This window comes from Cherax quadricarinatus, chromosome 59, assembly GCF_038502225.1.
Source record: "Cherax quadricarinatus isolate ZL_2023a chromosome 59, ASM3850222v1, whole genome shotgun sequence".
Lineage (NCBI taxonomy): Eukaryota > Metazoa > Arthropoda > Malacostraca > Decapoda > Parastacidae > Cherax > Cherax quadricarinatus.
This window is the reverse complement of record NC_091350.1, coordinates 15,723,831-16,011,330: the sequence shown is the minus strand read 5'-3', so window position 1 is coordinate 16,011,330 and position 287,500 is coordinate 15,723,831. Positions and strand designations below refer to the sequence as shown.

The 287,500-nt window shown below is 40.5% G+C and overlaps 2 protein-coding genes across 5 annotated transcripts; one reads left to right on the top strand and one right to left on the bottom strand.

Moving 5' to 3' along the window:
- Positions 1–49,795: 49,795 nt before the first annotated feature.
- Positions 49,796–234,128, bottom strand: cN-IIIB (cytosolic 5'-nucleotidase IIIB). Of its 3 annotated transcripts, none has more exons than XM_070097780.1 (8): positions 234,041–234,128; positions 224,029–224,302; positions 193,962–194,060; positions 184,703–184,772; positions 109,296–109,518; positions 103,831–103,993; positions 71,945–72,145; positions 49,796–67,530 (listed from the first exon to the last, which is right to left on the bottom strand). In XM_070097780.1, the coding sequence occupies exons 2-8, from the start codon at positions 224,239–224,241 to the stop codon at positions 67,429–67,431; spliced, it is 1,071 nt and encodes a 356-aa protein (XP_069953881.1). In that variant the 5' UTR covers positions 224,242–224,302; positions 234,041–234,128; the 3' UTR covers positions 49,796–67,428. The 3 variants fall into 3 exon arrangements, with proteins under 3 accessions (XP_069953881.1, XP_069953880.1, XP_069953882.1); XM_070097779.1 differs by lacking the exon at positions 184,703–184,772 and adding an exon at positions 136,832–136,901; XM_070097781.1 differs by lacking the exon at positions 184,703–184,772 and adding an exon at positions 136,832–136,901 and having other exon boundaries at positions 224,029–224,325; positions 234,041–234,103.
- A 23,312-nt stretch (positions 234,129–257,440) lies between these two features.
- COX5A (Cytochrome c oxidase subunit 5A) lies at positions 257,441–274,808 on the top strand. 2 transcript variants are annotated; one of them, XM_053791038.1, is made up of 4 exons: positions 257,441–257,589; positions 262,673–262,785; positions 274,115–274,285; positions 274,457–274,808. In XM_053791038.1, the coding sequence occupies exons 1-4, from the start codon at positions 257,517–257,519 to the stop codon at positions 274,550–274,552; spliced, it is 453 nt and encodes a 150-aa protein (XP_053647013.1). In that variant the 5' UTR covers positions 257,441–257,516; the 3' UTR covers positions 274,553–274,808. The 2 variants fall into 2 exon arrangements, with proteins under 2 accessions (XP_053647013.1, XP_053647014.1); XM_053791039.2 differs by lacking the exon at positions 257,441–257,589 and adding an exon at positions 262,439–262,554.
- The last annotated feature ends 12,692 nt before the right edge of the window (positions 274,809–287,500 follow it).

Here is a 287,500-nt window from a genome sequence, read left to right as displayed (position 1 = left end):
CACTGAGAAACCCTAGCTCTGGCACTGACCCCTAGCTCTGGCACTGGAGACCCCTAGCTCTGGCACTGAGGACCCCTAGCTCTGGCACTGAGGACCCCTAGCTCTGGCACTGAGGACCCCTAGCTCTGGCACTGAGGACCCCTAGCTCTGGCACTGAGGACCCCTAGCTCTGGCACTGGGGACCCCTAGCTCTGGCACTGGGGACCCCTAGCTCTGGCACTGGGGACCTCTAGCTCTGGCACTGGGAACACCTAGCTCTGGCAATGGTGACCCCTAGTTGTGGCAATGGTGACCCCTAGCTCTGGCACTGGCAACCCTTAGCTCTGGCACTGGTGACCCTAGCTCTGGCACTGGTGCTTGGGGCCCCCAACTCTGGCCCTAGTGCTAGGGGCCCATAGTTCTGACACTGGTGCTAGGGGCCCCTAGCTCTGGCACTGGTGCCCCTAGCTCTGGCACTGGTGCTGGGGCCCCTAGCTCTGACACTGGTGCTGGGGGCCCCCTTACTCTGCCACTGGTGGTGGTGCTGGGGATCCCTAGATCTGGCACTGGTGGTGGTGCTGGGGACCCCTAGATCTGGAACTGGTGGTGGTGCTGGGGACCCCTAGCTCTGCCACTGGTGGTGGTGCTGGGGACCCCTATCTCTGCCACTGGTGGTGGTGCTGGGGACCCCTATCTCTGCCACTGGTGGTGGTGCTGGGGACCCCTATCTCTGCCACTGGTGGTGGTGCTGAGGACCCCTAGCTCTGCCACTGGTGGTGGTGCTGGGGACCCCTAGCTCTGCCACTGGTGGTGGTGCTGGAGACCCCTAGCTCTGCCACTGGTGGTGGTGCTGGGGACCCCTAGCTCTGCCACTGGTGGTGGTGCTGGGGACCCCTAGCTCTGCCACTGGTGGTGGTGCTGGGGACCCCTAGCTCTGCCACTGGTGGTGGTGCTGGGGACCCCTAGCTCTGCCACTGGTGGTGGTGCTGGGGACCCCTAGCTCTGCCACTGGTGGTGGTGCTGGGGACCCCTAGCTCTGCCACTGGTGGTGCTGGGGCCCCCTAGCTCTGCCACTGGTGGTGCTGGGGCCCCCTAGCTCTGCCACTGGTGGTGCTGGGGCCCCCTAGCTCTGCCACTGATGGTGGTGGTGATGGGAGCCCCTAGCTCTGCCACTAGTGGTGGTGCTGGAGCCCCCTAGCTCTGCCACTGGTGGTGGTGCTGGGAGCCCCTAGCTCTGCCACTGGTGGTGGTGCTGGGAGCCCCTAGCTCTGCCACTGGTGATAGTGCTAGGAGCCCCCTAGCTCTGCCACTAGTGATGGTGCTAGGATCCCCCTAGCTCTGCCACTGGTGATGGTGCTGGGGCCCCCCTATCTCTGCCACTGTTGGTGGTGCTGGGGCCCCCTAGCTCTGCCACTTGTGCTGGGGCCCCCTACCTCTGCCACTTGTGGTGGTGCTGGGGCCCCCTACCTCTGCCGCTGTTGGTGGTGCTGGGGCCCCCTACCTTTGCCACTGTTGGTGCTGGGGCCCCCCTAGCTCTGCCACTGTTGGTGGTGCTGGGGCCCCCCTAGCTCTGCCACTTGTGGTGGTGCTGGGGCCCCCTACCTCTGCCACTGTTGGTGGTGCTGGGACCCCCTAGGTCTGCCACTGTTGGTGGTGCTGGGGCCCCCCTAGCTCTGCCACTTGTGGTGGTGCTGGGGCCCCCTACCTCTGCCACTTGTGGTGCTGGGGCCCCCTACCTCTGCCACTTGTGGTGGTGCTGGGGCCCCCTACCTCTGCCACTGTTGGTGGTGCTGGGGCCCCCTACCTCTGCCACTGTTGGTGCTGGGGCCCCCCTAGCTCTGCCACTGTTGGTGGTGCTGGGGCCCCCCTAGCTCTGCCACTTGTGGTGGTGCTGGGGCCCCCTACCTCTGCCACTGTTGGTGGTGCTGGGGCCCCCTAGCTCTGCCACTGTTGGTGGTGCTGGGGCCCCCCTAGCTCTGCCACTTGTGGTGGTGCTGGGGCCCCCCTAGCTCTGCCACTTGTGGTGGTGCTGGGGCCCCCCTAGCTCTGCCACTTGTGGTGGTGCTGGGGCCCCCTAGCTCTGCCACTTGTGGTGGTGCTGGGGCCCCCTAGCTCTGCCACTTGTGGTGGTGCTGGGCCCCCCTAGCTCTGCCACTTGTCGTGGTGCTGGGGCCCCCTAGTTCTGCCACTTGTGGTGGTGCTGGGGCCCCCTAGCTCTGCCACTTGTGGTGGTGCTGGGCCCCCCTAGCTCTGCCACTTGTGTTGGTGCTGGGGCCCCCTAGCTCTGCCACTTGGGGTGGTGCTGGGGACCCCTAGCTCTGCCACTTGTGGTGGTGCTGGGGCCCCCTACCTCTGCCACTGTTGGTGGTGCTGGGGCCTCCCTAGCTCTGCCACTGTTGGTGGTGCTGGGGCCCCCTAGCTCTGCCACTTGTGGTGGTGCTGGGGCCTCCCTAGCTCTGCCACTGTTGGTGGTGCTGGGGCCCCCCTAGCTCTGCCACTTGTGGTGCTGGGGCCCCCCTAGCTCTGCCACTGTTGGTGGTGCTGGGGCCTCCCTAGCTCTGCCACTGTTGGTGGTGCTGGGGCCCCCCTAGCTCTGCCACTGTTGGTGGTGCTGGGGCCCCCTAGCTCTGCCACTTGTGGTGGTGCTGGGGCCCCCTACCTCTGCCACTGTTGGTGGTGCTGGGGCCCCCTACCTCTGCCACTGTTGGTGCTGGGGCCCCCCTAGCTCTGCCACTTGTGGTGGTGCTGGGGCCCCCTACCTCTGCCACTGTTGGTGGTGCTGGGGCCCCCTAGCTCTGCCACTGTTGGTGGTGCTGGGGCCCCCCTAGCTCTGCCACTTGTGGTGGTGCTGGGGCCCCCCTAGCTCTGCCACTTGTGGTGGTGCTGGGGCCCCCCTAGCTCTGCCACTTGTGGTGGTGCTGGGGCCCCCTAGCTCTGCCACTTGTGGTGGTGCTGGGGCCCCCTAGCTCTGCCACTTGTGGTGGTGCTGGGCCCCCCTAGCTCTGCCACTTGTCGTGGTGCTGGGGCCCCCTAGTTCTGCCACTTGTGGTGGTGCTGGGGCCCCCTAGCTCTGCCACTTGTGGTGGTGCTGGGCCCCCCCTAGCTCTGCCACTTGTGTTGGTGCTGGGGCCCCCTAGCTCTGCCACTTGGGGTGGTGCTGGGGACCCCTAGCTCTGCCACTTGTGGTGGTGCTGGGGCCCCCTACCTCTGCCACTGTTGGTGGTGCTGGGGCCTCCCTAGCTCTGCCACTGTTGGTGGTGCTGGGGCCCCCTAGCTCTGCCACTTGTGGTGGTGCTGGGGCCTCCCTAGCTCTGCCACTGTTGGTGGTGCTGGGGCCCCCCTAGCTCTGCCACTTGTGGTGCTGGGGCCCCCCTAGCTCTGCCACTGTTGGTGGTGCTGGGGCCTCCCTAGCTCTGCCACTGTTGGTGGTGCTGGGGCCCCCCTAGCTCTGCCACTGTTGGTGGTGCTGGGGCCCCCTAGCTCTGCCACTTGTGGTGGTGCTGGGCCCCCCTAGCTCTGCCACTTGTGGTGGTGCTGGGGCCCCCTAGCTCTGCCACTTGTGGTGGTGCTGGGGACCCCTAGCTCTGCCACTTGTGGTGGTGCTGGGGACCCCTAGCTCTGCCACTGTTGGTGGTGCTGGGGCCTCCCTAGCTCTGCCACTGTTGGTGGTGCTGGGGCCCCCCTAGCTCTGCCACTGTTGGTGGTGCTGGGGCCCCCCTAGCTCTGCCACTGTTAGTGGTGCTGGGGCCCCCCTAGCTCTGCCACTGTTGGTGGTGCTGGGGCCCCCCTAGCTCTGCCACTGTTGGTGGTGCTGGGGCCCCCCTAGCTCTGCCACTGTTGGTGGTGCTGGGGCCCCCCTAGCTCTGCCACTGTTGGTGGTGCTGGGGCCCCCCTAGCTCTGCCACTGTTGGTGGTGCTGGGGCCCCCCTAGCTCTGCCACTGTTGGTGGTGCTGGGGCCCCCCTAGCTCTGCCACTGTTGGTGGTGCTGGGGCCCCCCTAGCTCTGCCACTGTTGGTGGTGCTGGGGCCTCCCTAGCTCTGCCACTTGTGGTGCTGGGGCCCCCCTAGCTCTGCCACTTGTGGTGGTGCTGGGGCCCCCTACCTCTGCCACTGTTGGTGGTGCTGGGGCCTCCCTAGCTCTGCCACTTGTGGTGCTGGGGCCCCCCTAGCTCTGCCACTTGTGGTGGTGCTGGGGCCTCCCTAGCTCTGCCACTTGTGGTGCTGGGGCCCCCCTAGCTCTGCCACTGGTGGTGTTGGAACAACGGGCTGAATTGGGAAAAAATAAAAACATGCTTACACATGAAGCACTTTGGCCAGATTTATGGAGCTCCTTGTTTATAAAACGATGAAAAAAAAAAACTACTAGCACAAGCACTCAGCATTTTTGAGAAAGCATATTTACAGCTAGGTGACATCCCGGAGTCATTAAACGATGACGTAGCTCCTCTGCACAAGGAGGCAGTAGAACACTAGCAAAAATAACGGACCATTAGCACCAACATTATACATCGAAATCTTTGAAAGGATTATGAGACACCAGATTACAAACTTCATGAAAAAGAATGGCCTGCACAGCACAACCTAAAACCAACAAATATTTAGAGTGGGAAGATCATGCCTGACGCAGGTGCTGAATCAATACAAGATTTCGGCAAATTTGGAAGAAAAATGGAGAGGTCTACACGGATTTCGCGAAAATAATCACTCGCAAATGCAATCTCTCCATGCAACCATAGAATGAGTGTACATAAAATGAGGACAGCAGATATAGTGGGTTAGTAGGAAAATGGATATTCAATTTTCTGGAGAATAAAACACGAAGAGTATTAGTAAACAAAGCAAAATCTACTCTGGACAAAGTAAAAAAAACTCGATACACCACTGCACGGTGTATCGAGCTTCTCACCATTTTGTTCAATTGTGACAAAATCTAATTGCTCATATATAGAAAAAAAAGAGGAACTCAAGAGGGCCATTATATGCCAAAAAAAAAAAGGCTAATAGAACGAAAATAACATGTGAAAGACCTGTTTCAAACAATGTCAGCTTATCTATCATTTAGAGAACGCAATAAAGCAGGCGTTGCTAAAATTAAAAAAATTATAGGGGTTGATAATTTTTCAAAACAGCATAAATATTTTCAAAGGCAACTATTCATATCACTTATGCTCTCGCCTAGAGTACAGTTTAGTGATGATGGCTCCATTAAAGGCAGGAGATATCAGACCTGGAACAGATACAGAGACTGGGCACTGCCTGCACAGAGCTAGCAAAGCATTTAATTACAATCGTATGAAAGGTCAGGCCATGTAAAATAACAGTATTAGTCGCTGAGTATTTAATGTTTATAGGTACTCATCCAAGATAAATCATGGATGAGTACCTATAAACATTAAATACATCACTGCAGAATTCACTAAAATACATGTTCCCGTAATAATTATGAATATGAACAATAATACTGCACCTAAGATACTTTAAGGACGGTTCTGAGATAAACGCTCCCGCGGCCCGTTCCCAGACCAGGCTCCCGGTGGATCAAGGCCTGACCAATCAGGCTATTACCGCTGGCATCACAGTCCAACGCACGAACCAACTAGTCCAGTTCCTTCTTGACAGCCAGAGGTTTGTTGGTAATTCCCCTTATGAGCTCTCTCAGTGTACTCATCAAGCCCCTGCTTTTCACTGGAGGTATTTTGCACCATCTACGAAGTCTCTTGTCATACGGGTTGATTTCCGAGTTCAGGATTTTCCGGGCGTGAATTATGAAGCATCTTTCTCGCCTACGTTCCAAGGAATACAGTTGAAACTATTTCAAGCATTCCTAGTAGCTGACTCAATCGACACGGGCTGTGAAAGTTTTCTATGTTTTCCAGCTTATCAATCTCGCTGGCTTGAAGAAGGCCGTTAGTATACAGCAGCATTCTAGCCTGGCGATAACATGCGACTCGAGTGTAACTGGCTCAGCATTTCTTATCTTGAAAGTTTTAGTAATGGCAACACTATCGGATAAAAGAATGAGAAATAGAAATGGGCTGAGTACTATGCCTTGAAGAACAGAGCTTTTTCATTGTTTCAACATCTTACTTCACTCTACTATTACTCCTGGATTTTATTTGTTGAGAAGTTAAATATCCATCTGCCCACTTTTCCAGTTATTTCTTTCGTACGCATTTTGTGTGCAATCACACCATGGTAGCATCTGTTTAATGCTTTTGCAAAATCAGTGTACACTACATCAGCATTTAGCTTCTCTTCTAGAGCAACCTGGACTGCATCGTAATGATCTAGCATTGGTGAAAGGCAAGAGCGAGCTACCCTAAATCCATGTTGCCCTGGATTGTGCAGTTGTTGCAGTTCTAGGTGACTGCCAATCTCGTTTTTTAGGACTCGTTCAAAAATTTTGATAAGGTGTGAAGTTAGGGCTCTTGGTTTATAGTTTTTATTTTTGCAATTATTCTACTGTCTCCTTTGTGAAGTGGGGCAATATCAGTGGTTTTCAATGACTCTGATGACACCTGTGTCCAAGCTCCTTCAAAAAATACTAAAGGCCAGAGATAGTGGTTTCTGGTGAGTGGCTTACTAAATATAGTCATATTGTGACTTTAATGCTTCATTCAACATTCGGTGTATGTTTCATACGCTTTAAGAAATGCCCTAAACTGGATATAGTTTTCGTCCTGGATTTTGCACAGAAGATATGTTTGGGATTTCTTCAAATTTCATTTATAGTTCTTTGCTCCTATCTCTCCTAGACTCTCTGATGCAATCAGTTTGTGTTCAATGTTCTCCATTTCATTAACTAGAGCTGTCCTTAGTGCTTCGGAGATTCTGTTGCCTTTGAGGTCTTATCCGTTGCCTTCGTCTGTAGACAAGCACCTGTATATATATACATCTCTCTCTCTCACACAGATTAGTGCAAAAACTGGAGGACCAAGCAGGGATAACAGGGAAGGCACTACACTGGATCAGGGAATACTTGTCAGGAAGACAGCAGCAAGTCATGGTACGTGGCGAGGTGTCAGAGTGGGCACCTGTGACCAGCGGGATCCCACAGGGGTCAGTCCTAGGACCAGTGCTGTTTCTGGTATTTGTGAACGACATGACGGAAGGAATAGACTCCGAGGTGTCCCTGTTTGCAGATGACGTGAAGCTGATGAGAAGAATTCATTCGATCGAAGACCAGGCAGAACTACAAAGGGATCTGGACAGGCTGCAGACCTGGTCCAGCAATTGGCTCCTGGAGTTCAATCCCACCAAGTGCGAAGTCATGAAGATTGGGGAAGGGCAAAGAAGACCGCAGACGGAGTACAGTCTAGGGGGCCCAGAGACTACAAACCTCACTCAAGGAAAAAGATCTTGGGGTGAGTATAACACCAGGCACATCTCCTGAAGCGCACATCAACCAAATAACGGCTGCAGCATATGGGCGCCTAGCAAACCTCAGAACAGCATTCCGACATCTTAATACGGAATCGTTCAGAACCCTGTACACCGTGTACGTTAGGCCCAAGCACGTAAAGAAAGTAGAGAAAGTGCAAAGGTTTGCAACAAGACTAGTCCCAGAGCTAAGAGGTATGTCCTACGAGGAGAGGTTAAGGGAAATCAACCTGACGACACTGGAGGACAGGAGAGATAGGGGACACATAATAACGACATACAAAATACTGAGAGGAATTGACAAAGTGGACAAAGACAGGATGTTCCAGAGATTGGACACAGCAACAAGGGGACACAGTTGGAAGTTGAAGACACAGATGAATCATGAGAACATAAGAATGTAGGAACACTGCAGAAGGTCTACTGGCCCATACGAGGCAGGTCCTTATCAAAACGACCTCTACCTAAAGCTACCCAAGAAATAACTCCCGTACCCCATGACACCAATCAAACCCAGCCCCTCCCACTCATATATTTGTCCAGTCTCTTCTTAAAGCTACCCAAGGTCCTAGCCTCTATCACCCCACTGGGAAGACTGTTCCACGCATCTACAACTCTGTTAGAAAACCAGTACTTTCCTATGTCCTTTCTAAATCTAAATTTATCCAACTTATATCCATTATTTCTGGTTCTTACCTGGTTCGACACCCTCAGTACTTTATTAATATCTCCCTTGTTTATGCCTGTCATCCACTTATACACTTCAATGATACCTCCCCTCATTCTACGCCTCTCCAGAGAGTGGAGATTTAAGGCTTTAAGTCTATCTTCATACGGGAGGTTCCTTACACAGTAAATCATTTTAGTCATTCTTCTCTGTATGTTCTCTAATGAGTATGTCTATCCTCTAGTAAGGAGACCAAAACTGAGCAGCATTATCTAAATGAGGCCTCACTAGTGATGTATAGAGCTGTAAAATAACTTTTGGACTTCTGTTACTCATACTTCTTGAGATAAATCCAAGTAATCTGTTGGCCTTGTTGCGCACACTAAGGCACTGCTGTCTTGGCTTTAGATTTCTGCTTACCATGACTCCCAAGTCTTTTTCACATTCTGTATGATCAAGCTCTACTTCACCTAGATTATAGCTTCGAGGGTTATTTTCATTACCAAGGGCAAGTACCTTACACTTATCCACATTGAACTTCATCTGCCATTTTTCAGACCAAGACATTAATTTGTCAAAATCGTCCTGGAGTTCATTGATATCCTCCTCAGAGTAAATTATACGGCCTATCTTTGTATCATCAGCAAACTTACTCATGTCACTCGTAATCCCTTCATCAAGGTCATTAATGTAAATTATGAACAAGAGAGGGCCTAAAACTGATCCTTGTGGAACGCCACTAGTGACTAATCCCCATTCAGATTTCACTCCATTAATGGTAACTCTCTGCTTTCTATTGGTAAGCCATGCCTCAATCCATGCTCAATCACAGGGATGTTAGGAAGTATTTCTTCAGCCACAGAGTAGTCAGGAGGTGGAATAGCTTGGGAAGCGAAGTAGTGGAGGCAGGATCCATACATAGCTTTAAGCAGAGGTATGATAAAGCTCACGGTACAGGGAGAGTGACCTAGTAGCGACCAGTGAGGAGGCGGGGCCAGGAGCTTGGAATCGACCCCTGCAACCTCAACTAGGTGAGTACAACTAGGTGAGTACACGCGCGCGCGTAGTTTGCACCTTTGTCATAGAGATACATGTCTGAAGCATCGAGCACCGAAGAGCTCATTCTCCCGAGGAATTAGTTTAGATCTTGGGTGGTCATGACATTGTCCCAGCGTATCTCATTAAGTTTACTATATATTTGATCCCAGTTGATACTGTTCTTGTTGAAGGTGAATATGTTAAAATCGTCCTCGTGACTGATTATGCTTCTCTGTCCCAGGGCACTGTGGACATAGATCTGTACATCGATTATGCTGTGGTCAAAGATTTTAGTCTTCGTCACCATTTACGTCTCACACTAAGCCCTCAATGTTCGTTAATATAAGGTCTAGGGTGTTTCCCCAGTCTGGTTGGTTCAGCATTTTGCTGGCTTAAAACGAATTTATTGAAGAGGATTAATAATTCTGTTGTGTGGAAGTATTTCTCCAACTTAGCTTCAGGTACACACTTTGCAATTGCAGTCGTTGCTAAGGTCTTCCATTTAAGATGTTTCAAATTTAAGTCTCCAAGCAGCAGGATGTTTGGAGATGTGTGTGATAGGTTATCAAGACAATGCTTAATCTCCAGTGACTGGTCCTTGAGCTGCTGGGAGATTGCATCCGGGGGTTTGTACACAAGCATAAGAACTATGTTTTGGTTGTCGATTCTAACTGTCAGAACTTCGACTATCTCATTGGTGACGTTTGGTAGCTCAGTACCTACGAGCGACTAACATACAGGTTGACCCCTTCTTGTTGCTTGGATATTAGGTAGCAGCTAAATTGGCTTTACTCTGGAATCCACATTTCATTATCAAAACAGTCTGTTATGCGAGTCTCTGTGAAAGCTGCAAACATTACATTTTCAACTCCGTGAGAAGACCCCTGATAAACAATATTTTATTGTTCTTTCTCATTTTAAACCCTAGTATATTTGTACACACACAATATGATACATTGTTGCTGTGCTGGGAGGCTTGTTGATCGGATTTATTTGCCAAGGAAATAATATATACAGGAACCTGGATGTAACTGAAGCCATATTAATAAAGTAGCCTCACTCATCACGTACCAGTATTTACACACGACAGTTATACAATTGAGGATATATTTAAACATTGTATTATTTCCCTGTGTCAGAGATTACTGTGGCTAAAATAAGAATCCACAGAATACTCTACAATAGCAAAGGATAACTAATTGAGCAGACGCCCCTGAGAACTCACCTCTGTGGCTGGACACCTACCGACCTGGAATACCCAGCACACTTCCTCTTCAACATCAGAGCGATTAATCAACCAATTTAAACTCGGGGAAATCTGAGCCAGGAGTCAGTCAGTCACTCACAATTGCCTTACTCCCACCTGTATAAAATTCCATGAGTAGCAGTAATTTGATCTTAGTTGCTATGCAACCTACCTTCCACATTTTACATAGTAAATGAAGCCTGTTTCAAGATACAAATTATAATATATTTAGAGAAATTTAATATAATAGATGGAATAGATACACTTCCTTCTTCGTCATTTACATACCAGCTTCCGTGGGTAAAAATCAACTAGGATAAAATATAAATAAAAAAATTACATCTACATAAAAAATGTATATACATATACTAATTGTAAGCATGCAGGTTGTAAAAATGGTATCACTAATTAAATGAGTTTTCCCATAACCTCATAATAAATAATTTATATATATATATATATATATATATATATATATATATATATATATATATATATATATATATATATATATATATATATATATATATATATATATGTCGTGCCGAATAGGCAGAACTTGCCATCTTGGCTTAAATAGCAACGTTCATCTTGCCATATAGGACAAGTGAAAATTTGTGTATGCAATAATTTCGCCAAAATCATTTTGAACCTAACGAAAAAAATATATTTCACTGTGTTTGTTTAGTATTAAATTATTGTAAACAAATCTAAAATATATTTAGTTGGGTTAGGCTAAAATAAATTGTTCTTGTTATAATAAGGTTAGGTAATTTTTCTAAGATTCTTCTGGTGCAAAATTAAAATTTTTTACATTAACATTAATGAAAAAAATATATCTTTAAAGGTATAAGAGAAAATTTCAGAAAGGAATTACTTTTAAATGAGTTCTTGCTAATTGACCAGTTTTACATATTCGGCACGACATATATATATATATATATATATATATATATATATATATATATATATATATATATATATATATATATATATATATATATGAACGCTTGAGAGACGTGGTAGGAGCTGAAGAACCCAGGTTTACTGAAGCAGCGATGCGGTGGGACACCCTTACCGGCTCCTCCAGTAGACCAGCTCCTCCCATTGAACACAAACAGTCCCATTGGGACAAACCGATCATGAAAAAAAATCGCCAACACAATGCTCACCAACGCTTCAGGAAAGGACAAAGCTTGTCTCATGGCGATGAAGGCACCACACTCAGGACATTTCCTTCTAGCTGTTCCCAATTCCTCCCTGGGCACTCGACTCGACCCACAGGCCATTCGGATTGGTGTTGCTCTTCACCTAGCCGCCCCCATCCTCACCGAACATAGGTGTATTTGCGGCAGGGCGACAGCTGATCAATTCAGACATCATGGTCTCGTGTGTCACACAGCAGAAGGGAAGTATGCCAGACCTGAGGAGGTCAATGACATCGTAAAGAGAAGCCTCGCCACAGCCCGATGCCCATCTCAATGGGAACCCCAAGTGCAGAGGTCTGACGGAAGTCAAAAGCGTCCTGATGGAGCCACTATGCACCCTGGAGGAATGGAAAGCAGATTGCCTGGGACTATACCTGTGCCGCCACATTGGCAGACACCTACTTGCCATACTCCGTAGCTGAAGGGGGGTGGAGCTGCCAGCCACTGGGAGACCCAGAAGATCCGCAAATATGAAGACCTTTCCCCTTGCTATAACTTCATCCCAATAGGGTCGGAGACCCTTGGAGCATGGGGCAAGTGTGCTCTAAAGTTCCTCAAAGAGCTGGGTGAAAAGCTAATCATAGAAACCAAGGACCACAGGGCGCCCAGCTTCCTCTTTCAGAGGATCAGTGTCGTGATCCAGAGAGGAAATGTCTGCAGCATTCTGGGCACGCGGCCCACCGCCAGGGAGCTGGACGAAGTATTCGAGATGTAGATCTGAGTTGTTATCTAGGTTGTTTTACTTTCTGTTGTATTTTTGTATATGTTTTGTCATTGTATTTTGTCTTTAAATAAAATATATATTAAATATAGGGGGTAGTAGAAGAAAATTCTCAAACAGCTTCAGGTAGAACCTTGAGTTTTCCCTGAAGCAAGTTTATTTCTTTTCTCTGAGGATGAGGATCCCCAGGACAGTTCTAAACGTGGTACCTTCCTATACTGGTGTGTGTATATATATATATACATATATATATATATATATATATATATATATATATATATATATATATATATATATATATATATATATATATATATAAACCTGTAACTGTTTTGCATGATGGTAGGATTGCTGTTTTCTTTTTCTGTCTCATAAACACGCTAGATAACAGGGATATCTTGCTACTCCTACTTACATTTTGGTCACACTTCACAGACACGCACATGCATATATATATACATACATCTAGGTTTTTCTCCTTTTTCTAAATAGCTCTTGTTCTTCTTTATTTCTTCTATTGTCCATGGGGAAGTGGAAAAGAATCTTTCCTCCGTAAGCCATGCGTGTCGTATGAGGCAACTAAAATGCCGGGAGCAATGGGCTAGTAACCCCTTCTCCTGTAGACATTTACTAAAAAAGAGAAGAAGAAAAACTTTATAAAACTGGGATGCTTAAATGTGCGTGGATGTAGTGCGGATGACAAGAAACAGATGATTGCTGATGTTATGAATGAAAAGAAGTTGGATGTCCTGGCCCTAAGCGAAACAAAGCTGAAGGGGGTAGGGGAGTTTCAATGGGGGGAAATAAATGGGATTAAATCTGGAGTATCTGAGAGAGTTAGAGCAAAGGAAGGGGTAGCAGTAATGTTGAATGATCAGTTATGGAAGGAGAAAAGAGAATATGAATGTGTAAATTCAAGAATTATGTGGATTAAAGTAAAGGTTGGATGCGAGAAGTGGGTCATAATAAGAGTGTATGCACCTGGAGAAGAGAGGAATGCAGAGGAGAGAGAGAGATTTTGGGAGATGTTAAGTGAATGTATAGGAGCCTTTGAACCAAGGTGAGAGAGTAATTGTGGTAGGGGACCTGAATGCTAAAGTAGGAGAAACTTTTAGAGAGGGTGTGGTAGGTAAGTTTGGGGTGCCAGGTGTAAATGATAATGGGAGCCCTTTGATTGAACTTTGTATAGAAAGGGGTTTAATTATAGGTAATACATATTTTAAGAAAAAGAGGATAAATAAGTATACAAGATATGATGTAGGGCGAAATGACAGTAGTTTGTTGGATTATGTATTGGTAGATAAAAGACGGTTGAGTAGACTTCAGGATGTACATGTTTATAGAGGGGCCACAGATATATCAGATCACTTTTTAGTTGTAGCTACACTGGGAGTAAAAGGTAGATGGGATACAAGGAGAATAGAAGTATCAGGGAAGAGAGAGGTGAAGGTTTATAAACTAAAAGAGGAGGCAGTTAGGGTAAGATATAAACAGCTATTGGAGGATAGATGGGCTAATGAGAGCATAGGCAATGGGGTCGAAGAGGTATGGGGTAGGTTTAAAAATGTAGTGTTAGAGTGTTCAGCAGAAGTTTGTGGGTACAGGAAAGTGGGTGCGGGAGGGAAGAGGAGCGATTGGTGGAATGATGATGTAAAGAGAGTAGTAAGGTAGAAAAAGTTAGTATATGAGAAGTTTTTACAAAGTAGAAGTGATGCAAGGAGGGAAGAGTATATGGAGAAAAAGAGAGAGGTTAAGAGAGTGGTGAAGCAATGTAAAAAGAGAGCAAATGAGAGAGTGGGTGAGATGTTATCAACAAATTTTGGTGAAAATAACAAAGTTTTGGAGTGAGATTAACAAGTTAAGAAAGCCTAGAGAACAAATGGATTTGTCAGTTAAAAATAGGAGAGGAGAGTTATTAAATGGAGAGTTAGAGGTATTGGGAAGATGGAGGGAATATTTTGAGGTATTATTAAATGTTGATGAAGATAGGGAAGCTGTGATTTCGTGTATAGGACAAGGAGGAATAACATCTTGTAGGAGTGAGGAAGAGCCAGTTGTGAGTGTGGGGGAAGTTCGTAAGGCAGTAGGTAAAATGAAAGGGGGTAAGGCAGCTGGGATTGATGGGATAAAGATAGAAATGTTAAAAGCAGGTGGGGATATAGTTTTGGAGTGGTTGGTGCAATTATTTAATAAATGTATGGAAGAGGGTAAGGTACCTAGGGATTGGCAGAGAGCATGCATAGTTCCTTTGTATAAAGGCAAAGGGGATAAAAGAGAGTGCAAAAATTATAGGGGGATAAGTCTGTTGAGTGTACCTGGTAAAGTGTATGGTAGAGTTATAATTGAAAGAATTAAGAGTAAGACGGAGAATAGGATAGCAGATGAACAAGGAGGCTTTAGGAAAGGTAGGGGGTGTGTGGACCAGGTGTTTACAGTGAAACATATAAGTGAACAGTATTTAGATAAGGCTAAAGAGGTCTTTGTGGCATTTATGGATTTGGAAAAGGCGTATGACAGGGTGGATAGGGGGGCAATGTGGCAGATGTTGCAAGTGTATGGTGTAGGAGGTAGGTTACTGAAAGCAGTGAAGAGTTTTTACGAGGATAGTGAGGCTCAAGTTAGAGTATGTAGGAAAGAGGGAAATTTTTTCCCAGTAAAAGTAGGCCTTAGACAAGGATGTGTGATGTCACCGTGGTTGTTTAATATATTTATAGATGGGGTTGTAAGAGAAGTAAATGCGAGGGTCTTGGCAAGAGGCGTGGAGTTAAAAGATAAAGAATCACACACAAAGTGGGAATTGTCACAGCTGCTCTTTGCTGATGACACTGTGCTCTTGGGAGATTCTGAAGAGAAGCTGCAGAGATTGGTGGATGAATTTGGTAGGGTGTGCAAAAGAAGAAAATTAAAGGTGAATACAGGAAAGAGTAAGGTTATGAGGATAACAAAAAGATTAGGTGATGAAAGATTGAATATCAGATTGGAGGGAGAGAGTATGGAGGAGGTGAACGTATTCAGATATTTGGGAGTGGACGTGTCAGCGGATGGGTCTATGAAAGATGAGGTGAATCATAGAATTGATGAGGGAAAAAGAGTGAGTGGTGCACTTAGGAGTCTGTGGAGACAAAGAACTTTGTCCTTGGAGGCAAAGAGGGGAATGTATGAGAGTATAGTTTTACCAACGCTCTTATATGGGTGTGAAGCGTGGGTGATGAATGTTGCAGCGAGGAGAAGGCTGGAGGCAGTGGAGATGTCATGTCTGAGGGCAATGTGTGGTGTGAATATAATGCAGAGAATTCGTAGTTTGGAAGTTAGGAGGAGGTGCGGGATTACCAAAACTGTTGTCCAGAGGGCTGAGGAAGGGTTGTTGAGGTGGTTCGGACATGTAGAGAGAATGGAGCGAAACACAATGACTTCAAGAGTGTATCAGTCTGTAGTGGAAGGAAGGCGGGGTAGGGGTCGGCCTAGGAAGGGTTGGAGGGAGGGGGTAAAGGAGGTTTTGTGTGCGAGGGGCTTGGACTTCCAGCAGGCATGCGTGAGCGTGTTTGATAGGAGTGGATGGAGACAAATGGTTTTTAATACTTGACGTGCTGTTGGAGTGTGAGCAAAGTAACATTTATGAAGGGATTCAGGGAAACCGGCAGGCCGAACTTGAGTCCTGGAGATGGGAAGTACAGTGCCTGCACTCTGAAGGAGGGGTGTTAATGTTGCAGTTTAAAAACTGTAGTGTAAAGCACCCTTCTGGCAAGACAGTGATGGAGTGAATGATGGTGAAAGTTTTTCTTTTTCGGGCCACCCTGCCTTGGTGGGAATCGGCCAGTGTGATAATAAGAAAAATAAAATAATTTTTTTATTAACACATTGGCCTTTCCCACCAAGGTAGGGTGGCCCGAAAAAGAAAAACTTCCACCATCATTCACTCCATCTCTGTCTTGCCAGAGGCACACCTACATACCGTTATAAAACTGCAACATTAATACTCATCCTTCTTAGTGCAGGCGCTGTACCTCCCATCCCCAGGACTCAAGTCCGGCCTGCCAGTTTCCCTGAATCCCTTCATAAATATTACCCTGCTCATACTAACAACACGTCAAGTCCTAAAAACCATTTGCTTCCATTCACTTCTAACACGCTCACGCATGCTTGCTGGAAGTCCAAGCCCCTCGCACGCAAACCCTCCTTTACTCCCTCTTCCAACCTTTCCTAGGCCCATCTCTACCTAGCCTTCCCTCCACTACAGATTTATACACTCTCCAAGTCATTCTGTTTTGTTTCATCCTCCCTGCATGTCCGAACCACCTCAACAACCCCTCCTCAGCCCTCCGGATAATAGTTTTGGTAATCCCGCAACTCCTCTTAATTTCCAAACTACGAATTCTCTGCATTATATTCACACCACACATTGCCCTCTCAGACACGACATCTCCACTCCCTCCAGCCTTCTCCTCGTTGCAATTTACCACCCATGCTTCGCACCCATATAAGAGCATTGGTATATCTATACTCTCGTACATTACCCTTTTCCTTCCATGGACAAAGTTCTTTGTCTCCACAGACTCCTCAGTGCACCATTCACCTTTTACCCCTCGTCAATTCTATGATTTACCTCATCTTTCATAGACCTATCTGCTAACACGTCCACTCCTAAATATCTGAATACATTCACCTCCTCCGTACTCTCTCCCTCCAATCTGATATCTAGTCTTTCATTACCTATTTTTTTTATCCTCATATATATATATATATATATATATATATATATATATATATATATATATATATATATATATATATATATATATTATATATATATATATATATATATATATATATATATATATATATATATATATATATATATATATATATATATATATATATATATATATATATATATATATATATATATATATATATATATATATATATATATGCAATAAGATCACAGTAAACAGGTGATTTCAGAATATGCAAAACAATCACTCTGAAAGAATAAGAAATTCCAAGCGCTTTCGTGACTACTCACATTATCAAGGAACTATGATAATATGAGTAGTCACGAAAGCACTTGGAATTTCTTATTCTTTCAGAGTGGTTGTTTTGCATATATATATATATATATATATATATATATATATATATATATATATATATATATATATATATTTATATATATATATATATATATATATATATATATATATATATATATATATATATATATATATATATATATATATATATATATATATATATATATATATATAATTAGGGTTATTTTTTTATTGTTTTTCCAAATAAAACATCTGTCATAAATCGATGAAACTTTGTTTTAAAACAATGAAAAAGTCCCTAATTCCTCTCAGTTTTCAAAAAAGGTCACCCCTTAATTGTAACTACGAATCATCACATACTTGCGTTACTAATCATAAGTAACAACTCAGAAAATTACTAATTCGCAACTCAAAATAATGAAAAATATTAATCTCCATATTTTTACGTTACTAATCATAAGTAGCAACTCGGAACCAATAATTTGGTAGGATTCTAGAAGTCACATAGGAGAAGAGGAATTGTGCCTTTAGAATTATCTTCACTAGAAGAAAAATAGAGAGTACCTCTCCAAACTCTAATCATTGGACGGTACCAGTTTCTTGGAGTAGAAATCCAAGGAAGAAAGGAGCGAATAGCAAAAATTTCCAAAGAACTTACAAAATTATGCAGGAATACATTGAATTTTCCACATGTGTCAGATCAAGTAATATGAGCAAAGCTTGACAAGGTGATGAAGACTTATGATGAATGTGTCAGGAGGGGAAAATATGATGCCTTGAATGAACTTTTTGATATCACAAAAGCAAATGGCCAATGGTTATCCTCTAAAGAGAAAGTAGGAGAAGTAGGGTACTCTACAGATCAAGTTGCAAGTGAAAAAACTATTCATCCTTCAAAAAGACAAACTTCCTGCTGAATCAACTTCAGCATCAATATCTTACGATCATGCATCGCGTGACAGTGGAACTGAATCTGAAGGGAGTGAAAACACAAACAAAAGTTGCAACCAATTTGGTGACATCCACAAAAGTAATAACAAGAAAAGCCCCCAAGATAAGTAAACAGTTGTCATTTGATGGCAGTGACATTCCTACACCAAGCCAAGCAACAGTTTACAAGTCATCATGCAAAGAGGCTGCTAAATTGGAGGAGGAAATGACTGAAAAGTTACAAATGGAAGAATGGTCTTTACATTTCGATGGAAAGCACATTGAGGAAAATGATTATCAGGTATTAGTACTTAAAAAATGAAAGAACTAAAGTAAAATTGGATGCACTGCATTTGAAAGATGGCAAGGCTGAAACTATTGCTGAAGGAATAACAGAAGTTATTGATGATCATTGCTAGTACAACAAACGTTAACACAAGAAAAAAAAGTGGAGCTTTTGTCAAACTGCAACGAATGTTCTCAGAGAAGGGGATTGGCAAACTACAATTTATCAGTTGTCAGCATCATGTTCTGGACAGGATTCTCCGTTTGGTAATGGATGAAAACCTTGGTGTTAAAGCCAGTTCTCCAAACATCGAAGATTCATTTGTAACCCAACTGGTGAAGAAATATCAGAAACTAAAGGCACAATTTGTTAATAGAATAGAATAGACAGTCCATAAATCAGGATGGTTAGATGATATGAAGATTTCTTCTTCGAAGAAAAAGGGCACTTTCCTTTAATTAACTTTCAGAAAATTCCAAACATCAGCAATGCGAGGTGGAATTCAAGAGTCATTCTAGCTATTCTTGCATTCATTCTTATACCTACAAGATGGAAGACTTTGGAGAAGATATGCAGATTCATTCACACACCTGGACAGATTATTGGTTTACTGATCAGATGTACCATGAAAATGACTACAAGAATTTGTCAGAAATATTTAAATTTTACAAAAAAAGCATTGAACCCATTGAAAAATCACTGGAAGCAGGCGCCGTCCGCACTCAATATACCAAGAAGTAATTAGTGTGCTGAACGTATAATCAAAGTTATGCAGGAACTGTATGCTGCCTGCAGAAATAAAAAACTGCAACTTTAGTTTATTCTAAGCAATAAGTAGTAATCAATGTACAAACATGATAATGTTGCTGTAGCTGTTTTATTTGTTAATAATATTACATGCAATATGCAAACAAGTTACTTGTTTTCGTTACTCATTTTTTCATTTAGGGGTGACATTTTCTAAAAAAATATTGAAATGAAAGGTCATTTCTTTGCTTTTAGGCAAAAGTTCATCTGATTAAAGTACAGGAATATTACGTTGTAAAAAAGTTATAACCCTAATTATATATATATATATATATATGTATATATATATATATATATATATATATATATATATATATATATATATATATATATTTATCACACTGGCCGATTCCCACCAAGGCAGGGTGGCCCGAAAAAGAAAAACTTTCACCATCATTCACTCCATCACTGTCTTGCCAGAAGGGTGCTTTACACTACAGTTTTTAAACTGCAACATTAACACCACTCCTTCAGAGTGCAGGCACTGCACTTCCCATCTCCAGGACTCGAGTCCGGCCTGCCGGTTTCCCTGAACCCCTTCATAAATGTTACTTTGCTCACACTCCAACAGCACGTCAAGTATTAAAAACCATTTGTCTCCATTCACTCCTATCAAACACGCTCACGCATGCCTGCTGGAAGTCCAAGCCCCTCGCACACAAAACCTCCTTTACCCCCTCCCTCCAACCTTTCCTAGGCCGACCCCTACCCCGCCTTCCTTCCACTACAGACTGATACACTCTTGAAGTCATTCTGTTTCGCTCCATTCTCTCTACATGTCCGAACCACCTCAACAACCCTTCCTCAGCCCTCTGGACAACAGTTTTGGTAATCCCGCACCTCCTCCTAACTTCCAAACTACGAATTCTCTGCATTATATTCACACCACACATTGCCCTCAGACAGGACATCTCCACTGCCTCCAGCCTTCTCCTCGCTGCAACATTCATCACCCATGCTTCACACCCATATAAGAGAGTTGGTAAAACTATACTCTCATACATTCCCTTCTTTGCCTCCAAGGACAAAGTTCTTTGTCTCCACAGACTCCTAAGTGCACCACTCACCCTTTTCCCCTCATCAATTCTATGATTTATCTCATCTTTCATAGACCCATCTGCTGACATGTCCACTCCCAAATATCTGAATACATTCACCTCCTCCATACTCTCTTCCTCCAATCTGATATCCAATCTTTCATCACCTAATCTTTTTGTTATCCTCATAACCTTACTCTTTCCTGTATTCACTTTTAATTTTCTTCTTTTGCATACCCTACCAAATTCATCCACCAATCTCTGCAACTTCTCTTCAGAATCTCCCAAGAGCACAGTGTCATCAGCATAGAGCAACTGTGACAACTCCTACTTTATGTGTGATTCTTTATCTTAACTCCACGCCTCTTGCCAAGACCCTCGCATTTACTTCTCTTACAACCCCATCTATAAATATATTAAACAACCACGGTGACATCACACATCCTTGTCTAAGGCCTACTTTTACTGGGAAATAATTTCCCTCTTTCCTACATACTCTAACCTGAGCCTCACTATCCTCGTAAACTCTTCACTGCTTTCAGTAACCTACCTCCTATACCATACACCCGCAACATCTGCCACATTGCCCCCCTATCCACCCTGTCATACGCCTTTTCCAAATCCATAAATGCCACAAAGACCTCTTTAGCCTTATCTAAATACTGTTCACTTACATGTTTCACTGTAAACACCTGGTCCACACACCCCCTACCTTTCCTAAAGCCTCCTTGTTCATCTGCTATCCTATTCTCCGTCTTACTCTTAATTCTTTCAATAATAACTCTACCATACACTTTACCAGGTATACTCAACAGACTTATCCCCCTATAATTTCTGCACTCTCTTTTGTCCCCTTTGCCTTTATACAAAGGAACTATGCATGCTCTCTGCCAATCCCTAGGTACCTTACCCTCATCCATACATTTATTAAATAGTTGCACCAACCACTCCAAAACTATATCCCCACCTGCTTTTAACATTTCTATCTTTATCCCATCAATCCCGGCTGCCTTACCCCCTTTATATATATATATATATATATATATATATATATATATATATATATATATATATATATATATATATATATGTGTGTGTGTGTGTGTGTCGTGCCGAATATGTAAAACTGGTCAATTAGCAAGAACTCATTTAAAATCAAGTCCTTTCTAAAATTTTCTCTTATACGTTTAAAGATATATTTTTTTCATTATTGTTAATGTAAAAAATTTTAATTTTGCACCAAAAGAATCTTAGAAAACTTACCTAACCTTATTATAACAAGCGCAATTTATTTTAGCTTAACCCAACTAAATATATTTTAGATTTGTTTACAATAATTTAATACTGAGCAAACACAATGAAATATTTTTTTTTTCGTTAGCTTCAGAATGATTTTGGCGAAATTACTACATACACAAATTTTCGTTTGCCCTATATGGCAAGATGAGCGCTGCTATTTAAGCCAAGATCGCAAGTTCTGCCTATTCGGCACGACATATATATAAATATAAATATATAAATATATAAATATATAAATATATATATATATATATATATATATATATATATATATATATATATATATATATATATATATATATATATATATATATATATATAACCCTGGATTCTTTGCAATAACTGGAAAATTCCTTTTCTGGTTAGCTTTAAACTTTTTTTGTGCCGATGTGTTTTGCTCGAAGACAATCTCTTGATGTTGTGTAAGTTATATGCCAATTTTATTAATCAAATTGATCTCTATGGGAAAACCCTGAGAATATCTCTTATTATCAAAAATAATTTAGTGTTTGACTTTATATGGTTATCCTAAATTAAATCGAGGGTAAACAGATGCCTATAGCATCTGTGTACACTCAAAACCATTGTTAAAAAATAATGTTATACACACTAAGCTTTCATAAAGCTTACTTCCATAAAAGTTTGGATTGATTTTAGCCTGTGTAGGTTCCATTTTTTTTTTTTAAGATGCTGGAAAAATTGACATACTATTTTTCGTATGATTATTTCCGAATGTCACATCTGATCAGCTTCAACTCTTCCACGTTAATTACTTAACATCGCAACATTACACATGTGCCTGTGTAATTTAGGATATTGTGAATGTCTCTCCTAATTCCTCTCACATCTAATGCTAATATTTAATTACACTGACAACTTATGCCACACTCTATACTATCACAATCGTGTGCTTTGAGGCACATTATTATTATTATAATCAAGGGGAAGCGCTAAACCCGGAGGATTATACAGCGCCTGGGGGGGGGGATGTGGAAGGCATTCAGGCTTAATTCGGGGAACTGGAGCACAGATCTAATTCCCTAAATCAAGAGCCCCTCACCAACATCAAGGAACTGGGGTTATGGAATACGAAAAAACTTAAGCTTGAACATTTCAAAATTAACATTTCACTGATGCTCAGTAATACTGACTTAAGTTAAAAGTAAACTAACAAAGTCAGGTAAAGTTGCTAAGTTAATTTGGGTAGAAAATTAAACATTCGCGTACAATGTTTATATATGCAGATCAATTCATCTAATAAAAACAGGTTTTTGTCTTCAGAAAATTCGGTTCGTTTGGCCATGTCGGCTAAATCAAGGTGTACATGTATATATGTATATACTGAGATGCACTATTCTGTCTCGGTGTACATACCTTGTCGTAGATGGCAGAACTACTTTTAGAAACTATACAAAACTGATATGAGCTACCGGTGTTTGTGGTGCTTTTAACGACTGAATCGAAGATACAAATATGATGGCAGTACTAAAGATGAATTTTATTCACATGTATCAGAAACCTTTCCCACGAAGATGCGCTGAAGGCACCGAATTTTCACTCTGGAAAGACCTAAACTTAAAGAAGATATAATTAAGTGTACAAATTGAAAACTAGAATAAAGGGGATATAAACGACGTTGAAAATATCTAACCAAGACGGAACTCGCAGCAATGGACTCAAATTGAATAAATTTAGATTCTTTGGGCTGTTATGACCCTGTTTTTTAGCACTAATACTGATAATAATAGAGTTAGTAAGAATATAGGAAAATACTTTTATAGTTATACGTAGACGAGTAAAACCCCTAGGTAGCGACAATGAGGCGAGAACTTTAGACAGCTTTAAATATAGGTTTGATGGGATTGACGTGGTTATTGATGGGTGAGTTACACCTGCCTAGCATGGGCCAATAGGCCTACTGCAATGTTCCTTCTTATGTTCTTACTGTTACTTGGAAACGAACACAGTACTACCCTCTAAATCTAGAACCAAAACTAACATGCTTCGATGTTTTTTTCTTATCTGTGGCCTATATACATTATTGTGATGTTGAAGGTGGCACTGGGAAGAAGACTGGATCACTAGAGTAACTAGACAACAGTAACCTGACGCCACCCGGCACTCTGTCCCGGACTTGTGATTGACGCCTCTCTTTTAACCTTTATGGAAAGCGGCGACCAACCCACGCAACAGTTTCCTCTTTATACTAGCATGTATGTTGATGCAGAAATGTCTTTAATTAGGATTTCCTGCTTTACATATATAATTTTAATGTTCTACTGAACTACAGTAATAGATGAACATAAGAGTTATAAAGGCTGATATTTTGCTTTATGAGGATCGTTATCGCAATTACTGTTTGCACACAAATTACAATTTTAACCTTAATGTTTGGTTTTCAATTTTATAAAAAAGCTAATGTGGTTTGTCTGGTTTAACACCTTACGGAGTGTATATCCTCCTTCATTTAATTTACTTACCAAGGTAAATCAGCTTCGGCTGTCCACTTCAAGACATTTTCCTCTCATAGTCAAGTATCTCAGGATAGAGGGAAAAAGGATTGACGAGGCTCCACCGAGACCTATTTCTACATCTTTAATTTCCTTTAATAGCTAGAAGTCATACTAAAAACAATACGTGTTTAATACTGAATATATTGAACAAGCTATCCAACTTAATTTAAAAACTGGCACGTGCATTCACGTTTACTTCGTATACCACAGGTTTCTATAAACATTAGCAACACTGTTTATGATGCAGCCAGCATCAAATTCCAGTATCGAATACTATCTGAAAATAATGTTACGATAAATTGTAAAAATAAAAAAAAAAAAAAAAAAAAAACCATTCAGCGTAAAGTTAAAAAAATCTAGGGTGAAGTCACCCCACCCTTTGCGCCGGCGGCGGCAGTGTGACCCTAATATGCTGAGGTAACACAGGTCTACCTCACCCACCTACAGGTCAAGCTAATACAAGTCAGTAATGGCACAGGTCAAATGCTTACTTTCCGATGATTTCGCAGACGTCGTAAACCTCGTCGAAGAGCACATCATCCTCCGCCATGGTGAGGACTGCTACTTCCGCGCGCACACTTCAACTTAAGAAATTGCAGTAGCTTGTATATATCCTTCTAACAATACCTGATTATTTTCTGCAAACACTTTAATTTCTAAACGCGATTATTTCAAACTCACTGAACCATAAAATTCCAATGAAGTATAATTTGGGGGTTAAGGACCCTAGTGGGCCAAGGAGGGGGCTGCCTGTATGTTTACTGCTATGCCTGGTTATACTGACACCATTACTACACTGTATATTCCAGCACTTGACCAGCAGCACACACACACTGCGGCAGCAACACCACACTACACTTTATCAAGCACAGGAACACTGCATCAGCTGTTCCTCCAGGCGCCTCCACCTTCACCCCCGCTACTGCGACATCTCCTGGGCCTGGGAGCTCCACTGCCCAGTTACCACTTCATATATTCTCTAAACTTCCCTAAACAAGCCAGTTAAGTGGCTGGTGACGACAGAGAGAGCTCTGCCGTCCGTCTTAGCCTCACGTAGAGTAGACGCACACTGCCCATTGATTTGCCACTGAACCCCGGTATAGCGCATGTGCCAGAATATAGTTGCCGAGTGCTGCTAACCGGCTTTTTCCCGCACACCCTCAAGTTTTTACCTCTTTAACTCTTGTGACCAGGAAAGTCTTCATGAAAATCACAGGATATCGTCATGATATCAGCAGATAGCATGGAGTAATACATATTCCATTTTTAAAGTGATTTATACATATATCTATTTCTAGTGGACTTGCATATTGTTTGAAACACTTAAACAATTAACAAATCATTAATTTAAAATTTGAGTTTAAAATATTGTCATTCAAAGCTGAACAAATCATTAAAAAAGAGTTTATCATATAGACAAACACAATGATAACAAAAAATCACGACTGAAATTTTAACAGAAAAGTCGAAGATTAAAGAAATGTATGTTACCAGGCAATCCACAAACAGTTACCAAGCAGATTATTTTTACTTTAATATATCAACCTCAGCAGAAGCGTACTCTCTCCTCGTAAAATAAACACTGACCAGTACACCGTATTATCACATAGCAAAGTGCCTGGCTAAACACTAGCCAGGCACGTGCTGTCAGAAAATATGGTTGACCCGCCTCACACATATTATTGCCTAGGTAGGAAAGAAGACAGTTACCACCATGACCATATCGTCATGCATGACACTTATTGTGGCCAGGTTGTGTTAGCCAGTCTCGGGAAACTTAATGAAAAGTGGTTCATTGTAAGTTACAGCTTACTTTTATGCTGCTGTTTAATCTAAATGTTATAAAATACACACACACACATGAGGCCAGGAGCTATGACTCGATTCCTGTAACCACAACTAGGTGAGTACACACACACACAATCACACACACACACACACACACGCACGCACACACACACACACACACACACACACACACACACACACACACACACACACACACACACACACACACACACACACACACACACACACACACACACAAATAGGGTTAGGACTCTGATCACGGATTCTAACCCCGCCCGTGGTATGGTTTGTTTGCAATCGAAATCGTAAAGTCCTGCAACCAAACATAGGTGGGTATAAATAGGAGTATACACACACACAGGGAGAGGACCTATTAGCGACCAGAGAAGAGGCTGGGTCAGGAGCTATGACTCCACCCATGCAACCAAACATAGGTGAGTATAAATAGGAGAGTACACACACACACACACACACATAGCAGTGATGTATAACCCACCACAGAACAGCAGGAGGCCAAGGCAAGAGTACGACGAGAGCAATAGAGCGATGGTTGACACACTGGCTAGAGTGGCCAGAAGAGCTCATGCATGCAGGGCAAAGCTCCTGATCATGGGTGACTTTAACCACAAGGAGATAGATTGGGAGAACTTGGACCCACATGGGGGCCAAGATACTTGGAGGGCTAAGATGATGGAGGTGGTACTGGAGAACTTCATGTACCAACACGTAAGGGACACTACAAGAGAGAGAGGAGAGGATGAACCAGCAAGGCTGGACTTAGTATTCACCTTCAGTAGTGCAGATATCGAGGACATCACATATGAAAGACCCCTTGGGGCCAGTGACCATGTGGTTGTAAGCTTCGAATACACAGTAGAGCTACAAGTGGAGGGAGAAGCAGGAAGGCCAGGACGAATGAAGCCAAACTACAAGAAAGGGGACTACACAGGAATGAGGAACTACCTGAACGGGGTTCAGTGGGACAGAGAACTGGCAGGGAAACCAGTTAATGAGATGATGGAATATGTAGCAATAAAATGCAAGGAGGCTGAGGAGAGGTTTGTACCCAAGGGTAACAGGAGTAATGAAAAAGCCAGGATGAGCCCATGGTTTACCCAAAGGTGCAGGGAGGCAAAAACCAAGTGTGCTAGGGAATGGAAGAAATATAGAAGGCAAAGGACCCAGGAGAATAAGGAGAACAGTCGTAGAGCCAGAAATGAATATGCACAGATAAGAAGGGAGGCCCAAAGACAATATGAAAATGACATAGCAGCGAAAGCCAAATCTGACCCGAAACTGTTGTACAGCCACATCAGGAGGAAAACAACAGTCAAGGACCAGGTAATCAGGCTAAGGAAGGAAGGAGGAGAGACAACAGGAAATGACCGGGAAGTATGTGAAGAACTCAACAAGAGATTCAAAGAAGTGTTCACAGAGGAGACAGAAGGGACTCCAGAAAGACGGAGAGGTGGGGCACACCACCAAGTGCTGGACACAGTGCACACAACCGAGGAAGAAGTGAAGAGGCTTCTGAGTGAGCTAGATACCTCAAAGGCAATGGGGCCAGATAACATCTCCCCATGGGTATTGAGAGAGGGAGCAGAGGCGCTATGTGTACCCCTAACAACAATATTCAATACATCTATCGAAACAGGGAGATTGCCTGAGGCATGGAAGACAGCAAATGTAGTCCCAATCTTTAAAAAAGGAGACAGACATGAAGCATTAAACTACAGACCAGTGTCACTGACATGTATAGTATGCAAAATCATGGAGAAGATTATCAGGAGAAGAGTGGTGGAACACCTAGAAAGGAATGATCTCATCAACAGCAGCCAGCATGGTTTCAGGGACGGGAAATCCTGTGTCACAAACCTACTGGAGTTCTATGACATGGTGACAGCAGTAAGACAAGAGAGAGAGGGGTGGGTGGATTGCATTTTCTTGGACTGCAAGAAGGCGTTTGACACAGTTCCACACAAGAGATTGGTGCAAAAACTGGAGGACCAAGCAGGGATAACAGGGAAGGCACTACAATGGATCAGGGAATACTTGTCAGGAAGACAGCAGCGAGTCATGGTACGTGGCGAGGTGTCAGAGTGGGCACCTGTGACCAGCGGGGTCCCGCAGGGGTCAGTCCTAGGACCAGTGCTGTTTCTGGTATTTGTGAACGACATGACGGAAGGAATAGACTCTGAGGTGTCCCTGTTTGCAGATGACGTGAAGTTGATGAGAAGAATACACTCGATCGAAGACCAGGCAGAACTACAAAGGGATCTGGACAGGCTGCAGAACTGGTCCAGCAATTGGCTCCTGGAGTTCAATCCCACCAAGTGCAAAGTCATGAAGATTGGGGAAGGGCAAAGAAGGCCGCAGACGGAGTACAGTCTAGGGGGTCAGAGACTACAAACCTCACTCAAGGAAAAAGATCTTGGGGTGAGTATAACACCAGGCACATCTCCTGAAGCGCACATCAACCAAATAACTGCTGCAGCATATGGGCGCCTAGCAAACCTCAGAACAGCATTCCGACATCTTAATAAGGAATCGTTCAGGACCCTGTACACCGTATACGTTAGGCCCATATTGGAGTATGCGGCACCAGTTTGGAACCCACACCTAGCCAAGCACGTAAAGAAACTAGAGAAAGTGCAAAGGTTTGCAACAAGACTAGTCCCAGAGCTAAGAGGTATGTCCTACGAGGAGAGGTTAAGGGAAATCAACCTGACGACACTGGAGGACAGGAGAGATAGGGGGGACATGATAACGACATACAAAATACTGAGAGGAATTGACAAGGTGGACAAAAACAGGATGTTCCAGAGATTGGACACAGTAACAAGGGGACACAGTTGGAAGCTAAAGACACAGATGAATCACAGGGATGTTAGGAAGTATTTCTTCAGCCACAGAGTAGTCAGTAAGTGGAATAGTTTGGGAAGCGATGTAGTGGAGGCAGGATCCATACATAGCTTTAAGCAGAGGTACGATAAAGCTCACGGCTCAGGGAGAGTGACCTAGTAGCGATCAGTGAAGAGGCGGGGCCAGGAGCTCGGACTCGACCCCCGCAACCTCAACTAGGTGAGTACAACTAGGTGAGTACACACACACACACACACACACACACACACACACACATTTTACACAGTAAAAGAACCAGGGGAGACACGATAATTGCATGCAAAATATTCAGAGGACTTGGTATAATGGACAGGAGTAATTTCGAAAGGCGGGAAACAGGTACACGAGAGAACAGTTGAAATATGAAGACAAATGAGTTAAAGGAATGACTCCTGAGAGCATGCGCGACACCTGTGTATTTTTATTGAAGACGTTTGGCCTACACAGTAGGCTCTTTTTCAGTCTGATACAGGAGCATGGTTAGGTTAGGTTAGGCTCGCCAGGAAACAGGACAAGTGTTTCCTGACACGGGTCTTAGATGATGACCCGCCGTTGGAGCTTTTGGTCATCTGACCGAGGCCTTCCACTGGCTTACCGGTCCACTCCTTCAAAAATTATGGTCATAGTTATAACCATTCAGTTATATGCTGATGAAGAAGTCTTTTATAGTGAGGCCAGGTGAGGTGGACATCCACAGCGGTTGTAGATGAAGTCTACATCACTATTACACCTGACCACTCTTTTCCTAACACATTCTTCACGAATTTAACATTTTCCCAGGAACATAATAATAATAATAATAATAATAATAATAATAATAATAATAATAATAATAATAATAATAATATATTAACAGAAAACAAGTATTCTCTATAATTCCCAATTTTCTCAAGTTAGGCTATCTTTAAATTACTGTGATTTAGGCACAGAGATTTGCCATGTAATTCTTAATTTTCTGCATGTCTGATCGAGGCCACGTCTGATCAGCCAGGCTGTGGTGCTTACATCCTATTGTGTCACGAGCACCAACAACCTAACCACGACATCGGTTAGGAGGCCTGTTCTGAGACCAGGATGCAGGGGCGATACCCGGTACTATCAACAGGATCAGGAAAACTAGTAGGCCAGAAGAAACGAAAAAAAAAAGGTTTTCTTAAGATTAATAACCCCTAATTAGGGTTAATATCTAAGAATGACTCAAAAACCCAAGCTATGTACATAGATTTATTTTTCATGGGGGTGACCAACAATAGTCGCCCAACTTTCTCGTAATGTATCTATTTGTTGCTAGTCAAAGAGATTTTCTTGTTCATCTTACCCTACCTGGGGACCGAACAGACACTTGTTTAGTCTGATACACGTATAGGCCGACACACTTATGTACTGACATGTCCAAAAGTCCAGCACATGTATATTCCGAAAAGTACATAGTTCGGTAATTTTATGTATCGAGATATGTATAACCATAACATTGCACAGCACTTAAAAAAAACCGACACCAGTATGTCCCGACATATTCATAGTCCTTGATGAATACGCAGTGTTTTAATCTACAAATAATGAACGCGGATATATACTTCAATTTGCATGTATTATCGGTAAGAATGGGCTCTGCCCTCACCCCACACACCCGGATATAAATATGCAATGATACTTCTCAGAGTCGGTGAACCATGAGGGGTCCTTGTTCCCTCTGCAACAGAACTGGTTATCAATATGCATACTAACTAATCTGGTTTCCGTGGTCGCATGATCCCAGAAAGGTATCCATCGTGTCTCACATATTATTTTAACTGCGAAACACTATACCCGTGTGGGTCAATCTGCACTAGGGGTGGCGGAGGCTGGATCCTGTCCTTTAATCGTGAGACGGACGCGCTACTCTCGCGGCCTCGCAAGAAGTGTCGTAGTTTTCAATTCAATTCAATTCAAAGTTTATTCTCTATAAGGATTACAATGCTGAGTTTACAGAATTTGGTTATTGTGTGGTTTACATGTAGTAAAATAATGATTACAGAGTGTACCACTAGAACACCTAGCATGGCTAGGCATTTCGGGCAGACTTAGTTTAATTCTTAATTTTAAAATATTACAAATTATGAGGTAAGTTGGTATTATGGCTAAGTGACTAAATACTAGTTTGTGAGTTTAGCAATGTGAATGCTTTTGTTTTGGCACAGTACATAGTTTCAGTATTGGAGTATCACAGGATTCATTATTTTAAGATTGAGATTAATATTTCTGTTTATGGTTAAATGGGTGAGTGAGTGTAAGTGTGAACCACCAGGTGGTATTCGTGTAGTTAGTTGACGGGGTGTATCAGGGAGATAAGATGTTTTCTAATGGTAGTTTTGAAGGTGATGAATGTGTCTGCAGTTCTAGAGTTCTCAGGTAGGGTGTTCCAGATTTTAGGGCCTTTGACATACATTGAATTTTTGTAAAGGTTTAGTCGGACACGGGGAATGTCGTAGAGATGTTTGTGTCTGGTGTTATGCCTGTGGGTTCTGTCACAGCTATCAAGAAAGCGTTTTAGGTCAAGGTTGATATTGGAGTTTAAGGTCCTGTAGATGTAGATTGCACAATAGTAAGTGTGGATGTACTGAACAGGGAGTAAGTTTAGATCTATGAAGAGTGGGGGGTGTGTTGCCAGGGATGGGATTTGGTGATTATTCTTACTGCAGCTTTTTGTTGGGTTATTATTGGCTTTAGGTGTGTTGCTGCAGTTGATCCCCAAGCATAAATAGCATAGGTGAGGTATGGATAAATGAGTGGTATAGTGTGAGAAGGGCATTTTGCGGCACGTAGTATCGTATCTTGGAGAGGATCCCAACCGTTTTGGATACTTTTTTGGTTATGTGTTGGATATGGGTGCTGAAATTCAGGTTGTTGTCAAGGTATAGGCCTAGGAATTTGCCCTCATTATGTCTGGTAATTAGAGTGTTGTCGATCTTAATGTTAATTTGTGCATCTCCTGCTCTGCTACCAAACATATAGTAGGTTTTGTCAGTGTTAAGCGTAAGTTTATTGGCTGTCATCCAAGTCGATATTTTGATCAGCTCCTCGTTAATGCAGTATAGTTGAACCTATAAATCCTCAAGAGGCGAGGAGCTAACTCCCTCCAGATACCTAGGAGCTGTAGCTCAGCCCTCTGAAGAGATCCAGAAGCCGGAGATCAGCAAACTGAAGCCCAGTAGCTTTAGCTCAGCATATTCGTGAAATCTAGTTAGCACCTTCGAAGAATCTCAGAGCCGCAGATACACCTAAAGAGGGCCAAGAACTGGAGCGCAACCTAGGTAAACAACGAAAATATTTATGCAGTATACTCAGTTCACCATATAAAGTGTGCTTGTATCAATGTTTTATAAACTAACAGACTCTGAAACGCATCAAATATCAAATAAACCTGATATCAAGAGTTAAAATTCATGAATACGATAATAAAACGGTAAAGTAGCTACTCACAGGACGAGTTGTGGGTGCACAATAAAGCCCTCAGGTAACCCAGAGTAAGCCAGACTCATATGTATACAATATTCTGAGTCAGTAACCGGCTTTTAGAAAAAAAAATATTGCAGCACTATCCGTAGAGTTTTACATGCAAAGTAGATTCCTGAGAGCCATGTGTAGATTGGTTTTAATTAAGGCAGGCACCTTGACACACAACAAGCCCACACACAGGTACCTAGGCTTTCTAAATAATTACCTGCATTGACCTTACTCCCATACATGGAATAACAAAGCTACCCCCTACCGAACTGTAGTGGGTATCTTGAATGATAGCAAATAGTGATGCTGAGTAAACCAGAATCTTTAGATCCTGACAAGGTCAACAGTGTAAGGAAGGGAACTTGAAAGTGGATCACTCACTCTCCTTCCTTTATGGAAAAAAAATAGTAAACCAATAATAACAGGATTTATTATAAGCATAACAAAGCGCTAAACCCTTAAGGGTCATACAGCTCTGCAATAATAACAGGAAAATAATCAAATAAGGATACGGATAAGAATCTTAACATGCATATCTTTATTACACAAATAATGAAAAGAAAAATATGAACCGTTAATCTTATCTGAATCACTTACGAAAAAGTAATAAATGTGACCAATGTAGTAACCTGAGCTTGTGCAGAGACGTGGCAAGTCGTGGAGATTTTAAGACTTCTCTTTCAGCAGTTGACGCAGGCCAGAGTTGTTGTAGCTTAGGAAAGATTGTCTTGAAGACAACTGACAGGTATGGCGGCCAGGGGTTGACGGGACAGAAAATACGGTCTCGATGACCATACGACAGCCACAGCAGTTAAATCGTCAGGTGATAGTTGATCAGCAATCTGTGAGCCTCCTTTCATTGACAGCTCAACCTGGTTCACTAGACTAATGCAACTCAACACCAGTTCTAGGGGCTGAAAAACAGAGGTAACCAGGACTCATACATTAAGGCGTGGAGAAAAGGCAGTAGTCAAATTTAAACGACGTTAATGCAGGTAACCTTGACAGACAACATCAAACCTAATAATCCTAGTGAATTACTTGCCTTTGGGAGAGTCAGGAGTAAAATGACTCTACAGCCTTACCCCAGTCACCATGTCAGCAAGAATAATTCCTCCCTACTGAGCGAGGCGTTGTTAATATTCAAGCACTACCTCAGTAGTGCCACCACTCGTCTCCTAATACTCTCCGAAGATACGAAAGAAATATATGAAAAGCTTGAACATACTCCATACACAAACATGTATGCTGCCAAACTCTAGACTTGGTAAAGCTGTGCATGGATCACATTCACTAAATATTGTTACCTACTGAGTATATTTTACACAATCTTGTTCTGTCAGATGCCTTGTGTGATTGGTGCCCCTTTGTGACATGTTTATCTCACGCGTTGCTGTATCACTCCTACTGGCTACTGATGAATGAAAACAACGTTTGACTGGCAACCTGATGGACACAGGTGACCCAGTCGCATGACTGTAAACTTTATTTATTATTATTAAAGATTAGCCGGTATTCTCCCGGCCCGGGCCTTTTCCAAGTGGTGGCCCGGCCTTGGCTCCCTCTTTAGGGAGTGTCTGAGACCTAAGTCTCCCATGGGAGGAGGCACAAGGACCTCCTCATCTTTGGGACCAACTGTCCCCAGGCCTAGCCACAAGCTAGGCTTCTCTGGTCTGCCATCCCCCCCCCAAGGGGGCAAATGGGAATGACAGTCTTATGAGCTAAAGGCTCGGGCTCAGGCACCTACCCTACCCTAGAAGGGCTGGGCATGGTGTCGATGACTGTAAACTATACACGCTGGTAAGTGTATCTACAAAAGGAAAACAGTTAATAAAACAACAAAGAATGCTATGGGAACATAATTCAAATTACAATGCAATCTTTAAGTCCTGAGAGCGATTAAGTTCGTAACTTATGCAGCGTCTTAGGTGAACATAAATTTAGAAGAATGAATAGAATTCTTTTAGTTACTGACTTGTCAACACATATTTTTTTAGCATAATCTTCTCCATACCGTACCTTCCCTTGGTATCGAGTACAGTACTAGCTCACCTGAGGTTCGCCTTACAAATATACAACAAATAAAGCAAAATTTGCAATTAAAGCACAGTCTTTAACACTGATTTGTTAATTCAGCTAAAATCTTAATCGAACAGAACGCGGAAAGGTAGATTGGATTTCACACAATTTATTAACAACTGCAATAATAATAATAATAATAATAATAATAATAATAATAATAATAATAATAATAATAATAATAATAATAATAATAATAATAATAATATATTCATGGGGGAGCGCTAAGGCCGTTGGAATCATATAGCGCCTAAAGCAGGGTTCCCCAAAGTGGTCAGTATCGACCCGTAAGGGTTGATGGCACTAACGAAGGAGTCGATAAATGACTAAGAATTAAAAGGGGTCAGCAAATGTTGGGACGTGTTTTGCGTTGTGTATCTGTAACCTTCCACCCTCCCCTCATCTCTCCTGTCTCAGGAAGGATATACGAACGTGTAATATTTCTGTTCACTTCCCGCACTTCCTCACCTGCTGCTAAATACCCCCGACTTCGTGCAGTGGTTGAGCCATTTTTACTTCCTCTCCCAAGTTCGTAAATGGTTGAAGCTGGTTTTAGTCATGCAAATGCAATTCTAACTAAACAAAGGAACAGAGTAAACCTGCAAGAGCGTGATGACTTACTACTAAAGCTCACCAATCACCAACCAAATATCAGTGTCCTATAGACGCTCATCAGATGCATCCTTCCCGTTAATGATATCAACAGTTTCAGTAAAAAAGGGTATGTTAAATCATATATTTTTTTAGTTTAAATATTAGGTATTTTTTTATGAAGTCATTTATTATTATTATTATTATTATTATTATTATTATTATTATCTGTTGTTATTATTTGTATTACTATTAAAGTACTACTTATTCAATTATTTTCATATAATAAAAGTTTGGGGGTAGATCAGCAATCTGAAACTTCGTGAAGGGGTCGGTAAGGTGAGTTTGTGGACCCCAGGTAGGGGAGATCAGGTCCAATTCCTTGGATCATGAGCCCTTCTTTGGCATCAAAGAACCTTTCTTCTGGGGCGCAACTATGATAGCATGCATAAATACACATACCTTTTAAGCCTACACCTTATTGGTATACAGGGCGTCCACTAATGTTGCAGTTCAAAAACTGTAGTGTAAAGCACCCTTCTGGCAAGACAGTGATGGAGTGAATGATGGTGAAAGTTTTTCTTTTTCGGGCCACCCTGCCTTGGTGGGAATCGGCCAGTGTGATAATAAAAAAATAATATATATATATATATATATATATATATATATATATATATATATATATATATATATATATATATATATATATATATATATATATTAGTCCCTACTTTATAGATTAAAATATTCCTGACTGGTAGTGAATATGTGACATGTCATCTTAATAAGCCTTGTGCAGTAGGCAGGCTTTAATCCTCATTAAAAAAAAAAAAAGCACTCCACAGAAAATGGTGTTGGTATGCACAGGATCTGTTTTGGAGGATGCGATAAGGTATACATAGGAGAATCAGGAAGGACCATGGACCAACCTGTTAGAGAACAGAAATGCCTGCAATTGTGATGACGTGAACATCGTGTGTGTCCACCATCGTAGCATACATGGATACAATCATGTGGGAAGCAGAGCTTCTAATGAAGTTGAGTAATTTACTAAGACGCCGTTGACTGGAATTATTATTATTATTATTACAATCAAGGGGAAGCGCTAAACCCGGAGGATTATACAGCGCCTGGGGGGGATGTGGAAGGCATTCAGGCTTAATTTGGGGAACTGGAGCACAGATCCAATTCCCTAAATCAAGAGCCCCTCACCAACATCAAGGAACCTTCCTTGAGGGGCCGTTGACTGGAAGCTTTAATGGTTTCAATTTCTACCACAGTCACATAAAACTCAAGGAACTTTAGCATCTCCAGTATTCTAGCGAGATTGATTCTTTCTAACATTTTTCGTTTTTCTCCTAAATTTTTGTTTATAATTCGAGAATACCTAATTTGATCGGCTTCGAATTTAAATGCTTGTGCACTGTATTATTATTATTATTATTATTATTATAAAAAATAAAGCGCTAAACCTATATATACGGTGCACTGTAACTAGGGCAAGATTCACAGGACAATATATTTGCATGCCTGGGTGTCAAGTTTCAACATTACGTCAAGGCAAATAAAATAAACTCTTACCGGCAAAGTGTAGTAGCTCTTATCCTAGTACATTGTTTTAAACCCTAGGACAAGTAATCCCATCTTAGTGTATGCAATGAGAAATTGATACACGGAGGTCAACAAATAACCTACTGAGTCTAATGTTCCTTATCATTTGTGGAGACGTATTAGGTTTAGTGAGGTAAGATGACATGTGGAATACGATTATTTTTCATGATTTCATTATCAGGTTCAAAAGTACTATATGACTTAAATTTATTTATGTTTTCAACTATTATAAAGCCTATTGGACTTTCTATAAATTGCACTCCTTCCTTAACTAGTGTTAATATGAAAAATTACATTTACTTGGATGTAACGTAAGGTACATACCAGTAAATGGTAACTAAGATAATTATTATTTATCAAAGTTACATAGACAAGAAGGAATTTGGGACACCTAGGTCACAAAAATGTCCCCCTTTGATACCTACAACTGTCATATCCACAAGTTGCTCTAGACCTATATTAATTACAAATGAAATGTACATACACATCACGAATTCTGGTAAAATTATTATAATTTTTGTGGACTGTATATTAAAATTAATAAATGATTACATATACACATTTATATAACAGAAGGAGAATTTATAATCATAACACTCACCAATTAGTCTGGAGATTACTGTGTATAATACTCAAAAACCTCCCTCTAACTAAATTTATGATGATAATACTGGCCAGAATTACAAACATAATTTAGATAGCTTATCTGAGGTTCCTGGAGCTGTCCTGTACATCGATTTAATGCTCAAATTATGCAGAAATGCACATCCAACAATTTCGGCTACTATTTGAGAGGTGTAACCCCAATATAACCTTTAGAGCGACGAAAATTCTTATTTTCACTAAAGTTTTCTTGGCTCATTCAAAAACACAATGGCGACTCCTTCTGCTCGTCCGCGCAGGCGCCGAGCTTCCCATTTTTTATAATATAATTTTTATTAAATGCAATATAGGCCATCAATTTACATATAAAATACTGTATTTCCGGAAAATACGTACAGTATTTTCTACAGTTAACTTTAATAAAATAAAACGTGATCTATACAGATTAACACAACCAAATCAATTATTATTAGTTACATTAAGATCTGACATTTTGCTATCTTTAACAATTAAATGTTTAATAACTGTAGCAAGACCTAAAGTTCTAAATTATTTGGTAAACAATCATCTACCATGTCTTCAGTCCTCATAACGTTTTTGTCTATTTTGACTGCTATTATAACTATAATATTGTTTATAATCAACTTGACTAACAAATCTTAAAGCTAGGTCTACACTACCTTGAATAGGTCGTTATAATTTGTCTATCATATTACATATTAGTAGGCTTTGAGCGCCACCATCAAGGAAAATTTTGGTTCTTCGTTATCCTTATTATTATTACATTCATGGGGAGCACTAAGCCCATAGGGGTCATACAGTGCTTCGAGGAGTGGAAGGCATTCAGGTGTGTTTCCAAGAATTTGAGCATTGGTCCAATTCCTTAGATCAAGAGCCCCTCACCAACATCAAGGAGCCCTTTTTGAGGGGTCGCTATCTTCGTATAAAAGGAAAATACTGATCTGCTTATACTTGGAGATGAGTGGAACACGCGGCAAACTTGTGCAATTGAAGTAAATATATGGTAACCTTCAAGGATGGCTTAAACTGACAACTGAGTGGTAGTATCTTGGTCAGTAGGACGACTGCAGTACTCCTCTACTCTTGTGTTCTTGTATAGAAAAAAGAACTTGTTTTTCAGTGAAGTCATAGTAAAATGTAGTAAGCTACTTAATAGTTATTATATTAATGGGAGGGCTAACCCTAAAGGAGCCATACAGTGCCTTGGGTAATGGATTGAACTTGATTGCTTCCCAAGGGGAGAGCTAGTTTAATTCCTTGGATCAAAATCCCCCATGATGTCAAGGAACCTCCCTTGAGCCACTACCAAGTAGCAGCATTAGGTAGTTTTAAATATACAACACCAGGTGATTTCTCAAGGATCCCTGATGCCAGTGAGGGGCATGAATTAGAATTGAACCTGTCTTCCCCTTTCTTGGTTCGAACTATATTACTTCCCATTTCTCCTGGCACTGTATGACCCTACAGGTTTAAAGCTTTCCCAAAAAATATACACCTGATTCCGGTTGCAGGGGTCGAGTTTCAACTTCTGTCCTCTTTCTAATTCTCATATTCGACCAAAATATGTCATAGAAACGTACCATCCTTTACAGATGATACTAGAATCTGTATGAGTGGTATCCACTGAAGGCAGTGCACCCTCCAAGCCGACGTAAACAGTCTTCCACTGCGCCATTGACATGATGTTCAATGGGGACAAGTTTCAGTTACTCTGTTATGTAAAGACCGAGGAAATAAAGACTGGAACGGAGTATAGAACAAATTTAAGAAAATGAAGACTGGAATGGATAAAAGGTAAGACTAATGTAAGAGAAGCGGGAATGATTGTCAAAAGATCTCACCTTCAAGGTTCACAAGTGTCACTCATAACAGCATGGAAAATGAGGCTGTATAACTAGAACTTTCAAAACAAGGGATGCCACGCTAATGGCGATACTCTTCAAGTTACATGTTATCTCTAGGCTGGAATACTGGTGTACTCTTAACAGCTCAATTTAATGCAGGCAACATTGCATACCTGGAGAATGTGCAGAGAATCTTCACTTCGCACATATTCAATTAGGTACCTAAATTACTGGAGGCATTTGGAGACCCTCGACCTATACTTCTTGGAACATAAGCAAGAGCGGTGAAGGGGAAGTTTGAAGGCCCTCGAATTATACTTCTTGGAACGTTGACGAGTGGTACATTATAATCTACACCTGGAATATTCTAGAGGGATTGGTCCCAAACTGATCACACAAATTGCTTCCCACGAAAGAAGCTTACCTGGAGTTTACCTGGAGAGAGTTCCGGGGGTCAACGCCCCCGCGGCCCGGTCTGAGACCAGGCCTCCTGGTGGATCAGAGCCTGATCAACCAGGCTGTTGCTGCTGGCTGCACGCAAACCAACATACGAGCCACAGCCCGGCTGATCCGGAACTGACTTTAGGTGCTTGTCCAGTGCCAGCTTGAAGACTGCCAGGGGTCTGTTGGTAATCCCCCTTATGTGTGCTGGGAGGCAGTTGAACAGTCTCGGGCCCCTGACACTTATTGTATGGTCTCTTAACGTGCTAGTGACACCCCTGCTTTTCATTGGGGGAATGGTGCATCGTCTGCCAAGTCTTTTGCTTTCGTAGTGGGTGATTTTCGTGTGCAAGTTCGGTACTAGTCCCTCTAGGATTTTCCAGGTGTATATAATCATGTATCTCTCCCTCCTGCATTCCAGGGAATACAGGTTTAGGAACCTCAAGCGCTCCCAATAATTGAGGTGTTTTATCTCCGTTATGCGCGCCGTGAAAGTTCTCTGTACATTTTCTAGGTCGGCAATTTCACCTGCCTTGAAAGGTGCTGTTAGTGTGCAGCAATATTCCAGCCTAGATAGAACAAGTGACCTGAAGAGTGTCATCATGGGCTTGGCCTCCCTAGTTTTGAAGGTTCTCATTATCCATCCTGTCATTTTTCTAGCAGATGCGATTGATACAGTGTTATGGTCCTTGAAGGTGAGATCCTCCGACATGATCACTCCCAGGTCTTTGACGTTGGTGTTTCGCTCTATTTTGTGGCCAGAATTTGTTTTGTACTCTGATGAAGATTTAATTTCCTCATGTTTACCATATCTGAGTAATTGAAATTTCTCATCGTTGAACTTCATATTGTTTTCTGCAGCCCACTGAAAGATTTGGTTGATGTCTGCCTGGAGCTTTGCAGTGTCTGCAATGGAAGACACTGTCATGCAGATTCGGGTGTCATCTGCAAAGGAAGACACGGTGCTGTGGCTGACATCCTTGTCTATGTCGGATATAAGGATGAGGAACAAGATGGGAGCGAGTACTGTGCCTTGTGGAACAGAGCTTTTCACCGTAGCTGCCTCGGACTTTACTCTGTTGACGACTACTCTCTGTGTTCTGTTAGTGAGGAAATTATAGATCCATCGACCGACTTTTCCTGTTATTCCTTTAGCACGCATTTTGTGCGCTATTACGCCATGGTCACACTTGTCGAAGGCTTTTGCAAAGTCTGTATATATTACATCTGCATTCTTTTTGTCTTCTAGTGCATTTAGGACCTTGTCGTAGTGGTCCAATAGTTGAGACAGACAGGAGCGACCTGTTCTAAACCCATGTTGCCCTGGGTTGTGTAACTGATGGGTTTCTAGATGCGTGGTGATCTTGCTTCTTAGGACCCTTTCAAAGATTTTTATGATATGGGATGTTAGTGCTATTGGTCTGTAGTTCTTTGCTGTTGCTTTACTGCCCCCTTTGTGGAGTGGGGCTATGTCTGTTGTTTTTAGTAACTGTGGGACGACCCCCGTGTCCATGCTCCCTCTCCATAGGATGGAAAAGGCTCGTGATAGGGGCTTCTTGCAGTTCTTGATGAACACAGAGTTCCATGAGTCTGGCCCTGGGGCAGAGTGCATGGGCATGTCATTTATCGCCTGTTCGAAGTCATTTGGCGTCAGGATAACATCGGATAGGCTTGTGTTAATCAAATTTTGTGGCTCTCTCATAAAAAATTCATTTTGATCTTCGACTCTCAGTCTGGTTAGCGGCTTGCTAAAAACTGAGTCATATTGGGACTTGAGTAGCTCACTCATTTCCTTGTTGTCATCTGTGTAGGACCCATCTTGTTAGGAAATATTGAAAAATAACCCCAGTAAAAAAACAGGAGTGCAATGAGTACAATAATGAAAAAAATCGTTAATTGTGAAGGGACCAAGATTTTTCAACGTCCTTCTTTCGTACATAAGGAGGATTGCTAGCAGACTCCTGGCAATCTTCAAGGCTGTTACAGTCGTTAGGTCGTTAAACTTGCTGACCACTCTTAAGGCAAAAGTAATATTTTCTGACTTCCTTGACTCGTCTGTTTTTAAGTTCCAACTGTTCCCCCGTGTACCTGAAACCCGCCTCTCAGACTGCCCTGCATACCCTCTCAATTCCTTTCAGTATTTTGTACATCGTAATCACGTTACCTCTGGTCCTACTGTTCTCTAACCTCTCCTCATAGCTCATAACCCACAGCTCTGGGACTAGCCTTGTAGCAAACCTCTGCATGTTTTCAAACTTCTTTACATGCTTTATCAGATACGGGTTCCATACTGGTGCTGCATACTGCATGATGATGTGACAAATATCGTGTATAGGGTCGTGAATACTTCTGTGGAAAATACTGTATATATTTTCCAGAAATTCAGTATTTATATGTAAATAGATGGCCATACTGTATTTAATAATATTTGTCATAGAAAACGGAAAGCCTGCGTCTGCGCAGATGGGACTCGCCATCTTGGTTTTGAATTGGATACAACGTTAATATAATGGGAAGAATTTTTCGTGCTCTAGAGGTTAAAATTGGATTGACACCTCTCAAATAGGAGGCGAAATTGTTGGATGTGCATTCCTGCATAACTTGAGATATCAGACGACTGGACAAGACAGCTCCATGAACCTCAGATAAGCTCTCTAGATTTGTGTATAATTCTGGCCAGTGTTTTCATAAATTTAGTTAGTGAGGTTTTTCTGAGTATGATACAACTTAATATCCAGTCAAATTGGTGAGTGATATTAAGATTTATTTTCCTTCTGTTATGTATATGTGAATTTATATATAATTTTTTTAATATACAGTCCACAAATTTATATATTTACCAGTATTCCTGGTGTATGTATATTTCATTTAATTAATAGGTCCAGAGCAACTTGTGGATATGACAGTGGTAGGTATCGAAGGGGGACATTTTTTGCGACCTAGGTGTCCCAAATTCCTACTTGTCTAACTGATAAATAATAATTATCTTTGTTCATTTACTGCTATGTATATAATGATACATTCAGCTAAATGCAATTTTTCACATTTAATTTGCCCGTTGTCTGCAGAACAGTTTATACAGCTGTTTCAAAAATTTGCAGCTAGGAGATCCTGTCCGAGGTTGATGATTTCGGATGCCACAAATTTTGTAGCAGGTGCTCAACACTTGATAGAATTAAATAATAGTAACGATGTTCAATCTCTGTTAACCCAGCGAGGGTGTACCTGGAAATTTATTACTCCTAGAGCCCCTTGGCAGGGGGGGCTGTACGAAAGATTGATAGGCACAGTGAAGAGGTGTCTCCGCAAAGTACTACACCGGAAGAGAATTAATTTGGAAGAATTCCGTGCAGTGTTAGTGGAGGCAGAAAATCGTATAAATAATAGGCCTCTCTCGTACATGAGTGATACACCTGATGCACCTGATGCAGATGTATTAACACCTTCTCACCTAATATGTGGAAGGAAATTGGAAGCTGCCCCTGTCTATGGAGATAATCTGGAAGAAAGTGATGGAGATTACAATGATGCGGCAGTGTTGTGTGATAAATTTAAAATGTTAAATAAAGTAATTGATCATTGGTCTAATGTGTGGCGTAAGGAATATCTTCTTACACTACGTGAACACTTTTATGGTGCCACAGAGGCAGTAAATCGACAGACCATTCAACCAGGTGACATTGTGTTAATTGACACTGAACAACATCGAACATTGTGGCCTCTGGGCAAAGTATTGACATTGTACCCAGATGCACAAGGTGTTGTCAGGAATGTCGAAGTGTTGTGTCGTGGCCAGGAAAGTTTATATATATAATCATTTTTTAATATACAGTCCACAAATTTATATATTTACCAGTATTCCTGGTGTATGTATATTTCATTTAATTAATAGGTCCAGAGCAACTTGTGGTTATGACAGTGGTAGATATCGAAGGGGGACATTTTATGCGACCTAGGTGTCCCAAATTCCTACTTGTCTAACTGATAAATAATAATTATCTTTGTTCATTTACTGTTATGTATATAATGATACATTCAGCTAAATGCACAAAGATAATTATTATTTATCAGTTAGACAAGTAGGAATTTGGGACACCTAGGTCGCAAAAAATGTCCCCCTTCGATACCTACCACTGTCATAACCACAAGTTGCTCTGGACCTATTAATTAAATGAAATATACATACACCAGAAACACTGGTAAATATATAAATTTGTGGACTGTATATTAAAAAATGATTATATATAAATTCACATATACATAACAGAAGGAAAATATATCTTAATATCACTCACCAATTTGACTGGATATTAAGTTGTATCATACTCAGAAAAACCTCACTCTAACTAAATTTATGAAAACACTGGCCAGAATTATACACAAATCTAGAGAGCTTATCTGAGGTTCATGGAGCTGTCTTGTCCAGTCGTCTGATATCTCAAGTTATGCAGGAATGCACATCCAACAATTTCGCCTCCTATTTGAGAGGTGTCAATCCAATTTTAACCTCTAGAGCACGAAAAATTCTTCCCATTATATTAACGTTGTATCCAATTCAAAACCAAGATGGCGAGTCCCATCTGCGCAGACGCAGGCTTTCCGTTTTCTATGACATAAATATTAAATACAGTACGGCCATCTATTTACATATAAATACTGAATTTCTGGAAAATATATACAGTATTTTCCACAGAAGTATTCACGACCCTATACACGATATACTCTTAAATTTGCCAGTCTTACATTTGTTACAGTGGTTATTTGGTTAATGTGTGCCTCAGGCAAAATGCCTGGGATTATGCTTACTCCAAAATTCTTCTCGTTTAGGGAGGTTTGCAGCCATTGTCCCCCAAGCCTGTATTCTGTTTCTGGTCATATATACCTTTCCCTGATCTTCATAACTTTGCACTTGCTGGGGTTAAATTCTAATAACCACGTGTCAAGCCAGTCCTGTAGATTGTCCATATCCATTTGTAGTCTTTCCTAATCTATTCGTTTCTATTCTTTCACATAATCTGAGTAGGGACACCTCTGACTCGACCTCCTCCGTTATGTCATTTACAAACACCAACCTCCTCTGTTATGTCATTTACAAACACCAACCTCCTCTGTTATGTCATTTACAAACACCAGAAGCACCACTGGTCCAAGTGCTGACCCTTGTGAAACCTCCCTTCCCCCCCTCCTCGTCACACTTGCCCATTTTCAACATCTCCAGAATAATTGTTTCCTACTTTTAAGTATTCCTTGCTTTCCTGCCAGCTTCTTTAAATTTTGTTCCAGTCTCTTACAGTCCAAAACTATGCAGTCCACCCATCACTCTCTTGCCTACTTTCGTTAACTTGTCATATTATTATTATTATTATTATAATCAAAAAGAAGCGCTAAGTCACAAGGGTAACTTGTCATAGCCCTCTTGTAAGACAGGATTCATCTCAGAGACTATGTTGGCTGTCATTTGTGAATCTGCTCCTTTCCAGGTGCTCTGCTACTTTTTTGATAATCTCCTCCATAATCTTAAATGTCATGCATGCCAGTGACACTGGCATGTAGCTCAGTGTCACCTATCTGTTCCCTCCTTTAAATACTGGAACTACATTCACTGTTTTCCAGACCTCTGACAGTTGCCCTGTTTCATTTGACTTGAGGAACATTGCTAGTGGCTCACACAGTTCCTCTACTCTGTCTTACAGAACCCAGAGATTTTGTCTGGTCCCATTGCCCTTGAGTTATCTAATTCACTCAGTAGTTTATTCACCACCCCTCCCATTGTGTGTATTGTGTCCAGTACTCAGTGCACTCTCCCTCTTTCTCTGGCAATGTTCCTGATTCCACTGACAATACCGGTACCTCCCTAAAGCTTTTGTTCAGTTCCTTCCATACTTCCCGGTCATTCCTGAGCTCCCCTCCTTCCTTCTTCAGCCTTATAATCTGGTTCTCCACAGTTTTCATCCTATGTGGCTATGCATCAACTTTGGCTCAGATTTAACATATGATGCCATATTCTCAAACTGACATTAGCCCTCCTTTCTTATCCATTTTTATTATAATCATAACTAAGCACTAAACCCTCTTCTTACCCATGAATATTCATTTCTGGCTCTTCTGTTCATTTCCCTATTCTCTGGCATTCTTTACCTTCCATATCTCTTCTATGCTCCTGCGATTTTAGCTTTTGCCTCCCTATACCATTGGATCACTCTTGTCTCTCCTGTGCTGCTTGTACTTCTGGATATGAATTGCTCCTCTGCCTAAAGGCACTTTCCATTTACATCTTGCTCTCTTTCCCTGGTACTCTGCTTTGGAATTCCCTCATGCTATCATAGTGTCTTACCTTGAAGTCAAGTTTATCCCTTCTTTCACGCTCTGTCTTACCACATTACTTTCCACAGGGTATTTGAACCTCGGTACTGAATGGCAGCTAGTTCCAAAGGGCCTCTCAAATTTAATTTCCCCCACATCTGAGTTGCTTAGGGTCAACACAAGGTCTAGCCTTGCTGGTTCATTGCCTTCTCTCTTCCTAGTTGTGTCCCTAACATACTGATTCAGAAAGTTTTCCATTGCCACCTCCAGACTTTCCCACTCTGTTTCCTCATGGTTCAAATCTTCCATGATCATTGGTTTTGGATTGCCCATGTGGGCTCTTCTAACCACCTCTGCTATTGTGTCCATCACTTTGTCATTGTCAAATTCCTGTCTTGGTTTCCTGTTTAGTGGTGGGCTGTATCTCACTGCTATCACCAGCTTGGGTCCCAGTCCTGAGTGTCCCTATTATGCAGTCATTCAGTACCTTTCCATTTATTCTGTTCATCTTAAAATACCACTGATTCATAATTAACATTGTTACTTCTCAATCTCCTTTGTTTCCTCTGTCCTTTCTCATTATTTGATATCCTTCTGGAAAGACTGCATCTGTTATTACCTCTGTGAGCTTGGTCTCTGTTATTGCCTCCATATCCAGGAATGCTTACACTATCCACTCTTTCCATTCTTTGCTCTTATCTGTTATCCCATCTGCATGTGTACAACACTTTAGTTTCCTTTCTGTTATTGTACTCAGGTTTTCAAGTGCCTGTTCTCCTGGTTCTTGCCTGTATATCAGGGAAGGAAGGGGGAGTACAGAGGAAAATGGAGGTTGGGAATAAGGGTAAGAACTGGTTGTGGGGGTGGATCTTATACTGAGAGTGGGCGCGGGAAGATGGGAAGAATGAGAAACAAAGAGATGGGAGAAATGAGGACTGGGATGGGGGTGGTTGTGAGAAAGAATCCTGCACTGGTAGGGCTTAGGAGTGGAGGTGTAGGTAACAACATGATCGTTATGTTCTAGAAAACTGGCGTGTTACCTAAAATCATTATTAAGCAAACTGTAGAACACACATGTTTGGTAAAAGGACACAGTTGCAACTAATGTGACATTTTACTGTGGCAACGTTTCACTCTCCAGGAGCTTTATCAAGCTGTAACAGCTTGATGAAGTTCTTGGAGAGTGAAATGTTGTCACAATAAAGATGTCACATTAGTTGTTCTTTTACCAAGTATAACAGTAACAAATTCCTTGTTCCTAGTATTTTAATTGCTTTCTACAACATGACTATAGCAAAAGGAGGCTTACCTACTTTTCTTGAGATCAGAAATTAAAAGTTACAGAGCTAATATCTAATAAGAAACCTGCAGGAAGGTAAACTAAACGATGAAAAACGGTAATTCCGAGAGAGATAGAGAGCAAATGTTTAACATTTTTCACTCATATAAAAGATAGCTGCATTTATCAACCTATTACCTATATGCGAAAATTTTACATGAAATCAAAACATAAGAGCTATAAAACTAGTATAAATGAAACTTCTGTTGCAAAGTTTTGATTATATTTTTATACATGAAATATCTTGAGAATATATTCATAGGGACATCTGTATATTCTGCAATGTAATCCTAAACATAACACTGAATAATTTCAATTAAAATTATAAGCTGTTTTAATTCAGCACATACAGAAAATCATTGACTGAATAGGATTTTCATTAAGGAATGCAGAAGTCACAGAATTATTTGGAGTAATTTAACTTTCACACACCTCATTACAACTTCTCACCCATTCAGCAAGCTCTACAGCCAGTACATACTATATACAACAAAGTACACTTGTTATATAAATCAACATTCATTATCACTGTGGTTAATCCTTGCTGTAGCCACATGCAAAAAATATAATTCATTTTTAAGAACAATAATATTACATAGCACAAGTTTACCCAAGACACACAATGAGTGTTTAATTGTAGAATAAAATGATCTAAATATGACTGAGAACAAACACCTACCCAATTTTAGAATTTGGTGGATTTTAGAAATCTGAAGCACACAGAAAATTAGAAACATCTTTTCATAAAGGTAAAAAAAAATGCAGTTTTTTTGCTCTGGGACTCTGAGAGCACACATGGAATTGTACAAACCACTACTCAGAGTCATAGAGATTATCCAGAAAACAGTGTGCAAGACAATTTCTGTATTTGGTCCTGGGAAAAGATCACACCAAAAAACTAAGCTAGAAAGAATACCTTCCTGCAAGGCCAGAAAACCCAACCATTACAAGCACACATGTGCCAAAACAAACAACAACATGCAAGCACACAAGTGTAATCAAAAGCAGATGCTCATCCCACAAACATACAAGAATGATCCACAAAAGACAGAACCCAGTGACTGATGACACTCTGACAGGCATCCCCAGTTTGGTGGCAGGAGCAAGAAAGAAGCAAATGTACCAGGGTTAAGGTTGATCAGGCATGGACAGGGAAGGAAATTTGGCCTCATATATTGAAAAACCCAGCCATGCCAGGCTCAGATGCCCCTGGGGAGCATTAACCCTGACAGTTTCTAGCGACAATATTCCTGGACAGAACATGATGGACCTTCCTAACAAAAAAGATGAGCGGTTAAATTAACAGGGAACATTACACAATAAAGTGGACTTAATAAATCCCATAAAAAATTAAGTGTTCGTGAAGATATCCCAACACAACTGGTTGAACAGAGATGCAGGGGGAAAAAAAAAAAAAAAAAAAAAAAAAAGTGTTCAAATGCCAGAGTTAGATACAGGTCCACATCCCTGTTTCCGAAACCCTTGGGGCCAGTATTGTTTCGAATTTCAGAATGATTGTTAATGCTGCCACGTGGCGGTGTGACCCAGCACTGAAATGACTGATGCCTCACACTCCACGAAAAAACTTCGGTTTTCAAAACTTTTCTAATTTCAGAATTTTGGATAAAGGGATGTGGACCTGTAATGATTTGGATTTGAAGAGGGAGAGTCCTGCTCAAGCAAGCCAACAGTAGGGCCTGCAAGGAACGAAAAAGATCACCGCTTTTCAAGAGTCTTGCTTAATATACAAAACATCCACACTTATTATTGTGCCTACTACATACACAGAACACTACACTCAAATATAAACCCTCCTCTCAAACTCCTCCTTGATAACTATAACAGAACACAGAGCCATAATATGAGACACAAATCACTCTTTGATATCCCAAGTGTCCATCTCTCCCTATGCAAAAATGCTATGCATGTAAAGGGCCCGAAGATCTGGAATTCATTGCCAGAACACACTCAAGGACCCCTGCCTACAAATTAATTTAAGGTCCTACTTAGAAATCACCTCATCACCCAAAATTAACCAGACAAACACATTACTTAATACCTACCAGTTACTCAAAAGCTATTCAAAAAACTTTCTAAATAATTTAAGACTGCTCAGCTATTTGACAATTTACCTTGAACATAAAATTTTTTCCATTTCATTACTGTATATTGCTGATGATTGCTCAGCCATTTACTCATAACTTCAAACTTATAAGTGTTTCAATCTCATTGTTTTAAAATGTACTAAATTGTAATATTTCATATTGTAAATTGCTTAAGTTGTTCTAAATTGTAATACTGTACTTTTTATAAACTATTTCAAAACTGTACTTATTCTATACTGAACTGTTCTACTAGACTTATTAAAGTCATATGGCATTACCTAACAGGATACTCCATTCTCTTGTACTCATTGTAACTCGTCTAATGACCATATGAACTGCTATCACTTTATTAGTCTTAAGTTAATTTTACGTTTGCCCGAAATGCTATGCATACAAAGGGGCTTTGGGCATGTACACCCAACTATTATATTCTTTTGTACAACCATGTACCATGTCAAAATAAAAATTATTATTGGAGAGAAGGGCATTTGCTGGTGACCTGCAGAAAAGGTGAGGGTATTGCCAGATCTCACATTGGATAATTTGTGGAGAGCAAGGAAAGATACTTCAGGAACAAGAAGTGTATGGTATTCATAATGCCTGAAGAACATCTAGTGAGTGAGCTGCATGCCTTAGAGAATCAAAAGCAGATTAAACATGGATCACATATACCACTAAAGCTGTTACACACCTGGTGCCATAAGTATGGACATAGAGCAGATGTTTGCTTAGGTGGGTGTAGGCCATCGAGATGAAGTAGTGTAATCCAATCAGAGAAGGTAAGTGCTAATTGTGAGACTAAGCAGTAGTTTACTTAGCATATACCTAAATCCTGCACTGAACACATCATATTTGACATTACTCCATCTGTTTGTATATAAAATGTTTATAAATTTATTATTTTTTGTCTATTTTGTTTGATATCTTTCCTATTTGGTGTCCTGATAAACTGTTTGATGGGTGCTTATATATGATTCTGGGTGTGCTTATTATATCAAAGAAAATGATTTTTGGAATTTGACATGCTACTGGGAAGAGACTATTTATTAAAAGAGTCAAAGGAACAAGTGAGGCAGACATGAGTTTTGGAGGTGAAACATAGTGCCTGCATATTGGAAGGATGTGATGCTGAAGGTTGGTGCTCTTCTGATGTTGAAAGTTGAGGATCCTGTGATGTTGAAGGTTTGGACTCTTGTGATGTTAAAGGTTGGTCTCTTTTTGATGTTGAAGCAGCTTCATCAGTTGATTGTTGCAGTGGAGTCCTCAGGTATTCTGTCATACACCATTGGTTTGTTTTACCATGTAGTTCTTTATACAGCAGATAATAAGGTCCAAGCACCTGCTCCAGAATAAGCTTTACAGCAATACTTCAAGATGAGTCATGGTGCTTTCAATAAACAATTATGCAACTTTACGAACAGTATGCAGTGACTAGTGTATCTCCTGCAGTGTCAACATCAGTTGTTCAAGCTCAGGTTTTTCATCCTTAATGTCTTCCGTTCTCTACAGCTAGGAATCTAATTACTGCAACACTTCCTCTACAGCTGGTTCCTCGGCATTATCTTCGAAGAGTTCACTGGTGTCTCTGGCCTCACATCTTCAAGTCCCTCATCTTGCACTCTCTTTGCCAGATCAACAATTTCCTGAACTTGACTTTCCATTGATGGAAAACAAGCAAAATCATTCACTATACTAGGCCATATTTATCTCCATCGTTCATTGTTAATCTTGTTACATGATCCCATTTTTTTCACATAGCAGAGTGCATCTGCAATGATAAATCTGTGCTAAAGCTATGGCACTCCACTGTCTGTGTTGTCAACTGCTGCCACTAGTTAATGCAACCCAGTGTGTTACTATGTTAAACCAAACATGTGGTCAGTTTTGCTTTTCCCATCATGCATTGTGTGGGGAGGATTTTTTTGATACTGTGCACACTCACCCATTCTCTCATAACTAAGCTAAAATTTACTGCTCACAGCTTATCTGAGTGAGCCGAGCTCATGATGTCAAATTACATGAGGGATCCTGGCCTCTATGATGTAGTCCTACTTGAAGGCTTCTGAAAGGGTTAAAGGAAATACATTCCTCCACTGGAAATGAATTCCACTTTGGCACACGTTAACAGAAATGAGTTCACTAATACTGGAATAAAAACTTAAATTTAAATTGCAGACTACTGAAAGAGCAAGTTATGATAGTGCAACTTAAGGTTTTCTACTGAACAATCATGAATAATCTTATAATCACCTCCCACACCTGTCAAAACTTCACTTGTCAGGAGGGTGAATATAACCTTAAGGCATTTGTAAGACCTTTTCCACCTTGTAATTACCTCATGTCACTTTCACTTTTTTTTTCTCTCTCTCTCTCATACACATGACAAAGACCAGGTGATCAGGCTGAGGAAAGAAGGTGGGGAACTCACAAGAAACGATCAAAAGGAATGCGAGGAGCTCAACATGAGATTTAAGGAAGTATTCATAGTGGAGACAGGAAGGACTCTGGGAAGACAGGACAGAGGGAGACACTAACAGGGAATAGACCAACAAGTGCTGAATGATATGCACCAACTGAGGAGGAGGTGAAGAAGCTGCTAAGTGACCTTGATACCTCAAAGGCAATGGGACCGGACAACATCTCCCTGTGGGTCCTCAGGGAGGGAGCAGATATACTGTGTGTGCCATTAACCACAATCTTCAACACATCCCTTGAAACTGGGCAACTACCTGAGGTATGGAAGACTGCAAATGTACTTCCCATTTTTAAAAAAGGAGACAGAAAAGAGGCACTAAATTACAGACCAGTGTCACTGACATGTATGCAAAGTCATGGAGAAGATTATCAGGAGGAAAGTGGTGGAGCACCTGGAACAGAACAAGATTATAAATGACAACCAGCATGGATTCATGGAAGGCAAATCCTGTGTCACAAACCTTCTGGAGTTTTATGACAAAGTTACAGAAGTAAGACACGAGAGAGAGGGGTGGGTTGATTGCATTTTCTTGAACTGCAAGAAGGCCTTCGACACAGTTCCTCACAAGAGACTAGTGCAGAAACTAGAGGATCAGGCACGTATAACAGGAAGGGCACTGCAATGGATCAGAGAATACCTGACAGGGATGCAACAGTGAGTCATGGTACGGGATGAGGTATCACAGTGGGCACCTGTAACGAGCGGGGTCCCACAGGGGTCGGTCCTAGGACCAGTGTTATTTTTGGTATATGTGAATGACGTGATGGAAGGGATAGACTCAGAGGTGTCCCCATTTGCAAATGATGTGAAGTTAATGAGGAGAATTAAATCAGATGAGGATCAGGCAGGACTTCAGAGAGACCTGGACAGGCTGGACACGTGGTCCAGGAACTGGCTTCTTGAATTCAACCCTACCAAATGCAAAGTCATGAAGATCGGAGAAGGGCAAAGAAGACCGCAGACAGAGTATAGGCTAGGTGGCCAAAGACTGCAAACCTTGCTCAAGGAGAAAGATCTTGGGGTGACCATAACACTGAGCATGTGTCCGGAGGCACACATCAACCAGATAAATGCTCTAGCACATGGCCGCCTGGCAAACCTGAGAATAGCATTCCGATACCTTAGTAAGGAATCGTTCAAGACACTGTACACTGTGTACATCAGGCCCATACTGGAGTATGCAGCACCAGTTTGGAACCCACACCTGGTCAAGCACATCAAGAAATTAGAGAAAGTGCAAAGGTTTGCAACAAGGCTAATTCCGGAACTCAGGGGTATGTCCTATGAAGAAAGGTTGAGGGAAATCGGACTGATGACATTGGAGGACAGGAGGGTCGGGGAGACATGATAATGACATACAAAATACTGTATGGAATAGATAAGGTGGGCAGACAGAGGTTGTTCCAGAGAGGGGACACAGAGACAAGGAGTCACAATTGGAAGCTGAAGACTCATCTGAGTCAGAGGGATGTTAGGAAGTATTTCTTCAGTCATAGAGTCATCAGGAAGTGGAATAGCCTAGCAAGTGATGTAGTGGAGGCAGGAAACATACATAGCTTTAAGACGAGGTATGACAAAGCTCAGGGAGCAGAGAGAGGACCTAGTAGCGATCAGTGAAGAGGCGGGGCCAGGAGCTGAGTCTCAACCCCTGCAACCACAATTAGGTGAGTACACACATGTACACACAAATGCACATACAAACACACATGCACTCACTCTCTCTCACACACACAATATGCAACAATATGCAAGGAAGCTCAGGAGAGGTTCGTACCCATGGGTAACAGGAATAATGGGTAACAGAAATGAGTAACAGGAGTAATGGGTAACAGGAATAATGAAAAAGCCTCCCTGCACCTTTGGGTGCAGGGAGGCCAAAACCAAGTATGCTAGGGAATGGAAGAAATATAGGAGGCAAAGGACAAAGGAGAATAAGGAGAGCAGTTGTAGAGCCAGAAATGAATATGCACAGGTAAGGGAGGCCTAAAGACAATATGAGAATGACATATCAGCAAAAGCCAAATCTGACCCAAAGGTGTTGTGCAGCCACATCAGGAGGAAAACAACAGTCAAGGGCCAGTTAGTCAGGCTGAGGAAGGAAGAAGGGGAGGCCACAAAAAATGACTGTGAAGTATGTGAGGAGCTCAAAATGAATTTCAAAGAAGTGTTCACAGAGGAGACAGAAGGGCCTCCAGAAAGGCGGAGAGGTGGGGAACACCATCAAGCGTCGGACACAATACATAAAACAGAGGAAGTGAAGAGGCTGCTAAGAGAGCTAGATACCTCAAAGGCAATGGGGCCAGTTAACATCTCTCCATGGGTCCTGAGAGAAGGAGCAGAGGCACTTTGTGTACCAACAACAACTATCTTCAACACATCTATCGAAACAGGGCGACTACCTGAAGTATGAAAGACAGCAAATGTAGTCCCAGTTTTTAAAAAAGTTGACAGACACAAAGCATTAACCCTTTGACTGTTTCAGTCGTATATACACATCTTACGAGCCACCGTGTTTGACGTATTTATACTCAAAAATTCTAGCGGCTTCAAATCAAGCAGGAGAAAGCTGGTAGGTCCACACATGAGAGAATGGGTCTGTGTGGTCAGTGTGCACCATATAAAAAAAATCCTGCAGCACGCAGTGCATAATGAGAAAAAAACTCCAACTGTTTTTTTTGGATTAAAATGTTGACTTTGTAGTGTATTTTCGTACAGTATTTATGGATGTATTCTCGCTTTCTTGGTCTCATTTGATAGAATAGAAAACACATTATAGTGGTGATTTTGATTGGTTTTACTATGAAAAGAACCTTGAAATGGAGCTCAAAGTAGGGGAAATACATGTAATTATTTTTGGCCGATGTTCAAAAGTAAACAAATGATGTCATTGTCCAATAAATGTCCCACTAGGCATTCTAATAAGCAGTCATGAATGGGTTGACATTATTTATACAATTATTACAACATTACAGTACATAGTAGTCTGCATAACAGTAAATTTTCCATTTTTTGTTTGAATAAAAATTCAAAATAGAAAGCAAGAGTAATATCAGAGGGGCCTGGAGACGGGACTGATGAATGAAGAAAATGTTATTTTTGAGCCAGGAATGTCTGCATTGTTCATTCCGGACCCTATTTTGAAATTGGCATATTTTTTTTTAATTTGCATGAAACTGGCCAAATTGCAAATTTCTGACCACGTTATTGGGCAGTTGAAATCGGTAAATGGGCAGTTTCTTGTACTCAATCGATAGAACAAATGGAGTTCTAAAGAAATAGGTATGAGTTTGGTCGACTGGAACAATGGAATTAGCCGATAATAGGGCTCAAAGTGGGTGAAATCGCCGATTCGTAAATATCGCCGAGGTCGCTAACTTCACGAGAGTGTAATTCCATAAATTTTTCATCAAATTTCGTTCTTTTGGTGTCATTACCATCGGGAAAAGATTCTCTATCATTTCATAAGAAAAATTTTTTTTTTTTTTTTCAAAAATTTTTCAACACCAGGAGACACCTAAGGGTTTGGGGTTTCGACAGTCAAGGGGTTAAACTACAGACCAGTGTCACTGACGTGTATAATATGCATGGTCGTGGAGAAGATTATCAGGAGAAGAGTGGTGGAGTACCTAGAAAGGAATGAGCTTATCAATGACAGCCAGCATGGTTTCAGGGATGGGAAATCCTGTGTCACAAACCTACTGGATTTCTATGACAGGGTGAAGGCAGTAAGACAAGAGAGAGAGGGGTGGGTAGACTGCATTTTCTTTGACTGTAAGAAGGTGTTTGACACAGTTCCACACAAGAGAGTAGTGCAAAAGCTGGAGGACCAAGCAGGGGTAACAGGGAAGGCACTACAATGGATCAGGGAATACCTGTCAGGAAGACAACAGCGAGTCATGGTATGTGGTGAGGCATCAGAGTGGGTGCCTGTAACAAGCGGGGTGCCACAGGGATCAGTCCTAGAACTGGTGCTATTTATGGTATTTGTGAACGACATGACGGAAGGAACAGAATCTGAAGTGTCCCTGTTTGCAGATGATGTGAAATTGATGAGAAGAATTCAATTGGACAAGGACCAGGCAGAACTACAGAGGGATCTGGACAGATTGAAGGCCTGGTCCAGCAACTGGCACCTGGAGTTCAACCCCACCAAGTGCAAAGTCATGAAGACTGGGGAAGGGCAAAGAAGATCACAGAGTACAGTCTAGGAGGCCAGAGCCTACAAACCTCACTCAAGGAAAAGGATCTTGAGGTGAGTATAACACCAGGCACATCTCTTGAGGCACACATCAACCAAGTAACTGCTGCAGCATATGGGCACCTGGCAAACCCAAGAACAGCATTCCGACATCTTAATAAGGAGTCATTCAGGACCCTGTACACTGTGTATGTTAGGCCCATATTGGAGTATGCAGTGCCAGTTTGGAACCCTCACCTAGCCAAGCATTTAAGGAAACTAGAGAAAGTGCAAAGATTTGCAAACAAGACTAGTCCTGGAGCTAGGGGATATGTCCTACGAGGAGAGGTTAAGGGAAATCAAATTGATGGCACTAGAAGACAGGAGATATAGGGGGAAATATAATAATGACATGTAAAATACTGAGAGGAATTGACAAGATGGACAGAGACAGGATGTTCCAGAGATGGGACACAGCAACAAGGGGTCACAGTTGGAAGTTGAGGGCTCAGATAAACCACACGGATGTTAAGAAGTATTTCTTCAGTCACAGAGTTGTCAGAAAGTTGAATAGTCTGGGAAGTGATGTAGTGGAGGCAGGATCCATACACAACTTTAAGAAGAGGCATGATAAAGCTCCATGGAGCAGGAAGAGTGACCGAGTAGTGGCCAGCGAAGAGGTGGGGCCAAGAGCTGTGACCTGACCCCTGCAACCACAACTAGGCGAGTACACACACACACACACACACACACACACACACACACACACACACACACACACACACACACACACACACACACACACACACACACACACACACAGAGCAAGACTGGACTTCGTGTTAACTCTGAGTAACTCAGACATTGAAAACATCACATATGAAACTTACTTATACCCTTGCAAAGACAATGGCCTGACCCACAGTACACTCATTCTCACACTCTTTCATACTAACTCCCACTCTCTCTCTCTCTCACACATACACACTCACACTTTCACACACACAGGTGAGGATGAACCAACAAGATTGGACCTCGTATTCACCTCAAATAGTTTGGACGTCGAGGACATCACATATGAGAGGCCCCTTGGAGGTAGCGATCATGTGATTCTGAGCTTTGAATACATAGTGAAGTTACAAGTGGAGAGGTTAACAGGAGTAGAATGGTAAAAGCCAAACTATAAAAAGGGAGGACTACACAGGTATGAGGAACTTCCTGCAGGAGTTTCAGTAGGAAAGAGAATGGGTAGCAAAGTCAGTAAACAAAATGATGGATTACATAACAACAAAATGCAAGGAAGCAGAGGAGAGGTTTGTTCCCAAGGGCAACAGAAATAATGGGAAGACCAGAACGAGCCCTTGGTTCACCCAAAGGTGTAGTGAGGCAAAAACTAATTGCACTAGAGAAGACAAAGGACCCTGGAAAATAGAGAGATTAGCTGAAAAGCCAGAAATGAGTATGTACAATTAAGGAAGGACACCCAGCTACAGCACAAAAACAACATAGTATCAAAAGGCAAGTCTGACCTGAAACTGTTGTATAGCCACATCAGGAGAAAGACAACAATCAAGGATCAGGTAATCAGGCTGAAGAAAGAAGGTGAGGAGCTCACAAGAAACGACCAAGAAGTACGTCAGGAGCTCAACAGGAGATATAGAGAAGTATTTACAGTGGAGACAGAAAGGACTCTGGGAAGTAAGAATAAGGGGAAACACCAACAAGAGATATACCAACAAGTGCTGGATGAAATACAGCCTCTCCTCACTTAGTGATGTACTCGTTTACCGATGCCTCGGACTTATGATGGGCTCTCTGACCAGTATTTATACCTAAATAATGTATATTAGAGCTGATTTCCTCTATTCTGTTTATTTCAATATACAGTACACTACTGTATAAACATTTAAAAATATACCAAAAATGTTATGAATGGTGCAAAGGTGACATTAAAACAATATCAAAGATAGTCGACACAAACCCACTACCATTATAGAATGCACCTCACTTAGCAACAAATTCGTTTAACAATGTGGTCTTAGGAATGGAGTTCTGTCGTTAAGTGAGGAGAAGCTGTACACACAAATGGGGAGGAGGTGAAGAAGCTGCTAAGTGAACCTGATATCTCCAAGGTGGAGGGAAGGGACAACATTTCTCTGTGGGTTCATAGAGAGGGAGCAGACATGTTGTGTGCACCATTAACAAAATCTTCTAAACATCCACTGAAACTGAGGTATGGAAGACTGCAAATGTAGTCCCAATTTTTAAGAAAGGAGACAAACACAAAACATTAAACTTCGGCCAGTGTCACTGACGTGTATAGTATGCAAAGTCATGGAGAAGATTATCAGGAGAAGAGTGGACAGGGAGGCAACAATGAGTCATGGTATGTGATGAAGTGTTAGAGTGGGCACTTGTGACAAGCAGGATTCCACAGGGGTCAGTTCTAGGACCAATACTGTTTTTGGTATGTGTGAAAGACATGATGGAAGGGATACACTCAGAAGTGTCCCTGTTTGCATGTGATGTGAGGTTAATGTGGAGAATTAAATCGGATGAGGATCAGGCAGGACTACAAACAGAGAGGCCTGGACAGGAAATGGCTCCTCGAACATAACCATGCCAGACACAAAGTCATGAAGATCGGGTAAGAGCAAAGAAGACCACAGATAGAGTGTAGGCTAGGTGGCCAAAGTCTGCACACCTCACTCAAGGAAAAGGATCTTGGGGCAAGTATTATAACGAGCACATCTCCTCCTGAGGTGCACATCAACTAGATAACTGCTGCAGCATATGGGTGCCTGGCAAACCTAAGAATAGCATTCTGATACCTTAGTAAGAAATCATTCAAGACTCTGTACACTGTGTATGTCAGGCCCATATGCAGCACTAGTTTGGAACCCACACCTGGTCAAGCATATCAAGAAATTAGAGAAAGTGCAAATGTTTACAACAAGACTAGTCCCAGAGCTAAGGGAAATGTTCTATGAAGAGAGGTTAACGGAAATTGGCCTGATGACACTGGAGGACAGGAGGGTTAAGGGAGACATGATAACGACATATAAAACATTGTGAGGAATTGACAAGGTGGACAGACAGGATGTTCCAGAGATGGGACATAGAAACAAGGGGTCACAATAAATCAAAGGGATGTTAGGAAGTATTTCTTGAGTCATAGAGTTGTCAGGAAGTGGAAGAGTCTGGAAAGTGATGTAGTGGAGGCAGGAACCATACATAGTTTTAAGATGAGGTTTGATAAAGCTCATGGAGCAGGGAGAGAGAGGACCTGGTAGTGATCAGCAAAGAGGCAGGGCCAGGAGCCATGACTCGACCCCTGCAACCACAAATAGGTAAATAGGTGAGTACATGCACACACACACACACACTCACTAACACACACACACACACTAACATACACACACTAACATACACACACACTAACACACACACAAACACACACACACACTAACACACACACACACAAACACACACATACACTAACACACACACAAACACACACATACACTAACACACACACACACAAACACACACATTAGCACACACACACACACTAACACCAACACTCACACAGAACAGAAATAATGAAAAAGCCAGGAGAAGCCCTTGGTTCACTCAATGGTGCAGAGAGGCCAAAACCAAGTGTGCTAGAGAATGGAAGAAGTATAGAAGACAAAGGACCCAGGAGAATAAGGAGAGCAGCCAAAGAGCAAGAAATGAATATGCTCAAGTAAGGAAGGAGAACCAAAGACAATACAAAAATGACACAGCAGTGGAAGCACTATTGTACAGTCACATCAGGAGGAAAACAAAAGTCAAGGACCAGGCAATCAGGCTGAGGAAGGAAGGAGGGGAGTTCAAAAGAAACAACCAAAAGTATGTAAGAAGCTCAATATGAGAGTCAAAGAGTATTCACAGAGACAGAAGGGACTCCAGAAAGATGGAGAGGTGGGGTACACCATCAACTGCTGGACACAACACATACAACTGAGGCGGAAGTGAAGAGGCTGGTAAGCGAGCTAGATACCTCAAAGGTGATGGGGCCAGACAACATTTCTCCATGGGTCCTGGGAGAGGGAGCAGAGGTGCTCTGTGTACCACTAACAAAAATCTTCAACACATCAAAACAGAGCGACTACCTGAGGTATGGAAGACAGCAAATGTAGTCCCAATTTTTAAAAAAGGAGACAGACATTCAGCATTAAACTACAGACCAGTGTCACTGACATGTATAGTATGCAAAGTCATGGAGAAGATTATCAGAAGAATGGTGGAGCACCTAGAAAGGAATGATCTTATCAATGACAACCAGCCTGAATGCAGGGATGGGAAATCCTGTGTCACAAACCTACTATAGTTCTATGACAAGGTGACAGCACTAAGACAAGAGAGTGGAGTGGGTAGACTGCATTTTCTTGGACTATAAAAAGACTTTTGACACAGTTCCACACAAGAGATTAGAGCAAAAGCTGGAGGACCAGGCAGGTAAAACAGGGAAGGCACTGCAATTAATCAGAGAATACCTGACGGGAAGACATCAGTGAGTCATGGTACGTGATGAGGTGTCAGAGTGGGTGCCTGTGATGAGAAGGGTTCCACAGGGGTCAGTCCTAGGACCAGTGCTATTTCTGGTAGTATATATGAATGACATGACAAAAGGAATAGTCTCAAAAGTGTCCCTGTTTGCAGATGATGTGAAGTTAATGACGAGAAATCAATTGGAGAGGACTACAAAGGAATCTGGACAGGCTGCAGGCCTGGTCCAGAAACTGGCTTCTGGAGTTCAACCCCACCAAGTGCAAAGTCATGAAGACTGGGGAAGGGCAAAGATGACTGCAGACAGAGTACAGTCAAGGGGGGGCCAAAGACCTCACTCAAGGAAAAGGATCTTGGGGCGAGTATAATACCGAGCACATCTCTTGAGGCACACATCAAGCAAATAGCTGTTGCATCATGTCAGGAAATTAGAGAAAGTACAAAGGTTTGCAATGAGACTTGTCCCATATAGCCAAGGGGCATGTCCTACAAGGAGACGTTAAGGGAAATCGACCTGACAACACTGAAGGACAGGAGAGATATGATAACATATAAAATAATGAGAGGAATAGACAAGGTGGACAGAGACAGGATGTTCCAGAGATGGGACACAGCAACAAGGGGTCACAATTGGAAGTTGAAGACTCAGATGAGTCACAGGGATGTTAGGAAGTTCTTCAGTCATAGAGTTGTCAGAAAGTGGAATAGTCTGGAAAGAGATATAGTGGAGGCAGGATCTATACACAGCTTTAAGAAGAGGTATGATAAAACTCATGGAGCAGGGAGAGTGACTTAGTAGCGACCAGTGAAGAGGTGGGGCCAAGAGTTGACTCGACCCCTGCAACCACAATTAGTTAAGTACTAACAATCACTCATACTCTCAGAATAACACTAACACTCTCACACTAACGAAACACTGCAGTAGGTCTACTGGCCCATATGAGGCTGGCCCAAGCCAATGCCCCAACCTAGTCAGGTCAGGTCAGGTCACATTCACTTAAGGCAGGAGCACGGCATCTGACCTAGTAGCACAAGCTGGTCAGGTGGTCAGGTCCAACTCACACTGACCCACACCCATTCATGTATTTACCTAACCTATTTTTAAAACTACACAATGTTTTAGCTTCTATGATGGTACTCAGGAGTTTGTTCCACTCATCCACAACTCTATTACCAAACCAGTGCTTTCCTATATCCTTCCCGAACCTGAATTTTTCCAACATACAACTGTTGCTCTGAGTCCTGTCTTGGCTAGATATTTTTTGCAAGCTATTTACATCCTCTTTATTTATTCCTGTTTTCCATTTATACACCTCAATCATATCCCTCCCAATTCTACGCCTTTCTAGAGAGTGCAGATTCAGGGCCCTCAGACTATCCTCATAGGAAAGATTTCTGATACATGGGATCAACTTTGTCATCCTCCTTTGTACATTTCCCAGAGCATTTACATGTATATCCATTCTGTAATATGACCAAAACTGTGCAGCATAATCTGAATGAGGCCTAACCAAGGATATACAAAGTTGAAGAACAACATGAGAAATCCCATTATTTATGTTTCTTGATATGAAGCCAAGGATTCTGCCACAAAGGTGGCAGCAAAGCAACTGCAAAGAATACAGACTGATAACACTAACATCCCATATCATAAAAATCTTTGAAAAGGTTCTAAAAAGCAAGATCGCCAACCACCTAGATACCCATCAGTTACACAACCCAGGGCAACACGGGTTTAGAGCAGGTCACTCTTCTGACAAGGGTGACCATGGTGTAATAGCGCACAAAATGCATGATAAAGGAATAATAGGAAAAGTTGGCAGATAGATCTATAACTTCCTGACAAATAGAACACAAAGAGTAATAGTAAACAGAGTAAAGTATGAGGCAGCTACAGTGAAAAGCTCTGTTTCACAAGGTACAGTACTCGCTCCCATCGTGTTCCTCATCCTCATATCTGACATAGACAGAGATGTAAGCCATAGTTCAGTGTCTTCCTTTGTGGATGACACCTGGACTGCCATGAAAGTGACCTCCATTGAAGACACAGCAAGACTCCAAGTGGACATAAACCAAATCTTCAAATGGGCCACTCAAAACAATATGAAGTTCAATGAAGAGAAATTTCAACTACTCAGATATGGAAAACTTGAGGAAATTAAAACTGTAACAGGGTATACAACAAATTCTAACCATACAGAAGAGCAAAAAAGTAATGTGAAGGGCCTGGGAGTGATAATGTTAGAGGATCTTGCCTTCCAAGACCAAAACAATATATCTACTGCATCTGCTAGGAAAATGATAGGATGGATAATGAGAACCTTCAAAACTTGGGATGCCAAGCCCATGATGATTCTCTTAAAATTGCTTGTTCTTTCTATGCTGGAATACTGCTGTACACTAACTGCCCCCTTCAAGGCAGGGAAAATTGCTTACCTGGAGTGTACAAAGAACTTTCACAGCACACGTAAGTATGATAAGGTACCTAAATTACTGGGAACAGTTGAAGGCCCTTGATCTGTATTCCCTGGAGTGCAGGCAAGAGAGATACATGATAATATACACTTGGAAAATCCTAGGGGGGGTTAGTACCAAACTTGCACACGAAAACCACTCCCTATGAAATCAAAAGACTCGGCAGGAGATGCAACATTCCCCCAATGAAAAACAAGGGTGCCACGAGTACACTGAGAGACAACATAATAAGTGTCAACTGCCTCCCAGCATACATAAGGAGGATTACCAATAGAGCCCTGGCTGTCTTCAAGAAGGCACTGGACAGGCACCTAAAGTCAGTACCTGACCAACCAGCTGTGGTTCATAGGCCAGTTTGCATTCGGCCAGTAGTAGCAGCCTGGTTGATCAGATCCTGAGCCACCATGAGGCCTGGTCTCAGACCAAGGCATGGGGGCACTGACCCCCGAAACCCTCTCCAGGTAAACGGCATCAGTCTATTTAAATATTCCTGGAGTGCTCTAATGTCCTTCTCAGAATGAATTTGTGGGCTTATTTTGGTGTCATTGGCAAACTTGCTTATATTGCTATTTATTCCCTCATCCGTGTCGTTTATGTAGATTGTGAACAAGGGGCCCAACACTGACCCCTGTGGAACACTGCTTGTGATGCTTCCCCACTCCAATTTCTCCCCATTTATGCAAACTCTTTGCTGCCTATTTGTCAACCGTGCCTCTATCTGAGAAAAATTTTTCCTCCTATCCTGTGTGCCTTAATTTTCCTCAATAGTCTCTGATGAGGGGGACTATCAAAAGCCTTGCTGAAGTCCATATACACAATATCATATTCATTACCATGAACTACCTCCTCAAATACCTTAATGAAAAAGGTTAAAAATTCGTAAGGCAGAAATGCCCTTTTGTAAAACCGTGCTTAGATTTGTTGATCAATTTATGCTTTTCAAGATAGCTATGAATTGCCTCGGTAATTAATGAGTCCATAAATTTCCCCACTATGGAGGTTAGGCTTACTGGCCTATAGTTTGAAGCTAAGGACCTGTCACCTGCTTTGAAAATAGGTATCACATTTGCCATTTTCCACTTATCTGGCACTATGCCACACTCTCACACTCTCTCTGTTTTGCTTGGGTTATATAAATACCAGGTTTAATCAATTCATACCACTGGCATACATTTTGATGCACAGTACATTAATTTAAATATTAATACAAAGGTCACAAATGTTATTCATGGATATAGCATTTGCAAAGATCTCAAGAATGTATATCTTATGAACAGAGGTGTTCAACTGTCTTATGAAAATTCATTCAATAACTGCAGCATAAAATATTAATACAAATACAAATACAAGGGTCTGAATCAGTTTTCTGTATACTGTATATAATATCCAGACCAGTCGTGAAGAAAAAAAAAAAAAAAAAATATGTCAGTATTTCAAATTGTACAAGTTAAACAATGTTACTACTTGTACACTTTTTTTTTCAACACGTTGGTCGTCTCTCACTAAGGCAGGGTGACCCAAAAAGAAAATATTTTCATAATCATTTAACACTTTCACTTCACTCATACATAATCACTGTCTTTGCAAAGGCACTCAGATATGACAGTTCAAAAGTCCCTTCAAACTGTCAATATCCCAAACCCCTCCTTTAACCCTTTCAGGGTCCAGTGGCCAAATTTCTAAGTGCTCACCAGGGTCCAAGAATTTTCCAAAAAAAAAATTTTGTTAATTTTTAACAAAAAGTACGAAATTTGATGGAAAACTGATGAAATTATGCTCTAGCAAATTTTGATGTGTCCGCGATATTTACAAATCAGCGATTTTGCCGACTTTGACTCCCATTTTAGGCCAATTACATTATTCCAGTCGACCAAATTCTTAGCTATTTCACTAGTATTACTTATATTCTATCGATTGAGCACAAAAAATTGCCAAGTCAGCTGTTTCAACTACAAAATAAAGTGATCGGAAATTGGTAATTTGGCCAATTTAACACAAAGTTCAAAATATTCCAGTTTCAAAACAGGGTCCAGAATAAACAATGTAGGCATTCCTGGCACTAAACTAACATTTCCTCTGTTCATTAGTTACATTTTGAGGCTTTACAAATGAATTCCATTTTGATTTTTTATTCACATAATGAATTTTTATTCAAACCAAAAATAGAAGATTTACTGTTATGCAATATTGTAATAATTGTATAAATATCATCACCACATTTGTGAATGTATATTAGACCCATCAGCTGGCATGTATTAGAAGTGTGAGGTCGTTTGTTTACTCTTGAACATCGGCAAAAATTTAACATTTCTACTACTTTGAGCTCAGTTTCAAGCCATTTCCAGTGCTAAAACCAATCAAAATCATCTCTATTTCTGTCAAATGAGACCAAAATATTGCAAATACAACTATAAAAAACATACGAAAAAACACTGCAAAGTCACTGTTTTAATCGAAAATCACTGTCTCAGTTTTTTTTCTCTCATTATACACTGTGTGCTGCAGGATTTGTTTTATGTGGTGCACACATACCACATAGATGTATTCTCTCATATCTAGGCCCAAATTTACAACTCACAGCTTATCAGAGTGAGCTGAGCTCATGGCGTAGATCTACGGTTTGGACCCGGAACATAAAGCCATAGATCTACGGCACAGACCCTGAAAGAGTTAAAGTGCAGGCATTGTACTTCCCATTTCCAGGACTCAAGTCCAGCTAACCAGTATCCCTGAATCCCTTCACAAAATATTACCCTGCTCACACTCCAAACAGCTTGTCAGAGATCAAAAACCATTCATTTCCATTTACTCCTATCTAACATGCTCACACATGCTTGCTGGAAATCCAAGTCTCTCACCCACAAAACCTCCTTCACCCTCTCCCTCCAACCTTTTTGAGGACGACCCCTACCCCACCTTCCTTCTCCTACAGATTTATATGCTCTCCAAGTCATTCTACTTTGATCCATTCTCTCTAAATGACCACACTACCTCAACAACCCCTCTTCAGCCCTCTGACTAATACTTTTAGTAACTCCACACCTCCTCCTAATTTCCACACTCCGAATTCTCTGCATAATATTTACACCACACACTACCTTTAGACAGGACATCTCCACTGCCTCCTTGCTACAGCACTTGCGACCCAAGCGTCATACCCATTTAAGAGCCTTCTTTGCCTCCATGGTTAACATTTTTTGTCTCCACAGATACCTCAATGCACCACTCACCTTGTTTCCTTCATCAATTCTATGGTTAACCTCATCCTTCATAAACCCATCTGCTGACAAGTCAACTCCCAAATATCTGAAAACATTTATTTCTTCCAAACTCCCTCTCTCCAATGTGAGATCCAGCTTTTCTTTATCTAAATCATTTGATACCCTCATCACCTTACTCTTATCTATGTACATATCTATGTACACATGATTTCAATACAGGAGGGCCCCGTGTTTTTTGCTCCTTCTTTTTGGCGGTTTTCAAATGAGCCATTGTTTATTATGTTTGGTGCTTTTTCTGCTTTTCCATGATTTTTCACACAACAGTTTCATAGGGGTAGGGTGACCAGTGCCATATTTTAAGGTAAATATTGTATATACTGTGTATTTATTTTACATTTGTATTTTTTTATTCCTAGCTGTATTAAACACTTAATATCTGATAGTGTAAATATGTTTTAGATGCATTCAATATAGAAAAAATGCTCTTTTCCACTTGCTGATGTTTTGCTTTTCAGCAGGTATTAGGACCCTAACAGCTACAAAAATGGAGTCCCTCCTGTACTTGGTTTGGATGTGTAAAATAAAAGTATTTTGATTTACTACACAACACTGTAAGGTGCACCTCTAAGAGGCCTAAGTTTATAAAAGTAAACTTTCACAAATTTTTAAACCACCATAATATTCATAAAATCTAAATAACAAAGCTCTGATAACAATGCAGTAAATTTGAACACATACTGCTTATCACACTGTAATTTACAGGTCTCAAGGAAGTAACAAAAGTAAAACATACATTGGCAATTCTAGTGGATGTCAAAATACAAACTGAGATACAGGGTATTAGTCAAGTTACAAACATCCACACTTAAGAATAAGCTTCATGAGGAATGACAGAAAAATTGTTTTAATGCCATTCCACAGTCATGAACATGTGTGATACAACTATCCGCTGTACTAATGCATTCTAGAGAAAAATAAGTTCCGAGTTATAGGCAATTTCTTCATAAACTGGAACACCAAAATGCAGCTCATTCTTAAGTAGAATACCAGGAATATACCTGGTTCTTAGGATGGAATACCAGGAATGTAACTCATTTGCTAGATGGGTATCCCCTGTACCTTACCTAAATACATAATGTAACACTAGCCATTTACACTGTGAGGCATAGATGTGCTGCCTGATATGATTAACATATGCTGAACTACACATATATTCAACTGAAAGAATTATTATTTCATTAAGCCTACAATTGATCCAGCAACACCCATAGTTTGGTCATCAATAAGAACAATGTCAAAATTGTCCATGTAAGACTCCAGTCGTTCTTCAACCTAGAAGAAAAAAAGGGATAAATAAAAATTAAAAATTATTGTGAAAATACTATGCAAAGCTGCAAATGAATGAAGATTGTTGGAGGAGAGAGGCTGTTAGTGAAAGAGCCAAATTTGAAAGAGGGCATTATTATTATTATTATTATTATTTTTTTAACACAATGGCCATCTCCTACCGTGGCAAGGTGACCATCCCCCTCCAAAAAAAAAAAAAAAAACTTTCACCATCACTCACTCCATCAGCCTTGTCTGAGGCATACTGATACTACAGTTCAGATGCCCCTCCCACCTCTCCTACAGAATGCAGGCATTGTACTTCCCACCTCCAAGACTCAAATCTGGCTTACTGGTTTCACTAAATCCCTTCATAAATGCTACCTTGCTCACACTCCAGCACATCAAGCTATAAAAACCACCTTCCTCCACTCCTATCTAAAGCACACACATACACCTCTTGGAAATCCAAGCCTCTCGCATGTAAAACCTTTATCTTCTCTCTCCAACCTTTCCTTGGGCTACCCTTATGTCACCTTCCCTCCACTACAGATTTATACACCCTCCAAGTCAGCCTATTTTGCTCCATTTTCTCTAAATGTCCAAACTACCTCAACAACTCATCTTCAGCCCTCTGGATAATACTTTTGGTAACCCTGCACCTACTCTTAATCCCCACATGGCAAATTCTATGCATAATATTTACAACATACACTGCCCTCATACATATCTCCACTGCCTCCAGGCTCTTCCTCACTGCAACATTCACAACCTATGCTTCACATCCTTGAGCATTGGTACCACTATTATGTATTCCCTTTTCACCTCCATGGATAAAATTCTTTGTTTCCACAGATGCTTCAATGCACCACCCACCTGTTTTCCCCTTATTAAATCCATGGTTCACCTCATCTTTCATCGACTCATCCACTGACAAGTTCACTCCCAAATATCTGAATACATTCACTTCCTCCACACTCCCTCCTTCCAATCTGATGTCCAATCTTTCATTACCTAAATTTTTTGTTACCCTCATCACCTTGCTCTTTCCTCTGTTCACTTTTAATTTCCTTCTTTTACATACCCTCTGAAATTCATCCACTAACCTCTGCAACTTTTTTTCAAAAGCACAGTATCATTGGCAAAAAGCAACTGTGACAGCTCCCACTTCATATTAAATTCTATATATTTTAATCCCACACCTCTTTCCAACATCCTAGCATTCTCTTCTTTTAAAATCCCATCTATAAATATGTTAAATAACCATTATGACATTAAGCATCCCTGTCTAAGACCTACTTTTACAGGAAAATAATCTCCCTCTCTTCTACATACCTTAACCTGAGCCTCACTATCCTCATAAAAACTCTTAACTGCTTTCAGCAACTTACAACCTATTCTGTGCATACCTTGTAACATTGCTCCCCTATCCACTATCATATGGCTTTTCTAAATCCATAAATGCAAAGAAAACTTCCTTGCCTTTATCAATATATTGTTCACTTGTATGCTTCAATGTAAACTCTTGGTTTACACATCCCCTACCCTTCTAAAACTTCTTTATTTGTCTGCTAACCTGTTCTTGGTCTTACTCTTAACCCTTTGACTGTCGCAACCCCCAATCCTGAGGTGTCTCCTGGTGTCGCAAAATTTAAAAAAAAAAAAAATTATTTTTTCTTATGAAATGATAGAGAATCTTTTCCCGATTGTAAAGACACCAAAAAAACGAAATTTGATGGAAAACTGACGGAATTACGCTCTCGCGAAGTTAGCGACCTCGGCGATATTTACAAATCGGCGATTTCGCCCACTTTGAGCCCTATTTTCGGCTAATTCCATTATTCCAGTCAACCAAACTCACAGCTATTTCTTCAGAACTCCATTTTTTCCATCGATTGAGTACAAGAAACTGCCCATTTACCGATTTCAACTACCCAATAACATGGTCAGAAATTTGCAATTTGGCCAATTTCACAAAAATTAAAAAATATGACAATTTCAAAATAAGGACCAGAATGAACAATGCAGACATTCCTGGCTCTAAAATAACATTTTCTATGTTCATCAGTCATGTCTCCAGGCCCCTGTGATATTACTCTTGCTTTTTATTTTGAAATTTTATTCAAACAAAAAATAGAAGATTTACTGTTATGCAGACTACTGCAATACTATAATAATTGTAAAAATTACATCAACCCATTCATGACTGCATATTAGAATGGCTATTTGGACATTCACTGGACAATGACATCATTTGTTTACTTCTGAACATCGGCAAAAATCAAACATTTCCTGTACATTGTGCTCCATTTCCAGGTTCGTTTTATAGTAAAATTAATCAAAATCACCTCTATTTCTATAATATAGTTTCCATTCTATCAAATGAGACCAAGAAAACGAGAATACAACCACAAATACTATACGAAAATAGACCACAAAGTCGGCATTTTAATTAAAAACACGGTCGGAGTTTTTTTTTTCTCATTATGCACTGCGTGTTCCAGGATTTTTTTTATATGGTGCACACTGACCACACAGACCCATTCTCTCACATGTGGGCCTACCAGCTTTCTCCTGCCTGATTTGAAGCCGCTAGAATTTATGAGTATATATACGTCAAACACGGTACCTCGTAAATGTATATATACGGCCGCGACAGTCAAAGGGTTAATTATTTTAATAATAACTATTATACCCTAGGTAGTAGGTTGGTAAACAGCAACCGCCCAGGGAGGTACTACTGTCCTGCCAAGTGAGTATACAACGAAAGCCTGTAATTGTTTTACATGATGGTAGGATTGCTGGTGTCTTTTGTCTGTCTCATAAACATGCAAGATTTCAGGTACGTCTTGCTACTTCTACTTACACTTAGGTCACACTATACATACATGTACAAGCATATGTATGCACACACCCCTCTGGGTTTTCTTCTATTTTCTTTCTAGTTCTTGTTCTTGTTTATTTCCTCTTACCTCCATGGGGAAGTGGAACAGAATTCTTCCTCCGTAAGCCATGCATGTTGTAAGAGGCGACTAAAATGCCGGGAGCAAGGGGCTAGTAACCCCTTCTCCTGTATATATTACTAAATGTAAAAGGAGAAACTTTCGTTTTTCCTTTTGGGCCACCCTGCCTCGGTGGGATATGGCCAGTGTATTGAAAGAAAGAAAGAACTATTATACCATATACTTTACCCGGCATACTCAACAAGCTTGTTTCCTTATAATTTTTACACTCTTACTCCCCTTTCCTTTATACAAAGGAACTATGCATGCTCTCTGCCAATACCTAGGTACCTTCCCTTATAACATTTCTGTCTTGATCCCATCAAGCCCAGCTGCTTTACCCCCTTCCGTTTTACCCACTGCCTCACACACCTCTACCACACTCACATCTGGTTCTTCCTCACTCCTAAAAGTATTATTCCTCCCTGACCAATGCATGAAATCACTGACTCCCTTTCTTCATCAACATTTAACAGCTCCTCAAAATAGTCTTGTCAACTTCCCAATACCTCTAACTTTCCCTCTAATAACTGTCAAATCAATTCGTTTCCTAGGCTTTCTCAACTCAACATTGCTACTATTATTACAGGAAAGCACTAAACCCATAAGGGTAATATAGTGCCAAGAGAATGGGAGGAAATTGGGTCTTATCTGAGGAAGAGGAGGGCAGCTCCAATTTTTGGGTTCTAGAATCATTCACCACCATCAAGGATCCCCATGAAGAGAAAAAAGGGGCTATTGGAGGAGTAAAATGTGAAAAGATACTAATGTTGATCAAGTAATATAAAAAGTGTAAAGAAGAGTGACTGAGATGACACATTATTTAACATTTCATTGTCAACCAACTGTTGCTAAAATTTACCATTTTTGTCCTAGGCCTTGATCCAAGGTACTAAAGCTGCCCATCCCCTTCCTTGGATCAAATTTGACTACCTCCAATTCTGCATGCACTGTGTGACATGATAGAGTTAGAGCTTCACCCATGAATATGATAATAATTAGTCGTAGGCCCACAAAATCCATGTTTTTTTAATGAAAATTTAATTAAATACCTGCATAAAAATAAGGAAATGAATTATGGTATGTATTCCAAGAACTTTTGTTATCTGCTGCTAATGGCTGACATACTATGATTAACTGAATGTGTAAAGATAATGAGGTGACTCTTCCTAGAAATGCAGCAAATACTTTAGCAGAGATAATGGCTATGTTAATAGCACATTACCATCAGTACATTGTAGAAACACATCACCCATCTGTACAATGATGCACATCATCCACCTGTACACTGACAGGACAGGTGGGTTTATTATCCACCTGAACAGTAAAGGATGACATTACCCATTTACCATTTAAACATTACATGGTTGTGCTACACCCATCATCATTTAGAGCCAATGTTTTACAACAGTCCTTACCTTATCATTGAGGAATCCTATCTTTAAGACGTTACTTGGCTGTGGGACTCCCATGGCCATTTTGATATCACCAAGAGAATCTCCCATGAGTATCACATTGTTTCGTCCTTTTAGCTTGTCAAAGTAATCTGATGAGTGAATTGCATTTTCATTCTTGTTGAAAATGTGAACTAAATCACCTTTGAAGCCAATCATAACACCCTGAAATAAGTATAAAATGTATTAGTTTAAATCTTTAATTTGATGTAACTGTTTCACCCATTTCAAATGAAATGAAATATAATTGACAGATTATTCCAAATATGGCTAAATGAACTTTGCACTTATCTTTCCATTAGCACGCATGGTATTTCAAAATTAATACATGTCATCAATCTTCACTAGTGTATGAGAGCCTTTTTTAAAACTTATACATTGACGGAAAATTTAACTTTCTAACAGAGCACGGTAATCCTCCCTCTCCCCTTCCCACATTTTATAGCAGCAGGATGCCAAAAGATGTAAAGTGAGACTTGCTTGTTTCAACCATCTAAATACTAATTAGGCCTTCTCTACAGATAGTCTTGGTGGGGACTGTGATGTCTTCAGGCATCTTTCCTGTATGTTATTTTTATTAACACATCAGTTGTTTCCCACCAAGGCAGGGTGGCCCGAAAAAGAAAAATTTTCATCATTCACTCCATCACTGTCTTGCCAGAGGCATGCTTACACTGCAGTTATAAAGCTGAAACATTAACACCCCTCCTTCAGAGTGCAGGCACTGTACTTCCCATCTCCAGGACTCAAGTCCGGCTTACCGGTTTCCCTGAATCCCTTCATGAATGTTACCTTGCTCACACTCCAACAGCATGTAAAGTCCTAAAAACCATTTGTCTCCATTCATTCCTTTCTAACATGCTCACACATGCTTGCTGGAAGTCCAAGCCCCTAGCACACAAAACCTCCTTTACCCTCTCCCTCCAATCTTTCATAGGCTGATCCCTACCCTGCCTTCCCTCCACTAAAGATTTATACACTCTTGAAGTCATTCTGTTTTGTTCTATCCTCTCTACCTGTCCAAACCACCTCAATAACCCCTCCTCAACCCTCTGGATAATAGTTTTGGTAATCCCACACCTCCTCCTAATCTCCAAAGTATGGATTCTCTGGAAATATAAACACATATGCAGTATAATGTGATCCTTTATTGACAACGTTTTGCCCACTCAGTGGGCTTTTTCAAGTCACAAACAGATCTGTTAGTGACTTGAAAAAGCCCACTGTGTGGGCAAAACGATGTCAATAAAGGATCACATTATACTGCATATGTGTTTATATTTCCATTGTGTCGTTATTTTATACCATTTATTTCTATGGATTCTCTACATTATATTCACACCACATATTGCCTATATATACATACATTTATACATATACGCAAACATATACATATACAGTGGAACCTTGGCTTACAAACACCCCACCATGCAAATTTTTCAGGATACGAACCGTTGTTCGGTTGATTTTTTTTGCTTTTGGATACGAACGAAATTTCAGGATGCGAACTTCCCTCTCAAAGGAGGTTCCTTAAATAAATAAATAAATACAATATTTATTTCTTTGCAAAGGTTACAATGTGTGTTTACATATCATAATATGACTGGAGCAAAGAAAGCCACTATCTTTAGCGAGGCATTTCGAGCAGACTTAACCTAACACTAATAGACTACTTATTTCTAGACAGGTGAAAAGTGTACTAGTAGTGGTTACCAATGTTTTGCTGATGGTGGTGCCAACTACTGGCAGCCTTTTGAAGTTTCTCCTTACTGTTAATATTATTATTATTACTATGTGTGCACAAATTGGAAATAAATAAATTACTATTATATTGTATTATGTATTATTATTGTTATAATAATTATTATTATTATTACTAGTATGTATGTGGTGATGGGCTCTTGATCTAGGGAATTGGATCTGTGCTCCAGTTCCCTAAATTAATAATAATAATAATAATATTATAATATATATATATTAATAATAATAATAATAATTATAATAATCCATGTTAGGTAAGACACATATGCAACAGTTAGGTATCTTTATTATGAAACGTTTCGCCTACACAGTAGGCTTCTTCAGTCGAGTACAGAAAAGTTGATAGAAGCAGAAGATACTTGAAGACGATGTGATCAGTCCATCACCCTTAAAGTTTTGAGGTGGTCAGTCCCTCAGTCTGGAGAAGAGCATTGTTCCATAGTATGAAACAATATTGTTTCATACTATGGAACAATGCTCTTCTCCAGACTGAGGGACTGACCACCTCAAAACTTTAAGGGTGATGGACTGATTACATCGTCTTCAAGTATCTTCTGCTTCTATCAACTTTTCTGTACTCGACTGAAGAAGCCTACTGTGTAGGCGAAACGTTTCATAATAAAGATACCTAACTGTTGCATATGTGTTTTACCTAACAACCTGTCGGTATTTTATACCATTTTAATGTTCATAATAATCCATGTGTACTAAGAATAATAATAATTATAACAACAATATTAAATGGAGAGTTAGAGGTATTGGGAAGATGGAGGGAATATTTTGAGGAATTGTTAAATGTTGATGAAGATAGGGAAGCTGTGATTTCGTGTATAGGGCAAGGAGGAACAACATCTTGTAGGAGTGAGGAAGAGCCAGTTGTGAGTGTGGGGGAAGTTCGTGAGGCAGTAGGTAAAATGAAAGGGGGTAAGGCAGCCAGGATTGATGGGATAAAGATAGAAATGTTAAAAGTAGGTGGGGATATAGTTTTGGAGTGGTTGGTGCAATTATTTAATAAATGTATGGAAGAGGGTAAGGTACCTAGGGATTGGCAGAGAGCATGCATAGTTCCTTTGAATAAAGGCAAAGGGGATAAAAGAGAGTGCAAAAATTATAGGGGGATAAGTTTGTTGAGTATACCTGGCAAAGTGTATGGTAGAGTTATTATTGAAAGAATTAAGAGTAAGACGGAGAATAGGATAGCAGATGAACAAGGAGGCTTTAGGAAAGGTAGGGGGTGTGTGGACCAGGTGTTTACAGTGAAACATATAAGTGAACAGTATTTAGATAAGGCTAAAGAGGTCTTTGTGGCATTTATGGATTTGGAAAAGGCGTATGACAGGGTGGATAGGGAGGCAATGTGGCAGATGTTGCAGGTGTATGGTGTAGGAGGTAGGTTACTGAAAGCAGTGAAGAGTTTTTACGAGGATAGTGAGGCTCAAGTTAGAGTATGTAGGAAAGAGGGAAATTATTTCCCAGTAAAAGTAGGCCTTAGACAAGGATGTGTGATGTCACCATGGTTGTTTAATATATTTATAGATGGGGTTGTAAGAGAAGTAAATGCGAGGGTCTTGGCAACAGGCATGGAATTAAAAGATAAAGAATCACACATAAAGTGGGAGTTGTCACAGATGCTCTTTGCTGATGACACTGTGCTCTTGGGAGATTCTGAAGAGAAGTTGCAGAGATTGGTGGATGAATTTGGTAGGGTGTGCAAAAGAAGAAAATTGAAAGTGAATACAGGAAAGAGTAAGGTTATGAGGATAACAAAAAGATTGGGTGATGAAAGATTGGATATCAGATTGGAGGGAGAGAGTATGGAGGAGGTGAATGTATTCAGATATTTGGGAGTGGACGTGTCAACGGATGGGTCTATGAAAGATGAGGTGAATCATAGAATTGATGAGGGGAAAAGGGTGAGTGGTGCACTTAGGAGTCTGTGGAGACAAAGAACTTTGTCCTTGGAGGCAAAGAGGGGAATGTATGAGAGTATAGTTTTACCAACGCTCTTATATGGGTGTGAAGCATGGGTGATGAATGTTGCAGTGAGGAGAAGGCTGGAGGCAGTGGAGATGTCATGTCTGAGAGCAATGTGTGGTGTGAATATAATGCAGAGAATTCGCAGTTTGGAAGTTAGGAGGAGGTGCGGGATTACCAAAACTGTTGTCCAGAGCGCTGAGGAAGGGTTGTTGAGGTGGTTCGGACATGTGGAGAGAATGGAGCAAAACAGAATAACTTCAAGAGTGTATCAGTCTGTAGTGGAAGGAAGGTGGGGTAGGGGTCGGCCTAGGAAAGGTTGGAGGGAGGGGGTAAAGGAGGTTTTGTGTGCGAGGGGCTTGGACTTCCAGCAGGCATGCGTGAGCGTGTTTGATAGGAGTGAATGGAGACAAATGGTTTTTAATACTTGACGTGCTGTTGGAGTGTGAGCAAAGTAACATTTATGAAGGGGTTCAGGGAAACCGGCAGGCCGGACTTGAGTCCTGGAGATGGGAAGTACAGTGCCTGCACTCTGAAGGAGGGGTGTTAATGTTGCAGTTTAAAAACTGTAGTGTAAAGCATCCTTCTGGCAAGACAGTGATGGAGTGAATGATGGTGAAAGTTTTTCTTTTTTGGGCCACCCTGCCTTGGTGGGAATTGGCCAGTGTGATAATAATAATAAAAAATAATAATAATAGTAATAATAATAATAATAATATGTTGTCATTTTTAGACATTTTTGTAATTTTTTTTTTCATATTTTTGTGCCAAATGCTTCAAAATACAAATTGGTAACCCTCTGGGTGGCAGTAGGTATAGCTGCTAGACCACGGCTATCTCAGTGCCAACCAAGGGTCAAAAGAAAGGGGAGGTGAGCCACTCTGAGCGACTGCAGCAGACCCTTGGGATGCATAATTTTGTCTTATATTGTACAAATTTCTTACACAATGCCTCACCCAAAGAGAGAGTATTCACGTACAATCAGCAAGAAGCGATTAGAAACTATGAAAAAAGCTGGAGAAATGAAGAAGGCAGCAGCAGAGGTGAGGCAGCTGGCCACCACCACCACTGCAGCCTCCGCCACCACCACCACCAATGTGGCCACCACCACCACCACTGTAACTGCCACCACCACCACCACCGCTGTGGCCACAGTGATCACATCTTCACCTATATATACGTACATCTGTCTTGACCACACCTGTGGTTACATATGTGACAACCTCACCACTAATCATAGATAAACACAAGCTAGGTGTGGGGTTATGGACTGGGAAGATACTAGAGTGGGAGAGTAAATGGCGGCAGGATGCTGCTGCCGAGGTTGCCATCACTCGCCAAATTATGGCCCATATCATTCATTCTAGAGTATATATCATGTTTCTATGTTATTAATATTGTTTATGTCATATTAGATGAATTGTGACAGATAACTAAGCCGCAGAGTTGATATTAACATTATTTTGTCATGCCTCCTGAGAGGCTGGAACGGATTAATTACTTCTTCTTCTTTTAACATACCAGCCGTATCCCACCAAGGCGGGGTGGCCCAAAAGGAAAAACGAAAGTTTCTCCTTTCAAATTTAGTAATATATACAGGAGAAAGGGTTACTAGCTCCTAACTCCCGGCATTTTAGTCGCCTCTTATGACACGCATGGCTTACGGAGGAAGAATTCTGTTCCACTTCCCCATGGAGATAAGAGGAAACAGACAAGAACAAGAACTAGAAAGAAAATAGAAGAAAACCCAAAGGGGTATGTATATATATGCTTGTACATGTATGTGTAGTGTGACCAAGTGTAAGTAGAAGTAGCAAGACGTACCTGAAATCTTGCATGTTTATGAGACAGACAAAAGACACCAGCAATCCTACCATCATGTAAAACAATTACAGGCTTTCGTTTTACACTTGGCAAGATTAATTACATTTCAATTAATTTAAATGAGGAAAATTGACTCAGGATATGAACAAATCAGGATACGAACAAGGTCATAGAACGGATTAATTTCGTAAGCCGAGGTTCCACTGTACATACATACACTTTTTTTTTAATGCACCTGCAGTCTTCCATTGAGGTAGGATGGCCTAAAACAAAAAGGAACACTTTCACTATCACTCACTCTATCACTGTCTTGCCAGAGCTGTGCCAATACTGCAATTCAAATGCCCCTCCAAACTGTAAATATCCTCACCCCTCCTTCAAAGTGCAGGCAATGTACGCCCCACCTCCAGGACTCAAGTCTGGCTAACCCGTTATCCTGAATTCCTTCACAGAATGTTATATTGTTCACACTTCAACAGCTCATTAAGTCCCAAACACCATTTGCCCCCACTTACTCGTATCTAGCACACTCACACATGCCTGTTGGATCCCCAAGTCCTAGGGTGACCCCTACCCTGTCTTCCCTCCACTACACATTTATATACCCTCCAGAATGTGGAGAATGGTGATGTAGCAGTGAGCATTGATTGTAATGTTTTGGGCAAGTACAAACCTGCACACCCAATTAATCCACTAAAGTAATGCCAAACCATGACATATTGTGGGTGTTTTACAGTGCTCACTGTGTATGCAGGGTCATACCTGCTGATGAAAGAGGGGCTGATCACCCTGCTCTGATGACTTCGAATACACTAAAATGTGGATTCATCTGACCACATGACTTTTTCAGTAATCTACACTCCAATACACATATTTCCTGGCAAACTGCAGGTGTTCGTTCCTTTTTCATATTTAGGATTAGTAGAGGTATCCTTGCAGCACAACAACTTGGTAGGCAGACTTCCCTTTGCAGGCAATGATGGATGCACCAAATCTAGGAGTTTAGGATGCATTTCTTTTAAGTGTGATGCAGTCATATGTGGATTTCTACACAGTACTCTGCATAGAATGTTATCTGTGTTTAGACATCCTCCTTGGCCATCCAGTATGAGGTTTAGTTGTGGGGACATCTAGAGGGAGGTCACAGGCTGCAGAAAGTAATGCCATTACACTGGACTTTGCTCATCCAGTACAGTAACAAATTTTCTTTATGGTGACTTTTGCTTGTCTCCAAACCAATATATGGCTTTTCAGTTACTATTCATCTTTGAAGGAACCATATTTATCCATTTGGCACAAAATTACAGAGCACTAAATACAACTCCAAATCCTGGGCACTTTGGGTAGTGCAATGCAACAGAACACCTTATCTTACTGCATATGCAGGCACACTTTTTTCTATTTTCCCATTGCATTTTTACTATCTCACCTTTTCTCTTTTTATTCCCCCTCTCTCACTCTCTTACATGAACACTCTTTCCCTCTCTCTCCCTTATGCCTCTCTCACAGACGCTTCCAACACAACCCATAAATCCAGAATAGCCAGATTCTCTCACATTTGCATATTACTGAAACTCTTAAAAATATAACCAAACAAAAATCAGACACTTGCAGGCAAAATAATACAGATACTCCTCACTTAACGACCTACCTGTTTAACGACCGCTCAAACTTACGACCAGCTCTCCGACCAGTGTACTGTATGTGTATTTTACTTTTTTATTATTTTTAATGCCTAGTTCTATTTTTAATATACTAAAAATGTTATAAATGGTGCAAAGGTGACATTAAAATATCTAAAGATGGCTGACACAAACCCACTACCAGTACAGTATGCTTGAAATATCAATAAGGGGCGGCTCCTTGCTTAACAACCAATTTGTTTACTGACCTATTTTTAGGAATGGAACTCGGTCGTTAAGTGAAGAGTACCTGTATATGATTTGTTATTTCATCAATCTTTCTCAAAAATATTGGATTACAGTGGAACTTCAAATTTTGAACTTAATCCATTCCAGGAGCTAGTTCTAAATTTGAAAAGTTTGAAAAGCAAAGCAATATTTCCCATAAGAAATAATGGAAATACAATTAATCCGTTCCAGAAACCCAAAAATATTCACAAAAAAATACATTTTATAGAGATTAATTATAGTTTTACATACAACGAATATAGTGTATAATTATTTATTAATAAATTTAAATAAACATATAAAATAACATTTTTACTTACCTTTATTGAAGATTGGTGATGGCATCTGGAAGATAGGGAGGAGGAGAGAGGGAGCTGGGTTTATTGTTTGGAAGGGGAATCCCTCTCCATAAGGACTTTAGGTATCAAAGCCCTCTCTGAGGTTACTTCCCTTCTCTGTATTTAAATGCCACAAGGACCAGCTTGAGAGTCACTGGACCATTGTCTCAGAAAATAACTGTCCACAGTCCTCTGTTTCTGGTGCCTCTTTAAGATTTCCCTAAAATAGGACATGGTTCTGTCACTGAACTTGTTGCAAAGATGGCTTGTTTCAGCTTGCTCAGGGTGGTACTTCTCCACAAATATTTGGACATCATTCCACTTGGTGCAAATCTCCTTAATCTTTGAATCAGCATGCAACTTCCTTGCTCTCGCGAAGTTAGCGGTCTCGACGATGTTTACGCATGGGCGATTTTTGCCCACTTTGAGCCCTGTTTTTGGCCAATTCCAGTGTACTAGTCGACAAAAATCATAACTAATTTGCTAGAACTCCATTTTGTCTATCGAATGAGTACAAGAAACCACCCATTTACTGATTTCAACTGTCCAATAAAGTGGTCAGAATTTAGCAATTTTGCTAATTTCACACAAATTTCAAAAGATGCCAATTTACAAATAGGGTCCAGAATAAATAAGAAAGACATTCCTGGCACTAAAATAACATTTCCTCTGTTCATTAGTCACGTCCCCAGGCCCCTCTTACATTTATTTTGCTTTCCACTTTGATTTTTTATTCTCACAAAAAAAAAATAAGATTTACTGTTATGCAGACTACTGCATTAGTGTAGAAATGGTATAAATAATATCGGCGCACTTGTGAAAGAATATTAGACTCACCAGTTGATGTGTATTGGACGCTTAGCATGATTTGTTTACTTTTGATCTTTGGTAAAAATCGAACATTTCTGCTACTTTGAACTCAATTTCAAGGTACTTTTCTTTGTAAAACCAGTCAAAATCATCTCAATTTCTGTAATATGTCTTCCATTCTATACAATGAGACCAAGAAAACTAGAATACAACAATAAATACCATACGAAAATATAGTGCAAAGTCGCTGTTTTAAGCCCAAAACACGGTCAAAGTTTTTTTTTCTCATTACGCACTGTGTGCTGCAGGATTTCTTTTATACTGTGCACACTGACCACATAGACCCATTTTTTCATATGTAGGCCTACCAGCTTTCTCTTGCTAGATTTGAGGGCGCTAGAATTTATGCGTACTAGTACGTCAAAAACCCTGGTGCGTTAGCCATACTAGAATGGCCGAAACCTCGAAAGGGTTAAGGAAATGTGTGCAAAGTGGGTTGAACTGCAAACCTTTATGGATGAAAATCACCCTGACACAGCTACTGCAAGCCGTGTTGGCAACCTGTACAATGACAATGTTTTAGCCCATTTTTTTTTTTTTTGTTCATTTATTTATTTAGTTATTTATTTATTTATTTAGAAATTTTAGCATACAAACAGAGGTACAAAAAATACAGGTAAGAGCAGCATGCCAAAGCCACTTATATGCATAGCATTAATGGAACGGGAGGTACAGAGCTCTATGGACAGATTTGTTGTGCGACAGAGGTCCAGTGACTCTCAAGCTGGTCCTAGTGGCATTAAAAGAAGAAGGGAAGTAACCCTGGAAAAGGACTTGCTACCTCAAGTCCTAATGGAAGGGGATTCCCCTTCTAAACAATAACTTCCACACTCTCCCCTCCTCCCATCCCATCAATCATCACCAGATCTTCAATAAAGGTAAGTGTCATGTATTCTATTCTTAGTAGAGTAGTAATTGTGCATGTCTTCTTTAGTTTATGTGTATTAAAATTAATATTTCATGTGGTAAAATTTTTTTTTTTTTTCATACTTTGGGGTGTCAGGAATGGATTAATTTTATTTCCATTATTTCTTATTTGGAAAATTAATTCAGCTAACGATAATTTTGGCTTACGATGAGCTCTCAGGAACGGATTAATATCGTTAGGCAGGGGTCCACTGTATAATAATAATGTACTACATAATAATAATTATAATGACAGACGGCTTCCAAAGGCTGTCACTAGATGGCAGTGTTTACTACAAAGAGGGAGCAGTTATGGCCACCTCCACCTGTTACATGACATTTTATTCATTCTAGAGCATATATCAGGTTTCTATGTTATTTATATTGTTTATTATTTCATATTAGATGAACTGTGATAGATAAATAAGCCGTAGAGTTGGTGATAGCGAAATACTGAAGGAGTGTTTTGTCCTGTCTCCAGACAAACACTTGTCAGCCGCCGCCACATATATGACATATTTTATTCATTCTAGTGTATATATCAGGTTTCTATGTTATTTATATTGTTTATTATATCATATTTGATGAAGTGAGATAGATAAATAGGCCATACAGTTGATATTAGCGACATAATTTATGCACACTCCAATACAGCTATCGCCTTTAGTCTCAGAACCTCAACCATCCACTTCTGCCGACAACCAACAACCATCCACCTTAGCCCAGTAGGGCCACGCCATGCATCTCCACTCTCTTCAGAATCACTGACATACACCAGCAACCACAATTTAAGGTAAATACAGCCTCTCCTCACTTAGCAATGGAGTTCCATTCTTAAGACCAAGTCGGTAAACGAATTCGTTGCTAAGTGAGAAGCATACTATAATGGTGGTGGATTTGTGTCAACCATCTTTGACATTGTTTTAATGTCACCTTTGCACCATTTGTAACATTTCTGGTATATTTTTAAATGTTTATACAGTAGTGTACTGTATATTGTAATAAACAGAATAGAGGAAATCAGCTCTAATATACAGTGGAACCTCGAGTTTCAGCTGCCCCAAGTTTCAGCCGTTTTGAGTTTTGGTCACTTTTTACGGCTAAATTTTGTCTTGAGTTTTGAGCAGTACCTAGAGTTTTAGCTGCTGTACCAGACCTGTCCGCCTGCCCACGCCCACACAAAGCATACCACGCATGCGTTGTGAGTCAGTCTGGCTTTGTTTCTCCTCGAGTGAACATTACCCTGCACTTTCATCCAAACATTTCACAATAATCCATTGTTTTTTTGTGCTTGTTGATTGAGTGCGACTGCTACACAATTAACCCTTTAACTGTTCAAATGTAGATCAACCTTCACTTGCATACAGCTCTGAATATTTTGGAAAAAAAAATTATTTTTTGTTTAAAATGAAGAGAGCATATTTCCTGGCATCCCTGAATTTTGTCATACTGCACATTCTGTGTGCACAGACTCATTCTCTCATGTCTAGGCAACTTAGGCTTATCGTGCCAATGTTGAAAGCATGTAAAATAAAATGTAGACCTACGATTGGAGCGCTATGCACCTGAATGTAGCTCTACGTTTGGACAGTTTAAGGGTTAACCATGGCCCAAAGAAACTTCCCAGTGCCAGCCCTTTGGTAAAGAAAGTGAGAAACACGATAGAACTGAAGAAAGAAATTGTAGCGAAGTACGAAAGTGTAGGAGGAAGAGAGAAGAGAGAATGTGCCTTCTTCAGTGATTCATCGATATGTACGATACTAAAGCAGCAAGAGTCGATAAAGGCTATAGCACCAGCCAGCGATAAAGTGTAGCATTAACAGTGTAGCAAGTAAGTTAAGCGATAGGAAAAGGACACGAAATCAGCTCCTTCAATGTTATTGGAGGTACATAGGGCCACTGACAACACCGCCACTGCCACCACCACTATACAGCTTATACTGCCAGTGGCCCTGATAACCCAACACCACCACCAGCACCATCACCACCACTCGTGGCATACATAATGATATTTTATTCATTCAAGAGTACAGTGGACCCCCAGTTATCAGCTGGTTTGGTTATCGGCCAACTCAGTTATCGGCGGGTTTTTTGGCGCCTGGTTATCGGCTGTTCGCTTGGTTATCAGCAGTTTTGGATGCGTCCATCCGCCAGCTGGAGCAGCTTGTGCTTCGGTTTGGCTTTGTCTCTCAGTGGCCGAGGAGGCTTTTGCTCATACATCCAAACATTTCACTTGTTTACCATTATTTTTAGTGTTTTTTCTTGCAGTGCAACTGTAGGTAACCATGGCTCCATAGAAAGTTCCTAGTAAAGTTCCTGTGGTAAAGAAAGTGAGAAACACCATGGAATTTAAGCGTGAAGTGATCGAAAAGTTTGAGAGTGATATGAAGGTGATGGAACTTGCCAGGATGTACAGCAAGAATAAATCAACAATTACATCCATCCTGGCAAAGAAAGAAGAAATCAAAGATGCTAATGTTGCAAAAGGAGTAGCTTTTCTAACTAAACAAAGGACACTGATAATGGAAGAGATGGAAAAGTTATTATTATTGTGGATTAAGGAAAAAGAATTACTGAGAGACAGTATAGTGGAGTCTACTATTTGTGAGAAGGCAGAGCAGTTGCATGAGGATCTTGCAAAGAAAATGCCTGGAACAAGTGCTGCAGTTTGTGAATTTAGGGCCAGCAAAGGATGGTTTGATAGATTTTAGAAGTGTAGTGGCATACACAGTGTTGTAAGGCATGGTGAGGCTGCAAGTTCTGACAAATGTGCAGCTGAACAGTATGTTCACGAATTCCAGGACTATGTAAAGGCTGAAGGATTCGAACCTCAACAAGTTTTCAATTGTAACAAAACAGGCCTGTTTTGGAAGAAAATGCCAAAGAGGACCTACATTACCCAGGAGGAAAAGGCACTGCCAGGACACAAGCCTATGAAAGACAGGCTTACTCTTTTGTTGTGTGGTAATGCTAGTGGGGATTTCAAAGTGAAGCCTTTACTTGTGTATCACTCAGAAAATCCCAGAGTGTTTAAGAAAAACAATGTAATGAAGAATAGATTGTGTGTGATGTGGAAAGCTAATCGTATGGCATGGGTCACAAGGGAAATTTTCAAAGAGTGGGTTAATGATGTGTTTGGCCCAAGTGTGAAAAAATACCTCCTGGAAAAGAAATTGCCACTCAAGTGCCTCCTGTTACTGGACAGTGCTCCTGCACATCCTCCAGACTTGGAAGACCAAGCATTTAGGGACTTCAGTTTTATAAAAGTGAAGTTCTTGCCTCCTAACACCACTCCTCTTCTCCAGCCCATGGACCAGCAGGTCATTTCTAACTTCAAAGAACTCTACACAAAAGCAGTGTTTCAAAAGTGCTTTGAAGTGACCTCGAACACTCAGTTGACCCTAAGAGAGTTTTGGAGGAATCACTTCACTATCCTCCATTGTATAAGCCTTAAAGGTAAGGCTTGGGAGGGAGTGACTTCCAAGACTTTAAACTCTGCTTGGAGAAAACTGTGGCCAGATTGTGTCCAAGAGAGGGATTTTGAAGGGTGAGACTCACCATGACCCTGACCCTGCTGACCCTGTGAACTCTATTGTGTCTTTGGGGAAGTCCCTGGGGTTGGAGGTGAGTGGTGAGGATGTGGAAGAGTTGGTGGAGGACCACAGGAAAAAGCTTACCACTGAAGAGCTGCAAGAGCTTCAACTTGAACAGCAACAGATTGCAGCTGAGGAACTTGCTTCAGAGGAGGAGGAAGAGGGAGTGAAGGAGGTGCCTTCTTCAGAGATTAAAGAGGTGTGTGCAATGTGGACCAGGGTGCAAGCTTTTGTAGAGAAACACCACCCTGACAAAGCTGAAACAAGCCATATCTGCAACATGTTTAGTGACAAAACCCTGTCCCACTTCAGGGAAATCTTAAAGAGACTCCAGAAACAGAGCACTCTGGACAGCTATTTTGTAAGACGGGTCCAGTGACTCTCAAGCTGGTTCTAGTGGCATTAAAAGACAGAGAAGGGAAGTAACCCCAGAGCTTTACTACCTAAAGTCTTTATGGAGGGGGATTCCCCTTCCAAACACTAACTCCTCCCTCTTTCCTCCTCCCTATCTTCCAGAAGCCAGCATTAGCCTTCAATAAAGGTATGTAATACAGTGAAACCTCTACTTGCGAGTTTAATCCGTTCCACGACCTTGCTCATAACTGAATTTGCTCGTTTGCAGAGTCAATTTTCCTCATTTAAATTAATTGAAATGCAATTAATCTGTTCCAGTGGAATTCTGTACTTCAATAATTTTGCTAATATCAACTCTACGGCTTATCTATCTCACTTCATCTAATATGACATAATAAACAATATAAATAACACAGAAACCTGATATATACTCTAAAATTAATAAAATATGTCATTCACGTAGTGGTATGGGCGGTGTCGGCGGTGGACGAGAGTTTGTCTGGAGACCAGGCAAAATACTTCATGAATAATTTAGCTAATATCATCTATATGGCTTATTTATCTATCACAGTTCATCTAATATGACAAAACAAACAATACAGTAGGGCCCCACTTATATGGCAGGTTAGGTTCCAGGCTACCGCCGTAAAGCGGAAATTGCCATAAAGTGGAACACCCTTTTTTTCCACTTATAAATGCATACAAATACTAGATAACAAGTTTACACTAACATATATTAAGTTATCAATAGAACTAGGCATCAAAAAACAATAAAAAAGTACAATACACACATAGTGCACTCATTACTTACCTTAAAATATTTGTAGTCTTAATCTAGGGTGAGACAAGTAGTATTTACTGTAAGAAATCAAGTGTGGTATGTATGGTAATCAGCCGGGCTACCATACCAGGCCACCCCACCTACACATAATATTCTATTACATTTAAGCATCTCGGAGCAATAAAATGCATATACAGTTTCCTCATTACTTACCTTAAAATATTTGTAGTCTTAATCTAGGGTGAGACAAGTAGTATTTACTGTAAGAAATCAAGTGTGGTATGTATGGTAGTCAGCCGGGCTACCATACCAGGCCAACCCACCCACACATATATTCTATGATATTTAAGCATCCCAGAGCGATAAAATGTATATACAGTTCAGTCATTACTTACCTTAAAATATTTGTAGTCTTAATGTAGGGTCAGGAGTAAGTAAATGAGATAAAATGAATAAATGAGAGAGAGAAAGAATGATTGCATGAGAGAGGACAGGTGCAGAGTTATGTAAACAAACCAGGCGAATGTAAGTTTTGTAAACAAACAAAGTGTACACGTCTGGTTTGTGTACAAGTTACAATGTGTACAGGTTGTCTCTACATTGATATGGTAGAATAAATAAAGAAGAACACTCCCATTCTCATGTAACATCATTTTGAGAAGAAATGACGCTCTGAGTGAAAGCAATGGAAATAAGTCACTCTGTCTGACTTTTCTGGGTTATCTTAGGTTCTCTACACATATGCTGTTATGTATGATAATCTATGTAACTGTATTTGTGTATACCTGAATAAACTTACTTACATACATACGAAAGGAATAATTTTCTACAGTTACTCCCAGTAACACATTTTCTCTTATGTTAGATTAGAGAAAATGTTATTCTTGGCATCACTTGTACAAGTTATCTGGCTACCACATCTCATATTTATGTTTATTTATTCTATTGTGGGGTGTATTTATCATCTTTATATGTTATGTATCATGTTTATTATATAATTTTGAAAAAAATATCATGGATGGATTAATGAAAATGTGTATATTAATGTAATATATGACATTTAATGAGGCTCAGTGATTATTAATTATTATTATCATTACTAATATGGCGTCACTTGTGCAAGTCGTCTGCTACCACATCTCATATTTATGTTTATTTATTCTACTGTGGGGTGTATTTATCATATTTATATGTTATGCATCGTGTTTATTATATAATTTTGAAAAAATACCATAGATGGATTAATGAAAATGTGTATATTAACGTAATGTACGACATTTAAATGAGACTTGGTGATTATTATTATCATTACTAATATGACGCCTGGAGACATAAAACACTCTTACTGGTTTTAACGTGTACCTGCATGCCAGCACAGTATGTAAGTTTATTTAAGTACAGGTATACATAAGTATAATTATCAGAGTATATATAAAATATGAAATAACTTTTAAAAACTCTTAAAATTTTGGAGTTTCCAGACATAATGGAAAGACTTAGTGCTTACGGATCTCACAGAGAATGTAAACAAACCAGGTGGGGCGTGGTGACCGTATTAGAAAGTCAGGTGGGGGGAGCCGTATAGCGAGTTTTGGTCATAATTTGAAATGATCGTATTAACGGAACGCCGTAAAACGAAATGCCATAAAGAGAGGCCCTACTGTATAAATTACATAGAAACATGATATATACTCTAGAATGAATAAAATATGTCATTATGTAACAGGTGGAGGCAGCCACAACCGCTCCCTCTTTGTTGTGGTAAACACTGCCATCTAGTGATGGCCTTTTGAAGCTGTCTATTATAATTATTATATGTAGTACATTATTATTATATATGTATTTTTATTATAAATATTATATTACTATTATTATTATTTTGTATTATATTATTATACTATTATTATATCTATTATTATTATACATATTATTATTATTTTTATTATTATATAAATAATTTGCAATTTCACACAAAAAATATAGGATTTACTGTTATTCCTTATTGCAATAACTGTATAAATAATGTCAACCCATTCATGACTGCATATTGGAATGGACAGTGATGTCATTTGTTTACTCTGAAATGGCCAAGCAATTGACCATTTGTCCTAGGTTGAGCTCAATTTCAAGGCACTTTTCGTTGTGAAAGCAATCAAAATCATATCTATTTCTGTAATATATCTTCCATTCTATCAAATGAGACCAGAAAAATGAGAATACAACCATAAAAACCATTCGAAATTACCGCTAAGGGGTGGCTAATTGTTGAGAAGTGAACTCCATTATTTATGCTTAGATTTCTTTTATTTTTGGTGTTGGTTAAGAAGTATATTTCCATCATACATTGCCCAACTTTCAATAAGATAGTCCAACAAACAAATGAGATACAATTCCCTAGATCAAGAGCAAGAGCCCCTCACCAGTGTCAAGGAACCTGCCTTGAGGTCTGCTCGCTTCTGGAAATTTTGCTCGCGTATGGAAGCAACAAATCGGCCCATCGGCTGCTCATATTTGAAAAAACTTGCACGTGGACACGCTCACAAGTAGAGGTTCCACTGTACTTACATAATTGTAAAAAAAAATTTTTTTTTTTTTTGTGAATATTTTTGTTGGGAACGAATTAATTTTATTTCCATTAATTCTTAAAGGAAATATTAATTCCGTTATCGGCCATTTCGGTTATCAGCCGACCTTCAGGAATGGATTGCGGCCGATAGCCAGGGGTCCACTGTATATATCATGTTTCTATGTTATTGTTTATTATGTCATATTAGATGAATTGTGATAGATAAATAAGCCGAAGAGTTGATATTAGCATCATATTGAAGGAGAATCTTGCCCTGTCTCCAAACAAACTCTCCTCCTCCCTGTCTTACATAAGCCAACAAGAGTCTTCAATAAAGGTATATAATGTTTATATTTACTTCTCATTGTTTTCCATGTGTCAAACAACATTTATTCTTTAAAAAATGAATTTTTTGTTAATATTTTTGGATGTCTGGAATGGATTAACCCTTTCAGGGTCCAAGGCCAAAATCGGAAGGGGAGCCCCAGTGTCCAAGAAATTTTGAAAAAAAAAAAAAAAAAAAAAAAAAAATTTTGTTACAGAATTAAAGATAATGTTTTTGTGAAGGTAATAAAAAAAAAATTCTGATCAGTACTTACCGAGATACAGCGGCGGGGAGTTGATCCAAAATGACCAGGTGGCGGCAACATCAGTGACTTCCACAAAATAGCATTTTTTTTATTTTACGTTTTTTAAACTTTTTTCTTTTCTTTTCTATTTTTTTTCTTTTTCTAGTAACATTTGTGACCTGTGAGACCAGTATAATGTACTATATTGTATAAGTATTCACTCATTGTATTCAACACAATAACTGCACTAATTTATCATTATATTGCTTACAAAACTTGTTTACAAGTTTATTGTAAACAAAATGATGAAAATATTAGTGCGGTTATTGTGTTGAATACAACGGTACCATATGGTACAATGGTGCCATAGGGTGCAATGGTACCATATAGTACAACTGTACATATGGTACAATGGTATATGGTACAATGGTACCATATGGTACAATGGCACATGATACAATGGTACCATATGGTAGAATATGGTACAATGGCACCATTTGGTGCAATGGTACCATATGGTACATTGTACCATACAGTACAATGATACCATATGGTTCATTGTACCATATGGTACTATATTGTACTGTCGTAGTCAGCACAATAGACACACTAATATTTTCATCATTATTTTGTTTACAATAATTGTTTACAACAAAAAATATACAAAAATGTTGTATATTAGTAATGTTCTATTATATATTTACAAATGTACAGGAACTCAACATGTTCCTTGAGGTGGACGACAAAGCGCTTTGTCTCAGAAACTGCGGAGTCAGTAGCTAGCTTGCATCGCCACTCACTGTCTTGGCTGGTCTCTCCTGCCACCAACACCTATTGACCATATGGTACACAGTATCATATGTTACAGGGTACCCTATGGTACATTGTACTATATGGTATAGGGTACCATGCAGTACAGGATAACATATGGTGCAGGGTACCATATGGTACAGGGTACTATATGGTACAGGGTACCATATGGCACAGGGTACCATATGGTACAGGGTACCATACAGTACAGGACACCATATGGTACAGATACAGGGAGCCCTATGGAAATAATCACCCTGACTTTTTTGGGTTATCCTAGGATTTTATACATATGCTGCTATGTATGATAATCTATGTAATTGTATTTCTGTACACCTAAATAAACTTACTCAAGTGCATGTGGCATCATAAGTACGTTTATTTAGGTATACACAATAAAGTTACATAGAATATCATACTTAACAGCATATGTTTGGAGAACCTAGGATAACCCAAAAAAGTCAGACAGACTTGTTTCCATTAGGGTCCCTGTACCTTGTACCACATGGTATAATGTACCATATGGTACAATGTACTATATGGTACACTGTACCATATACCATTATACCATATGATACCACTGTATGACATGGCACCATTGTACCATATAGTACCATTGTACCATATGGCACAATGGTACCATATGGTTCAAAACTATAGAATTCCTCTTCAGCTCCACTTCCATCAGTCTTAGAACTGTAAGTTGTGAAGAGGAGTCAGAATTCACCCAGAGAGTGAGTGGGGAGTGAGGCTTCCTTGCCGCCAGGCATGATGAACAAAGCTATGTTGCCGGCGTTCCCACAATGCCATGCGGGCGTCCAGATTTTTTTATAGTGTGCATACTGACCACCCAGACCCATTCTCTCAGATGTAGGCCTACCAGCCTTCTCGCACTAAATTTGACACCACTAGAATTTTGGCATAGATCTACGGTTTGGACCCTGAACGTAAAGTTGTAGATCTATAGAACGGACCCTGAAAGGGTTAATTGGATTTACATTATTTCTTATGGGAAATATTGCTTTGACTTTTGAACAATTTGAGCTTCAGTTGAGCTTCTGGAGCGGATTATGGTCGAAACTCGAGGTTCCACTGTACATTATTTAGGTATGCATAGTGGTCAGAGAGCCTGTCGTAAGCCCGAGTCATCGGTAAACGAGTACATCGCTAAGTGAGGAGTGGCTGTAGTATTATTTCTGTTGGGTCTGCAGTCTTAAGCAACAAAAACAACATTATCATTTTTATTTCTGCAAGATCTGGATGTCTAAAAAAAAAAAAAGTTGTTTGGCTTTTTGGGGTGTTCCAGGAACGTAACCCTATTTCCCCCACAAGTTCTTTAGTTTATATAACATGAATTTATCTAACACGGAATTTTCAGGAATGTAATTACAGTGGACCCTCAGTTTTCATGATTAATCTGTTCCAGAGAGTCTGGTGAAACCTGAAAATCATGAAAACTGAAATAATTTTCCCCATAAGAAATACATAATGTAAATCCAATTAATCCGTTCCAGACACCCAAAAGTATTAACCTTTTGACTGTTTCGGTCGTATATATACGTCTTAAACCCCTTCTCCTGTATATATTACTAAATATAAAAAGAGAAACTTTCATTTTTCCTTTTGGGCCACCCCACCTCGGTGGGATACGGCCGGTGTGTTGAAAGAAAGAAGATATACGTCTTACGAGCCGATGTTTCCGACATACGTATTAATATGTGTAAATTCTAGCAGCTTCAAATCAAGCAGGAGAAAGCTGGTAGGCCTACATGTGAGAGAATGGGTCCGTGTGGTGGATGTGCGTCCTGTGAAAAAAATCGAGGACTCTTTGGTGCATTGTGGTAATGCCATCTTGGTAGTCCTTGTTCACCATACCTCGTGGTAAGAAGTACCTCACTCCTCGGGAATTGGAGGTCTTCTGTTCCCAAGTGATAGTTCTAACACTGATGGAAGTGCCAGTGAAAGTGAATTCCATGGTTTTCAAGAGGGTGTGACTGAATGCAGTGCCCAAGATAATGTAATTAGTGATGAAAACCCAGATGATCCTCAACCTTCCACCTCTGGTGCTGGGCCATCTCATTCACGTTCATCTGTACCAGGACGAAAAAGGAAACTATTTCCCCATCTACCGTACTCAGATGTGAGCAGTGAAAGTGATAATGATAGTGATTTCGAAGTTATTGAAAGCAGCTTGAGTTGCGACAGTGAGGAGGGATATTCACCAGTGAAACAGCAGTATGTACAATGCAGCATGCGTTCTGGTAGTGTGCCATATGCCATTCCAAGGCAAAAGAGTAAATATCAGAGTACATCCCGTGGCCCTACACCACGACCTGAGAGTGAAGATGATGATATTGTTGCAATGGGGATGTGCAATGTGCAGGAGGGAGGGAGGGAGGGGAGGAGGAGGCAGGGGAAGAGGAGGAAAGGGAGGAGGAGGCAGAGGAGGCGGCAGAGGAGGAGGAGGACGCAGAGGAGGCAGAGGAGGAGGAGGAGGAGGAGGAGGCAGAGGAGGAGGAGGAGGCAGAGGAGGAGGAGGCAGAGGAGGAGGAGGCAGAGGCAGAGGCAGAGGAGGAGGAGGCAAAGGAAGAGGAGGCAGAGGAGGAGGAGGCAGAAGAGGAGGAGGCAGAGGAGGAGGAGGCAGAGGAGGAGGAGGCAGAGGAGGAGGAGGCAGAGGAGGAGGAGGAGGCAGAGGAGGAGGAGGCAGAGGAGGAGAAGGCAGAGGAGGAGAAGGCAGAGGAGGAGGCAGAGGAGGAGGACGCAGAGGAGGAGGAGGCAGAGGAGGAGGAGGCAGAGGAGGAGGAGGCAGAGGAGGAGGAGGCAGAGGAGGAGGAGGCAGAGGAGGAGGAGGCAGAGGAGAAGGAGGCAGAGGAAGAGGAGGCATAGGAGGAGGAGGAGGAGGAGGAGGAGGAGGAGGAGGAGGAGGAGGAGGAGGAGGAGGAAGAGGAGGAGGAGGCAGAGGAGGAGGAGGAGGAGGAGGCGGAGGTGGAGGCGGAGGAGGAGGAGGAGGAGGCGGAGGAGGCGGCGGAGGCGGCGGCGAAGGAGGCGGCGGTGGCGGCGGCGACGGCAGCGGCAGCAGCAGAGGAGGCGGCGGCAGCAGCAGCAGAGGAGGAGGCAGAGGAGGAGGAGGAGGCAGAGGAGGAGGAGGAGGCAGAGGAGGAGGAGGAGGCAGAGGAGGAGGAGGAGGCGGCAGAGGAGGAGGAGGAGGCAGAGGAGGAGGAGGAAGCAGTGGAGAAGGAGGAGGCAGAGGAGGAGGAGGAGGCAGAGGAGGAGGAGGCAGAGGAGGAGGAGGAGGCAGAGGAGGAGGAGGAGGAGGCAGAGGAGGAGGAGGAGGCAGAGGATGAGAAGGCAGAGGAGGAGGCAGAGGAGGAGGAGGCAGAGGAGGAGGCAGCGGAGGAGGAGGAGGCAGAGGAGGAGGAGGCAGAGGAGGAGGAGGCAGAGGAGGAGGCAGAGGAGGAGGAGGCAGAGGAGGAGGAAGCAGAGGAGGAGGAGGCAGAGGAGGAGGAAGCAGAGGAGGAGGAGGGGGCAGAGGAGGAGGAGGCAAAGGAGGAGGAGGCAGAGGAGAAGGAGGCAGAAGAGGAGGAGGCAGAAGAGGAGGAGGCAGAAGAGGAGGAGGCAGAGGCGGAGGCAGCGGAGGCGGCGGCAGCGGTGGCACGAATCATGTGGTACCAGTAGTGGGCCATGCTGCTACCCATGCTGCTAACTCAGCACAGCCACAACCACCCTCAACCACCCCCACACTCCCGCAACATCCACAACCACAACCTGCATAACCACAACCACCTTTCAATATCCAGAACCCACCAGCAGACTGCATCTGGGATTGGCAGCAAGTTGCCAATTTTGCTTCCCGTCCCCCATGACTTTCATGAAACACAAAGTGGAATACGGCCACTGTGTACACTTAGGAACAATGCCACTGAACTGGAATGCTTTCAGTTATTCTTTGATGAACCCCTGATGGAAATTTTTGTCAGGGAAAGCAACACATACTATGGGTACACCATGGCGAATACAATTCTTTCACCAAGGTCACGGCTACACAAGTGGAAGGACACAACTTTGGCAGAGATATACCTGTTCTTTGCCACAATAATGCTTATGCCACGTGTATAAGCACATTGTCACCACATACTGGTCGATGGAATGCCTGATTTCAACCCCAGGTTTTAGCGATATTATACCAATGAATTGTTTTTTGATACTGTTACGTATGCTACACTTCTCAGACAAAACCAGGCCTGATAGAAACGACAGGTTATATAAGATCAGGAATGTGTTCATGTACCTGAAACAAAAATGCTGTATGTATTTTTATCCCTTCAGGAAACGTGTTATTGATGAGTCTTTGATTCTGTTCAAAGGCAGTATATACCAAGCAAGAGGAAATGCTTTGGTGTAAAGTTATTTGTACTGTGTGAGAGCAAAGGTGGTCTGGTTTTGGATATAATTGTGTACACTAGCAGTAATACATTGAGAGATACCAGGAAGTTATTGGGTATCTCTCGTAATGTGGTTAGAACAATGATGGAACCATATCTTGCTAAGGGGCATATATTATTTACTGATAACTGGTACACAAGCCCCTTACTCAGTGATTTCTTGCGAGTGAACATGGCACAGTGTGTGGTAATCATAAGCATATACCTAGGGTCAATGCAGACACTCACGGAGGTGAGGTGCAGGCCTTTACTGCCAATGACATCACGGCATTTCAGTAGCAGGCAGAACAGAGAGACCAATGAACCCATTCTAAAACCTGCAGCTGTGATGGACTACAACCTCAATATGCACTTAGTTGACAAATGTGACATGCAGATTGGGTTTGCTGATTGTGCTCGCAAGTTATAAGTGGTACATAAAACTTTTTTTCCATCTTCTTGATATTTCCATGCTGAATGATAACATATTCAAGTTGAAGACCAACAACAAACCAAAATATGGTGAATTTTGTTTGTCAGTCATCAGACAAATAATATTCAAGTACCAAGGAGCAACACCTGCAATAGACCAGTGTCCACGAAATTACCAACACATGCCATCTCGTCTGATGCCTGGTTATCACTATCCCATACACCTGCCTCCTACTGCTTTCAAGAAAAGTGCTCAGAAGAGGTGTTTTGTCTGTGCACATACCACAAAAATTCAGAGACACTCGTTTTATGTGTGATGAGTGTCAAGTACCACTCTGCATATACCCATGTTTCAAAGACTTCCACAAGCTGCAGTAGTTCTAGGAAAGTGTTCAGTAACTGTACATTTGTATATATATTATAGAACATTAGTAATAAAAAATTTTTTGTATTAACAAAAAAAAAGGCACAATACCGTGACTGGAACGACACACAAACAACCCGCACATAGAAGAGAGGAGCTTATGACGACGTTTCGGTCCGACTTGGACCATTTACAAAGTCATTGTTGGTTTGTGTAAACAAGCTTTGTAAACAATATAATAATGATAATGTTTGTGCAGTTATTGTGTTGTATACAATAAGTGCATATTTGAACAATGCACCTTACTTTGGTCTCACAGGCCACATGAGTTACTCAGAAAAGAAAAATACAGTAGACCGTCATTTAGCATGAGTTTATTTGGCATGATTTGGGTATTGCACGATTGAAGAATTGCGGCACAATTTTATGTAACACGCCGTATAATTAATTTAACACGGTTCAGTTTGCAGGAAGGAAAAAAAAAATTCTCTTGCTCAAGCGGCTGCCTTGTTGTGGAGCAGCTGGGGAGCCCTCCTGCCATCCCCTGCCACTCCCCGACACAACCCCACCATCCCAGCGTTCGTAATTCATGTGTGTCCAGTCCAGTCGTTCTCTGCTACAAGGCAGCTGTGTTTGTGAATTGTGTTTTGATATTTTAATTACTATATCTTGTATCTCCCAAGCAATCATGACACCCAGTAGCCATACCAGTGTTGCTGAAAGTGGCACGAAATGGTATAAGCACGTAAGTCTTAGAATGAGCAAAGAAACAAAGATATTAGACAAGAGATAACCTGTAGCCATAATGAAGTGTTCCTTTGTACACAGAAAAAGAGGTAAACATTAGTTTGTGTGACTGACTTACTGAGTGACTGACTTACTGAATGACTGACTGACTGAACTGACTGACTGACTTACTGAGTGACTTGACTAACTTACTGAGTGACTTGACTAACTTATTGACTGACTTGACTGACTGACTGAGTGATTTGACTGACTTACTGAGTGATTTGACTGACTTACTGAATGACTTGACTGACTTACTGAGTGACTTGACTGACTTACTGAATGACTTAACTGACTTACTGAATGACCTGACAGACTTACTGAGTGACTTGACTGATTTACTGAATGACTTGACAGACTTACTGAGTGATTTGACTGACTTACTGAGTGACTGGACTGACTGACTTACTGAGTGATTTGACTGACTTACTGAATGATTTGACTGGCTTACTGAGTGACTTGACTGACTTACTGAATGACTTGGATGACTTACTGAATGACTTGACTGACTTACTGAGTGACCTGACTGACTTACTGAGTGATTTGATTGACTTACTGAGTGATTTGACTGACTTACTGAATGACCTGACTGACTTACTGAATGACTTGACTTGACTAACTTACTGAGTGACTTGACTAACTTATTGACTGACTTGACTGACTTACTGAATGACTTGGATGACTTACTGAATGACTTGACTGACTTACTGAGTGACCTGACTGACTTACTGAGTGATTTGATTGACTTACTGAGTGATTTGACTGACTTACTGAGTGATTTGACTGACTTACTGAATGACTTGACTGACTTACTGAGTGACTTGACTGACTTACTGAATGACTTAACTGACTTACTGAATGACCTGACAGACTTACTGAGTGACTTGACTGATTTACTGAATGACTTGACAGACTTACTGAGTGATTTGACTGACTTACTGAGTGACTTGACTGACTTACTGAATGACTTGACAGACTTACTGAGTGACTGGACTGACTGACTTACTGAGTGATTTGACTGACTTACTGAATGATTTGACTGGCTTACTGAGTGACTTGACTGACTTACTGAATGACTTGGATGACTTACTGAATGACTTGACTGACTTACTGAGTGACCTGACTGACTTACTGAGTGATTTGATTGACTTACTGAGTGACTTGACTGACTTACTCAATGACTTGACAAACTTACTGGGTGATTTGGCAGACTTACGGAATGACTTGACAGATTTACTGAGTGACTTGACTGACTTACTGAGTGATTTGACTGACTTACTGAGTGACTTGACAGACTTACTGAATGATATGACTGACTGACTGACTTGACTAACTGAATGACTTACTGAATGATATGACTGACTGACTGACTTGACTAACTGAATGACTTAAAGTTAGACACTCCAGTACAACCATTGACTTCAGTACCAGAACCTCTACCATCCACCTCAGCCCAGTAGGACCACAACATAACTCTACACTCTCTTCACAATCATCCACAAACACCAGCACCCACAATTTAAGGTAAGAAATACTATTATTTCTGTTACATTTGTAGTCTTAAGCAGTAAAAACAACATAATACATCACAACAATGAACTACAACTACATATTCACTTTTATTTTTATAAGATGTGGAGGCTAAAAAAAAATTGTTTGGCGTTTTTTGGGGGACTCCCAGGAACTTAACCCTATTTTTCCCCATAAGTTCTTTAGTTCATCTAACACGATTTTTTACCTAACACGGCATTTTCAGGAACGTAACTAAAGTGCTAAATGACGGTCTACTGTATTGGAAAATACAAGAAACCTTCGAATTGGAGTAAATAAAAGAATACCAAGTGAGCGGCATTCACCGCTGTTGCCATATGCGGCTCATTTTCTGCCAACTTTGCGCCTCTATATTTCAGTAAGTACTGAGGGCAAAAAAATGTTTTTAGGCTTAAAACACTCAGTAAAATAATCCTAACATTTTGGTAAGAAAATAAAAATTTTTTTTTCAAATATTTTTCAAAATAGAATGACAGTTTCAGAAACGGGCCTGGGACAGTCAAAGGGTTAACAAAAAATGCATTTTTTAGAGAATAACTATAGTTTTACATACAGAAAACAATAAATAAATATAAAGCACTAATGAAATGGATAAATGAACATTTAAATCACTTTTACCTTTATTGAAGACTCTCGTTAGCATATGGAAAACGGTAAGCAGGGGAGAGGGAGGCAAGTTTATTGTTTGGAGACAGGACAAAATGCTTCAATATCATGCTAATATTGATTCTACAGCTAATTTATCTATCACAATTCATCTAATATGACATAATAAACAATATTAATAACACAGAAACATGATATATACTCTAAAATGAATAAAATGTGTCATTACGTATATGACAAGTGGTGGTGGTGGTGTTGTTGTTGGGTTTATAAGGGCCACTGACAGCATAAACTGTACATATAGTGGTGGTGGTAGCAACAGCAGAGGCCACCACCATTAATCACAGTGAAACAATGTACGTAATTTATAAATAAGATTTTTTTTTTTTTAACAAGTCGGCTACCTCCCACCAAGCCAGGGTGACCCAAAATGAAAGAAAATCCCCAAAAAGAAAATATTTTCATCATCATTCAACACTTTTACCTCACTCACACATACTCACTGTTTTTGCAGAGGTGCTCAGAATACAACAGTTTAGAAGCATATACATATAAAGATACACAACATATCCCTCCAAACTGCCAATATCCCAAACCCCTCCTTTAAAGTGCAGGCATTGTACTTCCCATTGCCAGGACTCAAGTCCAGCTATATAAAAATAACCGGTTTCCCTGAATCCCTTCACTAAATATTACCCTGTTCACACTCCAACAGCTCGTCAGGTTCAAATACCATTCGTCTGCATTCACTCCTAACACGCTCACACGCTTGCTGGAAGTCCAAGCCCCTCGCCCACAAAACCTTCTTTACCCCCCTCCCTCCAACATTTTCAAGGATGACCCCTACCCCGTCTACCTTCCCCTACAGATATATACGCTCTCCATGTCATTCTACTTTGATCCATTCTCTCTAAATGACCAAACCACCTCAGCAACCCCTCTTCAACCCTCTGACTAATACTTTTATTAACTCCACACCTTCTCCTAATTTCCACATTTCGAATTTTCTGCATAATGTTTACACCACACATTGCCCTTAGACAGGACATCTCCACTGCCTCCAACCACTTCCTCGTTGCAGCATTTACAACCCAAGCTTCACACCCATATAAGAGTGTTGGTACTACAGTGGACCCCCGCATAACGATTACCTCCGAATGCGACCAATTATGTAAGTGTATTTATGTAAGTGCATTTGTACGTGTATGTTTGGGGGTCTGAAATGGACTAATCTACTTCACAATATTTCTTATGGGAACAAATTCGGTCAGTACTGGCACCTGAATATACTTCTGGAGTGAAAAAATATCGTTAACCGGGGGTCCACTGTACTATACTTTCATAAATTCCCTTCTTTGCCTCCATAGATAACATTTTTTGTCTCCACATATACCTCAACGCACCACTTGCCTTTTTTTTCCTTCATCAATTCTATGATTAGCCTCATCTTTCATAAATCCATCCGCTGACATGTCAGCTCCCAAATATCTGACAACGTTCACTTCTTCCATATTCCTCCTCTCCAATTTGATATCCAATTTTTCTTTATCTAAATCATTTGATACCCTCATCACCTTAGTCTTTTCTATGTTCACTTTCAACTTTCTACCTTTACACACACTCCCAACCTCGTCCACTAACCTTTGCAATTTTTCTTTAGAATCTCCCATAAGCACAGTATCATCAGCAAAAAGTAACTGTGTCAATTCCTATTTTGTATTTGATTCTCCATAATTTAATCCCACCCCTCTCCCGAACACCCTAGCATTTACTTCTTTTACAACCCCATCTATAAATATATTAAACAACCATGGTGACATTACACATCCCTGTCTAAGACCTACTTTTACTGAGAAGTAGTCTCCCTCTCTTCTACACACTCTAACCTGAGCCTCACTATCCTCATAAAAAGAATAAGAAATATTTACAATTTAATTTGTAAATAAGAAATATTTACACTTTAATTTGTAAATAAGAAATATTTACACTTTAATTTGTAAATAAGAAATATTTACACTTTATAAATAAGAAATATTTTCACTTACCTTGGAGGAGATGCTGGCATTGGTTTCGGGTGGTGGAAGATGCACAGGGTGGTGTATGTTGTCAGTGGGCCTATATACCAACAACATTGGAGGAGTTAGTTTTGTGTCGTTCTTTTTCTTTCGCTTAATTGCTTAACTTACTTGCTACACTGTTAATGCTATAGCTTTTATCGACTCCTACTGCTTTAGTATCATACATATCAATGAATCACTGAAGAAGGCACATTCTCCCCACTCTCTTCCTTCTCCACTTCGATACAAGTTCTTTCTTGAGTTCTATTATATTTCTCACCTCCTTTACGTAAGGGCTGGCACTAGGAGCTTTCTTTGGGGCCATGGTGGCTTATTTAGCAGTCACACACAATAAAGAAGCACAAAAAGCAATGGATTATTACAAGATGTTTCATATCACCTTGCAAGGTAATGTTCACTCACCAAGAAACAGCTCCACACTGACTCAGAATGCGTGTGTGGGAGGCTTTGTGTGTGCGCGGCACTTGGACATGTTCCGTACAACTAACAAAACCAAAGGGAATTAACGAAAACAGAGACTATATATTTTGACGAAAAAAGTTGGTGATAACCGAAAATCATGAAATCAGAGGCTAACAAAAACAGAGGGTCTACTGTACTGTGCAATATGAAGGTCTACTGTATTAGAAATTATTAACCCTTTGAGGGTGCAAGCCATAATTCTACGCCTTGTTATTTTTTTCTTATGAAATGGTAGAGAATCTTTTTCTGAAGGTAATAAAACAAAAAGTACAAAATTTGATGGAAAATTGGCAAAATTACACTCTCAAATTTTACTGCGTCAGTGATATTTATGCATCGGCGATTTTACCACTTTGACTCCTATTTTAGGCCAATTACAATATTCCATTCAAACAAATTCTTAGCTATTTCACTAGTACCACTTCTATTTTATTGAATGAGCACAAGAAACTGCCCAATCAACAAGTTCCGAAAACCGAAGTTTTTTTGTGGCGTGTGGAGCGTCAGTCAGCATGAGCTCATTGCAGGCAGAGAATCTTTTTCTGAAGGTAATAAAACAAAAAGTACAAAATTTGATGGAAAACTGGCAAAATTACACTCTCAAATTTTACTGCATCAGCGATATTTACGCATCAGTGATTTTACCACTTTGACTCCTATTTTAAGCCAACTACATTATTCCATTCAACCAAATTCTTAGCTATTTTGCGAGTACCATTTCTATTTTATCGAATGAGCACAAGAAACTGCCCAATCAACAAGTTCCGAAAACCAAAGTTTTTTTTGGCATGTGGAGCGTCAGTCAGCATGAGCTCATTGCAGGCAAGCTACACTAGAAGAAAACTGTAAAAATTTTTTGCTCCTGGATAACTGCTCCGCACATCCCCCTGTCGAACTTCTAGTGAAAAATAATGTTTTCGGCATCTACTTGCCCCCTAATGTAACATCTGTATTACAGCCTTATGACCAAGGAATTTTACGCTTCATGAAGAGCAAATATAAAGACTATTTTTTAAACTGTATGCTTGCTGCAGTCAACAGAGGAATAGGAATCTTTCTTCCTGAAAGAGTTCAGTGTTAAGGATGCCACTGATGCAGTTGTTAATGCTTGGAAGGATGTTGATAAATTAACATTAACAAATGCTTGGCACAGACTTTGGCCTAAAATGATGTTAGATGTAAATGAACCTACAGATGAAGACTTTGAAGGATTTCATGTCACTGATGAGAAGACAATGTTGTTAAACCTCATAACTTACACTAAAAGTTTATCAGACGAAAGTGTAAATAAGTTACAGGAAGCTGACATCGAAGAAATGCTGAACACTGACAATGATGCACCTGTTGTGCATCCTTTGAGTGATGGTGAAATTGCTGAAATGGTGTTAAATACGTACAAATGAGCATGAGGATTGTAGTGATGATGATGACATTGTGAACACAGGTGAAAAAGTCCCCATAGATGATATGGTGAAAATATGTGATCAGTTAAATGCTGGCCTTGAACAACGTGCATTTATCAGTGAGCAAGAGATTATAGCAATTTACTCAGTTAAAGAGAGATTGCTTAGACAGAAACCTATGTTAATAAGACAGATGACACTTGAAGAAGTCTTTAAAAACACCGTCTGTCCATCGTCTTGAGAATCATGTTCGTGGTCTATAATTATCCCATTATTTCATTTATCAATATGTCACTCTATAAATAAACCATAGTAGTATTTGTACTCTTTATTAATCCCACTTAGTGTGAGTATTCATACGTTTTTGCTGCAATGTTAATGTTTGATTATCGGGTGCAGCCCTAGACCCCACCTTCATTCTGAAATTTGAAAAATTCTGAAATTAGAAACACTACTGATCCCAAGGGTTTCAGATAAAGAGACGTGGATCTGCATTTCAATTCCCCAATAAGGTGATCAGAAATTGGTAATCTGGCCAATTTCACACGAAGTTCAAAATATTCCAATTTCAAAATAGGGTTCAGAATAAACAAAGTAGGCATTCCTGGTACTAAAATAACATTTCCTGTTTATTAGTTATGTTTCCAGGCTTTACAGATGAATTCCACTGTGATTTTTTATTCACAGAGAATTTTTCTTCACACCAAAAAACAGAAGATTTACTGTTATGCAATATTGTAATATATGTATAAATAATATCAGCACATTCATGAATGTATATTAGACCCACCAGTTGACGTGTATTGGACATGTGATGTAATATATCTTCAATTCTGTGAAATGAAACCAAGAAACAGCAAATACAGTGGACCCCCGCATAACGATTACCTCCGAATGCGACCAATTATGTAAGTGTATTTATGTAAGTGCGTTTGTACGTGTATGTTTGGGGGTCTGAAATGGACTAATCTACTTCACAATATTTCTTATGGGAACAAATTCGGTCAGTACTGGCACCTGAACATACTTCTGGAGTGAAAAAATATCGTTAACCGGGGGGTCCACTGTACAATCAAAACCTATACAAAAGTACACAGCAAAGTCACTTTTTTAATCCAAAAACACGGTTACATTTTTTTCTCATTATGCATGGAGCGACAACATGCCATCCTAAAGTCAATATTAAATAAACTATGTATTCTTAAACCAACGGACTGGCACAGATTTCTACCATGTGCTCTTTTCGCAATGCGCGAGATTCCAAGTGATTCCCTTGGTTATTCCAGGATTTGTTTTATATGGGGCACACTTACCACACAGATCCCTTCTCTCATATCCAGGTCCATCTGAGTGAGCTGAGCTCATGGCATAAAACTACAGCTTGAACCCTGGCTTCAAAGCCGTAGAACTATGGGATGGACCCTCAAAGGGTTAATACATTAAATCAATCTTTCTCAAAAACACAGAAATATTAGAAATAGTTGGTATTACCTTGTCATTGTATTTGAAGAAATTTGAGACAACTTTGACATTGTCAGTGTAAACATTAAAATGTCTCAGTACTTGTTCCAGAATGTCTCCCATCCCCGCTGAGAACACTAACACAGGCACCTCTGCACTATGTAACTTGCTCAGCAGTTCCTCTGTCCCATCTCTGAAAAGAAGATTACTACAATCATGGGGTATCATAAACAGAGAGAAGGAAGAAAGTACGAGTGTGCGCGCGTGCACGAGAGAGAGAGAGAGAGAGAGAGAGAGAGAGAGAGAGAGAGAGAGAGAGAGAGAGAGAGAGAGAGAGAGGTAGGGTAGGCTCCAAAACCTGGTGGTCCCTGGTCAAGGAGAGACAAGGTTATCTGCCTGATGAGCTCATTCCACCTCTAAATCGACAGGATGGGACCACCTCTACTAGTAGTCAAGAGAAGGCGGACCTCTTTGCTGAACACTTTGCTACCAAAATGCAAGTTCCTGATCCAGCAAGGGACCCTCCTTGGCTAGCTGCAAGAACTGTGTCAAAACTGTCAGTGGTGACAATAAGGCAGGAGGAGGTGCATTTCCTTCTTAAATCGCTTGACCAAGAAAAGGCTGTGGGCCCAGACAAGTTGAGCCCAAGATTGTTGAGAAGATGTGCAGACCAGCTAGCAGCACCTCTAACTCGCATCTTTCAGCACTGCCTAGTACAGTGTAAATGGCCCTCTCTATGGAAAGAGGCAAATGTAGTCCCTGTTCACAAAAAGAAGAGCAGAGCAGAAATCAGCAACTACAGACCAGTGTCACTCCTGTCAATCACTGGTAAGATCCTTGAGACAATAATCTCAAGACAAATGACAGAATTTTTTGACTACCACTCACTACTTTGTGATCGTCAATATGGCTTCAGGAAAGGTTACTCTGCTGCTGATCTGTTGTTAAACCTCTCCACTAAGTGGCACCAGTCACTGGATGAATCCAAAGTCAGCTGTGTGGTAGCACTGGACATTGCTGGCGCTTTCGACCGGGTGTGGCACCAGGGCCTCTTAGCAAAACTTCAAGCACTGGGAATTGCAGGCTCTACGCTATGTCTCCTCAGTGATTACCTTCATGGTAGATCACTAAGTGTAGTTCTCAGTGGAACGGAATCAGCAAGACATCCTATTGGGGCAAGTGTTCCACAAGGAAGCGTACTGGGACCATTGTTATGGAATGTCTACTTCAACGGCCTTCTTCATCTCATCCCAGAATCACATGCATATGCAGACGACTGTACACCGACATTCACTTATCCAAGAGAAGAAATGCCAGCTGCTCTAAGCTACATCAATCACCAGCTGAGAGCTATGTCAGCTTGGGGAAATAGATGGCAAGTAACATTTGCACCTGAGAAAATGCAAATGATGATCGTCTCTAGGCACCATGATGGTAATGCTGGTGCAGTAGTAAAGATGAATGGGAGGGTGTTGGCACCTGGAGAAGAAGTTGATATCCTTGGGGTGAAATTTGACTCCAAACTAACCATGAAGAACCATGTTGTAAATCTTGCAAACAAGGCAGCCAGGAAGCTTACAGCACTTCGCCGTATCTCGCATCTGCTTGACAGTAGGGGTTGCAAGATCCTGTACGAGGCACAAGTATGCTCACACCTTGAGTATGCTCCACTTTCTTGGTTTGCCTGCCCCCCCTCTCATCTGCGACTGCTTGACAGAGTAGAGAACAGAGCAAGACGTCTCATCTCTCGCCTGGACCCATCCTGGATAGATCTGTCATTTCAGCAGAGCCTTCAACATAGGAGGGATGTGGGTGGCCTTACTGTTATGTACAAGGCCAATATTGTCAAAGTACCACACTTGGATCCACATCGAGGACAGCGTGAAACAAGCTTTTATGCCACAAGACGGGCAGAAAGCAGCAACTTCAATCTGGCTGTACCCTTCTCCAGAACATCACTCCATCTGAGATCATACATACCCAGGATGACTCGAGTATGGAACACATTCGTACAGCATAATGATGTCAACGAGATAAAGTCAGTTGATCAAATGAAAATGCTGGCCCACAGATGGCTCCAACTTCATCCTGTTCCCTACTTGTATGTCTCATAATCAAAATGCTTTCAAATGAGCTGATGTAGGTAACAGCTCTTAGCTTGCCAATAAAGATAGGAATCCTTAACCTTGTCAAACCCTGTGGAAAAAAAAAAGAAAAGAAAAAAAAAAGAGAATGAGAGAGAGAATGAGAGAGAAGAGAGAGAATGAGAGAGAATGAGAGAGGAGAGAGAATGAGAGAAGAGAGAATGAGAGAAGAGAGAATGAGAGAAGAGAGAATGAGAGAGACAAAGAGAATGAGAAAGAATGAGAATGAAAGAGAATTTACCTTGAAGATGAGCCACACTCACAGTGGTGCAACTCTCACACACCCACACCCACACTGCCCTGTGTACTCATCTAGTTGTGATTGCAGGGGTCGAGTCACAGCTCCTGGCCCTGTCTCTTCACTGGTCACTACTAGGTCACTTTCCCTGCTTCATGAGCTTTATTATACCTCTTCTTAAAGCTATGTATGGATCCTGCCTCTGCTACATCACTTCCCAAACTATTCCATTTCCTGACAACTCTGTGACTGAAGAAATACTTCCTAACATCCCTTTGACTCATCTGAGTCTTCAACTTCCAATTGTGACCCCTTGTTTCTGTGTCCCCTCTCTGGAACATCCTGTCTCTGTCCACCTTATCTATTCCTTTCAGTATTCTGTATGTTGCTATCATGTCTCCCCTAATCCCCCCTGTCCTCCAGTGTCGTCAGGCTGATTTCCCTTAACCTTTCTTCATAGGACATTCCCCTTAGCTCTGGAACTAGCCTTAGTGCAAACCTTTGCACTTTCTCTAATTTCTTGATGTGCTTGACCAGGTGTGGGTTGCAAACTCGTGCTGCATACTCCAGTATGGGCCTGACATACATGGTGTACAGTGTCTTGAACAATTCCTTACTGAGGTATTTGAACGCTATTCTCAGGTTTACCAGGTGCCCATATGCTGCAGCAGTTATCTGGTTGATGTGTGCTTCCAGAGACGTGCTTGGTATTATACTCACCGCAAGATCTTTCTCCTTGAGTGAGGTTTGCAGTCTTTGGCCACCTGTGTGTGTGCGAGCGTGCACTTGCGTGTGTGCGTGTGTGCATGCGCGTGTGCACACATGAGGGGACAAGGGTCCCTATAATACAAAGATATGATGAAATATGATGAAACCACTGTTTATAAACAGTTAGAATTTTAACAGTTTCTTAACCCTTTCACTGTCCAGACCCCTGAAATATATGTATAGCTGTCAGTGTCCACATATAAAAGACAATTCTTCCAAAATGACAGAGAATCTTTTTCTGAAGGTAATGACACCAAAATTAAAAAAAATTATTTTTAAAAATAAAGTAAAAAATAAAGACTATAGACATTCCAGGTACAAAAACAGCATTTTCTCTACTCATTAATCATGCCCCCAGAACTCTCCTATATTACACTTGCCTTCCATTTTGAAGTCATCACAAAATATTAAAGATTTACCCTATTTCTCGAATAATAAAATATAACCAGGAATGATTCATCATGGTTTATGGCATCCCAAGAATTGAATCAGACCTATTAAAACCCCATAAAACAGACATCAAGGGTTTAGGGAAAATTGGCAAAAATTGAATATTTCTGCTACTTTGAGCCCAATTTCAAGCTACTTCTATTCCTGAAATCAACAAAATCATTTCTATTTCAGTAGTATTTCATCTATTCTATCAATTGATACTAAGAAACAGCAAAAAAAAAAAAAAAAAACTATCCTATAAAACACCTCAAAGTCACTGTTTTAAACCAAACAAACACATAAACCTGCCTCACACACTGTGAGGCAGGTTTATTATGTTATATTGTGCATACTCACTGCACAGGCCCATTCTCTCATAGCTAGGCCAAAATTTACCACTCACAGCTTATTTGAGGGAGCTGTGTTCAAAACCTAGATCTATGTGATGGACCCCCTGGTATTAATAACATAAGCTATGTGATATCCTCTGAATGAGTTGATATGACATTGTAAATTTGCTGGAACCTTCAAACTTTATATGACACAATAAATACCCAAGAAAGAACACCAGAAATATAATTACTGTAGCTTCAATAGGCAAGTATTAGTGTGCTGCACTATTGCAAAGTCCCATGAAATAAAAAATCTTTAACCCTTTGACTGTTTCGGTCGTATATATACGTCTTACGAGCCAATGTGTTTCAAGTACGTATATATATACTCAAAAATTCTAGCGGCTTCAAATCAAGCAGGAGAAAGCTGGTAGGCCCACATGTGAGAGAATGGGTCTATGTGGTCAGTGTGCATTATATAAAAAAAATTCTGCAGTACGCAGTGAATGAGAAAAAAAAAAACTGTTTTTGGATTAAAACGCCGACTTTGTGGTGTATTTTCATATAGTTTTATGGATGTATTCTCGCTTTCTTGGTCTCATTAGATAGAATGGAAAACATATTATAGAAATAAAGGTGATTTTGATTGGTTTTACTATGAAAAGAACCTTGAAATGGAGCTCAAAGTAGGAGAAATGTTTGATTTTTGCCGATATTCAAGAGTAAACAAATGATGTCATTGTCCAATAAATGTCCAACTAGCCATCCCAATATGCAGTCATGAATGGGTTGACATTATTTATACAATTATTACAATATTGAAGTAGTCTGCATAACAGTAAATCTTCTATTTTTTGTTTGAATAAAAATTCAAAATAGAAAGCAAGAGTAATATCAGAGGGGTCTGGAGATATGACTGATGAACAAAGAAAATGTTATTTTAGAGCCAGGAATGTATGCACTGTTCATTCTGGACCCTATTTTGAAATTGGCATATTTTTTAATTTGCGTGAAATTGGCCAAACTGCAAATTTCTGACCACATTATTGGGTAGTTGAAATCGGTAAATGGGCAGTTTCTTGTACTCAATTGATAGAACAAATGGAGTTCTAAAGAAACAGGTACGAGTTTGGTCGATTGGAACAATGGAATTAGCCAAAAATAGGGCTCAAAGTGGGCAAAATCGCCGCTTCATAAATATCACTGAGGTCGCTAACTTCGCGAGAGCATAATTCCGTAAGTTTTCCATCAAATTTCATTCTTTTGGTGTTGAAAATATATTTTTTTTTTTTCAAAAATTTTTTGACACCAGGAAACACCTCAGGATTTGGGGTTGCAACAGTCAAAGGGTTAAATCTTACATAGCTTATAATTAAGTCTATTTCTATTACTATACTGTGTATAATTGATAGTTTTAATAATTTTTACTACTGTCCAATTCTTTTTTATTAATTCTGAGCACTTACTCACCAAAAGGGAAATTAACAAATATAATACTGAAGATAATTATATCAATCAAATTTGTGCTCAATATAGGAAATAAAAGGATGACAGTCTAGTGAGTACAAGACACTTGCATACCTCAATCTAGCATTACTGGAACTGACCATCTCTTCAAGTGATTCCTGACTGACTTTGCACTTAACAATGAGTTCGTGGATTTGTTCATACCACTCTATCATGTATGGAATCTTCTCTTCCTCACTCATCTTAGGATCAATCTCAATAGGATAATATTTGGCCAACAGCTTGTTTGAATCTTCACGGAAGAATGCTGGCATGAGGGAGCTGTTGTCCATGATACCTACAAATGAGTTAATTTTACAACTTTTTAAAAAGAATAAAATACTATAATATTTAATTATACAATAATATTTTGCCCTCCAAAAAATGGGTTCTGTGGCAGCCATTTTTAATTATTACAAATAAAAATATCAAGATGTCATCAACTAGTTTTGTGATCTGGAGGGTCTAATTATCATTACAAATTGTTAAAGTTTTTATTTAACAAAAAAGTATGACATTTTAAAGGATTATTTTATATTGTCAAGCACTGTTAGTCTAGCTCCTCTGGGGTGAGAGGAAATCCAGACTTCAAGTCTAATTTAAAGTGATCAAAAACTACTTTGGAAACCATGCATATCTAAGACAAAAAAAATTAAGAACATCATAAATCAAATAAAAAATGTTAATCACTAACAGCTATAGTCCTCATCCTCTTACAAAATCTATATACTGTACAGTATATAAATCATGTTAGGTATGTGTATGAGGTGAAATATAGGCAATAAGCATTGAAATTAATTTTAAAATACTGTACGTATATGAAAATTTGCCATCAGCACATGGTATCAGGTGGCCCATGTTAAAGATATAGATGTTTATTTTGACAAATTACATGGTTGTACAGAGGAATATAATAGTTGGGTGTACATGCCAAAAGCCCCTTTGTATGCAGAGCATTTCTGGCAAACTTAGAGAATAACTTAAGATTAGTAAGGCAATAATACACAGTTCATATGGTCATTAGATGAATTACATTGAGTACAATAGAACTGTATATTCTATCAGGTAAGTCTACATGGTTCTGATAAGTCTAGTAGAGACTTATTACACTATTGAATTAGTTAATAAAGATTACAGTATTACAATTTAACAATTTAAAAAATTTACAATATGATATATTACAGTTTAGTACTATTTAAAACAATGAAATTTGGTATTACAATGGAATAATTTACATTGTGATGTACTGTATTACAATCTACTACTATTTAAAACAATGGAAAAATTGACATACAATTCTATTCTATTCTATCCTGTCACCAGCTTATTACTATCCAAGCACCATCAGGTAAATTGGGTGCAATATTAAGATTGTGAGACAAAATATCCAAAATTTATGAAAAGCTAAATATTAAAATTAATGTTTGGAGCAAATGAGTTCGAATTAACTGCTCGAATGTACTGCTAAATTTTATAAAATTTTGGGAGATGTTATTAAGTGAATGTATAGGAGCCTTTGAACCAAGTGAGAGAGTAATTGTGGTAGGGGACCTGAATGTTAAAGTAGGAGAAACTTTTAGAGAGGGTGTGGTAGGTAAGTTTGGGGTGCCAGGTGTAAATGATAATGGGAGCCCTTTGATTGAACTTTGTATAGAAAGGGGTTTAGTTATAGGTAATACATATTTTAAGAAAAAGAGGATAAATAAGTAAACAAGATATGATGTAGGGCAAAATGACAGTAGTTTGTTGGATTATGTATTCGTAGATAAAAGACTGTTTAGTAGACTTCAGGATGTACATGTTTATAGAGGGGCCACAGATATATCAGATCACTTTCTAGTTGTAGCTACACTGAGAGTAAAAGGTAGATGGGATACAAGGAGAACAGAAGCATCAGGGAAGAGAGAGGTGAAGGTTTATAAACTAAAAGAGGCAGTTAGGGTAAGATATAAACAGCTATTGGAGGATAGATGGGCTAATGAGAGCATAGGCAATGGGGTCAAAGATGTATGGGGTAGGCTTAAAAATGTAGTGTTAGAGTGTTCAGCAGAAGTTTGTGGTTACAGGAAAGTGGGTGCGGGAGGAAAGAGGAGCGACTGGTGGAATGATGATGTAAAGAGAGTAGTAAGGGAGAAAAAGTTAGCATATGAGAAGTTTTTACAAAGTAGAAGTGATGCAAGGAGGGAAGAGTATATGGAGAAAAAGAGAGAGGTTAAGAGAGTGGTGAAGCAATGTAAAAAGAGAGCAAATGAGAGAGTGGGTGAGATGTTATCAACAAATTTTGTTGAAAATAAGAAAAAGTTTTGGAGTGAGATTAACAAGTTAAGGAAGCCTAGAGAACAAATGGATTTGTCAGTTAAAAGTAGGAGAGGAGAGTTATTAAATGGAGAGTTAGAGGTATTGGGAAGATGGATGGAATATTTTGAGGAATTGTTAAATGTTGATGAAGATAGGGAAGCTGTGATTTCGTGAATAGGGCAAGGAGGAATAACATCTTGTAGGAGTGAGGAAGAGCCAGTTGTGAGTGTGGGGGAAGTTCGTGAGGCAGTAGGTAAAATGAAAGGGGGTAAGGCAGCCGGGATTGATGGGATAAAGATAGAAATGTTAAAAGCAGGTGGGGATATAGTTTTGGAGTGGTTGGTGCAATTATTTAATAAATGTATGGATGAGGGTAAGATACCTAGGGATTGGCAGAGAGCATGCATAGTTCCTTTGTATAAAGGCAAAGGGGACAAAAGAGAGTGCAAAAATTATAGGGGGATAAGTCTGTTGAGTATACCTGGTAAAGTGTATGGTAGAGTTATTATTGAAAGAATTAAGAGTAAGACGGAGAATAGGATAGCAGATGAACAAGGAGGCTTTAGGAAAGGTAGGGGGTGTGTGTACCAGGTGTTTACAGTGAAACATGTAAGTGAACAGTATTTAGATAAGGCTAAAGAGGTTTTTGTGGCATTTATGGATTTGGAAAAGGCGTATGACAGGGTGGATAGGGGAACAATGTGGCAGATGTTGCAGGTGTATGGTATAGGAGGTAGGTTACTGAAAGCAGTGAAGAGTTTTTACGAGGATAGTGAGGCTCAAGTTAGAGTATGTAGGAAAGAGGGAAATTATTTCCCAGTAAAAGTAGGCCTTAGACAAGGATGTGTGATGTCACCGTGGTTATTTAATATATTTATAGATGGGGTTGTAAGAGAAGTAAATGCGAGGGTCTTGGCAAGAGGCATGGAGTTAAAAGATAAAGAATCACACAAAGTGGGAGTTGTCACAGTTGCTCTTTGCTGATGACACTGTGCTCTTGGGAGATTCTGAAGAGAAGTTGCAGAGATTGGTGGATGAATTTGGTAGGGTATGCAAAAGAAGAAAATTAAAAGTGAATACAGGAAAGAGTAAGGTTATGAGGATAACAAACAGATTAGGTGATGAAAGACTGGATATCAGATTGGAGAGAGAGAGTATGGAGGAGGTGAATGTATTCAGATATCTGGGAGTGGACGTGTCAGCGGATGGGTGTATGAAAGATGAGGTGAATCATAGAATTGATGAGGGGAAAAGGGTGAGTGGTGCACTTAGGAGTCTGTGGAGACAAAGAACTTTGTCCTTGGAGGCAAAGAGGGGAATGTATGAGAGTATAGTTTTACCAACGCTCTTATATGGGTGTGAAGCATGGGTGATGAATGTTGCAGCGAGGAGAAGGCTGGAGGCAGTGGAGATGTCATGTCTGAGGGCAATGTGTGGTGTGAATATAATGCAGAGAATTCGTAGTTTGGAAGTTAGGAGGAGGTGCAGGATTACCAAAACTATTGTCCAGAGGGCTGAGGAAGGGTTGTTGAGGTGGTTCGGACATGTAGAGAGAAAGGAGCGAAACAGAATGACTTCAAGAGTGTATCAGTCTGTAGTGGAAGGAAGGTGGGGTAGGGGTCGGCCTAGGAGAGGTTGGAGGGAGGGGGTAAAGGAGGTTTTGTGTGCGAGGGGCTTGGACTTCCAGCAGGCATGGGTGAGTGTGTTTGATAGGAGTGAATGGAGACAAATGGTTTTTAATACTTGACGTGCTGTTGGAGTGTGAGCAAAGTAACATTTATGAAGGGGTTCAGGGAAACCGGCGAGCCGGACTTGAGTCCTGGAGATGGGAAGTACAGTGCCTGCACTCTGAAGGAGGGGTGTTAATGTTGCAGTTTAAAAACTGTAGTGTAAAGCACCCTTCTGGCAAGACAGTGATGGAGTGAATGATGGTGAAAGTTTTTCTTTTTCGGGCCACCCTGCCTTGGTGGGAATCGGCCAGTGTGATAATAAAAAATAATAAAATAAGTGGGGCCTGCCTGTATGCAGTAGATGTGTAGCTGAGTTAAGTAAATAATGTTCAGAAACAAAGCAGGCAGTAGGAAGAGAGAAGGTAACTGGTACTATCTAGTCAAGAAACACAGCATTTACCAAGGATGCCATTTGATCTAGAATTGGAAAGGCAAATAACTAGAACCTAGCGAAGAACCCCTGAAGCAAAGAAAAACCACATCTGGAGGACTTCAACACCTCACCAGAACACTGAAACCCACCAGGCAAAGTTCTCACTGATGAGGACCCTGAAGGCGAAGAGTTGGTTGATCTGCCAAAGTGCTGGAACATCTCAGAAGCTAAGGGAAGTAGATATATGTGTCTTACCTTGCAAAAGAACAAGCCTGTCCCCACAAGGGCAGAAAACACCCAAAAGCTGGGGTGTAGAAGCTCAGTGAGGACTGTGTAACTATTTAGGAAGTTTGCCAAGGTTGAAAACTTGATAAGGTGGACAAGTGAGCAAATGTTATAGTGGGGAACTAGTATAAGGTTTTCTTAGGTCAATAGGCACATTAGCTAATAAAGACACTAAGGCTAAAAAATGTAGACCAAATCCTGATGTAGAGAGTCCAAGAAGACCAATGCATTGCCCTGTACCACCTGAGACAATGCAGGGAACAAGGAGACTCCAGAAGTAGCTCCTCAGAGAGGATATGCCAGTGAGAGACAGTAGCAGCAGTATTGAGAAACTATGTTGAGAGACAGTAGTAGTAATACTGAGAAACTATGGTGACATACAGTAGTACTTAGGAATTATGGTGAGAAGCAGTAGTAGTACTGAGGAACTATAGTGAGTCATCAGTAGTTCTGAGGAACTATGGTGACAGACAACAGTAGTGCAGAGGAACTTTGGTGACATACAACAGTAGTTCTGAGGAACTATGGTGACAGATAACATTAGTAAAGAGGAACTATGGTGACAACAGTAGTGAGGAACTATGGTGACAATAGTAGTGAGGAACTATGGTGACATAACAGTAGTAATGAGGAACTATGGTGACAGATAACAGTAGTAATGAGGAACTATGGTGAAAGATAACAGTAGCAATGAGAAACTATGGTGACATAACAGTAGTACTGAGAAACTATGGTGACAGATAACAGTAGTACTGAGAAACTATGGTGACAGATAACAGTAGTACTGAGAAACTATGGTGACATAACAGTAGTATTGAGAAACTATGGTGACATAACAGTAGTACTGAGAAACTATGGTGACAGATAACAGTAGTAATGAGGAACTATGGTGACAGATAACAGTAAAATGTGGGACTATGGTGACAGATAACAGTAGTACTGAGAAACTATGGTGACAGATAACAGTAGTACAGTGGACCCCCAATTTACGATCAGCTCCCAATGCGACCAATTATGTAAATGTATTTATGTAAGTGCATTTGTACGTGTATGTTTGGGGGTCTGAAATGGGCTAATCTAATTCACAATATTCCTTATGGGAACAAATTCGTCCAGTAATGGCACCTGAACATACTTTTGGAATGAAATAATATCGTAAGGTGGGGGTCCACTGTACTGAGAAACTATGGTGACAGATAACAGTAGTACTGAGAAACTATGGTGACAGATAACAGTAGTGAGGAACTATGGTGACAGATAACAGTAAAATGTGGAACTATGGTGACAGATAAAATAATGAGGAACTATGGTGACATAACAGTAATAATGAGGAACTATGGTGACAGATAACAATAGCAATGAGAAACTATGGTGACAGATTACAGTAGTAATGAGGAACTATGGTGACCCAGTAACAGTAAAATGTGGAACTATGGTGACAGATAACAGTAGCAATGATAAACTATGGTGACAGATAACAGTAGTAATGAGGAACTATGGTGACATAACAGTAAAATGAAGAACTATGGTGACAGATAGTAGTAGTTCTCTTTGTTGTATATAAATCAGATGAGTTGGTACTTTATGTTCCTCACAAAGAAGAGAAACTAGACTTAATTCTTCTGTTTTTAGTTAAGGGTAGAAAAGAAAAAAAAGATGTGACCCAAATATGGTGTCCCATGGCACCAGAGCCAGCCTTAGGAGGTGCAGGGCCCAATTGGGAAAAATTTTGGTGGGCCCCATGTATGGAAAACAATCAAACTGTGCACTTAAAAAATGCATACGAGCTAACAGCCCAAACAAATGTAAGCTACATTTTAATATAAAATTTCATAAATGTAAGCCTGAAAGTAACAAACAAAATTTGTATATCACCTCTGAAAAGTACATAGTCACAATACCACTTGCTTTAGTGACTGTGAAAATATTAATTTATTTTTGTTCAGAAAAAAAAAAAACAGAATTTAAGTGCACTGCTGGAAACAAATTATTATTTTTTGGACTTCTAAAAATCACTTAACATTCATCAACTATAAATGAGTCATATTATTATTGCCTTTTATTAGGAGAAAGTTATTTTTCTGGCTTTTTCTTTGCAAAGTCTTTTAGAATTTTGTCAAAGTTTAAACTTCTGCTAATTTCAAATTCAATGGACATAATCGCCAAACTCTTCAAACGTTCTCACTGAACTGATAATCTCAAGTAAGTTTTGATCAGTTTCAGCTTGGAAAAACTCCTCTCTCTAGATGTACCTTTTTTTTTGCTTCGTGTTGTTGTGTGTACTTGACAAGCCGAGAGTAGATTACACTCTAGTGCGAAGCCCCCTTAGGCGGAAGGCTCAATTGGGAGCAATTGGTCCAATTGGCTTAAGGCTGGCCCTGCATAGCACTTAGCTCACATAATGAATGTCAATGGTTTGATCCCTAGCATGGGTGGAAATGTTGGGCATGTTTCCTTACACCTGCTGCCCTGGTAAGTAGGTACCCGGGTGTTAGTCGATTGTTATGTGTCACATCCAGGGGGGTGGCAGTATACCTTAGACAGAGCTGGGTTTTGAAATGAACTGAGGTAGGATAACAGCTCTTAGCCTGTAACATTGATTTGTGTAAAGAAAAAATGTACTACATTAAGAATATTAATCTCCTTATTAAAAATATTTAACATTCTTAAAGTCTGGGTGCATCTTTATATACAACAAAAACTACGATTCCACACTCAGTTAAGTTAGTAAGTAACTAGGTTTATTCAGATATACACAAATGCAGTTACATAGATTATCATACATAGCAGCGTATGTGTAAAGTACCTAGGATAACCCAAAAAAGTCAGACAGTGTGACTTACTTCCATTGGGGTTAGCAGTAGAACTAGGCATTAAAAAACAATAAAAAAGTAAAATACACGTATAGTACACTCATTACTTACCTTAAAATATTTGTAGTCTTAATCTAGGGTGAGACAAGTAGTAATTGTTTTAAGAAATCATGTGTGGTATGTATGGTAGCCAGCCAGGCAGTAAGAATGATAAATTCCCACTCCTGCCAGCATACTCCACCAATTTTCAAAAGTCTGAATCTGCTCACCATTAAGAACATCCATACTTATTCATGTGCCTACTACATACACAGAACAATAGACGCAAATATAAACCCTCCACTCAAACTTCTCCTCACCAACCTAAACAGGACACGTGACCACAACACAAGACACAGATCTCTTTTTGATATACCTCGTGTCCATATCACATTGTGTAAAAACTATGCACATAAAGGGCCCCAAAATATGGAATTCATTACCAGAAGATATTAAAGTAACCCAGTCTGAAAATCAATTTAAGACTCTTCTCAAAAGCCACTTAATCACCCTAGACTAAACGCTACATACTCGATACACACATACTCACTTATGTATTCCCACATCATAACTTCAACAATCACTTTGAACCTTTTATCCATTGTTGACAGGAATATAATTGAATCACTGTTTTCACAAAAACTATTTTTGAATATATGAATATCTTTTGTCTTATGCAAATTTGATTCACTTATAATTAATAATCTACTGTACAACTATGAAATAATTACTATCCTACTGTACAACTACGATATAATCCTTAGTGTTAAGTAGTCCGTAAGCCAATAATGTTAAGTTGGCCCATAGTGCCTAGGCATAATAGAGGCTCTCTTTGCATTGCAACCCACTATTGTAAATACAAAATCTCATCCACACATAAAATTCTATAACATTTAATATATGTTAGTGTAAACTTGTTATCTAGTATTTGTATGCATTTATAAGTGGAAAAAAGAGGTGTTCCACTTTATGGCGATTTCCGCTTTACGGTGGTAGCCTGGAACCTAACCTGCTGTATAAGTGGGGCCATACTGTACTTCCTCTTTGTAGGCTGACAAGTAGGAGTGTAACATAAATAATAATACTGCTACACTAATCATGTATTATTGCTTCTAAAGTGTCTAATGTATTAAAATAAGAGGCAGGTAACATTATGCTGTAATGTAACATGTCAGCTTCACAACAACAACAATCCTTGCTCCCTCCCTCAGTCTGCTGTTACACTGCTTAGCACACCTTTAACCCCTTCAGGGTCCAAGGCCAAAATCCGAGAAGTTGACCGAAAATGACGTGGTGGCAGCAACATCGACGATTTCCACATACGCGCATTACTTTATTTAATGTTTTTTTTGTAGTTTTTTCTTATCTTTTCTAATTTTTTTCTTTTCCAACTAACATTTGGGGCCTGAGAGACCAATACTGTATATAATGTATATATATAAACTTACTGTATTGAACACAATAACCACACTAAAGTTATTATCATATTATTGTTTACCACTTTTGTTTATTACAATAAACATGCACAAATCTTGTATAATACTAAGGTTCTATCATATATTTACATATTTACAATCACTGGACATGGTTTTAGAACTGCTGGAGCTTGTGGAACTCCTTGAAACAAGGCACCATGCACAGAGGTACCTTACATTTCTCACACATAAACCGAGTGTCTTTGCATCTTTGTTGCCGTCGTTTTGTTTGTGCACAGACAACACATCTCTTCTGAGCAAATTTCTTCTGACTTGAAGGAAGCTGTATTATGAAATGATCACCTTCCCTCCTTAAACGCTTGGGTATATCCTGAGGAGTTCAAGGACCTTGTTGTATAGCAGGTGTTGTTACCTGGTACTTCATTATGAGTTGTCTGACAACAGACAAACAAAATTCACCATACGGTGGTCTGTTGCCAGTCTTCATTTGGTACATATTATATGCACTGAACATTGAAATGTCCATGAGATGGAAGAAAAGTTTCATGTACCACTTGTAACTTTTACGAACACAATCAACAAAGCCAATCTGCATGTCACATTTGTCAACCAAGCGCATGTTTTGTGTATAATCAATCACTGTCACTGGTTTTCGAATACATTCATTAGTCACTCAATCAACTTTGCCACTGTCTTGCATTTTGTTACGGTGAATGGTTGTCAACAATGTGACATCTCATTCGTCATGCCACCGTAATGCCATGATGTCATTGGTAGTAAACACCTGCACGTCATCACCACGAGCACTTGCGTTGAGCCTGGCCATGTGTTTACGATTAGAACGTACTGTGCCAAAAACATCTGTCTTGTTCACTCGCAAGAAATCACTGAGTAAAGGGCTTGTGTACCAGTTATCGGTATATAATGTATGCCCTTTACCAAGATAAGGTGCCATCATGCTTCTCACTACGTCACCTGAGATACCAATAACATCTTGGTATCTTTCAATGTTTTACTTCCTGTGTATACAACACTGAGTACACAGAGTACAAACAGTTTTATACCAAAGCATTTCCTCTTGCTCGGTATATACTACTTGAATGACAGCCTACTTTTGAACAAAATCAAAGACTCATCAATTACAAGATTCTTGAATGGATAAAAGTACATGCTGAACTTTTGTTTGAGATACATAAAAACATTTCTAATCTTGTATAACCTGTCACTTCTGTCAGGCCTGGTTTTGTCAGAGAAGTGCAACATATGTAACAGTAAGATAAACCTGTTCACTGGGATGATTTCACTGAAGACCGGGGTAGAAATTAGCCGATCTGTGGGCCAGTATGCTTTTATATTATGCTTATAGACATGAGGCATAAGCATTATTGTTGCAAAAAGCAAATACATTTCTGCAACAGTCGTCTCTTTCCACCGGTGTAGTCTTGACTGTGGTGATATGATCGTATTTGCCATGGTGTACTCAAAATACAGGTCTCCCTCAACATTCGCGAGGGTTAGGGGATCAAGAGCCTCGCGAATGTTGAAAAACCGTGAATGTTTGGTGCCCCAATATATTGTAGGGAAATATATTACAATACTGCTTCCTTAACTTGTTGAACCATGAATAATCATAAAATACATGAAAACGTCGTAAATTGTACTAAATATATACATGTTATGCTTTAATAACGTATGTTATTTAATAACATGTTAATAACATGTATGTTATTAAATACCACAGACCACCACTGCCTCCACCACTGCGAGTCCCTACTACCCTCCCTCCGATCCCCGCAACTGGCAGCCAGCCCTCCCACCACTCAGTGTGGTGAGTGTTTTGTTTGTTCATTATTTGCTATTAAACTACAGTATAAATAATGTAAACCCATTCATGACTGCATATTGGAATGGCTATTAGGAAAGGTATTAGATGGTGACATCATGTGTTTACTCTTGAACACTGCAAAGAACCGAACAGTTCTGCTATTGCTAATAATAACAATAGTAATAATAATAATAATAACAATAGTAATAATAATAATAATAACAATAGTAATAATAATCATAATAATAATAATAATAATAATAATAATAAATACGATATAATTGAAGAAGGAAATTGTACAAAAATACGAGGGAGTGGTTGACACATCGTCAGTGTGACTTTGTTTATGCTGGAGTGAACATTAGTCTCCCTGCTCTTCCAAACATTTCACAATAATTCGGTTGAGGCAGTGGTATTTAATAACATATATGTTATAAATAATAATAGTACATGTTATTATTAATAACATGTATTATTATTAACATGTATGTATTTAATAACATATATGCTATAAATAATAATAGTACATATTATTAATAACATGTATTATTATTATTAACATGTATGTTATTAAATACCATTGCCTCAATCACTGCCTCTACCACTCCAGTCACACTCAATCTACAAGCACCAAACACAATGAATTATTGTAAGATGTTTGGAAGAGCAGGGAGACTAATGTTCACTCCAGCATAAACAAAGTCACACTGACGATGTGTCAACCACTCCCTCATATTTTTGTACAATTTCCTTTTTCAATTATATCATATTTATTATTATTATTATTATTATTATTATTATTACTATTGTTATTATTAGCTGTAGCAGAAATGTTTAATTCTTTGCAGTGTTCAAGAGTAAACACATGATGTCACCGTCTAATACCTGTCCGAATAGCCATTCCAATATGCAGTCATGAATGGGTTTACATTATTTATACTGTAGTTTAATAGCAAATAATGAACAAACAAAACACTCACCACACTGAGTGGTGGGAGGGCTGGCTGCCAGTTGCGGGGGTCGGAGGGAGGGTAGTAGGGACTCACAGGTGGCGGGAAACTTAAATATGATTTGGCGGCTGGGAATTTGGTGGCTGGGAATTTGGCGGTTGGGAATTCGCGAATGTGTGAAGCCCGTGAAAGTTGAAAACGTGAATGTTGAGGGAGACCTGTACTTGTTACTTTCCCTGACAGTAATTTCCATCAAGGGCTGGTCAAAGAATATTTCAAAAAATTCCAGTTCATTGGCCGTGGTTCCAAGGGGACAAGTAGGTAGAATTCCACTTTGAGAGTCATCAAAGTGGTGGGACTTGGGAACAAAATCGGGATTTTGCTGCCAATCCCAGATACGATTTGCTGGTGGATACTGGACATCATAGGCTGGTTGTGCAGGTAGTTGTGGTTGTGGTGGGCTGATGGCTGATGCTCCGCTTTGTTCTTGAACTGCGGAGTCAGCAGCGTGGGTCCCAGCCTGGGCTGGTGAGTCACGCATGGCCACGGCACTACCATCACCACTACCACCATCTACTGATGCCTGTGGTCTATCCATGCCAAGTGTAGCCACATCATCCTCACTATCACTGTCTATACCTGGTGTAGGGCCACGGGATGTACTCTGGGATGTACTCAGTCCCCTGGGCACGGCATAGGGTACACTACCCGAGTGCATGCAGCGGCGTACATACCGACGCTTCACTGGTGAATATGTTTCCTCACTATCACTACTCGAATGATCGTCAAGAGCAATAAAATCACAATCCACGTCACTATCATTATCAATACTGAAGTCAGAGGCCTGGCCACGCGAAAATACGTAATAGTTTTCTCTTGCGTTGAGGTACAACTGACCGTGACTGAGGAGTGCCCACACCAGAAGTAGAAGGTTGAGGATCGTCAGGGTTTTCTGCACTATTATCGATATCCTGGTCATTCCTTTCAGTCACTAACTGATCAAGCCAAAGAATTTGTCTTCATTTCCACTTCCATCAGTGTCAGAACTATCGATAGGAAGAGGAGAGTCCCAATTTTCCTTGGAGTGAGAGCTGCCTTGCGACGAGGCATGGTGAACAAGGGTAACTGAGCCGGCATTCCCACAATGCTATGCGGGCGCCTAGATTTTTTGTTTATGGTGCACACCCACCATGCAGACCCGTTCTCTCACATGTAGGTCTATGAGTGTTTTCGTGCTAAATTTGACGCCGCTAGAATTTTGGCGTAGATCTATGGTTTGGACACTCAACGTGAAGCCGTAGATCTACGGGGCGGACCCTGAAAGGGTTAAGCATCCCAGAGCAATAAAATGCATATGCACAGTTCACTCATTATTTTTATTTTTTTTTATTATCACACTGGCCGATTCCCGCCAAGGCAGGGTGGCCCGAAAAAGAAAAACTTTCACCATCATTCACTCCATCACTGTCTTGCCAGAAGGGTGCTTTACACTACAGTTTTTAAACTGCAACATTAACACCCCTCCTTCAGAGTGCAGGCACTGTACTTCCCATCTCCAGGACTCAAGTCAGGCCTGCCGGTTTCCCTGAATCCCTTCATAAATGTTACTTTGCTCACACTCCAACAGCACGTCAAGTATTAAAAACCATTTGTCTCCATTCACTCCTATCAAACACGCTCATGCATGCCTGCTGGAAGTCCAAGCCCCTCGCACACAAAACCTCCTTTACCCCCTCCCTCCAACCTTTCCTAGGCCGACCCCTACCCCGCCTTCCTTCCACTACAGACTCATACACTCTTGAAGTCATTCTGTTTCGCTCCATTCTCTGTACATGTCCGAACCACCTCAACAACCCTTCCTCAGCCCTCTGGACAACAGTTTTGGTAATCCCGCACCTCCTCCTAACTTCCAAACTACGAATTCTCTGCATTATATTCACACCACACATTGCCCTCAGACATGACATCTCCACTGCCTCCAGCCTTCTCCTCGCTGCAACATTCATCACCCATGCTTCACACCCATATAAGAGCGTTGGTAAAACTATACTCTCATACATTCCCCTCTTTGCCTCCAAGGACAAAGTTCTTTGTCTCCACAGACTCCTAAGTGCACCACTCACTCTTTTTCCCTCATCAATTCTATGATTCACCTCATCTTTCATAGACCCATCTGCTGACACGTCCACTCCCAAATATCTGAATACGTTCACCTCCTCCATACTCTCTCCCTCCAATCTGATATTCAATCTTTCATCACCTAATCTTTTTGTTATCCTCATAACCTTACTCTTTCCTGTATTCACCTTTAATTTTCTTCTTTTACACACCCTACCAAATTCATCCACCAATCTCTGCAACTTCTCTTCAGAATCTCCCAAGAGCACAGTGTCATCAGCAAAGAGCAGCTGTGACAACTCCCACTTTGTGTGTGATTCTTTATCTTTTAACTCCACGCCTCTTGCCAAGACCCTCGCATTTACTTCTCTTACAACCCCATCTATAAATATATTAAACAACCACGGTGACATCACACATCCTTGTCTAAGGCCTACTTTTACTGGGAAAAAATTTCCCTCTTTCCTACATACTCTAACTTGAGCCTCACTATCCTCGTAAAAACTCTTCACTGCTTTCAGTAACCTACCTCCTACACCATACACTTGCAACATCTGCCACATTGCCCCCCTATCCACCCTGTCATACGCCTTTTCCAAATCCATAAATGCCACAAAGACCTCTTTAGCCTTATCTAAATAATGTTCATTTATATGTTTCACTGTAAACACCTGGTCCACACACCCCCTACCTTTCCTAAAGCCTCCTTGTTCATCTGCTATCCTATTTTCCGTCTTACTCTTAATTCTTTCAATTATAACTCTACCATACACTTTACCAGGTATACTCAACAGACTTATCCCCCTATAATTTTTGCACTCTCTTTTATCCCCTTTGCCTTTATACAAAGGAACTATGCATGCTCTCTGCCAATCCCTAGGTACCTTACCCTCTTCCATACATTTATTAAATAATTGCCCCAACCACTCCAAAACTATATCCCCACCTGCTTTTAACATTTCTATCTTTATCCCATCAATCCCAGCTGCCTTACCCCCTTTCATTTTACCTACTGCCTCACGAACTTCCCCCACACTTACAACTGCCTCTTCCTCACTCCTACAAGATGTTATTCCTCCTTGCCCTATACACGAAATCACAGCTTCCCTATCTTCATCAACATTTAACAATTCCTCAAAATATTCCCTCCATCTTCCCAATACCTCTAACTCTCCATTTAATAACTCTCCTCTCCTATTTTTAACTGACAAATCCATTTGTTCTCTAGGCTTTCTTAACTTGTTAATCTCACTCCAAAACTTTTTCTTATTTTCAACAAAATTTGTTGATAACATCTCACCCACTCTCTCATTTGCTCTCTTTTTACATTGCTTCACCACTCTCTTAACCTCTCTCTTTTTCTCCATATACTCTTCCCTCCTTGCATCACTTCTACTTTGTAAAAACTTCTCATATGCTAACTTTTTCTCCCTTACTACTCTCTTTACATCATCATTCCACCAATCGCTCCTCTTCCCTCCTGCACCCACTTTCCTGTAACCACAAACTTCTGCTGAACACTCTAACACTACATTTTTAAACCTACCCCATACCTCTTCGACCCCATTGCCTATGCTCTCATTAGCCCATCTATCCTCCAATAGCTGTTTATATCTTACCCTAACTGCCTCCTCTTTTAGTTTATAAACCTTCACCTCTCTCTTCCCTGATGCTTCTATTCTCCTTGTATCCCATCTACCTTTTACTCTCAGTGTAGCTACAACTAGAAAGTGATCTGATATATCTGTGGCCCCTCTATAAACATGTACATCCTGAAGTCTACTCAACAGTCTTTTATCTACCAATACATAATCCAACAAACTACTGTCATTTTGCCCTACATCATATCTTGTATACTTATTTATCCTCTTTTTCTTAAAATATGCATTACCTATAACTAAACCCCTTTCTATACAAAGTTCAATCAAAGGGCTCCCATTATCATTTACACCTGGCACCCCAAACTTACCTACCACACCCTCTCTAAAAGTTTCTCCTACTTTAGCATTCAGGTCCCCTACCACAATTACTCTCTCACTTGGTTCAAAGGCTCCTATACATTCACTTAACATCTCCCAAAATCTCTCTCTCTCTCCTCTGCATTCCTCTCTTCTCCAGGTGCATACACGCTTATTATGACCCACTTCTCGCATCCAACCTTTACTTTAATCCACATAATTCTTGAATTTACACATTCATATTCTCTTTTCTCCTTCCATAACTGATCATTTAACATTACTGCTACCCCTTCCTTTGCTCTAACTCTCTCAGATACTCCAGATTTAATCCCATTTATTTCCCCCCACTGAAACTCTCCTACCCCCTTCAGCTTTGTTTCGCTTAGGGCCAGGACATCCAACTTCTTTTCATTCATAACATCAGCAATCATCTGTTTCTTGTCATCCGCACTACACCCACGCACATTTAAGCATCCCAGTTTTATAAAGTTTTTCTTCTTCTCTTTTTTAGTAAATGTCTACAGGAGAAGGGGTTACTAGCCCATTGCTCCCGGCATTTTAGTCGCCTCATACGACACGCATGGCTTACGGAGGAAAGATTCTTTTCCACTTCCCCATGGACAATGGAAGAAATAAAGAAGAACAAGAGCTATTTAGAAAAAGGAGAAAAACCTAGATGTATGTATATATATATGCATGTGCGTGTCTGTGAAGTGTGACCAAAGTGTAAGTAGGAGTAGCAAGATATCCCTGTTATCTAGCATGTTTATGAGACAGAAAAAGAAACCAGCAATCCTACCATCATGCAAAACAGTTACAGGTTTTTGTTTCACAGTCATCTGGCAGGATGGTAGTACTTCCCTGGGTGGTTGCTGTCTACCAACCTACTACCTCATTACTTACCTTAAAATATTTGTAGTCTTAATGTAGGGTTAGTCAGAGGTGAATAAAAGAGATAAAACAAATAAATGAGAGAGAGAATGAGTACATGAGAGAGGACACTTGCAGTTATGTAAACAAACCAGGCAAATGTGAGTTATGTAAACAGACTGTACACGTCTGGTTTGTGTACAAGTTACATTGTGTACAAGTTGTCTCTACGTTGATACGGTAGAATAAATAAAGAGGAACACTCCCATTCTCATGTAACACCATTTTTTAGAAGAAATGACGCTCTGAGTGAAGGCATACGAAAGGAATAATTTTCTACAGTTACCCCCAGTAACATATTTTCTCTTATGTTGGACTAGAGAAAACGTTATTCTTGCTGTCACTTGTACAAGTTGTCTGGCTCCCACATCTCATAATTATGTTTATTTATTCTATTGTGGGGTGTATTTATCATCTTTATATGTTATGTATCATGTTTGTTATATATTTTGAAAAAAAATATCATAGCTGGATTAATGAAAATGTATATATTAACGTAATATATGACATTTAATGAGACTCAGTGATTATTAATTATTATTATCATTACTAATATGGCATCACTTGTATAAGTCGTCTGGCTCCCACATCTCATATTTGTGTTTATTTATTCTACTGTGAGTGTATTTATCATCTTTATATGTTATGTATCATGTTTATTATATAATTTTGAAAAAAATATCATACATGGATTAACGAAAATGTGTATATTAACGTAATATATGACATTTAATGAGACAATGATTATTACTGAGTATTATTATCATTACTAATATGGCATCTCGAGACATAAGACACTCTTACTGATTTTAATGTGTACCTACATGCCAGCACTGTGAGTAAGTTTATTTAGGCACAGGTATACATAAGTATAATTATCAGAATACAGTGGACCCCCGAGTTTCGTGATTAATCCATTCCAGAGTCTGCCGAATGTCGAAACTGCCGAATGGCGAAACCATTTTCCCCATAAGAAATAATGGAAATAAAATTAATCCGTTCCCGATACCCAAAAATATTAAAATAAAATATTTTTTTCAAATTAAATAAAGATTTACATACTGAAAACAATGAGAAATCAAGTACATACATATAAAAAATAATAACATTACACTTACCTTTACTGAAGACTTCTGGGTGGATGGAAGACGGGAGGAGGGGATAGGAGGAAGGTGTACACTATTGTTTGGAAGGAGAATCTCCTTCCATTAGGACTTCAGGTACAAAGTCCTTATCTGGGGTTACTTCCCTTCTTTGTTTTTTAAAGGCACTGGGAACAACTTGAGAGTCACTGGACCCCTGTCGCACAAAATATCTGTCCAGAGAGCTCTGTTTCTGGCGTTTCTTTAAGATTTGTTTGAAGTGGGACACAACACTGTCATTGTACATGTTGCCAATATGGCCTGCAACAGCTTTGTTAGGGTGAAGTTCATCCATAAATGTTTGCACTTCAGTCCACTTTGCACAAATGTCCTTAATCTTTGAAGAAGGCACCTTCCTCCATCTCTCTTTCTCCTCCTCTGCAGCAATTTCCTGAGCTGTGATCTCTTGCTGTTGCAGATGAAGCTCTTGCAGCTATTCAGTGGTTAGCTCTTCCCTGTGGTCCTCCACCAACTCTTCCACATCCTCGTCACTCACCTCCAATCCCAGGGACTTCCCCAGTGCCACAATAGATTCCACAACTGGAATGGGCTCCTTAGGGTCAGCTCCAAACCCTTCAAAATCCCTCTTGTACACATTCTGGCCACAATTTTCTCCAAGCAGAATTCAAAGTTCTGCAAGTCACTCCTTCCCAAGCCTTATCTATAAGGTTTATGCAAGTGAGGATATTGAAGTGATCTTTCCAGAACTCTCTGAGGGTCAATTCAGTGTCTGAGGTCACTTCAAAGCACTTTTGAAACAATGCTTTGGTGTACAGTTTTATTTGAAGTTTGAAATGACCTGCTGGTCCATGGGCTGGATGAGAGGAGTTGTATTAGGGGGAAAGAACTTCACCGTGATGAAACTAAACTCCTCCACTATTTGCTCTCCCAAGTCTGGAGGATGAGTAGGAGCATTGTCCATTACCAGGAGGCACTTGAGTGGCAATTTATTTTACAGGAGATATTTCTTCACACTGGGGCCAAACACTTCATTAAACCAGTCTAGGAAAATTCCTCTTGTGACCCATGCCTTACTGTTAGCCTTCCACATCACACACAAATTACTTTTGGCGGCACTGTTTTTCTTGAACACACTGGGATTTTCAGAGTGATACACCAGTAAAGGCTTCAATTTGCAATCCCCACTAGCATTACTACAAAACATGAGAGTAAGCCTATCCTTCATAGGCTTGTGTCCTGGGAGTGCCATTTCCTCCTGCGTGATGTAGGTCCTCTTTGGCATTTTCTTCCAAAAGAGGCCTGTTTCGCCACAATTAAACACTTGTTGGGGTTTGAATTCTCCAGTGTCTACGCACTCCTTAAACTCCTGTACAAACTTCTCAGCTGCTCTTTTGTCAGAACTGGCAGCCTCACCATGCCTTATCACACTGTGAATGCCACTATGCTTCTTAAATTTCTCAAACCAACCTTTGCTGGCCTTAAAATCACAAGCATCACCACTTGTTGCAGGCATTTCCTTTACGAGATCGTCATGCAACTGTCTTGCCTTTTCACATATTATCGACTGCATAATACTATCTCCTGCTAACTGTTTTTGGGTAATCCACACCAACAATAACCTTTCCACTCCTTTGAGGATTTGAGATCTCTTTTTTGTCAGCATATCTACCCCCTTTGCAACAACAGCACACTTTATTTCCTTTCTCTTTGCCATGATCGAAGTGATGGTTGAATGGGGTTTGCCATACATCCTGGCAAGTTCTGTAACACGCACTCCGCTCTCATATTTTTCAATGATTTCCTTCCTGAATTCGATCGTGTTCCTCGCTTTCTTGGGCCCATGGTGACTTATTTAGCAGTTGCAAGCACAAAAAACAATGGATTATTATGAAATGTATTGTATGAACCCACAAGGTGATGGTCACGTGCTGGTAAACAATGGCACACTGAGTGTGAATGGTGCGGGAGACTGGCTTTGTGTGTGCAGTGATGGGTGGACGGTTGCCAAATCACGAGTCCAATCACGAACCGCGAGGCTAAATTTTGCCAAAAAAACTTGCCGAAAGTCGGATTTCACGAAAGTCGATGCCGACGAAACTCGGGGGTCCAATGTATATATAAAATATCCTAGGTAGTAGGTTGGTAGACAGCAGTCACCCAGGGAGGTACTACCGTCCTGCCAAGTGAGTGTAAAACGAAAGCCTGTATTTGTTTTACATGATGGTAGGATTGCTGGTGTCTTTTTTTCTGTCTCATAAACATGGAAGATTTCAGGTACGTCTTGCTACTTCTACTTACACTTAGGTCACACTACACATACATATACAAGCATATATATACACACCCCTCTGGGTTTTCTTCTATTTTCTTTCTCATTCTTGTTCTTGTTTATTTCCTCTTATCTCTATGGGGAATTGGAACAGAATTCTTCCTCTGTAAGCCATGCGTGTTGGAAGAGGCGACTAAAACGCCGGGAGCAAGGGGCTAGTAACTCCTTCTCCTGTACAAATTACTAAATTTAAGAGAAACTTTCGTTTTTCTTTTTGGGCCACCCTGCCTTGGTGGGATAGGGCTGGTTTGTTGAAAAAAAAAAATATAAAATATGAAACAACTTTTAAAAACACTTGAAATTTTCGAGTTTCCAGACACAATGGAGAGATGTGGTGCTTACGGAGCTCATAGAGAATGTAAACAAACAGGGTGGGGTGCAGTGACCATATTAGAAAGTCAGGTGGGGGGAGCCGTATAGAGAGTTTAGGTCATAATTTGAAATGACCGTATTAGCGGAACACCGTAAAGCAAAACGCCGTAAAGCAGGGCCCTACTGTAATAAAATACTATACATGTATTCCAATGTATACACCACAGCCTGGTTGATCAGGAACTGAAATCAGAAACTTATCAAGTTCCCCTTGAAGACAGATAGGAGTCTTTCGGCAATTTTCCATAAGCATGAATGGAAGGAGTTGAAAAATCTTGGCCCCTGTACACTTAATGAGCTACCTTTTAGTATACTCACTGCATCCTGTAGACAATTACTAAAAAAGAGAAGAAGAAAAACTTTATAAAACTGGGATGCTTGAATGTGCGTGGATGTAGTGCGGATGACAAGAAACAGATGATTGCTGATGTTATGAATGAAAAGAAGTTGGATGTCCTGGCCCTAAGCGAAACAAAGCTGAAGGGGGTAGGGGAGTTTCGGTGGGGGGAAATAAATGGGATTAAATCTGGGGTATCTGAGAGAGTTAGAGCAAAGGAAGGGGTAGCAGTAATGATGAAGGATCAGTTATGGAAGGAGAAAAGAGAATATGAATGTGTAAATTCAAGAATTATGTGGATTAAAGTAAAGGTTGGATGCGAAAAGTGGGTCATAATAAGCGTGTATGCACCTGGAGAAGAGAGGAATGTAGAGGAGAGAGAGAGATTTTGGGAGATGTTAAGTGAATGTATAGGAGCCTTTGAACCAAGTGAGAGAGTAATTGTGGTAGGGGACCTGAATGTTAAAGTAGGAGAAACTTTTAGAGAGGGTGTGGTAGGTAAGTTTGGGGTGCCAGGTGTAAATGATAATGGGAGCCCTTTGATTGAACTTTGTATAGAAAGGGGTTTAGTTATAGGTAATACATATTTTAAGAAAAAGAGGAGAAATAAGTATATACAAGATATGATGTAGGGCAAAATGACAGTAGTTTGTTGGATTATGTATTCGTAGATAAAAGACTGTTTAGTAGACTTCAGGATGTACATGTTTATAGAGGGGCCACAGATATATCAGATCACTTTCTAGTTGTAGCTACACTGAGAGTAAAAGGTAGATGGGATACAAGGAGAATAGAAGCATCAGGGAAGAGAGAGGTGAAGGTTTATAAACTAAAAGAGGAGGCAGTTAGGGTAAGATATAAACAGCTATTGGAGGATAGATGGGCTAATGAGAGCATAGGCAATGGGGTCGAAGAGGTATGGGGTAGGTTTAAAAATGTAGTGTTAGAGTGTTCAGCAGAAGTTTGTGGTTACAGGAAAGTGGGTGCGGGAGGGAAGAGGAGCGATTGGTGGAATGATGATGTAAAGAGAGTAGTAAGGGAGAAAAAGTTAGCATATGAGAAGTTTTTACAAAGTAGAAGTGATGCAAGGAGGGAAGAGTATATGGAGAAAAAGAGAGAGGTTAAGAGAGTGGTGAAGCAATGTAAAAAGAGAGCAAATGAGAGAGTGGGTGAGATGTTATCAACAAATTTTGTTGAAAATAAGAAAAAGTTTTGGAGTGAGATTAACAAGTTAAGGAAGCCTAGAGAACAAATTGATTTGTCAGTTAAAAATAGGAGAGGAGAGTTATTAAATGGAGAGTTAGAGGTATTGGGAAGATAAGATAAGATTTCGTTCGGATTTTTAACCCCAGAGGGTTAGCCACCCAGGATAACCCAAGAAAGTCAGTGCAACATCGAGGACTGTCTAACTTATTTCCATTGGGGTCCTTAATCTTGTCCCCCAGGATGCGACCCACACCAGTCGACTAACACCCAGGTACCTATTTGCTGCTAGGTGAACAGGACAACAGGTGTAAGGAAACGTGTCGGAATGTTTCCACCCGCCGGGAATCGAACCCGGGCCCTCTGTGTGTGAAGCGGGAGCTTTAGCCACCAGGCCACCGGGGAATATTTTGAGGAATTGTTAAATGTTGATGAAGTTAGGGAAGCTGTGATTTTGTGTATAGGGCAAGGAGGAATAACATCTTGTAGGAGTGAGGAAGAGCCAGTTGTGAGTGTGGGGGAAGTTCATGAGGCAGTAGGTAAAATGAAAGGGGGTAAGGCAGCCAGGATTGATGAGATAAAGATAGAAATGTTAAAAGCAGGTGGGGATATAGTTTTGGAGTGGTTGGTGCAATTATTTAATAAATGTATGGAAGAGGGTAAGGTACCTAGGGATTGGCAGAGAGCATGCATAGTTCCTTTGTATAAAGGCAAAGGGGACAAAAGAGAGTGCAAAAATTATAGGGGGATAAGTCTGTTGAGTATACCTGGTAAAGTGTATGGTAGAGTTATTATTGAAAGAATTAAGAGTAAGATGGAAAATAGGATAGCAGATGAACAAGGAGGCTTTAGGAAAGGTAGGGGGTGTGTGGACCAGGTGTTTACAGTGAAACATATAAGTGAACAGTATTTAGATAAGGCTAAAGAGGTCTTTGTGGCATTTATGGATTTGGAAAAGGCGTATGACAGGGTGGATAGGGGGGCAATGTGGCAAATGTTGCAGGTGTATGGTGTAGGAGGTAGGTTACTGAAAGCAGTGAAGAGTTTTTACGAGGATAGTGAGGCTCAAGTTAGAGTATGTAGAAAAGAGGGAAATTATTTCCCAGTAAAAGTAGGCCTTAGACAAGGATGTGTGATGTCACCGTGGTTATTTAATATATTTATAGATGGGGTTGTAAGAGAAGTAAATGCGAGGGTCTTGGCAAGAGGCGTGGAGTTAAAAGATAAAGAATCACACAAAGTGGGAGTTGTCACAGTTGCTCTTTGCTGATGACACTGTGCTCTTGGGAGATTCTGAAGAGAAGTTGCAGAGATTGGTGGATGAATTTGGTAGGGTATGCAAAAGAAGAAAATTAAAAGTGAATACAGGAAAGAGTAAGGTTATGAGGATAACAAAAAGATTAGGTGATGAAAGACTGGATATCAGATTGGAGGGAGAGAGTATGGAGGAGGTGAATGTATTCAGATATTTGGGAGTGGACGTGTCAGCGGATGGGTCTATGAAAGATGAGGTGAATCATAGAATTGATGAGGGGAAAAGGGTGAGTGGTGCACTTAGGAGTCTGTGGAGATAAAGAACTTTGTCCTTGGAGGCAAAGAGGGGAATGTATGAGAGTATAGTTTTACCAACGCTCTTATATGGGTGTGAAGCATGGGTGATGAATGTTGCAGTGAGAAGGCTGGAGGCAGTGGAAATGTCATGTCTGAGGGCAATGTGTGGTGTGAATATAATGCAGAGAATTCGTAGTTTGGAAGTTAGGAGGAGGTGTGGGATTACCAAAACTGTTGTCCAGAGGGCTGAGGAAGGGTTGTTGAGGTGGTTCGGACATGTAGAGAGAATGGAGCGAAACAGAATGACTTCAAGAGTGTATCAGTCTGTAGTGGAAGGAAGGCGGGGTAGGGGTCGGCCTAGGAACGGTTGGAGGGAGGGGGTAAAGGAGGTTTTGTGTGCGAGGGGCTTGGACTTCCAGCAGGCATGCGTGAGCGTGTTTGATAGGAGTGAATGGAGACAAATGGTTTTTAATACTTGACGTGCTGTTGGAGTGTGAGCAAAGTAACATTTATGAAGGGGTTCAGGGAAACCGGCAGGCCGGACTTGAGTCCTGGAGATGGGAAGTACAGTGCCTGCACTCTGAAGGAGGGGTGTTAATGTTGCAGTTTAAAAACTGTAGTGTAAAGCACCCTTCTGGCAAGACAGTGATGGAGTGAATGATGGTGAAAATTTTTCTTTTTCGGGCCACCCTGCCTTGGTGGGAATCGGCCAGTGTGATAATAATAAAAAAAATTAGTAGTCTCCCTCCAAGGACCCTACCCAAAAAAATGGAAACAAATTCTCTATCAATCATTCAAACCTGTCTTGCTAGAATTCTGCAAACATCACAATCCAAATTACCCTCCAAACTTCAACAATCCTACCCCTCCCACAGACTGCAGGCACCATAATTCCACCTCCAGAGCTCAAGTCTGGCTAACTGGTTTCTCTGAACCCCTTCATAAATGTTACTTTGCTCATGCTCTAACTGGGCATCAAGCCCTAAAAACCACTTGTCTCCACTCACTCCAAACTATCATGCTTGTACACACCTGCTGGATTCTGAAGCTCTTGGCATTCAAAACCTTTTATTTACCTCCTTCCTCCCTCCTTCCCTGGGATGACCTATATCCCTCCTTCCTTCCACCCCATATTTACACATCCTCTTGGTCATTCTACTGATTCACGTAGAGTCGAACACATGAGATATCAAAGAGGTATACAGTGGACCCTCGCCTAACGAACACATCGCATAACGTTAAGTCCGCCTAGCGATACATTTTAACGCAAAAATTTTGCCTCGGCTAGTGCTAAAAAACTTGCTCAATGCAATTCATTCCAGACGCGTCCATGTGCGGCCTGAGCCCGCCTCACTTGTTCTGTGGGTGCCAGTGTTTACAAGCCAGCCACCGCGGTTGCTTCCAAGCATACAACTGAAACATTTCATAATATCACAGCCTTTTTAGTGATTGCACCTGCAAAATAAGTCACCATGGGCCCCAAGAAAGCTTCTAGTGCCAACCCTACAGCAAAAAGGGTGAGAATTACTATGGATATGAAGAAAGAGATCATTGCTAAGTATGAAAGTGGAGTGTGTGTGTCTCCGAGCTGGCCAGGTTGTACACAAAACCCCAATCAACCATCGCTACTATTGTGGCCAAGAAAACAGCAATCAAGGAAGCTGTTCTTGCCAAAGGTGCAACTTTGTTTTCAAAACAGAGATCGCAAGTGATAGAAGATGTTGAGAGACTGTTATTGGTGTGGATAAACGAAAACAGATAGCATCTCTCAAGCGATCATATGTGAAAAGGCTAGGAAGTTGCATGACGATTTAATTAGAAAAATGCCTGCAACTAGTGGTGATGTGAGTGAAATTAAGGCCACCAAAGGTTGGTTTGAGAGATTTAAGAATCGTAGTGTCATACATAGTGTGATAAGGCATGGTGAGGCTGCCAGTTCGGACCACAAAGCGGCTGAAAAATATGTGCAGGAATTCAAGAAGTACATAGACAGTGAAGGACTGAAACCTGAACAAGTGTTTAATTGTGATGAAACAGGCCTGTTTTGGAAGAAAATGCCAAGCAGGACCTACATTACTCAGGAGGAAAAGGCACTCCCAGGACATAAGCCTATGAAAGACAGGCTTACTCTGTTGATGTGTGCCAATGCTAGTGGTGATTGCAAAGTGAAGCCTTTATTGGTGTATCACTCTGAAACTCCCAGAGTGTTCAGGAAAAACAATGTCCTCAAGGCTAATTTGTGTGTGCTGTGGAGAGCAAACAGTAAGGTATGGGTCACTAGGGACTTTTTCTATGACTGGTTATACCATGCATTTGCCCCCACTGTGAAAAATTACCTAATTGAAAAGAAATTAGACCTTAAGTGCCTCCTGGTATTAGACAATGCTCCTGGTCATTCTTCAGACGTGGCAGAGTGACTTTCTGAGGAAATGAGCTTCATTAAGGTCAAGTTTTTGCCTCCTAATACCACTCCTCTCCTGCAGCCCATGGACCAGCAGGTCATTTCCAACTTCAAGAAACTGTACACAAAAGCTATGTTTGAAAGGTGCTTTGTAGTGACCTCAGGAACTCAATTGACTCTAAGAGAGTTTTGGAGAGATCACTTTAGCATCCTCAATTGTGTAAACATTATAGGTAAGGCTTGGGAGGAAGTGACTAAGAGGACCTTGAACTCTGCTTGGAAGAAACTGTGGCCAGAATGTGTAGACAAAAGGGATTTTGAATGGTTTGAGGCTAACCCTGGGAATCCTATGCCAGTTGAGGAATCCATTGTGGCACTGGGGAAGTCCTTGGGGTTGGAGGTTAGTGGGGAGGATGTGGAAGAGTTGGTGGAGGAGGACAATGAAGAACTAACCACTGATGAGCTGCTAGATCATCTTCAACAGCAAGAGACCACACCTGAGGAAACTGCTTCGGAGGAGGGGATAGAGAAATTGAGGAAGTTGCCTACTTCAAAGATTAAGGAAATGTGTGCAATGTGGCTTAAAGTGCAAACCTTTTTTCATGAAAATCACCCTCACACAGCTATTGCAAGCAGTGCTGGTGACTATTACACTGACAATGTTGTGAAACACTTTAGGAATGTCATAAAGGAACGGGAGGTACAGGCCTCTATGGACAGATATGTTGTGTGACAGAGGTCCAGTGACTCTCAAGCTGGTCCTAGTGGCATTAAAAGAAGGGAAGTAACCCCAGAAAAGGACTTGCCACCTCAAGTCCTAATGGAAGGGGATTCCCCTTCTAAACATTAACACCATCCACAGTCTCCCCTCCTCCCATCCCATCAATCACCACCAGATCTTCAATAAAGGTAAGTGTCATGTAACTGTGCATGTCTTCTTCAGTTTGTGTGTATTAAAATTAATATTTCATGTGGTAAAATTTTTTTTTGTTCATACTTTGGGGTGTCAGGAACTGATTAATTTGGTTTCCATTATTTCTCATGGGGAAAATTAATTCGCCTAACGATAATTTCGCCTAACGTTGAGCTCTCAGGAACGGATTAATAGCGTTAGGCGAGGGTGCACTGTACTGTGTATTTTAAGGTCTTATCAATATTAAGTGTGAGTTTATTGTTTGTCATCCTAGCAGATATCTTTACAAGCTCATCATTAACCATGTTGCTGATGACAACCAGGTCTGGAATTGAGATGACAAAAGTTGTATCATCTGCAAACAGAATACTGTATATTACTTAACCAATGCTTTTATTTTACTCTCTGAACATACTGGAAACTCCCAGTTAACATAAAACATAAAATAAAAATTCCTCTTAGTGTATTTGCTCTGAATGAGGAACACATCTGTAATTATCATAATGAAAAGGGTATCTTTCTAATTCAACTAATATTATTCTAAACATTTTTACTTTCTATAAATAAATGTGTACTGGTAAAAAGCAGTAGCAGTTTTAAGGGAAGAAGAAAGTTGATAGGAGCCATGCTGGAAAGAAAAAACTCACCATGACAAGTCTCGCACTCTTTGCCATTGTACCAGACTCGAGTCAGAGTGCGGTCAAAGTCAGCAATAACCTGAAACATGTTAGTGAAGAACTCTCTACATTGAAAACTGTCCATCATTAAAGAACAAATAAAATTCATGTTTCAAAATTATATGATGAACTAAAGAATGAAACACTGCTTTCTGTGTTTAGGTTCTATGAATGATGTGCTGCATATCTAGAGCAACCTGGGTATGTAACCTTTATAACAGAGGTAATGAACTCTTAGACCACTTTTCTGGCCAATTTTTTTACTTTACTGACATATTCCATGATCAGGTGCACCAATATTCCTTTGAGCCTCTGCCCCAGACACTACTCAGGACCACACTGCCATTCAATAAGCATGACCGAAACAATGAAAAGTAAATACTGGTGGTCCTAAGTGTTGGAGAAGCTCCTTCTCATCAATGTAGGATGAGAGGATTCTCTCCTAGGATATTAGTGAGACCAAACCATCCAAGAGGTATATGTGGAATGACGAAGATGGAGATCCCTGTCTGTTGTGAAACAAAATGAAGAGATCAAAAGATATTATGGAGAAAGGGGTGCTTTACTTGAAGACTAACAAGCCAAGATGGTCAGAAACTGGTGGAGGAAACCTCTATGAACATCAGTGCATTGACTAGAAAATGCTTGCTTAGCATGATTTGCTGATCTGACATGAAAGAAGATAGACAAGGTTAAGGGTTGAACTGCTAGGTAATCAACACATCTTTGTGATGGAATGGAAGAAAATATCTTGCTTCATGAAAGAAGCATTAATCAAAACCTTGACCTTCACATTCCAAGGAAAGGCAGGTCAGAAAAACTTCTTCAGATCAAATACTCTTTTCTTTTGAAACCTTTCATAGAACAGAAGTGTCCTTGTGGAAATGAGCCAGAGTTGGCATGGCAATGGGCATTGTAGTCATTCATGTGAGGAACAAAAGAGAAGGCCAAATCTGGGGTAGTTGGGCCATATCGCTAGGAACATGATCAATAAAAGTGGCATCTAAATAAGAAACTGAGGATGAGCAAGCCTTGTGAATGAATGACTAACTTTTGATCCAGTTCCTGTGGTAACATTCTCAGGATCCTGATAGGTGATATTACTTACTCATTCAAAAATACAAAGAAAGTGAGTCATTTTAGGCATCCATAAGTAACTCTGAGCCTGCTTATTATTGGGTGGCTAGCAGAGATTGTGAGTCACCACTACGGGTAGAAACAGCTGGATGATCATTACCCACAAACTGAAAAGTTGAAGGTAGAGGTGGATGAGTGACAGAAGCACTGAGGGTACAATGAGCTCTTTTCCTGCTAGACATGTTTGTAAGTCTAACAAAATGAGGTTTAAGTGCCAGGTGAACCACAAGTATATCAGTAACACTGTTTGGATTTAGGGAATCTTAGCCCCCACTGTAATCCACTGCAGGTTTGGCTAAGCACATCAAACATGGTGATCTGAGTGAACATGACCCATGTGTCAAACAGGTGATATGTAGATCACCATCCAGTGGAAGAAAGGAAGAATTTAAATGTTTACATAAAGAGTGAGAGTTCCCCACAGTGAGAATTCCTCAACCAGCATTAAGAGATGACTGAATGATGAGGTAGTACTGAGAAGTGCTTGACACTAGATGCTATATACAGATGTAAACGAAGACCAAAATTAGGCAGATGTGTGATCTAAGAGTCTTTTCACTGTGTTATATAGACAAGTTGCCATTCCTAATGTGATTCTTGTAATCTTTACATAGAAATACAATCTATGCATTTGTCGAGCATTTTAAGCTGAAAATCAATCAATATTTAGTTAGTGATAGAATGATTAAACAGTAATGCAGTACTGTAGTACTGTAGTGCCATGCACTACAGTACTACATGCTACACCTCACTGGAGCATATGAATGAAAAATAACCAAAGGTGACTGCTGCAGTGTCTAAAATAAGAAAATAATTATCAAATAACTAGTATTATATAAATTTTGGATAAAATCTTGTATTGAGACCTCTGGCAGCATTTCAACCCTTCTATAGATATTTTACTGCTCTGTGTTACTTACCTATGATGAAAGAAAAGGATTTTTTATGATATCAGTGGATGCAATCACTTCCCAGAGTGCACTTGGATCCTTTGCTTACCTATTATACAGTCAAAATAATAAGAGTGTTGTTTTTACATGACAACCCTTCAAATAAAGTGTTATGTTGCTAGTGAAAGGCCCTTGATTCTAAGATCTGGAGCTACCCCTTCTTCCTTAGATCAAGCTAAGCTACCTCTAATTTCCAAGACAATGTATCATACCTATGGGTTTTGTGCTTCCCTATGAATATGTACTCTCCTCGGTTAACCTGTGATAACCATCAGACTAACCTGGCACCAGTGGCAAATGATTGTTAATTATAAATCTCTCTAGGAACTATTACAGATGCAAAAAAAAAAAAAAAAAAAAAAAAAAGAGCTAGCAAGTTATTTGCCTTATACAAGAACTCAGAGTAATAAAAAAAAAAGTTGTAAAGTGTCAAGAAATACTGATGCACCATTAAAAGGGATGAAGGGAGTAATGGGAGTCAACAAACCCAAGGCACCATAGAAAATAAAAATGTAGGATAGGGCCCCCAACATGTGAGCTGACTTAGATGTTTCAGACCCTCCACTCAGGAGTGTCCATAATTCAAATTTCTTGTATTTTACTCTTTGCCAAACTGCATTTGCTCATCTACATTGCTACTGACACTGGAGATATCTAAATATAAATCACATTATGCTGGTAGTGAGATGTCAGAATACGAGTTATACAAGAATCTGTATAACTAAACACCACCCTTGAAAAATCTACAAAAAAACAATGATACTTATTAACCCTTAAACTGTCCAAGTGTAGATCTATGTGTGCGTACTGCTCCAAACGTAGATCTACATTTTTTTTTTACATAAGAAACAATGTAAAATCGAATGTAGATCTATGTTCGGAGCGCTATGCGTGCGAACATAGATCTACGTTTGGACAGTTTAAGGGTTAAGCACCAATGGCTACAGCTGCTGTCCTCTTCCAAGTATACATACAATACACCCTTTTGCATAGTATGAAATGTATATCATAATTATAACATAATGTAAGCAAGAATGGTTGGTGATCAGATCACTAAATCACACATCATTGAGTTATTTTATCTCTTTCTCACTTGTTTTTGTATATCTTACTCAGTATTAGAATGTAAATTAAGTGTAGTATTAAGGTTATGATTAGATTATTTTATTATGCTGTACTGTTAGTAATAACCCTAGCTGTAGTTTATCTTGCTTTATCAATACAAATAAAAGGACCAAAATTCCAGAATAGCATACCAGGTTACTGTAATTAATTTACAATTCTATTTATATCAAATAATCTTATAATTAACTTTTTAAATTATTAATTTTTTACTTCCTGTCAGTACCCAATGCCAGAGAAACAGGCTTAGAGAACTCCTTATCTTTCTGCGTACATTAGTTATACTCCAAGTTGTCCAAAATCAAAATATTGATACTTAAAGTACCATTTTTTTTCTTTTGACAAAAAAAAAAAAAATAACACCAGGCCATGTGCTATGGCCTCCCCACCCAAGCACTGTCGACTGGCTGGCAGCTTGCTACTGCTTTGTTGCAGTTAAGATGATGGCTAGATCCTTAGTTCCAGTAGGGTTGATACCATAAATGGAACAGAACCACAAATTAAAAACATTTATGAAGATGAAAAAATAAAAAAGTGGAAGAATGTATGCACTTCTCATACATAATAATGTATATGCAAATAATAATGGTTATACACTGTGCTACAGGCATACCTTTATTTTTATTTTATTTTTATTTAGAAATTTTAGCATACAAACAGAGGTACAAAAAATACAGGTAAGAGCAGCATGCCAAAGCCACTTATATGCATAGCATTACGGGCTGGCTTAAAATTAACTTAAGATTAACTAAGCAATGATGAAATCAGTGATAAGACATTATTGTAAACAGATAACTATAAAGCACAAGTGAGTATTACAAAGACAGGTCATATGGTTGCTTGCATTGCTGTACATTCAGTCGAATGGAGTATTCTGTTAGGTAGTGTATTTAAAAAAAATAACAAAGTTAGGTTTAACATTTGTGTGATATAATTGTGAGTAACATTTAGGATATACAATTTATATGGTTCAGTTATTCAGTATTTATTTGGTTTTGAGTGAGTAAGTGAACTTTGAGAAGAGACTTGAATTTATAAACAGGTAGTGTTTCTTTTATATTTACAGGTAATGAATTCCAGATTTTAGGGCCTTTTATGTGCATTGAGTTTTTGCATAGTGTGAGATGGACACGAGGAACATCAAAGAGTGATCTGTGCCTTGTGTTATGGTCATGTGTTCTGTTGAGGTTGGCAAGGAGATGTTTGAGGGGAGGGTTAATATCAGAGTTACGTGTTCTATGTATGTAATAGGTGCAGTAATAAGTATGGATGTTTTGTATGGTGAGTAGGTTGAGTGTTTTGAATATTGGTGGAGTGTGCTGCCTGTAGTGAGAATTTGTTATCATTCTAACTGCAGCCTTTTGTTGGGTAATTAGTGGTCTGAGATGGTTAGTTGTTGTTGAGCCCCATTCACAAATTCCATAGGTGAGATAGGGGTAAATAAGAGAGTGATAAAGGGCCAGGAGGGCTGACTGTGGAACATAGTACCATATCTTCGATAGTATGCCTACAGTCTTGGAAATTTTCTTAGAAATTTGTTGTATATGTGTATGAAATTTGAGTCTATTATCAAGGTGGATTCCTAAGAATTTTCCCTCTGTTAGCTTTGTGATAGGTGATCCGTTTATCGTTATGTTAAGAGGTACATCTGTAGCTCTGTTACCAAACTGAATGAAGTAGGTTTTGTCAATGTTTAGTGTAAGTTTGTTAGCCCTCATCCAGGTAGATATTTTCTGTAATTCGGTGTTTACAGTATTGGCTAGCGTGACTGGGCTCGGGTGAGAGAAGACGTATGTGGTGTCATCTGCAAAAAGTGTGGGTTTGAGTAATTGCGAAGCATTTGGTAGGTCATTTATGTATAGGAGAGAGAGAAGAGGGCCAAGGACACTTCCCTGTGGGACACCAACTGTAATTGGTTGTGCGGAAGAGCTTGCCCCATTTGCGTACACATATTGGCTTCTGTTGCTGAGGTAAGACTTGAGGTAGTTGAGGGAGTGCCCTCTAATACCATAGTGTGACAATTTTACGTGGAGCAAGTCATGGTCAACTGTATCAAAAGCTTTACATAAGTCAATGAAGATCCCCAGTGGGACTTCTTTTTTCTCTATTGCAGTGTATATATGTTCTAGCATGTGTACAATAGCATCATTAGTATTTTTATTAGGCCTGAATCCAAATTGGCAGGGGTTGAGAATGTTATGGGAGATGAGGTAGGAGTGGATTCGTTTATGAATTAATTTTTCGAAGATTTTTTGAGAGAGGGTGTAAATTGGATATTGGCCTATAGTTATTCAACTCTGTTTGGTCTCCTCCTTTATGGATCGGGGTGACCCTTGCTATTTTGAGAACTGCAGGGAAGGTGGAGGATTCAATGGATTTGTTAAAGAGTGTTGCAATGATTGGTGATAGTACTTGTGATGCTTTTTTGTATATAAAGGGTGGTAAGGTATTTAAATCTCCTGCCTTCTTTTTCAGTGCGTTGATAATAAGGGAGACTTCGTATGGGTTAGTCGGAGCTAGGAACAGTGTGTTCGGGTAGTTGCCAGTGAGGTAGTCATTTGGTGGGGTATCTGAGCTTGGGCTATTACTGGCAAGGTTTTGACCTATAGTGGAGAAGAAATCATTGAGTCTGTTTGCTGTTTCTGTTGGTGGGAGTTGGGGTTCATCTGATTTTGCTAATTTTATTTCGCTATGTCGTGATATCTTTTTTGTTCCCAGAATTTCTGATAGGGTCTTCCAGGTCTTTTTTATATCACCTCGTAAGTTGGATAATCTGTTCTCATAATACAATTTTTTTGCCCTTCTTATCAGGCTGGTTAGGATTGACGAGTAACGTTTTGTTTGGTCTCTGGTTATGTGACCCATTCTGTACTGTTTTTCATATCGGTGTTTTGTATTTATGGATTTGAGAATGCTGGGTGTTAGCCAGGGACTGTTCAGTCTCTTAGCTGTCATCTGTTTAGTTTTTTTAGGGCAGTGCTTGTTATAAAGGTATTGGGTCTTTTTTAGAAAATTATTAAAACATTCGTCAATATCTGTATAGATTTCTAGCTCAGTGTGCCAGTCAATGTTTGTTACTGCTGTTGTGAAGTTATTAATGGCTGCCTCATTGTGAAGTCTGAAGGTGACTTTAGTAGTGTCTTGGGGTATTTTACCAAGAGTTGTTATGAGGAAAGTAGGGTAGTGGTCTGTGGTATCTGTAATTATGCCTGAATTTAAAGGGGATATGGTGTTGGTCCAGATGTGGTCAAGTAGGGAAACACTAGTCTCTGTAACTCTTGTAGGTTTTGTTACTGTTGGTAGCAACATGCAGTTACTCAATGTGTTTGTGAATTCAGTAACGTGTGGGTCCTGGTCTTGCAGGAGATTTATATTGAAGTCACCTGAGAGTAGTAAGTGATCTTTATTCATGCGTGCATCAGTTATCATACTTCCTAGGTTTTGACTAAATTGGCTAATGTTTGATTGTGGAATTCTGTAGATGTTTATCACTGTGAGAGGTTTTTGTAGGTATTTGGATTTGAATTTAGCTATTATATATTCCCCATGTTCATCCCTTGTGCAAGTATTAGTGATACATTCTAGTTGGTCTGAGTAGTATATAGCTGTGCCACCCCTTTGTTGGTCTGGCCTACAGTTGTGTATGGCTGTGTAACCAGGAATGGCATAGACATTTGTACTATCAGGCTTTAGCCAGGTTTCAGAGAGCAGGGCTTTAAAACCTGACCCTAAGTTTATGTACAAATATAGTACAAAACATGTATAATGCTGGTCAAATATCTAACCATATATGTAACAAGTCATTTCTTTGTGAGGAAATGTGATGGAAATTTGAATAGCAGCAAGTGGTGGCAAGCAACCAGGTGACATGCAGAGGTGCTTATCTTATCTAACCCTTGAAAACTCACAAGGAAACAAAGCAGTTTCAACTACATATCACATCATTTATGTAGTCATTTTATCCTGTATAATTTAGCAAAATACATAATGCATGTCTTAAACATGAGGAGGTGGTTGGATGAAATGGAAATTGATGTACAGTAGCTAAGATCATATGGAGTGAATGTTGTAACGAGAATAAGGAGTGAAGACAATGGAAGATAGTGTATTAGTATGAAAAATATGATTTAGAGAGCAGAGCAAGGATTTTGGAGATGGTATGGTCATTTAGAAAGGGTGAAGCAAGGTAGACAGATCAAGAGGGTGAATAAATCTGTGGGTGGACAGAAGGTAGGGTAGGGAATATCCCAGGAAGAATTTGAGGAAGGGTGTGAGGTTTTAGATGGTAAGGATTTGAGATTCTACAGACATGTGTGAGCATGCAAAGTCTGAGCGGTAATAAGTTTTAGGGGATGTGACATGTTGTTGGAGTGTCATCAACAACTATAAAGGGATTCATGAAAAATAAGTTCACTGGACTTGAGTTCATTTGGTAGGAGGTATGGTGCCTGAGCTCTGAAGGATAGATAGAGATGCTGCAGTTCACTGGGTCACTTGAAATGTGATGTCCATGGTGGAAAGACATTAAAGATGGAGTGAGGATGGATGTGTCCTTCTTTTGATCACCTTGTCTTGGTGTGAAATGGCTGTTAAATACAAATATACAGTACTGTACATAATATAATCTCCAATTTTTAAAAATATGCATAGTAGGGTGCCCACAAAAATAATCCAGACCTCACCTTTATTACAAAAATCATTAAAAAGCAACAATAAAAACATTATACAGATCTGCCATCACAAATCCAGCATCACTGGGTCCTGTAGTGTGCCAGATTATTGAGTCTGCCAAATTACAGAGTGGTTAGGTTAGAATACACTTAATAAAGTTAACCAGCTTGACTTACACAAGAAAGTTCATTGAACATCGGCAAAAATTGAACATTTCCATGACTTTGAGCTCAATTTCAAGGTACAGAGGTCCCTCGTTGTTCGTAATTAATCCGTTCCTGGAGCCGTTACTATAAACGAAATTTACGATTTACGAATCAATTTTCCCCATAAGAAATAATGTAAATACAATTAATCCGTTCCTGACACCCAGAAGTATTAAAACAAAAAAATTTTTAACATGAAATATACATGTACATAAACAATACAATGGGAAATGATGAATGAAACATTAACAGCATAACACTTACCTTTATTGGAGATTCTTCTTAGTGTATGGGAGACTGGAGGAGGAGAGAGAGTGGATTGTTTATAGTTTGGAAGGGGAATCCCCTTCCATCAACACCTCAGGTACCATTTGCTTTTCTGGGGTTGCTTCTCTTCTCTGTTTCTTAATGCCACTAGGACCACCTTGAGAGTCACTGGAGTCCTGTCTCACAAAATAACTGTGGAGAGAGCTCTGTTTCTGGCGTCTCTTTAACACTTCCCTAAAATGGCCCAAGACTTTGTCACTGTACATGTTGCCAACCTGGCTTGCAACAACCTTGTTAGGGTGATGTTTCTCCATAAAGCTTTCCATCTTACCCCACATAGTAAAAATCTCTTTAATTTCTGAAGAAGGCACCTTCTTCCATCTCTCTTCCTCCTCCTCTGCAGCAAGATTCTGACCTGCGATGTGTTGCTCTTCCTGCTGAAGCTCTTGCAGCTCCTCAGTGGTGAGCTCTTCATTGTGGTCTTCCACCAATTCTTCCACATCCTCCAAACTCACATCCAACCCCATGGAACTCCCCAGTGCCACAATTGAATTTACAACAGACATAGGCTTATTAGGGTCAGTCCCAAATCCTTCAAAATCCCTCTTGTCGACACAATCTGGCCACAATTTTCTCCAGGCAGAGTTCAAAGTCCTGGTAGTCACTCCCTCCCAAGCCATACCTATAAGGGTTAGGAAGTGGAGGATGCTGAAGTGTTCTCTCCAAAATTCCCTTAGGGTCAAGTGAGTGTCTGTGGTCACAGTCAAGCACCTGTGAAACATTGCTTTTGTGTAGAGTTTTTTAAAGTTTGCAATAACCTGCTGGTCCATGGGTTGGAGGAGAGGAGTGGTATTCGGGGGCAAGAACTTTACTGTGATGAACCCAAACTCCTCAAAAATTAGGTCATCCAAGTTTGGAGGATGAGCAGGTGCATTGTCCATTACTAGTACGCACTTGAGATCCAATTTCTTTTCCAGGAGATACTCCTTCACACTAGGGCCAAACACTTCATTGAACCACTCGACGAAAATTTCCCTCGTGACCCATGCCTTACTATTAGATTTCCAAAATACACACAATTTACTCTTCATAACATTGTTTTTTCTGAACACTGGGATTTTCAGAATGGTACACTAGTAATGGCTTCACTTTGAAATCCACACTAGCATTAGCGCAGAACATTAGCGTCAGCCTGTCTTTCATAGGCTTATGTCCTGGCATTGCCTTTTCCTCTTGTGTAATGAAGGTCCTCTTTGGCATTTTCTTCCAAAAGAGGCCTGTTTCGTCACAATTGAACACTTGTTCAGGTTTCAGTCCTTCACTGTTTATGTACTCCTGGAATTCATGCACATATTTTTCAGCCGCCTTGTGGTCCGAACTAGCAGCCTCACCATGCCTTACCACACTGTGTATGCCAGTATGGTTCTTAAATCTCTCAAACCAGCCTTTGCTGGCCTTAAATTCACTCACTTCACCACTATTTGCAGGCAATTTCTTTACCAAATCTTCATGCAACTGCCTAGCCTTTTCACAAATAAACGAAGTCATAAGAGTATCTCCTGCTAATTGTTTCTCATTTATCCACACCAATAATAACTTCTCAACCTCTTCCAGTACTGGTGATCTCATTTTTGTCAGCATAGTTACTCCCTTTGCAACAACAGCATCCTTCATTTCATTTTTCTTGGCCACTATGGAACATAAGGTTGTGTAGGGTTTCTTATACATCCTGGACAGTTCGGCCACACTTGTACCACTTTCATATTGTTCAATGATGGTTTTCTTAAATTCAATCGTATATCTCACCTTTACCACAGGCTTGGCACTAGGAGCTTTCTTTGAAGCCATGGTAGCTTATTTAGTACTTGCAAGCACTAAAATAAATGGAATATTATGAAATATTTTGCTGGAGCACGCGAGGGGACCTTCGCTCACTAGTAAACAATGCCAGACTGGCTGCCGCCCTGGCCCAAGCCGTGCGTACGCGTCCCAGACGAACTATGACTCACGAGTCAACCTATGAAAAGCGAGTCCATGTTTATACGAAAATACCCCTATGATTGGCGAATTTTACGATTGCCGGGAACTTCGAAAAGCGGGGGACCACTGTAGTACTTTTTGTCGTGAAACCAATAAAAATCATATCTATTTCTGTAATATATCTTCCATCCTATCAATTGAGACCAAAAAAATGAGAATACAACCGTAAAAACCATACAAAAACATACCGCTAAGGGCCGGCTAATGGCTGAGAAGTGAACTCTGTTATTTATCATCAGATTTTTTTCATTTTTGGTGTACGTTAAGAAGGATCTTTCCATAATACATTACCCAAGTTTCAATAAGATAGCCCAACAAACAACTGAGAAAAAAAATTATTTACCAAAAATCACTTATGGCAAGCCCAAGTCAGGTACTAGAAATAAGTAACTGATTTTTTTTTTGGGTTATCCTAGGTTCTCTACACATATGCTGCTATTTATGATAAGCTATGTAGAGAAAATAGCTTTTTTGTTTCAGTTTTATGGTACACTATGAGTGTACATGTATATCACAGTTAGCCCTGTGCTATACTCTGTTTTCTCTAATGTAAGCCCCAAGGCAGGGATAGGAGAATGGTACTTGTATCCCATATCCTCTTCACACCTCTGTTGAACCACTCAGTATTATGCCAAATTCAATTCAATTCAATTCAAAGTTTATTCTCTATAAGGATTACAATGCTGAGTTTACAGAATTTGGTTTTTGTGTGGTTTACATGTAGTAAAATAATGATTACTTTGTGTACCACTAGAACACCTAGCATGGCTAGGCATTTCGGGCAGACTTAGTTTAATAATTTGTGAGTTTAGCAATGTGAATGCTTTTGTTTTGGCACAGTACATAGTTTCAGTATTGGAGTATCACATGATTCATTATTTTAAGATTGAGATTGAGATTAATATTTCTGTTTATGGTCAAATGCGTGAGTGAGTGTAAGTGTGAACCACCAGGTGGTATTCGTGTAGTTAGTTGACGGGGTGTATCAGGGAGATAAGATGTTTTCTAATGGTAGTTTTGAAGGTGATGAATGTGTCTGCAGTTCCAGAGTTCTCGGGTAGGGTGTTCCAGATTTTAGAGCCTTTGACATACATTGAATTTTTGTAAAGGTTTAGTTGGACACGGGGAATGTCGTAGAGATGTTTGTGTCTGGTGTTATGCCTGTGGGTTCTGTCACAACTATCAAGAAAGCATTTTAGGTCAAGGTTGATATTGGAGTTTAAGGTCCTGTAGATGTAGACTGCACAGTAGTAAGTGTGGATGTACTGAACAGGGAGTAAGTTTAGATCTATGAAGAGTGGGGGGGGTGTGTTGCCAGGGATGGGATTTGGTGATTATTCTTACTGCAGCTTTTTGTTGGGTTATTATTGGCTTTAGGTGTGTTGCTGCAGTTGATCCCCAAGCACAAATAGCATAGGTGAGGTATGGATAAATAAGTGAGTGGTATAGTGTGAGAAGGGCATTTTGCGGCATGTAGTATCGTATCTTGAAGAGGATCCCAGTGGAACCTCAAATATTGAACTTTCTTCAGTCCAGAAGGCTGTTCGAGTGCCTTTACCGAATGAATTTATTCCCATCAGGAATAATGCAAATTAGATTAGTCCATTTCATACCCTCAAAAATACGCTTATAAAAGCACTTACAAAAATACACTTACATAGTTGGTTGTGTTGGGAGCAGTTCGATTTTTGAGGTTCCACTGTATTATTCATTCTGGAGTATGTATTTAACATGTTTTTATACTATCTATATTGTTTATTGTGTCATATTAGATCAATTGTGATAAGTTATGTTAGCTGAAATTAGTGCCAAATAACCGATGGAACCGGATGTCTGATTGCCAGATTTGTGATGGCGGACCCGTAGAACAAAAACTAATACTTACATTAATATGTTGTCATCTTTCCCCTTGGCTTTGATGACTATTTGAAACCATTTAGGCATGCTTTCACTCAGATTCCTGAAGTAATCACTGGATAACTGGTTGACCCAAATATCCTTGATCTCTTGCTGCAGGCGTAACATGGGTGAGATGTAGCAGGATTCCATCTCCTTTTTTATAATATTTCAGGCATTCTCAGTAGGATCAAGGTCTGAACTATTCCCTGGCTACTTGTGATAGGGGGCACTATCTGTATACAGGTACTGCAGCCATGAATTCCAAAAATATTCAACAGGTGGTCCTCAAGAATAGTGATGTAAACATACTTCCTGGCAAACTTTCTTTATACAGGGCATGAGTAGGGGTTTCCTTACAGGATGACAACTTGGCAAATGTAGGTCTTTCTTTTTTTTGCAGGTGATGTTGGATACACCAAATCAAGAGGTCACACAGGTGTTCAGGACACATTTCTTTGAGATATGATTTAGGCATATTGTGGATTTCTCTGTAGCTCTATCTATGTAGAATGTGATCTGTGTGTTTAGACATTCTCCTTGACCATCTGGTATGAGGTTTTGTAGCAGGAATGAAGTCTGGTGGGAGGTCACAGGCTGCAGCAAGTACTGTAATGCCAGTATGGTAACAAATTTCCTTTATGGTGACTTTCTTGTCTCCAAGCCAATATACGGACTTTTTCCTTACTATTCATCTTTGAACAACCCATTACATGGCATTAAATACAGCTCCAAATCCTGGGTACTGGGGGGTAGAGCAATGCAACAGAACACCTTATCTTACTGCTTATGAAGGTTAACCAAGAGGTGATACATGCTGCAGTCTCTTGTATTAATTCAGAGTTGACTGATACCTCTAGAAAACATTCAGATGCAATATAGCATCAGATATGAATATGAATCCAGACTGCTTTATACTATTTATAATGGAGGCAGTTACGGCAGGTCACAAGGCCAAACAAAAGTATTGAAGTGGCTTGCTAAGAAAATGGTCCAGACCTCATTCCTACTGAGAATGCCTGGAATATTGTGAAAAAGATGGAATCCTGCCACATTTCATCCATGTGCCTGCAGCAGATCAAGGACATATGGGTCAACTAGTTATCCACTGATTACTTCAGGAATGTGGGTGAAAGTATGACCATAGGGCTGCAAATGGTTATCAAGGCTGAGGGGAGATGACAGAATATTAATGTAAGTACAAAGTATTAAAGTTCTTGTTCCATAATACTTATACTGTTGCTTTTTAACAATTTTTGTAGTGTTAAAGGGGACGTCTGGACTGTTTTTGTGGGCAATGTACGTTATTATATTCAATTAACAGGGTGTATATCACTGAATTCTGCAAACACCTCTGAATTCTGCCCACCTCAAATATGCCATACCTCATTCATATTGATACAGTGGAACCTCAATTTACGAGTGCCCCAACATGCAAGTTTTTCAAGTTACAAGACGTCACTTGGTCGATTTTTTGCTCTGAGTTGTGAGCCGAAATCCAAGTTACAAGCAAGCTTCCTCTTCAACCCACAACCTGCACACCTCACACCTGCTTGTGTTTATCTATAATTTCATGCTTTAATTCCATGGTCATCATCCTCTTTTTCTTCTCAGCATTGTCCTTTGCACTTACTTTCTTAGGACCCATGGTTAGAAAAAAGAAATTTGGCAAAATAACTGTACAAAATGCAAGCAAAGCACAAGAGAAATACTTCCCCTGCTCAGCGGATGTTTTGTCACTCGCTGTGCCAACTAGTGGTGGCATTCTGAAGCTCCTCATTATTATTATTATTATTATTATTATTATTATTATTAATTTAGGGAACTGGAGCACAGATCCAATTCCACAGATCAAGAGCACCTTACCAGCTTCCATTTTGTACAGTTATTTTGCCAAATTTCTTTTTTCTAACCATGGGTCCTAAGTAAGTGCAAAGAACAGTGCTGAGAAGAAACAGAGGATGATGTCCATGGAATTAAAACATGAAATCACAGATAAACACAAGTGAGATGTGCGGGTTGTGGTTGTGGGCCACTGACAGCATAAGCTGCTCTGCCTGTCTTCCACCCTCCACCTTGCCAGCATCTCTTCTCCCAGGTAAATATGTACGTACACTTTATAAAACCAGTTTATTTCTTTACACTCTCTATTATGTTTTGTTATGTATTTATACAATATTTCTTATTTATAAATACACTATTTCAGAGTTTTCCTTATAAAACTAGTTTTCTAGTGCAGTTAGCCTCACAAACACTCCATTTTCAGAAGGGGAAAATATAGTCAGTGTGGGAGTGGCAATGGCTGCCACCATTCATCACATATTTTATTCATTCTAGAGTTTATATAATGTTTCTATGTTATTTATATTGTTTATTATGTCATATTAGATCAATTGTGATAGATAAATAAGCTGCAGAGTTGATATTAGCATTATATTGAAATATTTTGTTTTGCCTCCCGAGAGCAGGAATTCCGCTTGAACGGATTATGGCATTTCAATTAATTTAAATGAAGAAAATTTATTTGATACACAAGCAAACTGAATTATGAGTTAGGTCACAGAATGGATTAAACTCCTAAGTTGAGATTACATAAGAACATAAGAAAGAAGGAACACTGCAACAGCCCTACTGGCCTATGCGAGGCAGGTTCAATTCTCCCACTGGCTTAAGCTCACTGACTATCTGACCTCACTGACCTAGTGAGGTCAGACACGTCACTTATGGGAGGAGCATGGCATCTGACCTAGTAGCACAAGCTAGTTAGGTCCAACTCACACCCACTCATGTATTTATCCAACCTATTTTTAAAACTACACAACGTCTTAGCGTCTATGACGGCACTCGAGAGTTTGTTCCACTCATCCACAACTCTATTACCAAACCAGTGCTTTCTTATATCCTTCTTGAATCTGAATTTTTCCAATTTCAAACCATTGCTGTGAGTCATGTCTACGCTAGATATTTTTAGCACGTTATTTACATCCCCTTTATTAATTCCTGTTTTCCATTTATACACCTCGATCATATCCCCCCTAATTCTACGCCTTTCTAGAGAGTACAGATTCAGGGCCCTCAGTCTATCCTCATAGGGAAGATTTCTGGTACATGGGATCAGCTTTGTCATCCTCCTTTGTGCGTTTTTCAGTGCATTCATATCCATTCTGTAATATGGTGACCAAAACTGTGCAGCATAATCTAAATGAGGCCTAACCAAAGATATACAGAGTTGAAGAACAACCTGAGGACTTCTATTTATACTTCTTGCTTTGAAACCAAGGATTCTGTTAGCTTTATTGCGAACACTAATGCACTGTTGTCTCGGTTTTAGATTACTGCTAACCAGAACTCCTAAATCCTTTTTGCAATCCATAATATTGTATTAAGATCTACATTATTTAGTTTATATGTGGCATGGTTATTTTCCTGTCTAACATTTAGAACTTTGCATTTGTCTATATTAGATTGCATCTGCCACTTCTCCGACCACTGCACCATTCTATTCAAATCATCCTGGAGTGCTCTAATATCCTCATTACAATGAATTGGACAGCCTATTTTAGTGTCATCAGCAAATTCGCTTATGTCGCTATTTATTCCCTCATCTATGTCATTTATGTAGATTGTGAACAACAAGGGGCCGAACACTGACCCCTGTGAAACACCACCTGTGATGTGCCCCCATTCTGATTTCTCCCCATTTATGCAAACTCTCTGCTGCCTATTTGTCAACCATGCCTCTACCCAGGAAAAAATTTCTCCTCCTATTCCGTGTGCCTTAAGTTTCCTCAATAGCCTCTGATGTGGGACTCTATCAAAAGCCTTACTGAAGTCCATATACACAATATCATATTCAATACCATGATCTACCTCCTCAAACACCTTAGTGAAGAAAGTTAGTAAATTTGTAAGACAGGAACACCCTTTTGTAAAACTGTGCTGAGATTCATTAATCAATTGATATCTTTCAAGATGGCTACGAACTGCTTCGGCAATTATTGATTCCATAAATTTTCCCACTATGGAGGTAAGGCTTATTGGTCTATAGTTTGAAGGTAAGGACCTGTCACCTGCCTTGTAAAGAGGTATTACATTTGCCATTTTCCATTTATCAGGCACTGTGCTGGGACAGCGACTTGACTGCAGTTATCTGGGTAATTCCATGATATACTGAAACTAAGTAATTTGTGATCGCTTTCCCCTAGCTCATCACTAACCTCAAGATTATTAATTAGTGACTCTTTGTTGGCAAGAACCAAGTCAAGCAGATTGTTTCCTGTAGTTGTTCTGTCACAAACTGTTATAAAAAGCAGTCTTGAACCGTACCAAGAAAATCACTGGACTCAAGATTTCCTGTCACATTGTTCCAGTCAATTTGTCTAAAGTTAAAATATCCCATTAACACAACATTTTCATATCTAGATGCCACCCTAGACTCCAACAAGGTCTGTATGCACACTTAACTCAATAATGACCTTCCTCACATAAAAACTGCCTGTGTGGTTCACTTGTTATGATTAATGTTGCTATTACTGGGGAGGTGACAGAAATCTATGGAGCACTTAGGACTCCTAACACAGTGAATCTTTTATTCGGGTCAAAAAAAGCAACTTTCCTATTCAGGAACCAGGAAGCCCACCTGTAATTCTACCAACTGTAGCCAAGATGGAATATGTAGCTGGTGATCAGAGGTGGGAACAAGGCTGGTGCATCCAGGAAAAACTAAAATACTAGAGTAATATCATAGATTGCCTAAGAATCCTTCTGTAATGGCGCACATGGTTACTGTACTCAGTCCTGAATTAAGCCCACACTGAAACGCAATAACCCAAAATAATGACACTCATCGTGCAAAGTCAAAAGACTGCTCTTGCATAAAAACACAAGCACCAACTCAAAGAGAAGTGACCCCAGATGTTTTAAGTGGAAAAGTTCCAGTTAAGATTTACAGGCAGATCAGACCAAAGACAGAATCAAACCTGGATGAAATTTTTTGAAGACTCAGATGTCAGGAAAATGCATGAGCTCCAAAGAAACAGTGCATATACAGGACATGTAGCATCTTTAAGTCATGCACAGTGATTACCTATTTCTGAGCATCTATTTGCAGCTTCAGTGTCTTCAATACTATATACAAGTACAGTGGAACCTCCACTCACGAGTTTAATCCGTTCCGTAACCTTGCTCGCATCTGGATTTGCTCGTCTACAGAGTCAATTTTCATCATACAAATTAACTGAAATGAGATTAATCTGTTCCAGTGGAATTCTGTACTTCAATAATTTCCCTAATATCAACTCTATGGCTTATTCATCTATCACAATTCATCTAATATGACATAATAAACAATATAAATAACATAGAAACCTGATACATACTCCTTGAATAATTTCGCTAATATCATATACATATGGCTTATTTATCTATCACAGTTCATCTGATATGACATAATAAACAATATAAATAACACAGAAACCTGATACATACACTCTAAAATGAATAAAATACTATGCCATTATGTAACACGTGGAGGCAGCCACAACAGCTCCTGCTTTGTTGTGGTAAACACTGCCATATAGTGATGGCTTGAAGCCGTCTATTATTATGATTACATTATTATGGAGTACATTATTATTATACATCTACAGTGGTCCCTCAATAATCGTCTGGCCTGATAGTCGTCCATTTCGGAAATCGTCGCGTTATTTCGTCTAAACATTGGCTCGCAAATGGTCTGTAAACTCGCTAATCGTCTTTTGTCCTGGACGTGTACTCACGGCTCTGAGCTGCCTCGGCCTCCCTTCCCAGCCAGTAAGCCGTTGTTTACCAGTGAGTGACGGTCCCCTCACGTGTTCATACAAAATATTTCATAATATTCCATTCATTGTTAGTGCTTGCAAGTGCTAAATAAGCTACCATGGCTCCAAAGAAAGCTCCTAGTGCCAAGCCTTTGGTAAAGAAGGTGAGAAATACGATTTAATTTAAGAAAAACTTCATTGAACAATATGAAAGTGGCGTATGTGTGGGCGAACTGGCCAGGATGTATAACAAATCCCGTACAACCATATCTTCCATCATAGCCAAGAAAAAGGAAATCAAGGAAGCTGTTGTTGCAAAGGGGGTAAATATGCTGACAAAAATGAGATCACCAGTACTTGAAGATGTTGAGAAGTTATTATTGGTGTGAATAAACGAGAAACAAATAGCAGGAAATAGTCTTATGATGTCGATTATTTGTGAAAAGGCTAGGCAGTTGCATGACGATTTGGTGAAGAAATTGCCTGCAACTAGTGGTGATGTGAGTGAATTTAAGGCCAGCAAAGGCTGGTTTGAGAGATTTAAGAAGTGTACTGGCATACACAGTGTGATAAGGCATGGTGAGGCTGCCAGTTTGGACCAAAAACTGGCTGAAAAATATGTGCAGGAATTCAAGGAGTACATAGAGGCTGAAGGATTGAAACCTGAACAAGCATTCAATTGTGAAAAAACAGGCCTCTTTTGGAAGAAAATGCTAAAGAGGACCTACATTACTCAGGAAGAAAAGGCACTGCCAGGACACATGCCTATGAAAGACAGGCTGACGCTAATGTTCTGTGCTAATGCTAGTGGGGATTTCAGAGTGAAGCCGTTACTAGTGTACCATTCTGAAAATCCCAGAGTGTTCAAGAAAAACAATGTTATGAAGAGTAAATTGTGTGTGTTTTGGAGATCTAATAATAAGGCATGGATCACGAGGGAAATTTTCGTCGAGTGATTCAATGAAGTGTTTGGCCCTAGTGTGAAGAATTACCTCCTGGAAAAGAAATTGGATCTCAAGTGCCTCCTAGTAATGGACAATGCACCCGCTCATCCTCCAAACTTGGATGACCTAATTCTGAAGGAGTTTGGGTTCATTACAGTAAAGTTCTTGCCCCCGAATACCACTCCTCTCCTCCAGCCCATGGACCAGCAGGTTATTTCAAACTTTAAAAAACTCTACACCAAAGCAATGTTTGAAAGGTGCTTTAATGTGACCCCAGACATTCACTTGACCCTAAGAGATTTTTGGAAAGAACACTTCAGTATTCTCCACTGCATAAGTCTTATAGGTAAGGCTTGGGAGGGAGTGACTACCAGGACATTGAACTCTGCTTGGAGAAACTTCTGGCCAGATTGTGTCCACAAGAGGGATTTTGAAGGGTTTGAGGCAGCCCCTGATGAGCCTATGTCAGTTGTGAACTCTATTGTGGCACTGGGGAGTTCCATGGGGTTGGATGTGAGTTTGGAGGATGTGGAAGAGTTGGTGGAGGACCACAACAAAGAGCTAACCACTGAGGAGCAGCAAGAGCTTCAGCAGGAAGAGCAACAGATCGCAGCTCAGAATCTTGCTGCAGAGGAGGAAGGAGAGAGATGGAAGGTGCCTTCTTCAGAAATTAAGGAGATTTTTGAAATGTGGGGTAGGATGGAAAGATTTATGGAGAAACATCACCCTGAGAAGGATGTTGCAAGCCATATCGTCAACTTGTACAGTGACAGAGTCTTGGCCCATTTTAGGGAAGTTTTAAAGAGACGCCAGAAACAGAGCTCTCTGGACAGTTTTTTTTTGCGAGCAGGACTCCAGTGACTCTCAAGCTGGTACTAGTGGCATTAAGAAACAGAGAAGAGAAGTATGTAACCCCAGAAAAGAACTTGGTACCTGAGGTGTTGATGGAAAGGGATTCCCCTTCCAAACAGTAATTAATCCAATCTCTCTCCTCCTCCAGTCTTCCATACACTAAGAAGAATTGCCAATAAAGGTAAGTGTTATGCTGTTAATGTTTCATTCATCATGTACCATTGTATTGTATTGTTTATGTACTACATCTATATTTCATGTAAAAAATTTTTTTGCTTTAATACTTCTGGGTGCCAGGAACGGATTAATTTTATTTACATTATTTCTTACGGGGAAAATTGATTCGAAAATCGTCTGTTTCGATAATAGTCCCACTTCGAGGAATGGATTAAAGACGATAATTGAGGGACCACTGTATTATTATTATTATACATATTATATTATTATTATATTATAATTTTATACTATTATTATTATATGTATTATTATATTATAGTTTTATACTATTATTATTATATGTATTATCATTACAATATAAATAATTTTTAATTTTTATTCACACAAAAAATAGATGATTTACTGTTATGCAGACTACTGCATTATAGTAATAACTGTATAAATAATGTCAACCCATTCACAACTGCATACTGGAGTTTACCTGGAGAGAGTTCCGGGGGTCAACGCCCCCGCGGCCCGGTCTGTGACCAGGCCTGGTGGATCAGAGCATGATCAACCAGGCTGTTACTGCTGGCTGCACACAATCCAACGTACAAGCCACAACCCGGCTGGTCGGGTACTGACTTTAGGTGCTTGTCCAGTGCCGCCTGCTTGAAGACTGCCAGGGGTCTACTGATAATCCCCCTTATGTATGCTGGGAGGCAGTTGAACAGTCTCGGGCCCCTGACACTTACTGTATTGTCTCTTAACATGCTAGTGACACCCCTGCTTTTCATTGGGGGGGGTGTTGCATCGTCTGCCTAGTCTTTTGCTTTTGTTGTGAGTGATTTTCGTGTGCAAGTTCGGAACTAGTCCCTGTAGGATTTTCCAGGTGTATATAATCATGTATCTCTCCCGCCTGCATTCCAGGGAGTGCCGGTTCAGGAACTTCAAGCGCTCCCAGTAACTGAGGTGTTTTATCTCCGTTATGCGCGCCGTGAAGGTTCTCTGTACATTTTCTAGGTCAGCAATTTCACCTGCCTTGAAAGGTGCTGTTAGTGTGCAGCAATATTCCAGCCTAGATAGAACAAGGGACCTGAAGAGTGTCATCATGGGCTTGGCATCCCTAGTTTTGAAGGTTTTTCATTATCCATCCTGTCATTTTTCTAGCAGATGCGATTGATACAATGTTATGGTCCTTGAAGGTGAGATCCTCTGACATGATCACTCCCAGGTCTTTGACATTGGTTTTTCATTCTATTTTGTGGCCGGAATTTGTTTTGTACTCTGATGAAGTTTTAATTTCCTCATGTTTACCATATCGGAGTATATAATTGAAATTTCTCATCGTTGAACTTCATATTGTTTTTTTGCAGCCCACTGAAAGATTTGGTTTATGTCCACCTGGAGAATTGCAGTGTCTGCAATGGAAGACACTGTCATGCAGATTCGGGTGTCATCTGCAAAGGAAGACACAGTGCTGTGGCTGACATCCTTGTCTATGTCAGATATCAGGATGAGAAACAAGATGGGAGCGAGTACTGTGCCTTGTGGAACAGAGCTTTTCACCATAGCTGCCTCAGACTTTACTCTGTTGACTACTACTCTTTGTGTTCTGTTTGTGAGGAAATTATAGATCCATCTACCAACTTTCCTTTAGCACGCATTTTTTGCGCTATTACGCCATGGTCACATTCGTCGAAGGCTTTTGCAAAGTCTGTATATATTACATCTGCATTCTTTTTGTCTTCTAGTGCATCTAGGACCTTGTCGTAGTGATCCAGTAGTTGGGACAGACAGGAGTGACCTGCTCTAAACCCATGTTGCCCTGGGTTGTGTAATTGATGGGTATCTAGATGGGTGGTGATCTTGCTTCTTAGGAGCCTTTCAAAGATTTTTATAATATGGGATGTTAGTGTTATCGGTCTGTAGTTCTTTGCTATTGCTTTACTGCCCCCTTTGTGGAGTGGGGTTATGTCTGTTGTTTATAGTAACTGTGGGACAACCCCCGTGTCCATGCTCCCTCTCCATAGGATGGTAAAAGCTCGTGATAGGCGCTTCTTGCAGTTCTTGATGAACACAGAGTTCCATGAGTGTGGCACTGGGGCAGAGTGCTTGGGCATGTCATTTATCGCCTGTTCAAAGTCATTTGGCATCAGGATAACATCAGATAGGCTTGTGTTTACCAAATTCTGTGGCTCTCTCATAAAAAATTCATTCTGATCTTCGACTCTCAGTCTGGTTAGTGGCTTGCTAAAAACTGAGTCATATTGGGACTTGAACAGCTCACTCATTTCCTTGCTGTCAACTGTGTAGGACCCATCTTGTTTAACCCTTAAATGGTCCAAACGTATATATACGTTTTTTCAACATCTGAAAGTATATAAAAAATGTAGATCTTTTTTGTTTTACATTTGAAAACGTGTAAAAAAAACTTTTATCTACATTTTTTTTTTTATATTTGAAAATATGTAAAAAAAAGTAGATCTACTTTTGTAGCACTACGAATTTGAACGTCGATCTGTTTGGACCGTTTAAGGGGGGGCCCAAATCTGGATGTTGTTCTTGACTTTGATTTGGCATAAGAAAAGAAATACTTTAGGTTTCTTTCGATTTCATTTATGGCTTTTAGTTCTTCCCGCAATTCCTGACTCCTATAAGATTCCTTTAGCTTAAGTTTGATGTTTGCTATTTCTCTGACCAGTGTCTCCCTACGCATTTCAGATATATTGGCCTCTTTTAGCCACTCTGTTATTCTTTTCCATCGCCTGTAAAGGGAGCACCTGTCTTTCTATTTTACATCTACTCCTTTTTCTTAAAGGAATAAGCCTTGAGCATACATCGAGTGCCACTGAGTTAACCTGTTCTAGGCATAAGTTGGGGCCTGTGTTGCTTAGTCTACCTTCTCAGCTTATATCGTTTAGGACTTAGTTTACTTGGTCCCACTTTATGTTCTTGTTATTGAAGCTGAATATGGTGAAGGCTCCCTCGTGATTAATCTCATATTGTCGGTCTGGGGCTCCACGCATACATGTCTGAACCTCGATTATGTTGTGATCTGAGTATATCGTTTTTGATATGGTGACATTTCGTATCAGATCATCAATGTTAGTGAAGATGAGGTCTAGTGTATTCTCCAGTCTAGTAGGCTCTATTATTTGCTGGTTTAAGTTGAATTTTATGCAGAGATTTAAAACACCGTGTGTGTGTGTGAGTTCTCGTCTGAGCTGCCTCCTGGTGTTATCACTGCAACAACATTATTTGCTATATTCCTCCATTTTAGGTGCCTCAAGTTGAAATTCCCCAGGAGCAAGATGTTGGGGGCAGGAGCTGGAAGATTTTCCAGACAGTGGTCAATTTTTAACAGCTGTTCCTGGAATTGCTAGGACATTGCATCCGGAGGCTTGTAGACTACCACAATGACTAGGTTTTGGTTTTTGATCTTTACTGCTAAAACTTCCACTACATCATTTGAGGCATTAAGCAGTTCTGTGCAAATGAGTGACTCTGCGATATACAGGACAACCCCTCCATTTTGCCTGTTCACTCTGTCGCATCTGTATAGGTAGTAACCTGGGATCCATATTTCGTTGTCCAAGTGATCCTTTGTGTGTGTGTCTCTGTGAAAGTCGCGAACATTGCATTTGCCTCTGCAAGCAGTCCACAGATGAAAGGTATTTTGATGCTTGTTGCTGGCTTTAGACCCTGTATATTTGCAAAGAAGAATGTCATCGGACTGGTGGTATTGGTGGTACTGGGGGGGACATTTTTTTCCGGCACTAGTATCTGTATCTGTTGGTTTGGAGTGAAGGCCATTGACTGTGGTTCCACTCCAGAAATGACTGAATTTGGCATATGATTTCTGCCATTTCCTGCCAGTTTTTTTTCCTTCCTGGCACTAAAAAACCTCTCCCTCTTGAGTGGCTGTGGCTACCCAGGTTTTCCCATGGCCTGGATGTTTTGTATCTTTTTGTCCCCTTTAGATGGTGTGCCTGGCAATTTAAGTTATAACACAGTCTTTCCTGTACTGAAGAGGGACACATTTCAGGGTGAAAAAGCTTACAGGAAGGGAGTTTGCATTTTCCTGTTGTCATATGGGCAGGGTATTTTCTAGGGTGGTCAAAGTTGCACGTCCCATGTTTTTTTCTAGATTTCCCTTGCCTGCAGATACCAAGTGCATAGTATGTGCACAGGCTTGGTTTCCATTTGCCTTGGGTTTTTGTGACTGTATTCCCTGTTGGTGCATGTTTACCTGTCTCATTCCTATCCTCACTAGTACTAACAATGGAGCTCTCACCAGTTGTTTCTGGTAATATATCCTCACCATTGCTAGTGGAGTCCCCTTGTTTGCTATCTCCTGTGGTATTACTAGTTTGTAATATTGGTTTTATCTTGTCCTTGACTACACTTGTTTCCCCACTACAGCTCCAGTCTCCCTCGAGGCCATTTATATGCATTCCCTCATGCGTACATTTACTGTCTACCTGGACAGCACCTCCAGCCTCACCATTACTGTCTCCCAGGACAGCACCTCCAGCTTCACCATTACTGTCTATCAGGACAGCACTTCCAGCCCCACATTTACGGTCTACCAGGGCAGTACCTCCAGCCTTACTGTTTCTGACTACATGGCCAGCACCAAGGGCGATACCATCCAGCCCAGACTTTTTATTTTCCCATCTGTTATAGAATGCTTCCAGGTTTTCTATGAAGGCTGCTTTGACAGTGACATCATTTGTTTACTCTTGAACTTCGCCAAAGAATCGAACATTTCTGCTACTTTGAGCTCAATTTCAAGGAACTTTTCATCATGAAACCAATCAAAATCATATCTACTTCATTCCATCAAATGAGACCAAAAAAACGAGAATACAACCATAAAAAATACTGCTAAGGGGAGGCTAATTCCTGAGAAGTGAACTCCATTATTTACGGTCTGATTTCTTTAATTTTTTATGCACATTAAGAAGCATCTTTCCATCATACATTGCCCAAGTTTCAATAAAATAGTCCAACAAACAAATGAGATCGAATTCCCTAGATCAAGAGCACGAGCCCCTAACCAGCGTCAAGGAACCTCCCTTGAGGTCCACTCGCTTATGGGAATTTCGCTCGCGTATGAAAGCAAAAAATTGACCGATCAACTGCTCTTATTTGGAAAAACTCGCACGTGGATGCACTCGCAAGTAGAGGTTCCACTGTATTTAAACTACAAATCCAGTCATCTATTTTGTGAAGAAAAACTTTCTAGCGTTCTTTTAGCTTTCATTTGTGCTTACTAATTTACTCATGCACTTACCCAAGTATCTATATTATCTGTATGGCTCAAAGAAAACATTATTATTATTATTATAATTTATAGTTAAGACTTGTGTCACAATTACTGTAGTAATGCAGAGCCAAAAGGTAGGTAGTAGCAACATGGGCTTATGTAACCTGACACCAATAACAGTGGAATGTTATGTTGGTATAGAGAGCCTGTCCTCAGCTGACTACAGCCTTGACATCTGCAGACACTGAGGTAAATGTGAGAGTGAGTGACATTTGAAAGGGTGACCTAGAAGACACCACAAGGAGATGAACTGAAAAGCATCCTTAACCCCTTAAGGGTCTGTGCCATAGTTCTATGGCTTTGAAGCCAGGGGTCAGTGCCGTAGTACTACATCATGAGTTCTGCTCACTCAGATAAGCTGTGAGCAGTAAATTTGGGCCTAGACATGAAAGAATGGGTCTGTGTGGTAAGTGTGCACCATATAAAAAAAAATCCTGCAGCACACAGTGCATAATGAGAATGAAAACTGCGACTGTTTTTTTGGATTAAAGCAGCAACTTTGTGGTGTATTTTCATATGGTTTTTATAGTTGTATTGACAGTTTCTGTCTCATGTGATAGAATTGAAGACATATTATTGGCCAAATTACCAATTTCTGATAATTTTATTGGGTAATTGAAATACTAGTTGATTGGGCAATTTCTTGTGCTCGATAAATAAAATAGAAGGCATACTAGTGAAATAGCTAAGAATCTGGTTGACTGGAACAATGTAATTGGCCTAAAACAGGAGTCAAATTGGGCAAAATCGCTGATGTGTAAATATCACTGACACAGCAAAATTCATGAAAGCGTAATTTCGTCAATTTTCCATCAAATTTTGTACTTTTTGTTTTATTACCTTCCGAAAAAAATTCTCTACCATTTCAAAAGAAAAAATAACAAAACCAATTTTTTTTTGAAAATTCTTGGACCCTGTGGACACTTCAGATTAGGGGTCTGGATCCCTCAAGGGGTTAATGGCAGGCTCCCACATGCACCTGCAGAAAAAAAAAGCAAGAAAAACAAAAGCCTCACCCATTGGAACAGTAAGAGGAAAGCAGGAAAGAGCCCTGGAAACCTAGGGCCCAAAAATGACATCTGGATGCGACTGTGACATCCGGCGGAGGTACCACACAAAAGACGAAAACAGGAGCAATTGAACTTCGTGTGAATGGGAGGTGCAGACAGTAACTTGGACGCATGTATGTGTCAGTTGAGAAAAGGAGATATCATGTACCCATGGCAGTGGGGCACATGATGCATGGCACAGCCATATATTGGTAGAGTGGCTCATCAAGACTAAAGAAAAGCCTGTAGAAATTCTAAGGAACAGGAACAATATGCAAAGCCTTGTAGAGGATAACCATGGCAGCTTTTTGTGATAAAATGGAAGTAGCAAACTCTGGAGACAGATTTCACCTTGAGTATGTTCTGAGGCATTTGCAAACTCAGGACCTGCAGAGCCAGGATGAGGTGTGACTTTACCCACTACTGCATTACGAAGATCCTACAGAAGAGTAGAGCAAAGGAAGCCGCTGAGGTATAAAAACAATGGGAAAGGCCAAAGTGACAATGGTGAAATATCACCCAGGAGGAATGGCTGAATGTCATTCTGAGCAATGTAGATTGAGAATATCAATAATTGATCCCCCTATGCCATCCCATGTGATGCAAGCCAGTTCCCACAGGCAGGTAAACAACCTGCATTCTGGGGCAGAGACACTCTTTAAGGGGTCCCCATGGAGATGGGTTCCCATCCAGCAGAAAAACTAGGCTCTCAAGACTGTGAGACCAAAGAGGGTACCTAACCATACGTGGTCCCGAGACACCAGACTTGGGAGTCTGTGATTGGCTAATGCAGTGGCCTGTAACATCAAAAGAGGCACTGGCTAGATAGCCACTTGTTTAACAGAAGAGTTGCTGACTGCAGGACAGGCCACACAGTAAATACAAGTGGCTGGGGTCAGAAAAAGTGAATGCCCATCCTTATAAGAAAAATCACTAAGAGCAGCAGGAACTACTATAATTCTTCAAGTCAATCAAAGGGGCCCCAAAAATAAAGTATCCACAAGGAGAGATGAGAACTTGGTGTTTATATCATAGAGAAAGGTTATGACTGTCTTCCAACGCATTTTCAGAACTTCAGGTGACACAGCCTAACATACAAACACCTGGCTATCTGAGGTGATTAATGTCATTACCAAACATAAGGTACATGTATAAACCTTGCTGAAAAGACAAAGAAAGTGAGACATGGCATATACTGCAAGGGCCACCCAGGATATTATAAGAGCTGTCCAGAATGCCACAGCAGAAGTGCAATTTAAAAAAGCATATATTTATGCTAAGTATTTCAGGTAGACTTAAAATAAAAGTATACTTTTTAAAAGGTACTATAAGGCTGCAAGTGTAACATTTATGAACATAATTTGAACACTATTAAATGTTTTTAGAAATAATAATTATACTTACAAAGTATCCTTACTATTGATATTCACACGTAGTTTATAATTAAATAAAACAATTTTGTTAATATGGTGTGTGACAGGAGTTATAACTAAGACAAGGTTTACACATAATTAACCCTTTGGGGGTCGCCAGGCCCTCTCAGAGACTTGTTCTCAGGGTCGTCAAAATTTCAAAAAAAAAAAAAAAATTCTTTCTCCTTATGAAAAGATAGAGAATCTTTTCCCGATCATAATGACACCAAAAGTATGAAATTTGATGGAAAACTTATGCAATTATACTCTCGCAAAGTTAGCGGTCTCGACGATGTTTACGCATCGGCTATTTTGCCCACTTTGAGCCCTATTTTCGGCCAATTCCAATGTACTAGTCTACAAAAATCATAACTATTTTGCTAGAACTCCATTTTTTCTATCGAATGAGTACAAGAAACCACCCATTTACCAATTTCAACTATCCAGTAAAGCAGTCAGAATTTAGCAATTTTGCCAATTTCACACAAATGTCAAAAGATGCCAATTTCTGAATAGGGCCCAGAATAAACAAGAAAGACATTCCTGGCACTAAAATAACAAGTTCTCTGTTCGTTAGTCACATCCCCAGGCCTCTCTTATATTTGTTTGGCTTTCCACTTTGAATTTTTATTCTTACAAAAAATAGAAGATTTACTGTTATGCAGACTACTGCATTAGTGTAGAAATGGTATAAATAATATCAGCGCACTTGTGAAAGAATATTAGACTCACCAGTTGATGTGTATTGGATGCTTGGCATGATTTGTTTACTTTTGAACTTTGGTAAATATCGAACATTTCTGCTACTTTGAGCTCAATTTCAAGGTACTTTTCATTGTAAAACCAGTCAAAATCATCTCAATTTCTGTAATATGTCTTCCATTCTATAAAATGAGACCAAGAAAACTAGAATACAACAATAAATACCATACGAAAATACAGGGCAAATTCGCTGTTTTATTCCAAAAACACGGTCAAAGTTTTTTTTTCTCATTACGCACTGTGTGCTGCAGGATTTTTTTTATACTGCGCACACTGACCACATAGACCCATTCTTTCGTATGTAGGCCTACCAGCTTTCTCTCACTAGATCTGAGGGCGCTAGAATTTAGGCGTACTAGTACGTCAAAAACCCTGGGGCGTAAGCCGTACTAGTATGGCTGAAACCCCCAAAGGGTTAAAGAGATAATTTTTTTTTTAATGCAGGGTGACCCATAAAGAAAAGGAAATGTTTTTCTTATTACATTTAGTAATTTATACAGAAGGGGCTACTAGCCCCTTGCTCCCAGCCTTATAGTTGCCTCTTATGACACGCATGGCTTACGGAGGAAGGATTCAAGAGATAATATGAGTAATATTATTTAAGACATAAAAATGGAAACTGATATGAAGTATATATAATGGTTAATAGTTCCTGTACTTGTATTGTTTTGTTTCATCTCTACAGGGAAGTGGAGAAGAATCCTTCCTCCCTAAGCCCTGCATGTCATAAAAGTCAACTAAAATGTCAGCAGCAACGAGCCAGTAACCCCTTCTCCTGTGTGAATTACTTAAATTAAAAAGAAGAAAATTTTCAAGCTGGGATGTTTGAATGTGTGTAAATATAGTACAGATAAAAAAGAGTTGATTGTGAATGTTATGAATGAATAGAAAGCTGGATGTCCTAGCTCTCAGCAAAACAAAGCTGAAGGAGGTAGGAGATTTTCAGTGGGAAGAAATAAATAGGATTAGGTCAGGTGCATCTCAAATAATTAGAGCTAAGGAAGGAGTTGTGGTAACAATGAATAGTCAGTTGTGGAAGAAAAGAGGAAATATAAATGAATAAATTCAGGTGGGTTGTAATAAATGGGTTATATTAAGTCTTTAAGCACTTGGGGAAGAGGGGAGTGTAGAGGGGAAGAGAGACAGAGAGAAAGAGATTTTTGGTGATGTTAAGCAAGTGTTAAGGGAACTTTGAGCAAAGTGAGAAAGTAATTGCTTTGGGAAATCTAAATGCTAAAGTGAAAGAAACTGTTGTAGAGAGCATAGTAGGTACGTTCAGGGTGCCAGGCATAAATGATAATGGGGACCTTTAATAGAACTTTGTATAGAAAGAGGTTTGGCAATAGGATACACATATTTTAAGAAAAAGAGGATAAATAAGTACATGAGGTATGATACAGGATATAAAAACAGCAGTTTCTTTGACTATTTTTTTTTTAACACATCTGCTGTTTCCCACCGAGGCAGGGTGCCCCCCCCCAAAAAAAAAAAAAAAAAAAACGAAAAACCAAAAAAAGAAAGAAAAACACTTTCATCATCATTCAACACTTTCACCATCACTCATACATAATCACTGTCTTTGCAGAGGTGGTCAGATATGACAGTTTAGAAATCCCTCCAAACTGCCAATATCCCAAACCCCTCCTTTAAAGTGCAGGCATTGTACTTTCCATTTCCAGGACTCAAATCTGGCTAACCAGTTTTCCTGAATCCCTTCACAAAATATTACCCTGCTCACTCTCCAACAGCTCGTCAGGTCCCAAAAACTATTCATCTCCATTCACTTCTATAAAACATGCTTGCTGTATCTCCAAGCCCCTTGCACACAAAACCTCTTTTACCCCCTCCCCCCAACCTTTCCTAGGATACCCCTACCCCTCCTCTATAAATGACCAAACTACCTCAACTACACTTCTTCGGCCTTCTGAATAATACTTTTAGTAACTTCATACCTCCTAATTTCCACACTATGAATTCTCTGCACAATATTTATGACATCTCCATTGCCTCCAGCCTTCTTCTTGCTGCATCATTTACAACCCAAGCTTCACACCCATATAAGAGTGTTGGTACCACTATACTCTCGTACATTCCCTTCCTTAAATTCAAATTCAAATTGTTTATTTCTTGCAAGTTTACAATGTGGTTGACATATTGTAGGAAGCATATTTACATAGGCAGTTTACAGTGAAGGTTTACAATGATTTGTAGTACAAAGAGAGCCACTATCATGCCTTGGCATTACAGGCAGTCTAAACTTAATAGATTACTGATTCCTTAACACTAGACATACAAAACACTCATTATACAATGGGTTATACATCTGTTATATATGCTATTCAACATTTGCATTAGGTTAAAATATGAGAATTTATTGTACTTTGAGGATTTACTAGGGAAGTAACACAGTGAGGAATCATATTTTGAGGCGGTAGCTTTGTAGGTCAAGTTAAGTACCGATTATTTAGTTTTGGGTGAGTAGGTGGTTTTTAAGAAGAGTCTTGAACTGATGTACAGACAAGGTTCCTTTGGTATTCACCGGTAATGAATTCCAAATTTTTGGGCCCTTTATGTGCATAGAGCTTTTACATAGTGTGAGATGGACATGGGGAACATCAAAGAGTGATCTGTGTCTTGTGTTATGGTCATGTGTCCTGTTAAGGTTGGTAAGGATAAGTTTGAGTGGATGGTTTATATTTGAGTGTAGTGTTCTATGTATGTAGTAGGCACAATAATAAGTATGGATGTTCCTTATGGTGAATAAGTTTAGACTTTTGAAAATTGGTGGAGTATGCTGTCTGGAGTGGGAATTTGTTGTCATTCTGACTGCAGCCTTTTGCTGGATTATTAGTGGTTTGAGATGATTTATTGTTGTTGAGCCCCATGCACAAATTCCATAAGTGAGATAGGGGTAAATGAGTGAGTGATATAGGGCAAGGAGAGCTGGCTGTGGAACATAGTACCGTATCTTTGATAGTATGCCTGTGATCTTAGAGATTTTCTTGGAGATTTGTTGTATGTGTCTGAAATTTGAGGCTACTGTCAAGGTGGATTCCAAAGAATTTTCCCTCTGTGAGTCTTGTGACAGGTGATCAGTTTATTATTATGTTAAGCAGAACATTTGTAGCTCTGTTTCCAAACTGAATGAAATAGGTTTTGCCAATATTGAGAGTAAGCTTGTTAGTCATCATCCCGGTAGATATTTTCTGTAATTCAGCATTTAGAGTGTTGGCTAGTATGACTGGGGTTGGGTGAGAGAAGACATATGTAGTGTCATCTGCAAATAATATGGGTTTGAGTAGTTGAGATGCATTTGGTAGGTCATTGATGTAAATGAGGAAGAGAAGTGGGCTAAGGACACTTCCCTGTGGGACCCCAACTGTAATTGCTGGTGTGGAAGAGTTAGCTCCATTTGTGTACACATATTGGCTTCTGTTGCTAAGGTATGATTTTAGGTAGTTTAGGGAGTGCCCTCTTATACCATAGTGTGTTAATTTTATGTGCAACAAATCATGGTCAACTGTATCAAAAGCTTTACGTAAATCAACGAAGATTCCCAGTGGGACTTCTTTCTTCTCAAGAGCGCTGTATATTAATTTTAGCATGTGTATAATAGCATCATTCATGTTTTTACTAGGCCTGAATCCAAACTGACAGGGGTTGAGTATGTTGTGGGAGACGAGGCAGGAATAGATCTGTATATGAATTAATTTTTCAATGATTTTAGAGAGAAGGGGTGAGTTAGATATTGGCCTATACTTATTCAAGTCTGCTTGATCTCCTCCTTTGTGGATTGGGGTGACCCTCGCTATTTTGAGAATTGATGGGAAGGTGGAGGATTCGATGGATTTATTAAAGTGTTGCAATAATTGGTGACAGTACTTGAGAAGCTTTTTTGTACATAAAAGGTGGTAAGTTATTTAAATCTCCTGCCTTGTTTTTAAGTGTGTTGATGATGAGCGAGACTTCTGTTGGGTTGGTTGGAGCTAGAAATAGTGTATTTGGGTAGGTGCCAGTGACGTAGTCTTTTGGTGGGATTTTTGAACTTGGGATTCTGCTCGCTAGGATTTTTCCTATGGTGGAGAATAAAACAATGAGTCAGTTTGCTGTTTCAGTTGGTGGGAGTTGGGGTTCATCTGGTTTTGTTAGTTTGATTGTTCTTTTTTTGGATATCTTTAGTTCCTAGAATTTCAGATAAGGTTTTCCAGGTCTTTTTCATATTACTTTTTAAGTTATGTAATCTGTTCTCACGATACAATTTTTTGACCTTATCTGGCTGGTTGGGATTGACGAGTAACGTTTAGTTTTGCCCCATTCTGTACTGTTTTTCATATAGGTGCTTTATATTAATGAATTTGAGGATGCTGGGTGTTGCCTCCATGTCATAGCTACAATGGTAGATGGGGTACAAGGAGAATATCATTAGTAAGAGAGAAGTGAGGTTTATAAGTAAAATAAAAAGAAAGTTAGGGTATGATATAAGGAACTGTTGTGAGAAATATGACCTAGTGAAAGTATAAGTAAGTAGGGAATGCAGTGTTAGTGTGCAGCAAAAGTTGGTGGAAATAGGAGAGTGGGATGCAGAAGGGACGAAAAGAGAATGGTAAAATAATGAGGTAAAGAGTTGTAAGGGAGAAAAAAACTAGCAGAAAAAATCTAGCATATGAGAGGGTTTTATGAAGAAGTGATATAAGAAGGATGGAGTACAGTAGGGCCCCACTTTATGGCGTTTCGCTTTACGGTGTTCCGCTAATACGGTCATTTCAAATTACATATGACCTAAACTCTCTATACGGCTTCCCTCACCTGACTTTCTAATACGGTCACCATGCCCCACCCTGTTTGTTTATATTCTCAGTGAGCTCTGTAAGCACTACGTCTCTCCATTGTGTCTGGAAACTCCAAAATTTCAAGTGTTTTTAAAAGTTATTTCATATTTTATATATATTCTGATAATTATACTTATGTATACCTGTACCTAAATAAACTTACACACTGTGCTGGCATGCAGGTACACATTAAGATCAGTAAGAGTGTCTTATGTCTCGAGATGCCATATTAGTAGTGATAATAATACTCAATTATAATCATTGAGTCTCATTAAATGTCGTATATTACGTTAATATACACATTTTCATTAATCCATGTATATATTTTTCAAAATTATATAATAAACATGATACATAACATATAAAGATTATAAATACACTCCACAATAAAATAAATAAACATAAATACGAGATGTGATAGCCAGAAGAGTGACGCCATATTGGTAATGATAATAATAATAATCACCGACTCTCATTAAATGTTGTATATTGCATTAATATAAGAACATAAGAAAGGAGGAACACTGCAACAGGCCTGTTGGCCCATACTAGGCAGGTCCTTTACAATTCATCCCACTAACAAGCATTTGCCCAACCCAATTTTCAATGCCACCCAAGAAATAAGCTCTGATGTGCAAGTCCCACTCAAATCCAACTCCTCCCACTCATGTACTTATCCAACCTAAATTTGAAACTACCCAAAGTCCCAGCCTCAATAACCCAACTAGGTAGACTGTTCCACTCATCAACTACCCTATTTCCAAACCAATACTTTCCTATGTCTTTTCTAAATCTAAACTTATCTAATTTAAATCCATTACTGCGGGTTCTCTCTTGGAGAGATATCCTCATCTTTTTCATTAATCCAGCTATGAGATTTTTTCAAAGTTATATAATAAACACGATACATAACATATAAAAATGATAAATACACCCCACAGTAGAATAAATAAATATAAATATGAGATGTGGTAGCCAGACAACTGGTACGAGTGATGGCAAGAATAACATTTTCTCTAGTCCAACATATGAGAAAATGTGTTACTGGGCATAACTGTAGAAAATTATTCCTTTCATATGCCTTCACTCAAGAGCATAATTTCTTCTAAAAAATGATGTTACATGAGAATGGGAGTGTTCCTCTTTATTTATTCTACTGTATCAACGTAGAGACAACTTGTACACAAACCAGACGTGTTTGCTTGGTTTGTTTACAAAACTCGCGTATGCCTGGTTTGTTTACATAACTTTGAAAGTGTCCTCTCTCATGTACTCATTCTCTCTCTCTCTCATTTATTCGTTTTATCTCGTTTACTTACCTCTGACCCTACATTAAGACTACAAATATTTTAAGGTAAGTAATGAGTGAACTGTACATGCATTTTATCGCTCTGGGATGCTTAAATGTCATAGAATATTATGTGTGGGTGGGGTGGCCTGGTATGGTAGCCCGGCTGACTACCATACATACCACACTTGATTTCTTACAATAAATACTACTCATCTCACTCTAGATTAAGACTACAAACATTTTAAGGTAAGTAATGAGTGTACTATATGTGTATTTTACTTTTTATTTTTTAATGCCTAGTTCTATTGCTAACTTAATATATGATAGTATAAACTTGTTATCTAGTATTTATATGCATTTATAAGTGGAAAAAAGGTGTTCCACTTTACGGTGATTTCCGCTTTATGGCGGTAGCCTGGAACCTAACCTGCCATATAAGTGGGGCCCTACTGTATGGTGTTTGTATCCACCAAGTAGTAAGTAGTAGGTTGGTAAACAGCAGCCATCCAGGGAGGTATTATTATCCTGTCATATGAGTGTGAAATGGAAGCCTATTAAACAGGTTGTACTCTGGCAGGATTGCTGATTTTTCTTGTCATTTGAATATTTAAGCTGACCGGTACATCTTACAAAAATCTAATTACATTCAATACACTCTAATTTTATCTTTGATGTCTGTTTCTTAGTAGTTCATAGTCCTACAATAGTTCCTTTCCAATTTATGCCTGATCTGAGATTAGATTGCAGAGTAATGATCCCCCACATCCATTAATGTAACATTTTCCCAGACTCCATGCTGCCTGATGTGTCATGCTCAATTGTTAAATTTGCTTATTGGGGCTAAATATGTGTATACTGTATATTTTTTTCATAGAATTATGCAGCCTACCTTAACCTAAAGTAAAAATAAAATAACTTTACTGTAAACAGGGAACACTGTTGAACTGATGCTGAGTAATGCATGAAAAAATGAATGGTGCAAAATGAGGAAAGATTGCAGGAATAGAAAGGATACAAGAACTGATCTATGGGGACTTAGCGAGTCACTGATGATTACTTTGACACCTTGTTTTTCATCATTACCTTCTCACTGATATTCACTAGGTAATCCCATATCTGAATAAGCATCTTCCTTGTGACCCCTGTCTTCTCTTCTCCTGTTTGTTATTCTTCTAATTTATAAAATAACCTCCTGTGTGTTCCTATGGCAAATATTTTCTTACATTCAAGGAAGATAATGTCAGCCAAACCTTCTCTCTTGGTTTCTATTACTGTCATTTCTAAACCTGTAAAGGTTGTTTCTTATGTACATCTCTCTTTCAAAATGCTCAATTACAGTACGTATTCCCTTATTTTATTATTTTTTCCAGTACCTTAGCTAATACAGTAGACCCCTGGTTTTCATCCTTAATCCGTTCCAGAAGGTCAGCCGAAATCCAAAATGGACGAAAAGCGAAGTAATATTTCCCATAAGAAATAATGTAAATCCAATTAATCCGTTTCAGACACCCAAAAATATTGACAAAAAATAAATTTTATAGAGAATAACTATAGTGTTGCAGCTCTTCAGTGGTTGTCCACCAACTCTTCTACATCCTGGCCACTCACATCCAACCCCTTGGACTTCCCCAAAGCCACAATAGATTCCACAACAGGCGAGGGTTGTCAAGTTTACAGTAACTTATATTAAGTTAGCAATAGAACTAGGCATTAAAAAACAATAAAAAGTAAAATACATACACAGAACATTCATTACTTCCTTAGAATATTTGTAGTCTTAATGTAGGGCAAAACTTTAGTATTTATTTGTAGTCCCAGGCGGACTACGTCCGCCTGGGCTATTCCTACCAGCTACGTACACTGCGGCCCACAGTCATATTATTACCACCGACATACCATGTTCACTGAGTTTAATCGTTTCTAACAACTACCTTTAGATGCCATCATAAACAAAGGGAGAAGTAATGAATAATTCATGCCGAGAATTGTAAACAAAAGCGGTGTGGGGAAGTGACTGGGCCAGACGCAAATTCATACAGTTTTCTCTAATGCTGGACCAGAGAAAACATGTTTTCCCTCCACTGACTCACCCCTCAATAGCATATCAACATTGCATGTTTATATGCTATGTAATGTGTTTCTTATACAATTTTGAAGAAAATATCATTGATGGATTAATGAAAATATCTGTATTAACCTAAAATACGACATTTAATGTGCCCAAGAGTGATTATTATTATGTATTAATATTATAATTATGGCATTAAGACTAGAGGGACACTCTTTGTGAACGAGTAACAAAGGCATGTTTATATGCTATGTAATGTGTGTCTTACATAATTTTTTAAAAAATATCATAGATGGATTAATGAAAATGTCTATACAGTGGACCCCCAGTTAACGATACTTTTTCATTCCAGAAGTATGTTCAGGTGCCAGTACTGACCGAATTTGTTCCCATAAGGAATATTGTGAAGTAGATTAGTCCATTTCAGACCCCCAAACATACACGTACAAACGCACTTACATAAATACACTTACATAATTGGTCGCATTGGGAGGTGATCGTTAAGCGGGGGTCCACTGTATTAACCTAAAATAAGACATTTAACATGCCCAAGAGTGAGTCACGAATGTATGAGTGGCCCAGGTGCATGCATCTGGTACCAACGATTTCCAAGCGGATGTACAAAACCCGGGGAAAAATTTCGCAGAAAAGTGCTCGAAATCCGAATTGTATGATTTCCACACCGGACGAAAACTGGGGGTTCACTGTATTTTAGTCAGGAAAGCTGGTATATAGAATATGTGCTCTGGGATGTATGTAAATGCCTACCATATTTGTAATCACTTATTTGAACTCTAGGAGAACAACTAGGCTTGTCAAATCTCATTATCAATACTTAACCACATAATTTTCTGCAATTTCCCACAGTTGTAACACTTACTGCCTCTTCTTGTGATCCAAGTCATTGGATTTTAGTATTCTTTCAGCAGGTCTTCTCCCTTAGTTTACAGTTATGGTCTCTTGTTGTCCCTGTTTGTAGGGTTAAGAAATGTTCCTTATACCATTTTTTGTATTTCTTAATAACCTTGTATGCAATTATCATGTCTCTGCTATTTCTTTTGTCATCAATGACAAAGTATCTTTAGTCAAAATTTAGCCATTAGAATGATATTAAAGTGCTAGACAACACACAACACCTCTAATAAAATCTCTATACTCTACATATTTTATATGAAGTGACAAGTCCATGTGGGTTTTTTAGTGCAGAGTGGTGAAGGCTTGATCCCTTCTCCATTAGTCACAAGACAGAAACTCCACAAATATTCCAGCTCCTCAAACAGCAGGCATTATCACAGACAATACTACTAATCACTACATAACCTTCCTAGTCACCAATTCATCAAAATTATCCCATAAAACTAGTAAAATCTTCAGGATTCATGAAGAGGCATCAGTGAATAACTTTATAGTGGCAATCAGCAACAATGATTGGCAAAGAGAACTGCTCAATTACCAAGACATAATTCTGGTGTTCACATATTTCTTCACACAATATGAAGCCTCTACAACAAGCACTGCCCACTAAAAACCAAACAAGTGACAACAACAAGATTAAATAGCCCTTGGCTAACTGACAGCATCCTCAGGTCCACTGACAAAAAAGCACAGCAATGAGAAGCCATATAGGTTAGGATTAAAATCTTAAGAACAATCCAAGAGACATACTAACACTAACAAAGCTCAAAGAAATCAAAACACAAACATTATGCCTAGAGATTCAATATCATTAAAGGAAATACAAAAAATACTTGGAAAAATATTTTATCAGATATTAGACACTAGTAAGTTCAACAAATTCAAAGAAATAGTTCTAACTAAACCTAATGAATCTCCCCTCCAAGACTCAGAGACAGCAAATAAATTAAATTACTTGTTTTGACTATTGGAAAATCTAGCCAGCAAAATCCCCAACTCTCCTGCGCAAATAAGAGATTACATCACTAATAATTATTAAGGCTTACTGTACCTATCCCCCAACTAAAACAGAGATTACCTCTATAACTATGTTACTGAAAAATACAGCCAGAAACAAAGCACTTATACTGACACTAATATACAAGAAAGCTTCTCATGTGTTATCTGAAATTATTACAGCACTAACATACTTAAACTAGCAAGAGTTAAACGAAGCTACAAAAGTGGTGACCCGGCATTAGTCAATAAGAACAGTGCATGCACTCTGAAGGGTGGGGAAAGGCTGCAGTTCTTGAACTGTAGCATTGGCGCACCTCTGGCAAGAAAGTGGAGTGAGTGATGATGGCGTTTCTTCTTTTTCGGGTCACCCTGCCTTGGTGGGAAATGGCCGAAGTGTAAAAAAAAAAAAAAAAAAAAAAAATACTTACTGACCAAACATAATATCCTTAAGCCCTGTCAGTTTAGCTTCAGGTCTGGACAAATTACCAATGATGCAATAACAAAAATTCTCAGTTCTATCTACTCTTCTCTTGAAAACAATGAATATTCAATGGGGCACTTTGACCTTAAAAAAAAACAACTTTGATACAGTAGTAGACCACAACATTCTACTGCTCAAATTAAAACATTATGGAATAAGAGGATAGGTTCTCTCATACTGAAATCTTACCAGTGACAGACAGACACGTGACCATTAACCCTTTCAGGGTTTCCAACGTACTAGTACGGCTTATGCACCAGGGTTATTGACGTACTAGTATGCCTAAATTCTAGCGCCTTCAAATCTAGCAAGAGAAAGCTGAAGGCCTACATATGAAAGAATGGGTCTATGTGGTCAGTGTGCACAGTATAAAAGAAATCCTGCAGCACACAGTGTGTAATGAGAAAAAAAAAAAATCTTTGACCGTGTTTTTGGTTTAAAACAGCGACTTTGCACTGTATTTTTGTATAGCATTTATGGTTATATTCTAGTTTTCCTGGTCTCATTTTATAGAATGGAAGGCATATTACAGAAATTGAGATGATTTTGATTGGTTTCACAATGAAAAGTACCTTGAAATTGAGCTCAAAGTAGCAGAAATGTTCGATTTTTGTCAAAGCTCAAAAGTAAACAAATCATGCCTCGCGTCCAATACACGTCAACTGGTGAGTCTAATATTCTTTCACAAGTGTGCTGATATTATTTATACCATTTCTACACTAATGCAGTAGTCTGCATAACAGTAAATCTTGTATTTTTTGTGAGAATAAAAATTCAAAGTGGAAAGCAAAAGAAATGTAAGAGGGGCCTGGGGATATGACTAATGAACAGAGGAAATGTTATTTTAGTGCCAGGAATGTCTGTCTTGTTTATTCTAGACCCTACTTGGAAATAGGCATCTTTTGAAATTTGTGTAAAATTGGCAAAATTGCTAAGTTCTGACCATTTTATTGGATAGTTGAAATTGGTAAATGGGTGGTTTCTTGTACTCATTCGATAGACAAAATGGAGTTCCAGCGAAATAGTTATGATTTTTCTCAACTAATACACTGAAATTGGCCGAAAATAGGGCTGAAATCCAGCAAAATTGCCAATGCGTAAACTTCACCGCGATCGCTAACTTCGCGAGAGCATACTGTAATTCTGTAAGTTTTCCATCAAATTTCATACTACTGGTGCCATTATGACCAGAAAAAGATTCTCTATCTTTTCATAAGAAAAAATTATTTTTTTTTTCCAAAAATTTTCGACCCTGAGAATAAGTTTAGGAGAAGGCTTCTCAACCCTGAAAGGGTTAATGACTATTCTTTAGCAACTCAACTGATCAACACAGGGGTTCCTCAAGGTAGTGTCCTGGCTCCTATGCTGTTCCTAATCTATATCAGTGACCTTCCAAATGCTTTATATAAACTTTAACCAGTTCTGTTTTGCTGATGACATAACTTTCATCATTTCAAATCCTGATCAGGAAGTCAATGCTGAACCTGTTCCAATATCTACGTAATTCCCAACTAACACTCACCCTCAGTATTGACAAGACTTTCTATACAATGTTTGGGAACAAAGCAAAAGATGTTCTTTTCAACAATAACATACAATATACCAAATGTCAGACAGGATGAGGTTAAACACTTGAGGATGCAAATGGACAGCAAACTAAAATTCAGTACATGCACACACAACATTTCTAATGAAATTTCCAAAACAGTGGACATTTTTCAAAAATACACTAATATGTCCCCCAAACATCCCTGCTCACTTCATACTACTCTTTAATCTATCTATACCTCACCTATGATATCTGTGCATGGAGATCAACAACAGCCAATAATCTTAAACCTGTTGTTACTCAGCTCACAGAATTATTACTCATTCATTCAGCCTCCAGGTAACACACATCCCTTTTATTCAAAAGTTTAAATTTGCTTAACATACATAATACATGGAGGATAGATGGGCTAATGAGAGCATAGGCAATGGGGTCGAAGAGGTATGGGGTAGGTTTAAAAATGTAGTGTTAGAGTGTTCAGCAGAAGATTGTGGTTACAGGAAAGTGGGTGCGGGAGGGAAGAGGAGCGATTGGTGGAATGATGATGTAAAGAGAGTAGTAAGGGAGAAAAAGTTAGCATATGAGAAGTTTTTACAAAGTAAAAGTGATGCAAGGAGGGAAGAGTACAGTCGACCCCCGCATACCGTTGGCCTTACATAACGTTAAATCCGCATACCGATACATTTTATCGCTAAGATTTTCCCTCGCATACTGCTAAAAAACCCGCTCAACGCTGTTCGTCCGAGACGCGTCTAATGTGCGCCCTTAGCCAGCCTCACATGTTCCGCCGGTGGCATTGTTTACCAGCCAGCCTCCGCGGTAACATCCAAGCATACAATCGGAACATTTCGTATTATTACAGTGTTTTTGGTGATTTTATCTGCAAAATAAGTGACCATGGGCCCCAAGAAAGCTTCTAGTGCCAACCCTACAGGAATAAGGGTGAGAATTACTATAGAGATGAAGAAAGAGATCATTAATAAGTATGAAAGTGGAGTGCGTGTCTCCGAGCTGGCCAGGTTGTATAATAAACGCCAGTCAACCATCGCTACTATTGTGGGCAACAAAAAGGCAATCAAGGAAGCTGTTCTTTCCAAAGGTTCAACTGTGTTTTCGAAACAGAGATCGCAAGTGATGGAAGATGTTGAGAGACTCTTATTGGTGTGGATAAATGAAAAACAGATAGCAGGAGATAGCATCTCTCAAGTGATCATAAGTGAAAAGGCTAGGAAGTTGCATCAGGATTTAATTAAAAAAATGCCTGCAACTAGTGATGATGTGAGTGAATTTAAGGCCAGCAAAGGTTGGTTTGAGAGATTTAAGAAGCGTAGTGGCATACATAATGTGATAAGGCATGGTGAGGCTGCCAGTTCGGACCACAAAGCAGCTGAAAAATATGTGCAGGAATTCAAGGAGTACATAGACAGTGAAGGACTGAAACCTGAACAAGTGTTTAATTGTGATGAAACAGGCCTGTTTTGGAAGAAAATGCCAAGCAGGACCTACATTACTCAGGAGGAAAAGGCACTCCCAGCACATAAGCCTATGAAAGACAGGCTTACTCTTCTCATGTGTGCCAATGCTAGTGGTGATTGCAAAGTGAAGCCTTTATTAGTGTATCACTCAGAAACTCCCAGAGCGTTCAGGCAAAAGAATATCCTCAAGGCTAATTTGTGTGTGCTGTGGAGGGCAAACAGTAAGGCATGGGTCACTAGGGACTTTTTCTATGACTGGTTACACCATGCATTTGCCCCCAATGTGAAAGATTACCTAACTGAAAAGAAATTAGACCTTAAGTGCCTCCTGGTGTTAGACAATGCCCCTGGTCATCCTACAGACGTGGCAGAGCGACTTTATGGGGACATGAGCTTCATTAAGGTGAAGTTTTTGCCTCCTAATACCACTCCTCTCCTGCAGCCCATGGACCAGCAGGTTATTGCAAACTTCAAAAAACTGTACACAAAAGCTCTGTTTGAAAGGTGCTTTGTAGTGACCTCAGAAACTCAACTGACTCTAAGAGAGTTTTGGAGAGAGCACTTCAATATCCTCAATTGTGTAAACCTTATAGGTAAGGCTTGGGAGGGAGTGACTAAGAGGACCTTGAACTCTGCTTGGAAGAAACTGTGGCCAAAGGGATTTTGAAGGGTTTGAGGCTAACCCTAGGAATCCTATGCCAGTTGAGGAATCATTTGTGGCATTGGGGAAGTCCTTGGGGTTGGAGGTTAGTGGGGATGATGTGGAAGAGTTGGTGGAGGAGGACAATGAAGAACTAACCACTGATGAGCTGCTAGATCAACTTCAACAGCAAGAGGCCAGACCTGAGGAAACTGGTTCGGAGGAGGGGAGAGAGAAATTGAAGAAGTTGCCTACTACAAAGATTAAGGAAATCTGTGCAATGTGGCTGAAAGTGCAAACCTTTATGGATGAAAATCACCCTCACACAGCTATTGCAAGCCGTGCTGGTGACTATTACATTGACAATGTTGTGAAACACTTTAGGGAAGTCATAAAGGAAGGAGAGGTACAGGCCACTATGGACAGATATGTTGTGCGACAGAAGGCCAGTGACTCTGAAGCTGGTCCTAGTGGCATTAAAAGAAGAAGGGAAGTAACCCCAGAAAAGGACTTGACACCTCAAGTCTTAATGGAAGGGGATTCCCCTTCTAAACACTAAGACTCTCTCCTCCTCCCATCCCATCAATCATCACCAGATCTTCAATAAAGGTAAGTGTCATGTAATTGTGCATGCCTTTTTCAGTTTGTGTGTATTAAAATTAATATTTCATGTGGTAAAAATGTTTTTTTTCATACTTTGGGGTGTCTTGCACGGATTAATTTGATTTCCATTATTTCTTATGGGGAAAATTCATTCGCATAACGATAATTTCGCATAACAATGAGCTCTCATGAACGGATTAATATCGTTATGCGGGGGTCCACTGTATATGGAGAAAAAGAGAGAGGTTAAGAGAGTGGTGAAGCAATGTAAAAAGAGAGCAAATGAGAGTGGGTGAGATGTTATCAACAAATTTTGTTGAAAATAAGAAAAAGTTTTGGAGTGAGATTAACAAGTTAAGGAAGCCTAGAGAACAAATGGATTTGTCAGTTAAAAATAGGAGAGGAGAGTTATTAAATGGAGAGTTAGAGGTATTGGGAAGATGGAGGGAATATTTTGAGGAATTGTTAAATGTTGATGAAGTTAGGGAAGCTGTGATTTCGTGTATAGGGCAAGGAGGAATAACATCTTGTAGGAGTGAGGAAGAGCCAGTTCTGAGTGTGGGGGAAGTTCGTGAGGCAGTAAGTAAAATGAAAGGGGGTAAGGCAGCCGGGATTGATGGGATAAAGATAGAAATGTTAAAAGCAGGTGGGGATATAGTTTTGGAGTGGTTGGTGCAATTATTTAATAAATGTATGGAAGAGGGTAAGGTACCTAGGGATTGGCAGAGAGCATGCATAGTTCCTTTGTATAAAGGCAAAGGGGACAAAAGAGAGTGCAAAAATTATAGGGGGATAAGTCTGTTGAGTATACCTGGTAAAGTGTATGGTAGAGTTATTATTGAAAGAATTAAGAGTAAGACGGAAAATAGGATAGAAGATGAACAAGGAAGCTTTAGGAAAGGTAGGGGGTGTGTGGACCAGGTGTTTACAGTGAAACATATAAGTGAACAGTATTTAGATAAGGCTAAAGAGGTCTTTGTGGCATTTATGGATTTGGAAAAGGCATATGACAGGGTGGATAGGGGGGCAATGTGGCAGATGTTGCAGGTGTATGGTGTAGGAGGTAGGTTACTGAAAGCAGTGAAGAGTTTTTACGAGGACAGTGAGGCTCAAGTTAGAGTATGTAGGAAAGAGGGAAATTATTTCCCAGTAAAAGTAGGCCTTAGACAAGGATGTGTGATGTCACCGTGGTTGTTTAATATATTTATAGATGGGGTTGTAAGAGAAGTAAATGCGAGGGTCTTGGCAAGAGGCGTGGAGTTAAAAGATAAAGAATCACACAAAGTGGGAGTTGTCACAGTTGCTCTTTGCTGATGACACTGTGCTCTTGGGAGATTCTGAAGAGAAGTTGCAGAGATTGGTGGATGAATTTGGTAGGGTATGCAAAAGAAGAAAATTAAAAGTGAATACAGGAAAGAGTAAGGTTATGAGGATAACAAAAAGATTAGGTGATGAAAGATTGGATATCATTTTGGAGGGAGAGAGTATGGAGGAGGTGAATGTATTCAGATATTTGGGAGTGGACGTGTCAGCGGATGGGTCTATGAAAGATGAGGTGAATCATAGAACTGATGAGGGGAAAAGGGTGAGTGGTGCACTTAGGAGTCTGTGGAGACAAAGAACTTTGTCCTTGGAGGCAAAGAGGGGAATATATGAGAGCATAGTTTTACCAACGCTCTTATATGGGTGTGAAGCATGGGTGATGAATGTTGCAGCGAGGAGAAGGCTGGAGGCAGTGGAGATGTCATGTCTGAGGGCAATGTGTGGTGTGAATATAATGCAGAGAATTCGTAGTTTGGAAGTTAGGAGGAGGTGCGGGATTACCAAAATTGTTGTCCAGAGGGCTGAGGAAGGCTTGTTGAGGTGGTTCAGACATGTAGAGAGAATGGAGCGAAACAGAATGACTTCAAGAGTGTATGAGTCTGTAGTGGAAGGAAGGCGGGGTAGGGGTCGGCCTAGGAAAGGTTGGAGGGAGGGGGTAAAGGAGGTTTTGTGTGCGAGGGGCTTGGACTTCCAGCAGGCATGCGTGAGCGTGTTTGATAGGAGTGAATGGAGACAAATGGTTTTTAATACTTGACGTGCTGTTGGAGTGTGAGCAAAGTAACATTTATGAAGGGGTTCAGGGAAACGGGCAGGCCGGACTTGAGTCCTGGAGATGGAAAGTACAGTGCCTGCACTCTGAAGGAGGGGTGTTAATGTTGCAGTTTAAAAACTGTAGTGTAAAGCACCCTTCTGGCAAGACAGTGATGGAATGAATGATGGTGAAAGTTTTTCTTTTTCGGGCCACCCTGCCTTGGTGGGAATCGGCCAGTGTGATAATAATGATAATAATAATAACATAATACTCTCAGTTTCTACTGTGCACACTATGTCTACAGGACACTCAATACAAACATGAACCCAGAGCTTAAATTCTCTATGGAGAGCTGCAACAAAACACATTTACACAATACAAAGAACAAGTACAGGTTGGCCATCACTAATCCGGCGTCACTGGGATCTGTAGTGTGCTGGATTAGTGAGTTTGCTGGATTACAGAGTGGTTAGATTAGAATACATTTAATTAACCTATCAATAGAGACTCTTGCTACTACATCTTCCTCATTTTCATAACTGCTTTCTCTTCCACTAGCTTGCTGCTGTGGATTTACAACCATCTGCACAATTTCTGAGCTAGTGTAATGATGAAATTCGAGTCAATATAATGATTTGAGTCAGCATAATAATGAAATCTGAAATTACGCTAGCCGAAATTAGTGCCAGATTACTGATGGAACCGAATAACTGACTGCTGGATTAGTGATGGCTGACCTGTTCCTCTCTGACATTCCATTTTCATCACTCAACCTATTCAAAATCTCCATGCAGAAATATGAAAGTCACTGCCTGAAAATGCCAAAAGTTCCCCATTTGCTAACATTTACTGATATGCTAAAAGCACTTATAAAACCTCACATAAATGTTATATCCATTGACAGTAAATTTTCATGCTATTATTTCAACATCCCATTTCAACCACTCAAAAATATGCAGGTCATTGAGCTGATATAATTTTTATGTAATTTACTTGCAATTGATCAATTCTTCATTTGCATCCTCTCACTGCACTTAAGATTGTAATGAATTACCCAAGCTATGCTGACTTTAATTATATTTTAGGTCTAAATATAAGCAGTAAGTCTTATGATTAGTTAGCCTGAAATGCATTTGTATATTTAGTAGCTTTTTTCTGAGCCTTATGTTGTATCAAATCATATCTGTATTATAAGATCATAGTGAAAATGTAATCATTTTGAATGTACAACTACTGTATTTGTATGGCTCTTAACCCGTAAACGGTCCAAACGTATATATACTTTTTACTGCTAGTGCCCCAAACGTATATATACGTTTTATTTGTCATACATTCAACATTGCCACAATAAGCCTGAGTCGCCTAGACATGAGAGAATGGGTGTGCGCACTCACTGTGTGCCATATTAAAATAATTGGGGATGCCTGGGTACCATATGCTCTTTTTCTCTCAAAAAATTTGAGGCACTATGCGAGAGAACGTATATATACGTTTACGGGTTAATAAACAAATAATTTTCATCTTTTTTTTTTTAATAAAAGTGACCAAAGGGATCTGCACATGGCAATGTATACCTGGGTTAAAAATTTAAAGGTGATCATGTAAGCTGTTCTCAAATTATAAATGAAAACCTTGGAGGAAGAAGAAAAAATTCTGGCAGCCACTTAAAGGTACCCCTTCAGGGATACCAAATAAACCATTCTTGTGTTTACACATCTGTTTTGCATGTGTAAGAACACACACATGTATAACATACAAATTCATTTAAAAAGCATCACATAAAAATTGATATTATCTACAACTAGGCTTTTCATGGTATTTCCAGTTAAATAACAACATAATAAAAATTAATACTCAATTTAAGTGATTGTTAGCTTAAGACGAGCCTGAAATGCTATGTAACACAACTGTTCCAAAAATGTTAACTTCGCAGTTAAATTTACATGCCGGTACATATGTACAGTACTGCATTATTGTAAATAAACCATTTCAATATGGTCACTATTAGACCAGCAGAGTATATTAAGGCACATTATGTTTTATGGCAAGTAGCCAAAAAGATGTTCACCACACAGCTACAACTTATGTGGCAGATGACCAAGATAACCAACCCATCTGTGTTTCATATTCTGATCATACCATTACCACTTAAGTGGTAGGTGACCTAAAAAATTGACTGAGCTATTTGTGTTTTGAAGTGTGATCACACTACCACTTGCATTTCAAGTGGTGATCACATTACCACTTGTGTGGCAGGCGACCCAGAAAACTGTGTCATTTGTGTGCTTGCCACCGTAATGGTGATCACGGTGTTACAACTTACCCCACGAGCACTGGCACCGCTGTCCTCCCATATGAACTCTTGTCAAAGTGTAGTCAAAGTCCACCACCAGCTGAAGGCAAACTGATAGTCAGTCAGATTTCATTTACATTAGAAATATTCAACATTTTATTCTCAAGGTACTGTATGGAGTTACAAGATAAGCCTGTCTGCAATTATGGTATTGTATAGTATTTGAGAATTCCCTAGTAGGCAGGTCACTTTTGGCAAAATATTAGATATAAAACAAATCTACACATTAAGTGCACAGTTTGGTGATGATGCAGTACAGTCTGTCTCTTAGTAATTAAGGTTCAAGAATAATAATAATAATAATAATAATTCTAGGTAGTAGGTTGGTAGACAGCAACCGCCCAGGGAGGTACTACCGTCCTGCCAAGTGAGTGTAAAACGAAAGCCTGTAATTGTTTTACATGATGGTAGGATTGCTGGTGTCCTTTTTTTCTGTCTCATAAACATGCAAGATTTCAGGTACGTCTTGCTACTTCTACTTACACTTAGGTCACACTACACATACATGTACAAGCACATATATACACACCCCTCTGGGTTTTCTTCTATTTTCTTTCTAGTTCTTATTCTTGTTTATTTCCTCTTATCTCCATGGGGAAGTGGAACAGAATTCTTCCTCCGTAAGCCATGCGTGTTGTAAGAGGCAACTAAAATGCCGGGAGCAAGGGGCTAGTAACCTCTTCTCCTGTATATATTACTAAATGTAAAAGGAGAAACTTTCGTTTTTCCTTTTGGGCCACCCCGCCTCGGTGGGATACGGCCGGTGTGTTGAAAGAAAGAAAGAAGAAATAATAATAATAATAATAATAATAATGACACTGTGCTCTTGGGAGATTCTGAAGAGAAGTTGCAGAGATTGGTGGATGAATTTGGTAGGGTGTGCAAAAGAAGAAAATTAAAGGTGAATACAGGAAGAGTAAGGTTATGAGGATAACAAAAGATTAGGTGATGAAAGATTGAATATCAGATTGGAGGGAGAGAGTATGGAGGAGGTGAACGTATTCAGATATTTGGGAGTGGACGTGTCAGCAGATGGGTCTATGAAAGATGAGGAATCATAGAATTGATGAGGGAAAAAGAGTGAGTGGTGCACTTAGGAGTCTGTGGAGACAAAGAACTTTGTCCTTGGAGGCAAAGAGGGGAATGTATGAGAGTATAGTTTTACCAACGCTCTTATATGGGTGCGAAGCATGGGTGATGAATGTTGCAGCGAGGAGAAGGCTGGAGGCAGTGGAGATGTCATGTCTGAGGGCAATGTGTGGTGTGAATATAATGCAGAGAATTCGTAGTTTGGAAGTTAGGAGGTGCGGGATTACCAAAACTGTTGTCCACAGGGCTGAGGAAGGGTTGTTGAGGTGGTTCGGACATGTAGAGAGAATGGAGCGAAACAGAATGACTTCAAGAGTGTATCAGTCTGTAGTGGAAGGAAGGCGGGGTAGGGGTCGGCCTAGGAAAGGTTGGAGGGAGGGGGTAAAGGAGGTTTTGTGTGCGAGGGGCTTGGACTTCCAGCAGGCATGCGTGAGCGTGTTTGATAGGAGTGAATGGAGACAAATGGTTTTTAATACTTGACGTGCTGTTGGAGTGTGAGCAAAGTAACATTTATGAAGGGATTCAGGGAAACCGGCAGGCCGGACTTGAGTCCTGGAGATGGGAAGTACAGTGCCTGCACTCTGAAGGAGGGGTGTTAATGTTGCAGTTTAAAAACTGTAGTGTAAAGCACCCTTCTGGCAAGACAGTGATGGAGTGAATGATGGTGAAAGTTTTTCTTTTTCGGGCCACCCTGCCTTGGTGGGAATCGGCCAGTGTGATAATAAAAAAAAAAAATAATAATAATAATAATAATAATAATAATAATAATAACAACAACTAAGAGTACTGTTTATATATGCAAGTTGTACGAGTTTATTTACAGAATAAGTACTACACTTATACATGCTTTCTTTAGTATTTCTTAATACAAGTACATAATTCTCTTTGCTGACGACACGACTTATGTCATCTCCCACCCTAATCTTGCCACCCTCAACACCATTGTTAACGAGGAGCTGCTCAAAATATCGACTTGGATGACAGCCAATAAACTTACACTTAACACTGGCAAAACCTACTACATTATGTTTGGTAGCAGAGCAGGTGTTGCGCAACTTAACATTAAGATCGACAAAACTCTAATTGCCAGACATAATGAGGGCTAATTCCTTGGCCTATACCTCGACAACAACCTAAATTTCAGCACCCATATCCAACACAACAAAAAAAGTATCCAAAACGGTGGAGATCCTCTCCAAGATACGATACTACGTACCGCAAACTGCCCTTCTCATACTATACCATTCACTTATATATCCATACCTCACCTATGCTATCTGTGCTTGGGGTTCAAATGCAGCAACACACCTAAAGCCAATAATAACCCAATAAAAAGCCACAGTAAGAATAATCACTAAATCCCATCCCTGGCAACACCCCCCCCCCACTCTTCATAGATCTAAACTTACTCCCTGTTCAGAACATCCACACTTACTACTGTGCAATCTATATCTACAGGACCTTAAATTCCAATATTAACCTTGACCTAAAATGCTTTCTTGATAATTGTGACAGGATCGACAGGCATAACACCAGACACAAACATCTCTATGACATTCCCCGTGTTCGACTAAACCTTTACAAAAATTCAATGTATTTCAAAGGACCTAAAATCTGGAACACCCTACCTGAAAACTCTAGAACTGCAGACACATTCATCACTTTCAAAACTACAGTTAGAAAACATCTTATCTCCCTGATCCACCCCGACAACTAACTACATGATAACCACCTGGTGGTTCAAAATTACACTCACTCACCCACTGACTATAAACCCAGAAATACTAATCTTAATCTTAAAATAATAAATCCTAACTAGTCATAAGTCTGCCTATGATACTCAAATATAGACACCTTGTACAGTGGAACCTCAAATTTCGAATGTATCGCTTATCGAACTCTTCGAAAATAGAACCCTTTTTTCGAACCAACTTTGTCCCTATTATCGAACTCGCCCCTATTTTCAAGCCGCTGGGTACTGGACCTGTCCGGCAGCCCGCTCTGTCCACACCCCCACACAGGCGCCGTGAGCCAGTCTGCTTTTGTTGATGCTTGAGTGAACACTAACATGCTCTCTCGTTCAAACATTTTACGATTATTTCTTTATGTTTAGTGCTTGTGGGACTGTGAAATAAGCTACAATGAGCCCAAAGAAACTTACTAGTGGTACCCCTGTGGTAAAGAAAGTGAAAAACACCATAGATGTGAAGAAGGAAATAATACATAATTGGAATGATGTCCAAGTGGAATGATGTCCAAATGTTTGTGGAGAAGTACCACCCTCAGCAAGCTGAAAGAAGCCATCTTTGCAGCAAGTTCAGTGACGGAACCATGTCCCATTTTAGGGAAATCTTAAAGAGGCACCAGAAACAGTACTGTGGACAGTTATTTTGTGAGACAGGGGTCCAGTGACTCTCAAGCTGGTCCTAGTGGCATTAACCCTTCGACTGTCGCAGCCGTATATATACGTCTTACAAGGTACCGTGTTTGACGTATATATACTCATAAATTCTAGTGGCTTCAAATCAAGAAGGAGAAAGCTGGTAGGCCCACATGTGAGTGAATGGGTCTGTGTGGTCAGTGTGCACCACAAAAAAAATCCTGGAGCACGCAGTGCATAATGAGAAAAAAAAAACTCCAACCGTTTTTTTTAATTAAAATGCCGACTTTGTGGTCTATTTTCGTATAGTATTTATGGTTGTATTCTCTTTCTCTTGGTCTCCTTTGATAGAATGGAAAACATATAGAAAAAGAGATGATTTTGACAGATTTTACTATAAAAAGAACCTGGAAATGGAGCTCAAATAAGGGAAATGTTTAATTTTTGCCAATGTTCAAAAGTAAACAAATGACATCATTGTCCAATAAATGTCCAACTAGCCATTCTAATATGCAGTCATGAATGGGTTGATTTTATTTATACAGTTATTACAGTATTGGAGTAGTCTGCATAATAGTAAATCTTCTATTTTTTGTTTGAATAAAAATTCAAAATAGAAAGCAAGAGTAATATCAGAGGGGCCTGGAGACATGACTGATGAACAAAGAAAATGTTATTTTAGAGCCAGGAATGTCTGCATTGTTCATTCTGGACCTTATTTTGAAATTGTCATATTTTTTAATTTTCGTGAAATTGGCCAAATTGCAAATTTCTGACCACGTTATTGGGTAGATGAAATTGGTAAATGGGAAGTTTCTTGTACTCAATCAATAGAAAAAACAGAGTTCTAAAGAAATAGCTATGAGTTTGGTCAACTGGAACAATGGAATTAGCCGAAAATAGGGCTCAAAGTGGGCGAAATAGCCAATTTGTAAATATCGCCAAGGTCGCTAACTTCGCGAGAGCGTAATTCCGTCAGTTTTCCATCAAATTTCGTTTTTTTGGTGTTATTACAATCAGGAAAAGATTCTCTATCATTTCATAAGAAAAAATAATTTTTTTTTTTTTTTAAATTTTGCGACACCGGGAGACACCTCAGGATTGGGGGTTGCGACAGTCAAGGGGTTAAAAGACAAAGAAGGGAAGTAACCCCAGAGAGAGTTTTGATACCTGAAGTCCTCATGGAGGGGGATTCTCCTTCCAAACACAAACCCCAACTCCCTCTCTCCTCCTCCCTATCTTCCAGATGCCATCACCAATCTTCAATAAAAGTAAGTAAAATGTTATTTTATGTTTATTTAAATCTATTAATACATAATTGAACTATGTTGTGTGTATGTAAAACTATAATTAATCTCTATAAAATGTATTTTTTTTTTGTGAATATTTTTGGGTTTCTGGAACGGATTAATTGTATTTCCATTATTTCTTATGGGAAATATTGCTTCGCTTTTCAAACTTTTCGAATTTAGAACTAACTCCTGGAACAGATTAAGTTTGATATTTGAGGTTCCACTGTATTGTGCCAAAACAAAAGCATTCACATTGCTAAACTCACAAATTATGATGTAGTCACTTAACCTTAATACTATAATCTGTAAGGATTTAATGTTAAGAATTAATCTAAGTCTGCTCGAAATGCCTAGCCATGCTAGGTGTCCTAGTGGCCCCCTCTGTAATTAGTATTTTATAACATGTAAACCACAAAATACCCAAAACCTGTAAACCCCACATTGTAACCATTATAGAGAATAAACTTGAATTGAATTATCACTGTAGTATTTTATTTTAGTTCCATGATGAAGTGGGTTAGAATTTTTACCCATGAGCCATCCATGTCATAGGTGACTAAAATGTCGGAGTAAGAGGCAAATAACCTTTTCCTGTATCAATTGCCAAAAAGAAAAAGAAAGAATTTTTGAGTTGAGTTGTTTGAAAGTGTGTGAATGCAGTACAGATGATAAGAAAGAACTGATAGCTAATGGTATGAAGGAAAAAAAAAAACAGATTTCTTAACACAGTGAAGGAGTTAAAAGGGGTAGGAAGAGTTGGAATGGGAAGGAGTAAATGCGACTAAGTCAGGAGTACCCAAGAAAAAAAAAAAGTTAAATAAGGGGTAGCATTAATATCTAGTAAACAAGTGTGAAAAGAAATGAGAGGCAATAAAGGTTTAAATTTGAGAAATACAGTGGAACCTTGGTTTTCGTATGCCTTAGTCTGTATGTAAAACTACAGTGGACCCCCGCTTAACGATCACCTCCCAATGCGACCAATTATGTAAGTGTACTTATGTAAGTGCGTTTGTACGTGTATGTTTGGGGGTCTGAAATGGACTAATCTACTTCACAATATTCCTTATGGGAACAAATTCGGTCAGTACTGGCACCTGAACATACTTCTGGAATGAAAAAATATCGTTAACCGGGGGTCCACTGTATAGTTTTCTATAAAATGTATTTTTTTTTAATATTTTTGGGTGTCTGGAATGGATTAATTGGATTTACATTATTTCTTATGGGAAATATTAACAAAAAATACATTTTACAGAGACTAACTATAATTTTACAGACTAGTGCATACAAAAACCGAGGTTCCACTGTACTATATATTAAAACAGAAATGCGATGTGAAAAGTAGGTCATGTCATAAACGTTAATGAGAGAATAAGTGTTGTTACATGGCAAATGAATCTGTGATTTTATAATGCATAAATGCTCTTAGCTGATAATGAACCTCTGAGGTGTTTAGACTGATAATCAAGCAGGTGCCACTTGGTAGACATTGATTCTCCATGAATATGAATACTAAAAGACATGTAGATCAACATGAATATCGAGTCTTTTAATAAATATATTGCTAACATGTTTCTTAGGTAAATGAAGATGTATTTAGTTATTTTTTGCTGATAAGAATGATAAGAATGTTGCAGTTTAAAAACTGTAGTGTAAGGCACCCTTCTGGCAAGACAGTGACAGAGTGAATGATGGTGAAAGTTTTTCTTTTTCGGGCCACCCTGCCTTGGTGGGAATCGGCCAGTGTGTTAATAAAAAAAAATAATAATAAAAGAATGCTGATAGAATGATTCCATATACAACAGATTGGATATCCAAGATGGCTACTATATTTACCATTAAGACACTGAGACACACACACAGGGTTGCTGGACTGTTCAACTGTACACAAAAGTTCATCACATATCATATCAATCAATTGTCTTATTTCATGTTTTAGTTAGCACAACTTATTGTGGTTCAAGAGGAGAATCCAAATACAACTGATGTTCTTTAGAAACCTGAGTTGCATGATCATGTGTAGTACAGTGGACCCCTGTTTAATGACCTAGACAGGGGCCAAAGAAATGCATTGTTAAGCAAAAGAATATGTTAAGAGAATCATATTTTTTCCATAGAAGCCAATGTTTTAACTTGAGACGGGGACCAGGACAATTATATTCCCTATGTAATTCCTATTAATTTTTTTCACTGATGAAATTTAAAGAACATGTACCCACAAAAGATGGGTCCAATCTTTAGTAGAGGCACAGAGGTGCTATAGCCCTATTTTATGAGTGCATAACCCCCCAAAAAAGTATAAAAAATTAAGATAGGACCTGATCATGTCTGTGAGAGAGAAGCAATAGTACAATATATACTCTGCCTACCACCACTGTTCCCTCCCTTCCTCAGAAATAGGTCCATTTTAAGAAGAAGCATAGTAACATTATATCCTCCATTATGTGAGTGCATAACACAAAAAACTATGAAAAAGTTATCAAATATCGAGACACATAAATATCATATTTTTCCTCTTGTGATGAAGGGTTGTTGCAGCTCCTGGGCCAACTATTGTTGGGTTCGAGGTTAAATAATTTAACCTCAGCAATAATACTGAGATGATCCAGATATACATAATCAGATTTTATGACGTATTACTGTGTTTTCATCTTGAAAACCTCTGAAACCTTCAATGGAGTTGAAAAAAAACATTTTATAGTTAGCCAGCTCATCCTGGAGAATTTCTTGACAATTCCCCATATTAGCAATGGCTACCTTTGTTGCTACAGTACTTTCAATGGAGTGTAGAGAGGTGAAGCAGATGGCCCTAGAAAGGGCTGTAGGGAGGAAAGAGGGGATAAGGGCCTTAAACTTTTGTGTGATATTCTACATCTACTGTAAATTTAGGGTACATGTACACTGTAAAAGGACAACAGCTATAGGCACCAGCAAGTACCAGGTATAAGTCCGCCACCACAAATCAGGCAATCAGTTACTCGGGTCCATCAGTTACTCGGCATTTATTTCAACTAGCATAATTTCAAATTTCCAAGGTCGCCACACCAACCTGCTGTACTGTTTGGTGGTGCTACTTGCTGCATAAGTCACTCCAATTTCTTTTTCTCCATTTATTGTTATAACCTGCTTCCTTTTAGCCCTAGCCATGGCTAGGGTTGACATTATTTATACAATTATTACAATAATGCAGTAGTCTGCATAACAGTAAATCTTCTATTTTTTGTGTGAATAAAAAAGCCAAATGGTAAGCAAAAGTAATATAAGAGGGGCCTGGAGCTGTGACTAATGAACAGAGAAAATGTTATTTTAGTGGCAGGAATGTCAGCATTGTTTATTCTGGTCCCTATTTTGAAATTGGCATCTGTTGAAATTTGTGTGAAATTGGCCAAATTGCTAATTTCTGACCACTTTATTGGGTAGTTGAAATAGGTGAATGGGTGGTTTCTTGCACTCAGTCGGCAGAATAGTAGTTAGTTTATTCAGGTATACACAAATATAGTTACATAGATTATCATACATAGCAGCGTATGTATAGAGAACCTAGGATAACCCAAAAAAGTCAGACAAAGTGACTTATTTCCAGTACCTGGCTTGGGCTTGCCATATATGATTTTTGGTAAATATTTTTTTTCTCAGTTGTTTGTTGGGCTCTCTTATTGAAACTTGGGCAATGTATGATGGAAAGATGCTTCTTAACATACACCAAAAATGAAAAAAAATCGGATGATAAATAACAGAGTTCACTTCTCAGCCATTACCCGCCTCTTTGCAGTATATTTTCGTATGGTTTTTATGGTTGTATTCTCATTTTTTTTGGTCTCATTTGATAGAATGGAAAATATATTACAGAAATAGATATGATTTTGATTGGTTTCATGATGAAAAGTACCTTGAAATTGAGCACAAAGTAGCGGAAATGTTCGATTTTTGCTGATGTTCAATGAATTTTCTTGTGTAAGTCAAGTTGGTTAATTTTATTAAGTATATTCTAACCTAACCACTTTGTAATCCGGCAAACTCAGTAATCCGGCACATTACAGGTCCCAATGAAGCCGGATTTGTGATGGCAGACCTGTACTTATTTTTATTTGCTTAGTAATTTATTGTATTCCACAGATTTTTGTAGCTCTATTCCAGAATCTCCTTGTACCATAATGCTTCCAGTCCTAAAACATTAGGAATGATAGTACATACAGCCCCCTATGTTCTTATCGACCTTTAAATCAGAAATGAAGGAATGAACAGACAAAATATTATAGAAATGGTAAACATCCTAATTACAAACTATTTTCAATTACAAATCTCTTAGCTTACAATAAGTGCATGACCTGATAATCTATACCACATAAGCATGCGTAATTTCTTGTCTTTGTACTGATACACATTTAATTTTGTTAGAGAAACATAAAACCAGTCACTGTGTGCTGTATACTGTGTGCAGCTATACTAGTGAGAAAGCTTATCCCACCTGCAGGCTGCTGAAGCCACTCTCCACGATGGTGGTTACAAGCTCATCTACTCGTGCCATGTCCTTGATGCGTATGTGGTCAGCACTCAGCAGTCCTAGCTACAAACATGTTATATTAACAATATCTTGCAGTAAGTAAATATGCCAAGTTATATGCAGAATGAGAAAACTCCAAAAAGAGATTCCCAAATATCTCATAACAATCTCATATGTCATTAAATCACAAGAAACGTCATAAGGAAAATTAAGTAATGATTAGTAATGAGGTGTGTATTTGGTACAGTATTTACAAAACAGCTCCAAACGTCAAACCCGACACCCAATTGTATAGAGGGTAATATCTCGATAATGTATTATATAAAGTTTTTTTTTTTTTCAACAAGTCGGCCATCTCCCACCAAGGCAGGGTGACCCAAAAAAAAAGAGAAAAATCCCCAAAAAGAAAATACTTTCATCATCATTCAACACTTTCACCTCATTCATACATAATCACTGTTTTTGCAAAGATGCCCAGATACATACAACAGCTTAGAAGCATATATAAAGATATATAACATATCCCTCCAAACTGCCAATATCCCAAACCCCTCCTTTAACGTGCAGGCATTGTACTTCCCATTTCCAGGACTCAAGTCCGGCTATATAAAAATAACCGGCTTCCCTGAATCCCTTCACTAAATATTACCCTGCTCACACTCCAACAGTTCATCAGGTCCCAAAAGCCATTTGTCTCCATTCACTCCTATTTAACACGCTCACGCACGCTTGCTGGAAGTCCAAGCCCCTCACCCACGAAACCTCCTTTACCCCCTCCCTCCAACCCTTTCAAGGACAACCCCTGCCCCACTTTCCTTCCCCTACAGGTTTATACGCTCTCCATATCATTCTACTTTGATCCATTCTCTCTAATTGGCCAAACCACCTCAACAACCCCTCTTCAGCCCTCTGACTAATACTTTTATTAACTCCACACCTCCTAATTTCCACACTCTGAATTCTCTGCATAATATTTACACCTAAGACAGGACATCTCCACTGCCTCCAACCGCCTCCTCGCTGCAGCATTTACAACCCAAGCCTCACACCCCTATAAGAGTGTTGGTACCACTATACTGTCATACATTCCCTTTGCCTCCACAGATAACGTTTTTTGTCTCCACATATACCTCAATGCACCACTCACCATTTTTTCTTCATCAATTCTATGGTTAACCTCATCCTTCATAAATTCATCTGCTGACACGTCAACTCCCAAATATCTGACAACATTCACTTCCTCCATACTCCCTCTCTCCAATGAGATATCCATTTTTTCTTTTTCTTTATCTAAATCATTTGATATCCTCATCACCTTACTCTTATCTATGTTCACTTTCAACTTTCTACCTTTACACACACTCCCAAACTCTTCCACTAACCTTTGCAGCTTTTCTTTACAATCTCCCATAAGCACAGTATCATCAGCAAAAAGCAACTGTGTCAATTCCCATTTTGTACTTGATTCCCCATAATTTAATCCCACCCATCTCCCCAACACCCTAGCATTTACCTCCTTCACAACCCCATCAATAAATATATTTAACAACCATGGTGAAATTACACATCCCTGTCTAAGACCTACTTTTACTGGGAAGTAATCTCCCTTTCTCCTACACACCCTAACCTGAGCCTCACTATCCTCATAAAAACTCTTTACAGCATTTAGTAACTTACCACCTATTCCATATACAGTGGACCCCCGGTTAACGATATTTTTTCATTCCAGAAGTATGTTCAGGTGCCAGTACAGACCGAATTTGTTCCCATAAGGAATATTGTGAAGTAGATTAGTCCATTTCAGACCCCCAAACATACACGTACAAATGCACTTACATAAATACACTTATATAATTGGTCGCATTGGGAGGTGATCGTTAAGCGGGGGGGTCCACTGTACTTGCAACATCTGCCACAATGCACCCCTATCCACTCTATCATATGCCTTTTCTAAATCCATAAATGCAATGAAAACTTCCTACCTTTATCTAGATACTGTTCACATATATGCTTCAATGTAAACACTTGATCTACACATCCCCTACCCACTCAAAAGCCTCCTTGTTCATCTGCAATCCTACTCTCTGTCTTACCTCTAATTCTCTCAATAATAACCTTGCCGTACACTTTTCCTGGTATACTTAATAAACTTATTCCCCTATAATTTTTACAATCTCTTTCGTCCCCCTTCCTTTTATATAAAGGAACTATACATGGTCTCTGCCAATCCCTAGGTACCTTCCCCTCTTTCATACATTTATTAACCCCTTCAGGATCCAAGGCCAAAATCTGAAGTGGTGTACCTGGATACCTGGAGAGAGTTCCGGGGGTCAACGCCCCCGCGGCCCGGTCTGTGACCAGGCCTCCTGGTGGATCAGAGCCTGATCAACCAGGCTGTTGCTGCTGGCTGCACGCAAACCAATGTACGAGCCACAGCCCGGCTGATCAGGAACTGACTTTAGGTGCTTGTCCAGTGCCAGCTTGAAGACTGCCAGGGGTCTGTTGGTAATCCCCCTTATGTGTGCTCGGAGGCAGTTGAACAGTCTTGGGCCCCTGACACTTACTGTATGGTCTCTTAACGTGCTAGTGACACCCCTGCTTTTCATTGGGGGGATGGTGCATCGTCTGCCAAGTCTTTTGCTTTCGTAGTGAGTGATTTTCGTGTGCAAGTTCGGTACTAGTCCCTCTAGGATTTTCCAGGTGTATATAATCATGTATCTCTCCCTCCTGCGTTTCAGGGAATACAGGTTTAGGAACCTCAAGCGCTCCCAATAATTGAGGTGTTTTATCTCCGTTATGCGTGCCGTGAAAGTTCTCTGTACATTTTCTAGGTCGGCAATTTCACCTGCCTTGAAAGGTGCTGTTAATGTGCAGCAATATTCCAGCCTAGATAGAACAAGTGACCTGAAGAGTGTCATCATGGGCTTGGCCTCCCTAGTTTTGAAGGTTCTCATTATCCATCCTGTCATTTTTCTAGCAGATGCGATTGATACAATGTTATGGTCCTTGAAGGTGAGATCCTCCGACATGATCACTCCCAGGTCTTTGACGTTGGTGTTTCACTCTATTTTGTGGCCAGAATTTGTTTTGTACTCTGATGAAGATTTAATTTCCTCATGTTTACCATATTTGAGTAATTGAAATTTCTCATCGTTGAACTTCATATTGTTTTCTGCAGCCCACTGAAAGATTTGGTTGATGTCCGCCTGGAGCTTTGCAGTGTCTGCAATGGAAGACACTGTCATGCAGATTCGGGTGTCATCTGCAAAGGAAGACACAGTGCTGTGGCTGACATCCTTGTCTATGTCGGATATGAGGATGAGGAACAAGATGGGAGAGAGTACTGTGCCTTGTGGAACAGAGCTTTTCACCGTAGCTGCCTCGGACTTTACTCTGTTGACGACTACTCTCTGTGTTCTGTTAGTGAGGAAATTATAGATCCATCGACCGACTTTTCCTGTTATTCCTTTAGCACGCATTTTGTGCGCTATTACGCCATGGTCACACTTGTCGAAGGCTTTTTCAAAGTCTGTATATATTACATCTGCATTCTTTTTGTCTTCTAGTGCATTTAGGACCTTGTCGTAGTGATCCAATAGTTGAGACAGACAGGAGCGACCTGTTCTAAACCCATGTTGCCCTGGGTTGTGTAACTGATGGGTTTCTAGATGGGTGGTGATCTTGCTTCTTAGGACCCTTTCAAAGATTTTTATGATATGGGATGTTAGTGCTATTGGTCTGTAGTTCTTTGCTGTTGCTTTACTGCCCCCTTTGTGGAGTGGGGCTATGTCTGTTGTTTTTAGTAACTGTGGGACAACCCCCGTGTCCATGCTCCCTCTCCATAGGATGGAAAAGGCTCGTGATAGGGGTTTCTTGCAGTTCTTGATGAACACAGAGTTCCATGAGTCTGGCCCTGGGGCAGAGTGCATGGGCATGTCATTTATCGCCTGTTCGAAGTCATTTGGCGTCAGGATAACATCGGATAGGCTTGTGTTAATCAAATTTTGTGGCTCTTTCATAAAAAATTCATTTTGATCTTCGACTCTCAGTCTGGTTAGCGGCTTGCTAAAAACTGAGTCATATTGGGACTTGAGTAGCTCACTCATTTCCTTGCTGTCATCTGTGTAGGACCCATCTTGTTTAAGTAGGGGCCCAATACTGGACGTTGTTCTCGATTTTGATTTGGCATAGGAGAAGAAATACTTTGGGTTTCTTTCGATTTCATTTATGGCTTTTAGTTCTTCCCGCGATTCCTGACTCCTAAAGGATTCTTTTAGCTTAAGTTCGATGCTTGCTATTTCTCTGACCAGTGTCTCCCTACGCATTTCAGATATATTGACCTCTTTTAGCCGCTCTGTTATTCTTTTCCGTCGCCTGTAAAGGGAGCGCCTGTCTCTTTCTATTTTACATCTACTCCTCCTTTTTCTTAGAGGAATAAGCCTTGTGCATACATCGAGTGCCACCGAGTTAATCTGTTCTAGGCATAAGTTGGGGTCTGTGTTGCTTAGTATATCTTCCCAGCTTATATCGGTTAGGACTTGGTTTACTTGGTCCCACTTTATGTTTTTGTTATTGAAGTTGAATTTGGTGAATGCTCCCTCGTGACTAATCTCATTATGTCGGTCTGGGGCTCCGCGCATACATGACTGAACCTCAATTATGTTGTGATCTGAGTACCATGTATATTGTTTTTGATATGGTGACATTTCTTATCAGATCATCATTGTTAGTGAAGATGAGGTCTAGTGTATTCTCCATTCTAGTAGGCTCTATTATTTGCTTGTTTAAATTGAATTTTGTGCAGAGATTTAAAAGCTCGCATGAGTGTGAGTTTTCATCAGAGCTGCCTCCTGGTGTTATTACTGCAACAATATTATTTGCTATATTCCTCCATTTTAGGTGCCTTAAGTTGAAATCCCCCAGGAGCAAGATGTTGGGTGCAGGAGCCGGAAGATTTTCCAGACAGTGGTCAATTTTTAACAGCTGTTCCTGGAATTGCTGGGATGTTGCATCCGGAGGCTTGTAGACTACCACAATGACTAGGTTTTGGTTCTCGACCTTTACTGCTAAAACTTCCACTACATCATTTGAGGCATTTAGCAGTTCTGTGCAAACAAGTGACTCTGCAATGTACAGGCCAACCCCCCCCTTTTGCCTGTTCACTCTGTCACATCTGTATAGGTTGTAACCTGGGATCCATATTTCGTTGTCCAAGTGATCCTTTATGTGGGTCTCAGTGAAAGCCGCGAACATTGCCTTTGCCTCTGCAAGCAGTCCACGGATGAAAGGTATTTTGTTGTTTGTTGCTGGCTTTAGACCCTGTATATTTGCCAAGAAGAATGTTATCGGACTGGTGGTATTGTTGGTACTGGGGAGGGATTTTTTTTCCGGCATTAGTATCTGTATCTGTTGGTTTGGAGTGGAGGCCATCGACTGTGGTTCCACTCCAGGAATGACTGGATTTGGTGTACGATTTCTGCCATTTCCTGCCAGTTTTTTTTCCTTCCTGGCACTAAAAAACCTCTCCCTCTTGAGTGGCTGTGGCTACCCAGGTTTTCCCATGGCCTGGATGTTTTGTATCTTTTTGTTCCCTTTAGATGGTATGCCTGGCAATTTAAGTTACAGCACAGTCTTTCCTGTACTGAAGAGGTACACAGTTCAGGGTGAAAAAGCTTACAGGAAGGGAGTTTGCATTTTCCTGTTGTCATATGGGCATGGCATTTTCTAGGGTGGTCATAGTTGCACGTCCCATCTGTTTTTCCAGATTTCCCATGCCAGCAGATACCAAGTGCATAGTATGTGCACAGGCTTGGTTTCCGTTTGCCTTGGGTTTCTGTGACTGTATTCCCTGTTGGTGCATGTTTCCCTGTCTTACTTCTATCCTCCCTAGCACCAACAATGGAGCTCCCACCAGTTGCTTTTGGTAATATATCCTCACTATTGCTAGTGGAGTTCCAGTGTCCAAGAAATTTTGAAAAAAAAAAAAAAAAAAAAAAAAAAAAAAAAAAAACTTACAGAATTAAAGAGTATATTTTTGTGAAGGCAATAAGACAAAAAAAAAGATTTTCTGATCAGTACTTACCAAGATACAGTGCTGAGAAGTTGACCCAAAATGACATGGTGGCGGCAACATCGACGATTTCCACATACGAGCATTACTTTATTTAACATTTTTTGTAGTTTTTTCTTTTCTTTTCTATTTTTTTTCTTTTCCTACTAACATTTGGGGCCTGAGAGACCAATACTGTATATAATGTATATATATAAACTTACTGTATTGAACACAATAACCACACTAAAGTTATTATCATATTAATGTTTACCACTTTTGTTTGTTACAATAAACATGCACAAATCTTGTATAATACTAATGTTCTATCATATATTTACAATCACTGGACATGGTTTTAGAACTGCTGGAGCTTGTGGAACTCCTTGAAACAAGGCACCATGCACAGAGGTACCTTACATTCCTCACACATAAACCGAGTGTCTTTGCATCTTTGTTGCCGTCGTTTTGTTTGTGCACAGACAACACATCCCTTCTGAGCAAATTTCTTCTGAACTGAAGGAAGCTGTATTATGAAATGATCCCCTTCCCTCCTCAAACGCTTGGGTATATCCTGAGGAGTTCGAGGACCTTGTTGTATAGTAGGTGTTGTTACCTGGTACTTCATTATGAGTTGTCTGACAACAGACAAACAAAATTCACCATACGGTGGTCTGTTGCCAGTCTTCATCTGGTACATATTATATGCATTGAGCATTGAAATGTGCATGAGATGGAAGAAAAGTTTCATGTACCACTTGTAACTTTTACGAACACAATCAACAAAGCCAATCAGCATGTCACATTTGTCAACCAAACGCATGTTTTGTGTATAATCAATACGTTCATTAGTCACTCGATCAACTTTGCCACTGTCTTGCATTTCGTTACGGTGAATGGTTGTCAACAATGTGACATCTCGTTTGTCATGCCACCGTAATGCCATGATGTCATTGGCAGTAAACACCTGCACGTCATCACCACAAGCACCTGCGTTGAGCCTGGGCATATGTTTACGATTAGAACGCACTGTGCCACACACATCTGTCTTGTTCACTCACAAAAAATCACTGAGTAAAGGGCCTGTGTACCAGTTATCGGTATATAATGTATGCCCCTTACCAAGATAAGGTGCCATCATGCTTCTCACTACATCACCTGAGATACCCAATAACATCTTGGTATCTTTCAATGTTTTACTTCCCGTGTATATAACAATATCCAACACCAGGCCACTGTCACAGTCACAGAGTACAAACAGTTTTATACCAAAGCATTTCCTCTTGCTCGGTATATACTACTTGAATGACAGCCTACCTTTGAACAAAATCAAAGACTCGTCAATTACAAGATTCTTGAATGGATAAAAGTACATGCTGAACTTTTGTTTGAGATACATAAAAACATTTCTAATCTTGTATAACCTGTCACTTCTGTCAGGCCTGGTTTTATCAGAGAAGTGCAACATACGTAACAGTAAGATAAACCTGTTCACTGGGATGATTTCACTGAAGACTGGGGTAGAAATTAGCCGATCTGTGGACCAGTATGCTTTTATATTATGCTTATAGACATGAGGCATAAGCATTATTGTTGCAAAAAGCAAATACATTTCTGCAACAGTCGTCTCTTTCCACCGGTGTAGTCTTGACTGTGGTGATATGAACGTATTTGCCATGGTGTACTCAAAATACTTGTTACTTTCTCTGACAATAATTTCCATCAAGGGCTGGTCGAAGAATATTTCAAAAAATTCCAGTTCATTGGCCGTGGTTCCAAGGGGACAAGTAGGTAGAATTCCACTTTGAGAGTCATCAAAGTGGTGGGGCTTGGGAACAAAATTGGGATTTTGCTGCCAATCCCAGATATGGTTTCCTGGTGGATACTGGACATCATAGGCTGGTTGTGCGGGTAGTTGTGGTTGTGGTGGGCTGGTGGCTGACGCTCTGCTTTGTCCTTGAACTGAGGAGTCAGCAGCGTGGGCCCCAGCCTGGGCTGGTGAGTCACACATGGCCGTGGCACTACCATCACCACTACCACCATCTACTGATGCCTGTGGTCTATCCATGCCAAGTGTAGCCACATCATCCTCACTATCACTGTCTATACCTGGTGTAGGGCCACGGGATGTACTCCGGGATGTACTTCGTCCCCTGGGCATGGCATAGGGTACACTACCCGAGCGCATGCAGAGGCGTACATACCGACGCTTCACTGGTGAATGTTTCCTCACTATCACTACTCGAATGATCGTCAAGAGCAATAAAATCACAATCCACATCACTATCATCATCATTACTGAAGTCAGAGGCCTGGCCATGCGAAAATAATAGTTTTCTCTTGTGTCGAGGTACAACTGACCGTGACTGAGGAGTGCCTACACCAGAGGTAGAAGGTTTAGGATCGTCAGGGTTTTCTGCACTATTATTGATATCCTGGTCATTCCTTTCGGTCACTAACTGATCAAAGTCAAAGAATTCGTCTTCATTTCCACTTCCATCAGTGTCAGAACTATCAGATAGGAAGAGGAGAGTCCCAATTTTCCTTGGAGTGAGAGCTGCCTTGCGACGAGGCATAGTGAACAAGGACAACTGAGCCGGCGTTCCCACAATGCTATGCAGGCGCCTAGATTTTTTGTTTATAGCGCACACCCACCACGCAGACCCGTTCTCTCACATGTAGGCCTATGAGCATTTTTGTGCTAAATTTGACAGCGCTAGAATTTTGGCGTAGATCTACGGTTTGGACACTCAACGTGAAGCTGTAGATCTACGGGACGGACCCTGATAGGGTTAAACAAAAATACCAACCACTCCAACACTATATCCCCCCCTGCTTTTAACACTTCTGTCCTGATCCCGTCAGTTCCAGCTGCTTTACCCCCTTTCATTCTACGTAATGCCTCATGCACCTCCCCCACACTCACATCCTGCTCTTCTTCACTCCTAAAAGATGTTATATCTCCCTGGCCAGTGCATAAAATTATCGCCTCCCTTTCTTCATCGACATTTAACAGTTCCTCAAAATATTCCTGCCATCTACCCAATACCTCCAGCTCCCCATCTACTAACTCCCTTACTGTTTTTAACTGTCAAATTCATTCGTTCCCTAGGTTTTCTTAACTTATTCATCTCACTCCAAAAATTTTGCTTATTTTCATCAAAATTTCTTGACAGTGCCCCTCCCATTCTATCATTTGCTCTCTCTCACCACCCTCTTCACCTTTCTTTTACTCTACATATACTCTGCTCTTCTTATAACACTTCTGCTTTGTAAAAACCTCCTATAAGCTATCTTTTTCTCTTTTATCACATCCTTTACTTTCCTCCTGCACCCACCCCACTATAACCACAAACTTCTGCCCCACATTCTAATACTGCATTTTTAAAACTATTCCAACCCTCTTCAAGCCCCCCACTACTCATATTTGCACTAGCCCACCTTTCTGCCAATAGTTGCTTATATCTCACCCTAACTTCCTCCTCCCTTAGTTTATATACTTTCACCTCTCTCTTACTTGCTGTTGGCATTTTCCTTTTGTCCCATCTACCTCTTACTCTAACTGTAGCTACGACTAAATAATGATCCGATATATCAGTTGCCCCTCTATAAACATGTACATCCTGAAGCCTACCCATCAAGCTTTTATCCACAAATACATAATCTAACAAACTACTTTCATTACGTGCTCTATCATACCTTGTATACTTATTTATCTTCTTTTTCATAAAATATGTATTACTTATTACCAAACCTCTTTCTACACATCGCTCAATTAAAGGTTCCTGATTTTCATTTACCCCTGGCACCCCAAATTTACCTACTACTCCCTCCACAACATTTTTACCCACTTTATCATTGAGATTCCCAACCACAAGTACTCTCTCACTAGGTTCAAAACTCCCACACACTCACTCAACATTCTCCAAAATCTCTCTCTCTCTCCTCTACACTTCTCTCTTCTCCAGGTGCATAAACATTTACTATAACTCACTTTTCACATCCAACCCTTATTTTACTCCACATGATCCTTAAATTTATACATTTATATTCCTTCTTTTCCTGCCATAACTTATCCTTCAACATTATTGCTACTCTTTCTTTAGCTCTAACTCTATTTGAAACCCCTGACCTAATCCTATTTATTTCTCCCCACTGAAACTCTACCACCCCCTTCAGCTTTGTTTCACTTCAAGCCAGGACATCCAGCTTCTTCTCATTCATAACATCCACAATCATCTCTTTCTTATCATCCGCACAACATCCACGCACATTCAAACATCCCACTTTGAAGGTTTTCTTCTTTTTCTTTTTAGTAGGCTATATGGGAAAAGGAATTACAGTACTAGCCTATTGTTCCCGGCATTTTAGTTGACTTTTACAACACACATGGCTTATGGAGGAAAGATTCTTATTTCACTTCCCCATGGATATAAAAGGAAAAGCAATAAGACCAAGAGCTATTATGACAAAATCAAAGAAAACTCAGATGAGTGTGTATACATGTGTACATGTATGTGTAGTGTGACCTAAATGTAAGTAGAAGTAGCAAGATGTACCTGAAATCTTGCATGTTTATAAGAAAGAAAAAAAGACACCAGTTATCCTACCATCTTGTAAAACAAATACAGGCTTCCTTTCTACACTCACTTGGCAGGATGGTAGTACCTCCCTGGGTGGTTGCTGTCTACCAACCTACTACTTACTTATGTAAAGTTATTAGCTTAAATTTACATGCAGAGGTAAAAAAAAAATGGTTAATACATATAGGAAGAGCAGTTAACCCTAGCTACCTTAAGGGAATACCATACATGAGTGGATTCTTTATCTGCCATTTCTGAGAACAGTATAGTAATAATAATATATTCTTATTTGTTATGACCAAGGTCATAATGAGATTAATTTATATGTATTATCCACTTAATTATACTCGGGGTTTCTTTAATATTAGCTATATTAAAGATTCCACTAGTTTATAATATTATCTGATTTAGGAATATACCCAGGTATGATGTGTGTATATATATACAGTGGACCCCTGGTTAACGATATTTTTTCATTCCAGAAGTATGTTCAGGTGCCAGTACTGACCGAATTTGTTCCCATAAGGAATATTGTGAAGCAGATTAGTCCATTTCAGACCCCCAAACATACAGGTACAAATGCACTTACATAAATATACTTACATAATTGGTCGCATTGGGAGGTGATCGTTAAGCGGGGGTCCACTGTATGTGTGTGTGTGTGTGTGTGTGTATATATATATATTATATATATATTATATATATATATATATATATATATATATATATATTATATATATATTATATATTATATATATATATATATATATATATATATATATATATATATATATATATATATATATATATATATATATATATATATATATATATATATATATATATATATATATATATATATATATATATATATATATATATATATATATTATATATATATATATATATATATATATATATATATATATATATATATATATATATATATATATATATATATATATATATATATATATATATATATATATATATATATATATATATATATATATATATATATATATATATATATATATATATATATATATATATATATATATATATATATATATATTATATATATATATATTATATATATATATATTATATATATATATTATATATATATATATATATATATATATATATATATATATATATATATATATATATATATATATATATATATATATATATATATGCAGTGGTCCCGCGCTTTTCGTAGTTCCCGGCAATCGTAAAATTCGCCAATCATAGGGGTATTTTCGTAGAAACATGGACTCGCTTTTCATAGGTTGACTCACGAGTCGTAGTTTGTCCGGGACGCGTACACACGGCGTGAGCCAGGGCGGCAGCCAGTCTGGCATTGTTTACCAGTGAGGAAAGGTCCCCTCACGTGCTCCAGCGAAATATTTCATAATATTCCATTTATTTTAGTGCTTGCAAGTACTAAATAAGCTACCATGGCTTCAAAGAAAGCTCCTAGTGCCAAGCCTGTGGTAAAGAAGGTGAGAAATATGATTGAATTTAAGAAAACCATCATTGAAAAATATGAAAGTGGTACAAGTGTGGCCGAACTGTCCAGGATGTATAAGAAACCCTACACAACCTAATGTTCCATAGTGGCCAAGAAAAATGAAATAAAGGATGCTGTTGTTGCAAAGGGAGTAACTATGCTGACAAAAATGAGATCACCAGTACTCGAAGAGGTTGAGAAGTTATTATTGGTGTGGATAAATGAGAAACAATTAGCAGGAGATCTTCTTATGACTTCGTTTATTTGTGAAAAGGCTAGGCAGTTGCATGAAGATTTGGTAAAGAAATTGCCTGCAAATAGTGGTGAAGTGAGTGAATTTAAGGCCAACAAAGGCTGGTTTGAGAGATTTAAGAACCCTAGTGGCATACACAGTGTGGTAAGGCATGGTGAGGCTGCCAGTTCGGACGACAAGGCGGCTGAAAAATATGTGCATGAATTCCAGGAGTACATAGAGGCTGAAGGACTGAAACCTGAATAAGTGTTCAATTGTGACGAAACAGGCCTCTTTTGGAAGAAAATGCCAAAGAGGACCTTCATTACACAAGAGGAAAAGGCAATGCCAGGACACAAGCCTATGAAAGACAGGCTGACGCTAATGTTCTGTGCTAATGCTAGTGGGGATTTCAACGTGAAACCATTACTAGTGTACCATTCTGAAAATCCCAGAGTGTTCAGGAAAAACAATGTTATGAAGAGTAAATTGTGTGTGTTTTGGAAATCTAATAGTAAGGCATGGGTCACGAGGGAAATTTTCGTCGAGTGGTTCAATGAAGTGTTTGGCCCTAGTGTGAAGGAGTATCTCTTGGAAAAGAAATTGGATCTCAAGTGCCTGCTAGTAATGGACAATGCACCTGCTCATCCTCCAAACTTGGATGACCTAATTTTCGAGGAGTTTGGATTCATCACAGTAAAGTTCTTGACCCCGAATACCACTCCTCTCCTCCAACCCATGGACCAGCAGGTTATTGCAAACTTTAAAAAACTCTACACAAAAGCAATGTTTCACAGGTGCTTGACTGTGACCACAGACACTCACTTGACCCTAAGGGAATTTTGGAGAGAACACTTCAGCATCCTCCACTGCATAACCCTTATAGGTATGGCTTGGGAGGGAGTGACTACCAGGACTTAGATCTCTGCCTGGAGAAAATTGTGGCCAGATTGTGTCGACAAGAGGGATTTTGAAGAATTTGGGTCTGACCCCAATGAGCCTATGTCTGTTGTAAAATCAATTGTGGCACTGGGGAGTTCCATGGGGTTGGATGTGAGTTTGGAGAATGTGGAAGAATTGGTGGAAGACCACAATGAAGAGCTCACCACTGAGGAGCTGCAAGAGCTTCAGCAGGAAGAGCAACACATCGCAGCTCAGAATCTTGCTGCAGAGGAGGAGGAAGAGAGATGGAAGAAGGTGCCTTCTTCAGAAATTAAAGAAATTTTTACAATGAGGGGTAAGATGGAAAGCTTTATGGAGAAACATCACCCTAACAAGGTTGTTGCAAGCCAGGTTGGCAACATGTACAGTGACAAAGTCTTGGACCATTTTAGGGAAGTGTTAAAGAGACGCCAGAAACAGAGCTCTCTCCACAGTTATTTTGTGAGAGAGGACTCCAGTGACTCTCAAGGTGGTCCTAGTGGCATTAAGAAACAGAGAAGAGAAGCAACCCCAGAAAAGCAAATGGTACCTAAGGTGTTGATGGAAGGGGATTCCCCTTCCAAACTATAAACAATCCACTCTCCTCCTCCAGTCTCCCATACACTAAGAAGAATCTCCAATAAAGGTAAGTGTTATGCTGTTAATGTTTCATTCATCATTTCCCATTGTATTGTTTATGTACTACATGTATATTTCATGTAAAAAATTTTTTGTTTTAATACTTCTGGGTGTCAGGAACGGATTAATTGTATTTACATTATTTCTAATGGGGAAAATTTATTCGTAAATCGTAAATTTTGTTTATAGTAACGGCTCCAGGAACGGATTAATTACGAACGAGGGGCCACTGTATATTTTTTTTTTTTCAACAAGTTGGCCGTCTCCCACCGAGGCAGGGTGACCCAAAAAAGAAAGAAAATCCCCAAAAAGAAAATACTTTCATCATTCAACACTTTCACCACACTCACACATTATCACTGCTTTTGCAGAGGTGCTCAGAATACAACAGCTTAGAAGCATATACGTATAAAGATACACAACATATCCCTCCAAACTGCCAATATCCCAAACCCCTCCTTTAAAGTGCAGGCATTGTACTTCCCATTTCCAGGACTCAAGTCCGACTATATGAACATAACCGGTTTCCCTGAATCCCTTCACTAAATATTACCCTGCTCACACTCCAAGAGATTGTCAGGTCCCAAGTATCATTCGCCTCCATTCACTCCTATCTAACACGCTCATGCACGCTTGCTGGAAGTCCAAGCCCCTAGCCCACAAAACCTCCTTTACCCCCTCTTTCCAACCCTTTCGAGGACGACCCCTACCCCTCCTTCCTTCCCCTATAGATTTATATGCTTTCCATGTCATTCTACTTTGATCCATTCTCTCTAAATGACCAAACCACCTCAACAACCCCTCTTCTGCCCTCTGACTAATGCTTTTATTAACTCCACGCCTTCTCCTAATTTCCACACTCTGAAATTTCTGCATAATATTTACACCACACATTGCCCTTAGACAGGACATCTCCACTGCCTCCTACCGTCTCCTCGCTGCTGCATTTACCACCCAAGCTTCACATCCATATAAGAGTGTTGGTACTACTATACTTTCATACATTCCCTTCTTTGCCTCCATAGATAACGTTTTTTGACTCCACATATACCTGAACGCACCACTCAACTTTTTTCCCTCATCAATTCTATGATTAACCTCATCCTTCATAAATCCATCTGCCGACACGTCAACTCCCAAGTATCTGAAAACATTCACTTCTTATATACTCCTCCTCCCCAATTTGATATCCAATTTTTCTTTATCTAAATCATTTGATACCCTCATCACCGTACTCTTTTCTATGTTCACTTTCAACTTTCTACCTTTACACACATTCTCAAACTCATCCACTAACCTTTGCAATTTTTCTTTAGAATCTCCCATAAGCACAGTATCATCAGCAAAAAGTACCTGTGTCAATTCCCATTTTGAATTTGATTCCCCATAATTTAATCCCACCCCTCTCCCGAACACCCTAGCATTTACTTCTTTTACAACCCCATCTATAAATATATTAAACAACAATGGTGACATTACACATCCCTGTCTAAGACCTACTTTTACCGGGAAGTATTCTCCTTCTCTTCTACACACCCTAACCTGAGCCTCACTATCCTCATAAAAGCTCATTACAGCATTTAGTAACTTACCACCTATTCCATATACTTGCAACATCTGCCACATTGCTCCTCTATCCACTCTATCATATGCCTTTTCTAAATTCATAAATGCAATAAAAACTTCCCTACCTTTATCTAAATACTGTTCACACATATGCTTCAATGTAAACACTTGATCTACACATCCCCTACCCACTCTGAAGCCTCCCTGCTCATCCGCAATCCTACATTCTGTCTTACCTCTAATTCTTTCAATTATAACCCTACCGTATACTTTTCCTGGTATACTCAGTAAACTTATTCCTCTATAATTTTTACAATCTCTTTTGTCCCCTTTCCCTTTATATAAAGGGACTATACATGCTCTCCACTAATCCCTAGGTACCTTCCCCTCTTTCATAATTTATTAAACAAAAGTACCAACCACTCCAACACTATATCCCCCCCTGCTTTTAACATTTCTGTCATGATCCCATCAGTTCCAGCTGCTATACCCCCTTTCATTCTACATAATGTCTCACGTACCTCCACCACACTTACATTCTGTTCTTCTTCACTCCTAAAAGATGGTATACCTCCCTGGCCAGTGCATGAAATTACCGCCTCCCTTTCTTCCTTAACATTTAAAAGTTCCTGAAAATATTCTCTATCTACCTTAATAATTTCCTCCCCTACCCCATCCTACTAACTCCCCTCACTTCGTCTTTTAACTGACAAAATCCCATTACTTTTTTTTTTTTTTTTTTTCAACAAGTCGGCCGTCTCCCACCGAGGCAGGGTGACCCAAAAAAGAAAGAAAATCCCCAAAAAGAAAATACTTTCATCATCATTCAACACTTTCACCACACTCGCACATTATCACTGTTTTTGCAGAGGTGCTCAGAATACAACAGTCTAGAAGCATAAACATATAAAGATACACAACATATCCCTCCAAACTGCCAATATCCCAAACCCCTCCTTTAAAGTGCAGGCATTGTACTTCCCATTTCCAGGACTCAAGTCCGACTATATGAAAATAACCGGTTTCCCTGAATCCCTTCACTAAATATTACCCTGCTCACACTCCAACAGATCGTCAGGTCCCAAGTACCATTCGTCTCCATTCACTCCTATCTAACACGCTCACGCACGCTTGCTGGAAGTCCAAGCCCCTTACCCACAAAACCTCCTTTACCCCCTCTCTCCAACCCTTTCGAGGACGACCCCTACCCCGCCTTCCTTCCCCTATAGATTTATATGCTTTCCATGTCATTCTACTGTGATCCATTCTCTCTAAATGACCAAACCACCTCAACAACCCCTCTTCTGCCCTCTGACTAATACTTTTATTAACTCCACACCTTCTCCTAATTTCCACACTCCGAATTTTCTGCATAATATTTACACCACACATTGCCCTTAAACAGGACATCTCCGCTGCCTCCAACCGTCTCCTCGCTGCTGCATTTACCACCCAAGCTTCACACCCATATAAGAGTGTTGGTACTACTATACTTTCATACATTCCCTTCTTTGCCTCCATAGATAACGTTTTTTGACTCCACATATACCTCAACGCACCACTCACCTTTTTTCCCTCATCAATTCTATGATTAACCTCATCCTTCATAAATCCATCCGCCGACACGTCAACTCCCAAGTATCTGAAAACATTCACTTCTTCCATACTCCTCCTCCCCAATTTGATATCCAATTTTTCTTTATCTAAATCATTTGACACCCTCATCACCTTACTCTTTTCTATGTTCACTTTCAACTTTCTACCTTTACACACATTCCCAAACTCATCCACTAACCTTTGCAATTTTTCTTTAGAATCTCCCATAAGCACAGTATCATCAGCAAAAAGTAACTGTGTCAATTCCCATTTTGAATTTGATTCCCCATAATTTAATCCCACCCCTCTCCCAAACACCCTAGCATTTACTTCCTTTACAACCCCATCTATAAATATATTAAACAACCATGGTGACATTACACATCCCTGTCTAAGACCTACTTTTACCGGGAAGTAGTCTCCCTCTCTTCTACACACCCTAACCTGAGCCTCACTATCCTCATAAAAACTCTTTACAGCATTTAATAACTTACCACCTATTCCATATACTTGCAACATCTGCCACATTGCTCCTCTATCCACTCTATCATATGCCTTTTCTAAATCCATAAATGCAATAAAAACTTCCCTATCTTTATCTAAATACTGTTCACATATATGCTTCAATGTAAACACCTGATCTACACATCCCCTACCCACTCTAAAACCTCCTTGCTCATCCGCAATCCTACATTCTGTCTTACCTCTAATTCTTTCAATTATAACCCTACCGTACACTTTTCCTGGTATACTCAGTAAGCTTATTCCTCTATAATTTTTACAGTCTCTTTTGTCCCCTTTCCCTTTATATAAAGGGACTATACATGCTCTCTGCCAATCCCTAGGTACCTTCCCCTCTTTCATACATTTATTAAACAAAAGTACCAACCACTCCAACACTATATCCCCCCCTGCTTTTAACATTTCTGTCATGATCCCATCAGTTCCAGCTGCTTTACCCCCTTTCATTTTACGTAATGCCTCACGTACCTCCCCCACACTTACATTCTGCTCTTCTTCACTCCTAAAAGATGGTATACCTCCCTGACCAGTGCATGAAATTACTGCCTCTGTTTCTTCCTTAACATTTAAAAGTTCCTCAAAATATTCTCGCCATCTTCCCAATACCTCCATCTCCCCATCTACTAACTCCCCTACTCTGTTTTTAACTGACAAATCCATATTTTCCCTAGGCTTTCTTAACTTGTTTAACTCACTCCAAAATTTTTTCTTATTTTCATTAAAATTTCTTGACAATGCCTCTCCCACTCTATCATCTGCTCTCCTTTTGCACTCTCTCACCACTCTCTTTACCTTTCTTTTACTCTCCATATACTCTGCTCTTCTTATAACACTTCTGCTTTGTAAAAACCTCTCATAAGCTACCTTTTTCTCTTTTATCACACCCTTTACTTCATCATTCCACCAATCACTCCTCTTTCCTCCTGCCCCCACCCTCCTATAACCACAAACTTCTGCCCCACATTCTAATACTGCATTTTTAAAACTATTCCAACCCTCTTCAACCCCCCCACTACTCATCTTTGCACTAGCCCACCTTTCTGCCAATAGTCGCTTATATCTCACCCGAACTTCCTCCTCCCTTAGTTTATACACTTTCACCTCCCTCTTACTTGTTGTTGCCACCTTCCTCTTTTCCCATCTACCTCTTACTCTAACTGTAGCTACAACTAAATAATGATCCGATATATCAGTTGCCCCTCTATAAACATGTACATCCTGGAGCCTACTCATCAACCTTTTATCCACCAATACATAATCTAATAAACTACTTTCATTACGTGCTACATCATACCTTGTATATTTATTTATCCTCTTTTTCATAAAATATGTATTACTTATTACCAAATTTCTTTCTACACATAGCTCAATTAAAGGCTCCCCATTTACATTTACCCCTGGCACCCCAAATTTACCTACTACTCCCTCCATAACATTTTTACCCACTTTAGCATTAAAATCCCCAACCACCATTACTCTCACACTTGATTCAAAACTCCCCACGCATTCACTCAATATATATATATATATATATAGATATATATATATATATATATATATATATATATATATATATATATATATACATACATACATACATATTTATGTATTTTGAGTAATGTGTTGGGTAGTTAGGTAACAGCTGGCTAAGAGTTGAAACCAGGTATGTCCTTGGAGGGTAGTTTGGTCTACTATTCCCTCTCCCCTTTGACGAGTTGATGTCATGTAGGGATTAACTGTATTAATTCAGTTCGCTCTCTCTGCCGACTCAGTGTGCATTGACTGAGCTACCCCTCCAGTACTCCACCTTATTCTCACTTGGATAAAGAATTGTGTTGTAGAAACTCCTGAACCAGCTTGAGGTTTATTCTGAAGTGAAGTCTGTGGACAGTTATATACTGTTACCTTCAGTTTACAATGTGACGGCCTGTGTCAAGTTTAGAACTTTAAGTGATATATTCCTTATGCCAGGGAGTTACTCAGTGAAGGTGTCCCTTCTCAATGTATACACTCGCGTACAAGTAATGTCATTATTGAGGAAGCAGTAATATTCCTCTGATCATTAACAAGTGTAGTGAATAAATTGACAGTCTCCAGGAGTCTATGATGTACATTCTATTCAAGCGTTTTCTTATGTGAATGAAAGTTTCTGACGAAGTAATATTTAATAGATATTTATGAATATCTAAAAAGTATTTAGGTTTTTAAATAAAAAGAAACTAGAAAAGACTGAGTAACTATTACTTGTGCCTTACATTTCTAAGTTTGGAAGTATTTTCTCATTCTATGAAGTGTATTGTTATGGAGTGCACTAACCTGGCTAAAGATTAAGATTCGAACTGTAACAAGTGGGGGGCTGTCCGGGATCTTTGAACTTCTTGACCATGGATCGTGACATATCACAGTTGGTGAAGGACTTGACTCCAGATACGCTGAAGACTTTACCACTACAACAATGCTGGCAAGTTGCTAGATATTTGGAAGTTTCTTATAACAATCGTTATATAGTGAGTACCGCCCACTCTATAATACAGAACATATTGTTTTCTCAGCCCTCTGACACTGTCCCGAGGTTGGGTTCACATGGCAAGACACCCTCGGAGGAATCTTTGTCTCTAGGAGAAGCTCATTTGGTGGCTTCATTTGAAGGCCTCACTTTGGGAGCAGAGGCTATGTCTCGGGACAATGTGCCACCTGATTCGTGTAATGAGAGCCCATTAGCTAGCCCTGGTCATGTGAGGATGACTGGAGATGGAGCTCGTCCCAAGCTTCGCCTAGAGGGATACACTCCTCCCACTCCTACAGTACCTTTGACTCCTATCTCACTCGAACACTTTCAACGTCTGGAACATCTTATAAAGTTGCAAACAGAGCAACTGGAATCCCAGCGCCTGCTGTATGAAGAAGAGTTCGAGAGGGAAAACATCAGATTCGAGAGGCAAGAAGAGGAGGAAAAGAGCAAGTCGTCCTCTACTCCAACCTTGACCTTTGACCTGCATAGGTCGGCCTCATTAGTGCCCAGGTTCTGTGAAACAGATTTGGACACTTACTTCGACACGTTTGAGAATCAAGCACGAGGGATGAGATGGCCTCATGAACATTGGGCTACCTTACTTCACACCACACTTAAGGGTAAGGCTCAATCATGTACAGCAGCTCTCCCGTATGACAAGTATGCAGATTACGAGGCAATTAAGAAGATCATTTTAAAGGAGTATGACTTACTTCCCATAAGTTATCAGCGTACCTTCGCTCTCTCTACGAAGACTGCCCGGCCAAACCTGGGTAGAATTTGCCCAGCAAAAGAAGGTGGCTCTAGAGTGATGGCTGAGGTCATCTGGGTGTGATACTATGGAGCGTCTGATACAGTTGATCTTACATGAAGAATTTCAGAACTCTCTGACGGGCGATGTACGCTCCTTTGTCACTGAACACAAGACTGCAGATGTGTTGGCCTCTGCTTCTCTAGCTGATCACTTCGAGATAACCTCTCAATTGACAAAGGAAAAAGGGTCTAGAGAGAAAGCAAGGTTATGTTCTTCTAAGAGTCAGCCTTTCTCTCCTAGGAAAACGGATCAGCAGACCTCTCCTCATTCAGCAAAAGCCTACTCGAGTGTCGTCCATGGTAATGGTAAGGGAAGACCATCTTATGAGATGGATACATCAAGAAGAGACCCAACGTGCTCTTATAGCCAGAAACCAGGCCATTGGAGGTGCTCATGTTTCCAATTGAATCGAGACCGTAGGCGGTCAGGTTCGAAAACATTACCTGTACAGATGACGTCTTCCAAGTCGAAGACAGAGGGGAGCCCCCAGAAAGAGCGAGCTTTAGTGGTTCAGATCTCCAAGTCGAAGTGTCTAATTCCCTCTGAGTTGTTCGCAGACAAAGTTTCGGAAGCCATGTTGCCTTACTTCTTTAAGGGTAAGGCTGGAATTACAGAGGACCAAATGGTGGACATAGTATCCTATCGGGATACGGGAAGCTACCTGACCTTACTGAGAAAAGGAGTACTTCCTCTAAATGATGACACCTATATTAACCTGGATGTTCTGCTAGAAGGTTACGGTGGCACCATCACAAGAGTACCCCTTCATAAGGTACAGTATATGTGAACGTAGATTCATATCAAGGTGAAGCTTTTGTGGGCCTTTCTGATACTGATTTTCCCATTAAGAGTGTGGATCTATTGGTGGGTAATGATTTAGGAAGAGGAGGAATTTGCCGAGAACCTTATATTATAGAGAAGTTCTCTGGAGAGAATTACGCCATTGAAGGGTGTAAGGAAGGTCCTCGTCTATTCCCTCTTACAGCTATAACCAAGGCTATGGCTAAAAATTTGGAACCACTGCCTACTCCTGATGAACCCTCAGATTGGGGTTTGGATGCTCTATTCAGTGCCAGTTGATCAACCCAAAGTCGAAAAACAGCCTCCAAAATCCCAAGTGGTAGATTTTGCCCCATTACGGAGTAACGACTTTAATCGGGAAAATTTAGTGAAAGAACAGCTTGAAGACCCGTCGTTGAAACAGGCAAGGGATCAAGCGCTTACTGAGATGGAAGCTGCGGGTAAAGAAGAATGTTTTTATTACTCTGACGGTATCCTGATGAAGAAATTTCCGTCGACTTCAGTTAATTCATGTCTCAAGCCAAAACAGCTTTTGGTTTTACCTGTCTGATTTCGGGAGTTAGCGTTGGAAGTGGCACATTCTAGCCCCATGGGTGGGCATTTGGGAATAAGAAACTCTCTAGGAAAATTAGCCCGATATTTCTTCTGGCCCAAGATGAAGGATACCGTGACTGAGTACTTGAGAAACTGTGCTATTTGCCAACTCATTGGAAAGCCTGCACAAAAACCTCCTCCTGCGCCCCTCTTACCTATTGCCATAGAAGGCGAACCCTTCTCTCTGCTCGTAGTAGACTGTGTGGGACCTCTCCCAAAAACTAGGCTTGGCAACCAGTATCTCCTTACTATAATGGATACGACTACTCGGTATCCAGAGGCTGTGCCCCTACGCAAGATTAGTGCTAAGGCTATTGTGAGAGTCCTATTTAGATTCTTCGCACAGTTCGGATTCCCTAAGGAGATTCAATCTCACAGAGGGACGAATTTCACATCAAAGATTTTCTGTGAAGCTATGTCCAGGGTCGGAGTTAAACCCATTGTTTCAACAGCATATAGACCCCAAACCCAGGGTGTTATAGAGAGGTTTCGCCAAACCCTTAAGATCATGATGAGGGCATACTGTGAGCAGTTCTCAACAGACTGGGATGAAGGTACAGTGGTCCCTCGTTTTTCGTAATTAATCCGTTCCTGGAGGAACTACTATAAACAAAATTTACGATTTGCGAATCAATTTTCCCCATAAGAAATAATGTAAATACAATTAATCCATTCCTGACACCCAGAAGTATTAAAACAAAAATTTTTTTTACATGAAATATACATGTAGTACATAAACAATACAATGGGAAATGATGAATGAAACATTAACAGCATAACACTTACCTTTATTGGAGATTCTTCTTAGTGTATGGGAGACTGGAGGAGGAGAGAGATTGGATTGTTTACAGTTTGGAAGGGGAATCCCCTTCCAGCAACACCTCAGGTACCAATTGCTTCTCTGGGGTTGCTTCTCTTCTCTGTTTCTTAATGCCACTAGGACCACCTTGAGAGTCACTCTAGTCCTGTCTCGCAAAGTAACTGTGGAGAGAGCTCTGTTTCTGGCGTCTCTTTAACACTTCCCTAAAATGGCCCAAGACTTTGTCACTGTACATATTTCTCACCTTCTTTACCACAGGCTTGGCACTAGGAGCTTTCTTTGGAGCCATGGTAGCTTATTTAGTACTTGCAAGCACTAAAATGAGTGGAATATTATGAAATATTTCGTAGGAGCACTTGAGGGGACCTTCACTCACTGGTAAACAATGCCAGACTGGCTGGGTAAGGAGGCCTCCCCGGCTCACACCGTGTATACGCGTCCCGGACGAACTACTATTTGCGAGTCAACCTATGAAAAGCGAGTCCATGTTTATACGAAAATACCCCTATGATTGGCGAAATTTACGATTGCCGAGAACTACAAAAAGCGAGGGGCCACTGTATTCCTTTCCTCCTCCTTGCCTTACGAGAGAGTGAACAGGAAAGTTTAGGATATAGTCCTTTCGAACTCATTTATGGTCATGCGGTCCGAGGACCGTTAGTAATGCTAAAAGACGTATGGTCTGGAAAAGTGGAGCCTTCTTTATGTTTATCTCCCATGGCAATGCAAGAACACTTGGTTTGCAAGAACACTTGGTTTTTACTCGGCAATTGGCCACTGACAACCTCAGACAAGCTCAAAACCATATGAAACAACGTTATGGCAAGACTGCTGTTGAGCGTTCATTAAATGTGGGAGACAAAGTGTTAGCTTTAAAGCCAGTGCCAGGCCATACCTTGCAACCCAAGTATGAGGGTCCAATGGAGGTGATAAAGAAGTTGAGTAAGGTAAATTATGTGGTAAGAACACCAGGAAGAAGAAAGTCTACTCGAACTTACCATATAAATCAGCTAAAGAAATACTACGAAGGGTTTGTCCCTGTGGCTGCGGTGAGGTCACAAGAAGGTAACTCAAGTAAAGAAGACTGTTCATGTGGAGTAGAGATAAGACTAAAGAACTCGGAAATAATGGAAACCTTAGATGATTATCTCGGTAACTTACAAAAGGAAAGAGCAAGTGAAATCCGAGACTTGATTTCCACTTATAGAAGTCTCTTTGGAGATATCCCCAGACAGTGCACCATGGGGATCCACGATGTGGACATGCAAGGAGCTGCTCCGGTTAAACAAGCTCTGTATAGAGCCAGCCCAGTAAAGAATAAAGCTCTCTGCGGGAGGAAATAAGTTTCTTGTTCAATCATGGTTTGATTGAACATAGCAAAAACCCTTGGGCTTCACAGTGTGTCCTTGTACCTAAGTCGGACGGTTCATTTAGAATGTGTACCGACTATCGGAGAGTAAATTCCCTAACAGTGCCTGATGGATTCCCCCTTCCTAGGGTTGATGACCTAATAGACAGCGTCTCCAGTGCAAAGTATGTCAGTCGTTTGGACCTCCTGCGTGGTTATTATCAGGTGCTGTTATCGCCCCGAGCACAGGAGATTTCTTCTTTCACCGTGCCTGGAGGCCTGTTTAACTACAGGGTGATGCCCTTTGGGTTCTGCAATGCAGCCTCGACCTTCCAGAGGCTTATGAATCAGCTGACGTATGACTTGGAAGGAACGGAAGCCTACCTAGATGATCTGGTAGTATTCAGCGATGACTGGCCTCAACACCTGATTCGGCTGGAAGCGCTCTTGAAAAGGCTGGATGATCACCATTTTACCGTTAACCTTGCTAAGTGTGAGTTCGGTCAGGCCCGGATAAAATATCTGGGATTTAATATAGGACAAGGCACGGTTGCCCCCGTCAATGCAAAGATTCTTGCTATTATGGATTTTCCCGCTCCGCAAGACAAGAAAGGTGTACAGAGGTTCCTAGGGATGGCCGGTTACTACCGCCGGTTTTGCCCTAATTTTTCGCAAGTGGCAGTGCCCCTGTTTGAACTTACAAGTTCTAAAGTTCCTTTTAAATGGACGGCTACAAGTGAGTTAGCCTTTACTCATCTAAAGCGTCTACTTGGTTCCTCTCCAGTCCTACAGAGTCTGGTGTTCGATGCTCCTTTTACTTTACAAGTGGATGCCAGTGAGTATGCAGTCAGTGCTGTTCTTCTACAACATTCCTCCTCTTCTGATCTTTTACACCCAGTCTGTTATTTTTCTGCAAAACTGAAACCCCATCAATTAAGTTATGCAACCATTGAAAAGGAGGCACTAGCATTGGTCTTAGCCTTGGAACATTTTGAGGTCTATCTCAGGACTACCCCTCATAAAATTAGAGTAAAAACAGATCATAATCCCTTAACCTTTTTAAACACCATGAAGGCCAAGAATGCTAGAATACAAAGATGGTCCCTTAGGATACAACCTTTTTCTATAAGTATTAACCACATTAGAGGAGCTGATAATGTGATTGCTGACACTCTGTCCCATCCTTAACCCTTTGAGGGTCCGTCCCGTAGATCTACGGCTTTACGTTCAGGGTCCAAACAGTAGATCTACGTCATGAGCTCAGCTCACTCTGATAAACTGTGAGTGGTACATTTGGGCCTAGATATGAGAGAATACATCTATGTGGTATGTGTGCACCACATAAAACAGATCCTGCAGCACGCTGTGTATAATGAGAGAAAAAAAATGAAATCATGATTTTTCGATTAAAACAGCAACTTTGCAGTGTTTTTTCGTATGTTTTTTATAGTTCTATTTGCGATTTCTTGGTCTCATTTGATAGAATGGAAGACATATTACAGAAATAGAGATGATTTTGATTGGTTTTAGCACTGGAAATGGCTTGAAACTGAGCTCAAAGTAGCAGAAATGTTAAATTTTTGCCGATATTCAAGAGTAAACAAACGACCTCACACGTCTAATACACGCCAGCTAGTGGGTCTAATATGCATTCACAAATATGGTGATGATATTTATACAATTATTACAGCATTGCATAACAGTAAATCTTCCATTTTTTGGTGTGAATAAAAATTCATTATGTGAATAAAAAATCAAAATGGAATTTATTTGTAAAGCCTCAAAACGTAACTAATGAACAGAGGAAATGTTAGTTTAGTTCCAGGAATACCTACATTGTTTATTCTGAACCCTATTTTGAAATTGGAATATTTTGAACTTTGTGTTAAATTGGCCAAATTAACAATTTCCGATCACTTTAATTTGTAGTTGTAACAGTTGAGTTGGCGATTTCTTGTGCTCAATCGATAGAATAGAAGTAATACTAGTGAAATAGCTAAGAATTTGGTTAACTGGAATAATGTAATTGGCTTAAAATGGGAGTCAAAGTCGGCAAAATCGCCGATTCGTAAATATCGCTGACACATCAAAATTTGCGAGAGCATAATTTCGTAAATTTTCCATCAAATTTCGTACTTTTTGTTTTATTACCTTCACAAAAAGATTCTCTACCATTTCATAAGAAAAAATAACAAATTTTTTTTTTGAAAATTCTTGGACACTGGGATTTGGGCCTTGGACCCTGAAGGGGTTAAGACATGTAATTAAATTTGAGTTTACAAAACAGGGGATTTATGGTACATTTTTATAGAGATGTATTTGTTTAATGCATTTTCTTAATGCTATTTGTTTACTTACAGTTATCTGATTCTTGTAACCACTGAGGAGACCTGTCATATAAGCCACCATATGGTATCCAGAACTTATTTCTGTGGTGGCAGTCTCCTGTTGTCTTACCCTGACTTCTCCTGCTACCAAGGGTCACTTAAGGCCTCTTTATGGGAAACACCTCTTCTACCAGAAGCTCTGGTTACGTGGTGTCTACACATACGTGGTTTGGCAACACAAGACTTTTAATTTTCTTATTGGAGAAGCAACATTTGTCATCAGGGCCTTTGTCAGAGGAATGACATGTATTCTGGTTTATATTCTATTTTTGAAGTCCTCTTTTACGGCGAAGTTTAGTCATCGAAAGGGGGGGGGGGGTTATGACCAAGGTCATAATGAGATTAATTTATATGTATTATCCACTAATATTATACTCGGGGTTTCTTTAATATCAGCTAAATTAAAGATTCCACTAGTTTATAATATTATCTGATTTAGGAATATACCCTGGTATGATGTGTATATATATATATATATATATATACAGTGGACCCCCGCATAACGATTTTAATCCGTGCAAGAGGGGTAATTGTTATGCGAAATAATCGGTATGCGAATGAATTTTCCCCATAAGAAATAATGGAAATCAAATTAATCCGTGCAAGACACCCAAAAGTATGAAAAAAAAAATTTTACCACATGAAATATACATTTTCCCACACACAAAGAGAAGGATACATGCACAATAGTAGAGTAGTACATGCACAGTATATATTGTGCATGTACTAGTCTACTAAATGAAGAATAAATGACACTTACCTTTATTGAAGATGCAGCAATGACTGATGAGACACTGTGTCCTGGGAGTGCCTTTTCCTCCTGAGTAATGTAGGTCCTGTTTGGCATTTTCTTCCAGAACAGGCCTTATCACACTGTGTATGCCACTACGATTCTTAAATCTCTCAAACCAACCTTTGCTGGCTTTAAATTCACCAATATGAGCACTAGTTCCAGGCATTTTTCCCTGTTCACCTGGGTGTTAGTCGACTTGTGTGGGTTGCATCTTGGGAGACAAGATTAAGGACCCCAATGGAAATAAGTTAGACAGTCTTCGATGACACTGACTTTTTTGGGTTATCCTGGGTGGCAAATCCTCTGGGGTTAATTGTTTCTTGGTATTCTCAATAAGCCACACCAACAACGGTGCTACAGCAGCAGCAGCAGCAGCTGACGGTGGTACAGCAGCAACAGACGATGCTACAGCAGCAGCAGACGATGCTACAGCAGCAGCAGACGATGCTACAGCAGCAGCAGCAGCTGACGGTGGTACAGCAGCAACAGACGATGCTACAGCAGCAGCAGACGATGCTACAGCAGCAGCAGACGATGCTACAGCAGCAGCAGCAGCTGACGGTGGTACAGCAGCAACAGACGATGCTACAGCAGCAGCAGACGATGCTACAGCAGCAACAGACGATGTTACAGCAGCAGCAGACGATGCTACAGCAGCAGCAGCAGCTGACGGTGGTACAGCAGCAACAGACGATGCTACAGCAGCAACAGACGATGTTACAGCAGCAGCAGCAGACGATGCTACAGCAGCAGCAGCAGCTGACAGTGCAGCAGCAGCTGTACCACCAATAGTAGCGATGGTTGATTGGGGTTTATTATACAACCTGGCCAGCTCGGAGACAAGCACTCCACTTTCATACTTATCAATGATCTTTTTCTTCATCTCTATTGCAATTCTCACCCTTATTGCTGTAGGGTTGGCACTAGAAGCTTTCTTGGGGCCCATGGTCACTTATTTTCCAGAAAAAGCACCGAAAACACTGTAATAATACGAAATATTCCGATTGTATGCTTGGATGTTACCGCGGAGGCTGGCTGTTAAACAATGCCACCAGCGGAACATGTGAGCGTGGCTCAGGCCGCACATTGGACGCGTCTCGGACGAAAATCGGTGAGCGGGTTTTTAAGCGGTATGTGAGGCAAAATTTTTGCGATTAAAACAAGCGGTATGCGGATTAATCGCTATGTGATGCCATCGTTATGCGGGGGTCCACTGTATATATATATATATATATTTATGTATTTTGAGTAATGTGTTGGGTAGTTAGGTAACAGCTGGCTAAGAGTTGAAACAAGGTATGTCCTTGGAGGGTAGTTTAGTTTACTATTCCCTCTCCCCTTTGGCGAGTTGATGTCATGTAGGGATTAACTGTATTCAGTTCGCTCTCTCTGCCGACTCAGTGTGCATTGACTGAGCTACCCCTCCAGTACTCCACCTTATTCTCACTTGGATAAAGAATTGTGTTGTAGAAACTCCTGAACCAGCTTGAGGTTTATTCTGAAGTGAAGTCTGCGGACAGTTGTATACTGTTACCTTCAGTTCACGATGTGACGGCCTGTGTCAAGTTTAGAACTTTAAGTGATATATTCCTTATGCCAGGGAGTTACTCAGTGAAGGTGTCCCTTCTCAATGTATATACTCGCGTACAAGTAATGTCATTATTGAGGAAGCAGTAATATTCCTCTGATCATTAACAAGTGTAGTGAATATATTGACAGTCTCCAGAAGGAGTCTATGATGTACATTCTATTCAAGCGTTTTCTTATGTGAATGAAAGTTTCTGACGAAGTGATATTTAATGGATATTTATGAATATTTAAGAAGTATTTAAGTTTTTAAATAAAAAGAAACTAGAAAAGACTGAGTAACTATTACTTGTGCCTTACATTTCTAAGTTTGGAAGTATTTTCTCATTCTATGAAGTGTATTGTTACGGAGTGCACTAACCTGGCTAAAGATTAAGATTCGAACCGTAACATTATTCTACACACTTTTCCTGCATCATACTCTTTTCACATAATATAATGTACAGTACTGTAATTATCAGCATAAAGCACATGAAAAATAAAATACTGGCAAGTCAATGAAATCATATGTGGTGTAAAACTGCTATGCTGTGCAAAGCATGGATTTTTTCCCTGGAACATGCAAAGAAGTTTTTCTATACACAGGTTAACTGTTAACTCAATCACTGTAATGTTCATGTAAAATCAATTGTAATAGCAATCTTTGCTTTAAAGAAATAAATATATTACTATGTTATATATGCATTGCAGTATATACATGGTTTGCAATAATTTTTTATGAACATAACTTACAAAATAAATTAAAACACACCTTCTCTAAAGTGGGATACACTGCCTCAGTTTCTGGCATGATAGTGGCTGGAGTGCAGGAGAAAGCACAATCTGATGTCTTGGATGATTTTCTCCGTAGGCAATTCACTTTGTTATACGAGTTTACACTCAGTTCTAAAGGTCTTGATCCGCTAAGAACCCGTGTGAGCTGCCTTCCTCCTGCCCTAAGTACAGCGCCTCGTGTGCTAATCATGAAGAACTGACAATTCTCACAAGTAATGGCTTCTCTCTGCTTCAACTGACACTACAGATTTCTGTAAACCAAATTTTGCAAATACTACACAACAATGAAGAAAAAATAATGATGCTAAAAGCAAAAACAGCACACAAACTCCATCATTCTTAATTAATTATACATTAACCCTTTCAGGGTCTGTGCTGTAGATCTACGGCTTTGCGTTCAGAGTCCAAACCGTAGATCTACGCCATGAGCTCAGCTCACTCTGATAAGCTGTGAGTGGTAAATCTGGGCCTAGATATGAGAGAATACATCTATGTGGTATGTGTGCACCACATAAAACAAATCCTGCAGCACACAGTGTATAATGAGAGAAAAAAATTGAGACTGTGATTTTCGGTTAAAACAGCGATTTTGCAGTGTTTTTTCGTATGTTTTTTATAGTTGTATTTGTGATTTCTTGGTCTCACTTGATAGAATGGAAGACATATTACAGAAATAGAGATGATTTTGATTGGTTTTAGCATTGGAAATGGCTTGAAACTGAGCTCAAAGTAGAGGAAATGTTAAATTTTTGCCCATGTTCAAGAGTAAACAAATGCCCTCATACATCTAATACACACCAGCTGGTGGATCTAATATACTTTCACAAATGTGGTGATGATATTTATACAATTATTACAATATTGCATAACAGTAAATCTTCTATTTTTTGGGTTTGAATAAAAATTCATTATGTGAATAAAAAATAAAATGAAATTCATTTGAAAAGCCTCAAAACATAACTAATGAACAGAGGAAATGTTAGTTTAGTACCAGGAATACCTACATTGTTTATTCTGAACCCTATTTTGAAATTGGAATATTTTGAACTTTGTGTTAAATTTGCCAAATTACCAATTTCCGATCACTTTATTTTGTAGCTGAAACAGTTGACTTGGCGATTTCTTGTGCTCAATTGATAGAATAGAAGTAATACTAGTGAAATAGCTAAGAATTTGGTGGACTGGAATAATGTAATTGGCCTAAAATGAGAGTCAACGTCGGCAAAATTGCCAATTCGTAAATATCGCTGACACATCAAAATTAATGAGAGCACAATTTCGTAAATTTTCCATCAAATTTCATACTTTTTGTTTTATTACCTTCAGAAAAAGATTCTCTACCATTTCATAAGAAAAAATAACAAAATTTTTTTTTGAAAATTCTTGGACCCTGGTGTGCACTTTGAAATTTGGCCTCTGGACCCTGAAAGAGTTAATACCAAATAGGAATAATGATCCACCCCACCTCAGTGGGATATGGTCAGTGCATTGAAAGAAAGAAATAATGATTATCAAATAAGCTGGATCCACACCAACTATAAACCCTTTCAGCAGCTGTTACAAAGAACTACGTTACTGATACCAGGGTCAATCACATAGTTCCACATTGTGAATTCAGCTCACTCAGATAAGCTGTGAGCAGTAAATTTTGGCCTAGATATGAGAGAATGGGTCTGTGCAGTGACTGTGCACAGTATAAAAGAAAAAATCCTGTCTCATGTGGTGTGTATGATATAAAATAGCAACTTTGAGGTGTTTTCTCATATGCTGTCAATGGTTTTATTGGCTGTTATTTGGTATCATTTGACAGGACAGAAAACATACTACTGAAACAGATATTATTTTGGTTTGCTTGAGAACAGGAAGTAGCATGAAACTGAGCTTAATTAACCCTTTGACTGTCAGCGTTGTATATATGTCTTACGAGCCAGTGTGTATTAATACATCAGAATTCTAGCTGCTTCAAATGAAGTGGGAGAAAGCTGGTAGGCCCACATGTGAGAGAATGGGTCTGTGTGGTCAGTGTTAGCAGTTTAAAAAAAATTCTGCAGCACACAATGCATGAGGAAAAAAAAAAAACTCCGACCATGTTTTTGGATTAAAACGCCGAATTTGAGGTGTATTTTCATATAGTATTTATGGTTGTATTCTCGTTTTCTTGGTCTCATTTGATAGAATGGAAGATTTATTACAGAAATAGAGATGATTTTGATTGGTTTCACGATGAAAAGGACCTTGAAATTGAGCTCAAAGAAGTGGAAATGTTCGATTTTTGCTGATGCTCGAGAGTAAACAAATATCCAATAAGTGTCCAAGTAGCCATTCTAATACGCAGTCACGAATGGGTTGACATTATTTATACAATTATTACAATAATGTAGCAGTCTGCATAACAGTAAATCTTCTATTTTTTGTGTGAATAAAAATTCAAAACAGAAAGCAAGAGTAATATAAGAAGGGCCTGGAGATGTGACTAATGAACGGAGAAAATGTTATTATAGTGCCAGAAATGTCTGCATTGTTTATTCTGGACCCTATTTTGAAATTGGCATCTTTTTTAATTTGCATGAAATTGGCCAAACTGCCAATTTCTGACCACCTTATTGGGTAGTTGAAATCGGTAAATGGGCCGTTTCTTGTACTCAGTTGATAGAACAAATGGAGTTCTATGAGTTTGGTTGACTGGAACAATGGAATTGGCTGAAAATAGGGTTCAAAGTGGGCGAAATCGCCGATACGTATATATCACTGAGATCGCTAACTTTGTGAGAGCTTAATTCCATAAGGTTTCCATCAAATTTTGGTGTCATTACCATTGGGAAAAGATTCTCTACCCATTTCATAAGAAAAAATAATTTTCTATTCGAATATTTTGCGACACAGAGACACTTCAGGATTTGGGGTCTTGACAGTCAAAGAGTTAAAGTAGAAGAAATACATAATTGATTTTTGCCAATTTTCCTAAGGAAAGGTAAGGCCGCTTACACCCTCCAGTCTGTTCTATGGCTTTTTAATCCTTAAACTGTCCAAACATAGATTTATGTTCACGTGCATAGCACTCTGACCTTGAAAGCATGTAAAAAAAAACGTAGATCTACGTTCGGAGCCCCCCCCCCGCATATGGACGTAGATCTACGTTTGGACAGTTTAAGGGTTAATAGGGCTAATTAAATTATTGGGACACTATAAAGCATGGCTAATCATTCTTGGTTATATTTTATTATCCAAAAAACAAATTAAACCTTCTATTTTTGTGTGATTATGAATTCAACATGGAAGGCAAGTGTAATGCAGAAGAAACCTCGAGACATGATTAATGAGAAGGGTAAATATTGTTTTAGTGCCAGGAATGTCTATTTCTAAACTGGAATTTTGTAAATTCTGTGCAGAATTGACCAAATTACAGACTTCTGTGCACTTTATTCAGATTATTAACCCGGGAGAGTTAATATCCTAGGATAATTCAAGAAAGCTAAATAGTATGGCATACTTCCATTAGGGTCCTTTTTTTAGATTCTCTCACAGACTGCAACCCACAGAAAAGACTAGCTCCTATTTAATATACAATAGTGTTAAATTTGTTTTTTAAATACCATAATATGCACAGCATTTCGGGAAGACAAACTAGGACTAAAACTAATTATTATGTACTACAAATATTACATAGATGTGGAGCTGTTTTAGTTTACATGTTTGGTAAAATGTACTGGTAGGCAAGATAAAAAAAAATATAAGCTCTGGTAAAAGTTGGACTAAAACAAAATATGAAAGTTAAGGGGGTTCAGTGTACTGTACAAGTGTTAAGACTCAGTGTACTAGAATATTCAATTGTTCAAAGGACAAGGTCAATAACTGGATGAGCAAGATAATAATGATAGTAGAGGAGCAAAAAGCAAGTATGTACATCTTGATTTCTCCAGATTATACATTACTTTACAATCATGGATGCAATAATAATGTGATATAAAGTTAAAATCATGGCAACAAAATAAAAATCAATTAAGGTGCAGGATTTAGTACAGACAGGGACACCCAGCACAATTATTAAGAAAAAATTTAATCAAGTAGTGCAGTAGTCAAAAAATTTGTTGAAAGAAATTAATTAAAATTACATGACTGGACTATTTGAGCACCTGTACAGTACCTTTTTAATTTTTATTTCATTTCATTTAATAAATAAATTTTTCTTTGTTACATTTGTTTAGCTATTCCATAGTTTTGGCCTTTTATTTTCATTGAGCATCTACAAAGGTTCAAACAAATATGAGGAACATCAAAGAGGTTCTGTATTCATTTCTAATGTGATCCATGTGTGTTCTGTTACACTTTCAGGGAATATTAGGTGATGATCAGCATTACAGTTCAGTGTTCAAAGGATGAGAAGTGAACAGTAATATGATGATTATTATTATATTATTTTTTTATTTTTTTTTTATTATCACACTGGGCGATTCCCACCAAGGCAGGGTGGCCCGAAAAAGAAAAACTTTCACCATCATTCACTCCATCACTGTCTTGCCAGAAGGGTGCTTTACACTACAGTTTTTAAACTGCAACATTAACACCCCTCCTTCAGAGTGCAGGCACTGTACTTCCCATCTCCAGGACTCAAGTCCGGCCTGCCGGTTTCCCTGAATCCCTTCATAAATGTTACTTTGCTCACACTCCAACAGCACGTCAAGTATTAAAAACCATTTGTCTCCATTCACTCCTATCAAACACGCTCACGCATGCCTGCTGGAAGTCCAAGCCCCTCGCACACAAAACCTCCTTTACCCCCTCCCTCCAACCCTTCCTAGGCCGACCCCTACCCCGCCTTCCTTCCACTACAGACTGATACACTCTTGAAGTTATTCTGTTTCGCTCCATTCTCTCTACATGTCCGAACCACCTCAACAACCCTTCCTCAGCCCTCTGGACAACAGTTTTGGTAATCCCGCACCTCCTCCTAACTTCCAAACTACGAATTCTCTGCATTATATTCACACCACACATTGCCCTCAGACATGACATCTCCACTGCCTCCAGCCTTCTCCTCACTGCAACATTCATCACCCATGCTTCACACCCATATAAGAGCGTTGGTAAAACTATACTCTCATACATTCCCCTCTTTGCCTCCAAGGACAAAGTTCTCTGTCTCCACAGACTCCTAAGTGCACCACTCACTCTTTTTCCCTCATCAATTCTATGATTCACCTCATCTTTCATAGACCCATCCGCTGACACGTCCACTCCCAAATATCTGAATACGTTCACCTCCTCCATACTCTCTCCCTCCAATCTGATATTCAATCTTTCATCACCTAATCTTTTTGTTATCCTCATAACCTTACTCTTTCCTGTATTCACCTTTAATTTTCTTCTTTTGCACACCCTACCAAATTCATCCACCAATCTCTGCAGCTTCTCTTCAGAATCTCCCAAGAGCACAGTGTCATCAGCAAAGAGCAGCTGTGACAACTCCCACCCTGTGTGTGATTCTTTATCTTTTAACTCCACGCCTCTTGCCAAGACCCTCGCATTTACTTCTCTTACAACCCCATCTATAAATATATTAAACAACCACGGTGACATCACACATCCTTGTCTAAGGCCTACTTTTACTCGGAAAAAATTTCCCTCTTTTCTACATACTCTAACTTGAGCCTCACTATCCTCGTAAAAACTCTTCACTGCTTTCAGTAACCTACCTCCTACACCATACACTTGCAACATCTGCCACATTGCCCCCCTATCCACCCTGTCATACGCCTTTTCCAAATCCATAAATGCCACAAAGACCTCTTTAGCCTTATCTAAATACTGTTCACTTATATGTTTCACTGTAAACACCTGGTCCACACACCCCCTACCTTTCCTAAAGCCTCCTTGTTCATCTGCTATCCTATTCTCTGTCTTACTCTTAATTCTTTCAATTATAACTCTACCATACACTTTACCAGGTACACTCAACAGACTTATCCCCCTATAATTTTTGCACTCTCTTTTATCCCCTTTGCCTTTATACAAAGGAACTATGCATGCTCTCTGCCAATCCCTAGGTACCCTACCCTCTTCCATACATTTATTAAATAATTGCACCAACCACTCCAAAACTATATCCCCACCTGCTTTTAACATTTCTATCTTCATCCCATCAATCCCGGCTGCCTTACCCCCTTTCATTTTACCTACTGCCTCACGAACTTCCCCCACACTCACAACTGGCTCTTCCTCACTCCTACAAGATGTTATTCCTCCTTGCCCTATACACGAAATCACAGCTTCCCTATCTTCATCAACATTTAACAATTCCTCAAAATATTCCCTCCATCTTCCCAATACCTCTAACTCTCCATTTAATAACTCTCCTCTCCTATTTTTAACTGACAAATCCATTTGTTCTCTAGGCTTCCTTAACTTGTTAATCTCACTCCAAAACTTTTTCTTATTTTCAACAAAATTTGTTGATAACAGCTCACCCACTCTCTCATTTGCTCTCTTTTTACATTGCTTCACCACTCTCTTAACCTCTCTCTTTTTCTCCATATACTCTTCCCTCCTTGCATCACTTCTACTTTGTAAAAACTTCTCATATGCTAACTTTTTCTCCCTTACTACTCTCTTTACATCATCATTCCACCAATCGCTCCTCTTCCCTCCTGCACCCACTTTCCTGTAACCACAAACTTCTGCTGAACACTCTAACACTACATTTTTAAACCTACCCCATTCCTCTTCGACCCCATTGCCTATGCTCTCATTAGCCCATCTATCCTCCAATAGCTGTTTATATCTTACCCTAACTGCCTCCTCTTTTAGTTTATAAACCTTCACCTCTCTCTTCCCTGATGCTTCTATTCTCCTTGTATCCCATCTACCTTTTACTCTCAGTGTAGCTACAACTAGAAAGTGATCTGATATATCTGTGGCCCCTCGATAAACATGTACATCCTGAAGTCTACTCAACAGTCTTTTATCTACTAATACATAATCCAACAAACTACTGTCATTTCGCCCTACATCATATCGTGTATACTTATTTATCCTCTTTTTCTTAAAATATGTATTACCTATAACTAAACCCCTTTCTATACAAAGTTCAATCAAAGGGCTCCCATTATCATTTACACCTGGCACCCCAAACTTACCTACCACACCCTCTCTAAAAGTTTCTCCTACTTTAGCATTCAGGTCCCCTACCACAATTACTCTCTCACTTGGTTCAAAGGCTCCTATACATTCACTTAACATCTCCCAAAATCTCTCTCTCTCCTCTGCATTCCTCTCTTCTCCAGGTGCATACACGCTTATTATGACCCACTTCTCGCATCCAACCTTTACTTTAATCCACATAATTCTCGAATTTACACATTCATATTCTCTTTTCTCCTTCCATAACTGATCATTTAACATTACTGCTACCCCTTCCTTTGCTCTAACTCTCTCAGATACTCCAGATTTAATCCCATTTATTTCCCCCCACTGAAACTCTCCTACCCCCTTCAGCTTTGTTTCGCTTAGAGCCAGGACATCCAACTTCTTTTCATTCATAACATCAGCAATCATCTGTTTCTTGTCATCCGCACTACATCCACGCACATTTAAACAACCCAGTTTTATAAAGTTTTTCTTCTTCTCTTTTTTAGTAAATGTATACAGGAGAAGGGGTTACTAGCCCATTGCTCCCGGCATTATATTATTATTATTATAATACTCGTTTAGATTATGCTGCACAGTTGTGGTCACCATATTACAGACTGGATAGAAATGCACTGGAAAATGTACAAAGGAGGATGACAAAGTTGATCCCATGTTCAGAAATCTTTCCTATGAGGACAGACTGAGGGCCCTGAATCTGCACTCTCTAGAAAGGCACAAAATTAGGGGGTATATGATTGAGGTGTATAAATGGAAAATAGGAATAAATAAGGGGGATGTAAATAGCATGCTAAAATATCTAGCCTAGACAGGACTCGCAGCAGTGGCTTTAAGTTAGAAAAATTCAGATTCAGGAAGGGTATAGGAAAGCACTGGTTTGATAATAAAGTTGTGGATGAGCGGAACAAACTCCTAAGTACCGACATAGAAGCTAAGATGTTGTGAAGTTTTAAAAATAGGTTAGATACATACATGAGTGGGTGTGGATGGGTGTGAGTAGGACCTGACTAGCTTGTGCTACTAGGTCAGATGCCGTGCTCCTTCCTTAAAGTGAATGTGACCTAACCTGACCAGGTTAGGGCATTGGCTTAAGCTGGTAGGAGAATTGGACCTGCCTTGCATGGGCCAGTAGGCCTGCTGCAGTGTTCCTTCTTTCTTATGTTCTTATAAAATGGGCCAAACAAGTATGGGTTATAAAGAACTGCCAGGTTATAGGGGAGCTATTAACAAAGGGAAATAGTGTGTAGGGTGAACTTATGAACTAACGGAAACTCAAAATTGCCATAAATCAATTTCAGTGTGTCTTGCAGGCAGGCAAAGTGAGAGTACCCAGGCACTGAAAAAAAAGGAAAAACAGGAATGGAGCCTGCATATGCTTTGTTAAATAGTACAGTCAATTAAAACGTATTTGACCATCAACAAGACCTGATATGTTTCACACACAGGTGTCAGGTGGCTCTCCAGGTGACAGGCATATGTTAGTCTTGTGTGGCCATTAGAGAGTCACATGACAGCTGTTTTCCAAAAGCGGCAGTAATGAAAAGAAGTCAAAGGAAAACTCTAGTTTGATCAATTATAACTTGCTGTTCTCTAATCTGGACTAGAGACACTGACATCGATCCTGAATGTTCAGAAACAAAACTGAGAAACAGGCTAAAAATGGTGGATCCCTGTATTAGATAGACAGGTCCTAAACCACAGAATAGATACAGGAGTTTGAAAGTTTCCAGGTAAACTGCCCAGAATACCAAAATGATCAGGGACTCAACAAAAAGACTCTACATTTGCTGAAGAGGTGACACAATCATCATCAAATGCATAGGATGATGGGATGCAATGAGACAAGACTCACAAAAACTTGCAAATACACTCTGAGAATCAGAAACTACAACAAAGAAGGAAATAGAAAGAAATGTAATGTGGATGATAGCTGCAAGAAGCAGATATAACTTGGCCATTAAAATACTAGAAATATCTGGTAAATGTCTATTATCATACTATCACATTTTATTTTTTATTGTAATGCAGCCTGCCTATCCATATTTCAGTTGGAATTTATACTCTTGCATTTCTTGTCTCCCCTCTAATTCTGCCCCAATAAACTATCAATTCTGTTTTGTTGTTGAATTAAACAAACAGTTTAGTTACTACAATCACTGTATTTGATACTCTTATCCTCAGGCAATTTAACTATCTTAAACTTTAAATTTTAGTTTTAGTCTATCCAAAATGCTTTCTATAATGATAATATAATCAGGTTAAACACTAAACCCAAAGGATCAAACAGTTCTAATGCTGTTCATAAATATGGTATTATTATAATGAGAAGCGCTAAACCCACAGGATTATAGTGCCTGTGGGGGTGGGGATGGAAGGTATTCAGGCTTAATTCAGGGAACTGGAACACAAATCCAGTTCCCTGGATCAAGAGCCCCTCACCAGCGTCATGGAACCTGTGGTATGAGCCTTTTATTTAAAGAAATTAAAAATGAAAAAAAAAAAAATTCTAGCATATATGTATATTTTTTTTAATAATATAAGCTTTATTAGCATTATACAATTCATAATTTCAAAACTCAAAACTAGTTGTTATAAGATTCATACTTAAACATCGCTTGTCTATAAGCCATTACAGTCTTGAAATAATAACTAACATTATTATAGTCACTAATACAAGGCCAGACCTGGGTGGGTAGTGCTGGAGGAACAATGTTACACAATCATGTTTCATAGAAGAGTTATGGTGTTTATTTACAAAAGCTTCGTCCCTGGTGGACGAAACAAATTCTTAATAAAGTTCCATAGCTGACATATTGTATCTTACATAGTGGTCGATAGAATTATACCTTTTTAAAATAAGAAACGTGATCCACCACTGGAAACAAGAGTCAGTCTTGCTCTTGGTCTTGTTGGGGTTGTAAGGGCCACTCACAGTTTGCGTAGTATCGAGCCCGACTTACTATTTATTTTATTTATTAATTTATTATTAATTTGGACATGATACATTTATGTACAAAGAAATACAGTGGTTAAGTGTAACATGCCAAAAGCCCCTTGTATGTAAAGCATTATGGGCAGGCTTAAAATTAACTTAAGATTAACTAAGCAATGATATATTCAGTAGTAAAAATTATAGTGAACAAAAAACAATTAAGCACAAATAAGTATTTCAAATACAGGTTATATGGTCATTTGCTGAGTTGCTGTGCATTCAATAGAATGGAGTATTCTGTTAGGCAATGTAATTAAAAAAAAAAACAAAGTTTGATAGGGTCACAGGTAAAACATTTATGAGATACAGTTATTCAGTATTTATTTAGTAGTGGGTGAGTAAGTGATTTTTAAGAAGAGACTTGAATTTATAAACAGACAGTGTTTCTTTTATATTCACAGGTAATGAATTTCAGATTTTTGGGCCTTTTATGTGCATTGAGTTTTTGCATAGTGTGAGATGGACACGAGGAACATCAAAGAGTGATCTGTGCTTTGTGTTATGGTCATGTGTTCTGTTGAGGTTGGTAAGGAGAGCTTTGAGGGATGGGTTTATATCTGAGTTCAGTGTTCTATGTATGTAGTAGGTACAATAATAAGTATGGATGTTTTGTACAGTGAGTAGGTTTAGAGTTTTGAATATTGGTGGAGTATGCTGCCTGTAGTGGGAATTTGTTATCATTCTGACTGCAGCCTTTTGTTGGGTAATTAATGGTCTGAGATGGTTTATTGTTGTTGAGCCCCATGCACAAATTCCATAGGTGAGATAGGGGTAAATAAGTAAGTGATATAGGGCCAGGAGGTCTGACTGTGGAACACATTACCGTATCTTCGATAGTATGTCCACGGTCTTGGAAATTTTCTTGGAAATTTGTTGTACATGTGTTTAAAATTTGAGTCTATTATCAAGGTGGATTCCTAAGAACTTTCCCTCTGTGAGCTTTGTGATAGGTGATCCGTTTATCATTATGTTAAGAGGGACATCTGTAGCTCTGTTTCCAAACTGAATGAAGTAGGTTTTGTCAATGTTGAGAGTAAGTTTGTTAGTTATCATCCAGGTAGATATTTTCTGTAATTCGGTATTTACAGTATTGGCTAGCATGACTGGGCTTCGGTGAGATAAGACGAATGTACTGTCATCTGCAAATAGCGTGGGTTTGAGTAGTTACGATGCATTTGGTAGGTCGTTTATGTAAACGAGAAAAAGAGGGCCGAGGACACTTCCCTGTGGGACACCAACTGTAATTGACTGTGTGGAAGAGTTTGCTCCATTTGTGTACACATATTGGCTTCTGTTGCTAAGGTATGAATTTAGGTAGTTGAAGGAGTGCCCTCTTATACCATAGTGCGACAATTTTATGTGCAGCAAATCATGGTCAACTGTATCAAAAGCTTTATGTAAATCAATGAAGATCACCAGTGGGACTTCTTTTTTCTCTAGTGTTGTGTATATTTGTTCTAGCATGTGTATAATAGCATCATTCGTATTTTTATTAGGCCTGATCCCAAACTGACAGGGGTTGAGTATGTTGTGGGAGATGAGGTAGGAACAGATTCGCTTATGAATTAATTTTTCGAAGATTTTAGAGAGAGGGTGTAAGTTGGATATTGGCCTATAGTTATTCAAGTCTGTTTGATCTCCTTTATGTATCGGGGTGAACCTCGCTATTTTGAGAACTGTAGGGAAGGTAGAGGATTCGATGGATTTGATAAAGAGTGTTGCAATGATTGGTGACAGCACTTGCGACGCTTTTTTGTATATAAAGGGTGGTAAGGTATTTAAATCTCCTGTCTTGTTTTTAAGTGTGTTTATAATAAGGGAGACTTCTGTTGGGTTAGTCGGAGCCAGGAACAGTGTGTTTGGGTAGTTGCCAGTGAGGTAGTTATTGGGTGGGGTATTTGAGCTTGGGATTTTATTGGCTAGGTTTTTTCTATGGTGAAGAAATCATTGAGTCTGTTTGCTGTTTCAGTTGGTGGGAGTTGGGGTTCACCTGGTTTAGTTGGTTCAATTGCGCTATTTCCTGATATCTTTTTTGTTCCATGAATTTCTGATAGGGTTTTCCAGGTCTTTTTTATATCACATTTTAAGCTGGATAATCTGTTCTCATAATACAAGTTTTTAGCCCTTCTTATAAGGCTGGTTAGGACTGACGAGTAACGTTTTGTTTGGTCTCTGGTTATGTGACTCATTCTGTACTGTTTTTCGTATAGGTGCTTTGTATTTATGGATTTGAGGATGCTGGGTGTTAGCCAGGGACTGTTCAGTCTCTTAGCTGTCATCTGTGTAGTTTTTTAGGGCAGTGCTTGTTACAGAGGTATTGAGTCTTTTAGAAATTTATTATTACATTCGTCAATATCTGTATAGTTTTCTAGCTCAGTGTGCCAGTTGATGTTTGTCACTGCTGTTGTGAAGTTATTAATGGCTGCCTCATTTTGAAGTCTGAAAGTGACTTTAGTAGTGTCTTGGGATAATTTGCCTAGATTAGTTATGAGGAAAGTAGGGTAGTGGTCTGTGGTATTATCTGTGATTATGCTTGACTTTAAAGGGGATATGGTGTTGGTCCAGATGTGGTCTAGTAGGGAAACACTAGTCTCTGTAATTCTTGTAGGTTTTGCTACTGTTGGTAGCAACATGCAGTTACTCATAGTGTTTGTGAATTTAGTAACTGCAGGAGATTTATGTTGAAGTCACCTGAGAGTAGTAAGTGATCTTTATTCATGCGTGCATCAGTTATCATACTTCCTAGGTTGTCACTAAAACGGCTAATGTTTGACTGTGGAACTCTGTAGATGTTTATCACTGTGAGAGGTTTTTGTAGGTATTTAGATTTGAATTTAGCTATTATATATTCCCCATGTTCATCCCTTGTGCAAGTATTATTGATACATTCTAGATGGTCTGAGTGATTGCAGGGGTTGATATTCAGCTCCTGGCCCCCGCCTCTTCACTGAGTGCTACTAGGTCCTCTCTCTTCCTGCTCCATCAGCTTTATCATACCTCATCTTAAAGCTATGTATGGTTCCTGCCTCCACTACCTCACTTGCTAGGCTATTGTATATATGTACAGGTACACAAATACAGTTACACAAATTATCATACATAGAAATATTTATTTATTTATTTATTTTATTTATGTCTTTGCAAATAGTACATGAGATTATGTGTAAATTACCTAGGATAACCCCCAAAAATCAGACAGCGTGACTTATTTATATTGGAGTCCTTGTAATATCTCGTTAATCAAATCTTAAAAGCTAAAACAGTCAATTTAGCATTATATAGGTACCTGCATGTTAGTCGACTGTTGTAGGTCGCATCCTAAAGACATAACTAACCTAATTTACCCGAAATGATCAAATCAAATCAAATTAAGTTTATTATCTATAGAGATTACAATGTGGGGTTTACATATAGGATCTGTATAACCAGAGACTTTCTTTATAAATAAGTAACTTTATTCAGGTATAGGTACACATACATACAGTTATATACATTATCATGCATACCAGCACATGTTTAGATTTCATAGGATAACTAAAAAAAAAAAAAAAAGGACAAAGTGACTTGTTTCTACTGGTGTCGGTGACTTATTTCCAGTGGTGTCAGCTAGGTCTGTACAAGTTACATCTTGTGATTGTAGAAATAAATTATTTTTATTAAGTAACTTAACTGTGTGAAAATCAATTTCGATGAAAGGAGATATACTAGGAATAAGGTAAAGTGAGTTATTTGCATTAACATTAAAATAATAATAATAATAATAAAGGCCTGAGATTACTACCACCTGCAGCTCACAAGACTGCCAACCCTACGAGCCCCTTTGGGGAGGGGCAGATGGCAGACCAGAGGCCTAGCTTCTCCCTACGAGCCCCGTGAGGGCGGGGAATGTGGCTAGGCCTGGGGACACTTGGTCCCAAAGATAAGAGGGTACTTGTGCTTCTCCCATGGGAGACTTAGGTCTCAGACACTGCCTAGAGAGGGAGCCAAGGCCGGGCCACCACTTGGAAAAGGCCCGGGCCGGGAGAATACCGGCGAATCTTTAACAAAAAAAATAATAAAAAAATTATTTTGACATGATACATGGTTGTACAAAGGAATATAATAGTTGAGTGTACATGCCAAAAGCCCGTTTGTATGCAGAGTATTATACACAAATAACCCGCACATAGAAGAGAGGAGCTTACGACGACGTTTCGGTCCGACTTGGACCATTTACAAAGTCACACTAACCAGAAGTAACGAACGAACGAACGATAGTACAGGTAAGATCCTAAATGAGATGAGCGGGGAAGACGGGACAGACGAAGAATAGTGCTGGAGAGGCGTGTTCTTAGTCGTAGAAACAGAGCCAGGGCTTAACCCAGCAGTGAAGGCGATCGTGGGACAGATACTGAGAAGAGAAATTCAGGCTCTTCTATTGGGACTCCGGTGGGGTGAGCGGGGAGGACGGGACAGGCGAAGATTAGCGCTAGAGAGGCGTGTAGAATTGAGCCATGTCTTAACCCTAAAGCTAAGGCGAAAGTGGGTCAGAGAATGGTACCTGTCAGAGAATCCAAGGTTACTTGTAAATAGGGTTAGGAGCAGGATCATACAAGGAGTAGAAAAGGTTGTGTTGGTTTGTGGGTCTGTGTTACGGTTCAAATCTTAATCTTTAGCCAGGTTAGTGCACTCCGTAACAACACACTTCATAGAATGAAAGGATATGTTTCCAAACTTAGAAATGTAAGGCACAAATAATAGTTACTCAGTCTTTTCAAGTTTCTTTTTATTTAAAAGCTTAAATACTTTAGATATTCATAAATATCTATTAAATATCACTGTTAGAAACTTTCTTTCACACAAGAAAACTCTTAAATAGAAAGTACATGTCAATATGGTCATTACACTTGACAATGATCAGAGGAATATTATCGCTTCCTCAATAGTAACATTACTTGTGTGTAAGTACATATATTGAGAATTAACACTTTTTCTGAGTAACTCCCTGGCATAAGGAATATATCATAAAGTTCTAAGCTTGACACTGGTCGTCACATCGTAACCTGAAGATAACTGTATATCATTGTCAGCAGACTTCACAATAAACCACAAGCTGGATCAGGAGTTTCTATAACCCAATTCTCTATCCAAGTGAGAATAAGGCGGAGTACTAGGAGGGTAGCTCAGTCAATGCACACTTAGTCAGCAGAGAGAGTGAACTGCCATATACAGTACATTCCTTCATGACATCAACTCGTCAAAAGGGGGAGAGGGTAGAGCGGTGCAAACTACCCACCAATGGAGATACCTTGTTATAAACCTTAGCCAGGAGTACCTACCTAACACATTACTCAAGATATATATATATACATCATACCCGGGTATATTCCTAAATCAGATAATATTATAAACTAGTGGAATCTTTAATTTAGCTAATATTAAAGAAACCCAGAGTATAATATTAAGTGGATAATACATATAAATTAATCACATTATGACCTTGGTCATAACAGTCTGCGAATGTCTTCATCAAGGGGAGAGGTCCAATAGTCGTGTCGTGTCTCAAGTTTGTCTATCTGTCTGTCACTGAGCGTCTTCCAGTACAGATTCAGAGCAGGGATGGCTAATTGGGCATGGAGAGACTCGCTTGTGGCGAAGTCTTCCCATCTGACATCAAGCACCCAGCGCAGCGCCTTGTTCTGGACACGCTGCAGTTTAAGTAAGTTTGTTTTTGCTGCAAGAGAGAGGGCTAGAGGAGTGTAAGTTATCAGAGGACGTATAAGGGATTTGTAGAGGTGTAGTTTGGTGCGTTGAGAGGCATGTTTCAGCTTGTAGAGGCCCGCAAGGGCCTTACTAGCTATTGCATGCCTTGAGTGAATGTGTCCGTGTAAGCAAAGAAGGTAGTCAAGATTAACGCCAAGGACAGTGACAGATTGTGTGATGGGGATGTAAGTGCGGGTGTCAGCTGTTCTGAGCTCGACAGGTAATGGAGGATCACGTTTCCTGTAGTTAAAATATGTAATACTGGATTTAGCTGCATTGGTTTTGATCCTCCATTTTTGTTCCCAGATGGCTATCCTGTCGACCTCATTTTGTGTTTTGTGTGTGAGTGTATCTATATTGGCATGAGTGATAAGTTGTGTAATGTCGTCTGCATAGGATAGTGTGATGGAGTTGTGGTATACAGGTGTTGGAATGTTGTTAGTGTATAAAATGTAGAGGGTAGGGGAGAGGACAGATCCCTGGGGTACTCCAGCATTTAGTGTGAAGTAGTCAGAGTAACAGCTTTGGAATTTTATTCTCATGGTACGGCCGTCTAGGAAGTTGCAGAGGAGTTTACGAGTAGTGAGAGGCAGGTTAAAGTTAGTGCAGAGTTTGTACTTGAGCCCTTCGTGCCAGACAGTGTCAGAAGGTTTTTCAACGTCTTTTGCAACCAGGGCTGTCCTGTTTTTTGTTTTGTGTTTATGTGGATGTAGTTGAGAATGATGTTAATGGTATCCTGAGTGGATCTGTGTGTTCTGAAGCCAAACTGGCCATCAGAAAGTAGAGAGTTGTGTTCCAGGTATCTGCGAAGGCGGTGATTGATGAGTTTTTCAAAGAGTTTTTCTAAAGTTTCGAGGAGGCTGATAGGGCGATAGTTTCTAGGATCAGAGTGGTCTTTATTGGGTTTAGGAAGGAGGATAGCAGTAGCAGCTTTGAAGAGGGAAGGGAAGTATCCAGAGGCAAGGGAGGCATTGAGGAGGTTTGTGTAGGCAGTAATGATAGAGTCAGGTGCCAGAGGCACCAGGAGCCTTGGGAGGAAGGTGTCTGAGGAGAGTTTTAACGTCTGTGTTGGTGAAAGGAGTGTCAAGTTCTTGGGAGGAGGTAAGAGAGTCCAGATGGATGTGGCTGTCTGGTGTTTGTTTCGTGTGTGTGTAGTGTTCCAGTGTTCTATGTTCTGAATGTGTTGAATAGCGTTAGGGTGGGGTGGGTGAGGGTGGAAGATGTTCTCCCAGATGTGTTTGAAGATGTTAGTAGCAGCCTGCGGGTCTGAGATATGTGTGTTGTTGTGGGTGATGTGTTTGAATTTGTTGGTGGGAGTGGTGCCTCTGATTTTTTTTTAATAAAGTTCCAGAAGGCTTTGGTGTTTTTGATACGCTGTTTGTCCGCTTGTAGTATGAGCTGTGACCAGTGGTTGTTGTGGTCTTGGTCTAGACTGTGTAGAATGTTGTTTCTGAGGTAAGTGAGATCTAATCGGACTTGATTAAATCTGTGTGTTGTAGAGAAAGCGGTTGTGGTAACAGATAATTAGTCTTCTTGTTCTGATTGAGGGTTTGAAGGAATAACGAGTGGTGTGGGTTTTCTTTCCAGAAGTGGAGCATTACGGGTATATATAGGCAGGAAGAGGTAGTGGTGGTAGTAGTAGTAGTAGTAGTAGTAGTAGTAGTAGTAGTAGTAGTAGTGGTAGTAGTAGTAGTAGTAGTAGTAGTAGTAGTAGTAGAAGTAGTAGTGGTAGTGATAGTAGTGGGGAATTAAGGAAGAGGAGCCAGTCAAATACAAAGAAAAGGGAGCACTGCAAGGGAGCTAGGTGCCCACAGAGGGAGAGCAAGTGCATAGAGGTGGGGGGAAGGGGAAGTGATGAAATAAATAATGAAGGAACAGAAACAGGAGACAGAAGAAAGACAACCTGGAGAGAGTTCCGGGGGTCAACGCCCTCGCGGCCCGGTCTGTGACCAGGTCTCATGGTGGATCAGGGCCTGATCAACCAGGCTGTTACTGCTGGCCGCACGTAATCCAACGTTCGAGCCACAACCCGGCTGGTCAGGTACCGACTTTAGGTGCCTGTCTAGTGCCTGCTTGAAGACAGCCAGGGGTCTATTGTGCCTGCTGGAAGACAGCCAGGGGTTTATTGTGCCTGCTTGAAGACAGCCAGGGGTCTATTGTGCCTGTTCGAAGACAGCTAGAGGTCTATTGTGCCTGCTTGAAGACAGCCAGGGGTCTATTGGTAATCCCCCTGATATATGCTGAGAGACAGTTGAAGTCTTGGGCCCCTGACACTTATTGTGGTGTCTCTTATCGTGCTAGTGACACCCCTGCTTTTCACTGGGGGGATGTTGCATCGTCTGCCGAGTCTTTTGCTTTCGTAGTGAGTGATTTTCGTGTGCAAGTTTGGTACTAGTCCCTCTAGGATTTTCCAGATGTATATAATCATGTATCACTCCCTCCTGCGTTCCAGGGAGTACAGGTTTAGAAACTTCAAGCGTTCCCTGTAATTTAGGTGTATTATCGCAGTTATGTGTGCCGTGAAGGTTCTCTGTACATTTTCTAGGTTAGCAATTTCACCTGCCCTGAAAGGTTCTGTTAGTGTGCAGCAATATTCCAGCCTAGATAGAACAAGCAACCTGAAGAGTGTCATCATGGGCTTTGCATCCCTGATTTTGAAGGTTCTCATTATCCATCCTCTCATTTTTCTAGCAGATGCGACTGATACACTCTTATGATCCTTGAAGTTGAGATCCTCTGATATGATCACCCCTAGGTCTTTGACATTAGTTTTTCGCTCTATTGTGTGGTTGGAATTTGTTTTATACTCTGATGAAGTTTTAATTCCCTCACGTTTTCCATATCGGAGATTGGAGATTAGATTTAGATTAGATTTTTGCCACCGAAGTGGTTAGTTTATTGTGCACCCCATATCCATCCTGTAGAGTCTAGACGGTAGCGCAAGAGCATATGGATACACAAAAGGCCTAGGAACTAGGCCCCAAAGGGTTAACAGGAATGCATATGGATTTATATCTACATATCTATAGTTCACTTATCTGTTACAGGCAAATTTAGGAAATTTGCTTAGTATATCTGGTATCTTATTTTCATTAATAAGATATCTTGACATGTCACATAGGTTATTATACTGTCTATCTCTGTATTCCTCAATAGGTGGACAATTAAGCACATAGTGTTCAAGACAGTGACCATGTGCCTGATCACATAATTTGTATATAGTTTGATCATCATCTGTGTGTCTCCCAAACTGCCAGAAGTACTTCTAACCAAGCCTAAGCCTGGCCACTACAACATCAGTCAGTCTGTTCACATTGCAAGTTGCTCCATAAACATACTTATCTATGTTCATGTTATTATAGTGGGTTATAGATTATTTACTTCTCTCCTAATATTATTCCTAATGCTAGACACAGATATACCAAAGTTATATTCTGCATTCTCCTTCTGGGTACACTTCTTGGCTAACATATCAACTTTATCATTAAAGAGTAATCCAGTGTGTGATGGGATCCATAGTAATTGTACATTAATTCCTTTGTCCCTGATTTTTGAGTATCTTTTCCATATCGGAGTAATTGGAATTTCTCATCATTGAACTTTATATTGTTTTCTGCGGCCCGTTTAAAGATTTGGTTGATGTCCGCCTTGAGTCTTGCAGTATCTTCAATGGAGGACACTGTCATGCAAATTCGGGTGTCATCTGCAAAGGAAGATACGGTGTTGTGGCTGACATCCTTGTCTATGTCCGATATGAGGATGAGGAACAAGCTGGGGGCGAATACTGTGCCTTGTGGAACAGAGCTTTTCACCGTAGCCGCCTCAGACTTTACTCTGTTGACTACTACTATTTGTGTTCTATCTGTTAGGAAATTATAGATCCATCTACCGACTATTCCTGTTATTCCTTTATCACGTATTTTGTGCGCTATTACATCATGGTCACACTTGTCGAAGGCTTTTGCAAAACTGTGTATATTACATTTGCATTCTGTTTGTCTTCTAGGGCATCCAAACCCTTGTCGTAGTGGTCCAGTAGTTGGGACAGACAGAAGCGAACCTGCTCTAAACCCATGTTGCCCTGGGTTGTGTAACTAATGGGTATCTAGATGGGTGGTGATCTTGCTTCTTAGAACCCTTTCAAAGATTTTTATGATATGGGACGTCAGCGCAATTGGTCTGTAGTTCTTTACTATTGTTTTACTGCCCCCTTTGTGGAGTGGGGCTATGTCTGTTGTTTTTAATAACTATGGGACGACCCTTGTGTCCATGCTCCCTCTCCACAGGATGTTAAAAGCATGTGATAGAGGCTTCTTGCAGTTCTTGATGAACACAGAGTTCCATGAGCCTGGGCCTGGGGCAGAGTGCATGGGCATGTCATTTATCGACTATTCGAAGTCATTTGGCGTCAGGATAATATCAGATAGGTGTGTGTCTACCAAATTCTGTCTCTCATAAAAAAATCATCTAGGCCTTCGACTCTCAGTCTGGTTAGTGTCATATTGGAACTTGAATAGCTCACTCATTTCCTTGCTGTCATCTGTGTAGGACCCATCCCATTTAAGTAGGGGCCCAATACTGGATGTTGTTCTAGACTTTGATTTGGCATAAGAAAAGAAATACTTTGGGTTTATTCCAATTTCATATATGGCTTTTAGTTCTCGCGTTTCTTGACTCCTGTAAGATTCCTTTAGCTTTGGTTCGATGTGTGCTATTTCTCTGATCAGTGTCTCCCTACGTATTGCAGATATATTGGCGGCTTGTAGCCGCTCTATTATTCTTTGCTTTCGTCTATATAGGGAGCGCCTTTCTCTTTCTAGTTTACATCTTCTCCTTATCCTTAAGGGAATATGCCTTAAGCATACCTCAAGGGTCACAGAGTTAATTTGTTCTAGACATATTGTAGGATCCGTGTTGCTTAGTCTATCTTCCCAGTTTATATCATTTAGGACTTGGTTTACTTGATCCCACCTAATGTTTTTGTTATTAAAATTGAATTTGGAGAGGGCTCCCTCGTGACTGATTTGCATTTCGGGCAAACTTAAAATTAACTTAAGATTAATAAGGCAATAACAGTTCATATGGTCATTAGATGAGTTACAGTAAGTACAAAAGAAATGGGTATTATTAGGTAATGCTATATGGCTTTAAAACGTCTAGTAGAGAAATTCAGTAGAGAATAATTACACTATTGAATTAGTTTATAAAAATTACAATATTAAATAGAACAAATTAAGACAATTTACAATATGATGTATTACAATTTAGTACTATTTAAAACAATGAAATTTAAACATCCTAATTTTGAAGTAATGTGTAAATGGTTGAGCAATCCTCAGCACAATATGAAGTAATGAAACTGAAACTATTTAAGTTGAGCAGTCTTTAATTATTTAGAAGTTTTTTGAGTAGCATTTTGAGTAACTTTCAGGTATTAAGTACGGTTTGTCTGGGAAATTTCGGGTGATGAGGAGATTTCTAAGTAGGGCCTTAAACTGATTTACAGGCAGGGGTCCTATAGTGTGTTCTGGCAATGAATTCCAGATCTTCGGGCCCTTCACGTGCATAGAATTTTTGTATAGGGAGAGATGGACACGAGGGATATCGAAGAGTGATTTGTGTCTCGTATTATGGCTGTGTGTTCTGTTATAGTTATCAAGGAGGAGTTTGAGAGGAGGGTTTATATTTGAGTGTAGTGTTCTGTGTATGTAGTAGGCACAATAATAAGTGTGGATGTTTTGTATATTAAGTAAGTTAAGACTTAAAAAGTTGTGGAGTGTATTGTCTAATGCAGGAGTTAGTAATCAATCGCACTGCAGTTTTTTGTTGGGTTATTACAGGTTTAAGGTGATTTGCTATGGTTGAGCCCCATGCACAAATACCATCGGTGAGGTAAGGGTAAATAAGAGAGTGGTACAGAGAAAGAAGAGCTGATTGGGTTACATACTACCGTATCTTTGAAAGGATGCCTACTGTTTTGGAGACTTTCCTGGAAATTTGTTGTATGTGTGTCTGAAATTTGAGACTGCAATCTAGGTGGAGACCTAGAAATTTGCCCTCTGTCTGTCTAGAAATGGGTGAACCATTTATCGCTATGTTTAGCTGTACATTTGAAGTACTGTTCCCAAAAGCACGAAGTAGGTTTTGTCTATATTGAGAGTAAGTTAGTTGGCAGTCATCCAAGTAGATATTTTTTAGAAGTTCGGCATTTACTGTGTGTTTGGCAGGTTAAATCACCACCATCAGATGTAGACCAAACGAAATGCAAACTTTGCCAGATGCACTATTGTCACACCTTGCGTCATTATGTACTGGAGTGCGATAAAAATTAATGTAAATAAAGTATTACCACGTGTATGTGTGTGTGTGTACTCACCTAATTGAGGTTGCAGGGGTCGAGACTCAGCTCCTGGCCCCGCCTCTTCACTGATCGCTACTAGGTCCTCTCTCTGCTCCCTGAGCTTTGTCATACCTCGTCTTAAAGCTATGTATGGTTCCTGCCTCCACTACATCACTTGCTAGGCTATTCCACTTCCTGACGACTCTGTGACTGAAGAAATACTTCCTAACATCCCTGTGACTCATCTGAGTCCTCAGCTTCCAATTTTGACCTCTTGTTTCTGTGTCCCCTCTCTGGAACATTCTGTCTCTGTCCACCTTATCCATTCCACGCAGTATTTTGTATGTCGTTATCATGTCTTCCCTAACCCTCCTGTCCTCCAGTGTCGTCAGGCCGATTTCCCTCAACCTTTCTTCGTAGGACATTCTCATGAGCTCCGGAACTAGCCTTGTTGCAAACCTTTGCACTTTCTCTAATTTCTTGACGTGCTTGACTAGGTGTGGGTTCCAAACTGGTGCTGCATACTTCAGTATGGGCCTGACGTACACAGTGTACAGTGTCTTGAACGATTCCTTACTAAGGTATCGGACCGCTATTTTCAGGTTTACCAGGCGCCCATATGCTGCAGCGGTTATCTGGTTGATGTGCTCGGTGTTATGGTCACCCCTAGATCTTTCTCCTTGAGTGAGGTTTGCAGTCTTTGTCCACCTAGCCTATACTCTGTCTGCGGTCTTCTTTGCCCTTCCCCAATCTTTATGATTTTGCATTTAGAGGGGTTGAATTCGAGAAGCCAGTTTCTGGACCACGTGTCCAGCTTGTCCAGGTCTCTTTGTAATCCTGTCTGATCCTCATCTGATTTAATTCTCCTCATTAATTTCACATCATCTGCGAACAGGGACACTTCAGAGTCTATCCCTTCCATGTCATTCACATATACCAAAAATAGCACTGGTCCTAGGGCTGACCCCTGTGGGACCCCACTCGTCACAGGCGCCCACTGTGATACCTCATCAGGTACCATGACTCGTTGTTGCCTCCCTGTCAGGTATTCTCTGATGTATTGCAGTGCCCTTCCTGTTATACACGCCTGGTCCTCCAGCTTCTGCACTAATCTCTTGTGAGGAACTGTGTCGAAGGTCTTCCTTCAGTCCAGGAAAATGCAATCAACCCACCCCTCTCTCTCGTGTTCTACTGTTGCTTCATAAAACTTCTGTTACTTCATAAAACTCCAGAAGGTTCGTGACACAGGATTTGCCTTCCATGAATCCGTGCTGGTTGCCATTTATTATCTTGTTCTGTTCCAGGTGCTCCACCACTCTCCTCCTGATATTCTCCACGACTTTGCATACTATACACGTCAGTGACACTGGTCTGTAGTTTAGTGCCTCGTTTCTGTCTCCTTTCTTAAAAATGGGGACTATATTTGCCGTCTTCCATACCTCAGGTAGTTGCCCAGTTTCAAGGGATGTGTTGAAGATTGTGGTTAGTGTGACACACAGCACCTCTGCTCCTTTTCTAAGGACCCACAGGGAGATGTTGTCCGGTGTGTGTGTGTGTGTGTGTGTGTGTGTGTGTGTGTGTGTGTGTGTGTGTGTGTGTGTGTATGTGTGTGTGTGTGTATGTGTGTGTGTGTGTATGCGTGTGTATGCTCAGCTAGTTGTGCTCACCTAGCTGTGGTTGCAGGGGTCGAGTCATAGCTCCTGGCCCCGCCTCTTCACTGGCCAATACTGAGTCACTCTCCCCACACCATGAGCTTTATCATACCTCTGCTTAAAGCTATGAATGGATCCTGCCTCCACTACATTACTTCCCAAACTATTCCACTTCCTGACTACCCTGTGACTAAAGAAATACTTCCTAACATCCAAGTGATTCATCTGTGTCTTCAGTTTCCAGCTGTGTCCCCGTATTGCTGTGTCCCATCTCTGGAACATTCTGTCTCTGTCCACCTTGTCAATTCCTCTCAGTATTTTATATGTCATTATCATGTCCTCCCTATCTCTCCTGTCCTTCAGTGTTGTTAGGTCGATTTCCCTTAACGTCTCCTTGTAGGACATACCCCTTAGCTCTGGGACTAGTCTTGTTGCAAACCTTTGTACTTTCTCTAATTTCTTTACGTGCTTGGCTAGATGTCAGTTCCAAACTGGTGCTGCATACTCCAATATGGGCCTAACGCATACAGTGTACAGGGTCCTGAACGATTCCTTACTGAGGTATCGGAACGCCAGGCGCCCATATGCCACAGCAGTTATTTGGTTAATGTGGGCTTCCGGAGACGTGCTCGGTGTTATACTCACCCCCAGATCTTTCTCCTTGAGTGAGGTCTGCAGTCTTTGGCCACCTAGCCTATACTCTGTCTGCGGTCTTCTTTGCCCTTCCCCGATCTTCATGACTTTGCATCTGGCAGGGTTAAATTCTAGGAGCCAGGTGTGTGTATGTGTGTGTGTGTGATAAGATAAGAGATAAGATTTCGTTCGGATTTTTAACCCCAGAGGGTTAGCCACCCAGGATAACCCAAGAAAGTCAGTGCGTCATCGAGGACTAACTTATTTCCATTGTGGTCCTCAATCTTGTCTCTCAGGATGCGACCCACACCAGTCGACTAACACCCAGGTACCTATTTGCTGCTAGGTGAACAGGACAACAGGTGCAAGGAAACGTGTCGAAATGTTTCCACTCGCCGGGAATCGAACCCGGACCCTCTGAGTGTGAAGCTGGAGCTTTAGCCACCAGGCCACCGGGCCTGGTGGCTAATTTTGGTGTGTGTGTGTGTGTGTGTGTGTGTGTGTGTGTGTGTGTGTGTGTGTGTGTGTGTGTGTGTGTGTGTGTGTGTGTGTGTGTACTCACCTAATTGTGGTTGCAAGGGTCGATACTCGGCTCCTGGCCCCGCCTCTTCACTGACCGCTACTGGGTCCTCCCTCTCCCTGCTCCATGAGCTTTATCATACCTCGTCTTAAAACTATAATAGAGCCTACTAGACTGGATAATACACTAGACCTCATCTTCACTAACAATGATGACCTGATAAGAAATGTCACCATATCAAAAACAATATACTCAGATCACAACATAATTGAGGTTCAGACATGTATGCGTGGAGCCCCAGACCGACATAATGAGACTAGTCACGAGGGAGCATTCACCAAATTCAACTTCAATAACAAAAACATAAAGTGGGACCAAGTAAACCAAGTCCTAACCGATATAAGCTGGGAAGATATACTAAGCAACACAGACCCCAACTTATGCCTAGAACAGATTAACTTGGTGGCACTCGATGTATGCACAAGGCTTATTCCTCTAAGAAAAAGGAGGAGTAGATGTAAAATAGAAAGAGACAGGCGCTCCCTTTACAGGCGACGGAAAAGAATAACAGAGCGGCTAAAAGAGGTCAATATATCTGAAATGCGTAGGGAGACACTGGTCAGAGAAATAGCAAGCATCGAACTTAAGCTAAAGGAATCTTATAGGGGTCAGGAATCGCGGGAAGAACTAAAAGCCATAAATGAAATCGAAAGAAACCCAAAGTATTTCTTCTCCTATGCCAAATCAAAGTCGAGAACAACGTCCAGTACTGGGCCCCTACTTAAACAAGATGGGTCCTACACAGATGACAGCAAGGAAATGAGTGAGCTACTCAAGTCCCAATATGACTCAGTTTTTAGCAAGCAGCTAACAAGACTGAGAGTCGAAGATCAAAATGAATTTTTTATGAGAGAGCCACAAAATTTGGTTAACACAAGCCTATCCGATGTTATCCTGATGCCAAATGACTTCGAACAGGCGATAAATGACATGCCCATGCACTCTGCTCCAGGGCCAGACTCGTGGAACTCCGTGTTCATCAAGAACTGCAAGAAGCCCCTACCACGAGCCTTTTCCATCCTATGGAGAGGGAGCATGGACACGGGGGTCGTCCCACAGTTACTAAAAACAACAGACATAGCCCCACTCCACAAAGGGGGCAGTAAAGCAACAGCAAAGAACTACAGACCGATAGCACTAACATCCCATATCATAAAAATCTTTGAAAGGGTCCTAAGAAGCAAGATCACCACCCATCTAGAAACCCATCAGTTACACAACCCAGGGCAACATGGGTTTAGAACAGGTCGCTTCTGTCTGTCTCAACTATTGGATCACTATGACAAGGTCCTAAATGCACTAGAAGACAAAAAGAATGCAGATGTAATATATACAGACTTTGCAAAAGCCTTCGACAAGTGTGACCATGGCGTAATAGCGCACAAAATGCGTGCTAAAGGAATAACAGGAAAAGTCGGTCGATGGATCTATAATTTCCTCACTAACAGAACACAGAGAGTAGTCGTCAACAGAGTAAATTCCGAGGCAGCTACGGTGAAAAGCTCTGTTCCACAAGGCACAGTACTCGCTCCCATCTTGTTCCTCATCCTCATATCCGACATAGACAAGGATGTCAGCCACAGCACCGTGTCTTCCTTTGCAGATGACACCCGAATCTGCATGACAGTGTCTTCCATTGCAGACACTGCAAGGCTCCAGGCGGACATCAACCGAATCTTTCAGTGGGCTGCAGAAAACAATATGAAGTTCAACGATGAGAAATTTCAATTACTCAGATATGGTAAACACGAGGAAATTAAATCTTCATCAGAGTACAAAACAAATTCTGGCCACAAAATAGAGCGAAACACCAACGTCAAAGACCTGGGAGTGATCATGTCGGAGGATCTCACCTTCAAGGACCATAACATTGTATCAATCGCATCTGCTAGAAAAATGACAGGATGGATAATGAGAACCTTCAAAACTAGGGAGGCCAAGCCCATGATGACACTCTTCAGGTCACTTGTTCTATCTAGGCTGGAATATTGCTGCACACTAACAGCACCTTTCAGGGCAGGTGAAATTGCTGACCTAGAAAATGTACAGAGAACCTTCACGGCGCGCATAACGGAGATAAAACACCTCAATTACTGGGAGCGCTTGAGGTTCCTAAAACTGTATTCCCTGGAATGCAAGCGGGAGAGATACATGATTATATACACCTGGAAAATCCTAGAGGGTCTAGTACCGAACTTGCACACGAAAATCACTCACTACGAAAGCAAAAGACTTGGCAGACGATGCAACATCCCCCTAACATCCCCTGAAAAGCAGGGGTGTCACTAGCACGTTAAGAGACCATACAATAAGTGTCAGGGGCCCGAGACTGTTCAACTGCCTCCCAGCATACATAAGGGGGATTACCAACAGACCCCTGGCAGTCTTCAAGCTGGCACTGGACAAGCACCTAAAGTCGGTTCCTGACCAGCCGGGCTGTGGCTCGTACGTTGGTTTGCGTGCAGCCAGCAGCAACAGCCTGGTTGATCAGGCTCTGATCCACCAGGAGGCCTGGTCACAGACCGGGCCGCGGGGGCGTTGACCCCCAGAACTCTCTCCAGGTAAACTCCAGGTAATATATGGTTCCTGCCTCCACTACATCGCTTGCCAGACTATTCCACTTCCTAACAACTCTGTGGCTGAAGAAATACTTCCTAACATCCTTTTGACTCATCTGAGTCTTCAGCTTCCAATTGTGACCCCTTGCTTCTGTGTCCCACCTCTGGAACATCCTGTCTCTGTCCACCTTGTCTATTCCACGCATTATTTTGTATGTCGTTATCATGTCTTCCCTGACCCTCATGTCCTGTATACTCGTGTGTGTGTGTGTGTACTCACGTATTTGTGTGTGTGCGTGTGTGTGTGACCCAATAATTAATATTTGGACCAGTAACTCATTACAGTTGTGACCGGGTGTGGACGTGTGAATTGCTCATTACTCTATAATTTGTTCATGATTGTAGCCATGTATAAACGTAAGTAAATTTACTTACTTACGTGGTTCATTACGTTTGTAACTTGTGAGTTCATTACCTTTGTACCATGTTCAGCTATCAAAACTCTGGAGTCCAGTCCCTGGACCCATTATGTACCTCTGTAATCTTTTGACTACCGCCCACAGGATGAGTATGGGGTGCATAATAAACTTATTAAACTAACTAGAACAGTGTCTGTTAGTATGGTTGGGTTTGGGTGAGAGAAGACATAAGTAGTGTCATCTGCAAATAAAATGGGTTTAAGGAGATTAGATGCGTTTGGGAGGTCATTGATATAAATGAGAAAGAGAAGTGGGACTCCAACAAGAACAGACTGTGTAGTGGTGTTAGCTCCATTTGTGTATACATACTGGGTTCTGTTGCTAAGATATGATTTTAGGTAATCGAGAGAGTGTGCTCTGATCCCGTAATGTTCGAGTTTTAGATGCAATAGGTCATGGTCAACTGTATCGAGCTTTTCGTAAGTCTATGAAAAGTCCCAGGAAATTTTTTTTTTCGAGTGCAGAATATTTTAGTTCAAGCATCATTAGTACTTTTTTCGGTCTGAGTCCAAACTGACAGGGATTGAGTATGTTGTGGGATAATAAGTAGGGGTAGCCTTGTTTGTGAATTAATTTTTCGAAGATTTTAGATAGGGGCAAGTTTGATAAAGGCCTATAGTTGTTCAATTCAGTTGGATCACCTTTGAGGATCGGGGTAACTCTTGCTGTCTTGAGTATGTATGGGAAGGTGGAAGATTCAATGGATTTGTTAAAAAGAGTTGCAATAATTGGTGGCAACACGTGAGAAGCTTTTTTATACACGAGTGGTAGTAAGTTATTTAGGTCTCCTGTCTTGTTCTTTAGTGTTTTGATGATGAGCGAGATTTCAGTAGGGTTTGTTAGGGCTAAAAATAGAGTATTCGGGTAGTTGCCAGATTTAGATTTAGATTTTGCCACCGAAGTGGCTAGTTTATTGTGCACCCCATATCCATCCTGTGGACGGTAGCGCGAGAGCATATGGATACACAAAAGGCCTAGGAACTAGGCCCCAAAGGGTTAACAGGAATACATTTGGATTTATATCTATATATCTATAGTTCACTTATCTGTTACAAGCAAATTTAGGAAATTTGCTTAGTAGTTGCCAGTAGTTGCCAGTGAGATAGTCTTTTGGTTGAATGTTTGAGTTTGGGATTTTGCTTGCTAGCTTTGTTCCTACGATCGATGATCAGCTTACATTAATAGATTCATGAATATTAGCTAAACAAAAAATATACTGCCCGAATCTGGGCGGTGAAAGAAAAGGGAGCAAGAGTCCCTTAGTAAATAGAAAAAAAAAACTAGAAGTCCTCAAAGCGAATGCCAGACTAAAGTTCCTCTACAGACAGGTACAATGTCTACTTACTGAGGCTCCCAAGACCCTGCGTCTAACTCTTATACAACCATAAAGTTTACTCTTGCTCCTCATGGTACTCTACTTCAACAAAAAAAAAATCTGAAAGATGGACTACAAATCACCTAGAACAAAATGGCGAGGTTCATCCTGGCCCTTGGTCCACTAGAGCATGTAGGTCAGGATGAACTGCAACAACTGGATATGCTGACTATAGAAGACAGAGTAAAACAACTGAGATTAAATCATGTTTATAAAATTGCTCACACGGAGTGTCCGGAATATCTTGTTGCCAAATTTGTCGAGGCGGGGAACCAAAGCAATTATAGTACTAGAAGAAAGGAACACAACGTTGTCGTACCCACAGTAGACGGTAAGGCTTCAAACACCTTTTATTGTACAGCAGTGAAGGAGCGGAACGGACTGTCTGCACATGTCAAAGCCTGTCATGGCAGGAGCCAGTTCAGGAAAAAACCAAAAGGTACCTAATGAATGTACCGACAGAAAGGGAGGAGAGTGACGTCTTGTATACCTAACATAAGTAAGTTTATTCATGTATACACAAATACAGTTACATAGATAATCACACATAGCAACATATGTGTAGAGAAGCTAGGATAATCCAAAAAAGTCAGACAGTGACTTTTATTGGGGTCCTTTTAACACATTATTATTATCCTATAAAGGAGATATCTTATTATTATACAATAAAGGAGATAATATCTTATTATTATACTATAAATTAGATAATATTTTATTGTACTATAAAGAAGATATACTAGGAATAAGGTAAAATGAGTTATTTATATTTACATGTGTCTTAGCCAAAAAAAAAAACAAAAATAAAAAATAATTCTCCTCCCTTTCTGTTGCTACATTCATCAGGCACCCTCGGACTCTCTTCTTGACCTGGCTCATGCTATGACTGGCTTTGACATATGCAGGTGTTTGAAGCCTGGCCACTGACTGTGGGTACTACAAAGTTGTGCTTTTTCCCCCTAGTACTATGGTTGCTATGGTTCCCAACCTTGACAAAACTGGCAGCAAGATATTCTGGACACTGTTTGTGAGCAATATTATAAACTTGATTCCCCTCAAGGAAGGTTCCTTGATGTTGGTGAGGGGCTCTTGATTTAGGGAATTGGATCTGTGCTCCAGTTCCCCAAATTAAGCCTGAATGCCTTCCACATCCCCCCCCCCAGGCGTTGTATAATCCTCTGGGTTTAGCGCTTCCCCTTTGATTATTATAATAATAATATAAACTTGATTTAACTTCAGTTGTTTTACTCTCTCTTCAGTATTGTAATTCATGTACCTATTACTATGATCTGATCCTCTCTTTAATGTTAATGTAAATAACTCAGTTTACCTTATTCCCAATATATCTCCTTTTACTGTAGCTGTTTTTCACATAGTTGAGTTACTTAGCTGTTTTAACTTTTAAGGTTTAAACAAGATATTACAAGAACCCCAGTGGAAATAAGTCACTGTGTCTGACTTTTTGGGTTATCCTAGGTTATCTACACATATGCTGCTATGTATGATAATTTATCTAACTGTATTTATATGTACCTGTACCTTAATAAACTTACAAACAGACCAGGTGAAACACCCACACCAGGCACCAGCAGAGCGACGCTCATGTCACCTGAGTTTGGTAACCGGCTTTCCACCAAAACCGTTAAAAATATATCCGCCGAGCCGAAAAATTAAGCTGGCTAAAATTAAGCTGATGACAATGACAATGTTAATTTCCTTGTATAGCTTACAATGTGTGGTTTACATGTTATAAAGTATTAATTACAAAGGCCACTAGCATGCCTAGGCATTTCGAGCAGACTAATACTAATTTTTACTCTATATTGATATAGGTTATGGAGCAGTACATTTGAACATACAATATTAGATACATACATAATTAGATATATAATTAGATACATACATAATTACATATTTATTAGATACATACATAATTTGATTTATAATAGTGAGGTAGTATAAACATATAACAACATTATAAATGGTAAATTTAGTAATGGTGTGGAAAATACTGTATATTTTCCAGAAATACAGTAATTTATAGGTAAATAGATGCCCTATATATTGTATTTAATAAAAGTGTATTTTTATTTTTAAAAAGAGGAGAGTTGCCATTTTGTTTGAATTGAATAACACGTTGTGAATAATGGGAAGAATTTTTCGTGCTCTAGAGATTAAAACTGGGCTGACACCTCTCAAATAGGAGGCGAAATTGTTGGATGTGCATTCCTGCATAATTTGAGTATCAGGCGACAGGACAGGACAACTCCAGGAACCTCAGATAAGCTGTCTAAATTATGTTTAATTTCTGGTCAATAAATTTTTCATAAGTGTAGGCAAAAGGGGAGGTCCTGTACATGACACATTAATCTCCAGTCAAATTGGTGAGTGATATTAAGATATATTTTCCTTCTGTTATGTAATTGTGTATATATATAACCATTTATTATTTTTAATATACAGTCCACAAAATTTATATATTTACCAGTATTCCTGGTTATACATATTTCATTGGTAATTAATAGGTCCAGAGCAACTTGTGGATATGACAGTGGTAGGTATCGAAGGGGGACATTTTTGCGACCTAGGTGTCCCAAATTCCTACTTGTCTAACTGATAAATAATAATTATCTTTGTTCATTTACTGTTATGTAAATAATGATACATCCAAGTAAATGCAATTTTCCACAAATGGGATTGTATTTGTTTTGGCATGATACACTGTTTCTATTAAGGAAAATTGGTAGGATCAGTGATGTTCGAGAGGGGGTTACAATTAATGGCCCCAGTGATTCCATCCCTATTGCAGGGGATGGATGATTGCAGTCCTACAACAGTGGCACCGTACACCTTATGGCGGGGGTGGGGCAGGTCTTCGTGCTTGTGTGATTTAGTAGTTAGCGTAGCTAGTGTCTTCATTCCGGTCTTCTCATAACTTAACATTCTTATATTTTCTCAGGACCAACTCTGACTAAATTTAAACGGTTATGTTATGTTTCAGTGCCTAAGGATGCTATGCTTCACAATCTAGATTTTTGTTGTTTCAGTATCTAGGATGTATCTTTCGTTTCAGTATCTTAGATGTATCTCTCTTGTTTCAGTATGTAATATGTTTCTCTCGTCTCAGTATCTAAGGTGTATTTCTCATTTTTCAGTATCTAGGAGATATCTCCTCATGCTTCAGTCGCTGCTGGATTGTGTATTGTGTTATACTCGCCTATATACGGGTGCAGGGGTCGATCCTTAGCTCCTGATCCCTCCACTCCGCTGGGACTGTTGTATTACTTTCTGTAGTAGTAGTAATAGTAGTAGTAGTAGTGCGTATTATGGTGTGTGTACATTGTGTTGCATGTGTATTGCATACAGGTTATGTTAGCTGTGGTGTTAGTTTAATATGTTTATTATGCACCCCATACCCATCCTGTGGGCGGTAGTCAAAAGATTACAGAGGTACATAATGGGTCCAGGGACTGGACTCCAAAGTTATGATAGCTGAACTAGTTACAAAGGTAATGAACTCCAGGTAGATCTGGTCACAACCATGGCAAGTTATAAAGGTAATGAATGAGCTGTGGTGTTGTACCTGGAATGTAGCTGATGTACTGCGCACTTCGATCGCTTGTATTATAATTTGTTTATATCCAAGAACAATGGATGTGCCTTTGTTTATATTATGGTAGATAGCGGTTTTTATGTTCTTGACAGATGATAAGTCGTAAACCTTAAAAATTATTCATTCATGTTCCCGTTTCCTGTTTGATGATATGTCATAAAACCATAGAAAAAATATTAATCAGGATGAGATAATATTGGTTTGAATAATTGCTAAAAATTAATAAAATATTAAAAATTAAAGCAAAACAATTTATATAATACATAAACTTGAATAATGTTTTAGGCAGGTGTGTGATATTTGTTGGAGGCCGAGGAGTCGACCATTACTGCAGCAGCAGCAGCCGGTGCTATAGTTCACAATGTTCCGTTTAGCACTTACTAGGCTCTCCCAAGTGGCCAGGACCTCCACGCTGGAGGCTACACTACCTGCAGGTATGCCTAGGCCACACCTGCGCCACTATGGCCTTACGTGGCCACTAGTTAACCACACTTGGGTGAGTGATGTCTGACCACGGATTCTCCGGCTCTTTCAACATTGTTTATTATTGTTTTGACTAGGCTAAAAGCAGCAGGGCTCGTACGTGTTTAGTGCCGAGTTTTTAATGTAATAAGTATTTTCACCAAAAGTAACGTTTGACTGGTTCAACTGACTAGCTAGAACGTTTCCTATATTTGGGGTTTGTTATTGAGGGAGACCGTTGTTAGTATTCTTCAACCTTGCTGCCCCTCCTCCCCGAGGATCCTTGCTGCCCCTCCTCCCCGAGGATCCTTGCTGCCCCTCCTCCCCGAGGATCCTTGCTGCCCCTCCTCCCCGAGGATCCTTGCTGCCCCTCCTCCCCGAGGATCCTTGCTCCCCGAGGATCCCTACCCCTCCTCCCCGAGGATGCCCCTTGCTTGCCCCTCCTCCCCGAGGATCCTTGCTGCCCCTCCTCCCCGAGGATCCTTGCTACCCCTCCTCCCCGAGGATCCTTGCTGCCCCTCCTCCCCGAGGATCCTTGCTTCCCCCTCCTCCCCGAGGATCCTTGCTTCCCCCTCCTCCCCGAGGATCCTTGCTGCCCCCTCCTCCCCGAGGATCCTTGCTGCCCCCCTCCTCCCCGAGGATCCTTGCTGCCCCCTCCTCCCCGAGGATCCTTGCTGCCCCCCTCCTCCCCGAGGATCCTTGCTGACCCCCCCCTTCCTCCCCGAGGATCCTTGCTGCCCCCCCCTTCCTCCCCGAGGATCCTTGCTGCCCCCCCCTTCCTCCCCGAGGATCCCTGCTGACCCCCCCTTCCTCCCCGAGGATCCCTGCTGACCCCCCCTTCCTCCCCGAGGATCCCTGCTGACCCCCCCTTCCTCCCCGAGGAGCCCTGCAGACCCCCCCTTCCTCCCCGAGGACCCCTGCTGACCCCCCCTTCCTCCCCGAGGACCCCTGCTGACCCCCCCTTCCTCCCCGAGGACCCCTGCTGACCCCCCCTTCCTCCCCGAGGAACCCTGCTGACCCCCCCTTCCTCCCCGAGGACCCCTGCAGCCCCCCTCCTCCCCGAGGACCCCTGCAGACCCCCCCCCTTCCTCCCCGAGGACCCCTGCAGCCCCCCCTCCTCCCCGGGGACCCCTGCAGCCCCCCTCCTCCCCGGGGACCCCTGCATCCCCCCTCCTCCCCGGGGACCCCTGCATCCCCCCTCCTCCCCGGGGACCCCTGCATCCCCCCTCCTCCCCGGGGCCCCCGGCAGCCCCCCTCCTCCCCGGGGACCCCTGCATCCCCCCTCCTCCCCGGGGACCCCTGCATCCCCCTTCCTCCCCGGGGACCCCTGCATCCCCCCCCTCCCCGGGGACCCCTGCAGCCCCCCTCCTCCCTGGGGACCCCTGCAGCTCCCCTCCTCCCCGGGATCCCCTGCAGCCCCCCTCCTCCCTGGGGACCCCTGCAAAAGTTGAACCTGATTAATATGATTTCCAATGTTCATGGAAACCTTTATTTCATAATTGGGTACACCATATATGATATCTGGTAACAGTGCATTTCAGTCTCCCTGCATTGCCATTTCTTTGATATTTTCACTGTCACTATTTTCACTGTCACAAGCCTATCTGATGTTATCCTGACGTCAAATGACTTCGAACAGGCGATAAATGACATGCCCATGCACTCTGCCCCAGGGCCAGACTCGTGGAACTCCGTGTTCATCAAGAACTGCAAGAAGCCCCTATCACGAGCTTTTACCATCCTATGGAGACTGAGCATGGACACGGGGATCGTCCCACAGTTACTAAAAACAACAGACATAGCCCCACTCCACAAAGGGGGCAGTAAAGCAGTAGCGAAGAACTTCAAACCGATAGCACTAACATCCCATATCATAAAAATCTTGGAAAGGGTCCTAAGAAGCAAGATTGCCACCCATCTAGAAACCCATCAATTACACAACCCAGGGCAACATGGGTTTAGAACAGGTCACTCCTGTCTGTCTCAACTATTGGATCACAACGACAAGGTCCTAAATGCACTAGAAGACAAAAAGAATGCAGATGTAATATATACAGACTTTGCAAAAGCCTTCGAACAAGTGTGACCATGGCGTAATAGCGCACAAAATGCGTGCTAAAGGAATAACAGGAGAAGTTGGTCGATGGATCTATAATTTCCTCACAAACAGAACAGAGTAGTAGTCAACAGAGTAAAGTCCAAGGCGGCTACGGTGGAAAGCTCTGTTCCACAAGGCACAGTACTCGCTCCCATCTTGTTTCTCATCCTCATATCTGACATAGACAAGGATGTCAGCCACAGCACCGTGTCTTCCTTTGCCGATGACACCCGAATCTGCATGACAGTGTCTTTCATTGCAGACACCGCAATTCTCCAGGCGGACATCAACCAAATCTTTCTGTGGGCTGCAGAAAACAATGTGAAGTTCAACGATGAGAAATTTCAATTACTCAGATATGGTAAACACGAGGAAATTAGAACTACTTCATAGTACAAAACAAATTCCGGCCACAAAATAGAACGAAAAACCAACGTCAAAGACCAGGGAGTGATCATGTCGGAGGATCTCGCCTTCAAGGACCATAACATTGTATCAATTGCAGCTGCTAGAAAAATGACAGGATGGATAATGAGAACCTTCAAAACTAGGGATGCCAAGCCCATGATGACACTCTTCAGGTTGCTTGTTCTATCTAGGCAGGAATATTGCTGCACACTAACAACACCTTTCAAGGCAGGTGAAATTGCTGACCTAGAAAACGTACAGAGAACCTTCACGGCACGCATAACGGAGATGAAACTCCTCAATTACTGGGAGCGCTTGAAGTTCCTGAACCTGTATTCTCTGGAACGCACGTTTAAGAGGTACATGATTATATACACCTGGAAAATCCTACAGGGAGTAGTACCGAACTTGCACACGAAAATCACTTGCAACGAAAGCAAAAGACTTGGCATACGATGCAACATCCCCCAATGAAAAGCAGGGGTGTCACTAGCATGTTAAGAGACAATACAATGAGTGCCAGGGGCCCAGGACTGTTCAACTGCCTCCCAGCATACATAAGGGGGATTACCAATAGACCCCTGGCAGTCTTCAAGCTGGCACTGGACAGGCACCTAAAGTTGGTGCCTGACCAGCCGGGCTATGGCTCGTACATTGGATTGCGTGCAGCCAGCAGTAACAGCCTGGTTGATCAGGCTCTGATCCACCATGAGGCCTGGTCACAGACCGGGCTTCGGGGGCGTTGATCCCCGGAACTCTCTCCAGGTAAACTCTCAACTATGGCACCTCGGTGCTGTCTTGCCTTGTCTGCACAAGGAAAATTGGTTGGTAACTAATAGCTAGAGCTCAGCTGATGCATCTTTCTACCTAGATTGTTGTTAACCGAGGCCTTATAAGTTGTAATTTTAGCCCTAATATGTGGGAAATGACATGTATAGCTATGGACATTTTAAAATATAAATGCAAAAGTTTTGTGGGTTACTCAAATGTTAAAAGATTATGTACAGTAGTACCTCTGTACTTGAACTTAATTTATTCTAGAAGGCTGTTCAAGTGCCGATCTGTTAGTACTGAACGAATTCTTCTCGTAAGGAATAATGTAGCAGTAACAGCCTGGTTGATCAGACCCTGAGCCACCATGAGGGCTGGCCTCAGACTGGGCCGCAGGGGCGTTGGCCCCTGAAACCCTCTCCAGGTAAACTCCAGGTAGGCTTGTAAACAGTTTACATCCTAGCATGCATAAATCTAAAAAAATGAAGCATCTCAGAAACACTATCACCAGCTAACTTTTTTCATCGATCCAAATAGACAATAATTTCTCAACTACTTCATTTGTTTGTGACCTTTTGTTTTGTAACTGCTTTCACTCCTTTTTCAACATCAGCCTTTTTAATGGCCTCTTTATTTGTTAGTATTGTAGAGATCGTAGACTTCGCCATATGAAACTTGGTAGGAAGGTCATATGCACAGGCACCTCCTTCATATTTTGCCATGATGTCAGCATAGTTGCTGATCCCCTGTGTATGTTAGAGTATCAGAGTACCATCCACATGTTTTACGTAGATGATCCCTTTGCTACACTTAGCGGCTAGCATGTGTGACGTCACGTGATGCTGCATGTGAGCGTCAGATGCTCTCTCTCTCTCCCCCCCTCAGTTCACGGATACCTACAAGCATCAATAGGCTAGGCTGGGCTTCCCTCTCGCACTCCGCTAATGTGTGTTACCACCCAACAAGTGTGTTTATCTCCAACCATCCATATCTCCATGAACCCTCTCAACAATGAGTTTTTTTCATCTGTTATGGCTCTAACCAGTTCTCTTTTTGGTTGGCTGTTAGTTTACAGCGAAGTTCAATGGAGTTTTGCACCGAGCGACAGCTGTGAGGGGACTTGCGTACATTGTTTGGTCAAGTGCCGAGCAAACTGTTAACTTCCAAGCAATTTTTTTACCGAACGAAGCGTTTGAATAGCAAATTGTTGGAGTTGGGAGCTGTTTGAGTACCGAGGTACTACTGTACTTATTTTGGTGCAGCTATTAACAATACAGTATTGTTAATCCACCTTTCCTTGTCCCTTCACCATATTGAGTAGTTTACCTTGAATGCTAAATCACTTAGAATGTCTCCAGTTAAGTTTTGGTGTATTACATTCATGTTTTCTAGTTCCTTTAAACATTTTTCTCTTCTGTTTGCACAAGATAAGATTTGTTTGGATTTTTAACCAGGATAACCAAAGAAAGTCAGTACATCATTGAGGATTCATATTTCCACTGAGGTCCTTTAATCTTGTCCCCCAGGGTGCAACCCAGGTACCTGCTTACTGCTAAATAAACTGGGACAGGAGGTGTAAGGAAGCATGTTCGTTTTAACCCATGCCAGGAGTTGAACCATGGACACCCTATGAAGCAAGAGCATTGCCAGCCGAGCCATGGTGAATAGGTCTGTTATTGTTAAAATAAAAAAAAAATCTTTTATTTTTTCAATTTTCCTAAGGTTTTGGCACAAACTGAAGCATGTACCAGTATGTGAGCATACTTTTCTTCTTACAGTAACTGTCGGCCGCAGCATGTCCAAGCATTCAACAGAAACAGATGAGGAACTGGATGCTAGATATGAAGCTTACTTTTCAAGGTCTGATATTGATGGCTGGGAGATTCGGAAGGTTAGTGCTCGGTTCTGAGAATTGTTCATATTTTATTTGTATACCATACCTTATGGGCAGCTTTATTTATCTTGCTAATATTTGGAGTACAGGTAATTACTGTACATCTTAATTATCCTGCAATTCACTTTAATATGTCTTGTATATCTTTATACAGTAGGGCCCCACTTAAACTGCAGGTTAGGTTCCAGGCTACCGCCATAAAGCGGAAACCGCCGTAAAGTGGAACACCCTTTTTTTCCCCTTATAAATGCATGCAAACACTAGATAGCAAGTTTACACTAACATATATTAAGTTAGCAATAGAACCAGGCATCAGAAAACAATAAAAAAGTACAATACATACATAGTGCACTCATTACTTACCTTAAAATATTTAGTCTTAATCTAGGGTGAGACAAGTAGTATTTATTGTAAGAAATCAAGTGTGGTATGTATGGTAGTCAGCTGGGCTACCATGCCAGGCCACCCCACCCACACATACTATTCTATGATATTTAAGCATCTCAGAGCGATAAAATGTATATACAGTCCACTCATTACTTACCTTAAAATATTTGTAGTCTTAATGTAGGGTCAGGAGTAAGTAAATGAGATAAAACGAATAAATGAGAGAGAGAAAGAATGAGTGCATGAGAGAGGACAGGTGCAGAGTAATGTAAACAAACCAGGTGAAGGCAAGTTTTGTAAACAAACTGTACACGTCTGGTTTGTGTGCAAGTTACATTGTGTACAGGTTCTCTACATTGATATGGTAGAATAAATAAAGAACACTCCCATTCTCATGTAGCAGCATTTTGAGAAGAAATGACGCTCTGAGTGAAGGCAATGGAAATAAGTCACTCTGACTTTTTTGGGTTATCCTAGGTTCTCTACACATATGTTATGTATGATAATCTTTGTAACTGTATTTGTGTATACCTGAATAAACTTATTTACATACATACGAAAGGAATAATTTTCTACAGTTATCCCCAGTAACACATTTTCTCTTATGTTAGATTAGAGAAAATGTTATTCTTGCCATCACTTGTACAAGTTATCTGGTTACCACATCTCATATTTGTTTATTTATTCTACTGTGGGGTGTATTTATCTTATTTGTTATGCATCGTGTTTATTATATAATTTTGAAAAAATATCATAGATGGATTAATGAAAATGTGTATATTAACGTAATATACGACATTTAAATGAGACTATAATTATTATCATTACTAATATGACGTCTGGAGACATAAGACACTCTTACTGATTTTAATGTGTACCTGCATGCCAGCACAGTGTAAGTTTATTTAGGTACAGGTATACATAAGTATAATTATCAGAGGTTGGTAGACAGCAACCATCCAGGGAGGTACTACTGTCCTGACAAGTGAATGTAAAACAAAAGCCTGTAATTGTTTTACATGATGGTAGGATTGCTGGTGTCTTTTGTCTGTCTCATAAATATGCAAGATTACAGGTATGTCTTGCTACTTCTACTTACTTAGGTCACACTACACATACATGTACACCTTTATTTATACACACTCATCTGAGTTTTCTTTGATTTTATCTTAATAGTTCTTGGTCTTATTACTTTTCCTTTTATATCCATGGGGAAGTGGAATAAGAATCTTTCCTCCGTAAGCCATGCGTGTTGTAAAAGTCAACTAAAATGCCGGGAACAATGGGCTAGTAACCCCTTTTCCTGTAAAGATTACTAAAAAGAATAAGAAAAAGAAAATTGTCAAAGTGGGAAGTCTGAATGTGCATGGATGTTGTGCAAATGATAAGAGAGAGATGATTGTGGATGTTATGAATGAGAAGCTGGATGTCCTGGCTTTAAGTGAAATGAAGCTGAAGGGGGTGGGAGAGTTTCAATGGAGAGGAATAAATGGGATTAGGTCAGGGGTTTCAAATAGTTAGAGCTAAAGAAGGAGTAGCAATAATGTTGAAGGATAAGCTATGGAAGGAAAAGAGGGACTATAAATGTATTAATTCAAGGATTATGTGGAGTAAAATAAAGATTGGATGTGAAAAGTGGGTTATAGTAAGCGTGTATGCACCTGGAGAAGAAAGAAGTGTAGAGGAGAGAGAGATTTTGGGAAATGTTGAGTGAATGCGTGGGGAGTTTTGAACCAAGTGTGAGAGTAATGGTGGTTGGGGATTTCAATGCTAAAGTGGGTAAAAATGTTATGGAGGGAGTAGTAGGTAAATTTGGTGTGCCAGGGGTAAATGTAAATGGGGAGCCTTTAATTGAGCTATGTGTAGAAAGAGATTTGGTAATAAGTAATACATATTTTATGAAAGAGGATAAAAAATATATAAGGTATGATGTAGCACGTAATGAAAGTAGTTTGTTAGATTATGTATTGATGAATGGTTTGAAAAACCGACAAGTTGAAGATTGAGACACTTATGCAGCATATGGGAATCTTTATTCAGGAAACGTTTCGCCGCACAGTGGCTTCATCAGTCCAATACAAAGAGGAAGGCGTAAGGAGAGGAGGAGTATGAGGTAATCAGTCCCTCAACCTGGAGTCGATGTGTTCAGTCCATCAATCTTGTAGAATGTACAGCATAGGGCCGTAGACGTGGCTTATATACTGTAGTGAGGTGAGGTGAAGCAGGTGGAGGCGGGGTCATAGTGGTACCATCCACTAGTCGAAGTAGGTCTTCGACCTACTCTCCTTACGCCTTCCTCTTTGTATTGGACTGATGAAGCCACTGTGCGGCGAAACGTTTCCTGAATAAAGATTTCCATATGCTGCATAAGTGTCTCAATCTTCAACTTGTCGGTTTTTCAAACCATTCATCACAACTGTCAGACACTGCAGCATCATGGGATCTTGCTACAAAGAATTTTTCAACACTTGTTCATCCTTTGGACGAAGACCTACTTCGACTAGTGGATGGTACCACTATGACCCCGCCTCCACCTGCTTCACCTCACCTCACTACAGTATATAAGCCACGTCTACGGCCCTATGCTGTACATTCTACAAGATTGATGGACTGAACACATCGACTCCAGGTTGAGGGACTGATTACCTCATACTCCTCCTCTCCTTACGCCTTCCTCTTTGTATTGGACTGATGAAGCCACTGTGCGGCGAAACGTTTCCTGAATAAAGATTCCCATATACTGCATAAGTGTCTCAATCTTCAGATTATGTATTGGTGGATAAAAGGTTGATGGATAGGCTCCAGGATGTACATGTTTATAGAGGGGCAACTGATATGTCGGATCATTATTTAGTTGTAGCTACAGTTAGAGTAAGAGGTAGATGGGAAAAGAGGAAGGTGGCAACAACAAGTAAGAGGGAGGTGAAAGTGTATAAACTAAGGGAGGAGGAAGTTCGGGGGAGATACAAGCGACTGTTGGCAGAAAAGTGGGCTAGTGCAAAGACGAGTAGTTGGGGGGTTGAAGAGGGTTGGAATAGTATTAAAAATGCAGTATTAGAATGTGGGGCAGAAGTTTGTGGTTATAGGAGGGTTGGGGCAGGTGGAAAGAGGAGTGATTGGTGGAATGATGAAGTAAAGGGTGTGATAAAAGAGAAAGTTAGCTTATGAGAGGTTTTTACAAAGCAGAAGTGTTATAAGGAAAGCAGGGTATATGGACAGTAAAAGAAAGGTGAAGAGAGTGGTGAGAGTGTGCAAAAGGAGAGCAGATGATAGAGCGGGAGAGGCACTGTCAAGAAATTTTAATGAAAATAAGAAAAAATTTTGGAGTGAGTTAAAAAAGTTAAGAAAGCCTAGGGAAAGTATGAATTTGTCAGTTAAAAACAGAGTAGGGGAGTTAGTAGATGGGGAGAGGGAGGTATTAGGTAGATGGCGAGAATATTTTGAGGAACTTTTAAATGTTGAAGAAAGGGAGGTGGTAATTTCATGCACTGGTCAGGGAGGTATACCATCTTTTAGGAGTGAAGAAGAGCAGAATGTAAGTGTGGGGGAGGTACGTGAGGCATTACGTAGAATGAAAGGGGGTAAAGCAGCTGGAACTGATGCAATCATGACAGAAATGTTAAAAGCAGGGGGGGGATAGTGTTGGAGTGGTTGGTACTTTTGTTTAATAAATGTATGAAAGAGGGGAAGGTACCTAGGGATTGGCAGAGAGCATGTATAGTCCCTTTATATAAAGGGAAAGGGGACAAAAGAGATTGTAAAAATTATAGAGGAATAAGCTTACTGAGTATACCAGGAAAAGTGTACGGTAGGGTTATAATTGAAAGAATTAGAGGTAAGACAGAATGTAGGATTGCGGATGAGCAAGGTGGTTTCAGTAGGTAGGGGATGTGTAGAACAAGTGTTTACATTGAAGCATATATGTGAATAGTATTTAGATAAAGGTAGGGAAGTTTTTATTGCATTTATGGATTTAGAAAAGGCGTATGATAGTGGAGATAGAGGAGCAATGTGGCAGATGTTGCAAGTATATGGAATAGGTGGTAAGTTACTAAATGCTGTAAAGAGTTTTTATGAGGATAGTGAGGCTCAGGTTAGGGTGTGTAGAAGAGGGAGACTACTTCCCGGTAAAAGTAGGTCTTAGACAGGTATGTGTAATGTCACCATGGTTGTTTAATATATTTATAGATGGGGTTGTAAAAGAAGTAAATGCTAGGGTGTTCGGGAGAGGGGTGGGATTAAATTATAGGGAATCAAATTCAAAATGGGAATTAAGTTACTTTTTGCTGATGATACTGTGCTTATGGGAGATTCTAAAGAAAAAATTGCAAAGGTTAGTGGATGAGTTTGGGAATGTGTGTAAAGGTAGAAAGTTGAAAGTGAACATAGAAAAGAGTAAGGTGATGAGGGTATCAAATGATTTAGATAAAGAAAAATTGGATATCAAATTGGGGAGGAGGAGTATGGAAAGAGTAATGTTTTCAGATACACAAATAACCCGCACATAAAAGACAGAAGCTTACGACGACGTGTCAGCGGATGAATTTATGAAGGATGAGGTTAATCATAGAATTGATGAGGGAAAAAAGGTGAGTGGTGCATTGAGGTATATGTGGAGTCAAAAAACATTATCTATGGAGGCAAAGAAGGGAATGTATGAAAGTATAGTAGTACCAACACTCTTGTATGGGTGTGAAGCTTGGGTGGTAAATGCAGCAGCGAGGAGACGGTTGGAGGCAGTGGAGATGTCCTGTCTAAGGGCAATGTGTGGTGTAAATATGCAGAAAATTCGGAGTGGAAATTAGGAAAAGGTGTGGAGTTAATAAAAGTATTAGTCAGAGGGCAGAAGAGGGGTTGTTGAGGTGGTTTGGTCATTTAGAGAGAATGGATCAAAGTAGAATGACATGGAAAGCATATAAATCTATAGGGGAAGGAAGGCGAGGTAGGGGTCGTCCTCGAAAGGGTTGGAGAGAGGGGGTAAAGGAGGTTTTGCAGGCAAGGGGCTTGGACTTCCAGCAAGCGTGCGTGAGCGTGTTCGATAGGAGTGAATGGAGACGAATGGTACTTGGGACCTGACGATCTGTTGGAATGTGAGCAGGGTAATATTTAGTGAAGGGATTCAGGGAAACCGGTTATTTTCATATAGTCTGACTTGAGTCCTGGAAATGGGAAGTACAATGCCTGCACTTTAAAGGAGGGGTTTGGGATATTGGCAGTTTGGAGGGATATGGTGTGTATCTTTATATGTATATGCTTCTGAACTGTTGTATTCTGAGCACCTCTGCAAAAACAGTGATTATGTGTGAGTGTGGTGAAAGTGTTGAATGATGAAAGCATTTTCTTTTTGGGGATTTTCTTTCTTTTTTGGGTCACCCTGCCTTGGTGGGAGACTGCCAACTTGAGGAAAAAAAAACAAAAAAAAAAAAATTATTATATATATATATATATATATATATATATATATATATATATATATATATATATATATATATATATATATATATATATATATATATATATATATATATATATATATATATATATATATATATATATATATTATATATATATATATGATTTTGCTAGTGATTTGTTTTAAACAGGTAGTAGGTTGGTAGACAGCAACCACCCAGGGAGGTACTACCGTCCTGCCAAGTGAGTGTAAAACGAAGCCTGTGATTGTTTTACATGATGGTAGGATTGCTGATGTCTTTTGTCTGTCTCATAAATATGCAAGATTACAGGCATGTCTTGCTACTTCTACTTACACTTAGGTCACACTACACATACATGTACACATTTATTTATACACACTCATCTGAGTTTTCTTTGATTTTATCTTAATAGTTCTTGGTCTTATTAATTTTCCTTTTATATCCATGGGGAAGTGGAATAAGAATCTTTCCTCCGTAAGCCATGCGTGTTGTAAAAGTCAACTAAAATGCCGGGAACAATGGGCTAGTAACCCCTTTTCCTGTAAAGATTACTAAAAAGAATAAGAAGAAGAAAATTGTCAAAGTGGGAAGTCTGAATGTGCGTGGATGTTGTGCAGATGATAAGAAAGAGATGATTGTGGATGTTATGAATGAGAAGAAGCTGGATGTCCTGGCTTTAAGTGAAACAAAGCTGAAGGGGGTGGGAGAGTTTCAGTGGAGAGGAATAAATGGGATTAGGTCAGGGGTTTCAAATAGAGTTAGAGCTAAAGAAGGAGTAGCAATAATGTTGAAGGATAAGCTATGGCAGGAAAAGAGGGACTATAAATGTATTAATTCAAGGATTATGTGGAGTAAAATAAAGATTGGATGTGAAAAGTGGGTTATAATAAGCGTGTATGCACCTGGAGAAGAGAGAAGTGTAGAGGAGAGAGAGAGATTTTGGGAAATGTTGAGTGAATGCGTGGGGAGTTTTGAATCAAGTGTGAGAGTAATGGTGGTTGGGGATTTTAATGCTAAAGTGGGTAAAAATGTTATGGAGGGAGTAGTAGGTAAATTTGGGGTGCCAGGGGTAAATGTAAATGGGGAGCCTTTAATTGAGCTATGTGTAGAAAGAAATTTGGTAATAAGTAATACATATTTTATGAAAAAGAGGATAAATAAATATACAAGGTATGATGTAGCACGTAATGAAAGTAGTTTATTAGATTATGTATTGGTGGATAAAAGGTTGATGGGTAGGCTCCAGGATGTACATGTTTATAGAGGGGCAACTGATATATCGGATCATTATTTAGTTGTAGCTACAGTTAGAGTAAGAGGTAGATGGGAAAAGAGGAAGGTGGCAACAACAAGTAAGAGGGAAGTGAAAGTGTATAAACTAAGGGAGGAGGAAGTTCGGGTGAGATATAAGCGACTATTGGCAGAAAGGTGGGCTAGTGCAAAGATGAGTAGTGGGGGGGTTGAAGAGGGTTGGAATAGTTTTAAAAATGCAGTATTAGAATGTGGGGCAGAAGTTTGTGGTTATAGGAGGGTGGGGGCAGGAGGAAAGAGGAGTGATTGGTGGAATGATGAAGTAAAGGGTGTGATAAAAGAGAAAAAGGTAGCTTATGAGAGGTTTTTACAAAGCAGAAGTGTTATAAGAAGAGCAGAGTATATGGAGAGTAAAAGAAAGGTAAAGAGAGTGGTGAGAGAGTGCAAAAGGAGAGCAGATGATAGAGTGGGAGAGGCACTGTCAAGAAATTTTAATGAAAATAAGAAAAAATTTTGGAGTGAGTTAAACAAGTTAAGAAAGCCTAGGGAAAATATGGATTTGTCAGTTAAAAACAGAGTAGGGGAGTTAGTAGATGGGGAGATGGAGGTATTGGGTAGATGGCGAGAATATTTTGAGGAACTTTTAAATGTTAAGGAAGAAACAGAGGCAGTAATTTCATGCACTGGTCAGGGAGGTATACCATCTTTTAGGAGTGAAGAAGAGCAGAATGTAAGTGTGGGGGAGGTACGTGAGGCATTACGTAAAATGAAAGGGGGTAAAGCAGCTGGAACTGATGGGATCATGACAGAAATGTTAAAAGCAGGGGGGGATATAGTGTTGGAGTGGTTGGTACTTTTGTTTAATAAATGTATGAAAGAGGGGAAGGTACCTAGGGATTGGCAGAGAGCATGTATAGTCCCTTTATATAAAGGGAAAGGGGACAAAAGAGACTGTAAAAATTATAGAGGAATAAGCTTACTGAGTATACCAGGAAAAGTGTACGGTAGGGTTATAATTGAAAGAATTAGAGGTAAGACAGAATGTAGGATTGCGGATGAGCAAGGAGGTTTTAGAGTGGGTAGGGGATGTGTAGATCAGGTGTTTACATTGAAGCATATATGTGAACAGTATTTAGATAAAGATAGGGAAGTTTTTATTGCATTTATGGATTTAGAAAAGGCATATGATAGAGTGGATAGAGGAGCAATGTGGCAGATGTTGCAAGTATATGGAATAGGTGGTAAGTTATTAAATGCTGTAAAGAGTTTTTATGAGGATAGTGAGGCTCAGGTTAGGGTGTGTAGAAGAGAGGGAGACTACTTCCCGGTAAAAGTAGGTCTTAGACAGGGATGTGTAATGTCACCATGGTTGTTTAATATATTTATAGATGGGGTTGTAAAGGAAGTAAATGCTAGGGTGTTTGGGAGAGGGGTGGGATTAAATTATGGGGAATCAAATTCAAAATGGGAATTGACACAGTTACTTTTTGCTGATGATACTGTGCTTATGGGAGATTCTAAAGAAAAATTGCAAAGGTTAGTGGATGAGTTTGGGAATGTGTGTAAAGGTAGAAAGTTGAAAGTGAACATAGAAAAGAGTAAGGTGATGAGGGTGTCAAATGATTTAGATAAAGAAAAATTGGATATCAAATTGGGGAGGAGGAGTATGGAAGAAGTGAATGTTTTCAGATACTTGGGAGTTGACGTGTCGGCGGATGGATTTATGAAGGATGAGGTTAATCATAGAATTGATGAGGGAAAAAAGGTGAGTGGTGCGTTGAGGTATATGTGGAGTCAAAAAACGTTATCTATGGAGGCAAAGAAGGGAATGTATGAAAGTATAGTAGTACCAACACTCTTATATGGGTGTGAAGCTTGGGTGGTAAATGCAGCAGCGAGGAGACGGTTGGAGGCAGCGGAGATGTCCTGTTTAAGGGCAATGTGTGGTGTAAATATTATGCAGAAAATTCGGAGTGTGGAAATTAGGAGAAGGTGTGGAGTTAATAAAAGTATTAGTCAGAGGGCAGAAGAGGGGTTGTTGAGGTGGTTTGGTCATTTAGAGAGAATGGATCACAGTAGAATGACATGGAAAGCATATAAATCTATAGGGGAAGGAAGGCGGGGTAGGGGTCGTCCTCGAAAGGGTTGGAGAGAGGGGGTAAAGGAGGTTTTGTGGGTAAGGGGCTTGGACTTCCAGCAAGCGTGCGTGAGCGTGTTAGATAGGAGTGAATGGAGACGAATGGTACTTGGGACCTGACGATCTGTTGGAGTGTGAGCAGGGTAATATTTAGTGAAGGGATTCAGGGAAACCGGTTATTTTCATATAGTCGGACTTGAGTCCTGGAAATGGGAAGTACAATGCCTGCACTTTAAAGGAGGGGTTTGGGATATTGGCAGTTTGGAGGGATATGTTGTGTATCTTTATATGTTTATGCTTCTAGACTGTTGTATTCTGAGCACCTCTGCAAAAACAGTGATAATGTGCGAGTGTGGTGAAAGTGTTGAATGATGATGAAAGTATTTTCTTTTTGGGGATTTTCTTTCTTTTTTGGGTCACCCTGCCTCGGTGGGAGACGGCCGACTTGTTGAAAAAAAAGAAAAAAAAAAAAAAATATATATATATATATATATATATATATATATATATATATATATATATATATATATATATATATATATATATATATATATATATATATATATATATATATATATATATATACATATATACATACATACATATACATATGTATTCTGACACACACACACACACGGCCACACACACAGACAGACACACACACACACACACACATATACAAACACTTGAAATTTTGGAGTTTCCAGACAAAATGGAGAGACTTGGTGCTTACTGAGCTCACAGAGAATGTAAACAAACAGGGTGGGGCGCGGTGACCATATTGGAAAGTCAGGTGGGGGGAGCCGTATAGCGAGTTTTGGTCATAATTTGAAATGACCGCATTAGTGAAATGCCGTAAAGCGGGGCCCTACTGTATATATGCTTCTAAACTGTTATCTGGGCACCTCTGCAAAAAAAATGATTATGTATGAGTGAGGTGAAATCGTTGAATAATGATGGAAGTAGTATTTTCTCTTTGGGTCGCCCTGCCTCGGTGGGAGATGGCCGACTTGTTGGAAAAAGTCTTGTCTGTATGGCTGTGTACTCTATTTAGGGGCATCAGTGTAGTGGACTGTATCCTGATCCTTTATGTTTGCAAACTGCTGTTTTTCAGTAATAGAAATTGTAGCCAAAAGCAAGTGGGTGGTGCTGCAGCAGTAAATCTAACCCATTTGGCAAAGTGTAGACACCAGACCATAAATCTCTCCTCGTGTAACTTATGGTTTGCTTCAGACATTTATCCTTGTGTTCTCAAAGGAAGCTTAGCATTCATTTTGGGTCATGAAAGTTCTAATTTCCCAATTGTATTAAATTGGGTTTGCATTCCAAAACTGGAAACTGCCTCCTTTGACCAGCTTCAAACCTTAAATTTTGGTGAATCTTAGAAAAATTTGGGTTAATTTTGGGCTGTATAGTGCCAATTTGCCAATTTCATTAAAAATGGACAGTTGAAATAAAACACTAGTTTTCCCCATTAAAATATGTGAAAGCCTAATCCTATTGCCTTTAGACCTTCAGTTCTGATAACTTGAGAATGTGACTTTTGAGATGGTTTCAGACTTCGGTGTTTGTGTATCCCAGGATATTTGTCTTTGTATGATAGCTAGAGAATGTCTTTCTGATTTGTTTTAAACAGAGATTTTCTTACTGGAAGGTTTCAGCTTTAAGATGTGTAGGTGTCAGCTTGCCGCTTGCATTGTAAAGATAAGGGTATTAGTTTGCATGGAATAACTTGTGAATACCTCTTTTGATTGTCTTCAGATCTTCAATGCTGATAAATCTTTTACTGCATTAGAAGCTTATGCTACACCATGCTACAGTTTTTGGTGTTTGAGGTAGGAGTTGGGCTTGTAGAATGCTTTTCTTGGATCGTGCAGTGACTATAACTCGCTTTAATTTTTAAACATTAAGTTTATTTATTGTTGACTTAAAATTCCTACTTTTACTTTAGTAGTTGTAAATCTTTGCCCTACCCATCCTTTATGCATATGTAAAATGAAATGCAATTACTGTGTGTTAGTAAATTTTTAAGATGCTGAGCTTACATAAATATAAATAAATGCTTAATGTTAGTTTTGTTGTATATACAGTGTAAATAATTAGTCTTCGTTTTCAGGCTATGAATGACTTGTGTGGTATGGATTTGGTACCAGAGCCCAAGATTGTCATAGCTGCCTTGAAGGCCTGCAGGCGCAACAATGATTTTGCTCTAGCTGTACGCTTTTTGGAGGCAGTCAGGGAAAAATGTGGTAGGAAAGAAAAGGCTATTTACCCATACATTCTTCAGGTGGGTTTCTCAATCCATTGTTAGACGTTAACTTGTGACTTCACCACTTAATTTTGACATTGTAGCTTGTAATTTCTTAAAAAAAAAAAAATGAATTTAAGGTAATATGCTCACATATTCATAGTTTTATTCATGTTTAGCAAATAGTACAACTGGAGTTTTTCCCCACAGGAGATCAACCCGACCCTACAGGAGCTGGGTATCAGTACACCAGAAGAACTGGGATATGACAAACCTGAACTCGCCCTTGCTAGTGTATATGATTAAATTAACTACCCAAGTTGACTAATTGATGAAATACATGTATAGTGCAGTGAGGATCTGGAGCCTGACAGTTCTGAGGAATGTTTTGGTTTGGTACTGACCTAGATCACTCGCAGTCACCCACAAGATGTATTATAAATAATATTTAAAGTGCAGTTTCCATTGTACTAGGGAATCCTTCAGTGTTTTGTGATTTGTACAGAGGGCAAAGATTCCTTTAATTTAATTCAGTTCTCAAATATATGATGTACAGAAGAAATTGCATTTCATTTTACTTTGTAGTGTGATGCTTTGATTAACAAATGACATTTTAGATTTGTATGTACAGAAAACCCATGCAAAACTTATCAAAGATGGTTGTGGATAATACTTCAACACTACAGTTTTTTTTAATGCTAGTTATTCTCTCACTGACTTACTCTTTCAATGCTGGTACAGTCTAAACTGAAAGCATGACTGATCCAGTCATAATTTTCATCCTTGGGTATGCCAGGAATGGCAGTAGTGTTCAGAATTTTTGTTGGAAATGGCCCATTTATAACAGATCAAAGAATTGTGAAGACAAGATGGACATGAAGCCGTGTGTATTCAATTAACTGTGATATTGCAGTAAGATTGATTGGTTAGTATTTGCACCCTAACTCGTTGAGGGAGATGGAAAACTAATGTGGTGACATCAGTAAAGACCTCTTGAGTTAAGGAATTTCTCTCCCTGATAGTGATTTGACCCTAGATGTATCTATATAGATAGGTGGAGGTTAAATGTGCCTAATTGCTGCACTGTGGGGTATCAAATGTTGAATGTTAACCTTGACCCCTCTAAGTGCCTTGATGCTGATAAAGGACTTTTGATCTAAGAAATCAGATACAACCTCCTTAACTTGGATCAAACCTAATTGCCACTCATTCCCCTAGCTACTGTTCGACTTTGGAGGGGTTAGTGTTCTCCCATTTTCTTTTTTCCCTTAGAGTAATGGTTAACCTTGAATGACATCACTGGCATTAAAGACAACATTGGTTAGGTCAATTGGGAGACATTCCACAGGCCAAGATACAAGTTTAACCCTTTGGCTGTTTCGGTCGTATGTATACGTCTTACGAGCTACCGTGGTTGACGTATATACAGTGGACCCCCGGTTAACGATATTTTTTCACTTAAGTAGTATGTTCAGGTGCCAGTACTGACCGAATTTGTTCCCATAAGGAATATTGTGAAGTAGATTAGTCCATTTCAGACCCCCAAACATACACGTGCAAACGCACTAACATAAATACACTTATATAATTGGTCGCATTTGGAGGTGATCGTTATGCGGGGGTCCACTGTATACCATAAATTCTAGCGGCTTCAAATCGAGAAGGAGAAAGCTGGTAGGCCCACATGTGAAAGAATGGGTCTGTGTGGTCAGTGTGCACCATACAAAAAAAATCCTGGAGCACGCAGTGCATAATGAGAGAGTTTTTTTTTTTTTAATTAAAATGCCGATTTTGTGGTCTCTTTTCGCATAGTATTTGTGGTTGTATTCTCGTTTTCTTGGTCTCATTTGATGGAATGGAAAGCATTATAGAAATGGAGGTAATTTTGATTGGTTTTACTATAAAAAGACTCTGGAAATGGAGCTCAAATTAGGGGAAATGTTTGATTTTTGCCGATGTTCAGAAGTAAACGAATGATGTCATCGTCCAATAAATGTCCAACTAGCCATTCTAATATGCAGTCATGAATGGGTTGACATTATTTGTACAATTATTACAGTATTGCAATAGTCTCCTCTTCAAGGGGGGCTCCTTGGCGTGGTGAAGAGGCTCTTGGTCTGAGGAATTAGACCTATCGGTCTTCTTCCTCAGACCGAACCTAATTACCCCCCAATCTCCCCTCCCCTATCCCATCCTCCCCTTTTTCCTTTCCTCCTCCTCCTCCCCACTCCTCCCTTTTGCCCTTCCTCTTTTTGTCCTTTGGGATTTCTCCCACAGGCGAGCTAGTTCCTAGGTAGGAGAAAGGATACCGGGGTCCATCCCATTCCGTTGAGGTTCTTAGCGGTGGCGTAGTTTGCCGTGGAATCTGGATCGCCTGGGGATGTCCCGATCCCTCTCCGGTATCCCGGAGTAGCTTTGGGTGTCTTTAGGGCGACGAGTGTATCTCTGGAAGCCACCTTTCGGATTCTGGGGGTGGTGGCCGAAGGAGGTATGCTTTGTGGCGGATATCCGGCCGCCCTCTCTTTTGTCCGAGGTAGCTCGGCAGATGTGAGGTTGCTATCCCGGATTGTTAGTTTACTAGCTTGATGGGTAGGGTATGGCATGGGTTCCATGCTGCATCTGCGCTACTTGCGGTGCTGAGGTCCTCTTGGGCGCGGAGGGAGATTTCTGGCCCTTTCATTCCTCCTAGGACCTATCCCTCCCCGGTCCCCCCTTTTCTTTTTTTTATTTTTATTTTCTTTTCTTTTTTTTTTCTTAAAAACAAAAAGAAAGAAGTAACCTAACCATGGCAGCCCTAGTCCATGAACCTGGTACCCCCGGGCCCCTTCTTGATACCGCACCCCGTTCTGACCCCGCCTCGTCTTTGGACCACTCTTCAGACATTCCTCATGCCTCTGTACCTATTGCCGGTGCTGTTTCCTCACCCGCTTCAGGTACTGAGGCCTCGACTGACTCCTTCGATTTATCGGACCTTCGCTCTCCTCTGACTATGCTTCCGGCCTCTCCCTCTACGGTGCGGCAATTTTCAAATCGCCGACCCGTTCCATGTCGGACCAACTCTGGTCCCACGCCTAAACGTCAACGACAATTACCTGCTGATGATACTTCTCCACCTTCTCGTTCTTCTCAGAAACGATCGACACGTCCTTCACTACCTTTCCACGCTCAGTTTCAGACTGAACAGTGGACTAAATTCTTCACTTTACGACCAACTTCCTCTACTGCCCATCTTTCTGACCATAGTATTGGCAAGGCACTCCTACGCCATGTTGGTAAAGATATTTCTTTTCATGCTCTTAAGAGCGGTATGCGCATCATTACCATACAGAATGCTACCCAGGCTCATGAGCTCTCTCGTCTTTCCCATATCGATACTGTTCCTGTCACTCTTGAAAAACATCATTCCCTCAATTCTTGTAGTGGTACCGTCATTCTGCCCCATACCATAGTTCAACAAAATTTCCAGACATGTGGCACCGACATTCTAGAACAGCTGGAACTCCAAGATCTCCCAATCCTCAAGGTAGACACTTAAGTTCTTCCTGCCCGTGGGCGGAGACGATACCCTAGCAATGTGGCTCGTTTAACTTTTGACAGCCGAGAACTCCCATCCTCAGTTTATATAGCAGGACATCGGTTACAAGTTCGAAAGGTGATCCCTACACCACAACAGTGTAGAAATTGCTGGCGATTTGGCCATCCAGCAAAATATTGCAGATCTATCGCCGAATGCTCAGTCTGTGGTGCCGATGACCATTCTAATACGTCTTGCAATCGATCTCCCTCTTGCCTTAACTGTCATGAGGCTCACCCTTCGTACTCTCGCCGTTGTCAGGTCTATTTAAACGAGCGGGAAATCCGTTACCTCAAAGAGACAGAAGGTCTCCCTTATGCCATGGCAGTTTCTCATCTCCGCCTCCAAGGGAGACTCCCACGTGTTTCTTATTCCCGTGTTTCAAAACGTCCCCCCACTTCTAGTATCCCATCTTCTACACCCACCTCTGTGGTTACCTCTCCCATAATCACTCCTGTATCTAATCCTTTTGCTGTCCTCAGCTCAGACGTCCCTACTTCAACGCCTCAGTCTAATCTCGCTTCTTCGAGTTCTCTCTCACAAGCCTCGGTATCGACGAGACCTCGTACGACACCTCCTCCCAATCGTCCCTCTACTTCTCAAAAGTCAAAAAAAGGTTCGGTAACACCTCCTACCCATCTTCCACCTCCTCATTTTACCCTCCCTGTCTCTGTCCCTAGTTCTTCCCCTCTCACTGGCTCAGTTACAAGTGCAGAGGTTCACCCTCCTCCTCGTAATGTACCTTCCTCCCCTGTTCCCTCCCAAGTTTCTTCCTCTTCTGCCACCTCCCAGGTTCCTGCCTCTTCTGTCCCCTGCCACGCTTCTCCAGTTCCCTCCACCCTTTCGCCCCCCCCCCCTACCTTGGTACAGTCCAATACAGTTCCAATCTTTACTCATCCTCCCCCTACCATTCCCAATATTGTCTCCCATACGACATCTCTGAATTCCGAAACACTTGAAGCAATCTCTGAATATATTGCAGAGACCAAACCATCAATGGACACTGATCCAACTTCCGCTCTTTCTCTCTCCTCTGCTCCATCTGCGCAACTCCTTTCTTCACAGCGCACCGTTCCTTCGCTGCTTGAACATTTTCCACTGCCTCCGCATGTGGACTTTTCTAACCCTTCTAGTCCGTAGGAACCCTTACCTGCGGATTTCAAGTATCTTTATCATTGCCAATCATGGCCTTTTTACAGTGGAATATACGCGGCCTCAGGGGTAATCGGGGTGAGCTTCAGATGTTACTCTCCCAGTTTGCCCCTGTTGGTGTTTGCTTACAGGAACCAAAATTACACTCTGCTGTTATTTCTCACATCTCAGGCTATAATTTATTGTATTCTTCAGATCCTTTTCCTGATGGGACCTTTAATGAAAGTGCCCTTCTTCTCCGCACTGATATTCCGTACCATCAGCTATTTGTTCATACTTCGCTGCATTACACAGCAGCCTGTATCCACTTACATAGGTGGTATACGCTCTGTTCTTTATATCTCTCTCCCTCTCGGGCATTATCTATTCCGGATTTTGCCTTCCTTGTTTCGTCATTACCGCCACCGATTCTGTTACTTGGTGATTTTAATGCCCACCATTTCCTCTGGGGGGGGGGTCTCACTGTGATTCCAGTGGAATTCAGTTAGAGGCTTTTCTTGCCACCCACCCCCTCCATGTTTTAAATACAGGTACTCACACCCATTTTGATCCTCGGACTCATACTCTCTCGCATCGATCTCTCAGTTTGCTCTTCCTCCGCCGCATTAGACTTCACTTGGTCTGTTCTCCCGGACTTACATGACAGTGATCATTCTTACTTCCCCTTCATATTCGCCGCCTCTTCGCACCCCACGCTGGCAATTTAATCGGGCAAATTGGAACCTTTACTCACACCTAACTGTTTTTAAAGAGGTTCCTTCTTCGTCCTCCATCGATGAGCTTTTACACCTCTTCTCATCCTCCGTTTTCACCGCAGCTTCTCATTCTATACCCCAAACTTCGGGCAGGCATTCTCAGAAATGCGTGCCTTGGTGGTCTCCTGCTTGTGCTCGTGCAGTACGTTTGAAACGCGCTGCATGGGGCAGGTACCGGTACAATAGAACCACAGAGCGACTCCTTGATTTTAAACAGAAGCGTGCGATCGCTCGCCGTGTCATCCGTGACGCTGAACGCACTTGCTGGCGAGATTGTCTCCACCATCACCTCTGCTTCCTCTATGAGTGCAGTCTGGAAAAAAGTACGAAAACTGAGTGGTAAATATTCTCCTGACCCGACTCCTGTTCTGCGGGTTGCCGGTGTTGATATAGCAAACCCACTAGATGTTGCCAATGAAATTGGCAATCATCTGGTCCGTATTTCTCAGGGACTCCATCTATGCCCCTCATTTCTTTCCTCAAAGTCTGCCAGAGAGTTAGCACCCTTGGACTTTTCTTCTCTCAGAGAAGAACAGTATAATGTGCCTTTTACACTTCAAGAACTGGAGGCAACACTCTCAGCTTGCCGATCATCGGCAGCTGGGCCCGACGACATTCATATTCGTATACTACAACATTTACATCAGTCAGCCCTTGCAGTCCTATTACGCCTTTACAATCTTATTTGGTCACAAGGAGTTCTTCCACAGCTGTGGAAATCCGCCATTGTTCTCCCTTTCCGCAAACCAGGCACTACGGGACATGAAACCTCCCACTATCGTCCCATTGCTCTTACCAGTGCAGTTTGCAAAGTAATGGAACGCCTAGTAAATAGACGTTTAGTGTGGTATTTAGAGACGCACAACAGTCTCTCCACTCGTCAATATGGCTTTCGTAAGGGACGTTCTACCATAGACCCCTTACTACGCTTGGATACGTATGTTCGTAATGCCTTTGCGAATAACCAGTCAGTTATTGCCATATTTTTTGACCTTGAGAAGGCATATGACACAACTTGGAGGTATAATATTTTAGCCCAAGCCCACTCCTTAGGCCTTCGAGGCAATCTACCATCCTTCCTTAAGAACTTTTTAACTGACAGGCATTTCCGTGTTCGGGTTAATAATGTGCTCTCCCCGGACTTTATCCAAGCTGAAGGTGTCCCCCAGGGATGTGTTCTGAGCACAACACTTTTTCTCCTTGCTATTAATGATTTGGCCTCTAGTCTTCCATCAAATATTTGGTCATCACTCTATGTTGATGACTTCGCTATTGCCTGTGCAGGCGCTGACTGTCACCTCCTTACAGTTTCTCTCCAACATGCAATCGACCGTGTTTCCAATTGGGCCACCACACGTGGGTTTAAATTTTCCAGCACTAAAACCCACCTAATCACTTTCACTAGACGCTCTGTCATCTCCGATCATCCTTTGTACCTCTATGGCTCCCGTATCCCTGAACGTGATACAGTCAAGTTTCTGGGCCTCCTCTTTGATCGTAGGTTATCCTGGAAACCTCACATTACCGCTCTGAAGGCAACTTGTCACAGCCGGCTGAACCTTCTTAAAACCCTTGCTCATCTTTCGTGGGGAGCTGATCGTCGAACCCTCCTTCGCCTACATTCCACCCTTATTTTATCGAAACTTGATTATGGTGACCAGATCTATTCAGCGGCATCTCCTGCTACTCTCTCTAGCCTTAACCCCATTCATCACCAAGGATTACGTTTATGCCTTGGTGCTTTCCGCTCTTCCCCTGTCGAGAGCCTCTATGCAGAAACGAACGTTCCATCCTTATCCGATCGCCGTGATGCCCATTGCCTGCGCTACTATGTACGCTTTCATGATCTCCGCAATCCTTCCATTTATAGAATGGTCACTGATATTAGTAGACATTCTTTATTTGTTCGCCGCCCCTGTTTACTCCGTCCCTTCTCTCTTCGCCTTCATTCGCTCTTGTCTTCTCTTCAACTACCACCTTTCTATGTACATGTAGCATCTCACTTTTCCCTACCCCCCTGGGAAGTTCCAGCTGTTCGAGTCTGTTTTCTCCCTCCCTTGCTCGAAAGCCCAACTGTCTACGGTCGCTTCCCGCTCTCTTTTTCTTGACCACTTTCACTCTCATTCTCATGCCATTGCTGTGTACACAGATGGCTCTAAGTCTTCTGACGGCGTAGGATTCGCAGCAGTGTTTCCGGACAGCGTCGTACAAGGGCATTTACTATCTTCGACTAGTATTTTTACTGCTGAATTATATGCCATCCTTACAGCACTTATCCATATTGCATCTATGCCTGTGTCATCATTTGTGGTTGTCTCAGACTCCCTTAGTGCTTTACAGGCTATACAAAAATTTGATACACCTCACCCCTTAGTCCTCCGTATCCAACTTTGGCTACGCCGCATCTTTACCAAGCATAAAGATATTGTTTTTTGTTGGGTCCCTGGTCATGTTGACGTACAGGGCAATGAACAGGCAGACACTGCTGCGCGGTCAGCAGTACATGACCTACCAGTTTCTTATAGAGGTATTCCATTTACGGACTATTTTGCTGCAATATCTTCCCACCTTCACACCCGTTGGCAACAACGTTGGTCTACTATGCTCGGCAACAAACTTCAGTCTATTAAACCGAGTATAGGTTACTGGCCGTCTTCTTATCACCAGTGTCGAGGTTGGGAGACTACTCTCTCCCGTCTTCGCATTGGCCATACTCGTCTTGCTCATGGATATCTCATGGAGAGGCGTCTTGCTCCTCTCTGTGAGAATTGCCAAGCTCCATTATCAGTCGGCCACATTCTGTTGGACTGCCCACTTTATCAACGAGCACGCAGAATTTACCTCTGTCGTCGTCTTCGCTCCGCTGCTCTCTCTTTACCTTCCCTTCTCGCTGATGGACCCACCTTTCATCCGGACTCTCTCATTGACTTTTTGACAACGACTGACTGACTTCACAAATTCTGATACCTTCAGCCCTTTCTACTTCAATCTCTTGCTACCCTCTACCCCCGTACTATCCCCTGCCCCGCTGTTTTCTGTAACCTGCTGATCATCCCCCCTCCCTTCTGCCATCCAATTCCCTTGCTTCCTTCCCTACCCTGCAGCGCTGTATAGCCCTTGTGGCTTAGCGCTTCTTTTTGATTATAATTAATTGCAATAGTCTGCATAACAGTAAATCTTCTATTTTTTGTTTGAATAAAAATTCATAATAAAAAGCAAGAGTAATATCAGAGGGGCCTGGAGACATGACTGATGAACAAAGAAAATGTTATTTTAGAGCCAGGAATGAACTGCATTGTTCATTCTGGACCTTATTTTGAAATTGTCATATTTTTTATTTTTTATGAAATTGGCCAAATTGCAAAAATTCTGACCACGTTATTGGGTAGTTGAAATTGGTAAATGGGCAGTTTCTTGTATTCAATTAATAGAAAAAAATGGAGTTCTAAAGAAATAGCTCCTCTTCAAGGGGAGGCTCCTTGGCGTGGTGAAGAGGCTCTTGGTCTGAGGAATTAGACCTGTCGGTCTCCTTCCTCAGACCGAACCTAATTACCCCCCAATCCCCCGTTCCCTATCCCATCCTCCCCTTTTTCCTTTCCTCCTCCTCCTCCCCACCCCTCCCTTTTGCCCTTCCTTTTTGACCTTTGGGATTTTTTTTTTTTTTTTCCCACAGGCAATCTAGTTCCTAGGTAGGGGAAAGGGTACCGGGGTCCATCCCATTCCTTTGAGGTTCTTGGCGGTGGCGTAGTTTGCCGTGGAATCTGGATTGCCTGGGGATGTCCCGATCCCTCTCCAGTATCCCGGAGGGTGGCTTTGGGTGCGTCTTGGGCGACGGGTGTATCTCTGGAAGCCACCTTTCGGATTCCGGGGGTGGTGGCCGAAGGAGGTATGCTTTGTGGCGGATTTCCGGCCGCCCTCTCTTTTGTCCTCCGAGGTAGCTCGGCAGATGTGAGGTTGCTATCCTGGATTGCCGGTTTACTGGCATGATGGGTAGGGTATGGCACAGGTTCCATGCTGCATCTGCGCTACTTGCGGTGCTGAGGTCCTCTTGGGCGCAGAGGGAGATTTCTGGCCCTTTCATTCCTCCTAGGAACTATCCCTCCCCGGCTCCCCTTTTTTTATTCTTATTTTTATTTATTTTTTCTTAAAAACAAAGAAAGTAACCTAATCATGGCAGCCCTAGTCCATGAACCTGCTACCCCCGGGCCCGTTCTTGATACCGCACCCCGTTCTGGGCATTTACTATCTTCGGCTAGTATTTTTACTGCTGAATTGTATGCCATCCTTACAGCACTTATCCGTATTGCATCTGCCTGTGTCATCATTTGTGGTTGTCTCAGACTCCCTTAGTGCTTTACAGGCTATACAGAAATTTGATACACCTCACCCCTTAGTCCTCCGTATCCAACTTTGGCTATGCCGCATCTTTACCAAGCATAAAGATAGTTTTTTGTTGGGTCCCTGGTCATGTTGACGTACAGGGCAATGAACAGGCAGACACTGCTGCGCGGTCAGCAGTACATGACCTACCAGTTTCATATAGAGGTATTCCATTTACGGACTATTTTGCTGCAATATCTTCCCACCTTCACACCCGTTGGCAACAACGTTGGTCTACTATGCTCGGCAACAAACTTCAATCTATTAAACCGAGTATAGGTTACTAGCCGTCTTCTCATCACCAGTGTCGAGGTTGGGAGACTACTCTCTCCCGTCTTCGCATTGGCCATACTCGTCTTACTCATGGATATCTCATGGAGAGGCGCCCTGCTGCTCCTCTGTGAGAATTGCCAAGCTCCATTATCAGTCAGCCACATTCTGTTGGACTGCCCACTTTATCAACGAGCACGCAGAATTTACCTCCGTCATCGTCTTCGCTCCGCTGCTCTCTCTTTACCTTCCCTTCTCGCTGATGGACCCACCTTTCATCCAGACACTCTCATTGACTTTTTGACAACTGACTTCACAAATTCTGATACCTTCAGCCCTTTCTACTTCAATCTCTTGCTACCCTCTACCCCCGTACTATCCCCTGCCCCGCTGTTTTCTGTAACCTACTGATCATCCCTCCTCCCTTCTGCCATCCAATACCCTCGCTTCCTTCCCTACCCTGCAGCGCTGTATAGCCCTTGTGGCTTAGCGCTTCTTTTTGATTATAATAATTATTATTATTATTATTAAGAAATAGTGGAGTTTGGTCGACTAGAACAATGGAATTAGCCAAAAATAGGGCTTAAAGTGGGCGAAATCGCTGTTTTGTAAATATCGCCAAGGTCGCTAACTTCGTGAGAGTATAATTCCGTCAGTTTTCCATCAAATTTCGTTCTTTTGGTGTCATTACAATCGGGAAAAGATTATCATTCATATTTTTTTTTTTTAATTTTGCGACACCAGGAGACACCTCAGGATTGGGGGTTGCAACAGTCAAGGGGTTAATGCACTTCTGTGAATATAAATATACTTGGATAGGTTTAGCACTTAAGTTGTTTGCAATAAATAATCCAGATTTGACTCTTGGAGGTGGGAACCTCTTCAAGGGGAGGGGAGGCTCCTTGCCATGGTGAAGAGGCTTTTGATCTGAGGATTCTTCAGTCTTCTTCCTTTGAACCTAATTACTCCCCATCCCTCCTTTCCCATTCCTCCTCTCACCATCCTTCCACTTTCCTTTTTCTGTTTTCAGCCTTTGAGGTTGTTCCCTTAAGCTTTGTAGTTCCTAGTTCTGGGAAAGGGCTTCGGGATCCATCTCATTCCGTTGAGGTCCTTGGTAGTGTAGTTTGCCTTGGAATCTGGATCCTCTGGAGATCCCGATCCCTCTGGTCTACCAGGGGGAGGCTTCGGGTGTCTTTCAGGTGATGAGTGTATCTCAAGGCGGCCTGTCGGATTCCAGGTGGTGGTGGCCGAAGGAGGTACGCTATGTGGCAGGTTACCGATTGCCTTCCCTTTTGTTCGCCGAGATGGCTTGTTAGTTGTGAGTTTGCTATCCTGGATTGCTGGTTTGCTAGCATGAAGGGTAGGATATTGCATGGGTTCCATGCCGCATCTGCACTACCAGCTGAGGTCCTCTTGGACATGGATGGGGAGGACTTGCAGTCTTCTCCCTGGGAGACTCGCACAGCATTCAGTTTGAGGCTCTTCTCAATTCTCTCCCCCTCCATGTTTTAAATACGGGAGCTCCCACAGATTTTGACCCCTCGTACTCAATCTCTCTTGCATCAATCTTTGTTTGCTCTTCAACTGCACTAGATTTATCTGGTCTGTACTCCCAGACTTGCTTCCCATTTGTATTCTCTGCCTCCTCAAAGCCGACGCTGGCAATTTGACAGAGCGAATTGGGACCTGTACTCGTGTCAAACTGCTTTTAGTGAGGACATTTCTTTGTCCTCTATTGATGAGCTGTTACACCTGTTCTTGACCTCTGTTTTAACTGTGGCTTTACATTCTATACCCCAAGCCTCTGGTAAGCACTCAGAAATGTGTGCCCTGGTGCTTTACTACTTGTGCTCGTGTAGTACGTTTGAAACGTGCTGCATGGGGGCAAATATCGTTAAAATAGGACCACAGAGTGACTCCTTGATTTTAAGCAGGCGAGAACGATCACTCGTGTTGTCCGTGACGCTAAATGCACTTGTTGACGGGATTGTTTCTACCAACACTTCAGCTTCCTCTGAGTGCAGTCTGGAAAAAAAAGTTCAGAAACTGAGTGGCAGATACTCTCCAGACCCGGCTCCCATTCTTCGGGTTGCCAGTGTCACTAGTGAACCCTCTCGAAGTTGCCACTGAAATTGGTAATCGTCTTCTCCATGTCTCTCAGGGGCTTGTCTATGCCCCTCGTTTCTTTCCTCTAAGTATGCTCCAGTATTTACATCCATCAGCCCTTGCTGTCCTCCTTAATCTATTTAGTCTTATTTGGTTGCAAGTTGTTCCCCAGCTGTGGAAATCTGCCATTGTTCTACCTTTCTGTAAACCAGGTACTTCGGGACATGCCTCCCACTATTGTCCCATTGCTTTTACCAGTGCAGTTTGCAAGATGATGGAAAGTCTGGCAAATAGACATTTAATGTGGTATTTAGAGAATAGTTTCTCCACTAGTCAATATGGCTTTTGTAAGGGCTGCTCTACTAGTGACCCCTTGCTTAGTTTAGGTATGTTTGTAATGCCTTTGCCAATAACCACTCGGGTATTACCATCGTTTTTGATCTTGAGAAGGCATGTGACATAACTTGGACATGCATCATCTTAGTCCAAGTTCATTCCTTAGGCCTCCAAGGCAATCTGCCGTTTTTCCTTAAGAATTTCTTAGCTGAGAGACATTTCCATGTCCGGGTTTATAATCTGCTTTCCCCTGACTATATAAAAGCTGAAGGTGTTCCTCAGATTATTATTATTATAATCAAAAAGAAGCGCTAAGCCACAAGGACTATACAGCGCTGCAGGGCAGGAAGGAAGCGAGGGCATCAGGTGGCAAAAGGGAGATGGATGAGTAATAGGTTACGGATAACAGCGGGGTAGTGGATGGTGAAAGGGTAAAGGGCAGCAAGAGACTGAACTAGAAAGGGCTGAGGGGAGTGCGAAAAGTATCGTCAGAGTTTGTGGAGTAAATCAGTCGTTGTCAAAAAGTCAATGAGAGAGTAAGGATTAAAGGAGGGTCCATCAGAAAAAAGGGAAGGTGAAGAGAGAGTAGTAGAACGAAGACGACGTTGGAGGTAAATTCTGCGTGCTCGTTGATAGAGAGGGCAGTCTAACAGAATGTGGCTAATCGATACTGGAACTTGA

Bases quoted from the DNA above. Each gene is read 5' to 3' on its own strand.
- cN-IIIB (XM_070097780.1), bottom strand. From the start codon at position 224,241: ATGATTAGCACACGAGGCGCTGTACTTAGGGCAGGAGGAAGGCAGCTC. The intron at 109,519-184,702 runs GTAAGTTGTAAC...ACTCATTTGTAG, and splicing joins GCGGTGCCAGTGCTCGTGGG to GTATCATGGACAACAGCTCC. The intron at 103,994-109,295 runs GTATGCAAGTGT...TCTTCTTTTCAG, and splicing joins TCCAGTAATGCTAGATTGAG to AGATGGGACAGAGGAACTGC.
- COX5A (XM_053791038.1), top strand. From the start codon at position 257,517: ATGTTCCGTTTAGCACTTACTAGGCTCTCCCAAGTGGCCAGGACCTCC. The intron at 257,590-262,672 runs GTATGCCTAGGC...TTCTTCTTACAG, and splicing joins GGAGGCTACACTACCTGCAG to TAACTGTCGGCCGCAGCATG. The intron at 274,286-274,456 runs GTGGGTTTCTCA...TTTTCCCCACAG, and splicing joins TTTACCCATACATTCTTCAG to GAGATCAACCCGACCCTACA.